The 288,358-nt window shown below is 42.2% G+C and overlaps 3 protein-coding genes, 1 long non-coding RNA gene and 1 pseudogene across 6 annotated transcripts; 2 read left to right on the top strand and 3 right to left on the bottom strand.

Annotated features, from left to right (window-relative positions):
* Positions 1-66,268: 66,268 nt before the first annotated feature.
* TMEFF2 (transmembrane protein with EGF like and two follistatin like domains 2) lies at positions 66,269-193,407 on the top strand. Its single transcript, XM_082057228.1, has 11 exons — positions 66,269-66,694; positions 68,076-68,185; positions 73,661-73,790; positions 76,117-76,143; positions 139,169-139,265; positions 160,333-160,481; positions 162,109-162,168; positions 184,520-184,643; positions 185,665-185,823; positions 191,331-191,417; positions 191,823-193,407. Exons 1-11 carry the CDS (start codon positions 66,517-66,519, stop codon positions 191,917-191,919), a joined length of 1,218 nt encoding a protein of 405 aa, XP_081913354.1. The 5' UTR covers positions 66,269-66,516; the 3' UTR covers positions 191,920-193,407.
* Positions 193,408-202,708: 9,301 nt separating this feature from the next.
* Positions 202,709-215,262, bottom strand: LOC309441934. Its single transcript, XR_014184504.1, has 3 exons — positions 215,204-215,262; positions 207,770-207,981; positions 202,709-202,780 (listed from the first exon to the last, which is right to left on the bottom strand). It is a non-coding gene; the product is annotated as an uncharacterized lncRNA (long non-coding RNA).
* A 5,883-nt stretch (positions 215,263-221,145) lies between these two features.
* CAVIN2 (caveolae associated protein 2) lies at positions 221,146-231,480 on the top strand. Its single transcript, XM_082056334.1, has 2 exons — positions 221,146-221,598; positions 228,883-231,480. The coding sequence occupies exons 1-2, from the start codon at positions 221,206-221,208 to the stop codon at positions 229,675-229,677; spliced, it is 1,188 nt and encodes a 395-aa protein (XP_081912460.1). The 5' UTR covers positions 221,146-221,205; the 3' UTR covers positions 229,678-231,480.
* Positions 231,481-267,963: 36,483 nt separating this feature from the next.
* Positions 267,964-277,099, bottom strand: NABP1 (nucleic acid binding protein 1). 2 transcript variants are annotated; one of them, XM_082056651.1, is made up of 6 exons: positions 276,790-277,099; positions 276,529-276,667; positions 273,500-273,571; positions 272,249-272,321; positions 271,918-271,978; positions 267,964-270,442 (listed from the first exon to the last, which is right to left on the bottom strand). In XM_082056651.1, exons 1-6 carry the CDS (start codon positions 276,878-276,880, stop codon positions 270,255-270,257), a joined length of 624 nt encoding a protein of 207 aa, XP_081912777.1. In that variant the 5' UTR covers positions 276,881-277,099; the 3' UTR covers positions 267,964-270,254. The 2 variants fall into 2 exon arrangements, with proteins under 2 accessions (XP_081912777.1, XP_081912776.1); XM_082056650.1 differs by having other exon boundaries at positions 267,966-270,442; positions 271,918-271,984.
* A 7,974-nt stretch (positions 277,100-285,073) lies between these two features.
* Positions 285,074-285,680, bottom strand: LOC309441348 (testis-specific serine/threonine-protein kinase 6-like; annotated as a pseudogene). The gene has a single exon. The product of its transcript is annotated as a testis-specific serine/threonine-protein kinase 6-like (transcript).
* Between the last annotated feature and the right edge of the window lie 2,678 nt (positions 285,681-288,358).

Raw genomic sequence — 288,358 nt, forward strand, 5'->3', positions numbered from 1 at the left:
TTGCCTATCACAGAAAAACATCTCTTTGAATTCCTTTTTTTACTTGAGATTATTTCAAGTACCCTCAGCAATGTACCTTTTCCATTCTCTCTTATAAAGAATTTTCATCTAGACTAATCTAGTCCAAAGCAGTAAATATGTATATATTTATGTATTTCATATGCATGTATTTGATCTATATCTTCTTATCCAGAACTGCCCTACAGTTAAGAGCCCTGATTTACAAAAATTGGTTCCGTTAAAATTTTAGCTGATTTTCCATACTGAAGAACGTTCATTGTTACTTGTTAACTGTGAGATAGGATAAAGTCTTTGTTTAGATATTTGTCATAGGCATCACTAGCATAGAAATCACAAGAGATCCAGGAAGAATGATGTCAGGTTAAAAAGAGCAAAATTTTTACCGCAGATTTTTCAATTAGTGTGTGTAAGAGTAAATACTGGAGAACACCAAAGAACCACATTGCTGTAAGACTCAGCTCCATGACCTCCTCCTACCTCTCAGGGACACATCCTCTGAAAAGAAGTATAACAAAACATTTAAAATCAAACTATTCAAAACCAAGGGTGGAAAATGGTTTGGTGGCTGAAACTTCACTGGATGTGACCTTCTGCTAAGAGCACTCAAAGCGTATACACCACCAGATCTAAAAATAAATGATAGGCAGAAAATTGGCAGGATGGTCCTCGAGGTCTAAACAGTGTAATGTAGTTTGTAACTGCATGGCTATTTGTCACCACAATCCTGCATGAAGGCCATGCAGAGTGCAAACTCTTATTAACATCTTACATAGCTTTTTGGTTGTGCTTGGTGAGTCTGATATTCTCCCCTTTTCTTCCCTGAATTCATTGTGGGAAGCTATCTGATACTTCATGAATTGCATAATAGTGTCTGCTGTGAAGTGTGCGAGTACCTGATTATAGCACACACCTGAACTTGACAGCTCCATTGACAAATTTGTTACAACTATTTTCTCTCTGTGTCTCCTCCAGGATATTATAAGCTGCTGGTGCCGCAGGAGGTCACCCAGGAAGACCTGCGTGCTGAAGAGGAGCACCTCATTTGCTGGCTCATTCATACCTCTCAAGATTTTTAAGATGAATTATTTATCAAAGATGCTTCTGTCAGAAGTTTGGACAGCAGATGTCTTCTTTAATTATTCCTGACTTTTTTTTTCTCCAGCGCAGCACACGGTGAGTTTCTTGAAGAGAAAGTAAAGATGCTTCATCTTCAGGATGCTAAAGAATAGACTGAAGAAAAATGTTTCTGTACTGGCTTGCAAGCCAGCAGTGACTAAAAGCAATATTGTCCTCATATCCACACCACAGATCCTTGCCCAAATATTCAGCTCCCTTCATACAGGAGGCTCCCACCGGTATCAGAGGAGCTGAAATGTGCTGGACTGACAATTTGGGATGCTCAAGGCCTTTTTGTCATGTAATGTGCATTTAATAGACCAGAAAAGAAGCTCTCCAGTATAATCACAACCTTGGTAATGAGAAGGAAGATGTGTGAGAGGACATGAGAATTAATTACACCCACTGTTGAGATCAGGAGAGGGGAAGATGCTGGTGGGAAGGCTTCTTGTGCACCCAGGCTGCCGACTGAGCTCGCCTGTTTGAAAATCAGCCTCAGAATTTCCTGTTACTCCAGTATTCAAAAGAAGACTTCAGTGATGCATCAGCTGCAGGCTGCTCCTCTGCAGAGTAGTCAAATAGCCTGCATTTAAAAAGCAACAGCGTGCAGAAATACCAAAGCACAAGATATTTTTTTTAATTTGAATTTACTTTACTTATGATTTTATGTGAACATTTGCATAAGAAATATATTGTTTGCAAGGATGTTTCTTTTAGGACCTAAACATATGCAAAAACTCAAATAAACACATATCTGAAGAAGCCCTGGCATTCAAAGGCTCCCACAAACCTCATAAAATACCACCACTATGGTACATGCTCTTCTAACAGGTGAGGATAGCAAACCACTAAATAGGGAAAGTCACACTAACAAGAAGAATTTCCCATCAGCTCCTAAGCAGATACTTATTTCAGTGACTGTTTTGTGAAAGGCAACTGCAAAAATACTCCCTGGTGGAACATCAACAGTTCCTGCATATGGGTTTTAATTTATCAGAATAAACTGTGCATTTTTCAGCGAGGTCAAAAATACGCCTTCAGGTTTTCATTTAAGCTTAATCCTTTTCAGGAAATTGAGGCTATATGAATGCTTGATGTAAAAAAAAAAAAAAAAAGCAGGTGAAGAGGTGAAGGCAGCTAGAATAGGAGAACCATAAAGAAAGAAAGAAGAGTGAGGGGGGAAGGAAAACAGCTAAATAAAGAGAGAATTATTTTTCCCTCCTACCCTGAAATGAGCACTGAAGTTTTTGCCAGCAGTTTCCTTTCAGAACTGAGTTATCAATGCTGCCACCCCCCTTGCCATTGGCTTTGTGCCATGGTCAAGGCTGTAATTAGCTGCAGTGGGCTAATGAGCCCCAGGTGGACTTTAAATGAGCCCCAGGTGGACTTTAAATGAGCCCCAGGTGGGCTGGGTGGCCCCTCCCAGGTAGAAGGCTTGGCTGCTCCTTTGTGCAAGAAGACAACGGTGAACAAGAGCAAAGAAGAGCTCCTTCTTCTCCACCTGTGGACAGGTAAGAAACTTTTTGCTTTATGATATGGCTGAAATAAGTCAATGATATTTCTGTTTTAGTGGGGAGTGTCTCTCTCCTCCTGGACTGAGTTGAGGACCTGCTGCTTGTGCTCACCTGTGTTTGCAGCATCACACATTTAGACAATGGGAAGAAGAGCAAGTGAAGATCTTGTGCTGCCTGTGTGATAGGTTTTTGGTGAAGATGGTGCTTCTGGTGTAAGGAATGAGCTCTGTCAGGGTGGAATGGTTGGATCTGCTTTTGAAGGTCCTGTTTGATGTGAGCTTTTGAGCGTAGCATATGGTCTCAGGTAGCAGATCAGTGTTTGGTTATTTGTACAGTGTCTGGCTTGGGTATGTTAGTCAGTGGGCCTGCGTGAGCTACAGGTGAGGTGAGGATGTTGTGTTTTCTGTCTGCTATAAAGATAAATGTCTTTCCATACTCTTAGTTTATGGTGTTGTAGGCTGTTGGTTTATCTTATTTCTTCTGGTGGCCTGTGGTCATTAAAAAAAATAGTTTGGGGAACAGGATTTTGTTCCCAACAGATTTTTTTCCCTAGGAATCAAGTATTGATAAAGATGTTGTCATAAACACTGAAACTACCTTATTTTCGAGAATCCTGTTACTTGTGATGCAAAACACAAGCACTGATTGCCCTTTAAAGGTTAGGAGTTTTTGTTGTTGTTGTTCATTTTTAACGTTTATTCTATATTGCTCCTCACTTAATGATACAAGTAGTCCCTTTTCTTTGATTTCTTCCTCCTCTCATGTTTCTTTGCTTGTGACTAACAGACTCTTTTAGTCTGTATGTTTCCTTCCATATAGGTTGTGTTTATGTCACACCACATGTTTTCCTTTGAGCCTTCTTCAGTACTTTGTCACCTTTCTGATATCCTTATTTATTGTCTCCTGTTTCAGGGCACTGTTATGGCTTCTTGATGAGTTAAAAATTTGGAAACTACCAATATACGGATGTTTGAATGTGTTTTCAAAATCTCCTTCTTAATCTGTGTGAGCAGAAGAAGGAAACCTATTCCTTACAGACTTTTTTATTTCAAATTACTGATAGAAAAAAAACTGTGTGGTATTCTGCTTCCACCAAAACTTGCTGAGATGTGAGATGGGGAAGCAAATATGCTTTAGTTATCCATTTTAATAGCAAACATCTGACCTTTTGTTTTTCTTGTGGGTTTTGTGCCACTTCTGCATATGTGTTCTGCTTTTTTATGATCTTTCGGTGTTTCATGTACTGCTTTTTTTTTGTATTGTATTTCTCTGCATAGAGTACCTGAATTTAAGTTTTATGCCAAGAGAACTCTGTTACCTACACCAATAGAACCCCTTAACAGACATTTCCTGCTAAACCATATTTACTGTACATATTGGATTTTTCAGCAGCAAAATACTTATTTTGAGTAAAAAAAAGAAAAAGAGAAATACTTCATTCTATTAATTAACTTTTTATTGAGAGTTTAATGCATGTTCATTACAGAAATTGCAGCTCTCCTCTGAAAATTAATTGTAAAAAAACAAAAGCAAAACCAAAAATCTCTTCTTTCTGGGGTTCTGTATTTATTGTGCCATAGTGATTTTTCAGATCAAATACATGCCGTTTGGTAGTTAAAAGATGTTTTTATTTTTCTGCCTGGCAGCCTTATGCATTCAACTGGGGCTGTAGCTCCAGCTGGGTTTTTCACCTTCCCATGCATCAGCAACAGCAGGGCAAATTACAGCTTCTGTTTCCACCTGCCTTTGCAGGGGGGTTGTGCAGGTGTGACAAAATACAGCTTAGCAACCAGTTCCCCTTGTTAGAAAAGAAACCTCAAATCCAGTTTTCCTGCTGTTGTGTTGGCACTGAAAAACAAACAGGACTTACAAGGGGAAATGAACTTTTTGTCGTGGTCACAAGTACGTTTACACTTGAGGAATAGGTCTGGTAGACAGATAAACAGGTGGTTGATGCCTTCACCTAGTCATATCCTGAAAAACAACTGTGCTTCCAGCTAGGAAAGGAAATCCTTTTAAATGACACAGCTGGTTGTGTTCTTAGGAGCTTCTATAGGTAAAGTTGAGGATCTTTCCCTGTTTTGGAGAGTCTGTAGCATTGAGTCGGTCCCTGATCCCCAAACAAAAGGAAGTTCTGCATTGCAGAACGTGGAGCATCTTCACAGACCAGGGCTGTTGTGTTTGCTGAGTATTGTGTAGATAGACATGGTGAACACATGCATTCCTGCAGTAGGGCAGGGGAAGAAATACTTTACCTAAAAATTCTGATGGGTTCTAGTGTGAGATGCGTGTCATGGAGGCAAACAAGTCTGAGAAGATTTGCTTCCTGAAGGGCAATTGGTCATCTACGTGTCTGCAAACATTGTGGTAACTGGTCTTCTGGACACAGTTCCCTACTTTGTGGATTACAGTTGATCCAAAGTGCAGGTGGGTAAAAGTAAGTCTATCCCAGGGTACAAACTTGAACCTGTTCACTAAAGTTTTGGTAGACCAAGCAGAGCTTCTCCTCTGCAGCCACCGAGACCTTCATGTACATGGCTCCAGAGCTGCCACTTGCACCAGCAGACCTCGCATCCTAAACCAGTGTATTCAGAGGCTGCACCACCTTCTGTCATGCTCAAGTGTCTGGAGATTTTTGCTGCTGCTTTGCCATCTACTATCTGGAAAGTAAAATCTGGTGGAAAATGGAGAGAAAAAATTCTACTAGTTGCACTGTTTGTTTTTTTAAGAAATCTTGATGGTTACTAAAGTAGTTCCATCTCCCTCCACTTCACTCCCTTGAAAATACTACTGAATCTAGCAGGAGGAGGGACAAGTGGATTACTTGTATTATTTCCATATAAAACTTGCCATTTTTTTTCTAATTACATTTTAGCTATGCTTAAATGGAAGACAAGTGTACTGATCATTTGATGATAAGATCCTACGTGGTTGCTGTATTTCAGGTTACTATAGAATCCTAATGTGTGGCAACAACTATTTTGTTTCATCCCCGTGCTTTTCTCTTCCTACCACACACTTTTTGCTTTATTTCATTCTTATAACATCTTTGTGTGTTTGTTCTACTTGAGCTTGCGGGTTTATTAAACCCCATTATAGTCCATCTTGTCAGAACATCAATGTATTGCTACTTTTAGTGAAAAGGCTTTGCATACATATTTTTTTTTAATTAAAGATGATGTATTTTATTCCTTGGAACTGTAAAACCGTACGTAGAAAGACCAGCATAAAAACACCGAGAAGTAATTAATTACAAATGGGCTTCTCGGCATGTAACAAAAGGTTTTCATTTTAATGTTAATATACTGAGGATATGGTTAAAATGCATCAGGGAAAAAAAGCTTATGTGGTTAATTTGAACTGTATTGGGTGTGAATAGCAGCTTCACACTTCGGTGGAAAATGTTTATCTGAAATTTAAAATGTGTGCAGCTTAACACATGTCTCTGAAGTGGTTTCTATAGGGTCCTCTGAAGTAAACATACAAAAGAGAGACATACAAAATAGAGGGTCTGGTTTAAGAGCTCTGATATATTTGTTTTCAGCAGACGTCTAATTTGGAAATCCCTCTGTGTATTTGAGCTTCATACCACTTTAGGGGTAGCGGGTTCCTCAGGGCCCATTGTGTTTATGATCCCTGTTTCCCTCTTTATTCCTCTGAAACTTGGGGGAAGGGGAAAAACAGCTCTTTGCCTTTGTCCTTGTCCTCCAAGTTTTCCCTGGGCCCTGAGCCCTGCCTCTGTAGAGGCATTTGTAAGGGCAAGACCTCTATTGTGACTTAATGCTGACAACAGGGCAACAGTATCAGAAGCTTTTTTTATGGCTATTAACTGAGATGGTGTGTTCTGCCTTTCAGGGAGTAGATTAATAGTCATCTTGTTTTCCTCCTTTCATGTTGCCAAAGTACTGTTTTCATAGGCTAATTATCTGCATGTAGCAAGGAGCAAAGGTCAGGGTTCTGTGCTGGTATTCTGAATAAAAGTTGATTTTCTAAGTAATTGCTGAGCAAAGCCAAGAGTTAAGAAAACAAACTGGACTTTGGGCTCACGCAGACCATAATCACTTATCTCTTGCCTTCTGAGATGCTATTTGTCTAAAGGCTGTAAAAAAATAAGCTAATATTAATAAGCACAGCCTCCTTGATGTCAGAAGATGTGGAGAGGCCATAGGACATGAAGAACATCATGTTTCCCTTCCTTTTGCTTGAGCTGCATTTGTTGTGGCTATGAGTGAGCAGATCTCTCAGAAAAATGAATGAGCTACTGTCTTGTTAAACATGGTAGAATTTAATGCAAATGTGTTCTTAATTTCTGGGACCCCATTTTTTTTATTTCCTCTCTAATACTTGCTAAGGAATTGTTTGTTAACTTGCTAGTTACACAGGGATGGATCATAAGAGGAGTGAGATGGCCACTGAAGGACACAAATCTGATGTCCCCACGTTTATAATGGGGATTATTTTCCATGCCTAGTAACCTGTTTTTTCATATTTGCTATGTAGAAGCAAGTATCCAACTTGTTTTAGTTTTTTACATTGTTGTGCACAACTCTGAGTGTCAGAGAACATGGATAAGAGTCTTCATAAAATTGGCTTGTTCGCTAGCGATTAGAACTAGAAATTATAGTGCTTTTGCTCCATTTCAAGGTGGCATCTCTGAGAAGTGACTTTCCAAAGACTGTCTTAAACAGGTCAATCTTTTGATGAAAACTCTAAGGCTGAAAGCAGTATGTTAATTAGTACAGCAGCAAATCAATACATGTATCAGTGTTGCCTCATCTACTGTCCAAATAAATGAGTTCAGTATTTTACATGGACATTTTCTTTCTTTTACCCCTCCCTCCCCCAAGATAAAGAATTTAAGATTTTTGCTTCACTTGCTGCTGTACAGACAAATTAGAAACTGCTACTTTCTGTGAATACAACAGATTGATGTATTAAGAATTTATTTCTGAATATGGCTTTCATTGGTACAGGCAGATAAAGTAATTTATTTTAGATTCATCTTGCAAATAGGTCCTGTTGAAAAGGCTGACTGCTAAGACTGTTTGGCTCTCAGAATGAATCTTCCTTTTGAAAAGTGTTTAAAGATTTAAGCTTAGCCCTAGACATCAATTTCCAAAAGCTTTTGGACTTCAAACAATGAGCTTAACTAGCCTCTAGAATAACATGAAAGGTAGTACTATGTCCAGAACATCTATTGAAAAAGCTTCTAATATCTCTAAGTGCCAAATTTATCTCTGGATTTAACTTGAAAAATGATGGAATTTTCAAATGAGGAAAAAGTTCTCCTAAAATATAATCATAAGCTGCTCTAAAACACTGTCCTGAACTGACCAGGACAGGTTTAGTTCCTGACATACCTATATGCAGTAAGATATGCTGCTGAAGGGGATGATTTACTGTTTCTGTCAAAAGGAGCTGCAAAATAGTTAGAGGCTGAGTCTAAAGGGATTAGCAGATTTTAAATTTAAGCTCTTTAGTGTGTCATTTGGTTAATTTATGTTACCTCTTTCAACGGCTGTGGAAATGGTCTTCTTTCTAATATGGTACCACTGATAGAGAATTTTAATTGCTTTACAGTTCACATTTTTAGCTCTCTTCTGATTCTCTTTGTTGTTCTTTCTAGAAGTGAGGGCTCCAGCTTTCTGACTCTGGTATATCTATTTTCTCCTTCTGTTCTTCATTGTAACACACGTACATTTTAGATGTGGATAGGAACAAGCAGGTTTGTCAGAGTAATGACATGTCTTCCTCAAATGTCTCCAGTGCCATAACGATAAGGAGGCCACAGAGGTTTTGCCAAGACATGGCCGTGTCCACACAGCCACGGCAGTTGTCAGGTTTCCATACCATTTTAATTTGCATTAAGAGAAAAAGGAAAGAATCAAGCTTTTCTTCATTTATCACTACTCTTCAATCAAATTTCCTCCTCTATGATGACTGCTTAAGATTTGGTTTAAATGGTTTTCAGTTTCTGGGTGTCTTTTGAAATAGTTATTCCATGAAGGTGGTATAACCTGGCATGACACACGGGAGGATATAAAAATCCTAAAGTGTCTTCCTTTCTCTGTAGTTTCTCCAAACGGGTGCTCAGCTCTTCCTATAGGTAGTTCTGGATTTATAAACAGGGCCACATGTGTGAAAGTCCTCACAGGGGCACAACGTCTGGAACTTCGTGTCCGTTGAGAGCCTGAGTTTAGGAGACCAAAACCTAAAGCTCAATAGAATTATGGCATGGTTCACTTCTAAACAAACTGTCATCAATGTCTAAAACCGCCTGTCTTTGCTCAGCAGGATTTCTCCAAAGGCCATTATGGTTGCCTGGTGGTTTTTTGTGGGTTGGGGCAGGAAGAGTCATGTAAATAACTTGACTCATGTTCCCTCTGTTTCTTAGTGTAAAATACCAAATCTTCCAGCATTGGTTTGTTTTTACCTTTCTCCATTTCAACTTTTAAAGACAAGGGAGGGATGTATGTAGCCTTCCACTGGCTTTCATTCAGCTCTTGGCATAGGTGTGCTTTCTGGGACTTTTTAATTTTTCTTTTAACTCTGCTAAGACATGAATGTTATATCTACATATAAACATTGAAAGAAAAAACTTTGGAAAATGAACAGATTTTTTTCAAGTAGGCAGTTTAAAATAGATTTTTTTTTTTTTCTCCGCACTTTTTCATCTGTCGTGATCTGCTTTGGTGGATAAAATCTGGATCTTTCACTTTCCCATCTCAGGCATCCACATACAAATGTATCTACCCACAATGTCTCTAAATGGCATTCTTCCAATAAGCGTTTGACCGTGTCCATCATAAATTTTGTTGCCAGCTGTGCATCAGTTGCTGAACAGAAATTGGAGCTGCCTGTTACAAGCCCCTTGTCCTTCCCAGGCCTTTGGGCTAGTGATCATTGCCAGAGAGGTGATATTCTGAGGTGTTAATTTTGCACACTTGTAACATATTTCTTAGGCCTCCCCTCTTCCAGGGATTAAAAAGATGGAGTTCTGAATCCCAGTTTTCTTTGGGAATGTTACAGAGTTTTTTCCAAGCCTGTGCTAGCATCAGATACCTGTGTCTCTCCTTATCACAGAAGGTTGTGGGTGAAATTAATTTCCTTCTTATAGTCTCCAATTAAAATATAATTTATCATGATATATTTTATTGTGACTGACATGAAAAGACTTTAATGCATTATTTTCAGCAGTGAAAATACTTTGGGTGACTTCACATGGCATTGCTTATACATATGGGAGGAGAAAGAAAATTCTTGATCAATTGATGGATTATTTCTAAATTGTCTTTGTCCTTAATGTTACAGTTGCTAATAATGATTTATAATGCTTGACCATTTTCACTTCCTTTAGGAACAGATTTTTAAAATTGCTGTATTTAAATCTTTGTTCCCTGAACTTGTTTGGTTTTTTGGTTTGGTTGGTTTTGGTTTTTTTTGTATATTTTGTTTTGTTGTTGTTGCTGTTTGGGGGTTTGTTTTGTTTGCTTGTTTGTTTTTAGCATTTTTGTCTCATTCTTTTCTACAGGTAGACACAATATTGTAGTATGACAGATAACCTTGATTGCTCCATACTCACTGGTGACCACGATTGTTATTTGTATAACCTGAAGAAACCTCAGTGTAATTATTAGCTATCACTCTGATACTCATAAGAATTTCATAAATAATAAAGTTTCAAAGGATAATAGCGGAAGTTTTCTATTGGGATTTTTAATCTGCTGAAACAACAAACAAGTTCACTCTTCCAGAGCACTTAAATGCATGATCAAACCCATTCATTCAAGAAAAATAGCTAAATAGCTTCCTATTTTTAAGAATATTCTGTAGTATTGTAGATATTGGATACCTAAGTTTTAATATTAAGAGCATCACCGAGGTTTTGAAGACTTTGGTGCTAGTTTGACAAAGGCACCTGATAATCCCAAATCAATTTCTGTTAGATTAGAATAATTTGACAGGTTTAGGTGTTGATGAGGGGGGTGGGACCATTTTGCTTCAGTTATTCTGCCCAGCTATTCTAATTAAACTCCACTTAATTTAAAGAAATTACTTACTGTATCTGATAATGAGTTAATTTGTAATTCAATTAGCAGTACCATTTGCAAGCCTTTAATGTGAACAAAAAAGCCCCTGCTGAACTGTTCAGCCTGTGTTATACCAGCGAGAAGGGAAGATGAATCTCTGTCCTCCAGCACGCCAGAATGGGCAAGGCTGGGTCGTGCCGCTGTCCACAAAGGGGGACTGGTACCACCTGTCTCAAATACCAGTAAAATTTTACTCCTTGTAAGTAGCTAGGATGGGCTTTTTCCTGTAGTGTTTTCTTATTTGATTCATTATGTGAATATTGAGCTTTCAGTTGCTATATAAGTGAAAGAAGTAAACTCTATACGTGAGGGTGGTGAGACCCTGGCCCAGGTTGCCCAGAGAGGCGGTGGATGCCCCATCCCTGGAGACATCCCAGGCCAGGCTGGATGGGGCTCTGAGCAGCCTTGTCTGGGTGAAGATGTCCCTGCTCATGGCAGGGGTGGCACTGGATGTGCTTTGGAGGTCCCTTCCAACCCAAACTATTTTATGATTCCATAGAACAACCTGTGCAGCCTCTTGCAAGCAAGCAGTGTCCTTCTGGATGGATTGTTTTGGCTCAGCTGTTAGCAAGGAGGTTCTCTCCTTCTCCTGCAATACTAAAATAACATGCTGTCGTGTGTCCCATCCATACGTTGTGTCATCATCATTTCCCTCCATCCCAGTTCTGTGGAGATTTCTGGTAGTAGCCATTTAGCAAAAAAGTTAGGCTTATGTTTAATTTTATTGTCAATAGTGCCACTGAAAAGGAAAGGATGCACCACAGGGTTTTGATTAACAGCGGCCTGGAAGTTCTTTTTCTGGAAAAAAAAAAAAAAAAAAAGGTGAATTTGGACAAATATATCTTTTCAACTCTAATCTTGGCTAAACTGGAAGAGAAATCATGTTGTACTATGTGTTCTCCCTGATATATAACTTGTATGGTATATTTTACTAATATTTTTCTTACTTTAAACAGAAAAGAAAGGTATTGTTTTGAAAAGTTTGTAATGACCATTACTGACAAAGAGCAGGTCCGTCTTAAAACAACAAAACCTCAAAACAAACAAACAAAAAAAGCACAAACAAAACAAACCCACACCAAGTTGCTTTTGTTATGGAGCAGATATTCTGCAGATTAGTCACTTTCTAAAGCTTTTTTTTACACCTGGTTGCTTCAATTAATTGAAAATAGGAAACAAAATAGGAGGCATGCTCCTTAGCTGTGTTAAGCTACAATGGAGCAAACAAATCTATTCAAAATCCCTTTACAAAAGACAAGTCACTTGGTAAATATAGTTGGTTGTTGGTTTGTTTTTTTTTTGTTTTTTGTTTTTTTTTGTTTTTTTTTTTTTTTTTCCGGTAGGTATGATAGTATGATTTAAAATTGGGATAATGACATAACTAGAGTAGAAAAAGCAGGACTGCTTAAAAGTGGCACGACAGGAAGGGTGACATGGGGTATCACAACATTTAGTTCACTGGAAAAAGAAAGGACAGAGATTGAGTGTCTGTATTTTCTACTAGACTGTGACTCAGATGGGTTTTAAGCCAAATGCCAGATTTAGCATTTCTAATAATTTTTTTTCTTCTAAGTTTCTTTTTTTTTCCCCTTCATGACTAGCACCATTTAAAAAAAGACCTAACAGGCCAACGTTCATCTTAATTATTCTCTTTCATGTTTGTGCACGCTCACAATGCCAAGTATTCAAAGCAATCCAAATTTTTTCTGCCTTTGGCAAAAGGAATTAGATGCTTGCCCTGACGCTTTCATCCTGTGTGCTGTATGTCCACAGTCCCATTGCAGTAACAGTGACAGTGTTAACCTGAGGTTAGAGCTTCTGAGGTTTTTGGATATTTAGCATCATGAATAGGTGACAGTAGAGGCTAGCAGGAGGAAGGTAGAGAAGAGCTCGACAGCCAGTCGAAGACTGGTAATACATTTATTGCATTAAATAGAGGAGTTGCTGGTTCATGTAGTAGTGGGTACACCACTGTAGTGAGTCCTACACACCTTTGGTATGTTTAGGAATTACACCAGTTGCCTCTTAGAAACTTATATTTGAATGAGCATCAATGTAAAATGACATGGTTTTTGTTCGGTTTTGGAGCATTCTAGGGACTTGAATGTTTTTTTGTAATGTGGTTCCCAGGAACTGAAGCTGTTTAGCTGATCTCTGGAAGGACATGGCTCTGTGTTTTGCTTTAAGAACTCTTTATTTGTGGCTTTTGGGAACAGCAAACGTAAACCCACTATAATTTTACCTCTAAAATTTACATTGGATTAATTGAATAGGATGGGTAATGTAATTTGAATGTCAGTCACATCTCTTTTTTTTGCCACTGGCTTTTATGACTTTCCGTATTGCTAAAAATATGGGTTCCTGAACTAGGATGCAATATTTAGAAATTTATTTCCCTTGGTATGCAACTCAGAATGACATTAGCTCTGCTAACTTAACGTTAACTAACAGCTCCTCTTGAACAACTTCACTCTGGTCCTTAAATACTCTGACTTTCCAAGATTTTCTGATTTTTATAGATACAACCGGTGTCTTTTTCCATTATGGCTGGATTAAACGCATAGTCTTGGCTTTCTGCCAGTTTACCAGGTCACTGAACTATCACCAGTTTACCTACTCACCTTTTCATCTTACTACTAAAATGATTTTTGTGCCCTCTCCACTTCCACAAGTTTTTCTTGCTATATGTGTTTTGTTATTCAATTACATCAAACCTGATCCCTTCAGGACTCAACATCTGGTTTGCTAATGTCAACTGTATCTGGTAGTAGCTGTACAACTCTAAGTCTTGAAATTTAGCAAGGAACTATTTAACTTGTTATGTAGTTCATTAATATCTGCATTATAAAGATTTTTAATTATATTGTGAGCATCTAAGTTGCAGTAATACTATGGTAAAATGTGAGCTTGTACCGTCACTGTTGTCTGCATCAGTCAGGTCTTTGGCCTTCTGTGCTTGAAAAGCAGAGGGGGAATTTTCCAACTCAAATGCATTTGTTATCAAATACTTTGATAATCCAGTAGTAACTTTGAAGTTGTTTGGTTTAGCGTTTATGTTAGCTAATTATGTTCACAGGATCGTGGGATAATTCAGGTTCAAAGGGACCTCTCCTCTACTCCAGCCTCCTCCAAGCAGTGGTGGTTGTGAGACAAGGCTACCCAGAGCATTAAGCAGTCGGATGCTGAAAATTTTTCAAGTGTGGAGACAGCACAGCCTGTGTGGGTCCTCGTTCCTCTGCTGAACTGTCTTCATGGTGAAAAGATTTCTCCTCTCCCTTTCTCCTCCACACAGTTTATATGAATTTCTGTAGTGTTTGAAGTTAAGGGAGTCTTTTCATCCTCTCGATTGAGCTGACCTAGCTTATTATTTTATAAAAGTGAAGAAGTGATGGGACAACATAAAGTTATTAAAGCACTACAGGATACTATTGCAAACCTGAACTGGAAGGGTTTCATCTAAGCTTTCTGCTTTGACACCGAAAGTGATGTTGTTAGTGGTTTTGTTGTGAGAAGAGTTTTAATTCAAAACTGAAGAACTCTGACATTTCAGAACAGGGCAATGGAGCTGGTGAAGGGTCTGGAGCACAAGTGTGATGGGGAGCAACTGAGGGACCTGGGCATGTTCAGCCTGGAGAACAGGAGGCTTAGGGGAGACCTTCTTGCTATCTGCAATTGTCTGAAAGGAGGTTGGAGCATGGAGGGGGTTGGTCTCTTCTCCCAAGTAACAAGCAACAGGACAAGAGGACACAGCCTGAAGTTGTGCCAGGGAAGGTTTAGATTGGATATCGTGAACAGGTTCTTCCCAGGAAGGGTTGTCAGGCATTGGAACAGGCTGCCCAGGGCAGTGGTGGAGTCACCATCCCTGGAGGGGTTTAAAAGATGTGTAGATGAGGTTCTTAGGGACACGGTTTAGAGGTGGACTTGGCACTGTAAAGTTAACAGTTGGACACAATGATCTTAAAGGTCTTTTCCAACCAAAATGATTCTATGAATCTATAACATTTATTTTGTCTGAAAAGTCATAATACATTGTTCTGTAACAATATAATGCTTTATATCTTCAGAACAGATATCTGAATGGCTGAAAGTTGCTACTGCTAAACATAGCTGTCACTGTGCAGTAAGTAGATGCTTGAAGTCTAGTTATCACAAAAAATACACTGCAGTAGATAGCATGGGTTTGTGCTTCAGTTGGCAGAAAAAAGGTGCTGTCCCTGGGGAGCCTGGTCCCAGGCAGAAGGAAAGCTTTTCCGGAGCCAAGCTCCTTCCAGTAGAGGAAATGACATTTGCTTGTTTTGTTTTATACCTGTTCTGAGTGTCTTTGCTGGATAGCCTGCTGCCTTGGGAATTGAGGGACACTGTGAGAATCACTGGGAAGGAAGATAGGAACCACATTGTTCTAGTGGAAGGACGTTAGGAGCAGATACTGAGTGTGGGAGATGATACCCACACTGATCATAACACCCACGCTGTTCTGAAGTGTTGTCCCCTTGTCTCCCACCGCAGATTTAAGTGAGCGATTTGGTGGTTAAACTTCATTTATTTCCCAGCTTTTTTCTTCAGTTCTTCTCAATCTAGTGCTGAGGAAAACAGAAACCCACGTGGGAAAATACTTGGTTGCTTATTTACCCAGCGAATGTCCAACAATGTCGTTAAGAGAAGGGGACCCAAAATCACACCAGCATATGTGTTCATAATTATGGACTTCAAGCTGCCATGATGACAAAATTACGACTGCTTTTTATTGCAACTTTGGAATACTGGTGTCCACATTTAAAGTATCGGCCCCAATCTAGAGTAGAAAAAAGGTATTTTAATGTTTAGTTTTTCAGTTTAGGCCTTTGTTGGGATGTATGAAGTCATAGATGATGACTGAAATGGGTCTATAGGTTTGCTAGCTTGAACACTTTAAAAGTCTTGGTATAAAGCCCAAAGCCTATGTTCTAAAAAGTGTGATTAAAAGTACTGTTGTTGCATGAGGTCAGGTGAAATGTCCAGCCATCCTCTGTCTTATTTCTAACAGTAGCCACTCGAGGATACTTAAGGAAAGAGCATTAAAAAAGATGTGAGGCAAAGAATGATCCTTCTTGCCTGTAATCTCCAATTTAAAGACTTCCTGGGGCAGTATACATTTTTCAGTGCTCTGAAAAGTGTCAAATGGCATACTGATGTGTATAGGCTTGTTTTGATCACTAGTTAGATAAATATGGTGTTAAAATAGAACTAGTGTTTGTCATCTCTTCTACCCTAATAATTTCTTTCAAAGTTTATCAAATAAACTGTATTCAATCTTGGAAATTCAGGCTGATAGTTCAAGTGTAAAAATCTCAAGAAAGGGAATGTTCAGCTAAGGCATTCACTAACCTAAACCCAGTCCTTTATGAACAGTACACACTAATTACAATTTAATTGTTTTGATACAGTCTTAGTTTGGATTAACTGCAAAAAATGCAGCTTCTTTTGGAAGACTCATCCAATTGTTCTTTTATTTATTGTTTCCATCACTGCGGGGCAGAGTTAAGGCTGTTTGGATGCCCTCAACTGTAATTATGCAATTGCAAGCAATTTATCCAGTGTTTACATGCATATAATACATTGCATATTAACTTCATTGACCCTAATGCGCTTTGGATCAGGTCCAACATACATGTGCTGCTGAATTTGTAAAATGCTTTGGGATACTTCAGATGAAAGGCACTGTGATAAAGTGGGAGTTAGTAATTACTGTAAGCACAAGGAAGTGGTTATACTTGACTCTAGCCATTGACCCATAACTCTTGGAAAGAAATTGAAAGCTAAATGATAGATACTGCAGAGTAGCATCCCATCAGAACAGCTATGCAATTTCATAGTCTCTAACTACACAGTTCTGAAGGCAGAAGGTGAGACATTTTTGTCTAGTTACAGTTAAACAAAAGCCAAGTATTTATTTTTCTATCTTGGTCTTAGCATGCTGAAGCATGAAAATTTATTCCCAGAAAGGGTTGTCAGGCATTGGAACTGACTGCCCAGGGAAGTGGTTGAATCGCCATCCCTGAAGGCATTTAAAAGACATAGAGATGAGGTTCTTAGGGACGTGGTTTAGTGCTAGAGTTAGGTTATGGTTGGACTTGATGACCTTGAGGGTCTCTTCCAACCTAAATGATTCTATTGTAGCCTCCAAAGTGTCAATATGACCAGGTACGTGGTTTTAAAGACAATTCAATTATTTTGATGAATAACAGTCTTTGTCATCCTTCTAGTAATTTGGTATTGGTATTTATCTTTGTGAAACTACTCAGCTAAGTGTCAAGAAGGCTGCAGGTTGACATGGTCAGATACCCAACAGAAGAGGAATTTGCAATGCCTCAAATCTGGGCATCATCCATTTGGCTGCCAGTAATTAAATCTGATTAGCAAGAGACAAGCAGAATGTATCCGAGAAGTTGTCGCACACTGTGTCTCACTAAAACCAAATTAAGAGGAATGTGAGTGTTTTTCTAAGTGTGTGCTTGTGTGTCAGTGTTAGGAAGGTAAGTGCATTGCTTCTGCGGCGAGAAAGGAGGAGAAAACTTGTCAGTATGGTTTGTATAGGCAGCAAACTATTAAGTACATCTTGTAATTTTCTTGGGATTTGTATTTCTTTTTTATAGTCTTTTTTGCCTGATTGTTCAACCCGTGTATCTTTGTGTAGAAAACTCTATTGAAGATGATCACAACGGTAACTCTCAGTAACTGCATGTCAGGGTAGCATAGCCAAGAGCTTTCTGTACAGTTGAACAAATATGAAAACACTTCCAGGGTCTTACATTAAATAAATAGCTTTAAAACAACTAGTGACTCTTCTATCAAAACCAGATAGTGGTTAAAAGAACCTGAGGAACAGGGCATGTCTTCCAAAGACTTTGCATTTGGAAGAGCATCCGCTCCCGACAAAGTGAAGCAAGTGACTGAAATCAGCCTATCTTTCAAAATAAGGTCCTAAGTTGATGGATTAATTCCCGTATCTCTTGAAAGGATCATGATGAAGAGCAGTGGCAGGTGCCATTTGGATTGTTGTTTGGCTATGGGGTTGCGGAGGGGCCTGGAGGCATCACAGACCAAAGCACTTAACTTCTTCTCCATTTCCTGGTACTTAAGGACTTCACCATTGCATTGGAAATCTGAATTATTGTGTTTCTTATATTATAAAGGAAATAGTTGTCATGGTGAGTAGTTAGCATGTATGTCATAACAGAAGCCATGACAAATGTATCTTTAGAAAACAGATATAAACCATCTCTTTCCTGGAGTGCCAGTTTTTGTATATAAAAGCTACTCCTCAGTGATGCAGGGATATCAGTGGAAGTCGCTAAAATGCAAATATCCTTAATAAGAAGGTAGGTGTCAGAACCATCCACATCACTTACAGGGAGGCTCTGCTTCTGGACAGGAAACATGCTTGATGTATTTAAAAACAAAACAAAAAAACCCCTTCACAGCAAGGAGTTCAAATGTTCCTTTCCCAATGAGGAAGAAGTTAAGTGTGCTGTGTGGCAGTAAATATAATCTACTTACAAAGAGGGCATATTTTTGCCAGTGAAGCAATTTATTTAGAAAAACAGACGTATCAATCTAAGGTAATTACAAATTGCAACAGGAAAATTAAAGTAAGTACCTCACAGGCACTTGTTGTGCAAGGAATTTTCAAATAGAAACATACAGGGTGGAAAAATACAATACATATTGTTTCTGTCCACAGTCTAGATTAGTTGCTGCATTAATGTGCACTAATGTACATTTATGCACTTGTAATCATATCCAGAGTCCTTCTGAACTAAATAAAGACGCTCTGTGTTCCAGCTAGTCCTGTTACACAAAGCATAGCACTAATCAAGTGAGTTATCAGTGTAATTAGGGAATAGAAATCACTAGGGCCATCATGCATTGTGATTTGTCTGCTCTATTTTAAGATCCCAAAATGCAAATAGGTAATAAATTGTGTTAGTGATAAATTGTTTTTACTTTATGTTGAGATTAGGATGAGCCAGGTGCCCAAACGGCACATCTTGACAGAAACTGCTGGCTTCTTGCGTCCCTTCCCCCTGTCCTGTTGCCCATGCACGATGTGTTAGGGAAGCACCTAAATCCGATTTCCTTGCCAGAAAGACAAGAATGGAGCTTCTGTTGGTACCCAAGCTGTCCCCAAGGCAGATGCTTTTCTCTGCCTTGCAGTGCAGGGAAGGGAGGGGCAGAGGGGAGAAATGAGAGGGGGTCGGGAAAGCAGGTGCAGTGATCCATGCAAAACACCCTGCAATGCCCGCTCTGCTGGGGGACATCTCCAGGGTGGGGGGAGGGATAGTGGCCTCAGGCTGGTACCAGGAAGCAAGAATTTGCTCATTTTACTTGACAAATTACCAGTAGAAAATGTCCGTCAGGAGCTGGAGCCTGAGCACCGTCTTCCTTTTTGGAGGTCCAGAAGTGGCATAGAATAAAGTGTGCGATGGTGGAGGCTGTCGGCGCAAACTAAATAGCTATGTGCCTTGGCTTGGGTGGGCTTAGGAGAGTGACAGTGGCTAAACTTATTGATTTTAAAAGCAGGAAGGTCATTGCATATGGGCAACAATCATCTCTTCCAAGTCTGCTTGCCATTCACGTTTTAGCTAGAACACAGGATTAAATCCCCAAAATTACTTATTGTGGCTTCTTCTGTGTTTCCATTAATAATCTTAGAAAACTCTTTACAAAACCACTTCTATGTCATTTGGGAGGATGTAGAACCACATCTTCTGGCAATTGGTAACAAGAATGATCTGCACACGTAGGAACAGAGGAGATGTGGTCTGAACCAGGAGGAAAACTCATGTAGCTGCTTGAAAAAAAAAAAAAAATATTAACTATTACTTAATGGATAAATTTAATCAAACATCCTTAGTCCCTCAGACATGTCTGGACAAAGCCATGATGGAAACATGCCACACAAGAGAATAGGAGATCTCTTACCAGAGCCTTAGAGGAAGGTAGTTGTAAGAGCAGAGAAGGATCTGGCCTGTAGTACTTGTGATTTCAACTATTTATCATAACCTATCGTTTTTCCATAAAGTAATGAAAATGGTGATAGATGATGACTAATATTTTTTAATCCAAACGTTGGCATTGAGGGTGCAAAATGAACAGAGTGAACATCTTCATCCCTCTGGACAGTGGGATTTCTTTTCAAAACACAAGTAATTTTGAAGGCTGAATGCATCCCACATGCTTTTACAAGTAGGAAAGTAACCTAAATATATTTGAATGCACTCCAGTTTCTCCAAATTGTTTGCTTATCTCCAAATGGTATAAGGCAAGCACATGTTGGGTCTTTCTAGGTGATGAAGAAAGGTTGGTGTCTCTGTGTCATAAATAGCCCTCCCCAAATATCCAGGCCTAACAGCTCTGAATAAAAAATAGTTGTTAAAGGGTACACAGGTGGATGCAAACAGCAGGATTTCCACATTTGTCTCAGAAGAAAACTGTCCTTCCACATGTGTATTGACCAGAGCATCCCAGGAGTATCTGCTCTCAGGTAATCTATTGATTGCAGATTGTTGCAGGAAACAGGAGAAGTTATCAGTCAAAATATGGTGCTCTTAAGAAGATAACAGCGACCAGAGCTGATCAAAATTATTATCTGGTAGTACATTAGCTGACATGTTTCATCATTTCCCTCCTCACTTTCTTCTGACAGCCCGATTCCTGAAAATATGTGGTGTTCAGATCTATTATTTTTAAAGCACTTGAATGAAGTGGAATTGTGGGGTGGCATGTTTGGGGGGCAGTTTTTTGTTTGGGGTTTTTTTTTAGCCTTTTAACAGTAGATAAATCAATAATTGTGATCCTGAGGGAAAGGAGGTAACACTAGCCATGGGTTGTGAGCCACAGCTTGTGGGGATCACCGGCTGAGCTAAAGGGGATGCAGGTAGAAAATATTCAGACTGTGGTGGAAGTGAAATGTGAGCAAAGAAAAAACTAAACTTTGCAAAGAAGTTATTGGAAACCATAAAGGAGAAAGGGCTGTAGATGCCAGGCAGACTGTATGAGCCAAAGGATGCTATCTATCTGCTGCTATCCCTCTGCATTTATTGTGTCTGCTGGTCTTTGGACATATGTATTTCTCATTTTCTTTTAAAGCTATTTTCAGAAAGAAAAGCCTGGGATTTCTTAAAATGAAGGAAATACAAATATTATTGGGCTTTTCAGTATTGCAGTGCTGTTTCGCGAAATGAACACACACCTGAAAAAACACACATATGCTAAAATAATACCTCAAATGGGTATTTCTTGCAGTAGATACTCAGTTTCATATAACGTATTGATACTATTAATGTATGCAGAGGAAGGTTTTTATTCTAAACCAAGTCGTGATTTGTCAAGAACTGGGGAAACAACCCTGTTAGATCTGGTTAGCATGGTAGCCGTATTTCTGCTGCATCGCACTTCTGCCTCCACGTTTTGTCTCTATTCCACAAGGCTTGTTTTGGGGGCTTATTGGCGAAGTGCCTACCTAAATGCATTGCTGAATTGGAATTAAGATCTTGTAGGTGTCTGAAGACCCTGATTTAGCAGTTTCCACCAGCAGTACACCTTCAGCATCAATAACAAAGCACTTAGAGCACTGATTAAGCAACTCGCACATCGAAGGCAAGATTAGCTTCAGCTGATTATATCTTTAGCAGCTTCTCTCTCCTTTATACCTTTCTCTGCTCCTTTAAACAGTAAACAAAAAGAATGTGTTTTTACACCTCTGAGAGAACTGGATTGGGTTTCTCTGGAAACTTTACCCTCCTGTTTAGGCAGGAACCTGGAATAATCATCAGTGTATTCACATGTGCTATTCTAGTCATCAGTGCCAGAAGGTCATATACTTATTTCCCCTTCATTAAAAAGGAGGGGAGGTGGAATTATATGTCTTTAAAAAAAAACTCCTTGATTTAAAAAAAAAACAAAAAACAAAAACCACTACTTTATGAAACATGTACCAGTCGGTGCTTTATTCTACAATCTAGTATACCACTATAAAACTCCAGTGTCAAAGCAAAAAATGAGATTAACTTCTCTCCACCTTTTGTCTTCTTCCCACATCCCCTTCCTTTAGTTATCAGGTGAAGAGCAAAGACCAGGCTACCAGGCTCATGTAGCAGCCCTTTTCATGCTGGACTTCACTGGTTTCTGTAGATTGCAGCTTTAATGGGTGCAGGGATAAAGACCAGAGGCAGGATTTGGTGCCCATGTTTGCCCCAGGATCACCATCAGTCCATCATTTTCTCTCATGGTGTACTCTAGTTCAAAAAAATTAAATCTAAATAGGAGAAAGAGAGGGGTGATTTTCTTTCTTTTTTTTTTTTTTTTTTTTTTTTTTTTTTTTTTTTGGTGGGTAGCTGAGAACAGCCTTTGCATACCCCCCCAAAAAATGTTATTTCAGGCAATGTACCCAGATGAAGAAAATCGAAGTTTGCAGGTGACATGGTGAGTAGTTGTTCTTTTCCACTTGCATCCAAAGTATGTGGAGCTCCGTGGTCGCAGGCTTGAAAAGCAGTTGCAGTTAATACTTACACAATATCTTGGATGCAGAAGGACAGAAGTCTTTAGGATTTGGGACACTTAAAGAGAGACTCTTCTCCTTGTGGTCTGTGATGTTGTCTGCCTTATTTCTTGGATCCTCCCAGTGCAGTATTTCTGAGCAGATGCTGCAGGATTTGCAAGGCAATGCAAAATGACATTGGAGATACCAGTCCCAAACAGAGACAGGTGAATGTATGATAGATAATACCGAAAGGTCAGATTGTTCACTGACATTTACAAAGATGTCTCTGTAGGTCTTGATATTTTTTCTATTATCCCTATGCTTAAATTTTATATTCATGTTGTCTAGATCCTACAGTTCTTGCCTCTAAGCACACCTCTGATTTTAATCATCTCTTTATACCTTTTCTCTCCCAATGTGTGTCTATATATTAAAATAATTACTATGCACGCAGCTATACATTTATACAAGGTTATTTAAAGATGGTCAGTTGGAGCACCGCAAAAGCAAGAATATGTTTATAGGTTGTTGCAGGCCTTATTTTACTTAAATAAATAAATTTTACAGAGACAGATGTAATTTTGTAAGTCTCAAGTTATGGAGCTTTGTAGATACCATAGAGTTAAAAGAAGAGTTGTCCCATTTCCTACTGCTAACTAGTTAAAAATAAGATTATTAACTGCAAAATAACCAGAAGACCAAGGTTGTCCTTAAGCGAAGAATTTCTGAAGGCGAGGAAATAGTTGGTCTGAATTTTAAAGTCACTGTGGTCTCACGTTGTCATCTTTAAGTTCTTCAGACATCACCTTCTGTGTTAGAAAGTCAAGGTCTAATTTCTTTGGACATGCTGAAGGTCTGTGTACTCCTTCAGTTCACTGCCTTTATTCGTGCTCTAAAATACACTGTTTTAAAGTATTTGATAACATGCATTAATGTGCTGCTTCTCTGTCTTCCTGAATTTGAATCCCTGCCCTGGGTTGTGAGAGGATTTTGCAAAGCAGGAGGAGTTTAAGACTTAGAACTTAGTGCTGGTTTAGGCTGTAGAGGGGCACTTGCCTTGTCACAGCTTCCTGATGGGCAAGTGCTTAACAGGGTCACTTCGCGTATCTTCCTTTAAGTGAAATCAGAGGGACGTCTATGGCTCTTAAAATCTAACATGTAAAAAATGGTGTGAACTGCTAGTGAAGCTGCATGTGAAACAACTTCAGTTAAAGGTATTTCTGTGCTTTTTTTCTTCTATTGTAAGGCAGAACCTCCTTGCCCTCAACATGAATGTGATAGTAAATTAAAAGCATTCACAGGCACTGCAGGACAAGATAATGTACCTGAAGTGGGAATAATCCTGTCGTGATTGCAGTGCTCACATTAAGAAAATCAGATCTTCTTCCTTTTCTTTTCCACCCCTTTGTGGTTTAGTTGCTTTGTCAGCAAATCCGACTCACATAGAGTGTTAATTCGTTTTTCAAAACATTCTGGAGTTAACAGTGCCATAGAAACTCAAAGCATTCTTATTGTAGTAATATTGCTAATAATAAAGTGATACGTGATTAAATGCATATTAAGTAGTAAAAGTAAATAATTGAGTGAATAAAAAAAAATAACTGAGCAGAAGGTGATATTAGGAGCAACAACTGAGGAAGAACTTTTGTGTCAGAGTAACAAATAGGGTCTCTAATCTGAGATCTGTATTTCGAGCTTGTACTCAAAAACCTTCTTCACTTGTAAGGGAAGCAGATCTTTAGAATCAGATCTTTAAATACTGACAATGTAGTAGCAAGTTTCTCTTCTTGTCTGTCTGTGCACAACGAACACAATTGGGAAAGAGATTACAGATAAATAAAGTGATATTGAAGTGTCAGTGATGACAAAGTATGATCCGATTCTGCTGTTGGGCTTTCTAAGTAGGATGGTAAAACTGAATTTGTATGTAAAGTGACTTTCCCTTTTTTTGTTCCTCTCCCTTTTTAAAATACATATGGAAAATAACTTGCTCTGCTGGTGTTGTTTCTTTTCACAGGTGAGTTTTGCTCAGAACTAAGCTGCTGATGTCTTGTAACATTTATTCTATTTCATTCACGCAAATGACCACAGAAAGCTTTCCAAGTGTGGAAATAGCTACATGATTTTTGCCTTTGCTTACCTTAATCTGCAATGTTACTGTTAGAATTAGCCCCAGGTGTTCACAAATCATATCTCTGAACTCTGGTGCATCCAGTGCGCAAATGCAAACCTTTGTGTATGTGGAGCAGTTCTGTAGTTTTTTGTCTCTTACCTCACGGGATTATTTTTGCTATTCCCATGCTGCCCACCTTTTTTACTCTGGGGGATAACACAGCTTCACTTCTAACGTACTGGAGTTTGTGTGTGTTTGCTGCTGCATGAGAGATTCAGTATTTCACAGATTTTAGTTTTCCGCACAAATAAATGACTCTAGGTCATTCTTAAATAAGACTTTATTTGGCATGACACTGCATTTACTGTAAAAGGAAGAATAGGACAGGTATCAATTTTTTTACTTGAAATAACAAAGTACAATATAGAAAAGAAAAAAAGTTTGTGCTAATATTTCAATGAAGCCAGCAGTAGTCTAGTTAGCTACCTGAATTAGAGGAAACTTCTCCATGATAACATCAAACGTAGAAGTTATGGACCAATGTTTTACAGCAGGGATGTCAAACTCATTTTTACCAGGGGCCACATCAGCTTCATGGTTGCCTTCGAAGGGCTGAATGTAATTTTATGACTGTGTAAATGCAGGAGTAGTTTGAGAGGGTTTTGAGGAAAAAAAAATAATTTTAGATCTGAGGATTATGTTTGCAACAAAAAGATGCTATAGTCTTGATAATAAAAAACAAAACATTAGACAATTTTATAAAGCTCAAGCAGTTGTGCACAACTGCAAACCAGATGTTGATCTAGCTGCTAAGCCAATATCCACATTGGGGATGAACACCTCCTGAAAATAGTTTTCAGGAGGGGAATATGAGGTTCATCCATTCTCTCTGAATAAATACAGCTGTCTTTGCTTGTCTCTCCCTCATTGTTCTCATCCTGTCAACTAAAGTATGAGGGCCAGCTCTTTTTCTATGCAGAGAAGCAAGGCTTGCTGCTGGCCTCACTAGCTAAGACACGTCTGTCTGTAACAATTTCACCAGCACTGAGGATGTTTATTGAGTAGATACCCACTAGAGGTTGGGCATTTCAATTACAGAACATAGCTCCTTGCCAGAGCCTTCCCTAACAGATGTTTCATTTCCTAATACAGTAGTGAATTCTCCCTGAGATCTGAATTTTCCTCATGGAAACGTTCTTCTGCAGATATAAAGGCAAACTCAATTAATGTGCTGTTCTCTGAATGGAAGAAAAAGGGTCTGAGCCTTTTATTTTTTTCTTTTTGTCATGTATAAAACATAGCAAATAGCAAAACTCTTGATGGCTTTGTTAGGTCTGTTGTTTGTTTTTTAAGTAGCAGAAAAGTATTCTGAAGACATATGGAAATGCAAAACAGGCTAAGCCATGAGAACTATCTGATGGGATATGTGATAAAAAGCAGGTGTACTGTGTAGGAGGACAATGGAATAGCCTCCAGCACTTTATTTATGAGAATATCCTTTATCTCCATCTCTCTACAGCAGACATGTAGCAAAACTGTCTTTTCAAAAGTGGATCAAACAATGCTACCAACACATTCTTCTCATCTCCCACTTATCCTTCCATGTCCATCATACAATACATTTATTTTAGGCTCGGAGGAAAGTTGAGAAATTAAATTTCTTGATTTCAATGGTACCTTCTTTTGCTTCAGATGAGTTGTTGGGCAAAGTGTGATATTTTAAAATAAGCTGTTTTCTAATGTAGTGAGTGAAAGCAGTGGAGAGGCAAGTGATACTCTTTAAGTGACATTACAGCTGCTACCATACATGAATGCTATGGATTATCAAATGTGACTTCTGGTCTTGTCGTTCTTTTCAGTCAAGATCAATTTGTGACGGTCCCAAGAGCAACTAGATTAAATAGATGTGGGTACAGGAACACAATGTGTCTCTGTACTAAAATACTCTGTCCAGAGTCATCGGAAAGACTAGTTTGGCAAGTACTACTTCAGTGCCCTGGACACCCATGAGGGTATTTTCTCATGTCATGGGCACGCTGAGATGCATCTAGAATCTGAGTTGAGACCTGGGTTGTCCTTTGCTGAAGACATTTAAACATCCTCCTACATTTTCCCTATCCTACCCTATTTTGAATAGAAGCATATTACAGAGAAGCATCAGCTTCTGTTTACTCAGTGGTGAAGAGAAACAGCCATTAATTGGCTGTTTCCCCTCAAAAAAAGAACCAATCTCTTGTTTAAAATATCAATGAGACCAGCCTCGTTATTATTATTATTATTAGCCTTTTGTCAAAGGCTCACTTATCATGTCTCTAGGAAGGAAAATCTGGGGGAGTAGGAGTGGACAAGGGGGCAAGTAATGAGGAGATAGCTGGAAATTACAGTCCACAGAAATGTGGCAGCTTTGGTTCATCGAGGGTCCATCTCTGTTCTCACTGAAATCGGTGGCACAGCTCCCACGTCCTGCAAAAGGATGAGAACGAATTGCGAACCTACAGAGCTGGCTGTTTTCTGAGGATGCACATTTTGGAGATGAAAGAGAAATGGAAAATCATCAAACATGCTGTCAGCAATTGTATAGTTGACTATTTGACCACTGCTGCACGATAGCTGCGGGCAGAAGTGTTGGGCCTTCATCTTGCTCTAGGTCAAATGTTGCTCTTCTGCCAACAGCTTTGCGAAGATGCAGAACAGACTTTCCAAGACAAATGTGTGAAAAGGAACAGAGTAACAGGGATCAGCTGTGGCCATGAATTTTATGAATGGTTTGTTGGAAAGAGCATCAAATGGTAATGTCAGTCCAAATATGAGGTCTGCATTGTTTCTGTTCCAAGCCTGCAGATGGGTAATTCACTATGCAAGAGGGTTTCATGGCCAACATTTCAAGCTGTCCTATTTGCCTTGGACCAGCATTCTTTAAAAAGAGAACTTTTTGTATCAGGAAGTTTTTTGTTTCTTTTGGATATAGTGTCAAGAGAGGAACCAAGGAGAAAAGCTGCCTGAGGAATTTTTGTTGTTTTTTTCCTCCTTTAGTGAGGTAACATGGGCATCTTTGGTTAAACAGAGAAGTGGCACCTAATGGTTGGATGGGAATGCTTCTTTCTCAAAATATGCACTAAGCTATGGTAGTCAATGCCACAAGATGTCATCCTAGCTAGAAATGTAGTAAGAGCAAGGAAAATAGCTGAAGTATTAGTAAATTTTGAAATATTTAAGAAAAAAGGCTTCGTGGTGTAAGCTCATTCCTAGATGATAGTGAGAGAACTTCTCCTTGTATCATCCTTGCTTTTCCCTTCCATCAGTGTCCATTGCCCAGCTCACATACAGAAAAACAAAACTAAATTAAAAGACTCTGATTTTTCCCCATTTCAGACAAACTGAGCCTGCTTGTCATGAACAACAGTCTCAAACACATTGCTCATGAGATGATGCCGAATTATTGATATTACTCCACATTTTCTATACAAGGAGGTATGAGTTTATGTTCGTAGGTGTCCACCTTTCTATTTTCTTCCAATTTCTGTTTGTGTTTAGCAGACAACGGAAGTCAGTGAGGATCCTTTTGGCAAAATCCATCACACCGACTTGGAGCAGCTGTATTGCTAGAAGTATTCTACCTTGATATTCTTGGCAATGCTTCCCTCATTTTATTCCGGCCTTTCTTGTAATTGGGCAAATGAGCCTTCCTAAAGAGGAAGGTGCTTCACCTGATGCTTAAATGACTGTGAAGCTGATGAGGACTTCTCATGTGCATGTTCAATATGCATGCATACTGCTTTTTACATCCTAAAATGCTATCCCACTCTAGGGAATGTTTGCCTTTCTCCCAGAGGGAAGCTTTTAAATATCTGTATGTAAATAAATGTAAAAACCTTTGCTAATTAATTCATTATGAAAAAATGTATGTTAATTTTCTCACCCATGTCCACTTAACATTGTGGATAATGAAGATGGATGACGTGAGCAGCACTAAAATTTCTGTCTAATCAACACCAAGTTGTACGCTTATAAGAGTGAGGTGACACGATAGTGTAACCATGCACATGATACCCCAACAATTTTTGCCCCAAAACGGCAATTTTTTTTTCAACAAAAAGGTCAATATTTTTGCTTTCTCTTTTGTCCCACAAGCATCACTGGTAAAGTTTAGAGGTCGCTTGCCCCTTTCAACTGTAGCCTTGAAATGTGAAAATGCGACATTGCCATGGTAACAAGCTGCTTCTACCATCCATAAAAATAAAGGGCCAGCTATTTGTTTCCAATGATAACATCTTATGTTTAACTGCCTTGAGCAGTGCTGACAGGGTCAATCCTTGTTACAATAGTTGGTTCTCCTTGGTCAAACAAAGAAAAACACTACCTGGTAAAACTGACTGTGATGGACACAACCATAAATCCTTAACATTAATAGATCTTTTTTTAATGTTGTAAACAATTAAATGGGTAAAGTACCCTTCTGTCCTAATCCCATGTGAGGTGCTGAACACTCATGTTGGTTTCTTATTTTGAGAAAATATGATGGTGAATTTTATTATTTTTTTTTCTTCTTTTTAAAATGAAGCTTCACTCCGAAGTGCTTTACTGTCTAAGGTGGAAATGTCCCAGTGAGACAGGAGTCTGGTGAGAGATACCAGCGATTGTCATCTAAGGCACTTCATAGCAGCAGAAGCAAAACACTGTCATTACGAAAATGTACACAGCCCTCTGGTCTAAAAGATTCTGTTGTGTCCTCTGCTTGGATTTCTGGCAGCCTTCTTGTTGATCTTCCTGCTGCTGTGCCCAAATGCCTCACACATTGAAGGACAACACTGTTGTCCTTAATATACAGTTGAAAAATGAAATGAAACGCAGAATGATAAATGGAGGTATTTTCACACAAATGTGTTTTCATGTATTTAGAGCAGATTGTGTCAGAAATTACAGGGAAATACCTACCTGGGTTGTGGACTTTAGTCAAACATGTGGAGCTGAAAATCCAAATGTGTCTCATCCTACCTCTAAGTACCTCAATATCTCTTCAGAGTGATATTAAGATTTGCTTTCATAATAAAAGGATATCAACAGTTGAGAGGGCCTGAACAGCCTATGCTTGTGATGTTGTTTTGAGGATGAACACCACCAGCTCACTGTACTGCTGTCTGACTTTAGGAACGTTTCCATATGAGCTCGCTGGTGGTAAAACTGAATCTGGCTGCCACATAAGGACTTGTCCTCCTAGAGTCAGTAAATGCAATCTTCTGGTTAGCGCAAGGAATTATATCCAGGCATTATATTTTGGTAGTTTTAAATAATTTTCATTTTCTGTTTGTTTTGAACTGATTTCAAGGCACCTTAGTGTTCAAGTTTTCCATATTCTGAAATGCTTGATAGTTATTCTGTCTGTAATTGAGGTGAACTTGGGTACATCAAGGTTAAAACTTGGTCCTCCCCAGCATAGGCACTGTTTGGGATGTGGATGCTTTGGAAAGATTGTCTGGAATGACAATGCTTTAGGACTTCAGTGTACATCGATACCTGTTGGAATCTGTACGTATTGTTCTTAAAACATAAATAATATACAGATATCTAAAGCTTGGGACAGACTCAATGAGTCAAAGCAATTGCATTTAATGCTGAATATTCATTACAGGACCTGGCATTGTGGCAAAGTGTAAAGAATCTGTACTTTTGAAATGTACCAGATGTTCCAGTAATATTCCAAAATGTATGTGTTGCCAATATGTCCGTATTTCACAATGAAAGTTAAGCCTTGCTTAAGGTCTGAGGGGCGTGAAACCATGTTACTCGTTGGCTAATAGCAGGCTTCATCCTCTGGCAAGTCAGCCTGCTGATACACAGCATGCAGCGATAGCTGTTACTGCAAATGGACAAAAAATATAGGTTTAAATAACTTATATGGCTTTCTGCGCTCTTGGCGTACGAGCATTATCTTGTGCAAAGGTTATTCAGGGCCATTCCATCCCTTTCTGTACTTTGCTTAATTGGACTCCAGAAGCATTTGATAGATAAAAAGATGCTTCTGCAGGCGCATTTGAATTGAAGTCTCTGAGATTTCAGAGAATTTTCTCCTCCTTTCACCAGTTTATAATCAAGATCACCTAAGGAGCAGTTTTAATTCCTCTGGCCATACCTTGTGGGCTTCATCGGTGGCAGGAGGAGAAGAAAGACAGCTTCACGTTCGCGAGCAGTTCCCTTGGAAGCAACAGTGCTGTGATGGGAGCCCTTAGGAAACCCATCTTTTCAACAGACTGAATGAAATAACTGGTTTGCAGTGGTTGCCGACAGTGCAAATGCCATGAGAGGGCTCTTGTGTGGTTCTCAGCTCAGTGATGACTCCATCAAACTACTTTGAATGATTCTGAATGCACCTGGGACAGCTTTATACTCCTTCACAGCACCTCCTCTGCATGTGCTCCATCCAAGCTAAGTTGGACTGTATCACTCCTAGAAAAAACATCATCATTTCTTAAGCAGCACTGCAGATACATGATGTAGGTCCACACTTGTGCACCTGATCTGTGCATCTCTTCTGCACTGACCAAGGGATTCTTAATTGATAATATTGTTGGATGTTTTCTTCAATGAGTGTTCAAATGGACAAGTCTACCAACTATCACCTTTTCTCAAGGTGAATGTTTTAAATAACAGTAGTTAGCCTCTGCCTCCTTGCTTTCTTACCTTACAAAGTATAAGTATGTCTTTTCCACAGTACTCAACATTGAAGTGACATACCAAGATATAATATTTACCTTTGAACCTAGCAGCTATTTAAAGAAAACTGCTCACTGCAGTGTATGCCACTTCCGAGGACTTTACCATCATTATCATGGTGGAATATGTTTGTTTCTGTGGAGAAATGGAGAATAAGGTATGGAGAAGTTTGATCAAAAGTAGTGTAAGCTTTGAGTGCTCTTTATTGGTGTCCTCAGTTTCATCTCTGCTCCGCAGTAACAGGACAAATGACTCCAACAGTTATGCTCTCAGTTGATCAGCTTTCTGGTGGTGAAATACTTAGTGAGCTCACTTAGATAGCAGCATGTGTTACATACAAGGTTCTTTCCTTTGGCACTCAGACTTTGAGTCCTGCTTATTTCAAAAATCAAGTTTTGGCCTCGTAGAATTTGTCCTCCTCTGCCCCTTCCCATTTTTCCTCCCCTCTTTTCTTTTTTTTTAAGGCAGTGGCAAAATTTGAAAAAGACTGAAGAGCAGAAACTACATGAAGCAAGCTGTTAATCTGTATGGATTAGTCCTGCAAATTTGAGACAGACTGAATCAGCCTTTAAATGAAATTGTTCTGCACTTTTGTGTGATTCCCGCTTTTCTTTGAGATTTAGCATGAAACTCCAGCTTTAATGGGCGAAGGTCAGGCTGGCTACAACAGGTAGAGGGGTGGGTTTATCGTGGAACATTTTCCACTGTGAAGAAGAAAAAGCAAAAGGGAGAATGACCTTTCTAATTGTATCTTGGCCTTTACTTCTTGGAGACAAAACACACCAAAAAAAAAAAAAAAAGAGAGATCTAGGTTTGCAAAAGAGCATTATTAAAATTAAAACAGGCAAAACTCAACAGACAAATTATCTTTGTGTAACTAGTCAGCTACAGGTGTAAATGTAGATCACATCATGCTTTTCTCAGGGCAGCACCGTAATACGCGATTGTGTAAAATAATTTTGCTCTTGAGATAATTTTACTGAAAATAGAGAGGTTTTTGAGGTTATGATTAAGCAAAGCCTGGGGGAGGGGGGGTGCCATTTGTGCTTCTGAGGTGTGGTGGCTTTCTGCCCGGAGGTCCCATTCTTCTGCTTTAGAAGCCCAGAGCTATGCAGATTCCCCCTCCCTGCCTGGCATTGCTGCATTAAAACAAAAGGGGCCAAAAAGGTAATGAAATACACACACACACACTCATAATTTTGTTTGGTTTGGTTTTTTTGGGGGGATAAGGGTGGTGCTAAATGAAAAACAGGCTTTCTGTCCCTGTAAAATGAGTAATAATTTATGGACTTTTAACTGCGTTGGGCCTCATTACATAGTAGTAAATGTTGATGCTCATGGCTTACAGTCGACATATGTTTTAAAGCCATGCACATTTAATTGTAGGGTGCCATTTAGAAGGGAAACTCTCTTCAAAGACCACACGTGCATTACTGGAAAGGATATTGTGGTGTGAGAGAGATCCAGTGGTAGGCATCCTATGGTTTGCTTCCACCTGAACTTAATGGATGATAATGTATCTTTTGTGTCATGTATAATGATAAATTTACTATACTAATAGGTCCATATGCCATAACAATAGACCGCTGCTCCAGTAAGTTGTTCTTTTACATGAAAAATTGCTTGTGTATTGAGAAGAGGTTGACAGGTAAATTGCTGGTTGCTACCATCTTGGGTACAGTGATGAACTACGTCTCCAACAAAAACTATTAAATCAGTCTGTTAATGAAAGCAGGAGGGAAAAACAAGAAATTAGGAAGAGAATCACTTCAGTTCTCTTAAAAGTAAATATAAAGAAAATAGGGACTGCTGTAAAGAATTGCTCTGCTGGACTGCTGATCTGCAAAAGAATTTTGAAACTCTTTTGCAAAATATAAATATTCAAATATTTATTTCAAATAGCTTGTGTGCAGGTAATACACCTCCCAGGCATTCTGTCAGTAGTAGGCAGCTGTGGATGCTTTAGTTCTTCTTAATACTTCAGCATTCAAAATACATGTGCAACTATATATTCAAAATATATTGAACTATGATCAAACAAGATATTCAAACTCTCATCCTTCCTCTTATTTCCATGCTCTATGTCCAGCGTGGCCCCAATCTGGTGTCAGCAACAAAATATGTTCCGGAAGAAGCTAAAACCACCTCTTTACATACCAGCTGCAGATGGCCTTCCATGTTTTTTTAAAAGAAACTATTATTTTACAATAGAAATTTCACGGTTCTGTTGTTTTACAGCATGTTAGAGATTTTTTTTTTTTTTTTGCATACATATTTAGAGGGAGTATTTTATTTTTTAATCATAAAGATCACCTGTGCTATACCAGCAGAACTGAAAGCAATGCAATTTTCAGGGATGCTGAAAAAATAAACTCACTGAATATTTGCATTGCATTTTGTCTGGGTAATTTGTCTGGCAAGCAGTGGAGATAGTAGATGGAAAGCGATGGTTGGATTCTTCAGTTGTGTTAAAAACAATTGGTAGAAGAATCCACCTTTATTCAAAACAAAACAAGCTTTTGTGTGTGTTTTGAAAGGAAAAATCTTTCTTCTCAGTGGGAGCAGAAATTGTTTTGGGTTCATTATGACAAAGGGGGAGCTGAAATTTATTGTCAGATTCCTGCTACATCAGCCCCGGAGCACTACTTCTGAGAAGAAATTTCATGGCAGTAGTGACCAAACTGGATTTTAAGTCAGCTGATAAGGTCTTGATGTTTTCCCTGAGTCTAGCACTTAATCACACTAGTATATTTATTAGAAATGTAAATGTGACATCCACAGGACCATGTCAGTCAGAGATAATAGCATGTATTTATCTCAAAAGAAAAGAGTGTTTATGATGATAATCACTGCACATGATTTGAGAATATATTGTGAGAGCAAATTTTGTGAAACCTTCTGTTAGTGAAGGTAAAGTGACCACAGGTGGGCTATTGTGGGAGCAGGGGAATGAGCATGGTGTAATATGGAGCATTTTAAAATCCCTGTTTCTGAATATATATCCATTGCTTGGTTTTCTCCTGTGCCTGTAAATTATCATTGTAACCTATAACTAGATACTGCAGTTCATATATAATGCATATATACATAGGTCTTCCAGAATTTTTTTTCCTTTGGTATTATAATGGTGTAAAATTTCTGGAACATTTTTGGGATAGGTGTCAGATTACTCAAAGTGGTGATAAGAAAATCATCTCCTTAAACTGATTTATTTTGTGTTCTTGAGTCAAGCATAAATAGTGGCCGTCTGCAGTTTAAAAGAAGTTTAAAATAAATAATAATTTAAGAATCCCCTTCTCTCACTGCTAAATATTTCCCATTGTCTTCTGAGATAAATTACTCACTGACACATTATCTGGTACGTTCCTAAGTAACATTTCTAACTTACTTCATTGGTTACAATGAAATTCAGTTGCAAAACCTTCTGAAAATGAAGAGTTCACTGAATTTCTGTATCAGGACACTGGCGTATAGAGTGTTGGCAGACACATATCCCCAGCCAGTTCTGGGGATCCGCTTTTCTTACCGTATGTTTACAGAGGAGACAGCACACAAATCCTGATCTGAATGTCAGACTTTTCTTGAGTGAACCAGAGGGATTAAGTGATGTGATGGAAATTGATCCTCAATATTTTGAGCTTAAATCAATGTTTATCAAAAATAGACAAGTCACTATTAGTGACCATTTGGACAGAAGGAGCTCACAAACCTTGACATAACTTCCCACGTAGGGTTAATTATAGAAGAACAAAGCTTTTTGAAAGAGCATCATAAAGGGATGTTCATGTGTGCTGCCAAATTGCAAAATGCAAACTCTTACAAGTTACTATTGAAGCAAAACCACCTTCTAAACACACAACAGTTAAAGATAGAATCTGACTTCAGTAACAAGAATTGCATGGGGTATTCCCCTAAAATGGGGGAGTGGGGCTGCTGGTGGAGGGGAAGGTGCTGGCAAAAAAAGGCATGTTTAATTTTTGAAATGAATTCTCTGTTGAATAGGTGAAGGAGCTCTGCAACAGACACAAAGTAAATCCTCTGCAGCAGGAGGATCTTAAATGCATCATTAGCACCCATTATTTCAGCTGATCTTTAGCTGAAGTATTTTAACATAAATTAAAGGTAATGGTGTTCTTACAGGAGGTCTATTCAGCAATGAGAAAAACAAGGAAAAAAAAATTGCCATATTTCAGCAGATTGTTGTGAATCTGGGCTGGCTGATCCTTGTAGAGGCTGCAGTGCAGGCCCGCTGCACAATGGGACTGGATGGAGAATGGGTGACATTTGTCCAGAAGCAAAAATAAACACAATGATTATCATCATTACAGTCTCTTTGTTTGCTGCACCAGAGAATGAATGTCACAACTGGGTTTTTTTGTACTGGCTATTATGAGAAGTTGACCCTGAAAATGCATGCCAGAACTCGGCTAAAAAGAGCATTTTATTTGAAAGAAATTTGTTCTCTTTAAGCAAAATAAAAGCATGAATTTAAAACTCAGCTATTATCTTTGAAAAGGTGCAGGAGAATTTCGTTTCTGTGAATGACAAAGGAAATGGACTTGCAGGCCAACTTATGCTCTGTGGGCTAGCGTAATGAAAAAAGTCTGATTAACATCAGTAAGTGCTGGGTCAGACCCGTATTTTGTAGGGTATCTTACTCGTAGAGTCTGTCCCAATGCTTCTAAGCACATGGGGCAAAGTTTATTATACCTTATAAGTAACAGGGAAAAAGTTGCAGACAGAACTGTATGGATTGTGGTTTTGCTCTCGGAGCAACCTCAGATGATGCTATTGCACTGCATTAAGACTGATTTATTCATTTCTAGGGCCAAGGAATTGAAACCCTAAATCACCTCAAGGACTTCGAAACCAGTAACCCAAATATCTTCATTGACTGAAAACCCCTGTAAGCACAGAGACTAGATTTATTTTTTTTTATTATTGCTATTGATATTACAGTAGTACCCCATTTCCCCCAAAATAAGACAGGGTCGGTATTCATTTTTACTCTAAAAGATGCTTACTTTTTTTACTTGTATAGCTGCCTGGACACTATTTAAATTGACTTTTTTTGTGAACTGTAGCTAGGGCTTATTTTTGGAGTAGGGCTTATATTTTGAACATCTTCAAAAATCCTGAAAAATCATGGTAGGGCTTATTTTTGGAGTAGGTCTTATTTTGGGGGAAACAGGGTAATACAGCTACAATACATCAGATCCCATGCAAACATATGCTTGGAGGCAGAACCAGCTCACAGTGATGATGAGCAAAGGCTTTTTCTGTTGCAGAGCGTGCTGTAGCACTGAGATTCCTGAGTAAGCTCTAAGCTAGGGAGCCTGGGTACCAAAGAAAAATGTTTTCGTGACTATGGCGTGGAGTCAGCTGGTGTTTTCTGTGTGGGTTGGAAGGTTATTTTATTAGCTGGTTTTCTAGTGACTTTGACAGTAGAATAAACAAATAAGGAAGAAAGCAAATACAAAAATGAATATAAGGCCTCAGGAGACTGAGGTTGCACCAAGATTAGAAGCAGTTGAGACCTGCTGGAGGCTCCTGAATCACTTGGACATCTTCTGGGTCCACTTCTGGTTTTATTAGCCAGTTCTTTTAGTGCTCAGGCTGTCTCAGTCGTCACTACGTTTACTCTTTGCTTATTTCATCTATCACCCCAACCTTGTGATGACCAAGATGGCTAGCACCCTGCCCTCCGTGATCTGGGCAAGTTTACCCATTTCACCTGTCACTGGGTTCTCAGTCTGATATGGTATTTATTATTTGGGATAATAGAAAAGCCAGGCATTCATCTCTTGGTTTTATGCCGTGTTTGCATAACAGGGCCACAGTTTCCAAACGTAACCAATGTTTTAGGCTTATTGTGGCTACCCACTCTTACAGAGTGCTGGAGCAGTAGCCAATGCACATATTATTGAATGCACAGCCATTTTCCAGACATTTTTTGGCAAATCCTACTAAAACACTCTTGAGAATAAAAAGCTTAATTAATTACACTGAGTTTTTAGGCACTGGATCCAAAATACCACAATAGAGAATTTAAGGGAGGAAAAATATTTTAGAAGAAATCTTGTCATGTCTTGTTTATGCCAAAAGCCATATAATTGTTCAGCTTTATTTGTGAATTTAAAAATGGAAGTTTTATCCCCATGATCATTTTTGCAAAGAAAATACAGATAATATTTGTCAACCGTAAACAACTAATTCTAGTGGGAAGTAAAGGCTCTAAATTGATGAAGACATGAGCACGAGATAGGAGTTTATCAAGGAATTGCAGGGGATTCCGCCTGGGACAACAATTAAAAATAATTAATTTCACAGAGTGTCGTTGCCAGCTAGAACAAACTGATGATTTAAAGAAAGCTGTCTTGCTTTCAAACAAATGCTGCCCTCCTTTTGCTTGCACTCAGTTTCAGGACTTTTTCTTGTGACAGCCTCTCCAAGTTGTCTGGCTGTGGCCTGATGCTAATGGAGCTGGTGCTCAGCAATATTCAGAATGTCCTGACAAGTTCTGGGGTTCCGATGTCCATTATCTCTGCGATCCTTCCCTCTAAAAACCTGCTTTTCATGTGAGAAAATAAATGTAATAACGGTACAGAAGATTGCATTTTGTGCTACTTTCCTATTTGTCCAGAAGAAGTTTTACAAGCTGCTTGGGGAACTTTATAGTCACTTAATATCTGTTCAGATTCTATTTTAAAATATTTAAATATTATACCAGAATGGAAACTTATGTATCCATTGGTTTGACTCTGGTGTGAATAATATCAAGTTTCTAGTGTTTCCCATTGGTTTTCTTTGGAAAGAAATCAGGTTGGAGGCAGCTACTACAATGAGAGATACTATACTACACTGCATCTAGAACAGACATGGGGGCTACACCTAGTTGTGTGATCCAGGCATCCAAACTTGGAGATGTGGAGGAAAAAATACACTAAAACTTACTATTAAAAATAGACTGATTCTGTATTTCTTGCCCCTTGTTAGGGAACAGAGATGCTATGGAACCGAAGAATTGCAAGACACAATTTTTGTGTGAGTTGAAGTTCAAAACCATTCTTGAAAACAAACAGCTCCTAAATTTAACATGCTTTGTCTACTCTTTTTCAAGCTCCCTCGTCACCACTTTTACCCATTAGGCTGTGACATCCATCATACCCTCAGCCCAAAGAAGCGAGAGGTGAGGAGGGAGAGCCTGACACCATCAATAACTGCCCACCCAGGCAGAGGGCTCTGATCTCACGCCGCTTTGAAATATTCAATTAAAATAGGTGTAAAGGATTGAAAAAGCCCACTGAAAGTGACTGAATATTTCAAAGAAAAGAACGTGTCATGCTGGGCTGCAAGGTGTGGGAATCTACATAGGAGGGCAAAGAGAAAAAGATTTTTAGGTATAAAATATTCAGGAATATCTTGGCTCAGCTAGGGAAGGAGGATAGGAATCTGCTGCTACTGAAAGAGAAAGCTCACAAGAAGAATATTTCAAATTTAAACATATCTGTATTATTCATCTTTGCTTGAAAGAGATCAGACAGTCCCTGTGCTTGGAGAAGCTGATATTTTTGTTTGTTTGTTTGTTTTTGAAAATCCTGAGTTTAAATCGTGGCCCCTTTGAGCAGCTTGCCCCCAGGGGGTGGGCTGTTGTGAAATGGGTGCAAAGCCTCATCAGTTAAAAAAGTTGAATTTGCGACCACAGGCCCAAAAACTACAACCAGCCTTTGCGCTGCTGGTTTGGGCTCGTCTGGCTTTTCAGCTATGTGTTTTTTCCACTATCTAGCTGGAGATTTGCTTTATTCAAGTTGCTTTTGAAGGCTGGTCTGCTAAGGCCAAAGGAGGAATATTTCCTCCTCCCTTCTGGTTGCTTTTGTCCTCCCCTGGCTCCTTCCACTAGGATGACAGTCGGTCTTTAGTCACAGAATTACGGTTTGTAGTTCCCTCCATGCCCACTAAAAAAGCATTGAAAGATTTTTCAGCTTTTGGGGATGTTTGAGTTTCATTTTCTCCACTCTTCTGTATTTCAGGCCCCACCTCAAATGCCAGCCCAGGCATGTGAAATGCTGTTTACTGATTAATTGCTCACAGCCAGCATGTACAAATGATTTGCAGGAATTTTTTGAAAGGGACTTCTACACATAAATCTTGAGATGATTCCTACTCATGCTGGTTTGTGGGGGCTTGTCTCTGTGAATTTATAGTTTACAGGAAACCAAATGTGCACCCCACTAGAAATTACTGGAAGAAAATGCTAGTCTGATTTAACTGGAATGAGGAAAGCAGTTTTTCTAGCACCTTTGCAGATTTCCTAAAAAAAAAAAAAGGGAGGGGGGGGCAGTAGAAAAAAATTATTAATACTGTATTTCTCTTTTTCTCTCTCTGTACGTGAAGCACACAGACTGCAGCCTCTATGTGGCTGGATGCCTGTCATTTCTGACTTCCCTTGTAACTAGTGCTGGTCATTTCCAGCTTGAGTTATCTTTCTCTAGGCTTGCATTTTAGGGTCTGCAGTCTTCTACAACGGGGATTCAGGCACCTTCCTTGCTCCTGTGGTGGGAATTGCCAGGAAATCCCACACCACACTGGGCATTCCCACCCCTTCTCAAGGTCTTCGTGGCTGTCCAGGGGCAGCTCTTGCAGGCATCTTCTCCTGAGATGCCCGTCAGGTTCTGTATGTGGGGTGGAAAGCAGCATTGCTGAGAGGGACCTGGGAGTTCTGGTTGACAACAGGTTGACCATGAGTCAACAATGTGCCCATGTGGCCAAGAAGGCCAACGGTATCCTGTGGTGCATTAAGAAGAGTGTGACCAGCAGGCTGAGGGAGGTTGTCCTCCCCCTTTACTCTGCCCTGGTGAGGCTGTATCTGGAGTTCTGCATCCAGTTCTGGGCTCCCCAGGAGGGCAAGGAATTACTGGAGGGAGTCCACCAGAGGGACACGGAGGTGCTGAGGGATCTGGAGCATCTTTCTGATGAGGAGAGGCTGAAAGAATTGGGTCTGTTCAGCCTGGAGAAAAGAAGGCTGAGGGGGGACCTTATTTATGCTGATAAATATCTCAAGGGTGGGTGTCAAGAGGATGGACCAGACTCTTTTCAGTGGTGCCCAATGACAGGATAAGGGGCAACGGGCACAAGCTGAAACATAGGAGGTTCCATGTGAATATGAGCAGAAACTATTTTGAGGGTACCAGAGCCCTGGAACAGGCTGCTCAGAGAGGTTGTGGAGTCTCCTTCTCTGGAGACATTCAAAACCTGCCTGGATGCAATACTGTGTGATCTGCTCTGGTGAACCTGCTTTAGCAGGTGGGTTGGACTGGATGATCTCCAGAGGTCCCTTCCAACCCCAACCATTCTGAGATTTCGTGGTAGGACAGACAAGCTCCTGGCACCTGTTTATGTGCAGAGTGTGGCCTCCAGCCTCATCAGTACAGCCTGGAAGAGGAAAAAGGTTTCTCTTACCCACTGCCTGCTCTGCTGGGTCAGAGCCTGTATGATGGGGAGGAGAGGGGAGCTGGGGAGGAGTGCCACCAGTGAGCAGGGCTGAGCCCTACCTATGGAGATGAGGTTCTTAGGAACACGATTTAGTGACAGTGGTAGATTTACAGTTGGACTCGATGACCTTGAGGGTATTTTTCAACCAAAATGATTCCGTGTTAAGAGAACAGGAGCTCATCCTTTCCCATGCCGTGCCAGAGGCCTGGCAAGCAGGCAGGAGCTCCCACTGGGAGGTTGCATTATATAGCCCTGGCTGTAATTGTCGAAGCTTTGTGTAATTCTGAGATTTCTTAGTAAACTCTCATTAGTGGGGAAGAGCATGGTGATTCATTGTGTTACCGTACGCAGCAAGAGCAGTTTGCCAAAACCACACTGGCTGTGAGCCTGGCTGGGGTGGGCCTGTGGTGCTCCTGTATTTCCATTGATGTCTCCTGCTCCAGAAAGCATCTCGGGGCTGGGCAGTTCAAGTTTCAGTGTAGGAACAAGGAGAGGATCTGCTGGACACATTGGCTTAAGAGGACCATTAGGGATGCACTGGTCTGAGATTTCTCCTCATCTGGCTGTGCTGCATCTTAAGCTGAGCTTAACGGAGTTGTTTCTGGTAGCTCTCTAGTGCTCTCCTTCCCTTTATCCTGACATGAGGGTCACAAGTGGTTCTCTGCCCTGTGTTGAGAAGAACCAGCTAAGAGTTCAGTTGGTAAAATCCTGCAGCCTCTTCAGCTCTGGGAACAGGTAACAGTGCATGGAAGGGTTGGGAGAAGAGCCGAGGGGACTGTAAGGTCAGACAAGTTCATGGATATTGTCTCCCTCTATTAATCTTAGCCTATGTTTGCATGCAAATCACAAACCATCAACTGTGTCTTTCCTTCAAATAAGTGAATTTTTCCTTCAAAAATACATAGTGTTTTCCCATTGAAATACTTACTTTAAGAATGAGTTCCTGCGATTTTTACAGCATTTGGGTTTTGGCACCCCAATAGTCTTTAGGACTTTGCGGCCACTATGTTGGCGTCCTCCCTCTGGTTCATTCGTACAGCGGATACAAAGCAGATAAAAAGCTCTTGTTTTCCATGATATTTCAGCATAACTTTATTGTTGACTATGCAGTGGAAGTTGCAAATACCGGTGTCATGTCCAGCTTTACAATCAAAACCTTCTGTACCTTCCAACATGAAGTGGAGGGCTTTGTTTTGTTATTTAAACAACAAATGGGGTCTGGCATTCTGCTGAGTGACAGCTGAAGTCATCCCTGACACGTTTCCTTGTGTTTCACAATGGAAAACAAGCAGCATGAATTGAACTGTGTGCTCATCCCCTCTCATGTACATGTGCAGTGCCAGTATAACCTTTTCCAGCATGGCAGTAGGGTTGCAGCTACCGCAGGGGTTCAGGCCTAGACCTTCAGGTCCAGGCCTTCGTAATTGTGAGGGAATGCAGATCCTGATATTCTGAAATGTTGGTAAAACTTGACATAATGGGAGAAGCAATTATGTCATGGCAGCTTCCTTGTAAATAATTAAGAGTGGGAGTTACACTCCTTGGCTTCTACCTGTCTCCCAGCATGGACAGAGGATGACAGCTGGGCATGTTCCGAAGTTCAAGTTGGAATTTGTTAGAGACTGCTGTTATTAGGTCTGGTATTTCTGTTGACAAACAAGTGTGGGAAAGTGTCACCTCACTCTGTCACAGGAGAGCGTTAAGCATAATTAAGCCTTGGAGAAGATTGTCATTAAATACAGTTCTGCCATATCTCAGAAACTCCTGGTTACTCATCTGCCATGGAGCTGGTCTGTGACTTGAACATGCTGCCTTGTTCCCTGAGCTGCTATGTTCTATATGCTATATAAGGCTATATTCTGAGCTGATATAGCTGCTTAGCTCCACCGAAGCATGTAGAATATGGTGATACACATCCAAACAAGTTGTGACTTTTAGACAAGTCATTATGAGTCTGCTTCCAAATTCTCCAGCTTCAGTGGACTTTTGCTTAGGCCATATGTCTACAAGAACATGGTTCTGTAACACATAGTAATTTCTGTAACAGCAGATTCCTGGGGAGGAAACAAGTTGTTCTGTTTTCATTACATCTACCGTTGTGTTTCAGCAAACTAAAAAAGGGTTCTGAAATATTCCAGTCAATCTCATCACATCTTAAAATATCTCTCCCTAATTAAACAATATCCAGTTTGCTCCTTGGATAGAAATAGAATGAAGCAATTAATCTGTGTCATGGATTTGAGTCCACTCTAGACAGTGTTTTTTACTGTGTGGATTGAAAAAAGACATTCTAAATAAATTATTTCAAATTCTTCAAGCTTAACCCTTACCTGCCTCTCCAAATACAAAAAACAGTATCAAATATCGAAGAGTTGTCTAAACTGTTGTATTTGCTATGGATTTGCTTTTGATAGCTTTTGATGTAATCCTGTGTAACTTTGTCAGAAAATTTAATATTGTCTTAAATGTGATCTAACATCACCCAGCAGATACATATTGAATAATATAAATTCCACCAGGACAGTATCTTGGTACCAAATAGGGTTTGATGAATGTATTGCTACCAAATCAGAGGATGTTCTTGAGAATTAAATGAAGCTGGCAACATGGAGTATTTGGCTGAAGTTACATGCAACTCCACAGAATATTCATGGTGTAACATTCTGTGTTGTAATATTAATTATTTAGCTTATTTCACAGTTGTTGGAAAGGATCATAAATGAGAAAACTGTGAGCAAAAGTAGTGGAATTCCACATAACTGCCCTTTCTTAACTTTTCTTTGAGATCTTTCTCCATCCTACTTGTTTCTGCAAGCAGTGTCTTAAAATGAGTTCAGATCACTACTAAACTCTCAGCGCTCCCCAGCTCTTATTGAAGCCCAATTTATAATCTTATTTTTAAAATGTGTTCTGTAGTGTGCAATTACTTCAGGACAATGCTGTTAAATTAAGCAATACATAATATTTGGAAAGGTTTATTAGGTAGATACAACCACTCAAAAAAATGCCAGGTGCGAAGATGCAGCCTGCAGAAGTTGCCACCTAAATTCAAATGTGATGTGAGCAGCAAAGGTCAGGAACAGAGTAGGGAAAAAGAACTAAAGTTCCAGTTACTCCATAAGTCTATGATCGTTCAAAACTTAAGCTCTCCAGCAACATTTGGTTGAGCAGTTCTGTTAAATATAGCACTCTGCTTTCTCCTTGGATGGTGGAAAGAGCAGATATTTTGCAGCCTGTTTCATAGCTTTGGGAAAGAGATCAGAGAATGATAAGGGATGCTCTTTTTTTTTTTCTTTATCTCAATGCATCCACCTCCTATTTTTTTTAAATCTGCAGTAAGAGACTGGAAAAAAAAGAAGTTTTAAAACTATAACAATAACAGGTCTCCAAGAAAAGGGCAAGTCTTGCCTGCTTTCAGCTGAGGTAGCCTGTGAATTGAATTCTGCCAAATTCTTTGATCGTCTCACTTGCCAGCAATGCCCTTGTCTGAGCACGATCCTTGACTTCTTTTTTTCTTTGACTATCCCCACACGTTGGAGGAATTCAGGTTCTTATTTAAAATGCTGGTATTGCTGGCTCTGACTTCTTATATTTTCTCTTCTTCAGACACTTTCAATACTTGGATTTTTTTTCTAGAATCCCAGGATTGTATGAAATGCTGGTTTTACTTAAAGACAGTATTTTTCTGGACTTCTTGAATATGAAGAAAAGTTTGCAAAGTAATGTAAACTTTATCTGCAGGCTCAAAACGCAGCAAGGATGCAATTCTTTGCTTATTAATATCTTGGGGGTTGACCAGCCTCGTGGTTTTAGGCAACGTGACACAGACTGTTTCAGAGCTGGAGGTTAGTAAAGCTGAGCGTGGGGGCTGTTTTCTACATTTACAAAGAACAAAATCAAGACATCGCATCTCAACAACCTGAAGTTAGATGTGGATTCTCTTTTCTGGGCAGAGGCACCTTGGGACCTGTGTGATCTGAGGTACCACACTCATGGGAGGAACTTTTTGCCTGGAATCTCATCAGGCCCAGGTGAACTGGGGGACAGCACGTGTTCACTTAAAACCCAGAAGCCAAAAAATGAAATATGCCCATTAACAATATTTCCTTCCCATACCAATGCATTAAGGCTGTAGTAACAAGGACTGAGAGAAGGTAACCATACTAGTATAATAATTTTCTTTCTCTGGTAACAAACAAAAGCTCTGCTCACCGAGAACAACCTTTCTGCTGTTTAAGAGAGAAGCAGGAATGTGGGGGGTCATGACACTTGTGCTGGGGAAACTTTGCAAAGAGCAAAGACAGTATTCTTCTTTTTATTGCCCTGACAGTTCTCTGTCAGTGGGCTACATCAGTGCATATTAAGCAGTGTTGTTATATACTCCAGCAGTTTCTCTCCAAAGAGACCTCACTGGTGGTGCTGTGCATATAGATTCTAACCCGTATTCCTTCAGAGGTCACGTAACATCATCCCAAAGCCTTGGGTGTCTCTGCCTTGTTTGCAGTGGGTGAGAAATGAAAATATCTAGGCTGTTCTGTGCAGCTATGCTCAGGGAAAAAAAAAATAAAAAAAAATCTGGATTTACTTTCCCACTGCACCAGCTGAGAGACTGAAGTCACCACGGCTCTGCCTGAGCAGTGACTGCTGGTGCACAGACAGTCCACTCATAGATAAAATACAGTTTGTTCCCAGATCATTCAGGTGGAGGGGACACACACAGTATTTTACCCTCATGTGCTCCCGCAGTTTCTTGCAGAATGGTAAAAGCACAATGTGATAGACCTGCATGGGGATCTTCACCCTAGAAGTGAAGCTCAGCGACAATGCAGCCAGTACTGTGGAAAACAGCCCGTTTTATTCTGCTTTATAAGGTTTATGCTGTTCTTGGACCCATAATACTGAGCACCTTCCACCAGCATATCGGGCAATCTAACCAACAATTGGGGTTGAAACAGTTACCCAATATTTTTGCGTGAAATCATAGGCTGTGTACCTTTTTTTGCACAGTCCCTAGAAAATGGAGCCCAAATCCTAAGATGCACTAATTCAGTGAGTGACATGAATAGTTTCTTTTAAATTATGAGGACTCACATGGTGGTTTGATGTACTCAGACCTACGTTTATTAATAGCTTTCATTTTATATTTGCTTCCTTATCTTTTTAATAAAGTGAGCATATTACTGAATAAATGTGGTACGGTTTCTCTGATACCACCAGAAATGGCCATGATGACTGAATCATAGCCACAATTAAAATAGAACAGATAAGCCCAGAGACTCAACTGAGCAAATCACAAGATTAATATGGCAGATAAGTTGTCAAGGGTTATGCAAAAGGTATTTGCTTTGTGGTGCTTTGGCATGAGGGAAAGTTGAAGGAGAATTTTGTTTCAGTCCAGGGTTTGACCATGTAGGCAGCATGGTGTGGTGAGCCAGACAGCAAAGATAGACCAGTCCCTTCTGGTCTTAGACCCATCCCTTCTGGTCTTAGACCCTTGCCAAGTGAGGCTGCCCAAAGCAGATGGTAGCCCATCCTGTTAGTTAATTTGCCCTCATCAGCTCTATGTGAGTGCTCTCACCTTAAGTCTCACTCTTGTTACACGTTTCTAATTTATTGGGGGTTTTTTTGTTACTTCCCCCTTCCGCACAGTAAACACAGAATCTGTCAACACAAAGATGCTATTTAAATCCTACACATTGGCAGGTTTTAAATAACGTCCCTTGTGAACTGCAGACTATAGGCAGCTGATGGTGGCAGACGCAGAAAGGGAGGAAGGGATGGAGGGGCACATGTTTGGGAAAAGATAACAGCTCAGAACTAACCAATATTGGAAGTTCCCTAAAATCCATGTGTTTGCATTCACTGCAGAGACATGAAGACATTTTTTCATAGTGATTAAAACAACAAAAACCTTTGCATTTTCTTTCCCTTTTTAAAAAATAAATAAAGAAATATTTTTTGGCTCATTCTGCTATCACCAGGTGTTCTTCTAGAAGCGCAGATCACAGGGGGGTGGTGGGGCTGTGCCAGGAGGAGGAGTGTTAATGCCACCACTTAGGTTAATGGGCATTAGTTCTGCTGACTGTGGGTCTAATGATCTAATCTGCACAGTCACTGCCTTCTCCTTACAGTTGTTATTCCTCCATCTAAATTAGGAAACTAATAGTTGTAAGATCATAACTTGCTCTAATGACTTTTAACCTAGAATCAGAAGCTACTTTTTGCATATCTCAGAATAGATTGCTCTTCTTACTAAACAATTAAACTTTTCCCAGCTCAGCTGGAAGCTGAGCCTGTCTCCCTCATGTGTGGTCTTAAACTGTATGTAATGATTTCTTTAATTTCTATTAGAATATGAAATGGCAGCTTAAGATTCATCAAAGACAAGACAAACCCTGTAACCTTTATGGGAGTGGTGGTAGTTCAGGTTTTGTGTGATATCAGATTGTGGACACAGTGACAATTTATACAAAAATTGTGGTCACAGTGGCAATCTATTAAAAAATAACACCAGCTTCTGGTTTTCTCCTAAAATAATCCCTGTTTAAGAGAGCTGACCCTTGGTGATGATGTTAAGAAAAAAACCCCTACCCTGGGGCTCCTGGTGGACAGCAGGATGACCATGAGCCAGCACTGTGCCCTTGTGGCCAGGAAGGCCAATGGCTTCCTGGGGTGTATTAGAAGGGGGGTGGTTAGTAGATCGAGAGAGGTTCTCCTGCCCCTCTACTCTGCCCTGGTGAGACCACATCTGGAATATTGTGTCCAGTTCTGGGCCCCTCAGTTCCAGAAGGACAGGGAACTGCTGGAGAGAGTCCAGCGCAGGGCAACAAAGATGATGGAGTGGAGCATCTCCCTTATGAGGAAAGGCTGAGGGAGCTGGGGCTCTTTAGCTTGGAGAAGTGGAGACTGAGGAGTGACCTTATTAATGTTTACAGATATATAAAGGGTGAGCGTCACAAGGATGGAGCCAGACTCTTCTTGGTGACAACCAATGACAAGACAAGGGGTAATGGGTACAAACTGGAACACAAAAGGTTTCACTCAAATTTAAGAAGAAACCTCTTCTCAGTGAGGGCGACAGAACACTGGAACAGGCTGCCCACGGGGGTTGTGGAATCTCCTACTCTGGAGACATTCAAACCCACCTGGACACGTTCCTGTGTAACCTCATCTAGGTGTTCCTGCTCCGGCAGGGGGATTGGACTGGATGATCTTTTGAGGTCCCTTCCAATCCCTAACATTCTGTGATTCTGTCAGAGAGCAGAAATCAAACTCTCCTTCACAGAGAGGATTGTGGAATGGTATATGTTGGCTTCTGTATTCAGCTTCTTATTGCAATTAAGCATTTAAAATATCTTCTCAGCCTTTGGTACCACAAATATTTAGATCACTTATTGTGTTATTATATTTTTGCGTGCATCTTATGCAGTAGGCTGACAAGGATTTTGAAAAAAAATCCATAATGTCAAGAAACTGGGTAGAACCAAAGAGGTCCATGGGGTCTTGTACACACATTTGTGTTGTGTGTAGCACACTATGGGGTTCACTATACAGCTAGACCATTTCAAAATTTTCTCTTGCTGCAACAATTACCTTACTAATTGTAATTTTTCATTATTTTTCATTATTTAGACTGCAGTAACCCACTTGTGCTATCTGCCTTCCAGAGACAGAAGCTTAGTCTCTGAGCCAGATAAAATCTAGAAAGGATGTAGGAGACAGAAACACTGGGAGCATGTAGAATCAAATGATCACAGTAAAGGCTGGGACAAATATCATCATTTTAGATGTGTGTTTGTTTTTCTGTGTTAAATACTTTTATTTCCCTTTGTTCCATCATATAAAATCAAATCAGATAAATACACTGCTAATGTATATTATGCCAATTCATGTGGATTTATTAAACAGGCTTTCAACTAAACTAATGTGAGCAAAGATACTTCTTCATCTGTCATAGGAAAAAAATCCTTCTAAAATTTTCGTTTTTAAAATATTGATTTTTTTTTTTAATTTTTATTTTTTTAGTGAATAGTGAATGCTGTTGTAGGGCCAGGACCTAAGTCACCCCTTCAACTTCACAGTAAGTTAGGAAAGGAAAATAGCATCCTTATTTTTCTTAAAAAATGTCCTTAGTAAAAATTGATAGTGTATATTTTGTATATTTTTGAAAGATCATCCCAATAGCCCATGTTATGCTGTTTCAAGATGTTGGCCTTTGTTTTGTCCCAATTCTTCAGGGTAAATCTAGAGCCATTTGACTGAGGCCAGGGGAGTTTTGCTGATACTGGGACAGTCTAAATGACAGATAATCAAACCACATAGCTAACTCAGATGAAGTTTCTGCATTGCTTGAGTTGGATATGGATTTTTTTCTGATCTCTCTGCACACAGATGAATTTCGTTTCCAACAGTCATCTGCTGGGAAAATAGAGATGCTGTATTTAGCACAATCTCGCTCAAAGTGCAATGAAGTGTGTAGAGACATTCCTGTTGATAACTGCGAGCTTTAGGTTGGACCCATACAGTTTTGAACAAAATTCACATTATATTGATTAATCAAACTCTCAAAAGCAGGAACACTGTGACACCTTCCAAAATTGCATGACAGCTGCTTGCAGAGGTGGCCTTCCAGCATATGGGAAAAGCAATATCTGCCCAGCAATCTCCTGCAAATTGAACCTGTATCGCACAGCCAAAAATTGCCTCCAGTGAGCACCCTCTGACCAAGGCGAAGGTAGCGAAACAACAGCTGTTTTCCAGCTGACTCAGAGAAAACAGCTGCTACCAAAACAGTCGCGTAGCGCTCAGCAGAAACACAGCCAGGTTTTTGAAGTGCCTTCTAGGTATAAAGCCAGAAACTTAGCAACACAGCATCTGCAATAGGTTTATGTGTAAGGAAACAGAGCCAGCAGGAAAGGAAAGGAGAAAAAAAAATCACCACCACCAAAAAAAAAAAAGTCAAATTCTATTTGCACAGTAGGTGCAAAGAAGCGAGTCTATGTTCCAAGATGGGGGAGAAACAGAATGTCACTTCTCGCTTTTGGGTGACTATATATCCGACAGCTGTTGTGTCCGCAAAACTTGGTGAAAGATGTGGCTACCTTTCAGAAAGCAACTTAACACCAGATGTCCTCGAGGAATGAGCAATTTGGAGGTGTCATTGGAACCCAACTTTGTGAGCAGATGAATGGTAATTCAGTGGTCCATCTAGAGCTGGCAGATAGACCTTGTTTTGCTACCCAGATTTTTTTTTTTTGCTGGTTTGGGCTTCATTAGTTTGGCACTTTATGAGACAATGTTACCCAGGTATAACACCAGGAGCGTTCTGCTCTTTTCAGATCCACTTAGCTGTTAGCAACCTGTGTAATCTGTTGATCTGCTTAGATATGAAAAATCAGGGATAGTTAAATCATTAAGTATGCAACTTAAGGGGAAGACAAGCGATCCCGCAACATGGGAGTGTCCTTGTTACTTTTCATTCTCCTCTGTACAACAGTAAGATGATCTATGACTAGATATAAAGGAATCTGTGGGGAGCCACTTAGTTTCTGTCTTTGTCCTGGGCTGCCTACTGTATATGAAATGGGTAATTCTTTCATTTCACCTAGATGAAATAAACAGAAATCACCTTACTTAAGCATTTGACATTTCAGTTTTATTTTTTTTTCAGAAAATGACGTGGTTTGAGAATAGCAGAAGTTGAAGAGAAAATTAAAAAGATGATCCCACATAGAATTTCCACCAATTAACTATTTAATTTTAAAGAAAAATTAATTAATTGGGAGAAGGAGAAAAGAAAAAAACTGTATGCTATACATTTGAGGATATATTTGTAGTGCATATACCTGACCAGAGAAGCTACTTCTGTTCTGCTATTGCATCCCATTGCTGAAAACTTAGTACATTAAAAGTGAGTGTAGCTATGAAAGGATACTGAGGCTTAGGAAGATCTGTGCTCATCTACATGTAATGACTTTTCTCCAGCTGTTGGAGATTAGTGGATTAGATGCCATGCCCTGTGTTTATAGCTCTTAATAGGCGATTGCCACATATATGTATTTATTTTCCTTCTTGTGATGCTTTTGTTTAGAGACCTGTTCAAATTTTAAAATTTTGGGTAGTTAATTTTATAATTAGTAAGTCTCAAGAGACTTTTATATCCATCAACAGTGGATATAAATCAAATTGTAGGCTGAGCAGTGGTTCTCTGAAATCCAGCTTGCCCCCACAAGTGTATCAGCCATCCTGGGATGCCACCTCTTTAGATGCTTTGGGCTCTTTTCCTAATGTCTTATTCTGCAGCTACAAGCCTGTTCCTCTAGTGCTTCCCAGGCTGAATACGTGTATTGAATCACCTGGAAGGAAATAATTGGTGACAGAGATATTTGGTAAAAACAAAACAAACGAACAAAAAAAAAAAAAAAAAAACCAAAACACACACAAAAAAAAGTGAAATGTAAAAAATAACGCAGCTAAAATCTGGAAGACAAACTATGCAAAAGTGGGATAAAAAGAGGCCCGAATGATAATTTCCTTTTTTTTGAGGACTTTCTGCGTACGAGGAGCTCTAAGAGCATCAGTATTAGATTTGTGCCTACTGGTGTCTAATGGTCTTTGACAAAGGTCAAAGTTTTACATGGATTTTACCTGTAGCTGGGAGCATTCAGGGATCTCCTGAGGTCTTTTGGTATCTATTAAAAATGAGCTTAGCTCAGATCATGTCTAGGGTCTCTGTCCTTTTCCTGTTTGTCTACTTCAATGAAACATACAGGAATGTAATTACTTTTGAGAAATCTGTGATTCTTAAGAATGTAATGCCTGTAGTTCCTTTGGAGTCCTACATGAAGCTTTTTCCCCTGAAGTTTTCACAGTGTGCTGTTATGAAATTATTTAGCCCAAATGGGCACATATGCTCAAAGCAGCTTAAGGCTGCAGATGCTGTAATAAGGTTAAATAATTTGTCATGGCAAGTTAGTTTTCTTGTGGTTAGTCCTCCAGTTAGACGTGAGTTAACAATGCTTTTATTGTTTGCAGCTTTCTAGTACTAGTGGGAGTCCCGGTGTGACTTAGCTTTTCTAGCAATAGAGAGATGATCTCATTATCATTCAATGAGCCCAGCGACTTCTGCTGGTTTGAACTGCTCAAATTGATGGGACAATGATTGTCATCGGTTTGAGTGCTCCTGTGATTACTTCCTGAGAGTATTACCTGGGAAGACGCTCTCAACATCAAACACCAGTTACTATTTCGTCCACAGTTGCATGATAAATAACAACAAAGAAAAGTCTGTAATCTTGCTAATCTACTCTTTGCCAAGCTGCACATTTTATAAATAGGGCAAGGGGAAGACAAACCACTCCTTCCCATTTCTCAGCATAGATCAAGTGACACAGGGTGAAGTGATTTCCTCTGTATTCCTAAGGTTTCATTACTTTTTATAAAACACAGTGTAGCCTGTTAAGAAGAATGATAAATTATTAAACCTACATTACAGTACTCTAAATCAATATACAATATATATTTCGATCACAGTATTTTTTCTTTCTTTCTTCAGTTAGTAATTAACAAAATTCTGTAATGTGCTATGGGTCTCCTAGGTATTACAAACAGAGAGAGTATGTGGTAATTGCAATTGAAAACCCCAAGCTAGCTATTTACTTAATGCTGATGTATCTTCATGCTTTGTCACTATCTACAGCAGTGCTGTAATTTTGCTTTCATTTTATATGTTTTCCAGAAATGTTACTTCTGAGCTGTTTGATGGGCTTTAACAAACATTGCGTTTACAGAAAATGCAATAGAGTGTCTGCCTCTGGAGCACCATCTCTCACGATTAGGGGTGGTTTAGATATGTAGTCTTGGCTCTGTCTCTCTTCCATGGGCTCATATGTGCCCTTGATCACTGCTGAGCTGGTCAAACACAAAAATAGTTAGTTTTACTTCAGCAAAACAACCCAAATGTGCTCATAACAATAATAAAGAGGATCTGGCCAGGCAGTCCAGACCTCACACCCTTCATTTTTGGGGCAAATTTATGTTCTCTGAAGGATACATACAAAAGTCATGGATATATATGCAGAATAGATGAATATGACTTGGAGAAGGGATTGGATATTAGGAAAAATTTCTTCCCGGAAAGAGTTGTCAGGTATTGGAACAGGCTGCCCAGGGAAATAGTGGAGTCACCATCCCTGGAGGGGTTTAAAAGACACAGAGATGAGGTTCTTAGTGATACGGTTTAGTAGTGACTGGGTAGTGTTGCGTTAATGGTTGGACTCGATGATCTTGAGGGTCTTTTCCAACCAAAATGATTCTGTGATTCTATGGTTTCCCATTACTATTACAAAACAATACAATGTCATGGCAAAGCAAACTCTTCACAATGGTTAAGTCTAAAACAAATATAAACAAGTATTTTATTATATTCACATAATCATTTACTTGAAATAAAAATTATTGGCACAACAGAGGGAAACTTTTTTACTCTATTAAAAAAAAAAAAAAAAGAATAATTCTAAAGAAAACTTGCTGTTTCAGGTGTAGAAAAGCCTCAACGCTGTCAGAGGCCTGTGGTACAACACCTAGTACACGAGGCATCTGTCCCTGCATAGGGTCAGTGTCCATTACTGCAGGACTACAGAAAAAAATACTCCATCTGAGTTCAGGAGCTCTTGAGGATTCGCATTATGACACCGCATTTAACAATCGGTATAACAGCAGTGGTGCTGCTACCGATAGCTCTGCCCTTCGTGCACTGAAACCCTTGAATCTGTGATTATTTTGCTTCATTTGCTGAAGCCACTGGCACTAACCTCAGCTTTGATGATATGTGATGCTCTAGAATTGTGTATGCAATGCTCAGATCCAATCCATATTGTTTTAGCTTTCTTCTTGGATAGAAATTAGAAGGTGCTAATCACCTTTATAATCTCCCAAACACGTTTCGTGACAGCACATGGTGTTAATGGGCCCCTTACATTTGATTGTGCACAGTTGGAAACTGTGCACAGTTTTGGTATCAAAGAACATTTCAGGCAGTAAGTTATTAAGACAACTATCGTTTAAATTAAAAAATATGCTTTGGCTTAAGTGTGGGAAAGAGGCACTGTTCACAAAACAAGGGATGTAGGTCCCTGATGCCACCCTGCAACGGAGACTGAGATGTGAGCTGACACAAGGAGTGTTTCCTACAGTTTACATTTCCCTTGTGTAAATTCGGTGTCGGGTGTAACTAGGATGCACTGACTTCAGGAGGGTCAGCAGACTGCAGATGGCAGGCACTGAACGATGTCAGGGAGATCAAACCACTCTGATCCCTAAATGTTGCTCGAACGATCTTTTTTAAGTAGTTTGGTGTGCAGAATATCTGCCTTCTGGTCACTCAGAAAGTACTTTTATTTTTTGCTTGCCTTGTGGTCCCATGTCTGTTCAGAGATGAATTCGGGAAGTACCAAGATAAATGAAAGGGTTTTACTTGACTGCTAAGCAGGCTTTTCTAAATCTCCTATGCTGTATAGTTTGCCTTAGTTTTAGATTAAGTTTATTTTATAGATTATCCACACTGGTTCAGCAATCCCTTCTAAAGCCCAAATGATGCAATAAATAATAGCTGAGGAAATCAGGAACCAGGCTCCTTGTGGAAGAATCTTCTTCGTAAGGCACACCATGTGTTCAGAATGGGAGATTGAATCAGGGTGCACAGATCCATAAAGTGGGAAGCATACTAAGTGAGTTTCCTTTTTATCAAGTTTCTGTTCAAAACCTCCCATCATCCCTCACCACTGCCAGAACAGTTCTGTAGGAGAAGCCATGAATTCATTAGATAGCCCATATTTGTAGAACCACCCTCTTGTCTTCTACACTTCAAGGTGAGCTTTTCTCTAATAGTTTCTAGTGCTGTAATAAAAAGAAATGAGCATGAGATTCTCCAAAGTTCATTGGGAGATAATGGTATGTAAATCAAAGAGTAACTATATCAGTCATGAAAGCTGATGGAGAAAAAATCCCGGCTAACTAAAATAACTAACTCACATTTATTTCAGTGAGATCAGAATGTCATCCTGCTTTCTGCTAATGTTAATACCAGTCTCTGCCTCCTGCATGGGAGGAATTTTGGAAAAAAAAAAAGATAAATTATGACTTTGTGGAAGCTTTTTTATATGATTCTCAAGGCTTATGGTACCCCTATTCATATGTTAAAAGCTGCGGTTCAGGGTTGTAATTTACATTGTCGTAGTTTTAGTTCAACAGTTTGTTTTTAAACCTGAGAGGAGAGTTTCATACAAGGTTTTGTAGCATGTCATGGGTTGAGTGATACTCATCTTCTGTGAAAACATTGGATGGGGCTGGTACTTGCCATGTGCCTTCACCCTTATTTTGCTTGTGGCTGTGTGTATGTCGTTTTGGCACACTGCATATATCATACTATATTATTATATTATTCTGCTATATGCTATAATACTGTAATATTCTATGTAGTTCCACTGTTACTTCATTGGGGGTTAAAATACTACAAGCCTGCATTTCTCCTTCCTATGATAATGGGAAGCAGCAGCTCTACAGCTTCACTTCTGTAGCTGTGTTTATCAGGCAAGACTGAGAGAAAAAGGTATCATTAGTCTAATAATGAGTATGTGAGCTTTTAGCAATTACATTTTCTCCCTACTTTGCTCCCAGAAAGTGCCAGGTACCTATAGGGAAAGAGATTATGAAAGTAAGTTACATTTTCTCACTAGCCTAATGAGTACAGATACATACAGAGAAAGTGTTCCCTCGGCTAATTATTTAGTCAGCAATCACTCCAGTTGTCCCTGCCATGAAACCAAGAAACAGAAGGAGTATAATAAATATAGACTGGGGTCGCTGACCAGGAAAACATATCACAGTTGGGTGGTGTAGGCCTCAGGACATGCTTTGTGGAAAAACTGCATTCAAAGCATAGATAGAAACAAATTTAATTAAAATTTGAATAAATTTTCAAGTGGAATTTCTAGTTCATATGCTACATCACCAGCTGTCTGAATAAAGTTATGTTGTACAAATCCTCTCCCTTGCTTTAGGAGTGATTAAATAGCTGGAAGAATTTGATTGCTTTTGCTTTTGTTATCTGTCTTTGCTCAATTCACAAAATTTAGGCCTGGGATATAAATCACTGCCCAGACTGAGAATAAAAACTCCTCTCCTTTTCTTTAAAAGAAAGCAAAAAATGGCAATTAAATGTTACCTACTGCACTCATACAGTACTAAAATTCATTTCAATCCTCTGTAGAATTGCTAACTGTGAGCTTCCCTCCTGGACCCCCTCCCCTTAGGGGTGTTAGTTCATATGCTTGCGAAAATCAACTCTAAATAGACATAGCTCAACTGTTTAGTTAAGAAAAATCTAACTTATTAACTATATAAACCTGCTGGGACTGGGGCACAGAAACAGGGGTACTGCAGAAGTATTCCCTCAGCTTTTTCCAGTCTGCTTAAACAGCCCTTAAATCTCACTGAAAATTAAAGGGGAATTTCAAACATGCTTTACTGAAAGGGGCTTGCATTTTTGCCTTGAATTATCAAAAATAACTAAGCTAAGAACTTCGATATTTTGAGGCAGGTCTGGAGAGAAGATGCTGCAGTTTCATGCAAGTTCTGTCCTCTCACCTTCCCAAAATACAGTCCAAGTGGTTCTTTTCTCCCCAGCATGCAGCAAAAGCAGCTATTACTCAATAACCAAGAAGTTGTCGCAGTCCTATGAAAGCCATAGGCCTCATATCTTGAGAGCCATCTACTGGCACCTTATCTATTATCCACATATTCTATATCCACACACTCTTCTCAGTTACAGAGCTGACATGTAGCAGATTTTACATCTTCCTGCTATGATGGAAATAAGAACTATTTAGAGCAGTCTAAGCTCATAAATCATCATAAATCAGCCTGGAGAAGGCTCCAGGGAGACCTTATTGTGGCTTTTCCCTACTCAAATGGGGCCTGTAAGAAAGATGGGGATGGAATTTTTAGCAGGGCCTGTTGTGGTAACACAAGAGCTAACAATTTTAAACTAATTCTATAAATTGAAGATATTAAACTTTCTATTTAAGGAAACAATGTTCTCTTTGTTATTACAGAGCTTTGCTTGATGTACTTTACAAGTATTTTTTTTTTAAGTTCCATTTATATTTATCATTTGACACCAATTTTTTATCCAGTGAAGCATCTTCATTTGCATATTTTACCGTTTTGAGTTGCTATGCCTTCAAATAATTTCTAAATAATAGTTACTTTTGCCTGACTGATCATAAAAATGTTTCTATCGCATACAAGCAATGACATTTTGAATAAAAAATTAATTACATGATAGGGAGTGATAATGTTTTCAGGTTTCAGCTATGCTTCTCTGTACTGCTGGTTTGTTTCATTTAAGGTAAAGTTAAATATATATGTGATAGCTTGCAAATCACATAGATTAGTGTGGCTTGACAAAATACCTGTATAAGTATTGGTGCTATATGTTAAATGGGAAACAATATTAGTTTTCCTTGGAACATCATCTCTGTGCTAGCTGTTGGTTGTCTATTGTGTACAGTGTCAGCCTTGACAAAACGCCCCTTTCACATTCTTAGAAAGAAAATGCCAAATGACCTGTTTTTCACAACTATAGCTCCTCTGGGCCTTTCCCTTCTCAGATATGGAACCTGGTTTTATAGTGAATTTCTATACACGTATGTGGGTGTGTGTATAAAAAACTTCTAAGGATATTGACTTCTGATTCTTTTGAGAATCCTTCTTATGCAAATCCTTCAAGACTTTTAGCATGGACCTTGTTGGAGAGGGTCCAGAGGAGCCCACAAAACTGATCAGAGGGCTGGAATACCTCTCCTATGAGGACAGGCTGAGAGTTGGAGTTGTTCAGCCTGGAGAAGGCTCCAGGAAGACCTTATTGCAGCCTTTCCGTACTTAAAAGGGGATGATAACAAAAATGGGGACAGACTTTTTTAGCAGGGCCTGTTGCAATAGGACATGGGGTGATGGTTTTAAACTAAAAGAGGGGAGATTCAGGCTGGATGTGAGCACGAAGTTTTTTACCCTGAGGGTGGTGAGACGCTGTCCCAGAGAGGTGGTGGATGCCCCATCCCTGGAGACATCCCAGGCCAGCCTGGATGGGGCTCTGAGCAACCTGGTCTGGGTGAAGATGTCCCTGCTCATGGCAGGGTGTCAGACTAGGTGAAGGTCCTTTCCAACCCAAACTATCCTATGATTCTGTGATTTTTTTTTTTTTTCCTGTTATACGTGTCACTGATGCCCCATTCCAAAAACTAGTCAAAACACTCCCTTGACCCCTCGTTCTCTGACCTGAGACAGGCCAGATGAAGGCTGTCCATCAGCCTTCCACTGTGTAGTTCATGGGACTTCACCACCACTCTCACAAAGTCACTTGGGCATGATACCATGACAGAGTAGCTGAAGTGAAGTCCACATTCCTGCATATCTTGATATGCGCCTGAGGCCTACAAGTGCCCGTTGCTCTCAGAAGCCTCATGTGTGACAGGGAACAGTCTCTTTGGGTTCACGCTCTGGTACCCGTGCCATATGCTCGGTTACTGTGGCAAGGACACTCATACTGGTAATGCACAAAATGGTCAGACGTTGCCTATCGATGCTTCTCATAAGCAGGGCCATTGATGCTAGATCTCCATCCATATGCAAAAGGAAAGTGTGGACAGGCTGTTATCTGTTAGAATGATTTAGGAATATATCAGGAGACACAGAGCGGGGCTTACAGATATGGGCTGGCACAAGGTGCTGAATACAAAACGATTGTTTATTGTTTCATAATGCATGAAGGAGGAGTATCAAATGGTGTTAGCAGGTGCCAAGCTTAAGAAAGTTATCTTCTCGCACAGTACGTGAAGTTCGTGACCACAGGTCCTCCTGGCTGCCATATGTTTGCATGGTTCATGGGAAATTCATGGAAAGAAAATCTATCAGGAGCTATTAACCGCAGAGACAGTAGGTCTGTTCCCTGAGCAGTCCCAGCCCCCAGCTGCCTGTAAGAGCGCAAGGAAAACGCTACCGTAATCCCACTCTGATCTCCTACTCTTAGCTACACATCAGAGGACCCATATGAGATATTTCAGGTAGTTTCTGTTGGCAGCATTGCCATGCAGAAACAGGACCAGTTAAGTCAGACTGCTTGGCATTTGTTCAGTTAAACTATAGTTCCCCTTGGTGGTTTGCAGGAATCCTATCTAGGTAGAAGGTCTATGTGGTCAGTTGGGGCGAGCTGAACATAACTTCTGCAAGAAGTAGAAGGTGAACCTAAAAGTTGACTGAGAAATGCCATTTGAAAATGCTGGTTTGTGTCACCAGGTTGTTTTTCTTTTTCATTGAAAAAATTTTATTGCCTGCTAGGAGAAAAAGCAACCACTATAATTCCAATGAGGTAGAGTAGCTAGATAAAACAGTGGTATGCTAAGCCTGCACTTATTCTTTCACATTATAACACATTTGTGTTCTTTGTCTTAAAAACAACTCTGGGCAAAACAGCCCAAAGATAGAGAATGAAAATAATGGGAAATAAGAGATGAATGTCACACCGCATCAGACAGAAGAAATAGTTTGCGTGGCCAGGAAGCTGATATCACACAGAAATTATACCAGTGAAGAGCTGTGGGTTTTCTTATTGCAGGCCCCAGTTCTGCATCTCCATTCAGTACTGCACTGGGGAGAGAACTGCAAAAATAAAATTCTAGTATCTCCACAATGATAAAGGTCCCCACCACCATCACCTCATTCTGTATCTGACTCTTTGAAGAGCTGTCAAGCCACTTAATCCATCGTTGTGCTGTCTGTCCTGGGAGATGGAGGTGATTGCTGCTGCTGGTAGCAAAATGTCCAGTGCTACAAAGGTGCTTGTAAGAGCAAAGCTCTTTGTAAATCAATCATGAAATAAGACTGTTAAGTTGGCTAACCCTGGTAGTAAACCAGAGTTATGAATTTCTTCTTCTCCCTTGAAGATGTTTTGTTGCTCTTCAGGAATAAACACTGCTGAATAACCATGACTTTATATATAAATAATACACTTCCTCCTACAAGCTGCATGAAATGTTAAAACTCCAGGGTGGACTATAAACGGATGCATAAATCTTTAGGATTCATGAATTCCAATCCATCTATTTAAAACTGAAGGTAAAAGGCTCACAGTATTTATTTGCATTTTCCATGCCTTTTGTGCAGTTTTTTCTGACATCAATTTCATGTGTGGAGCAGCACAAAATAGCATTCAAGTATATATGGCAATACTTTGTTCTGTTTCTTGGCATGTGCCAGCACGTTCAGTTGAAAGTAAAGTGTAACACAAGACAGCTTTTTTGGCATAACAGGTCACCAAAGTAGTGGAATGTTTCAGTCAAAACTCAAAGTGTGAGACACATTGCTGAAAGGCAAGTTGTCTCTCAGGAAAAGCTGAGACCTTTCTTCATCTTTATACATGAGAAGTCTTGCTCTGAAGCAGTTAATTACAATGAAAAATAGAGCACACTTTTCTCATAACTGGCCATGAATTGTACTTGGATTACACACTAGTTCAAGTGAAGAATAAGAGCCACATTTCTCTCACAAGTAAAGGGGGGGAAAAAATCTGACAGTATGTAGATGAATGTAATCTACTTGTTGTTTATAGGCCCAAAGGATCCCTCAAAGCACTAAAAATCCATGTGATATCCAAGAGTGGTATACTTTGCATTGAGATATGTGATTTAGCTGAAAGCTGTATAAAAATCTGGAAAATTGCATGTAGGCAAGGAGTACCCTATTGCCTGTGTGTCTGAGTGAAGCCATGTGTACTCTTTCCTGCACACATGAAAAATAGATGATTGTAAAATCTGCTTGAGACTCACAGACTTCTGGCAAAAGTGTGTATGCTAAATCTGCCAACTTTCGGTCAAATCAGGCCTGAAAATAGACCTGAAATAAGGATTTTTCTTCCATGGAGCGGGGAAACTCCAGCTTCATACACAGCAAGTCCATACAGGTTGTGTGGCCTTTGCTGGTCTTGTGCTGGGTTGGGTCTTCTCACTGCAACTGTGCTCCCAGGACATTTCTGGTGGGCTCTTTGGAATCAGACCTGTTCTTTTGTCAAGAGACCCCTAGCTCTGTTCTTTTTAGTACTGGCTAGGACCTTATTTAGACAAGTCTTTTGTGGATTAAATAGATTTTTTCACTTTTTGCTCTAGGAACTAACACTGGTGGTGGTATCTCGCGGTTGCTCACTCACATGGTGTGGGTCTCATTCTTTCGAGAATTGTGCAGAGTGGTTGTTTTTTTGTTGTTTGTTTGTTTTTTAATTCTGTATAGGTGTTTCATAAACTTGTTGCAACATAGCGTCAGTGGTGAAGAGGATAACTCAAATGTGCCTTGTGCATTTGGTGGGATATGTTCTTAGCAGTTGTAGAACCTTTTCCTGTACTTTTAGTGCTGACTTGTTGTCACGGTCCATTCGATGATGGAGTCGTGATGGTTCTTTTAACCTTGACCTCAGAGTACAAAATTAAGGCGACCAAAATGCCAAGGGGTTATAATTCAATCAAGCAGTGTTACTTTATTAATTTGCCCATAAAGCAGCACGCAACAGAGAGAGAGAGAGTAAGAAAGAGAAAAGGGAAAAGAAACGGGGAAAAGTAAAGTTAAAAATGAGAAATGAGGTTGCGTTTATCACCAGTCCAGTTCCAGAAGCATCCCTCTGGTCTCCGGTCCCATAGAGTTCCGCCAGTCCTCCGTCATGGTTCGGGATCCTCTGGTGGGAAGATCTTCAATGGTGTCCATTCTGGTCTCATATTTTATGCTTCTTCACCCCACCTTGCTCCCATTGTTTTAGGCCAGTCTCTGCATTGATTTCGCAACCCAGGCTCATACTGTGCAGGCTCGAAAGGTTCACGCTTTCTTTTGCCAACGCTTACGTGTCCAGCATTCAGGGGTCTTTCTCTGGTCCATTGGGTGACTTCAGGAGCCTTGACGAGCTTCTGAGCATGTTCCTTTTCCTTGGCCATTCTTTGGGGGAGAAGTTGGGGGACACGTGTAACTGAGACTGCAGGTGAGAAAACATCTTCTGGACAGCAGCTATTGTCCCTGGGTCGAAAAGACCCTCATAACAATAGCCTTCAGGACGCTGGGGTTGGTTTGGCTGGAGAAGCAGGCAAAGTCCACACAGCAGCTATTGTTAGCAGCAGTCCCCATATCGGAGAAAACATTGCAACATGATGCTTCTTCTCGGGCCTCTATCCAAATCATTGTCCATGTGTTCTTTCTGTCAGGGCCTCAGTTCTCTAAGTTCTTGATGGCAATGTTCAGGCAAATACAGCTCCATCTTCAGACCGACTCTCACACTGTGGAAAACATTGTTGATAAATATTAGCAGGACTGTAAGAAGCCTTTTTTATTGGTATTCTTGACCAAGGTAAACTTCCTAGGATCTTTAGAGACATCAGAAACAGGCCCAAAAGTGTTTTAAAGATAAGGATCTACAAACTCAGCTTTATAGTCTTTGGGTAGACAGTGCAGAAAGAGAATGGTTATTGTGGACCTGTAGCTTGTATTGCTGAGGAGGTTTTGCTTGGCTCGTTTGTAGAACTTGGCTTCTCCCAAGTTCTGGGAAACTTTTTTGGAAAATGCAGGCTTCCAAGAGCAGCACAGCCAAGACATAATACAAGTGTGAATAACCAACATTGCATAATTCCTCACTAGTACACCATCTCCTAGCCAAGCACAGCAACAGAAGGCATTACTCATAGATGTGGCTATGTGGGCCTGGGACGAGGTGCAGCCTGGCTTCTGGCTATTGCTGCTCAGTCCTAGCTAAGCGTGCCCTTGCTTGGACATCTCCAGAGCACCTGAACCTCTCAACCAGCTGCTTTGCATCTGGGAGCTGATGTGGAACACCGGCATGGGTGGCAAGACCATCTGTATTGGATAAAACTCTACCAATGTCAGCTGCCTTTGAGGTTTCTCATCTGCCTGTTTCTTGTAGTATAAGTATCTCAAAACTGCACAGGCCTCAGAAAAGCTCCATAAGTAGCAAGTTTAATATTTGTGATGTGGTCTTCCCTCATCATGTACTAGAAGAACCCTTCCAAGGAGGATTCAGATCGCTTTTGCTGCTTCTCTGGCACTGGAGCCCAACAGGTAACCACAAGGAACTGCTGTTGGTCTTTGATACTCAGTTTGGACATAGGGTGCATGTGTTGTGACCTCCCTAAGAAGATGCTGGCGTCAATTTGTACGTCACACTAGCGTAACACTGCCTGCATGGTAGCGAACCCATTGCCTGGTTTACGAGCAGTAGCTCTTGTGTAGCAGTGAGATGGGATGGGAACCTTGGGGAGCACAAGAATGCAGGTGTCAACTAGCCTAAGTGTTGAAGTATAGCTGGGAATAATGTGTTACCGAGAGACTGTGGTTGCAGCGTTGCATTAATAGGGCAGAAGAATGTATGCTTTGGAACTAGGAACTATGTGAAAAAATGATTGTATCTCAGTCTCTGTAATTCAAAAGAAATTTCTAGAGAGTGTAATGGAGAAATGGGGCCCATGGGTCTAGCTGTCCTTTTTGCAACACTGACAGAAGTATTTTTATCATATAAATGTTTTTATAAGTAAAGTTTTCGTATCAACAAGGAACATATTTTTAAATAAAACACCAGTGCTAGTCACAGCAAAAATTGTAATACTGTGCCATAACCAGATTGCCCTTCAGACAGTTTCAGGTTCATAGTTCGAACATCACGTTGTGACAATTACAGGATCTCTGGTGGAGCTTCCATATTGCAAAGTCAGAAAACAAGCACAAAAATCAAGGGGCTTCTTTGTCTTCTCAGGCAGTGGCTGTTATCTGGGTGGCTGAAAACAAAGCAGGGGAAATGTAAGTCAGAACCGTGCGCCTGAGACTCAGTCACTGCGGTGTTATACGGCACTCTGGGGAGAACACAGGCCGTAGCCGGGTTTCTGCTGCTGTATTTAATGATACTCTGAGAATGCTGGATATACTCGCAGTACCATCTTGGGCGTGAGTTACAGCGACAGGAGAGACAGATCAGAAAAGGGCCTGGTTGCGAGACTGGGAAAGGCTTACCTAACAGTTTCATTCATATGGTCTGGTTAAACTGGTGTTTAAGTGAGGAGGCCAGCCGTGCCTTTGTGATCTGTAGCTGTGGAAAGGAAAGTGATTTGGGGTGGAAGAAGAGAGGAAGTGGAGAAAAAGTAGAAAAACAGAACGAGAATAGAAACTGTGGGTCATGGTCGTTGCAACCAGAGGAAAACAGAGCAGTGAGACCACATAGAGGAACCAGGGAAGTAGGAAGAAAATCAACAAGGAAGGGAGAAAGAAGAAGGAAGAGAAAGCAGGACATTCCCCTGGTGAGGCTGTTTGACTGTGGTACCTGGCCAGCCAAGACACTTTTTATTTTTAAGCACTTCAGTGATCAGTAAAGCAGACAGATGAGTTTCAGCAAGCAACAAACAATGAATATGAGAAAGAAGAAACAACCTAAAAAAAAAAAAAAAAATGAAAGAGGAGAAATAGAATATGATCGTAAATGGAATAACAGAATGGCACCAAAAAAAAAAAAAAAAGTGAAATAAAGAGCTAAAGGGAAAGAAAAAGATTGATCTGGCACCAGGTGCTCAGCTGGCAGATACTCTGTAGTCCCACAGAAGACAAAGGATAAGATTCAGTGCAACCACTAGCAGGCAGTAAAAATTAGTGTTTCCTTTCTGATAGGTGCTGCTTAGGGCTTGATTAGTCAGTGGGAAATGGTAGGCACAGAGATTTTTGTGGATCTTTATCAGTGGATCTTTGTGCATATTAGAATGTGCAAATTGATACTCTCTTAATTGTAGCAAAGGCTTCTGGTGGGTAGATGAGGTCAGTACAAATAGCGGCTGGTGGGCAGAGCAGGGAGCAGACATAGATGTATGGGGCTGCAAGGTGATAGAAGAAACCTGTCGTATAGCTTATGGAGGAGCTAGATAGGAATTAAATGAGCTGAAAATATTCTTTGGCTTCAGTGTACCAGACCTCCATATGAACGGGATGCTAAGCAGTAGTAGTGTTGTTGTATGGATTTGGGTAGACCCCTCAAAGTATGGTTGCATGAAATGTGTCAGCTGGTATTTTTAAAGAGCAAGTCCTAAATCTTTAACTTTGGGCTCGAAAGAGAAGTCATGCTTTTGGGAATAGTAAACTTCAAGCAGGGCCTCCACACACTCATTCGGGGGTCTCTGGGGCCGCTGCTGCCCCTTGGGAGTCCTGAGTTGGACTCCGCAGGGAGATGGGGGAGGAGGGGGGACAGGGTCAGCCTGGCTCCTGGGCTGCCGCCCCTCCCGGGCCCTGCGGTCCTGTCCGGTGGGACGGGACGGGCCCCGGAGGCTCCCACCTCCCCGGACACTGGACGAGCACATGGCGAGGGAGCGCCTGTGTCTAGAAAGCGCTTCCCTGTTGCCGTCTGGACAAATTGATCCGTTTTTGTTTTGGTTTTCGTGGTTTTTGTTTTTGTTTTAATTTTCCAGTATAACGCGTCCTTGCCGCCGGCAGGGCCGCACGTTAAGTGCTGGGCGGGGGACGAGGGAGTCCCATTCACCTGGCAGGTGTCTGTCGGCTTCGCTACGCCCGGGCACCGGCTGCGAGCGGGCGCGGAGACGCGCGGAGGAGGAAAAGCTGAGCCGCCCTGCGGCGAGGCTAAGGTAGGGGCCGAGGCGATGGCTCCGAGCACGGAGCGGGAAGGGTGCGGGGGGACTCTGCTACTGTGCCCCCGCCGCCCCGGGAGGGTGGGCGAGTCCCCACCGTCCGTCCTGGCCGCCGCCTCCAAAAACTAAAACCCCGGAGAGGAGAAACGGAGATGGATGCGCGGCAAAGGGCGCATCGGGGAGAGGCGGAGAAAGGTTACTGCGGAGCTTCCGCGCTCTCCGAGCGTGGGTTAGGCGTTGGGGAGCAGAGCAGCCCTCCGTGCCGGCGTGATGGTGCAATTTTTTGCTTCGGCTCCGTCGCGGGGATGGTGCTGCAGCCCGACAAGCCCTTGGCTGCTGCCTGCCGAGGCTGGGCAGAATCTCCCACCCTCTGTTCTCCCTGCTTACCCCCGCTGTGCTCGTTTCTTCCCCTCGGCGGCCGTGTGTCCGCTCCAGACCCCACTAGCCGTGAGAGTGTTTTATTTCCCTAACGTCGCAACCGCACGTGATTAAACACGGGCACTCGGCTGTGCGGCCAGCAACTTCAGCAGCGCCCAGGTTTGAGAGGCGGGGAGGGATCACGTCTGTACATGCCAGCGCACCCAGGTGAGCCTGCGGCTCTGTGCTGCCCGGGCTCCGGGGTGCGCACGGAGGACAGCGGCGCAACGCTGCCCGGTCCCCGCCCCGTCGAGGGTGCCCGCAGCCAGCGGCGCGGCATGGGGGTCGCCCCAGCCCTGGAGGTGCCGAGCACGAGCGCAGCGCCCCTCGGTCCCCTGTCCGGCCCTGCCCCGGGCACTGCCGCGGGGCGCAGCAGCATCACCGGCGGCCCCGCCCGCCGGGCCCCGCATCCCGCTCGGCCAATGGGGGCAGTGCGGCGGCGGCACGTGACGCGGCGGGCCGGGACCTGCTGCTGCTTCCCCCGCGCAGAGGGATGCGGGCGGCAGAGCGGGGCAGGCGGCGGCGGCGGCTGCGCGGCGGCGGCCCCTCCGCGCCCTCCCCCCGCTCCTCGCCGCCCGGCCCCTATGGCAGCCGCTCCCCGCCCCGCCGCCGCCCGCACCCCCGCGCCGCCCCGCCGGCTTCCGCCGCTCCTCTCCCCAGCGTCGCGCCCGCATTCAGCCGCCGCTCGCTGACCCGCTGCCGCCGCCGCCGGCCGGGGCCACGGGATGCCCAGCGGCCCCGCCGCCCGTCCCTGCCGCCCGGGGGGCACGCCGCCGCCGGAGAGTTGAGTTAGGAAGTCATGGTGCCCTGGGAGCCCTCCCCGCCCCGGCAGTGCGGCGGCGGCTGGACGCTCTGCGACTGCTGCTGCTGGCTGCTGCTGCCCGCCGTGCTGCTCGTCCTCGCCCGCCCCGACAAGCTGGCGGCCTTCCCTACCTCCTTAAGCGACTGCCAGACGCCCACCGGCTGGAACTGCTCCGGTAAGCACCGGAGCACCCTGCGCCCGGCTCCTCCGTGCCCCGTCGGGTGCTCAAAGTTGCTCGGGCGAGCCCCGGAGGAGGCAACTTCAGCGGGCGATGCCGCGTCCCGCTGAATACACGGGAATAGAGAAGGGGAAAAGTCCCTGGCGTCGGGGCTCGCCCCCGTTCCCGGCGCGGCCGCAGCCCCCGGGCTCCCCGGTGCCCCTCGCTCCGCGGGTCCGGGCGCGGCAGCTGCGCCCTCCGCCGGTGCCCAGCGCCGCGGCTGCGGGCGGTTCCCCCCCGGTAAGGCTATCCCCGGTAGAGTTCCGCAGCTCCCCGCCTAAACGGGGCAACTCGGCGCGGGGATACGGGAGACGGGCCGCGTGTGCGCATCCTGCGGGCGGCTGTTTCCCTGCGCACCGAATGGAGGGCAAACCGAGGGATGGACGCCGCGACACCGGGAACCCGGTGCCTGTTCCTTAAAGTCGGGCTGACCTTTATAATGAGTTTCCCATGTAGGTCAGCAGCCGGTCCGGCTCCACTATGTAAATTTTGAAATTAGACTGTAATAGTATTCTAAGGGATTGAGTGTTATTCACAATAATGTGTGCATCGCACATAACATTGGGGGGGTAATTTCTACTGTAAGCTCTTTATTTTAAACATGTAGCAATACGGTTAAGAGTGCTTGGATTTAAAAAAAAAAAAAAAAAAGATGGATTTAAATCTTAATGGGTTTGGAGTCTGATATAGCTGTTTTGTTTAATACCTTGCTGCACGCTGTTGGAGTGGGAAGTCAGCTAGTGAAATCTGAAATTCATGCTTGTATTCGTGAACTGAATCTTCAGTTAGATCTGTCGGATTTTCCTGGAGAAAATGAAGGCAAAGAGCTATAGGTTCACTCAGCGGCTTGTGAGGAACCTGGCACTTCTGTTAACTTAGAGGTGATCAATCTTCATTGAGATCAGGCAGACCATCACAGAAAACACACAGCCTGTTTGTCTTTATTATTGGGGGCTTTGTTGCATCATGGACTGGAGAAATTCCAATTTGGACGTTTGTCCAACAGATTTGTGATCGGATGGGGCTAAGTTGATGATGTTTCCAACCCAGAGCCATGAAATAGTGTAATTACTGGGGCACTTCTGAGGAAATAGGGTCTGTGAAATAGAAAAAAAGAAGAGAAAGTGTGTGTGTGGCTGTGGGGAATAAGGACTAATAGAAAGACCGATGGAACAACTAGAGAAAAAGTGGAGAACTGAGGACAGGGAAGGACAAAAAATATCTGGACTGAATCATTTCATCAACAAGGTTATTGTGCTGCATGCATTCAAATGCAATCACCCCATATTGTTTGTCTTGCTGGACCAAACCTCACTTTTTTTTTTTCTTTACATTTGAGGTTATGATGACAGAGAAAATGATCTCTTTCTCTGCGACACCAATACCTGTAAATTTGATGGGGAGTGTTTAAGGATTGGAGACAGTGTGACTTGTGTCTGTCAGTTCAAGGTAAGAAGATTGATATTTCATTCTGTAATTCACTAATGAGAATACAAATCAAGGATCTCCCTTTATAACCTATCGCTAGGCAATTTATTTTTCTACATGCAGAGAAGTTAGAGGGAAAACCTGGCAGCACATATAAAAGCTGGCAGGAGAACCAACTGGTGTCAAGAAGACATAAGTTTCTCTGGGAAAATGCAGATGCTGTGGCTTTAAACATCCCTTCGGGTCTGCAGTTTCAGGTTGCGCATTTCTGATTTTTTTGTCTCTGCCCTTTTAACAAGGATTTAGAGTCCTTTCTAAATTCATTTCTGATACAGATCATGGCTTATTGTATTCAGAGTTCTGATCTAGTTAAAGAAATGGATCTGTAATGTGCTTATGCAATATTTTCAGGAAGGGCTGCGTAGTGACAATGCTTCTGCCTCTTTATCTGCTCAGCTGATCAGATTAAGGAGCAATCCCTCTGTTCCAAAATCATGAACTTCCGTTAGGTTTTATATAGTTTTAGGGGGGTTGCTACTGAGTAGTAGGGGTTTTTCCTTCTATTTCTTCTCTCTCCCTCTTGCAGCTACATCTAAACCTCAGGCAGTCTTAAAGTCAGATGATTTCATTATGAAGGATTCCATTTAATATGTTTTAGCCAACTCACAAAACAGCTGTGCTTTACATAACGACCTGAATAAAACCTGAACAAATTAAAGGAGTTTTAAGCATGTACCAGCACGTGTTGTATGTACGCTTATGCCCCTGTGGTTTTTCGCATTTTAATGTGGATCTGTGAAGTTGTGGAACTTGTAACGTTGATTTGAGTGTTTACAGTAGAGCAGGCCAAATAGTGCACAGTTCAAGACTGTGCACATCTGTAATGATTAATTTATTATTGAGCTTTGATAGACTATTCGCTTTGAAGCATGACAAGTATTGTTTATGTTTCTAGAGCCAAATGTGTCTTTGGAGAAAAAAAGCAAGTTATAAATTCCATCATATAAAACAAGGAATTTTCTGTAATGAGAACAGGACAGCTGTTTGCTGAAGTGTTTGTGTTTCCCACATTGGGAGAGAATTCATATTGACCGTGGTTGGTTGTTGTAGTTTTGTTTGTTTGTTTTGTAGGGTTTTTTTTAAATTTCATTTCTAGTTTGCGTGCAATCAAATATTCAATGTGAGAACTCTATTTTAAGTACTTGCCTTGGCTCAGCATGTGCAGCGATTTAAGGGCTGGTCTGCTTTCCCTTTCTAAGAAAAATCTGTAATGCAGTGAAATGACTGCGATTTGTCCGATTGCCTGGGGCAGATGTTGTGCCATGTTCATGGGGAGCTTAGAGCAGCCACAGAAAAAACTTGGGTCTTGTCTTTGGTCCCAGTTGGGTGTTGACATTTGGCATAAAGCAGTGGACTCATAGCCTAGAAGAAGCAAATCCAGATGCTGGGGAGGAAGGCACTGGGAGCACTGTTTTCCCAAGGCAGGGTGCTGGTCCCTGCTGATTTGGGGTAAATGAAACTCTCCAGGTTGTGTTGTCTCCTCTTTGAGAGGTGAATGCTATATATGTGCTGAGTTGAGCAGTTCTGTAGGGCGCCATTGAAACAGCTTTAAGGAAATTGGATAATTGTATATGAATATGTAAATGAGATCAAAAGAACGAGTTGGGCCTGATCACTAGTAAATGGATTAAAATCGGCAGCAGTCTTTGGTTTCAGTGGCCTTGGATCAAGCCCTGTAAACATCTGGGAGCTCTTTGTCTTGCTTTGAATCTTCCGCATTGCCAGCTGTGACCTTGGGGGGCAAATTACCTGTGGCCGATCCTGGGAAGGGTGGTGCGGTGCCGGGGGCTGCTGGAGTCAAATGCGTCCCCTTTGATACAGGCAGAGCTGGGGGCATGTCAGCTTCTCTTGTAGCATCAGTGGACAATGTGATAAGCCAAAAAGATATGCCACCAAAGTAGAAAATCAATTTCTAGTGTGGCATCTGAAGCTGGCTAAGTAAGGCAGAGCCAGCCAGGTAATTTATGTCATGAGTAAGGGGATTCTCGATCAGAATTCAGGTCCCCCATTTCAGTGACAGCTCTCTGGGGTGATAGTGAGCAAATCAATAGCAGACTCCTCATCACTATAATTACTTTTTATGTTTTCTCCAGAATTTGCCAGGGGCTTTAACTGCAGCTTGAGAGAACAGACAAGGACAGAAAGCTAATTTTGTTTCTGCACTGTTAAAAAGTCCTGCGCTGGCCAGCCCATGTCTTGAGGGGCTGGGAGAGGCAGAAGTGGGGAACAGAGCTGCTGCAATCTTGGTCTAGGATTTTTTCAAACCAGAATCACAGATGCATCATGTCTGTCCAGGTGGAGTTAATAAAATTAAGTTATTGTTATTTGAAAGGCTGAACATGATCAGAATGATCTGCAAAACCTGAGTTAGGCTTCCATTGCTGGAGAGCAGACACATGTGCTAAAGGAGGGATTCATATTGACTGTCTCTCTCTTAAATTTGATGAACATAACCAAAAATATTCCATCAACGCTGCAGGTCTTTTCACTTCAGCCACCAAGACTGGGCACATTCACTGGTTTTAATGTGAGGAAAGAGTCCCGTTTTCTGGCATATTGAATCCTTCATGTGCTTCAGTGTTTGTGGAACTGGAACATCACCTGGCCAGCTTGCAACTTTATATTTCTGGAACTTAGTTCATGACATATGTGGCATTTTGTGAGTATTTAATCCATGAGAGTGGAAGGAGGTCAATCTTTTAACAATGTCATCTTTAGAAAACAAACCTTATGCTTTCAGTGCTCAGCACTAACCCCAACATTTGCAGAACTGGTTTGTCTCTGGCTGTGACAGTCGGCACTTGTGGCTTGCTCTGCAGCTGTGTTTTAAAAATGTGCATGTATAAGAGAGAAGTGGACAGTATGGTATTGTGCTGCTGGGTTTAGTGGGAGTTTTGACATGGATTTCCCAGAGTGCTTGAACAGTTGAGGGATGGAGAATCATTCTTGCATCCAGGGCTTGGTCTGTTGAGCCCTAAACCAATGCCAAAAATGTGTCACTAGACTGAGGAAACTGGCAGTCAGTGTCTAATGTTCTGTAGTACCAGCAAGAAGTATTTTATAACGGTGAAGAGCTGAGCATACTGGATTCAGCATGGTCAAGGACAGGAGTCCAGCTCTACTGGGTTAGGAGTAACCTGTGGGCTAACACCACAACCTTCTCATCGGTGGTCTTCTCTTTACTGGGTAACTTCCACTATGGTTTCCTGGTGGGTTTCAGAGCCATCCCAGCTCAAAGCCAAGGCAGAATCGGTCTGGAATATCTCGCTCCTTTTTTGTTCCTTGTGGCTCAGCAGCAGCTCCTATGTTCCTGCCTTTTCCATCCAAATACCGGTTGTCCAAAGGTGGTGCTGGGAAGAATGTCAGCAGATGAAGAAATACATCTATGACCAGCACAGTCTGAGAAAGAAAAGACCGGATCACCTGTGCTCATTGTGCCCTCTGACTAAAGCCATGTTTGAGTGTGGCTGGAGCCACAGGAGAGATGAGGAAGCTTCTGCTATGAGAGTTAATCTTTCTTGGAGCCCTGGTGTCTTTCAAACGTGTTTGAAAATTGCCAAGCTTTGGAAGAAGTTCCAGCCTAGCTCATAGCAGCTCTGTCACTCGTTTCTGTGGCTCAGGATGTCACCCTTGATGCTGGATGCTGTGCACGGAGTGCTGTCTGGCCTTTCAGATTTGCAGCTGAGTCAGTGTAAAAGATCGTCTCTTGCTCTGGGCAAAACCAACAGAGAGTTTGCCACTCTGGTGGGAACAGGATCCAGCGTTGTTTCTATGTGTAACAGAGCCTGTTGAGATACTTTGGGCCAAATTCTGCACAGATTGCTCTGGCAAAAAGTCCCGGGGTGACAAGCATGTCTGAAGCAAGCATGATTTGATCCTTCATGCTTTAGAAAATTCACATGATTGTGTTATTGTCCTGGTTAAGTATTCCAGATCAGCCTCCAGCAATTGCTGTTGAGCTTCTGGACGAAGTTGGCATTTTCTGCTTGAAACGCTGCTCAGATTTGGAACATAATGGTGAAAATAGCAGAGAAACACTTTTAAATCGACTGTTTAAAATCTCTGCGTGGAGGAGCCCTTCGTTGGGAGGGGAAGGAGAGGATTTCTGCTGTTGTGGCTGCTGGTTTTCTTTCTTCTTCCAAAGGAAGAAAGCACTGGGGGTGGGCAGCAGCTTGGGAAGATTTAAGAAAATACAATGCACGAGGAAAATGTCATTTGATTTGGCCCAATCAAAATGTCACTCTGACCAACTATGCATAATTTCTTGGCAGCTGCTCTGTGTGGAGGCCTGCAATTAACGCAATCTATGCAATTGTTTGTGTTAATCACTTCTGTAGTCATTCACTTTGAAGCACATTTGATGTTTATATTCCTGGAATTTCAGTTCTGCGTTGTACATTGTGCCTCATGAACACACCTCAGACACTTCATGGCTTAATACAACTAAATAGGAAGTAAAATTTCTTTTTAATTTTTACTTGGATTTAAGAAGAGGTGAGCATTTGTAAATAATAATTGTGATCATTCCATTTGTTATAATTAAACAATGAGGCATACCAGGAGTACGGTAATCATGAGATAATCATATCCCTGGTATAATTACCATGTACAGGGTACATCCAAGTATTTCTAAGCCTCAGAGTGTGATTATCTTATGATAACTGCACCCGGTAGGTTGTCCAATTTTCCATATAAAATGGAATTATTTTTATTGAAATGAGCAAGAGAGGGCAAAGCTGTCTTTTCTGATGTAGAGGGAACAAAGCAGGTAGTTTGCAGAGCCAAGCAGGAGTTTGGGGTGAAGGAGGGGTGTGCGGCGTGGGGAACTTCTGCACTCTTCAGTGGCAAGGAGAGCTCGGAACTCTGCAGAGCATCCCGGGAACAGAACTGTCTTTGCAGAAAGAGGGCTGGATTTTGATCGTAGGTCTCTCAGAAATCATTTCGCTCTGTGCAGTCAGTTCTGATAATAGCAAAAGTACTTAAGTAGAGAGTTATATGCACACAGGCAGACGCTTGTGTGTATGCAAGCGGCTGTCTCTGTAGCAGGGAGGTGTGTGTGCAGAAGGAGGGGAAAAACAAGCCTGTTCCTTAGGACTTGTCTGTAGCCACCCAATGGAAACACATGAGCTGCTACTGCAGATGCGAGGAGCCCTTTGCCTTGCCCATGTTTCTTCCCTGGGAATGCCCCCCTGCCTCTCTGGGGCACTTATTGAACCCTTTGGCCACTCAGATTATCTTTTTCCTAACCTGTTTAAGACTGGTTTATGCTCCTCGGCCTTTTGTCTTTACAAAAATCCTCCCTGGTATCTGTAAAGATGAGGAGGAGGGTCAGTGTGTCCCTCACCTGTGGTTTTAATACTGGTGGGGGGTACCCAAAAGGATGTTGTGCCACCCCACATGTGACTGACACCTCTGCTCTCTGTCCCTTCCCCTCAGTGTAACAACGATTACGTGCCCGTCTGCGGCTCCAACGGGGACACGTACCAGAACGAATGCTACTTGAAACAGGCTGCCTGCAAGCAGCAGAGTGAAATTCTCCTGGTGTCCGAAGGATCGTGCGCCACCGGTACGTATGAATGCGCCCCAGGCTGCCTGTGTACCTTGCCGTGCCCCTGGATAAAATAACCTGTGGATGGCAAAAGCCATTTGAATCCCTGCTTTGAATTCATTACGGGTTAATTCTTTGCAGTTTTAGACATGAGAAGATGCTGCCATCCTTCCTTTTTATGTAACTAATTTAGTGTAGGCTTGCAGTCTGTGATACATTATACCCTTGACTCTGTTTTGAAGAGCTCAGTACAGAGGTTTTCTTTTGTTTTTGTTGTTTTTTTTAAATACGTATCTTTTGCTCCTGATCATCCTGTGCACTCTGTACACTTCTGAGCTGTTATGAGAAGTAACTGGAAGTAGATTAAACAAGCAGATGTCTGATAAGTGGGCATCTGGATTACCACAAACCTCTCCGCAATCTGGAGAGAGAGAACTGGAGCGTTATTGCCTGTAATCCAGTTTCTTAGGTTTTTCCTTTTGCATGTAGGACTAGGTTCCCAGCTGGGGTGATTCAACAGACCACTGATTGTGATGAGCCAGTTTATACCAGCTGAAGATTTGGCCCAAAACACACTTAATGAACAAGTCTGTGCAACAGGTGTTTTTGTTTTTTTCTGGACTTGTTGGAAGAACTAATTAAAGAGCATATATGTAAATTGATGGACATTTGGGACACCTTTGCTTAACTCTGGGCATCATGAGCTATTTGTATCTCTGCTTTTATGACACACATAGAAAGGTGAATGAGTAAAATCAGGAAAACCGAGTTGCTTACGTGCAGGAGTTCTTCACATTCTTCTCTTGTGCTTAGTATCTGTTAGAGGTGGGCAGTGAAGTTAACTTGAAAAGAGCAGAAGTAAGTCTTTGTTCTTGAGAGAGTTCTTTAAACTTAAAGCAGAACTTCTTTTTGGATGAGGATGGAGTAGTCAATAAAAAGTGCATTAGACAAACTTTTTGCAGTGCCGTAATTTTGTCTTACATACACCTGAGAGATAATAAATTTCTTCCTTGGAAATGTTGTTTTTCTCTGAAGCTGTTACCTGACAATTTTGAAGAGGAAAAAAACATACACTGCAATTTTTTGTGTATAAATTGGTATTAAATGGAGCTCAGGCTGACAAAGCCTATTGTGGTGTAGGATTTGTTCAACTTAGTAAATTCTCTCAACACAGCAACTGGTCTTTTTTGGCTTAAACTTTTTGATTAAAGGGATCATTTTAGTGCATTGCTACATCTTTCCTTGAACTTGCTTGCTAACTGGCAGTGATCACGCTGGAAGCATTCCCTCTGACACACATTGTGGGTTCCAGAAACAGAGAAGGAAAAAAAAAGGGGAGGGGGTGTTCCTGGAGTCTTGATCAATTTGGCTTCTTTTTCCTCATGGGATGGGGCAGAGCGTGGGTGTTAGGAGGTCTGGCAGCAATCAGTCTCCTGGCCATGACGATTCAGATTCACGAGACTTTGCTGTCAGAAAATTAGATCTAACAGTTCATAGCATAATTGGATCCCAAAGCAGCCTTTCCAAACTGTTTCTATTAATCTTGATGCAGATCATTGAATAACCCCTCCACTAAGGCGGAGGATGGGATGACAACCTCCTTCCCTGCCAAGGAAACTCCGCTTGCGGATTGTTTTTGGTAACCCTACAAGTGTGTGCATTTCTGTGCTTTGCTTTTCTTAGGAAGTTTCGTAATGAAACACGAGGCTTGGCAGTTTGGTGATATTGCACTTTCTAAATTTGTGACTCTCATCATTCCAGCCAACAAAACATCGAGCAGAGGAAAAACAAAGATAAAGCACTCCATTTTGAAACTCAGCAACAGCCTTGAGAAAAATGGCATTTTGATCTTTTATCTGAAGACTTTGTATAATAATAATTTCAACAGTTTATTCCATCTAGTTATGATCTGATGAGATTTCACTGTTTTGTAAAGAAAGTGACATGAATTTCCAATTGATCTGGCCTCAAACAAATGGGTTTTAACAGTTCTCTTTGGCGGCAAGGGTTAGCAGTGGCCAAGTGAAGTAACTTTGCACAACTATTGGGAGCAAAGCTTTATCTGTCTCGGTACAACAAAACGAGGCAGAGGCTTGTGAGGACATTACAGCACTCCAGGGCTTACATTATTTTAGTCTGATATAGAGACTTTAAAGAAAAAGAGGTGGGATGTGAGAAAGATGCCTTGAGTGAACTACGTTCAGATTAGTTCTCTATCATTTATCCAGGGATGCCATAAGACATAAGGTACACTCTAATATGTTTAATGGGGCAGCCTTGCTTTGCATGCTTACAGGACATACCGGAGCACATGAATATGAATTTCTTTCTGTTCTTTTCTCAGATGCCGGCTCAGGATCTGGGGACGGAGGTAAGAGCCATCTTTTAATTTCTATCTGCTTATGTGTACACATATTGTCTTTCATCATTTCAGATTGTAAATGGATATGCTCTGCGGTTTAGTTGTTACACTACATATTGTCTTTCGTTTAGCTTTTTGTCTGACAAAAATGACATTTTGCATTTTAGTCAAACTGGAACCTAATAATGACATGCTGTTTTCTAGGGAAATTTAGAAAGCTCCGCTATTTCTGCTAGAACTTGGAATTATTCATAGGTTGTGCTAGGAGCTCTATCTCCATCTACTGTTACAGTTGCACTTATTTGTTTTATGCTTAGGGTAATATTTCTTTTGTTTTTAAAACATAAGCCAAACCCTTGGCTTCTCCTCACCGGAGGATTGAAGCCAAATATTTTGTGGTAATGGAGAGCACTCTTTCAAAGATATGAAGAAATGTCCCAGGGAAAAACAATGTGTGTCTATAAGAACAGCAGCAGCAAAAATGAATGCGAAAATAGCCCCAACCCTTTGCTGCATCCAGGTGATACTGGAAAATGTAGGCAGACTTGCATTTAAGTTTTGTTTTTTGGCTTTTTTTTGATTGGTTGGTTTGGTTTGTTGTTTTGGGGTGGTTTTTTTGTTATTTCTTAGGTGCAGTCGTTTGTGGGTTTGCTCATTTAACACTGGTCCCTGGGCTTTGTGACTGATCCATCTTGGAAGTTTAATATTGGGTCTGGGTGACTTTTGGGTTCTACTTGTATGGTGGGGCTGGTGGGTCAGGCTTTCCTGGGGGCTGGTCTGGTTCCCGAAAAAAAACCACAACCTAAAACATTGCTATTTGTTGTTAAAAATTTTGCCCAACTATTCCTATTTAATGTGCTTTTTAAATTGTGTTTTCAAACAGTTACACAAAGGAAATTCCTTATTCAGTGCTTAACATAAATCTACAATTTAATTTCTATTTATGATAGTGTTTTCACGCATATGGTCAGTAAATCGTTTTTCGGATGAAGTTGTGCAAAATTTGTCATGCAGGTACCAAAGCAAACGGATAAGATTTCCAGTTTGTTTTGTAACTGGGAAGGTGTGGAAACAAACTTGGCCACTTTCTGAAAGCAACAAATTCCATACTCAAAAAGCACAAGAATTTAAAAGTATGATTTCCAAACAGTTTCATTTTAAAAGCTAAGGTTGACAAAAGACGAGCAGAACAGGACCTTGGGGACTGACTGGGCAGACAGTGAGGAAGCAGATTTGTGAAGGAGACAGAACCAAGTCGGTGCGTGTCTTTAAAGGTCTACAAAGCTGCCGTGCATTGTTCAAGATTTAGTAGGCAGCTATGGCTGTTCTTAAAGTACAAAAGTATATTTATGTGCCCTAAGAAGCTAAATCCAGCTGAGTGAATGTTGTCACTACATCACTCTTTACTAGACACGGTCTGGTTGTAAAAGCTGCAATAAATTTGGGGTGTCATTACAGCAAGTCTTGTAAAAACACTTCAACAATCATGAGTGGGATGTTTTTCTTTGAGAAGCCTGAGGTCTCAGGCAATCTTGTGTGTTTCTGTTTTTATGAAAATATTCCTTTCTTGCGCATCTTCAGGCAGGATTCGTTATCAAACTGCTAACCAACGCAGCAGCATATTTTGCAAAACTACAGCCATAGGGGCCCTCCCAGCTGACCATACCTGTGCCTAAATCAGCAGAATGGGGCTGTGCTGACTGCTGTCAGTATCAGAGGTGCTGGGCACATCTGCAGCAAGGTACTTGAGATGTCTCAGATTCAGGGAGCCCTTAGGAAAGAGTGTTGTGGCCAGCAGGACCAGGGCAGTGACCGCCCCCCTCCACTGGGCACTGGTGAGGCCCCACCTTGAATCCTGGGTTCAGTTTTGGGCTGCTCACAACACAAAAGACCTTGAGGTGCTGGAGAGAGTTCAGAGAAAGGAATGAAGCTGGTGAAGAGTCTGGAGCACACGGGACCTGGGGGCTTCAGCCTGGAGGAGGCTGAGGGGAGACCTTCTCGCTCTTTTTCAAGGAGACTGGAGCATGGAGGGGGTGGCCTGTTCTCCCAGGTAACAAGTGACAGGGTGAGAGGAAACATCCTCAAGTCGTACCGGGGAAGGTTCAGATTGGATACTGGGAAAAATTTCTTCCTGGAAAGGGCTGTCAGGCATTGGAACAGGCTGCCCAGGGAAGTGGTGGAGTCACCATCCCTGGAGGAGTTGAAAAGACACATAGATGAGGTTTTTAGGGACATGGGTTAATGGTGGACTTGGCAGTGCTGAGTTAATGGTTAGACTTGATGATCTTAAAGGTCTTTATGCTTGTGTGACACAGGCTAGCACAATACTTCGGCATTGCTCTTTGCTCTGTGTTGCTTCTACATGTTGTGTTTTTTGGAGCTGGCAGAGTTTCTAGAAAGGTTCAGGTTTGTGCAACTGTTGCAGTTTGGTTTTGGGAGGTCCCTTGCAGCCAGGGAGAGCCAGACTGGGAAGTGAATTCAAATTGTGAATTGGTAGAGGACATAATGTTTTTCTGTTATCTTGGAACACAGCAAGTTCCTTGCTTTGAGGTGGTTTACCCCATGACTGATGGCAGTTCAGCTCTTGGTGCTGTGTTTCCCTTCATGGAGCTCCTTTCAAGTGAAATTATAACTGGGTGATACTTCAGAAACTGCTGGAAAGGAGTTGGTGCAATGGTCAGACCTACACAAACACACCACGTGGTGACACAAACCTCCTTTTCTCAGGAAACGGAACAGAGCAGGAGCAGAATAGCCAGAGGTTGCATTTTTCCTGCCACGTTTCCCTTCCACGTGTTCCTACCTGGGTTTGTAGAGAAGTCTTCTCCATTTATTATTTAGGATTTGGGGTTTTCTGCTTTCCTGTCAGGGATGCTGGGATCAGAGGGGTCTCAGCTTCTTAGCAATTTAATGATCTTGAGGGTTTTCCAGAGGTGATTTAATCCTTCTTTATGCAGCGATAGCATACAGAAGTCCCCTTATTTGTAAAGTGATGGGGGAATGTTAATCTCATTTGATTACTGAGCCTTCAGCATGCACTTTTGGTGATATCCAGTAAATGGGTAAGAACAGTAGGTGTTCAAGTTTCTTACTGAAGCAGACATTTTTCCCTGTAAATGAAGACTAAAAATGCAGAATCAAGAGCCGTTTCTGTGTTTTGATTGCAGAAGCTGGGAGTATGGTGTGGAATTATTTAAAAACCCATATCCCAGAAAGATACTAATCAATGGCAGAAAGAATGAATGTGAAAGAGTTTATACAGAGAGTAATTTAAAGAGATTCCATTCATTTTCATCTATGCCATTCTCTAGACAACTGGGTTTTTTTAGAACCCAATGATTCATGTTTTGGTCTCGAGCAGCTTCATAATGAATTCTCCCTCACTTCCTAGCTTCCTTCAAACAGCGACAACTCAAGATGCAGTATTTCATTATAGCTCTTAATGTGCTCAGAACATCTCTCTTTGATTTCGTTTTTACATTTAACACTTATTTCCCCCTCCCTGTGCTGTCTGTGTTTTGAGCTCTGTGGACTGGCTTGCATTCACAGCCCGATGGATTTACGGTGGGTGCCTGTTGCGTAAGGTGTTTCTGTGATACGGCAGTGTATAAGCACCTACATTGAATTAGTTTCAGAGCCTCATTCAATTTACCTTCAAGTCCTACTGACTTCAGTGGGAATTGAATGGGGCCCTTGGGTACGCAGATCTTATCCTAGTTTGATTTTCGTGTTAATTCTTTATGATCTAGACAAAAGCAGAATGAAAAAGCAAGTCATAATTCATCAATATCACCATCACCATTTATTTTGCAGTAGCATCTAGAGACACTAATTATAACATTAGAGATCCAGCATGGTGCACCCTGATACTGTGAGGCACTTCTTCACAGCAAGGGAGAGAATAAAATCTGTGAAGCAGGGTCTGTATATCCAAGTTGGGCAAAGGCTGGAAGTTGCATCAGAATTCAGTGACTGAATTGGGAATAACAAATGCCATTTCAGAGCCAAAACAGTGCTGTGTCTTTTGAACCATGCTGTTTGTCAGCAGACCCATATGTAATCCAGAAAGCATCTGCATTTATACTGTTCTTAAAGTTATTCTAATTTGCTATGGTACACATACCTGAAAATCGGCAACCTTACAAACTGTATTTTTTCCCCCATCTCTCTTTGCATGCTTATTTTACGGATGAGAATGGCTTGTTTGTTTGTTCTTTTGGTTTATCCCTTCAGTGTTATCCAGAAAAATTGAAGTCTTGCAGCTCTTTGTAGATGCCAGCACGTAGATTTAATGATAGATTTGGAATTCTACTCTGTCTTTCCTCTTGGCTTAGAGACGTGTGAGTAAACACACACATATTATAAATCGGGATGGAGCAGCAGTCATCTTCAGATGCTAACCCAGAGAAAACAGGAAGGAAAAAATTAACACTTTGTAGCCTATATTATTTTTAAGGCAAACTATAATGCAGCATGTGTATTTTTTTCCCCCGCTTTAATCAACAGGCAAATGACTACTTTGACCCAATTGCATTTGTACTTGTCTCCATAGGAGTTTTGTATGACTAACTTGAATTCAGCAGCTCTGCTGCTTTTCCACCAATTTCCCTTTCTGCTTTATTACGAGGTTGATTGATGGGCAGGGCTACACAGAACACAATGAATATTGCTGTAAACACTGTCCTAGCAACAACACTTGAGGCAAAATACACCATAAAACTTGGAGTATGAATTGGTTTGAATGAAACAACGTAAAAAATGCAATGTTGATAAGCACACATATTCTCAATATATGGGAAAATTCTGGGAGAGTTCTGGTTTAACCTCTGCAAGAAAGGGAATTCATATTTTGAGGTGTACAGATCCTGTCCTTTCTTTGCCTGGGTGTAATGGGTGATAACAGGCTTCTCTCATGTGAATTTAGAGTATCCGCTGACCCCATGTGCTACCATCAACTGCAATAAGGCAACAGGAAAGCTGCTTCTACTCTAATTTCATTTGGGAGGTATAATTTAAAGCAACATCCGAAGGTACAGGATCAACTATAAGCGACGTGCACTGACAGGGTAAATACCTCTGGAGGGAATGTTTAAATCTTCAGTGGTTGACCTGACTGTGTATGGTCAAATATACGTCTCCTTTGTTAAACAGGTTTTTACCTTGTTGACCTCAGCATGGCACTGAGCCCAAACCAATAAGCTCTCTGAAAGGCTGGGTTTATTAGCTCAGGCTCTTCACTGTCCTAACATGATTACATGACTTCTAGTTCAGGGCTGGTGCACATCTGACCTATTTAAGAGTTAGGTTGGGGAAAGGCAGTTTACATCTCTTTGTGGCCTTTAAAAATTAGGAAAGGATGAAGTTCCTATGTTTTTGTTGGCTAGATGAGAAGCACTTGGGCATTGGCACGTGCCCACCACAGGCATTTTGTGCAGGGTAGGAAGCATTAGGCAATCTTAGGAAGGAATGGGAACAATGGAAATACCAGCTTTTGCAATCCTCCTAGGCTCTTATTTGGGCTAAGTACTTGAGCTAACTGACCCTGCCTGCCTGAGATGTTCCAGCAAATCCCCACAGCTCCTGTGGACCTGAAGCTCTCCAGGTTTATCTATAAAGTACCAGCCTGGGAGATTCATAGAATCATTTAGGTTGGAAGAGACCCTCTGGATCATCAAGTCCAACCACAACCTAACTGCAACATTAAACCATGTCCCTAAGAACCTCATCTAAACACCTTTTAAACCTCTTCAGGAATGGTGACTCCACCACTTCCCTGGGCAGCCTGTTCCAAAATTCTGGTTTTGGATTTAGTTGATTGGCTTCTGCCTGCATTTTGCTTACTCCTTCTGCTGCTTCTGAAATCAGAATGCAAAAATCATGTGAAAAGTGGTGTGTTTTATCCCTGCACTTGCTTTGTCATTAATGGGCCAAAGTCTTTGCTGTGTTCTTGGTGTGAATGCACAGCTCCTCTCAAGCAGGCTCTCAGCTCGGAGAATACCATGGGAAAGAGTTGACCATAGTGAATCATTTATGACCCATTTTCAGCCATTCATGCAAAACCCAAGAAAATGAACAGAAGATGCCATAAGGATCCACAGACTTTTGTAAGTGAGAAGTAGGAGTGACATCCATTCATACCCTCTTTCCTAACTTATCCAGTCTTTCATGGTTTTTAGCACTTATTTTAAGTAGTTCAGAGCTACACAAGGAGACGGTGAATGGAAGATGTTCACCTAAATCAAAAAATGCTGAGGATGCTCTGGTTTTGCTTAAAAGTCAAAATTGCCTGTCCCCATCAAAGCAGAGCAAAAAAATCTAAAATATGCTGTCTAATCATATGCAATCTGTAAATCCACAAAAAATTAAGTCATCAAAATCCTATGATACTCTAGCGAACAGATTAAAAAGGGGGCATCCGATCATAAATACTCATTTATTGGTCTGTTATTGTAAACACAGCAAGAGAGGGATGTAGTGGACTAGATTTGTGTGCTGCTTCTCTGTTATCCTGGATTAATTTTCCCTGTGACAACTGCGGAGTCACTGGAGATTAGCTGTGATGACAGTGAGAGGTGAATCTAGCCCGTTTCGCTTTCCAATGCAGGGGGTTCTTCCACAGGCAAGAAAATTGCTACTTGAGCTTTCACATGGCTCCATCACGCTTAGTTCAGGCTGGACATGAAGAAGAAATGTTTTACACTGGGGGTGGTGAGACCCTGGCCCAGGCTGCCTAGTGAGGTGGTGGATGCCCCATCCCTGGAGACATCCCAGGCCAGGCTGGACGGGGCTCTGAGCAACCTGATCTGGGTGGAGATGTCCCTGCTCATGGCAGGGGTGGCACTGGATGAGCTCGGGAGGTCCTTCCAACCCAAACTGTTCTATAATTCTACTACGAACACCTTAATTCCTGGGGTAAGCACACGTGTTCAAGCACATGCTTAATTCTTATCACATGTGTAAATGCTATGGACTTGAAGTATTTCTTCTGAATGTTTTGCACAAGTGGAGCCTAAGGCAGCCTTGCAATGACCAGAACTACTTCAGCTCCTTGTGCATCTCTTGGTTATAAATTCTGTGGTGTAGTGATTGAAGCATCTGATTCACTTTGTGCTTGCTTTGAACTGTTTTTGGCGTGACATAGGATTTTATTAGATGCTCTCATGAGATCTTAATAAGAACAAATAAGATGAAAACTGCCAAGTCTTTCGTGTACTCGCTTTTCTTTAACTCTTACACTTCAGACCTCAGCTGAATCTGGCAAATCTAATATATTCTGCACTGGATATTTAAATTCCCTTTTGTCTGAGAGGCTTTCTTCCCTTTCAGAGATTCAGAAATAAAACCAGATTTTTTTGCCTGCGCTCTTTGAAGTCAGTGGGAGTTTATCTTCAGGAAGGGCGTGACTGATTTCCAGACACTTAGCAAACTGAACATTGCCACCTACTTTATGTAAATGCACATACAGGACAAGTTTAATGAGTGTGGTGCCAGCCCAAGAACAATTCATAATCAACTCCAGAGAAGTTAAAGTTTTATGGTACAGTGTCACCAGTCCTTAAGATGTTGCCCCAGGTCTTTCAGCTTGAGTTTTTTGAATAGTGTTAGAGAAGGTGCTTAGTTTTCCATTTAAAACAAACACATAAAATGTGGTTTAGTACTCATTGCTCAAGAGAATACTTGAATAGAAGCCCAAACTGCTGATCAATAGGAAGAACTCCAAATGGTATTCTGAATATATGATTTGGGGAAGAAGAGGTAAAAATTTTTCCATGATATTTCACGTGATATTTTTTAATACTTTGCTCTTCTTGATCTCATTTGTTCTAGCTGCATGGGAGTTAGATTACGATGGTGCCTATTTAAACCCATTAAGAAAGCAGCTACTGAAGCAGGACCCTTTTTACCTCAGCAGCCCCAAATATCTTTCTAGCAGGAGTTTAAAGAGAGCTAGTTAAGGGACTTTAAGGTTGTTTTTTTATAAGTTTGAGAACACGGTAAAGTTCTAAAGGTCTGAGAGGAGGTAGGTGTGTGAGTATTAAAAAGAGTAGAAGAAAAAATATCCAGATATTTGTAGGCCTGTCAATCTGATGTTGATTGAGGTAAAGCAGGACATGCAGACCTGGACCCGCTTAATAAAGAAATAAATGAGAACTTAATGCTGAGCAATATGGGCCAATGTAATAGATTTTGTCAACTAATTGAAATGTTATGAAGCTGCACGTTTGCTTGTTAAAGACAACAATATTGGTATATTGTACGTGGATGTCAGTGAGGTATTTGGCATACCACTACATGACACTATGATTAAGGAACAAGAATCATGCAAAATTAACGTGGTATACAATTAGTGGAGTAAAAACTGCCTTTCACAGTGTCATTATAAGTGGATTTGTTATTGTTATATGGACAGCATGGGGGTCAGCCTCATGCTGTTTGTTTGTTTGTTTTACCAGTGACCTGGGTGGGCACATACTTTCTTCATAGATGAAGTTCTCAGCAGAAGTAAGAAAGGAACAGTTCATTGACACAACACAATGTGATTTATCTGGTACAGTGGTGCAAGAGCAGGCCTTCTGATGGGGCCAAACATCAAACCACAACCAGAGGAGAGAGGTCAGGAAACCCTCCCTGGAAACAGTGATGCTACAAAGAAAGCTGTAGCCTTAGTAGAATCATAGAATAGTTTGGTTTAGAAAGGACCTTCAAAACTCACCTAGCCTGACCCCCTGCCATGAGCAGGGACATCTTCACCCAGACCAGGTTGCTCAGAGCCCCGTCCAGCCTGGTCTGGGATGTCTCCAGAGATGGGGCATCTACCACCTCCTTGGGCAACCTGGGCCAGGGTCTCACCACCCTTGGTGTGAAAAGTTTCTTCCTTATGTCTCACCTGAATCTCCCTTTAGTGATTAAAAGTTATGTACAACTCTGCGTCACTTGAGGTTTTGACACTTGGATGTTTAGATTGCTTTGCTGAAACAAAGATGAATTTGAAAGTGTCTGGACACTGTTGTGTGGTAGGTGACAACAGATGCTTAGTGGACCCTTAATTCTAGGTACCATAAATTAGTTTACACAGGAAATAGGCTGAGTTTAGCCTATTTTGTTCAGCACAACTTCTGAGTGTTAAGCAGTCTGGAAAGGCATTGATTATGTGGATATGTTTGTTCATTTCAAAATCCACACAAGTGTTTTTCTCTCTGCCCCCTTCCATCTCACTGTGTACATTTACATATGCAGGTAATGGAAAAGATGTGGGCTTTAGCAGCAAGTGGAAAACCTCATGCATAATGCTCTGCTAATTGCTCTGTATTTAAAAATAGGCCACGCTACACTACGTTTCATTCTAAGGCTTCTTTATATTGTCTGGCACTGGGTAACTGCAGCTACTCCCAATCTCATCCAAGTCATGGCAGGTCCCTTTGGGCTTCTGTCTGTCCCACAGTGCTGCTCTGGTTCCCAGTGTCATTACTGATCTTCACCCACATAGTGCTTGGAGGGAGTCCTGAGGAGGGGGAGGATCACCAGCTCTTTCTGGAGGATCCATCCAGAATCTTTTTCCTTCCTATTTCTGCTGGTCTAAGGGCAAGAATTGCACCCAAAGAGCTCTGAGGTTGGAATCCACCTTGATCATGATTAAATATAATTTGATCGTCATCTGTTAATACAAAGAGCCTTCCCAGCTTTGATGTATTAGTGCATGTGATGGGGTTTGGGAGATGAGAGAGAAGGTACCAGAGTAGGCTGTAATTGCTTTGGCTCATACATGTCGTCCACTAGATCCAGACAGAGAGGCATCTTCATCTTTGTTATAATAGAGCCTTGATAAACAAATAACTTATTGTCATGGTTTAACCCTGGCTAGCAACTAAGGACCATGATAGCCACTCTCCGATTCCCCCTGTCTCCCCAGGTAGGGGAAAAATCGAAAGGGAAGGGGGAAACTTGTGGATTGAGATAAAAGCAGTATAATAAGACAACAAAATATTAATAATATACTACTAATAATATAAAAGGAAATAAATTCTACTCAGTGCAATCCCTCATGATACTCCAGTTGCCATGAACAGTGCTGGAAAGGAGAGCTCCCTGGTCCCGAACAGACAATCCCAGCAAGAGAGCAAAGTGAGGGGACAAAAGGCAGAAAAGACAGAAAGGTCCAAAGACCAACTGCGAAATGGCAGAACGACAAAAGGTGAACTAACACTGAACTCCCAATAGAACAGAACTAACTATTGGGAAAAGCCGTAAATTATTTAATTGTATAGGTATATAGCTCCAGTTATATACAGAGCATCATGTTAATGGTAGGGAATATTTCATTTATCAGTCTGGGTGTCAGTCTAAGGTGCTGTCCCACCCGTGGCCCTCTCCTACCAATATGCACCTGTAGCTGGATGGCTGAAGTCATCTTTGGTCTCCCTGACAACAGCTAAAGTATCACTAAGTTCTTAAATTCTTTTTGTACAGCCTCAAAAACACAGCTAGCTGCTGAAAGAAAACATTAACTCTAGTCCAGAGAAAAGCAACATTATCTCCTACTAAATCCAAAACAAAAGACCGTGCTAGCTACGGGAAAGAAAAGTTTCTAATTGAACTCCATTTCAGTCAAACCAACACACTTATTCTTTTGTAAAGTGCCTGAGATTTTTCATCAAAAGAAGAGGGAGCCAGTTATATGCATCACAAGGCTAGTGCAGGATGAGTCTATGCTGTAATTCATTTAGACAAACGTTGAAGTGAATTGATGGACTCAGGTTTGTTTAGATTAGTGGCCTTTTGAAAAATGAGTTGTCCTGCATGTACAGTTTTTCAATCTGTTTACATGTAATTAGCTGTTCAGATTGGCTAAAATTAAGCGATGTCACTTGTAATGCATTCAGGGGTGAAGATATGATAAAACAGGCTTTTATATAATCTCTTCAGCAAGTGGCTTGGACGACTGGCATAGTGTGAACTGAGGGCGTATGAAAGATCAATCTGTAATGCGGAATCAAATATAATCAAGCTGCAATCTCACAAATGTAGTGAATAGTCTATAGCATCTCTCATATACTGATTCAAAGAGGGAGCAAGTCTTTCTGTTGTCCTCTCCCACGACTCTTTCAGTGGATTTGCCTGGCTGGGGCACGGTGTTGGGGTGGCTGCCCCCGTTCACTGGCATCTTTACCTGTTTTGCTATCGATTCCTGCACACTAGATATTCCTCCCTGGAGACAAGTCATTTGAACAGCTTGAAATCTAAAAACTGATTGCTGCAATGTCAGGTTTCTAATTCTGCAGCTCAGCTGACAGCTCTGGAAAGTCCCTATCAAAGGCAGAAAATACAACACTCTTCAGCAGACTTTGTTCTGCCACCATACGACCCCAATTCTCTTTTACTGCTCCAAAGCCTACAGGCTTTCACATGTTCCTGACTGAAAATTCTACTATTATAGGTAAGCTTCTCAGCAATTAAGCTGTGCTTATTGCTGCATCAATGCTTTTAGACCGTGACCAGCAAGCAGCACCCTCTGTACAGCAGCAATTTAGTTCTGATGCTTAATCATGGATACATGTCTAAGGAGATTTGGTGCAGGTTTTCTCAAAATTTTTAAAAGTTTTTGTTAGTCTTTTCTTTCTTCCTTGGCTCTCTGAAGGCTTTTGCTAGCAGTGTGCAGAGCACTCCCCTCCCTTGTGTAACAACCCCAGGACTTAGGGATTTGAGTATTTGCCAAACTGTGAGCTTTCCCATGGTGAGTATGAGGTGCCATCGGGGGGGGGGTTGGACTAGAGGACCTTTGAAGGTCCATTCTAACCCAAAGTGTTATATGATTCTGTGCATTTCCCAAAAGGAAGTGAAGGTGCTCAGCAAATTATGAAGTCAAACCATGAGATCTTGGGTGCAAAGCTTGGTTCCATCCTTGCTGTTGGAGCTCCTTCTGGTTTCTTCCCAAGGTTTTGTTCCTCCTGCCCTGCTGGCAGTGGCTGTTCCCTCACCATGGTGGTGGCTGGCGCAGGCAGGGTTGCCTGGTGTCAGCAGGGGGAGCTCACATCTTGCCTGTGCTGGGTCCTGGAAAAATGCACTTGGGTGTTTTCCTTCGAGTTTTCATTTACTGTACATATGGTATATACTCCATCAAGCTGTATCCTGTGGAGTGGATCAAATCTGAGGCCCTCAATCTCAACACTTCAGCATTCTCCTAAAGGTAGGGGTGGCAAATGCCTAAGTAGTGTCTATAGACAATAGCAATAATGGGCTTTTTATTTTTTTCCCAAAAAGAGAGCATTTTACATGGAGAGAACCAGTAGAATAAATCTGTATCTGAACACATTAGTGTTACTTAAGGATTTGGGTTGGAAAGCTGCAGTGTGCTCTAGTTCCTCTGCTATAAAGTACTTTTTTTCTGGATGTCTTCAGCTGGGTGACAGGTGCTTTGGGGCTGAAATTCTCCTTATATTCTTCAGGAGGATTTTCCTGGATTTTTTTTTTTATTATTTGAAAGCAATACCATGAGCCATTTTTTAATTGACAATAGTGTGTATGAAGTGAAAGGTTTTGCTTTTAGGACATTTGTTCTTACTACTTGAAAACAACTGTTTTAACAGGCATGAACTAGTGCTGGGCAATCTCCCACAGGTATTTCGATGTTTCCTTTGTGCCTATCCATCTGCCTTCAGGTTTAAATATCTCCTCTCCTTCTCAACTCCTGTGCTACAAAATTTGCTGGTTAAGAGAGATCCTTTTGATTTCACCGGCAGTTGTGTGAAGCTAAGCCTGTTTTATAGAAGTCAACTAGATTGAGAATAATCTATTTTTTGTTACAGTCTCAAGCCAGTGCTAGGGTGGGCAAAAAAGTACACTTAATTTGGAAGTAACACTGAGAAAATCTGTCAGTAATTTCTGTATGGGAAAGACTATCTGATGTAATCTTCTAGAGCACTATAGTTATTTGAAGACAATTATAAACATAGAACACAGGAAGGTTCAGAGTTGATAAACAATTGGGAAGAAACCTGTACATATAGTAACCTGGAAATTTGCCAGCTATTCCATCATATTTTCCTGTTTTTATCTTTACATCTTTCTGCTTCATTCCTTTTAACTTAATTCGTAGGAAGGGGAAATTTTGCTTTATCCTAACTAAGGAATTTAACAGCTGCTGGGGGCAGGAAAAATGGTGGTACAAACCATCTTTCGTTTTATTTCATGATTGAGACATTTCAGAAGTCTCTTCTTTCTTGAAGAGATTCCTTGTGCAATCCATGTAATTAAGAATATGCAGCCCCGTTTTAGATGATATGTGGTGGTGAGACATATAATTTGCATTTTCTCCCTTCCTCTAAAAGTGCTGTGACTTCAGGATCAGGGCCTCAGAGAGTCATCTCTGCTGTTTCTGTATTTAATTGCCTTGTAATCCTAACTGGTGAAATGTGATTAAATTGAAGGGATGTAGAGGGGGAAAAAAGATCCTTAGCAGACTCTGATCTGACAGCAGGTGAACAGCATGGGGAACTGTCAGATGGCACAAGTTGCTACGGTCAGGTTAAATTAATGCCCAGCTACTTGTAAAGTGGTAGTAGGTACCAGCGTGTATGATACAAGTATTGCTGTGTAAAACCCTGCAAATTCCAGTCTTAGTGGCACGGAGAAGTCACTTAGTCATGTCATTTGTCTAACAGCAGTGTCTTGGTATGGGGCAGGCAATAAAAATTCTTTGTGTTTTTTAGGACCTAGTGTCACTTTTAGTGTAATCTGTAAGGGGTTAGAGCAGTTCAGCTTGATGTCTCAGCTGAACTTATAAACACACTGAAAGTTCCAGCAACCCCCATGAGGGGGGAAAAAATGCTGATGAAGGTGCCATCATCCCTTGGAGACAAAAGTACACATACTCTCATGATTGTGTCCGTACATAAAGCTGTGCCAGGGGAGGTTTAGGTTGGACATGAGGAAAAGGTTCTTCACCCAGAGGGTGCTGGAGCACTGAACAGGCTCCCCAGGGAGGTGTCACGGCCCCAAGCCTGACAGTGTTCAAGAAGAGACTGGACAACACCCTGAGACACATGGTGTGAACTGTGGGGTTGTCATATGCAGGGACAGGAGTTGGACTTGATGATCCTTGTGGGTCCCTTCCAATCTGGACGTTCTTTGATAAAGAAGAGAGGGAGAAGATGTGGCAAAGCACCCTGGCCTGGTGATCAGCCTTTGGGAACATTGCTCAGGGATGTGTGCTGGATATGAGTGGCAGTGAAGTACAGAAGAAACAAACAAACAAAAAAAACCCCCACAGTAGCAAGGGAGAGAAAGCTCTTCCATTAACTCTCATCCCCCTTGCTATGGTTGCATTGTCATTGACTGGAAAGATTTAGTGCCAGAGGGCTTCATAAAAGACATCAATCCCGCAAATGGAGTGGAGAAGGTTGCGTTACGGAACTTCTCTTCCTCTAAGGTGAGCTGTCGCACAAGGCAGCCGTAACGCAGCTCTCAGCAGTGGCAGCCAGTTATGCCGTAAACACTGGCAAGACAAAGGTAATGTTTTACCAGAGGCAGCCAGCAGATGCTTTGTGTAAACCTCAGTGTGCTGCTCAACAGGTTAATTTTTGGTATATTTTACACTGTGTTTTCTTTAAACAGATACATGTAGAATAACAATCCTCTGCTAGCTTGAGTTTCTTCAAAGTGCTCAACAAAGATTCCCCTCTGTTTGAAGGAAGGGTGAAATGTGTGCTTTTTAAAAGCTCCTCTTGTAATCACCAATTCACCATGTAGTTTACAGTCATTGTAGAGGATTAGCTGCAGAGTACTCCAGAGGTGCTCTTCAGTTGTCATCCTACAGCTGACAATGTCAATTGAGGGAGAAGAGTGTAGGTAAGAAATGCAAATAAGCCAAAGCGAGTGAAAATGTTGTTTTCTCCTTTGGCTTGTCTTTCAAATACAGAAGATATAATTTCTGATCCTTTAAACCTGCCCATGAATGAAAGCATGTCAGTGGGTGCTCCAAAACATTTGGCTGCTCGTGTCTTCTATGCAGAACCTATTTGGCGTATGAAAAGCTGCACCTCTGCTTTTACCCTCAGAATAGTAATATTGTAGAAAATTCAAGCTTTCAGGCCAACCACAGTATCCTCGTGATGAACAGAAAGGTCAGTGGAGCTTGTCCTTGATGGGAAACAATCCCAACTGATGTTGAGAAAACTGAAATGGCAGACTAAGCCGTGCTCACGTGTGGCAAACACGATCGAGCTTCTCACTCATTCCAGCTGCTTCTGGACAATTCTTTTCAACTAGATCTAGTCTTCAGCTAGACTTAATTGAGAAGCCGGTCTTGCTAATAAATTTGTATGAGTTTACTGGCCCTGGCAGTTTTCACTGTAATGCACTCAGTATATTATATTAAAAATGTATATCACAACTGAAGCAGTTTTGTAAAACAGGCTTTAATGCAGCATCTGCTTATTTGTGCCTTGGGGATGTGAGACAGCAGCAAAGTGCTTACTGGATGAGAAATCAGCACAGCACCGCGGGCGCTGCTCCGGTGTTAGAAGTCAGGGCAATGCCTTAATCGGGATGCGGATCAAATTGTTGTGTTGATAATTAGAAGACAATAAGCCCGCACAAAATTGAACCAAGATGTATTAAAATCAGGTAGTAATTCTCCTTAATGCTGACTAGAAGTAAGCCATGTCAGAAGGTAACCAGAATGCATTATTGTTTGCCATTATAAAAAGGTCCATTTAAATAGCTCTCTGTCACCTAGGGCTATTTAACCTTTTGTAGGTATGAGCATTACAAGGGAGCCTAATGCATATTTTGTGTGCATTATTGTGCATAAATGCATGCCCACAGTTTTTATGTTCCTACGTGCATATTCATCATGAATCAGAGCAGGGTCAGTGTATTTCCAGATCGTGTCACCAGGAGCAGCTGTTCCCAGAGAAGGTGAACGAAGCTTCATCCTTGAGCTGCCCTGGTAGGAAATGGCTTGCTAAAACCTACCAACAAATGGTGGGAGCATAAACATGGACATGAATGGTCTCATATCCAAAAATGTGTTTGTATGTGACAATCAGCTGTGAATATACCTAAATGCTGGGGTCTGGTAATATGATAACTGGCTTAATAGTGATCCGTTACTGGAATGAAACCTAATTGTCCTCTTTTCCTGGGATTCTGAAAGCTGAACATGAGAACCTTCAGGAGGTGGAGGACTATTCCCTGTGCTGGCCCATAGTTTGTTGTGTGCCTCTGTCTGCGCCTTTCAGCTTCATCCCCCATGTAAAAAATAAGTGTCATTTTAGGGAAGCACGTCTATGCTCGAGAACATTTTCTTTCCCAGCATTTCACCTTCTCCTTTTGCTCCCTGTGCTTTTTGTACACTATTTTCTGTGGTAGTAGGACATTGCTAGTTTTATTCATAAGGTGTACTGGTACTAATTGTTAGGTGACTGACTGTGATGAATTCCCATAACCTGGCATAACTGGCTGCAGTTTGCTGTAATTTTTAATAGCTTCCTTCAGAACAGATGAGCTCTGCTTGTGTTGATCAGTAACTAAAAAGGAAAAAAAATAAGGCAGCATTTGAAAGCTCACAGATAGAGTATGCCTATGAGCTCTCTCTTGGTCTGATGAACCTCATGGTGGGTTTAATTTGGAAATTGTTATTTGCACAAAACCAGGGCAGAGCTGAATCTCAGCTGGTCCTGAATAACTTCACAAACATCAGCTTTTCAGTGTCTGTGCGGCTCTGACAGCAGATGCGCTGCTTATTTACAGACAGATGTCACCAGAATCTCTGGTCTACACTTAATTTTGTACTGCCATAGTGAACAGTTTTTAAAAAAAACTGTCTGAGCGCCTTAGCATCCTGCAGGCAGCAGGACAGGAGCTCGGCCTCCCTCGGCCAGTGATGCCAAAATAATGGAAAGAAAAGAAACTTCCCCTTGACCTCTCTCTTGTTCTCAGCTCCAGCACCTGAAGTGGTCTTGGCAGGTTGGGCCAGAGCATTAAGAGAAAGTGTCATTTAGGACGGGAAGAAGTGGTCTCAAGTTGCACCAGGGAAGGTTCAGATTGGATATTAAGTACTGGATATGGGGAAAAAATTCTTCCTGGAAAGGGTTGTCAGGCATTGGAACAGGCTGCCCAGGGCAGTGGTGGAGTCACCATCCCTGGAGGGGTTTAGGGACACGGTTTAGTGCCAGAGTTAGGTTAATGGTTGGACTTGATGATCTTGAGAGTTTCTTCCAACCAAAATGTTTCCGTGATCAATAATGTCTTGAAAAAAACAAGTGTAAGGTAGCCTCATTAGATCCAATGGCTTGTGCCATTTCTCAGCAGGTTCTGGATTCAAACATGACTGATGCTCAGTTTAAAGGCATTTAAGTGGCTGATCCTTTACCCGCTTTGTTCTTCTCAGAGCTCTCTTTCTTTAAATTTAAGGGTAAAGACTGAGGCACTTTGTGGCTATTGCTTAGACCAGTAACAGAAGGAGTGAAGAGCTGTGGAGTGTCACTGATTGTATATGTAGCACATAATATATGGACATACAACATAGAAGATTTGTTTACTTAGATTTAAAAAAAAAAGGTTTATTTTAAAGCCATGGAAAGTCAGATTGTTCTCTTTTCTTTCCTTTTTTTTTTTTTTTTAAGGCCTGCAGTATGCACAGGCTGTGAAAACCTGCATTATTAAAAATGACAATCACAATAATGCTCTAAAATCCATGGGAAGAGGCTCTGATGATTGAAAAGCCAAGGAAATCATCAGCAGTCAAGGGCAGACAGGGATCCTAAAGGGATTCCAGCTTGTAGAGAAGAAATAATACACCAGGAAGGAACAAATGGAATTAATTGGTTCTTCAAGTAGAACAGTTACAGGAGGAAGGAGGATTATACATATGTATTATTATTTAAATAATACGAATGAATAGAGGACTCCAGACCTGCGGGTAGCACATAAACAGTACCTAGAGACCTCGGGCTGCTGAAATAAATCTGCATTACAATGGGGCAAGGAAGGAGGAGAATAAGGTACAGCAGCTCCACTTGAACTTATTTCAGCTGCTGCTGAATTTGCTAAAACATTAGACCTTCAGGTTTAAAGTCACATTTTTGAACACTGAAAAGTTCCATTTGTTTTTTCATTTGTTTGTTCATTCAGAGGTCCTTGGCTGCTCGGAAAAAAGCAGCTTCAGAGTAGGAATTCTGCAAGCCTGACATTTAAATGGCAGTTTCAGTTCTTTGCAATTCTCTTCTCCAATTCTTTTGGGAGTATTTTAGTGTCCTATTACGCAGTGACTGTACTACAAATTCCAGTTGTCTGCGTACCGTGGATTGTGTGTCCTCCTGCCTTTCGTGCCTGGCTCCAGGCACGAGTTCCGTATGGGGAGCTTATGAGATTTGAGAGATGCTGTTGTTTGTAGTTTGGCTGTGTGGTCTTTAAGCATGAAGGTATTAGATAAACATAAAACACCGTTTTAATTGTGAAGTGGAAAATCTTCAGCAAATTTTAAGTCGGATGTCGTAGCAGCTATACTATTTCCATTAGAGGAAATCCCTGTAATGTCTTCCAAATAGACTCGGTGTGTTTCTCCTAAAAGGCATAAACCAACTTTTTGCTTTTCCTGGCTCTTATAATTAGCAGAGATAAAAATATTCAAGATTTCAACAAGCCTCTCTGCTGGAGTGCAGATGTGATTCTTGGTGACTCAAACATTTCCCAGAACTTAGTTACTCTCTATGTAATTATTCCAAAGAATTATCCTTCCAAAATTAGAAGAAAAAACCATGTAATTACAAGTGCAATATTAACATACTTAATGTCTGCCTAATGTCTGAGCATCAAGTCAGAGGCTGTATTTTCAAGCAATATACACACAGTAAGCAAAATGAATCGGGCCACGCAATTTCTTGAACAAAGATGCTAAATATGTGAGCTCCTCATAATTTGTGCCATGATTGGCTGTGGCACTTGAAGAGAAACTGAGCAAAGTAACGTTTCTTTGTGATTACTCTTTTTATACCCTCTTTCTCCTTTACATATTGATCTGGCTGTTTTGTCAAGCACAGCAAGCTCAGCTCATCTCACCATGGGCTTGCCCAGGTCCTGCCCTGTGTTTTGCTGGCCTGGCTGTTTTCTCGGCCCCTCGCTGCGCGGTTTCAGGACATCACCCAGCAGAAAACAGCTCCTGCATCTGTGACTTCGTCCTCTGCTGACTCTTTTAGTGAAGCAGCTCAGCTCGGGGCCGAGCACGGGCCAGAAGTGCCTCAGGAAAGGGGCTGAGCGCGAAGCGGGAGACAACGGGTGAACCCGTGTCTGATGCGATGCTGCATGGCTAAGAAGTGATCTGCAGGCATTATGGTTGTCAGTCCCACTTTTCCTTGTGGAATAATTTGCTTTTTAATCAGAGCAAGTGTTGCAGCCAGCAGCCCTGAAATGTTGTGGAAAACGGGGAGCAGGAAATGGATCAGGCCAGAGGTGTATGTATTAGCAACAGTGGTGGAAGAAGCGATGCTGTGGAAAGCCCTAGAGATCCGTTTTGTTTAAGCGGTTAGTTAAACAGAAACACTAGAACCTTAAGTAAAGTCAGGTGGCATAAGTTGTGCATAATTTGTGAGTTGGTTTGGTTTGGTTTGGGTTTGTTTTTTTTGTTTTGAAATGTAGCATCTGGTTCATCTGCCTCTTTTCTTTTTTCCAGAGAACTTTCTTTTGTGCTTTATACCTAATTTGACTCCACCTATTTAAAAAATGATTTTTCAGATTCCTCAGCCTGATTAAATTCTGCTGTACTTTGGTTCGCAAGGAGCTGTGAGCTGAAGTAAGGGGAAAGAAAAAAAGACGGCAGCGCGTTCATATTCGTGATAGAAAATGGAACTTGCAGCACAGTGTTACGTTTATGTGACATGACATGCTCATGTGAATCAAATGTGCTATTTTTATGGCATGTATTAAATGTGAAATTGTGACTGGTGTTAGTCAGAGCAGTGCCAGAACTCCCGCCAGTGTGCCATGTAATTTTATTTTAAGAATGAAAGGTCTTGAATGAGAACCCTGTATTTCCAGCAAATTTATTCCATTTGTCTAGGGTCAGCTATGCCCATAGGTCATTGCCCCTTTTTGTTTGATTTCTTCCTTACATGACATTTGATTTCGTCTCAGAATATGAGCAGAGAAACCTATATGACTTCTGGAGCTGTAAAATCACATACAGCTCAAGGGAATGTCCCTCTTGTACATCATGTGGTCCACATCTTCAGCCAGAGTGGACTGAAGTCGCTGGAGCTGTGTTGTCCTACATACATGAAGGAAGAGCCCAACCCAAGAGATGTTTTTGCTCAGCAGCACCCTTGGCTATGAAATAATCATAGAATCACAGAATAATTTTGGTTGGAAAAGACCCTCAAGATCATAGAGTCCAACCATAACTCTTGCACTAAACCATGTCCCTAAGAACCTCATCTGCGTGTCTTTTAAACCCCTCCAGGGATGATGACTCCATCACTGCCCTGGGCAGCCTGTTCCAATGCCTGGCAATCATATCAGTGAAGAAATGCTTCCAAATATCCAATCTGAACCTCCCCTGGTGCAACTTAAGGCTGTTTTCCTCTTGTCCTACTGCTTTTTACTTGGGAGAGGAGACCAGCCCCCTCCATGCTCCAGCCTCCTTTCAGACAGTTGCAGACAGCGATAAGGTCTCCCCCTCAGCCTCCTTTTCTCCAGGCTGAACCCTCCAGTTCCCTCAGCCGCCTCCATCAGATTTGTACTCCAGACCCTTCACCAGCTTTGTTGCCCAAAGAAGGTGAATTGGGTAGGAATTCATGCCAAAAATCGTAGTACTATCTGCACTGCAGAATCAGGTCAGAGGTGCGTTATTAGTATAGCAATTAGTCCCAGAGTGTGGCAAGTGGGTGCCCAACTCAAACCAGTGTGAAGGGACCTGTTTTGCCCAAAAAGCTTGAGATTTCAGAGGAATCGGCTCCTTAAAATAATGTCATGCTGTGCCGAGGAAAATGCCTCTCTGTTTTTAAAAAGTAGGCATGGCTTTGATCCTTCTTCATCAGGACGAGGGTGTTAATGCCAGGACAGACTGATACTTGAGGAGAGTCATGGTGGCCATCAAAGTCCTGCAGGTCCCCACCAGCTGCCACCGTGTGCTGTGGCTCGGGCCAGGTCAGGCAGCAGAGGAGCAGCAATTAACCACCGTCTCGGCTGACTGGGGTCTGTCAGGTCCCAGTACAAGACAGGGTCACTGGGACCAGAAGGAGGCAATAGACAGACGAGCTCAGTGAAAATAAAAGTGAGGGGGTTTTAGTCTTTAACTCTGAAGTGTTTCTCGTCTCTCATATGTTCACCTGAAGTTCATATCTCTAAAACTCAAAAAAAAACCACCACCACAAATATAACTTATTATTTCAGGGAATTATTTTATTGTAATTACAGCTAATCCAATTAAAGGTGATTTGTAATGACTGCAAATTAATTACAGGAATACTGGATTTAATGAGTGGATTGCTATTTGTTTTGATAAAAGAGAAAATGCGAATACCAAGCCAGAATATTTAGTTCACTTTGATCATGCTGAGCTCGATACCTCTGGATTTACAGAGCCATTTGTTTCCAAAACAGGATGGAGCGTAGTCCCAGCTGAACACGTGGAGACAAATATCAAGCTCTTTTCCTTTGAAAGAGTGTATCTGTATGACAGGGTCCGACTTTCTTGATTTTTCTTATAATAGAAATCAAATGTGATGTCTGAGGTCAGAACTGGGTGAGATGCATTGGGAAGCAGAGAAGTATCTCTTTTTTTTTTTTCTTAGTAGGTTTTTATCTGTTTTTCCAGTATAAACTTGCAGTGTAGAGGTGTTTAAAAGATGTAGATGAGGTTCTTAGAGACGTGGTTTGGAGGTGGACTTGGCAGTGTGAGGTTAACAGTTGGACTCGATCTGGAAGGTCTCTTCCAACCGAAGTGATTCTGTGATTCTGTAAAGGCAGGTACAGGGTTAAGCTGTTCAGGGTTTGCTGGGTAGTGTTTTGTATAAAGGTGTTGGCTGGTGGACACAAAGCAGATACCACAGCTCTGTTTCTGTACCTTCCTGATCAGAAGTAATGCAGGGTTGCCCTGCTTTGCACAGCACCAAAACATGGGAGAAGAGGTTGGCACTGAGGGCTGCGTGTATGTGTTGAAGGTGAAAGAAATGCTTGTTGATGACATTCAAGTCTTGAGAAGTCACCAGGTTTATAAAGCCAAGAGGAGCCCCCAACATTAGCAAATACAAATGTCTTGAGGTTCTAATGGGGGAGTCTCCCAGTTTCTAAGTATTCTACAAGTAGAAAGAAATGAGAGTTGCATTCCAGAGATGTGCACAGATGTTGCCCAGGCGGTTTCCTTAGTGGTCATGCCATCTTCATTGCTTTACATCCCTCTTCCCCTGCCTTTTGCTCCTCTCATCAAACTCATCACTTCATTTTGACTGTCCATCTGCTTCTTGACATAAGTGCCACCACCTCACTGTCCATGTGGCTCTGACTCACTTCATCCTCAAAGCCTTTGCTGCTCTGTTATCAACAGTGATTGACTAAGTAAATGGAAATGAGCTTCCTTCCCAGCAGCTCTTGCAGCAAATTAGGTACGGAACAAAGTCTGGTTCCCAAGGAAGTCAGAAACCACTGAGCAACCTGTAATCAAGGTTCTCCTAATGTTGTGCTTTAAGTAGACCCATTATCATAGCAATGTCTTCCTGAAAGCATTTAGACTTCATTACCCCATTAGAGAAATTAACATATTTTAGCTGATAAGCTTCTGGCACATTGAAAAATTTGCAATAATGCTGGGTGTTGAAGCTACTCTAAAACGTGCTTTCATTAAAGGGGTCTTGTGCCGTATAGGAAATACATAAATAGAAAAACCATAATTAAAATGCCACATTATCTTGTTCTAAGCTTGGTGTGTCTTGAAATGTAAATATACCGTTCTATCATTAGAATTTTCCAGCAGAATTTTTCCAATTTTATTAGCATAGCAGAAAAGAATCTGGGTGGGTTTTTTGGTGGTTTTGTGTATGTGGTGGGTTGGTTTGTTTGTGGGGGTTGTTTGTGTGTGCTTTTTTGTTTGTTGTTTTGGGGTTTGTTTTGTTTTTAAAAAAGAATGATTTTTCAAGTGTGACTGTAATAACTGTCTTTTTAATTAAAGTTGGGATAAATCTTTTTAAACCACTCACTGATTCTAAGAGGTAGCTGATCATCATTGCCGTGCTCAGAGCAGAGATTGCACAGGAGCAAGTCAGGAAGAAATGAGAAGGAGTATCAGCAGGGTCAATGTGGAGCCAGCATAAGCGTTGTGTTTAATTACAAACTCAACAGAGAAGAGCCAGTTTATGCCAGAATTTCATCTCAGACAAAAATGAAAAATAACAAAGTCCATAAATACAGATGTAAGGAGACCGCCTTTTTTACGTTTTGCAAAAATAGCCAAAATTCAGATTTCAAAATGCTTTTGTGGTCAGAAGAATGTACAAAGCCAGTTCCTGTGGTTTGGATTCACAGTAGCTCTCTCTTCCAAAGCTCCTTCGTGTTTCAAGTACAGCCCAGTTTCTAGTCCAGCTTTTCCATCAGTGGGGGCTCCGGCTGGGGTATCTCATCTCAATGAAGCTGCTTATTCTCATGGGGCCTGTAAGGAATTAGTATCCTTTTAAAATTTGATCCAAAAGTTGTGGGAGTCATGCAGAGACCGACAAAGAGAAAAATGAAAAAGTTATTGTGCTTCTCTAGCAGCGATAGAAATGGCTTGTTGTCTCTGGAGGGCGAATTTAACTTTAGAAGAGCTAAAAGATTTTTGTGTTTGTAGGTATCTGTGGAATTTGTGGTGCAGGGCTGCCTCACTGTGTCCCAAATCAAATTCAGTTCCTTGGTGTAATGGAGCTGTGAAAGCTCAAGCTACAACCTGTACAGAGCGCAGCACATGGGCCTGGGGGTAAAAGGCAAAGTATCCAAGGAGAGGTGATCAATACGGTGACTTGATTAGCAAAAGGGTGATGCAGAGCGCAAGGCTGCATGGTTGGACAACTCAGATTGTAATTACTGTCACCTCTTCCAGGTCGTTTCATGGAAAGGGAGAGGTTTTTACAGGTTTTGCCTTTTGAAACATTCTGCAAGTGTTTAAAATTCAACAAACAAACAAACCAACCACCGTGCCTCTTGGTTCATCCACAGACTCTTTATTCTTTGCACATTTCTGTAAGTTAAATATCATTCTGCTTTTTAAGAGGGACTGTAACAGGCAGAGGGAGGCATCACACGCTCCTGCCTGCATGTGCCACTGAGAAATCTTACAGATGCAGACGGAGGTTTGAGTGCTTGTACTACTTAATGGACCCTGAGTAATTGGCTGCCTTATTAGTCAATAAATGACCTTCTGTATGCTTCTAGAAAATTATACCTTGATCGATTGTAGGCATATTGCATATTTTTTGTTTGTTTGTTTCTGCTGATATGGAAACACCCCCCAAACGTGGTCGGAGGCAATCAAGATGCCATTGCCTGGGCACAATTTTCTGATATATTGGCTGAGGTGAACACCAAGGGAACAAGTTCCCATTCATCAGACTGAGATTCAAAGCATGGCAGGGAGAGGGGGTTGTCTCTGTACTAATGATCTAATACACACTGTTTGTATCAAACCTGTCATAGCAAGGACACTGGTGGGAGTAAGAATGCCATCAGCTCAAAGCTGTGCTTCTGGCGTTATCTGGCACGTTTGCAAAATGCATCCTCAAAAATGTAATTATCCCAAATTCACAGAGGTCTTGTGAAAAATATGTCAAGTCGGATGTTTATTCTGATAGTAAACCAACTCTGACATTCCTCTCTATGTTGAAATGTGATCATGCGTGGGTGTGTAATGAGATGTATACATACACACATAGGTATCTCTGCATATTATGTACAGACAGAATGTGTATTTCAGTGTCTGTGTATGTGTTTATACGTTTATCCTCTCATGGATGCAGCGAGGTGGTGATGAGATACCAAGGATGGTGAATTTTCACAATAATGTTATAAGGCAGGGGTGTCAGACTCATTTTCACCAGGGGGGCACATCAGCCTCACGGCTGCCTTCAAAGGGCCGAGTGTACTTTAGGACTATAAATGTAGTGTAGTGTACTTTAGGACTATAAATGTAGGAGTAGTTACATTTATACAGTCCTAAAATTACATTCAGCCCTTTGAAGGCAACCGCTAGGCTGATGTGACCCTCGGTGAAAATGAGTTTGATGCCCCTGGTATAAGACCAATCTGTAATTATTTGATACTGCATCTTATAGAGGAGTTACCATGTGGCTTAGGTCTAAATCCTGCCTTCCTCCTCTGCTCTAGAAGTTCGTAAATTCTGTATTTCAAGTGCGGTTTTGAGGTCATGGGAACGGCCTTGCAGATGCGTCACCACTGGCTTACCTGCGGTGGGCAGAGTGTCATCTGCTGGGTAGGAGACAGCCTGGGGATCCGATCCCAGGCTGGAGCAAAGACCCAGCTACAGGTAGTACAGGGAACAGGTAGTCTTCTAAATGCTGCCTTTGGCCTCTCCAGGCTTGACTTTTAGCACAGCATTTGAACTGCATGACCTCTGCTAAATTTATAGATGTGGTTATGCCAGGAAACTCTACAAAAATGCTTAGGGGTTCCACGGAGAAGACAAGTGAGTGGGCAAGCGGAAAGTAGTAGTAGCTCTCCTTCCGTTTTACAGCTAAAGAACTGAGATGCAAGAGATTAATGGGTGTGCCCAAGGTCATATTGGAAATCTGCAGCAGAGCCTGGTGCTGAATCCAGATATTCTGCATCCCAGCTCAGGGCTGTAGCCGTATTTTTTTTTCTGCTAGTATTTAAAAGAAATACTGTTCCTGGAGAGTGAAACAAATCAGAAAAATAAGCTGGTAGTGTGCGAATGAGAAGAGGTCATTTGTCCTGTTCCATCACTTTGTTGTCCAAAGATCTAATTACTTCTGGAATTATCTCAATGGCTTTCAATCAGTGCCTGTCTGTCTTGGGTCATTCCACACACATCACCTTGTCAGTTTAAGATGCTTTCCAAAGATTTTTTTTTTTTCCCCTCCTCTTAATTAAAAAATAATGCTCCTGGCCAAACCTGCACAGGTTTTTCAAACCTATGCACGAGGCTGAATACGGGTAGAACGAAGCACTTCTGACATCTGATGATTGCCGTGTAAGAAGCAAGGCAGTTTTACCTGTAATGTACCAGAGCTTTCCACAGATTGGAGATGACTTATAAATTGCACCGTGGAACTTCTTCACCTGCAATTGAAATGTAATTGCCGTGGTGCTGGGAGGTGCAGACCATTTGAGAACAGAGAATTTCTACACTGCACAGTCCTTCACAGAACATTTCAAAATCAGGAATGACTCTCAATCAGCTTGTTTTACAATAGTGTGTTTCAGTTCTTTTATTCCCTTTTGGTGTCAGGATCTTAAAGGTGCATTTATACTTTCAAGTGTGTTTTCCCTGCAGTCCTAGATTTGGACAGGACTCCTCCCCAGTCCTTCGCCCACCCACTCCACAAAATCCCTTGTGTGTTCTCTTTGTTCCAGCACCCAAAGCCTGCACAAAACCAGCAGGTATCACACATATCACAGCAGAACCATGACAATAACTGGTTCTCTGTGTACAGCAGGTTATGCGGGCAGCTGACCTGGAAGAAATAGAAAATCAAAAAGAATGTGCTCATTCTCAGCAAATAGCACTTTCAGCCTGAAAGACAGTTGGGATCATTCCCCAAGAGGTCTTCCCCCCTCAACTTTGTAACTCTTCCAATTTTTTTTTTTTAATTTTAATTTTTTTTTACACTGACCCAGATTCTGGATGAGTGATTTGTGGGTAGGGCTATGTGTATATACCCCTGAGTTCTCAGGAAAAGCTTTGCCTCTCTTGGCTCCTGACTCATGCTGATCTCTGCACAGAGAGGATAGTACCTTATTATAACGCCAGATATAGTGGGATTTTACGAAAGGATCGACTTATTATTAAATTGAAAAGTTTTATTCTTCCCACTATATCTCACAAATCTCAAACCATGTTTTGGCTTGCCAGCTGTTAACGCCAAGTGAGAGCTTCATAGGTCCTCGGGCATAGTGACAAGCCCAGGCTGGCTCACCTTTGTGGTGGGGTAATATGCTGGGGTGGGTTATTAGACTGGTGTGGGTTAATCTACTGGGGTGGCTTAATATACCAGGGCCCAGGAACTCTGGTCAGGGACATGGACCACCTTGTGCAAGACGCACAAGTACGGAGAAGACCAAGTCTTTGCCCCCAGAAGTTTACAGTCTAAGTAGGGCAAATCTCAGTTAATGGCTTGAAAATAATTTTTACAAAGCCATAATTAGGTTAGATTGTACCTTACCCTCCTTCCTTTCCCCCTTCTGTGAATGGAGTCAGTGACCTAAAAGCTCTGCTAGATTCCATCCCTTTGTTTCTATTATGGACACTGTTTATTTAGTATTTTTCTTGCTGCTGAGAGGGACAAAAGATATTTTTGTTCCCCTTAGATGCATTTTGTATGATACTGTATTTAGAATTAAATGACAATAACCGTGTCCATTCTAGGCCCTTTTGCAATTAATCAATCTCCCTCAAATTCTGCGTGCAATAATGAGCTCTACTTGGGTGACAGAGAAAACAGAAGACTAAAACTGCCTTGTTGCACAGCTTTCCACAAAAATGTACCTTTGTTTCCTCTTCTCTGCGTCCTTCTCTCTCTGCTCTGGTTTGCAGAGCAACTTCCTTTGCTCTTTGTCTGCACAGTCTGCTGAACTAAGCTTATTAGTGTATTGCAAACTGATCTTTATCTAGGAGCATAGTTGCAAATGTAACCCAGAATAAGCTTAAAATGCGTTCTGAAAGAAAAGTAGAGAGCAAGACACTTTTTCAGCTACACTGACAGCATTTGTTCTGTCAGGGACATACAGGAATACACTCTTCAAAGGAAGAAGTTTGGCTGTTTTCTCAGACTTCTTGCTTATTTGGTGTTACGGTATTAGCTTTCATCTGAGATCTTAAAAGCGATGAACAAGCTGGTTTGGTGGAGACTAAGTAGAAAGGAGCAGCAGGTGAAGTCTAGCAATTCTGTAACAGCTTCTGTCAGTGTGAGAGGTTGTGGATCCTTACTGCTCTTATTGCAAGGAAAAGCACATGGGCTGGGTTTTGTGAGACAGGACCCAGCTCACCTGAGCAAAGGAAACACTGATAAAATGCCAGCCAGTGAAACAAAGAGATGAGCTCTTAGCAGAGCCCTGCAAAGTGCCAGACACCAGTTGGCAGCCCAATGGGACTGACAGTGAAATGCTAAAAATGTTGAGGATGAAAGGTGTAAGTCAAGGATTACAGTAGTGTTCTGCTGAGGTACACGTATCTGTGGGCAAGTCTGTATCAGATTTACATCAAGTCCTAAACTAGCAAGTCCCAAATTGTATAAAAGATGCGTTACTCTGCATTTCTTTTTTCACATCAGCAGCTAATTCAAGTTACTGTTGACTAAAGGTCCTTTCGCAGTCACCTGGCAACTTATACTGTATCATGTAAATAATGCTCTTAAGGATGTGCAGAGGTGAAAGAGCTTTTAATGGCTTCAGACTCAAAGTGTATCTTGAAAGCACAGATGGAGTGATTTTACGGCGTTTAAAATACCACAGTACCCACGCTTCAGTCTGCACGTCCCTGGGTGAGTTTAGAATTGTCCTTGCAATAAGCACAGTTGATGGGTCTCTTTAATGTGCCTGTAACAGTCTGCTGCAATCCATACAGAGGATTGCTTTATTCCCCCCAACAGGACAAGAGCAGTAATCTCAGTTTTGAAACTTTTGGACTGATCTTTCAGTTTAATCCTTTACTCATCATGACCTTTATCATCCCATATCTCATTAGAGCCAGAGATTAGTGATTTGTCTCTTGAAAGATCAAAATCATCATTTTTAGATGCTGTTTCATATCTGTATATTTATATCGTACTCTTTTTCCTTGGCATTTCGGTACATGGTATGAAGCACTGGTTTTTAGCTCTAACAATTCTGAGAGGAAGAGCAAAACACTAGTAAAATGTCAGCATTATTATGGCTTAAAGAATATTACAGTATTAGCAGTCAGAGTGTACATCTTCTTGTGATGAAGTTAAGTTCCTGTATGAGAAGAGTACAGTTATTTTCATTTTACAAATAAGCAATTGAGATATACATAAGTATAAAAGTATTCCTGAGTTCACAGGAGGAGCTTTGAGAGAGCCAGTTCACCCCTCTTAAATCTAACCCTGACTAAATGAGCTAATGGAAGGAGAAGATTTATGCAGAATAGAGAAAATGAAAATCACCAGATGTGTGTAAGAAAACATCCAGAACCCTGCCCCAGATGGGTGCTTTCAGAAGCATCCTTCTCTGTACCTGGAATTTGATTTCGAAGCATTTCCTATAGTGGGGTAGAACGTGTTTTGGTTTATTAATACTCTTCCTTGATCAAAATTATGTAGTAAGAAATATTACTGATTCATGATCACCATAAACACTGGTAGCATGTACATTTTCACATAGGCATAGCAGCAGGATTATATTTTGCCTTTTGAAGTGATGGTGCATCATTAACCAAAAAGCAGAATCACAGCTCCTTACCTGCTTCTCCCTTGGTAACGTGTTACTTTTGATACAATACTGCTGCAGGGAAGATGACTTGTTAGGATCCCCGCTTCCTTTGCTGTAATCTGGGGCTTGCAGAAAGGATAGTTCATCCTACAGTGGTCTGCCATATGATGTTGGGGATAAAGTTTCAGCCTTTTCGGTGCTGTTATCAGGAGGTCCATGTAGAAATGATGCTCAAGGTCTTTGCGGTGCTTCTGGGTTTACCCACGGGATACGATGGGCAGAGAAATATACGCTGATGTGAGTTAAAGTCAGTTTTCCGTAATCTGTAAGGATTACTGTGTATCAGTAGTATGCAGGGAAATTGAACCTAACTGCAAGAGCTAGAACATGCTAGAACTCTTTTTCTTGCAACTGTTCATAACCAACGATGGGCAGAAAAATAATGCAGTTCGTATATTAGGGATGGCATTTTATGAGTGTTCAGCACAGTAATTCTCATAGTATAGAGGGTTAATGTTTAGGCCAAGTGATAAGCCTAAATACTGATAGGAAAGACCTTTTTTCCTTTTAGAAATTATGGGGTTTTAACAAGGCCAAACTTTGTATTATTTGTTGAATAAAATGCATGAAAATTTATTAGGCAAAATAAATAATGGAAAATCAAAATAGTTAATCACGCAATGAGAAAAGGAGGAATGAAATAACTTGGCAAATTGCATTTGCAGCACAGTAAAATGTGTACTGTATCTGCATAAATAGTAAATCAGCATTTTTATAGCAATACTACGTGAAGCCACAAACTAGATTTTTTTAAATATTACTAAGTACTGATATATTTGAATATAAGAAGGTAACTGCACCAAACCAAAGTCCAAAATTAGGCGATCACCTCCTAATAATTATTTGTAAACATCCTGTTAATCTTGGAACTCTTTATTTGATGTTTTAATACTCTGTTTGGTGATAATACATTGCATGTAAGGTTGCATTCAAATAATCATTAGTTTGAAACTTTCTGTTGTTAGCAGGATACCAAGAAGATAAATGATGAATTGTGGTTTTCTGATTCTGTCTTGTTTTTGCTCCCTGAAGGCTTCATACTGTCTCCTCTTGATTTATGCCAAAAGTCAGACTGGTCTAGTCCAAGTACAGGCTTATTTTTGGGTCCGTGTCAGGGAAATCAAGACTTGTGGGAGCTGCCACGTGTCTTGCCCCGGAGTCTGTGAAAGCCTCTGTCTCAACAGTGTGGTTTTCTCTTCTGTGGCTCAGAGCCCGGCTGTCTCCAGAGACCGCTCCGGAGATCATTAAAAGCATTGGGAATGCTGATATCGGCTGAACGGGCTCAGGGGCGGGTATATATTGTCAAGAGAGACGTAAATAAATGCTTACGGAAGGTGGCTTCTTTACTGACTGTGCGTAGTAAAGGTTCTGCCAGGTTCTGTGGTTTTATCATTGGCTCTGTGGTATTTTAAATTTATACAGAAGCTTAGAATCCCCTACATGTGATTTTTTCAAAGATCGGAGCTTTCTTTGATTGTTTTCAAGGAGATTCTCTTGCCCCTGTATGGTGGAAAGCAAGCTGGCAATGCAATCTGTAAACCCAGGGGGGGAAGGTGCGCCTCAGATTTATTATTTTCGATAAAAGATATTTTCAAAGTCGGTCTCACAGTTCCTGGGTCCTCCCTCATCAGTCTTGAGTTCTTTTCCTCAATTGCTGAACCTTTGCTGTGCAGCCACGCTGCTTTGCTTTTCTCTCCTCTTAACAGTGCTGGATATTAATGTATTTTATCCTGTGTTCACCCAGTTTATGGTCATCCAAGGTAACTACAAATTGTGGACACACAGTATGGCCTAAATGAAGCCCATGTTTAAAATGGAGAAAAGTAGCTCTGGAAAGGCAAGTTCAGGGATTCAGTCCAAACGTTCAGCTCAACAGAAATCTTTTAATTGCAGGTCAGACCCTGAATGCAGATGTCTTGTTCTCTTCCTTTGAGTCTGAACCTTGATAAAGTACTTTCACAGGAATAAAATAAACAGCAGGTTCCTGGTACAAGGCAGTTTTTCCAGGAGCGGTGGAGGGGTTGTTGTTTATCGCTCATGGACTCTGCTGAGGCTTTGACCGGGAGAGTACAAAGAAGATGAAGAGCCAAAGGAGGGTGGAACCTGACCAGGAACTTGCTCCAATTAGCAGAAGGCATCTCATCAGGCTGAGCCAAGCATGGAGCACACACGGGGTGAGCTCCAGCCTCACCTTTCCCATCAAACAGTTACATAAGTATTTGGAAAAATAACTTTGCTTGGCAGAACATGCTGTATGGAAAAGGAACTCATTTCTCATGATGATTTAGATGCCACAGAGATTATGATGTTAAGGCTCTTGTTTTAAAGGGCTGCAGACTTTTAACAGAGATCACAAGGAACATCTTGCTTTGGGATTTAACATTTATTCATTCAGTTCATCAAGTACTGATACGCACACAGTACTTTGTTGCAGGCATCACAGTGCTGATAGTAGCCTGAGGTTATGAACAAGGGATCTCTAGACAGTATAGAAAAGGTTGGCCTCACGTTAGTTCCAACCCAGTCGTTGTGTAATATTTCCTTAGATCTGACTGGCACGTTTTGTACTTTGAACAAACAGATGTAGTGCTTTTGCTCACCTCCCCTCCTTTCTGTTTATAAAGGACTTTACCAATTGATTCTTGAAGCAGCTGTGAGATGGGTGATTTTTCTTTCCAGTGAGTTTCAGCCTTACTGGGACTGTGATAAAATCACCAGAGCCCATCTGTTCTGAACACCAAAGCAATCAAAATGAATATACTACTAATTTTAGCGGCAGTCTTTGAGTTATAATTATTAAACACCTTCCATTCTTTTGAAAACATTAACCAAGCCAGGATCTCATTATTACAGAGGCCATGTAGTAGCCGGAGCAGGGTTTCAACTGAGTATCAAAAACTATATCTGTTGATTTCAGCAAGGAAAATATTTCCATGTGTGTTTCCTTTTCTTTTGAGTTCTCTTTTTTCCTCACTTTGGAAGACTCTCTAGCAGGTTTTAAAACCTTCCATAACTGTTGTTAGTTTTTCCAGCAGGATGAAAAATTTAATGTAAAAATTCAAACAGGAAAAGTTGAATCTCGTGTGAATTCCTGGGTGTGGATCTTCTATCGGGAAGGAAGTTGGCCAGGGTCACCCTTCAGATCTCCTACAATGAGAGCCCAGCCGAGTAGCTACATAGAGAGGTGGCAGAGACCAAGTGGTTCATCAATCCCAGTTTTTTCCACTTCCTGACACATCTCCTGTCTCTCCACACCCACAGTATCCCACAATAGCCATCACACTTCTTCTCAACCTATTTCTTAGGTCAAACAGGCTACAGTCACACATAATTGCTCTGTTTCCCTGTATCTACAGTCAGTTAGCTTCAGAAATGATGATTCTTTGAGCATGACTAACTAGAGTTTAGCACAGAACTCCAATAACAGCGTTAATACTTTTTCTCCTGATGGTGAAAATATGTGATCTCAGAAATCCTAAGGTTTTGTCACCTTGATCACACTGGCATCGCAGCTAGACGTCTCGTGGTCTGTCTGTCACTGCCTCATTATCCCATGATGTTGCTATAGCCAGAGTGTTTCTCATGACTAGGGGAGTTGTGGTCATTGCTGCCACCGTCTAAATTTGACTCTAAAGATGCTCGGGTATCACTGGAAGTTACTTGTTGCTGGAAGTAACTTTCCTGTTGGCGTTGGTTTTGTGCTGGACAGAGTGTATTACAGTAAATTTGTTAGTGTCCACCTACTACTTTGGCTGGCGGCAAGTTGTTCTCCTGTGTCACTTATCTCCAAGGAGGGAAGAAATGCATATCAGGCATAGGATTGCACATGGGGCTGTCTTAATTTTGTCACAGATAGTTCCTGATGGATGACACAGGCACTGGGCTGTGCATTGACACGTGCTGTGGCTGTTGCTCATAGAAGCTTTTTCAGCATTTTGCTGAGTTGAGGTAGAAGGATGGAGATGATGGTGGTTTTTAAAGTCAAGAAACTGACGATGGTTGATGAGCTGGATGGCATCAGGCTTGTTCTCCACTAACGCTCTTTGAAACTGTGCTGCACAGTACCAGGATCTGCTGTATGCAATGTGTTTTCATTTGTGCTAAGCTGTTTGTTTTGTTTTTTCTTAGAACTGAGCTCTCTATATATTCACAATAACTATTATCCTAAGTATCTTCATGAAAGGTTATTGCAGTTGTAAGTTAATTTGATGAAATGGCACTCTTAATACAATTATTCATGGTAGTGATGATCATAGAAATGAAGAAAATATATGTTGAAAAAATTTATTATAAAACTGGTAAAAGCAATATTGCTGGCATTGTTGCTTAACAACATTCAATTGCTTTGTGTTGCTTGTTGCATTGAAATCAATGGTCTTGTTGACTTTTTTTTTCTATTTGTGTAAATACAATTTATGTTAATGAATATGATATTTGAGTACATCAAACTAGTTTGTCTTGGAGTCTATAAGTAACATTGTATTTATAAACTCATCGGAAGCAGATCAACATCCAGGCCAAGCTTTTTTTCTCTCTGTCTATTAAGAGAATGGAATAACTTTCATACAGTAATATTTATGTTGCTAGAATAGAAATGATGTAGTGCTGGGAAGCTCATAGCACTGGATTATTTGCCATGTAACTAATGTTTTCAGCAGTGCTGCAAGCTAACCCTTTAGGAATCAGTCAGTGCTTTTACTGAATGGTAACATTTAATTTTTGAGTGCTTTTACAAAATCCACATGGTTGATGAAAGCAGATTAAAGGAGCATGAAATTAGTGGGGCTTACATCTCTTTATGGTTTGTGAGCTGAACCATTATTGGTCTCCAGACCTGATTCTGCATCCCAACAAATGAAGGTCAGAGTTTCTTATATTTAGATTTTCTAAATAAAAGAGCTTTAAAATTACCTTCTTCACACCAGATGGACACCAAATCTCCTCTACATTTGCGTATGAAATTACCCTCTGTCCTTTTGTTTAAGCTGTAACAAAAAGTCTTGAATGAACAAACACTTTGGCAGGAAATTTCAGGGCCAATAGCAATCACTAGGGCCTGGGGGGAAGCGTTCCCTGGGGCCGCGTTATTGCCGTGATGTCTAATGATGGGCTGGCGCTGACTGCGTTTGGAAATCAAATAATGCATCAGACTGTTAAACTCCCATTAAAACCACACTGTCTAACACGTCTGTGGATCAGCGCTTGCATTACTGTATAAATTCCAGTTCAGAGTTAAAGAAGAAATGCTCAGTAGGAGCTCCAAGAAAAGATCCGTGCTTGTCTACTGATCAAGATGACTATATTATATGGCTAGTTTATTATTTATTATTATAATATCCATACTGTGTTAAGCTCCTTTCAGCTGAAAAAGAAGTCCCAGACAGTTCTTAAAGCAGAAAGGGGAGTAAGCAGAGATTGTCATTACAGAAAGGCTGCAGGATGTCAGCAAAGCTGTAAAAATTGGTGGTAGTCACGCTGTAGTGTAGTAACATCACTCTTACCGCATTGCTGATTTTGTTTCTCTTCTCAACGCTGATTCACGTCAGAAAATGCCGTTCAGGAGAGTGTCAGGAAGGTTTATTGACTTTATAGGTCTTCTTTGAAAGGAACAAATAAATGGATGAATGGGTTTGTGATGTTTGTAAGAGCTGGAGGGATGGGAAGGGAATGGGATGGACACCAGATGACCATAAGGTGTCAGTGATTCAAAGGCATGGAGTGGAGCCAAGGAAAAGTGTCCTGCTGCTGAACGAGGTGTCACATAAAAGCGAGATTGCACCTGGAAAAGGGGAGGGTTGGTCAGAACTCTGGTTTGATAATGTTTTCACTGGCAGAGAGTCTTGTGTGTGCAACGTTGGCTGTTAGAGTTCTTCTCGAAGCAGGGAATGGTGGGTGGAGGAAGATCCTCACTGTGTGATGTGAGAAAGCGAGAGCTCAAAAAAGTTCTGATCAGTGGCAGGTTTGGGCAGGTGGTTTCTTTTCTACTGGGATGTGAGAGGTCTCTGGGATTCATTACATTCTCTGGAGTATTATTCTTTTCCTAAAGTTGGTGTTTAAAGAACTGTATAGCAGACTGACCTATTTTTTTTTGCATTGGTCTTCATATATATGGAAGCTCTGCTGACATTTTGATATGTTGCTCTCACTTTATACACAAGAATATATGGTGCACACGCTTCAGAGGTGTGAAGGGAAAGGACCACATTAATTCCAGTCACATCTGAAAGGAGGTGCAGTGACAAAAAATGTGTTGTTTGCTATGAGGTTTAAAACTGACACTGCCAAAACTTCAGTGTTTAGATCAGCTGCTTTCATGCCAAAATTAAAAATAAAAAAAAAAAAAATAAAATAAAAAAAATGTTTCCAATGCAATCAGAAGCAGAACAATCTGTGATTCCTAGAAAGCTCAGCTAAGCAAGGTTTCCACAAACAGTGGAGGCTATTGTTTAGAAAACAAAGGGGGAGCGGGGAGAAAAATCATTTCCAGATGTGAAGTTACAATTAGATTTTGGCTTCTGTTATTGTTTTCATTTTTCAGAAATTCTTCCAGTGGCTTGATCACAAAAAAAAAATGGTTTTAAGTTTGAGGCTCTTGATGAACGTGGATTCTCAGCCACTCTTAGATAGTTTTAGGTTTTGAATAGAAAGACCTTTATTCTTCTGCCTTGCTCTAGTTACAGTTCTGTAATTACTATATTTGAAGAGAATAAATACTTTCTGATCTTCATTGTCTGTAGAGGTACACAAGTGCAGGTCCAACCGGCATCACCACACTAAGAAAATACATAGCACAAAATTGGATCCCAGATACTTCTAATATAAGAAAAATGCCAACTGAATTGCTGCTTATGCCTGTTCATTTGCTCTTAGCACAGCAGTAGAATAACTATTTTGTCATGGCAGGGAGTGTTATCATTAAGAAGGAACCCTGAAAGCATCAGTGATTTGCAATGAGCCTGACACCATTGCAAAAATGTATGGTTAGAGTCATCTAAATTAAAAAATAAGCTTAAGTTCTTGCACACAAAAAAATCTGAAAGTTTTCATTTGAGGCAGAAACTTTTGCATTGAAAGCATCCCTCTGTGGGAACTTCACTTTCATGAACCATTTTTGATTAATATTAACCTTAGGTTTTAAATTCTCAGTTCAGCTGACAGAAGAGACCTTTGAATAAAGCTTGGCTGCATTGCCTGCGTACTTAAACATCTTCATATATTTCAAGACCATGACCGAAATCAGCCCACAGAGGTACTTTTGAGGTGGGGGCTCGGAGTAGGACCAAGAAGTAACCCCTGAAGAGATCTCACGGAACAGACAGGGCACCGTGATACTATGCAATATCACAGGGAAATAAATCTGAATGAATCCTTTTAATCAAATGAAGATCAGAGTATTAGGACCAGAAGGTGACTTTTTTCATCTACAGGAAATTATTTCCCAGATGAAGAATTCTTGACATATATTCACAAATGTGTGCTCACTCCCAGCTAATGTAAGAGCAAAGATCACATTTACCATTTCACCTGTAAACAATTAAACAAGTGAGAACTCAAAGAATCAACTACTGGTGACCTTAAAATGTGTCAAAACCTGAAATTCCTGGGAAACTTGATGTGAATCTCAGCTCCATAAAGTTCTCATTAGGGCTGCAAGTTTGATGTTGGCACCAAGAGGAAGTAACTTGGCGAATGATGGCATAATGTACTGAGTGTTAAAATAACAGTGAAGCTATTGTACGGTTTGCTTAGAATTTAATGAATTAACACAAAATAGATCCTACAGGCTAGGTTCTTGGTTCATTGATGGCCATTGAGATGTTAATGGCTGGAAGAGGAGCTCTCTGAGAGACTGCCCTGATTTCTCTGAGCCTGATTTATTTTGCCTTTGTTTTAGAATACTAGATATTTTGAGGCCAGGCTACCATGATTGTTGTGCTTTCTTTATCTAATATCCTGCACAAGAAAAGCACAAACCAAAACTTTTTAAAAGGTCAGTTATAATATCTCATTTACCTAATTGGATCAATACTCAACAAAGGGACATGGGACAATGAACTGTGCAAATGCCGTTCTGCGTATGATAAAGCTGTTATAAGCTGGTACTTGAGGGTCAAAGCACGCAGAGATCAACATAAAAACCTCTGTTGATGAAACCCTTGGTTTCTAAGGCTTAGTGGCACATGCAGTTTTTATATTTGGTAGCAAAGAATGTTATATATGTTCACCAGCAAATCATAACTGATGGTTTGGTCTGCATGAGCAATACTCAGGGTCTGAATGGAAGATTAAAAAGGCTATTGGGATTTCTACTTTTTCCATTCCTCCTTTTTAAAGTAGCATTTGTTATCAAAATTAAATTCTTTGTTTTATTTTTAATCATTTGTCTAGCAAACAGTTGAAAACACAGGTCACCACTTGTCTGAGTGAATGGCCTAGAAGCCCTTTTAAAAGAAAGGGATTGTCCAACATAAATCCAACAGTATATGTGGCAAAATAAAAATTTTGCATTATTTATTTGTATTTTTTTCAGCTGGAGGTTTGTACTTCAGTATTAATATCTGAAGATAGGAAAACTGGTGCAAAGAACATACAGTATCTATTGTGTTAATCACAACCTCAAAGTTGGCTCGCCATGGACTATTTTCTAATAGTCTCGTTTGATTTGCAGGAGATTTTTTGATTGTGTCACAAACGGTTATGTTCTTACTAACTATTAGTAGTATCTCTGATTTGATGGATTAATAAAGAAGAGGTTGCCAGAGTCCCTTTATTCCTTTAGTAATCTGTGTAACTTTTCCTGCTATAGTCCATGGTAGTCCAATGTGGTAACTGTGTATTTAGTCTTAGATTCTTCTATCACGTAGCCCAAGAATAGAAGTATTGCAAGTTACCAGAAATTTCATGATACATTTTTAAGTATTGAAGGATGCTACTAAGCTGAATTGATCATAGGTCTGTGTAGCTGCTTTTGTGAAAGGTACTAAGTTTATTTTATTTTAAGTCAGTCTGGAAGAAGGTGTATCAAACTTTCTGGACTCAACACCGATGATATGATTATGTGTGTTTTATCTCTTGTGATTCTGGGGAACTGGACCTACTGACTCACTTGATCCCTTCCAAACCCATGTTTCTAAGAGAAGCAAATTTCTGACGTGGTGGGAATGGGAATGGTGATTTGGGATTTTCTCATTGGATCTGGTACCAGGCCGTTGCTTCAAATGATTGTAAAGGCCAGTGTAAGGGGAGAGGTGTTGACTTTCAGACACAACATCATTAACTTGTGGTCATTAGAAAAATCCCATGATACTTTTGGAAAAAGTAGAGTAGTTAACCTTGGTGGCTTGGCCAGACTCCAGCTTTTGTAATTGCATCCTGCCTAACTAAAATTGCATTGCACACATTCAATTGGATGGGTATTCTTCACCTTTTACCCTGAGCTGCTGAGTAGTTCTGTTCAACATTTTCTGTATTTCAACCCAGAAATGTCTTCATTCAGCATTATTTGTTTTGAATGATAGTTCACAAAGTGCTTTGAAATCCTCCTGGCTGAAAGTTGCTGTCTACTACAAATGTAAATTTTCTTTGTTGCCAACTGTAAAATCATACAGGATTTGACATCAAAAGATCTATGCCTTGCACCATTACAATTTGGCTTGAAGAGCTCCTGAAAATCCAGGCAGGGTGTGCATTAAACACAGACATTTTCTGCAGGGGTGCCAGCGAGACAGCGCATATCTCCCAAAGCCAAGCAGCTCAGATAATCTCCCTATGGATCAATAGTACGTCCTTCAGGGACACCGATACTCCAAGGCAGTCTGGGAATTAGCTACGCGGTGTGCGAATATTGTGCTGGTAATGGTGGTGGGAGCACCAAGAGACCATGGCCATGCTTGAAATACTGCCAGAGGTTAAAATTCATCACCCCGGCAGGTGACTGGTTTGTCTGAAATGTAACTTTTGTAGTCAGCCAAGGGAAGCCTTTGCTTGTTTGCACTGAAACCTGTCAGGGGACTGTGGAGTGGACTGTGATCTAAATATAGTGGTGATTGTTTTCTTAGCAAATCTTAGATTTTTTTGACAGAAGTCTTCCATCTGTGCATCAAAGCAAGTGCACTTCAAGGGGCTTTATCTGTGTAGATAAGGCTATGTGATACAGGAATTAGGAAAGGAATAAAGCAGGAATTAGTGCTAAATCCACAGTAATATTCTGCTGTGAGATACTTCGACCTGCAGTTCTTTTCAAGTTGTACTGTGGGCGCTGCAGGCTAGCTGTATGTGCTTGTAATGAAATAACAAGGAAAGTTTCAGGTTTCTCCGGAGGCGAAAATCACCTGTTTATTGTTCTCCCAGTAATATCTACCCTAAGAGTCAAAACCTGCCCATGACCCTAAAAAAGAGAATTCAAGGGTGAATATGAAAGAAGAAAGAAAAGATCGGCCTAGGGAGAAGGGAAATAAAGACAAAGCTTTGTGCTTTGCCCAAGTGTAAATTAAGGATTCTTTTCCTTTTAGATAATTCTCTGTGCTTCACTTTGATGTTTTTTCTGGTGAGACGTGGGCAGACTGCACCAGCACAAGCAATGTTACTCTTGGGATGGCTTTTTGGCATCTGTGGCTTGATCCAAGGCTGACCAAAGGCAGTGAGCTTCCTGTGGTCTTCAGGGAGTCTGAGAGTAGAAAGCTCAAGCACTCTGATGGTGTTTTTGTTCTGCCCATCTCTTCAGAGGAGTGTTGTTTAAGAACACCTTTCATCCAAAAAAGTCTGAGAGTTTTCAGACTTCCATGTGCTCAGATCAGGGAAGTTTTCTCCTGCGAGCCTGTGGCCCCTCTTCATAGACATGTCACCTGTTTGGTGGTTGATGTGTCCAAGCAGCGTGTCTTTCTGTAGGATTTATGTGGAGCTCAGCAGGTCTGCTGCCTGGAGAAGGGATGCCAGCATTTCCCAGGCAGTGCCCTCTCCTGTCTTGCATAGCGTTGCCCATTGCCACTCAACAGGCAGCATTATATTATCTAGGGCACAGCTTATAAACATCTTTAGAGAACTGTCGAGTGTAACAACCACAGCCCAAGGAGCAAGGATAACGATGGCTTTACAGGGAATGTGGGGCTAATCAGGGACCCTTGGCACAGAGGCTATTTTTGGAGTGCCTTGCCCTGACAGCCTGCCTGCAGCCTCCATTACAGCAGTTTTTGGGAGCAGGGAGACCTTATTCCATCTGTCATGCTGCTTTCTGGTTAGAGTGGAGCAGGCGGGGAGAGGGAAATATATCAATAGTTGAAAAAACAAACAGCCGACCTCTTCAGTCTTCTGCCAGCACGGCTGCAAATCTGATTTTGGATCATGTTCCAATCTATGCAGTGGCAGCCGGCTTTCATTCACCCATAGCCAAACCCCCTTCCTGAAGGCAATAACTTTCCTTCTCTACCCAAGGAAACACGGTACCCACCCTTCTTCACTTCTACAAATAGTTCAAATTGAGCTTACAAGGTTTATTTACTCAGCTACATGCCTAGATTCGTGAAATGCTGAAGTCTACAAAATGAATCATAGGCAGAGGTGAAGTTTTTTGGTTTGGTTTTGTTTTTTCGTTTTTGTTTGTTTGGGTTTTTGTTTCATGTTTTGTTTGTTTGCTTGCTTATCTTTGGTTTTGATATCATAATTAACTCTTGCTCTTGGCGCTCTTAATAGCTACTTGTATTCAGAAGGTGCAAAACCGCTACCCAGACAGTGTAGCTACAGTAGGCTTGGTTGTGTTTTCTGTAATTTTATCAAATTGGTGGAAGTTTCCTGGATTGTCTTAGAGATGCAGAATTCCTAGAAGTATGAACTTTATAGTTGTACTTAGTAAGTTAGTAGTTTTAACAAGTGAACATCTATGGTCCTGTTGAGGGGGGGGCAACACACAAATCTTGGTGTAGCTAGCATTGTTCATCCAAAACCTAATGATGGAGGCTCTGGTATTTTGTCCTTTCTTATACAGTGCTTTCTGTGTGCTCTGGCAGCATAGGGCAATTTTCTAGTAATCTACACACCCACCTATTTTTCTCCAACTGTACCTGTGAAGATAAGTTTGCATTGGGCCTTACAGAACATGCCGCTCTCCTGAAAAGAGCTCTTCCATCCCTAATGAAATTGTGTGGTGTTGCCATAGTGATTTCTTCCTGCCGGTCTGTAAAATATCTACCATGTTTCATCACCACAAGCCCGATCTTCTGCAGAGCCTTCTGCTCCACACTGTGATGCTGATCTTCAAGAGGAACGGTGGTGAGAGCGTTAGCCTGGACTTTTGCGAAGTTGAGTTTGAAGTCTTACTTTCAAAGGCTGTGTTGAGTGTGGCCATGTCCTGTCACTGTATAAAGATGGTAGATGGTGTTTAATCTGAGCCCCTACTCTTAATATGTGCAAAGTGAGAAAATCCAGGCATCTAGCCCCAGGAAGAAGACAAGTGCCCTCAGGCTGGGTGGTGAGAGCACAAAGCACGGCAGTGCCCGTGCAGCAGGCAACCTCACATCGCCTCCCTGTTTCGGTCCCTTCATGTGAAATGTGGACAGTGATTCTCTTCTCTCCAGGAGATGTTCCATGTGGGTAGATACAAATATTTAAGATGTCCAGTGGAACCATACAGCTACAAGATGTGTTGCGATAGAAAGCTAGGCAGTAAAAACGCAACTAAGAGCCAGTGAGACACCATGAACAGCCATCAAAACCATCCTCCGTCCCTTTGCCGTGCCTTCAGCATTCAGCTGCCACTGTTCTCCTGTGCAAAGCCACCTCTTTCCTCTAGGACTCACCTGGCTGCCTCTGGTGGTTATCGTGTACATCAGACTAGGTGTTTCCATGATGCTATTGCTGAGTTCTCCTCTGACGCTCAGCAGCTTTGAGGGCACATGACAGGTGAATGAGAATGTGGTGGCTATGTTTTGATTACCATAGCCATCCTGCCGGAATAAATGTCCTTGAGCTCGAGGGACACCTCCAGTGTCACCACTTGAGTGGATGAGCTCTTAGTGTGGGTCCATGGCGCTTAGCCCTCGTGTGTTAATAGTGGGATCTGCTACCACGGATCAACAGATGACATCTTTATTTCTGTTTCAAGCTTTTCTAGCAGATTCTTCATCTGGTACCAGAGGGGTTACTTTTAAAGCTTACAAATAGCTGCCTAGTCCTAGGAATGATAATTTCAGCACCTAAAATTCCAAACCAAATTAAAGCGTGGGGATGGGTGCTAGAATACGTAGACAAGAAAAATATATTAGCAATAGCATGAAAGCATTTTCTGCACCCCTTATCCTGTTCTGTGAAGACAGGGTACAAAATTGCTATGAGTTACAAGTGTACTTAAGAGGTCTGAAAAAATAGATCTGCAACAAATACTGTGTTCTGAGTAATTTGTGGAGCTTGCAGTTCGCTCCTTCCATCTAACGCCAAAGTAAGAGGCAAGAGTGATGTTTAAAATTTGTGGAAGCAATGAGGGTGGGAGCTGTAGTGTCATGAGGCCCATTCAGGATTGCGGGACTGGTTTGTGATGGGCTTGCTGGAGAGCGCGGGCAGACGGGGAGGCTGGCGGCTGCGCAGCCACAGCAGCACAGAAAATGGGAATATCCAGTGAACAGCACACTGAAGCGTTATATAGGTGCTGGGGAATGTCTACTGCTGTCCGGTCAGTTGTAAAAGATAAATAAGAAATGGAACAATGTGACCAAAGGCACCCTGGGAATAAATCACTGAACTCTGGTCATATTTCTGGGGTCTCAAGCCAAACTAGTGCAAAGAAAGAATGTGGATAGGCTGCAAGAAATTAAATGTCTCATAGAGGGGCCTTTATAATTTTTTCTATTTGTTAATGTTACCTTTGATGTGATTTAGAGCTCGGCTGGTTGGAATATTTAGATCCGTCCATTTGGTTACTGGCAACAAGAGGGAAAATTAGCTCCCAAGGACACGGTGTTCGTGGACTAGCAAGGATATTTGCAGCTGTCACCCTGTTTCCCTGAAAAGAAGACAGGATCTTATTTAATTTTTGCTCCAAAAGGTGCTTGATTTTTTACATGTATAGCTGCATGGACGCTATTTAAATTGACCTTTTTTTATGAACTGTAACTAGGGCTTATTTTTGGATTAGGGCTTATATTTTAAGCATCCTCAAAAATCCTGAAAAAAATCATGCTATGGCTTATTTTTGGGGTAGGTCTTTTTTTTTGGAGGAAACAGGATATAATAGCATTTTTCAACTGCTTAATTCTGAACCAAATGTTAGAGAAGTAAGGTTAAAGCAGGTGCACTGTTTTACCTTGGCAATGGTGAAAGAAAATAAATTATTCAGGATGACATTTACTCAGATGCTTAGTTTTGCCACTGTTTTACAAGGATCAGAAATAACATTATTCAAAGCAAAAGTTATAGTACTACTGGGTAAGTAGTAATATATTTCAGCATCAGATCCTGCATTCGAATAGAGGTTGATTCAGAGCAAGAATAACTTATTTCGAACCTGTTAGAGGGGCAGGGACGATCAGTAGGTATAGATGGGGCTGTACAAAATGGGGAAAAGATGGGTATTTGTCCCACAGGCACGCGTGATCCAAAGCTGAGATTAAGCTTTCTGATACTGCATAATTCTGTTAATCTATTTACATTGTAAATAAAAGTAACCATTAAAAAACCTTATGTTTCCAGAGGGAAAATAGATGCTCTGTAAAGGTTAATATCCTGAATCAAGTCTAAATGTGGACTTTTGTTTGTAAATATATTTTGTAAAAAGGGCAAGAAGAAAATGAGTAAGAAGAAAAAATTAGAAGCTGATAGAAAAAAAAATGCTGTTTTTTTAATTTGTTCTAAATAATGTTAGTGTGGTAGAATATGGATGTTTTTCCTTTGATCAGATGCAAATCCAAGAGCAAAATGGAATCCACTTAAGTAGGATAGGCATATATGTCTTGCAGGTCACATACTGCAGGGGGTATTTTAGTGAACCTGACCACAAGACCCTAGACACTACTTCCAGTAGCAGAGAGTGTCTAATGCACACTGTTCTGGAGGATAATTACCAGGAAATGCAGAGAAATCAATCATGCTTGATGCACTGAGCAATTATATTTTAACCCCTGAAAAGTCTTTTACTGTTCAGGGTATGCAAAGTGTGTGAATTACATTTTAGCACAGAAATATTGTTAGGAAAACAGCAGCGTTAATAAAGCAGAGGGACACAGCGTTAAGACCATGCAGCTGCTTGGGTGTTAGGGAGGTGCTCCCCATAAAATAAACCCATTTTTTGGAGCTATGAAATAAGAAAGAAATAGCACTATGGAAATTTGCAAGTTGGGACGAGGTCTCTGAGAAGAACCATTCCCTACATGCAGACCCAAACCCTACAGGGACAGGCATTTTGCTTCTGTTAGCCTGGACCCTGAGGTGGGAAATGGCAAAGAAGTGAGGACATCCAGGCGAGAAGGTGGGATGTGATGAAAATAGGCTGTGGTTCATTTGGGAGTAATAAATACTGTGAGAAAAGAGAGAACCATGTTTTGTGCTCCTACAGGGTTTTGGATATGCTGGTGGGGACTTGGAGCTCCTTGTGGGCTTAGCTCCTGAAAAGGGCCCATCTTGTTGGCAGAGTTGGGTCGCCTGTTCTGCAGCCAGCTTATCCACCAAGTGTTAGGGTGCTTGGAGGTTCCTATTCCTCTGAAGTACTTGTATTGAAACTAGCACAGCGCATGGCTGTGTTTGCCGTGCTTGCTTCGTTAGCTCTTTGATTAAACTACCTGTGATGATAGGGCTGAAAGAGAAAATTTCTGTTTTCATTAATAAAGCAGTAACACAGAGCTGGGCAGAGTGTCAGGTAGACAGTGTTTGTGTGGTACAGCCGAGGTCTTCTCAGGTGGCCTCCTGCTGCTCAGCAGCCTTCTGTCTTCTGCAGCCGTCCATGGCATGCTGTTGGTGCTTTCTCCAAAATGTTGGAGAGCAGGGGAAGAGTTCTACTTTACTATCTGAAAATTTCATGCATCCATGGTTATCTTAGAAACAGATAGTCAGCTTTGCTTTGGGAGGCCAGGAGTTTGTGGCCTGTCTGGTTCCCAAGCAGCGATGCAAAAACCTGTGCTGTCCTCCCTGAATGGGCCCCCCCATGGGCATTCAGACTGAAAAGAAACTTGAAAGCATAAATCAGAAGTGGTAGTTTTTTCTGTTTTGTTTGGCCAACGTGATCGGAGTACCGGAGCCAATGGCAGGCAGGGACTGACAGCACCCCCAGGGTTTTATCTGAAATCCCGGGAGGAGTGATCTGATACAGATGACAAGTTTTGTTAAGCTGAAAGAAGCTTTTTCAGAGGGTGGGTGGGAGATTTGGGTGGGTTTGATTAATCAACTCTGTGTGGAAGGCCACAGCTCGGGAGGGAGACACATTCCCTGCTGCTCTAAACAAAGCTGGAATGAACCGTACCTGTTCACGGATATCCCCTCGTCACTTTTTACTATTTGCACCTCAAACATTGGTATTTAACCAACATTCCACATTCCATTTTTTCCCTTCTTTTTATTTTTCTTCTATTCTTGCTCTTTGAAATTTGTTTTTCTGAGGTTTGTGATGAGGTATCCCAAAAGTTCTTCCTCCTGCTCAGCCAGCCAAGGCCAGGGGGAGCTCATTTAGCCCCCCCGATACAAAATTAGAAGAGAATTCACAACTCCCATGGCAAGAACTCACTGCAAGTATGTCTGCAAAGCTGAGAAATGAGGCAGGCACAGAGACCATGCAAGTTCTGTTAAGGGAAGAGTTGAGCCTGGTGTAGCTTTATAAACCAGATCATATACACCAGACAGTGTCTGAGCCTGTGTTTGCACTTCACCCCATCAGTCCATTAATGTGATTCCACTCACATCTAAAATGGAAAAGCAGCATAAAAAAAAAGATTGGAAAATAAAGCAGGCAAATAATCAGGCTACAAAGAAGATGCTTTTTTTTTTTTTTAAGTGTATTCACAAGTTAATTCAGGTAGGAAATTATTCTGACAGGTAGAGAGTAAAGTGTACTCCTGTGGGCTATTTGTGCTTTATTTAGGGCTTAAATGAAGCGCAAAAGCTCAGAAAAGACAGAAAATCCTTCAACGTGGAGGACAATCCTCTGGAGGTGAAATACAGCTAATCCAACACCACCTTCCCCCTTGACTTTCGCAATCACTGCCCAAGAGCCGTGTGAGGGGTCGGTAGCCCCTCTTAATCCCAGCACAGGGTCAGAAAGCCAGTTTCTCCAGCCCCTCTCTCCTGGTGTAAATGGGGACTTTTAAGCTTTGGGGATGCCAGGCTCCCAGAGAGTATAAACACCCTTTGGAGACACACACAGTTGTTTTTAAAACCATGCGTTGGGTTCTAAGCAAAGACAGGCACCCAGCCGAAATTCTGACAGCCCCGGAGCGCTGGCAGAGAGCTTTTTAATGTGTGTTTTTTCCCCTCAAATGAGTAGTCCTGTGTTCTTCTTACAGTTAAAACACAGACACGAGCTATGCACCTTGCACTTACATTTTAATGTGGAAATATTATTGCAGAGTCTGAGGTAATTACCCAGTTGTTCCTTTCACGGCATGTAATTACAACAAAATACTACGGGGATGGTTTATAGCAACTCAGTGTAAAATAAGGTATGTGAAAGCAGTGGTTAGGTGACGTTTACACTTCTTCTCCTCTGAATAGGCTTTTGCTAAGAAATGTACCCACATCTACCTTCCATTTCTTTGTCTAAGAAATTTTCGTGGTGAAAAATTTTCATACTGAAACCGAATTTACATAGTGCTTTGAGCAAGAACAACATTTTACGTTCTATTGCAAATACTTAAGATGTGATAACGTTAAGGCTTTTCCCCGCCACACTGGGTCTACGTCCTGTTTTTTATGTCTCTGTGTATGTAGACGTGGGGTTGCATTGCTTAGCTATGTTTACATTGCTTGGTTACACTTATAGGATCTGGCTGCCTTCTGTGTGATTTTGTTGTGTTTTTTTTTGTTCAGATTCCCTCTTTGCATGTTTAGGGGTAAGACACAAGGGGTTTGCTCTCTGCTGAAATAGCATCCGTACCATCTGTATGCATTCTATATACGTTCGTGCATACGGATTTCCTGCATCAGGGTGAGTTCAGGTAGTTCACCTGATGCTTCACTGCTTTTTCAGGGATTAGACTTTCTTGTTTCTTATCTCTGCTCTATGTACTCAACCAGACATAAAGGGTTTAATGTGGTTGTTAGTAGAGGTAATGGAGAGAGTCCCATTGATTAGAACAGGACCTGAATCAGATCCTTCATTTTTCTTGGCTGTCACATGGCACACATTTATTTTCTGGCCTTTCTTTCTTTTTTTTCATTTTTTTCTTTTCAGCAGAATTCTCTGCAGACATTTTTTCCATCAGTTTCTAAGAGTTTTTGGAAGGAAAAGTTGCATTTTAAAAAGAGCCTTGCTGCAATTTATTCAGCTCACTGTTACCTGACACCAGTTGTGCCCTCTTCCTCTAAGAGGGTTAAAGAGGTTGAGTTCCCCCGATGCTAAGTAGAGAGAAAACCTCAAGGTGATCAGGAACTGTGCATGTAATATTCTTAATTGTTCTGTGCATCATTAAAATGTTCATGCATTTCATGCACTTCTGGCTGAAAATTGCCCATTCAGCTTTAACAGCTAATTACAAGAGTGACCGGGCATTCACATGGCACACGTGTGCTTATTGGACATGACAGATGGATCTGTCCGGACCTCTGATTCATCACTTTGTTTCCTTTCTGAAAGGCTACGTTATCCCTGTGCAAATGAACTGTAATTCTGATCAGGAGCAACCCCCCAGGTTCTATCTACATAGAGATGGGCTTAGTGATAACACTGGAAACGCAGCACTGACCACACTGGGAAACACAGTGCATTACTCATATTTCTGTATTAATGTACATTTTGCAACCCATTGAACAATTTTTTTGGAAAATGTTTTCCCTTTAAAGAGACCTATGCCTTTTCTCTAAAAGGTATTTTATTGTAATGGGACAAAAAGCTTGATCAACTGGAACAGATATTTTCAAACCACCCTTCTCTCCTGAGGGAGGAAGAAGACACGGTTGGCTCCTCTACTTCTTCAGGATCAGAAGAAAAGCTGAAATCTTGTCCACAAGGTGTAACCAAATCCCCCAAATTTGCAGGAGTCAGGAGCTTTTAGAGATTATGCAAAAATATATACTGGCCCCATGCGTGGGTAGACATCACACATCCAGCTGATGTGAAAATGTTTTAACTACATTACCAAAAATGCCCCATGATTTCACTGGGAATTTATACAAGTAAAGATTGAGTCTGCATAGTGTAGAGCCCAGCCATTGCCTAACCTGCAGAAAAAGGGATGATGCATGATTCTGTGATACAGTCATAGACATATTATTCTAGAAGAAGCTTCAAATGATCATCTCATCCATTCTTCTCAAGTCAGATGGGAACAACTATAGTTAGACAGTCCCTTCTGGAGATTTGCATGAACTGGTCTCAGAAGCCACTTCTGGGCACATCAGCTTCATTCGGGTTCAGCCTGTTCCAGTGCATGGTAATTATTAGAAGTTGGGTAAAAAAAAAAATCCTAATAGCTAACTTAAATCTCCTTTGCTGTAAATTATATCAATTATTTCTTGTCTCAGAAATAGTGGATGTGGAGAACAATTCATTATCCTTCTTTTTATAGAAGCCTTTTTAACACTCCTTTCGCTATCAGATGACCGGTCTTCTCTTTTCTCAAGCAAAAAAATTCCATTCCCCTAAGTTCACCATGGAAGTTGTGTTTTCTGAACCATGTCATCCTCGTCGCTCTCCTTTGGACTCTGCCAAGGTGCCTGCCCCTTCTTAAACGCTCTGCTGGAGCATTTCTCTATGTGATACCAGGGCAGCATCAAGCAGAGTGGGTTAAGAATGTCTTACAAACATGTCAAAATGGGGCAGGGGAAAAGAATAGATAACAGACTAGACAAAATGATTTTATTTTTTTTTTTAGGCCCAGAATAAAATTGGGAGTGAAGTTTCTTCTACATTACACGTATTTTTCTGCCAGTTGTCCCGTTTCAACCTTTCCTGTCCCCAGGAGGCTTGTAGTGACAACTTCTATTGTATTAAGTCTGATCCTAGTTAATCAATGAGCAAGGCTCTTGGTCTCTAGTAGGCTACATGTCTGCGTTTCCTCCTACAAATCCTTCGCACTTTTTCTGTTTTGATGTTCAGCAACTCAATTAATAAAACTTCTGAGAAAATTGCTTACCCTCTCTGTCAAAGGATAGAATCTTGCATCTTCCAGTATCTTGTGGGTCTGAGTTTCTCCTAGATAGTTGTTCTTTCTATGGCTTGGATTTCAATCTAAAAAAAGTGTTAACCCGATATTTATTCAGCATTGGCAGCAATAGACCATTCATAGGATTTTATGTCCTGAGGGTAAATAGCTCGTTCCCTTCATTGTTCATTAAAAATAAATATAGTCTGCGCCCTTTGTCTGTTTCCTTAAAATGAAAAAACAAACAACCCTTTGCTATATTACCCACCAGCGCAAACATTTCATTATTTATTGCTTAATTGCTCTTTCATACTTGACATAAAAGATGTAAAAATAGGATGTGACCACTAGAGGAATAATTATTAGCGGGGAACAGGACAAAAAGACCCAAAACATCAGCAGTTGCAGAAATGCTATTTCTCACCCGTCGGCGTTGGGTATCATTAGCCGCTATAGCAAAGCCTCTCAGCTGGCGTGGTGAACCCTCGCACCACGAAACACTTGTAATCGCTCCTCTGTGGCACCACGCCATCGAGAGATACCATTTTCTCACTCATTTCTATTGTTCTGAAATGAGATCTACGGCTGGCAGACACGACCTCTTGAAAGGAGCTCCATGCTCGATCATCCTCATTGTATTTAACTGGGGTTTATAGTGTCCACTTGAGTCTACTGACACAGTAGGGGAGGAAATGGAGAATTAATCTTCTATCCCATTCCCTTCTGTAGAGAAATTTCCTAATTAAACATAGCAGAAAATTACTTTAAAAGTAACAGGAGGAGGGGAAAAAAAAAATCCTTCCTCTATTGTAGGCATGGGTAATATTAATTGAAAAATTTTAATTTATTCATGCAAATCTTCTAACTGCATCTCGTGTCCGCAGTGATTTCCCTAAGTTGGAACTAGCTTTGCCCCCAACAAGGACTTGTGTTAGGAAAACAGAAGAACGCACTATAATTACTGTTTTGCTTCTGCTTGGTTTGCTTCAGCTTTTCTGTTTGTATTTCCAAAGTTGAGAAAAATCCCTTGATAATTGCCTCTTCTCTAAGATCTTTTCACTGTGGCAGTTGTCACACACACTGAGAATTTTCCATTTTAATATTCTGGTCTATTAGCTGCTAAGAGCACAGATAAGATAACGAGAAATGAAAGTCCCCTTTTTAAGCATTTTTTGTTTTGAAAATGACAACTTTAAATGTATTACTCTATTTAGGAAGAAAAATCTGAGTGGATGGCATGATGGGTAATGATATGTAAATGACCATTCATGTGTGAAAATCAGGGCCACAGTTGAATGTATTAAGCAATGACTGATATAATCATTATTTTGGATTTTGCATCTGAAGAGGGGGGGATTGCATACATTGAGTGAATTGCATATTTAAAGAAAACATTCATGTGTGTGCAGAATAAAGAACGTTTTCAACATTTTTGCGTTAAGTATCCTAGTGGTATGCTGTTTGGACTTAAATAAGGTCAATATGTTGGGTTTATGTTTTTCGTATTATCTCTGGCTCCCACTTTGGCCGCTCCTCCCTCTCCCTGTTTGTGCAGGGGTGCCAGGTTTGTAATGTCAACTCTTTTCAGCTCTCTGTAATGCTTTTATCTACAGAAAGCTGCCTACAGCTCGCATTGCAGGGAGCGCAGGGAAAGCCAGTCACTGGCATTTTAAATAATATGTAAAAGTTCATAATTGCTGTGATCCCTTTGTCACTCTTTACACTTAAACGCACAGGGAAGTTAATGCTGCAGGTCTGGTGGAGCCCATCGTGGGATGACACTGGTCCCTGTCACCTCCCATCACAGCTGTGACCAGGGTCATCCCTTAACCAGCAGTTTATCTTCGAAGGGTCAGAGTGGCAGCCGCGGGGTTTGGGTCTGTGGTGCTGGGATTGCAGGTGGGGGAGGTGATGGGCAGCATGAAGGCATCAAAACCTCATACGGATGCTCCATCATCCCTCAGCCCACGCATTGGGGTGCTTATGCCAAGAAAGGTTGGACCAGACAGAATCACAGAACAGTTTGGGTTGGAAGGGACAGCAAAGCTCATCCAGTCCAACCCCTGCCACGAACAGCGACATCTTCACCCAGACCAGGTTGCTCAGAGCTCAGCCTGACCTTGGGTGATGATCTTTGGTGGTCCCTTCCAACCTTGTAGTGATTCTATGATTCTGCTGTTCGGAGTAGTGCCACCTAAGCATAAACTACAGATGCTTTATTCTGGGGACCAGGGGGAGGCTGGCTGAAGCTGGACCCAAAAATGAGGACAGTGTCCCTGGGGGTTGTTGTCCGGGAGGTGACACTATAACTCACTTCTTTGCTTCCCAGCCAGCACGCTGCAGCTGTTCCACTTTTAAAGCAGAACTGGTAGTCAAGGCTGAAATAAGAAAAGGACATGGTATCAGTAGACATGTGAGATGGTGATGTTTTCTTGTCTCATTTTGTGTTATGAATTTTAAAGAAAATGCCATTTTGGAACAGGAGAAAAATAAGCTGCTGTTATACAGTACCTACATTAATGGATTCCTTCTATCAAAGGCAGAAAATAGCTGTGTTAGTAAATATAATTAATGCATCTCGAGTTTGGAGATTATGCTAAATGTCCATGATACATTCTCTGTCCCCTTTGGCAGCAGCATATGATCAATTTTGCTACTTTGTCCTTACCTAATTATTGCTGTCGCTAATGAAGGGAAGTCGAGAAAAACATGTCTTAGTAGGTTAATAAGCCATTCAGAAAATTATATTAGCATGATCAATCCTTAATGATTATGGTTTCTCTTAATATTACATCACCTGAGAGATGTTTTTTGTGGGAAATGGGAGGGGAAGAAGATATCATTTTGCAGCTATTCTCCCAGGTGTGCTTAGTTGGTTTTTGGAGAGAAAAGCAGTCAAACTTGGGCTCCGGAGTTCTGAGTGCTCTTGCAAATGTTGATTTACCTAGCAGCGCTGGTTTATTTTATTGTCCAAGCATCTGGAAGAGCAGCAAGTACGGGAGGTTTTCTACCTTCCCTCTTTCCATGGATATATTTAATATTGACTTTCACTTGAGCTGATCGTGTGCAGGTTCTGTGTTGCTTTTTGCAAGTTTTTGTGAATAAACTGGCAGTCTCGGATCAATCTGAGCAGCTTCAAACTGGCTTTTCCCCCTTCCTCTCTCTATGGTGGTGCACCTTCATTTGCAATTTCATATCTGCTTTAGCATCTGTCAGGATTTCTTTTATTTGGTTGTTTTTTTTGTCTCATTGAGGCTTCTTCAAGTACCTGTGTATGCCAGTACTGTGGCATACCCAGGACATGTTTGTTTTGATGAAAGCATTTATCTTAGAGCATGTCCAAGACATAAAAATGAATAGCAGAGGGCAATGATCCTCAAACACCAGACTTTTTTTAATTATTATTATTTTTATTTAAAGATTTTCCCCAAATTAGACTGAATCACAATCCTCCCTTTTAATTTGTTAATTACACTTCTGCAATGGTAATGCAATCAGTGAATATAGCTGAAGTGTTTGTGTGTGGGAATCAATATTAATGAGAAGGAGCATATTTATTTGCAAAGCATAGTATGTATTAGCTTTGCATCCATCTACCCATGTAAGGCAGCTCTAAACTGGACCCACCTAAGCCATGCCTGGGACTTCAGGTTATTTGCTCCCTGTATTCCCTTCTACGCTTTCTATACATGGCGGCTGTGGTACCTTGGCCAGAGCAAACAGCCAAGGCTGTCACAGCCTGCCTGCCCTGAATGACTTCGCAGGTGACAAAACTCTTGAGCGAGCTCATAAAGGTTAATCACGACTAAGTGAGAATGAAATCTGGCATTTTCCTGCTGGGCTTCCAATTTTCTGTATATGCAGTGTATTGAAGCTAAGTGAGATTAAATGTTTAAACCTTTCATGCCATATGGCTCCCCCTATATCATAAACACATCTGTAAAATTATACTCAGAGGGGCAACATTGTGCTGGTGTAAATGGATTGAAATCCACTCTTCTCTGCTGCTCGTCTCAAGGCCGAGTTTGATGGATCACGCTCAACCTGTTTGTCTTGTTAGTGGAGGTCTGGGAGGTTTTTCCCTACACAATCACATAAATTCTGGGTGATAGCACAAAAATAGATTCCTGGTTTATCCACAGACCTGGCCCATGGAGGCTCCTTCTCCTAAATCTTTGCCACCTTTCCAGGAGCGACTGTGCTACTCCTGAACTCCCTTGCCTTTCTGCTCAGGCTGTCAGCAGTGCCACCAGGATTTGTCATGGGTGTTGTACTGTGGACACAACTATTCTACTGCATAAACCAAAGAGTACAATAAGCCAGTAATGATGCTGTCCATGCAGTATCTCAACTAATAATGGATATTAAAAAAAAAAAAAATCAACTTTTTTTTTTCCCCATTTGTCCTGAAAGGTCATCTTATTACTGGAATTTCCATGGAATTAAGTGATGCAGTGGTTTTTTTTGCTTACTGAAGAACAGGGTTATATAAAAGATAGGATCTATGGTGTGTAAATATTTTATCTCCTCCTGCAGGACTTTAAAACTTTGCAGTCTCCCTCATCTTAGCTTCTAGCAAGTTCCTGAGGTGCCTGCACCTCCTGTGCACCCTGAGCATCCATGTCTCAGTTACACATGTGTGTAACCTGAATTAGCACCACAGAAAGGAGTATAACCTGAGGGGGGAGGGTGGAAAACAGAGTGAGAGAAGAAAACTGCACTCCTCTTGTTGAATTCAGTGAAAGGTAGATATGAGTAATTTTTACAGTAGAGTCACTTTACACCACCCTGATTATGTAAATGGGACATAAAGCAAATTGGACTTTTACTGGCTCTGACACTCCCTTCCATTGCCGGAGTGATTTACAGAAGCCTTAGTGTAAATTAGAACCAGGACCAGTGTCTGTGCTCTGCACTTTAGGATTTAAAACCAGTCATTTCCCAAGATAATTGTGGTGCAGTCAAGACTAGGAGAAGCTTCCTAAAATTGGTTAATACCCAGATTTGAGTTTCTTCAGTGGCTTAAATGGAGTGGTGTATTATCTTCTCTATAGTCTGCCTAAAAGATAGATTTGATGTCTGCGAGCAAAGACATGAAATTGCTATAGGCTTCCACTCTTATAGCCTGCCACCTATTTGATTTATGTGATAAGTGATCTCAGATGACCCTCCAAGGCACTGAACCATTAGAGAGTTATGCTGCACAGAGATAAGAAATCTTCAGAGATACCTAAATCTTCTTTTACCACTGGGAGTTTCATCTGTTCTGGAATAAAGAACATTTTTATGTATGATGTTGCTATCTTGCTAGCCATACTAATATTCAAAAGGATACACAGACTTAAATCAATAGCAAAGTGACAAAGACCTTAAAACTGAAGTAGTCACCAAGTGGATGCTAGACAGCTCTTTTAGGTTTTATCTTTGTTCCTTTCATTCTGTTCCTTGAAAGATGAGTAGCTGTAAGCGTTCACATTCGAGTTGTCTGTTAATCTTTCTACCAGGTAGGAAGCTGGCAAAAACACCCTTTCAGTGCAGAAAGCCCTGGAAAGTTGCATAGCCCATTTGGGACTTCCCTACTGTATGCCTTGTAAAATCACAGATTGGATCCTTACTTATTTTTATCACTGAATTTGGTGATCCAAGTTCCTCTCTGCCTAGAGTGAATAAAAGCACTAGGACCTCAGGTGGGATGTTAATTCTTGATAGAGGTCAGGGAAAGCACAGATGGGTAATTTATGTGGTTTACATCCAAGTGTAGCATCTTCCCCTGCAAAGGAAGGTGCTGTTGACTCGTATTCCTCCATCTGAACCTCTGACAATAAGAAAAATTTTACGATACTGGGTACTTTCCTGGACTGCAGCTGTGGCCAGGCAAGCCAGCCTGAGGGAGGAATCAGCCACCATTGTTTTTTTCTTTCTCCTTGATCCTGAAAAATCTCTGGTCCTTGCAATTAGGACTACAGTAATCTTCTTCCAGGCCCTTTAATAATCACCTTGATTGGTGACCCGTCGGGTTGCATCCATTGGACTGTGGGCAGGTCCACTTGGTGGTTTTGTTTGTACTGTTGGGCATATTGAAATACAAGAGAGGAGGGACTGATGCCACAAAAGCTTTGGCAGCATCACAGGCATGCTTTTGCAACAAGCTGTATCTATTCCTTGAAAAATCCTCCTGCAAGGAAGTGATTTCTCTTTAAAATTAAATTAATGCAAGGCAGAGACGAATAGTCCCCATGTGCTATTTGGCTTTTTACTCAAAGCTGTTTATGAGGGGAAGCTCTTGGCAAAATTAAATGAACCTCCTTTTCCTCAAGCTGGCAAATACTGTCGGTGCTGGTCATTGTACACCTTCATAAATCTGCGATGTTGGCATCCCACACACACCAGGCAAACATCAAATTTTGTAGGGGGACTGCACAAGGGTGCAATAATCACAGCTGTTTCATGTCAGCATTCGGAAAGCTTACAATGGAGTTTTATTCAGTGAGCCGTTCCTTTTGAAATGCCATTAGAGATATTTGCTGGGAGAAACTGGCCTCAACTAATCGTATTTAATTTTTTATCTAATGCACTGTGGGAGCACCAGGGATATGCGTGAGACGGAAGCAAGCAAATGGTGTTTATTTAGAGCAAATGAACTTTGAGTAAGAACTGAATCTGTTCCCTCCTGGCCATGGTTGGAGAACTACAGGCAAGTCCCTATAGAGGTCTGTGGGGTGCCATGTCCTGACTTTAGAGCTGGGTGCTCTTGGAGACCTTCAGGAGAGAAGTGCCATCTGATAGATGCAGAGTAGCGTGTTCCTGTGAAACCAATCCCATCCCATCCCATCCCATCCCATCCACTTTTAGCCACGCTAAATGAGGTTCAGAGGGCGTGAAGGCTCCCCAGCTCACCAGGGGAGGCCTCCAAGCCTGGATGACAGCTCGAGAAGCCTTTGAAGACTTCTAAGATGTTAAGCTGTGCAAAGTGAGAAGCCCATGTCCTTCCTCATGGCAGTAGAACTTCATCTGCAAGGCTGCCGGAGCTTCCCCAGGTGAAAAATTATGGGCGGTGGGAAAAGGGAAGAAGCCACAAGAGAATAGGAAGGAAGGTGTGACAGAAAGCAAGACAGGAGGTAAAAAAGCCAGACCTAGAGAGAGCAGCCACGCTTAGTAATAATGTGAAATGATTTTCATAGTAGTTATTTACTGAATGCAGGGCACTTCCCAGATGCTGTTTTCTTGCGCTCATTAGCCTGTATCCAGGGCAGAATCGGAGCCTTCCGCACAAGGGTCTTGCATAAGAGTGAGCTGTTTCAGAAGCACTTCTTTCCTGTCCAACATAAACTCAGCATTGCACAGGACTGAAAAATTACATGTCAGCCCTACAAAAATAATTAGTTTTTAAAAATTATAAACTTGATAGTTTCTGGTATTTATTATACTCACAAGCTTTTTTTCCACAGCCCTAAGGCTTAGACATACCTTTTAAAGCAAATATATATGGAAACTAAGATCCTTATGCGTTGAAATAATCCACCAGCTGTGATTTAAAGAAAAAAAATGTAACCTGAGAGTCACAGTAGAAATATGAGAGCTGGAAAACACTGCAAATTGAGTCTGGCATCAAAGCAGTGCCAGGCTATATCTACATGGTCTTTAGCGAGAAGATAAGAGCACATTTTATCAGCAATCTGAGCTGGCTGGGTACATCTAGTTCCTCTCTGAAAACCCTGTTAGGTATTTGCATCATGCTGAAGTCATCCCGTTAACCTTTTCCAGGACAGACTGGCAATGCGGAGGTACCTGAGGTAGGACATGTAGTGATATAAGTACTGGGAAAGGTTGTTTTGGTTCCTGGGCTCGAGTATGGCACAACCCTGACACAACCTGCCCATCAATAGACAAGTGATGGCTTCAAGGACTTGATCTTGGAGAAAGTTAGTGTGAAGGAGCATATTTCATGTCTCCTTAAGAAGTTCTGAGTGGTATCCTAAGCTGGGTAGAGACACTGTTTTCTTGTGCAATAAGTAATTTCCCCAATGTGTTTGCATGTGTGAGGGAGAGTAATTCTGTATTTATTGAGATGGAGCCACAGCAGGAGTAAAGCAGAAAAAGGCATGTCAGAGTTGGGATTTATTATCAGTACAGTAGTGCCATTTTCTTTTCATTTTGACCATAATGCTGTCCTGAGCCTCTGCCAGACTTCAAGAGCAGAGTCATTCATGAGTCGACCCCCTGCTTTGCACCCTTCATTTTTCTCACTTTGCAGGTTTTGACTGAGCTAATGCTTTCAGGGAAAAAATATTTAAAAAGGCATTGATTAGAATGAAGTGGCTTGCAGCATCTGGGCTTTTATTGGTTGAGTTTGTGAGGTGTTTTTAGCCATTTGGTAGAGGTGCAGGTACTGTTTGTTCTAACACATTTAGTAATTCTGCTGGCTTCTCTGCCCGGGTTTCTCAGTGCTTTCTCGCTTTGTCTGATCCCCTTGTCATTGGCCTAGAGCAGTCCTGGTAGGACTGAAGCATCTGGCCAGGTCACCTCAGCTGCTCTGAAGAGTATTTTCCTCCACATTTTAATTTGCACCTTGTCTTTCACTCAAAAAAAAAAAAAAAATAGCCATCAACCCTTATCTCCACATGATTTTTGTTATTACCTAGATTTTATAGCTAAAAACAAGTGGATATCCTGTTAGGATGAACTAGGGCAAGCTTTGTTTCATCTTCTTCAAAGATGTCCCACCACAAGAAGTCAGAATTGGGGATGGCGATGAGCATGCGTCCAATCAAAGGAAAACTTCAGAATACAAAAAAAAATCAGAAGAAATCTTTATAATCATATTTCTGTACACTCAAGTCTGTGGTGATGATGCTTTATGCTGTTTCTTTGTTGTATTCTACGGTGTAGTTAAAATATATCGAGTGAGGATTATGAGGATAGTGTTAGTGATGCTACAAAGCCACATGAAAACTGAACTGAGGCTCTCTGGAGTTTTTCCTGTTGCCTTCAGAGGCGTGTTAGCGAAGAGAGGTTGAGAGATGTGTGTTTAGCTGGTGCTGCCACCTAATTCTTTCTCCCTCATGGCTCACCAGCTCCTCTTTCCACTTCTATTTACACCTCACAGTATGGTCCATCAGGTGAGGTATGTGCAAGTCACTTGGGAAATAGGTGACACTTTGTACCTACAGAAGAGTCTTGACACAGAGATTGAAGTGCAAAGAGAAAGTAGAGCTGTCTACATCCAGGGGCACAGTTTGGGGCTTTTAGATTTCTTCTAATATTACAGGAGATAAGCACAGAATCAGACCAATCTGATGGTACTTTCAGTCTGTTTTTTCAGCTATGGAAACAAAGTGAAATATCTCCAAAATGGTTTCTCTCTTGTGGGACTTGCAAGCAATACAGATATTCTTGAAATCACAACTATCTGATCTGAGTGCAGTGAGAACACCAGAAAAGGACCAAATGATTAAAACAGAAGCTGTTGTGGTTACCACAGTCCATTGATTCTGTAAATTGTGTGTGTGGTGCCTTCCCAGCTGAAGAATTTATATTGCCTAGGAGATCGAGATAGTCTCCAAAGTGACTTTCAGATAATGTTAGTGACCTTCTAACCTGTGTTAGCACATTTCCTTCAACTCTGGAAGTTGCTAATCTTGCTAATACAAATAGCAACCTGCAGCTTAACATTTCTCGGTTGTGTGAGTCATAAGCGGTGGGTTTCAGAAATTAGCCTCCCTGGAGCCCTACAATGTTCATACAGGGTCTTGGTGTTAAACATCAATAGTATGAGAACTACATAACGTACAGGAGAAAAAGATAATCCTAATCCTTTTATTTTTAGAAGAGGAATGTGGAAACTAGATTGTTTTTACTAATTTTTTTTTTCAGTTGAGATACGAAAGCAAGTGCAAATCAGCAAGCGCAGTGAGATAAAAAAAAAAAAAAAGTCACCTTAGAAAATGAGCATCCACTAGTCCTCAAGCTAAAAGGCAGCCGGAAATATTGGGAAAATAACTCTTTCTAGGATGCCCAGATTTATCAAAGCACTTATCTACACAGCATGGAGAAAGCAAGCCCCTGCATGTGTCAGTCTGGGGTATGTAGGTTTGTGTAAGGGAGAAAAAACACATCTTAAGGAAATGTAAGGAATAATTTGTCTGTGGTTACTGACAACAGAAGAAGAGAGAGATAAACAGCTGTCTTTTTTAATCAAAACCACTGCGTGCTCAGACATTTAATGACAATGTGCACATTGATTATGGAGTGCTGGGTGCAGAGCTTCTTCGGAAAAATATGAAGGAGTGAACTATTATTTTCTAGTAGAAATTAAGAACTGCTTTGTGCCTTAATGTGGATGTTCCTCTCTAAATGACTTAGTTCTCTTCAGAATGCTCGATCTTGCAAATGCCTCCATTTAATGAGTTAAGTAGTTGTTTTATTCAGCTTGTGATGTGGAACTGTGTGTAGTCCCTGGTCAAACCACACATGCTGGACACTTATAAATAGAAATATTACAAGGAGAAAAAACAATAGGGTGTATGGTTTTAATTAAAAGGAAATATAAGGAAAGTGATTTGCAGAATAAGGAAAAAGATATAGCTCTTTTCCATAAAATTATGTTTTCACTTTCCTGAACTAGGGCAATTGTTAAATTCCTGGTGAGGAGTGTTCAGCTGTCATAAGTAGTCTTCTGCCCAGAGGTCCCATTGTACTTTATATACAGTCATTCATTACAGCTCCCAAAGTATCTGCCCAATATTCTGTTTCCCCTTCACAGATAGTGAAACTGTGGCACAGCAAAGCAGCATGACTCGATAAATCCAGATCATGTGTCCTGTCTAACATCTTAAACACTGGAAATTCCCAGCCAAGATTTGCTGACAAAGTTATCTCCTTGGGAAAAAAGATTTCTGGATTTAAAATACAGATGAAACCCAGTGAAAGAGCCAGGCCTGGGTGCAGCTGCAGAGAGTTTGGGAGGAGCTGTATGGCCACCCGAGCCTCCCAGTGCTGTTTGGTCAGGATCACACACGCGGCACATGGCAATGCTAATGGTGTGAGGATGTGGCCCTTGAACACTCTGTCCAGCTTTGTATGGTCGCTCTTATAAAATAAGTGCCTAAAGAGTTCCTCACTCATTTAAGGAAACAGAAATACCACAGCTCAGACCCTCCCCACAAGACCTGACAATGCAGTAGAACAGAAATCCAGACAATGATTTCTGAGTTTCCCCTTTGGATTGTTTTTGTGCATAAACCTTGCGGATATAAAGGTAAACAAAGTTCTGCAAATAGGGCGAACGCCTCAGAATGCTCATCATAGTTGTTTTGGTTTTGATTGTTTTGTTTTCATTTTAATATAGTCTAAATTCAAGCAAGACTGAGATAAGAAATTGCTTTGGCATAGCTCATACCTGAACATTACAACTCTGATTATATTAGGCCTCAGGAAAAAAGCTTCTGAGACAAACCATCTACCTTAGGTATTTCTGTGGTCCATATCACTGTGGTATGTAACCACATCATGATCTTTAATAAACTCATCTCCATATTCTTTGTTGATAGAAAGTCATATTACTCCCATGTTACACAGTGGGAAGCAGGACAGAGGTTAAATAACTTGTCCAGAGTAAGAAAGCAGGCATTGGGTCACACTTTTAGGGGCAGAAGCCCTTTCTCCTCCGACAGCATTGTGAAAGCTTGAGACTCTTCTTTCTGGTGTAAATAACAAAAGCAGCATCTTTAAAGTTGGAGCACTCCAACCCAAGAACCTTCAGTAACAGCCAGGTTCACGGGGTCTTGTGCAGCAAATGCATGACATCAGGGTGAGGCCGTGTCCCATCAGAGTGTCACTGGGGCTCCCCACATGCTTCAGCATGTCCGCCAGCCTTGGTAGGCTGGACCCAACTGTGCAGTAAAGCCTGCACCAAAGTCCTGACTCTGGATGAAAGGATGACACTGCAGAGGCTGGTTAGGCAGATGACAGTGGGTTGGCTTAATTATTCTGTATCCAGCAGAAAGGATATCTTTAGGTACTGTGTCTTGCTAGAAAGCAGCACCTTTTGAAAGATATGAAAAGGTGCTTATATACTTTAGTATAAATGTAGATGGTGTTACTTTTAGATATTTTAACAAACCCTCTTCTTGGTGCCTATCTTAGTGGTCTCTTCCTGTACTCAGCCATCAACATTTTTTCACAGTCCTCTTATATCTGTATTTTTATTTTCCCCCCAGTCCCTTCATGTTTTTGACTTAAGGGCCACTTACAAACCTCACACAACTGCAGACAAGGGTTTTGACTTTCCCGGGTTTCAAATTTAACCTATACTGGAGATCATCCCCTCCTCTGGACAGCACTAAATCTTTCCTGCCAGAGATAACTAGTCCTTGGAGCCCATAGCTGTACATCTGAAAAGAAAAATGTTTTGCCTCTGGAATGGATTAGATTGCACCACACGGCAGGTAATTTCAAAACATTTTCGAGGAAAACATCCCTTTGGGTCTGTCACAAGGTCAGCACTGGAGAAGGACACAAGGCAGAGTGTGATGCTGTCGATGCAGCTCCAGGATTTCTGAGTAGTGAGGCTGGGGGACACACAACCTGCCTGGGCTGCAGCTTGAAGGGCTCGTTGTTTAATTGGAAAAGGAAGAGGAAGGGTCTTTCTCCCTTTTAACTTCATAATTCAGGGGATTTGTCACACACCAACATGGAAAACTAAAGAAGGGGAGATTCAGGCAAGATACGAGCAAGAAATTTTTGCCCGTGAGGGTGGCGAGACCCAGGTCCAGGTTGCCCAGAGAGGTGGTGGATTAACCATCCCTGGAGACATCCCAGGCCAGGCTGGACGGGGCTCTGAGCAACCTGATCTGGGTGAAGTTGTCCCTGCTCATGGCAGGGGGGGGTTGGACTGGATGAGCTTGGAAGGTCCCTTCAACCCAATCTGTTCGATAATTCCCTGTGTTGGCCCATGCAGAAGCCTCATCTGTTGGCCGGGCATCAGCTTGGTGAGCAGCGCATTCAGCAGACGTGGTGAATCGATTTTTCTAGAGAGAGAGAAGTGCTTTGCTACGGTGCTGTCTTTACTAATGTATATTCTTCTGCTTTCCATCAAACAGTCAATGAAGGCTCAGGTGAAACCAATCAAAAAGAGACATCGACCTGTGACATTTGCCAGTTTGGGGCAGAGTGTGACGAAGATGCAGAGGATGTTTGGTATGGTAATTTGGTCTACTCTTCTATTTTAATGAATGTTTTATTATTTAAAGTACTGTGGTTTAGAAAGCATTAAAAATATTAGATACTCAATTTTCTGCACCCAGAGATTCATCACATAGTGATTGAGGTGGTTATTGCTCTGAAAAAAAATGTATGAAACAGTCTGGTTTATAATTTTGGAACATGCACAATTTAGACAAAGTCTAGAAACACAGTTACCCATTTTGTTGCTGTTATAACTTATGTTATTCCATCTGGGGTTTTATAGCTTTGTACTTTGTTAAAAATGGAGTTGGGAAAAACAATTGACCTAAAGCTTTTCCGGTTAAAAAGTATCATTAGTATTATCATCATGTTAAATCATGTGTGACATTAGAAATGCTGGGAAAGCTGTCTTGGTTTTTCCTAGTTGCTGGAGTTGAAGGACCTAACTCGCAAGTGAAATAATGAAATAATTAGCGTACATTTAGACATTTTCTCAATTGAAATAGTTTTATTTTTTTAAAGAAATTTTGAAAGCATTCTTTATTATTATTATTATTATTATTATTATTATTATTATTATTATTATTATTATTATTATTATTATTATTATTATTTTAAACCTTGACCACATAAGCAGAAGTGAAATAATTCTGTCAGATTTTTTTTTGTCATTATGCCTAGAAACTATGTGAACATATATTAAGTCAATTTTAAGCTAATTTTGTTTCGATTTTGGAACAACCAATAGATAAAATAGCTGCTATTTAGAGCTGTACTTCTAGCACTGCCTTAATGCCAAGCCTCATATTTCTATCTAAGTAATTAATACAAATTTAGAGAAACAACAAAATATGGTGCAAACATTAGAGCTGTTATCTGGATGATGCTCCAGAAGCTATGGGCTGTTGGTAGCTAAAGGATGGACACAGAGACTGGGCAGTGAACTGTCATTACAGCAGTATTGCCCAAACTTGAATGGTAGGAATGGAGCAAAAAAATAAGACAATGGATGAAGGAAGGAAGGAATGAACATGATAATTGATCCCAATATTGTGCAGCTGTCCTCATCCAGGAAAGGCATCCATGCACTGGTCAAGTATGAAATTACAAGTATTTCTTCTGTTCAATGAAGCAGCTTAGGAATATGGTCATGTATTTGTGCTTGTTTTGGTCTTGCCAGGCTTTTAATAACCTGTGGTCCTTGTCTTTAAAAACCACCAAGTAAACAAACCACAGAGGCCTTACTCTGGCTCCAGTCATCAAAAGAACTTGTGACTTTGAAAAACAGGAGTAAGATGCATCATGGTCATAGGTTTGTAATAACATAATGAGATTTGTGTGGAAGAAATTGCTTGATTTTGATTTTGCTTAAGGAAATTAGCCCAGGTGCCAGGATTTTCATTGTCTCCTTGACCAATTGTCCTTGAGAGTTTTGGTGATGCAGTATAGCAACAAAACCATGGTAAAATTAATATATCAAAATTCACAGTCTAGTGCTTGTGTTTTCATAATTAAGTGCACTTCCAAATTGGAAGGCAGGAGAAGAGAGGGGCAAGGAATAAAATTAGCTACAAGATAACATTATTAATCATAAGCACTGAGTAGCGGTGTTGATTTTTTTTTTTCCAGAAATAGCTCGATAAAATTGCCTAATCCAACTTACCCCAGTAATGTTCCCACTGCAGCTTTTTCACTATCTAATTCCTTCCCTTTGAAACAACTTGACTTACCCAAAGCAGCATCCAGACTGCGGGAGCTGAAGGTCTCAATCGTTATTGACAGGCAGTCTTTCTGCCGGGGAAGATGCAGGGAAGGGCATTTACTGAGAAGATGCCACCAGCCAAACTGTTAAAAGGCAGGAAAGCAGATTTCCAACCACAAGTACAAAACCCGTGTAAAGCCTGTTAAAGGTCTGCTTTGAAGTAAACAACTTCACATGCCATAACAGAGCCCTGTTTTCCTGTCCCTGCCCCCTGATTAGTCTTGGTTAAATGTCTTTCTAAAAAATGAGCCTTCTGGGTGTTAGCTCTTTGTTATTCTGATTTCTAGAATAAAAGAGGACTATGTATGGTGCGCATAGATCCTTCTTTCAAATGTACATTAATTGAATTTCCATGTTTGGCACCAGATAGACATATTCCCCTACTCTCCCTGCCAAGATCTGGTGTGCTGAAAATGTCCTTAGATTAAGTGGGAAAAGAAATTTCAGCTTATTATTTGATTGCTGTTTTTTTTCTGAGGATCAAATTTCAGATGTAAGTAGGGCTCCTTTAGCTACCTCACCTGACTGATGAGCTTTGTAAAATCTAAATGGGGTCAGTGGGTCCTCATGGCCCTGGGACCTGTGGTCACAGGGTGACACTGGCATTGTCCCCTATCAGTCAGCAACGGTTTGAGGCTTTGAGGTCGGTGCCTGATCCATCCCAGGTAGGAGGGATGCGAGCTGGTAGCAGAGCCAGAGCACAGAGAGATGGAGATACAAGGCTGGCTGCTTGCCTAATATTTCTAGGGTGCCAGAGCAGATCAGAGAAGAGAGCACAGGTGTGATGGCAGATGTGGTTGGGCTGCTGATGATTTAAAGCGACAATTAACATTATTCTGCATTGCCACAGTTTTATTCTGCAGTCCCTTATCTCTGGTTTAAGTCTTTTTTTTTTTTTTTTTGGTCATTCATTGCCAGTTGTCACTCAGCTAAATTGTGCTATTGTACAGTATTACCATTATTTTTAAATCTCTTTCATTTGCGTAAAACCAATCTATTAATGGCTGGCCTCCTAGAGTTCTGATGGGGGTTTGGCACATAGAAAACTACTTGAAGGGGTAAGATATGTGTTTGAACATTCTCTGGAAAGTGCAAAGAAAAAACAGAAAAGAACACACTGTAATAACAGGTCTTCTGCAACATGGTAAAGCACATATGTATTATTATCCTAGTCTGTAGTCTAATATCCCAAGAGTGAATGCAGTTTGGCATTCCATTAGTGAATCTCTTTCTCTAGGTTAAAAACAAAGACTGTTCAGTTGAAAGTCTTTAACATCTTGCTTCTTTAATATGTGAAAGCTTCTTGTCACTAAGAGGATCGTGCATTACTGGCATTATTCCCACCTTTAATGCATTTTGCACCAGTGGGCTTCATGAATATTTAAAGCAGGGCAGTGGCTATGCTCTTTAGCGCTGGATTGCAATCTATTGGTAAATCAGACATTTGGTGTTGCTTACTTTGGGTTTTATTTTCTGAGCTGGCTAAGGAATAATTGATTTTGTAAGGCAGGGCTACTCAACATAGCACTCCGAGAGATAGACTTAAAAGGAAATGAAGAATGAAGCGTAACATTCTGAACCGTGGTGTATTTCTAAGATCTTCGAAAAAGCATCTATGAAATACTCACTGTATATAAATAGTACTCAATAAATTGAGTGCCTACTGATCTGCTAAAGTGGCTTAGTGTCAGTGCAGAACAACGTCAGAAACCTGGGTTCCCATATTAATCTCCTCCTTATGGGCCACTGAGGAAATAAGAGCACTCTCTACACTGGGCAAGCCATGATTTGGATGGATGCTGGGCAATGATTTCAGAGGCCCGTGATGAGTCCAAATAAGTGGAAGGAGATAAATAATAGGAAAAACCCTTCTGTTGAATTTCCTGTTGGAAAATTCTGGGAAGAGAGGACAGGAGTATTTTCTTAATACAAGATTAAAGCCTGCAAACCTCTGACTCGTAGAGTTAATCAAAATCAAAATGATGAATTGGAGTTAAATATGCATGCTTTGCCTTTGAATTTTAGTATCAGCAGGTCAGCCAGCAGCAGTCTCAAAGTGCAGGATTGCCCAGAACAAGATAAGGAGGCCATCTCCTCAGATCGTTCCTGTGCCTTCCTCTTCCTTTCTCCTGGAGGTTGCAGGTGGAGGAGAGAGGCAGGAGGTGCCTGACCTGGAATGGGCCACTCAAGAGTTTGCACCAGTGATAAAAAGGGGCATAAATATCCCTGTTGCATCCCACAACAGGGTCCCACACACCCCAAGGACTCCTTCTTGGTTTGGGCATAGGGGTTTGTGCTCTGGTGTAGTTACCATGCTTGTGGTAGGCAACTTTCCTCCCTCCTTGTGAACCTGATTCACGCTGGAGTGACCTTTTCCATTTCTCTCAAGTGGACATGGATCCCAGGTGGGCAGGTTCAGCTCAGGAGAAGATGCTGAAGCCATTCTATGGGGGCACTGTGTCCCTGATATGATTATAAGGAGAAGCTTCTTAATTGTGAGGGTGCCCTGGAATAGGCTGTCCAGAGAGGTTGTGGAGTCTCCTCCTCTGGAGACATTCTGGTGAACCTGCTTTAGCAGGTGGGTTGGACTGGATGATCTCCAGAGGTCACTTCCAACCTCGACCATGCTGTGATGGTCCAAAGCTGGGAGCTTGGAAGAAGACATCTGGGTTGGAATGAAGGATCTCAACATATTCGGTGTGTAGGTCAGTGGGTGAAGGAATGAGCACCAGGCTCTGTTATTGTGCAGCTGGGTGGTGTTCCCAGGTGAGGTGGTGACATTGCGCCATAATTACAGCAGGTCCCTTGTGTCCTGAACTTCTTTCCGCATGGCTGGGACAATAAACTCCACATCCCCAGAGCAGACAGTCACACAGACACATAAAACATGTTAAGATGATGAACCGTTTCTGTCGTTTATTTCATATATTCCTGCTAATCATTGATATGTCTACTTGGGGTAAATGTTCCTATAAGGCAAGTGAACAGTCTGCAACACTTTAGGATGGCAAAACTGCATTCTCATGCAAATAAGTGGCACTGTACATGGGAGATACTTGTGCAAATCATGCAGCTGCCATCAGCAGCAACCCCTGCAATCAGTATTGCTCTAGCGATCAATATTTATCTTTATTATGGTATAGAAAGAAAACATATAAAAGAAAGCAATGATTTTGCAGGCTTCTCAATCCCAGTCAGTCAGCTTTGGGTCCCTTCCCCCTTCAATCAGTTGCTTTCAACCAGAGCATCTGCAAACAAGATGCTGTACTACGATGGAGTACTAAAAGGTAGTTTGAAAGCTCTCACACGTTACATGGGTATTGGCTGCTTTGTGTTCAGCCATGTATATAATAACTATGTGTGACCTACTTGTTCCAGATGCAGAAACAACGAGCTGTTTTAACATCTGAAATGTCCTGTGCATTATACGGTAGATATATTGTTGTTTCCTTTTAGAGAAAAAGTAGATTTTCCTTCATGGCTACATATAACACATGGACTTGTGGTTCAAATAAACACAGTAATGGAATCATACAGTTCAAAAAAGCAACCCTGCAAAGACTTAAATTTCTGCTTAACTTGAGATCATACCTAAGGCACAAAGTGAAGCTGCTGCTGCATAAATCTTCACGTGGAACTCGGTAGTCATGTCTAATAACAGTTCAGGCACGGGATTGCAGAGGAAAGTCAAGGGACTGCAGGGCCCAATCTCTGCATCGCATAACAGTGGACAAGTGGCTTACACCCTCCTACGGCCGTGCTTGCTTATCTTAGTCGCTGCCTAGTAACAGAACACTTTCCAGTGCCTGCCCAGAAATTAGCCCAGTTAACTGTAAAGGTTTCATTTGGTGCATGTTCTGTGGTTAAAAGATTTTGAAATGAAAGGAAAGCAGCTGACTTCTAATGTAACCGTTGAGACACCTTATTGAGATAACTGTAGGGATTCTATGCAGTGGGCTAAGAGTCAGCAACACTGTAAAAAATGTAGCCCAAGCAACAAGATTTGAACTGGAAATTGGTCAGGGAAGGATTTGCAATGAAAGGCAAACCATCAGGAACATTAGAAAAAGTGAGATGACACCTACCTGTTCATACATGACATTTTAATTATTAAACCTGCTCAGAGGAAAGGCCAGGTTGGTGACCTTCACAGGAGGCTGGTCAGCCAGATCTGCTGTCTGGGGCGTGAGAGCTGAATAGAAAACCTGGACATGGCCCTTCATTTGGGCTGTGTAAAGAAATGCCATGTGAACTGGCACAAAAGCAGGAAAAGGAGCAAAGTTGGCTTGTTCACAGGACAAACAAGAAGAAAGCTTCAGCAGTTCCAGCTTAGGTCAGAGCTTCAGGCTTACTTGCAACCATTGTCTAGACATCATCTAAGAGTTGGAAAACAAGGTGAGCACTGGATGAACACCACAATTTCCGTCAGGTTTCTCACTGATGAGCTACCAAGCTATTGTAGGACTCAACTTAAAACTAGCCCAGATGAAGAACTGACTTTGTGCCCAACCATGGCCAGAGAAAGATCCCCACTGGCTTCTAAAAGATATTAAATTGAGACAAAAATATGTGTTTTTTTCTCTTTCTCAGCAACGAGTCCGCAGAAGGAGCAAGGGAAGAGATAGGAACAAGGAGTTAGCTTTATGTTCAGGGGATGTTTCTGTATGAGCAACTTATAATCCAATCTTTTTGAGGAGTATGAAGCAGGAATGAGCACATATTGTATTTCTAAACTGAATGCGCTACTAGAAAGTGCTTGGCTAGAAAGTTAATGCTTGGAAAAATGATGGCTTGTTTGGCCATCTGGTGAAATCGTTGTGCTCTATATATATTTTATTTGGTTTTAGTTAAAAACAGCCATTTTTCCCAGTCAGGTAGGTTTCAAAAATTGCCTTACCATCTTTGCATCCTTCATCCTGTGCCAAAATAGCCTATTTAATGTTGAAGTGAGACTGATTCTCAACTCCCTTCGGATGGTGGTTTGGAGAATTTGACCTTTTCATCCATTGAGTCAACTCAGTCCTTCAGAGGCTTATGTTCAGTTGACAAACTCTTGCCTTTCCATATTCGCAGGATTTATTTTATTAATAACATTCTAAAAAAGAATGTTTTAACGTAAGCCAAGATTGTGTGGACTTACTTATACTTCATCGTGTTTTATTACCAATACACTCTGGAACACTCTGGTAAATAATTCAGCCTACACAAAGAAATTTGCTATATTTTCTCTATACATCGAGGAAATCTGTCATGTAAACTGTATTTCACATCTCTAAATGTTCTCAGACAAATGCAGCCCCACATTGTGTTCCATTTGTACCACTCACCCAAGGAGGTCTTTGAGGGACTGTATGTGACACATACATCTCTTATCCAAAAACTACAATCCCTAATGTTTGGGTTTGTAATAAAAAAAGATCTTTTGCAATTACCGCAAAACTCGCTGTGTGTCCAGGGGATAATACCCTACACAGTCGTAAAGCCTACAGGCTTTTTTCCTCGTGATCCTCTTTTCAGATGCTGAGCCAAATTTTCTTTTCAGTTTCAGAAGGTGAACTTCCAGCTTATGGAAGTCAGTGAAAGTTATTCCACTGACTTCAGGGAAACAAAAGTTCTCTCCTGCTATCATAACCGTGGAGTAACTTCTCGGTAGCCAGTGGAGATTTTTGCTGGCAAACGGGAGAACAGGCTCTGTAAATGCGCCTTCATTTACACAGTGCAAAGGAATAACTTCGAAATTGTGATGTTAAAAGCAGAATTTTGCTTACTGAGTGCTTCAGTTGCTTCAGAGGAGATATTAATTTGTGAAAAGCCAAAAATAACTTCTGAGATTTTGGAGGACTTTTCTTATCTTGGTGCTGTGCTCCTGTAGGAGCAAGACACAAATTACTCTGAAATCTAAGGGGAGGAAGGCTTGTCAGACATGTAGAGCTGTCACTTGTCTTAACATTAGTCTGTCAGCACTGGAGTTGGGGGAAAAAAAAAAAAAAAAAAGCAATAATTTTAAAAGACGTGATGCAAAATAGCCAAATTTTTCTGTTAGGTTTCCATGACCAAGATGCCAACCCCTGTGTTTGGCATGTGGTGTGTGGCCAGGAGGCATAGAGGGATGGGTGGGCATGGCAGAGAAGGCAGGAGGGATGGACCAGGAAAGGAAGGAGGGGGTTTTGGGGACAGACCTGAGGGGTTTTGTGGACAGCCTGTGCCTGGTTCGGAGGCTGAAATGTTCCTCCCAGTGCAGAGCAGATGAATTCAATATTTATAAGGCGGAAGCAGCTGGAGGACGTGTTGGGGTGGCAGCTGGGCTGGCATTGAGGTGATGTGGCCGTGGACGGTGCTAACACCGATCTGTACATGTTCCGAGAGCACACGTGCATGGCTGGGCATTGTGTGAGACACCAGCAGCATCCCTCTCTATTTCCAGCAATTTTCCATGCACAGATCAATGTATGCACATGACATCATGGTAGAGAGCAACCATTTTATGCATCCAGTTTTGCAGTTTTCAGTCCTAGGTAGGAAAATGTAGCAGCCTTCCGAGCGCACAAACCTTTATTTGCATTTGAAGGGATGGTTTTGGCAGTCTGATTTGTGATCTTGCTGTAACATGGGGTGTTGTAAAGATCATTCCTGGCTCCTGATGTGCCATGGGAGGAACACAAAAGGATCCTTTTTGGTTTTGCAAGGTGGCAAAGCCACTGCTGGGCTGTGTATCCCCATGGCTGGGAGAGCCTGGGCTCTCCAGGCTGTACGAGTGCACGTAAGGGATAATATGACAACGCACATCAAATATTAATGTGCATTGACACATAATCGTCTGCGTATATCAGGGCATTACAGCATGAAAGAGCAAGTGCAGAGACCTTGGAGGGCAAAATGCTTTTGGACCTTTTCTTTCAGTTTTCTTTCCTCTTTTCCGTTATTTAAAAATAAGCTTTCCTCCCTCCATGGCCCCCCGTTTAGCCAAAGTCATACCTTAGCAGTAAACCAAGCAGTGCCTTCATGACGGCCTATTTAGTCGCAATAAAAAGACGATTGGCCTAATGCGCAATCAAGAAAGGAGTGACTTTTATTGCTTGGGTTTTATGATGCTGTGAACCGAGCAAGATTTGGAGCCTTACAGTGCCTTCAGGGGGCAGGAGATCACCAGCAATGAATTGTATTTATACCTTTTCCAATTTCCTACTAGCATTTTAGCAATAAATAGGCTGTGTTGTTACTGAATTTTATGTAAGTATGTTTATGAAAGCAGGAATGCAACTTTGTAGCTCAGAATTACATGTGTTGGCTAAGTAGATCAGCAGAGAGAATAACTATGTAAAGCACTGGGAGAGCACTTTCCAATTTATTATCAAATGTCTTAATAGAATGCTTCATCTCTTCCATCCCACTTTATGTTAACTATTAAATTAAAACTGCATCCATTGCTGAAGGTCAGAGGCTCCTTCACACAACCATGTTGGAACATCAAGGACACAATTTGTTCACATACTGAATCCATTAAAAATATATCCCACGCATTAAATACAAACCCGAGAAAAACACAGTAGAAATTGAGGCGCAGGGCTGACCTCGGCTGTCTCAGCCCCTGCGAGGTTGCAGGTGTCCTCTCCCCACGATGTCCCCATTTCTTGCTCTGGTCCTTTCCCACCTGCAAGTCACAGCTGAAAGCCCGTGTGAAATGTGCCCAGGCATACAGACTTAATTGCAGCCCATTTTGTAATGAAGCTCTCCCCTGTGGAGGAGCAGGGGTGCTCTGGGGATGCCTGTCCCCAGGGTGCAGTGCTTGTGGCACGTCCCTTTGGGGAGCTGCATCCACTGATCCCTGCCCCAGATCTGTAGAATCATAGAATCACAGAACAGTTTGAGTTGGAAGGACCTTCAGAGCTCATGCAGTGCCACCCCTGCCATGAGCAGGGACATCTTCACCCAGATCAGGTTGCTCAGAGCCCCGTCCAGCCTGGCCTGGGATGTCTCCAGGGATGGGGCATCCACCACCTCTCTGGGCAGCCTGGACCAGTGTTTTATGACCATCTTGTTAGCTTGCTGGCAAGGATGTGTCCTTGAGATTACACATTTCATTCATCTGTTCATCTTCCTTTCCCTGGCAGCAGTACTTTCCCTTGGGGCTTGCTCCCAAAAGCCACTGTGGTCAGCACGAGGCAGCATTCCCAGCCAGTAAAAATACTTAGTTTTGTACAGGAAATTTCATCTACAGACCTGAGTGCTCTGAGGAAAAAAAGGGTCCCTACTGCTCTCTCCTTGCACATGCAGCAGTTTGCTCAGGTCCCAGGCTCATACTCATGGGCTAAGATCTCATCTCACCACCGTGCAGGATGATGTGATGTTATCCCACCATATTTCTGTCTGTGCAGGAGGTGGAAGCAATGCCTGAAGGAAAGCCTGGAAGAGTATCCTCCTCAAATTTTGTTAAACAGCTAGCCTAGATTTAGTTTTGTAATTTATGGCATCTTACTGAGCAGGGCAGCCTGGCACACACAGCCCATTCAGATGGCGCTGCCTCAGGCGTGTCTCCTCAGAAGCGGGAGGGAGACAGAGGTGTTTGAGGACGTAGAGCATTTTCTGGTGAGAAGGAGTCTGATTTTGTATGAGTGGAGGGAGTCTTTACAAGGAAGAATTATTTTACCATGGTTTTCTTCTCACTGGTTTAAGGAAAATCACTCCTAAGCCTTGCCTTCCCCACTGACAATGGATATCTCACATACTGCATGGTTTTAGACTGGATATGAGGAAAGATTTCTTCCCGGAATGGGTTGTCAGGCATTGGAACAGGCTGCCCAGGGCAGTGGTGGAGTCACCATCCCTGGAAGGGTTTAAAAGACTTATAAATGATGTTCTTAGGGACATGGTTTAGTGTTAACATTTGGACTCGATCTTGAGGGTGTCTTCCAACCAAAGTGATTCCATGATTCTAGTGTTGGTAACAAAGGCATTACCAGACATTTGTCATTGGTCCTAGTCACTGCCACAATTCTTCATGAGCAGACTGAGCCTTCCTGGGTGGCAAGGTCTGCACTTGGACCTGCACCTAGATGGTGTCCTGTGGTTCCGACCAACTGCAATATTCCCACTGGTGAAATGCCAGGATTCAGGGGAACAATTCTCCTTATTCTGCTGCCTTCAAGATAGGAGCGAACAGTATCAGCAGTCTGAGGCACACAGTGATAAGTGTTCGTGAAGGACAGCCTGAAATGTTTACAGAGGGAAACAGTCAGCAAAGCTTTGTTTTAGCACAGACTACAGAGACGTGAAGGACACCGAGTGTAGGCAAACCATAAAAAGACATTTATTTTATTCTATGTGCTTTAAATAAACTTCACACATTAGATACCTGCAGACACTTGAATTGGCTTGTGAACAGAATTAGAATTTTCTTCTGTAAGTCACACAGGTAGCACGAGGATTTTTCCATCGCTCCTCAAACCCTGTCATCAGCCTTGCGATCCTCTAGTTTCTCTGTTTGGGTTTAAAGCATCCAGTCTAGTAAAGACTGCTTTACACAGTTTAGTTCCTTTTAAATAGGAATTATATTTTTAAAAAAATGAGATGTGTGTATTACCCTAAAGGTGTTAGCATCCAGTTCAATGTGTGGTTGAGGGCACTAGAGGCATCAGGAAGCCAGATCTAGGTTGTATTATAACTGGTGCTTTGAATTATAAGAAGGAAGCAAAGGTGAAGTTTGTGATGTTTTTGGTCAGAAACTTAGTAAAGAAATTTTGAGGGAAAAAAAAAAAGAATAAGAAGGCGAAGCCTTGAAAACTGGTGGAGCATGGGACCAGCACCTCACTGCACTGCTCCAGCTCTGGGAAGGATCCAATGCCTGGGCAGCTCTCCTCACAGCTGCAAATCCTTTTGACATAACCTCCATGAGCCATCCTAACAAATGTGCTCTGAAAAATCTGAAAAAGCCATATTTTTAAGCCTTGGTGCCCAGCAATTGCCCTGGCTGTTGACTCTGCGCTCTAGCTAGTCTCCCAGATTGTTGCATTTGGTATGCAAGGAAGGGCAGTAATAAATATATTCACCACTTTAGTGCATTTTAACTTGACATATGTCCAGTAAACAGTATTTTGGTCTCTTGTTGTCCAAAAAAAAAAAAAAAAGTCACTTGATTATTCAGCGCTTCCTTCTGTTATGATGCTTTGGGGTCCTTCAAATCATTTTCATTATGCACTACATAATAATAAAAATCTCTATGCAGTATGCAGATAATTCTGTGCATGGTCTCTGTGATTTCTAATTGTTTGAATAACAGGATGCTATTGAAATGCCATGCAGAAACATTGCGTCACCCTGAGGGTATCAGGCTTTTATTCTCCTTTTACTCCTGGTGAAGATAAACATTTGCACAGTTGAAATAGGTAAAATATCCCAGGGAAGCCACTGTGAAAAGTAGATGTGCTAAAGCCCTTAGTGCAGAAGTTGGGCTGCAAAGGACAAAAAGGAAAAATAAAATAGATAAATAAATAAATAAAAATGAATGGGAGGCACTCAAAATAAGCTATGCTTTTTCTTCTCTTGTGATCTTAAAGCAGAAGAGAAGCACTAGCAGACCCAGCAAAGAAATATCGCGTGCTATTTTTGCGCTGCCATTATAAAATATGTATTGTGTATTGTTCTGCACTGCAGCTAAAGTTCTGCATCAGCCTCAAAACTACAGGAAAGTTTGTTTTGAAGGAGACACACAGCGTCTCTATTCTTTAAGCCTCTTAATGATGTTTTTAAGAGTGCCGTGATAGGATTTCAATCTCCTGGCAAGCACAGGCAGGTCGCAGGGTATGTTTCATAGAAAGCGTAAAATACTGTGTGCCTGTGTGCATTGTGAATATATTTTGTATATACTATTAAATACATATGTTGTTCAGCTGTATGCAAAACCATGCAGTGAAGCCAGGCAGTTGTGTCTCCTGGCTGGAGGCATCTTTCAGTGCTGTGCTCAAGAGACCAACACAGGGTGCCTGGGCTTGGCCAAGCTACAAAAAAATCTGTGGTGGATCTTTATTGAGGGTGGCAGGACTTTGCCCTTAAATTTACCTCTGTAAAATGCGTATCATAGCACCAGGTTATTGCTGCTATAGGGCTGATTGAGATGATTGTAAAGCTTCATGGTGTATTTGTAAGTAGGCTGAGGACCAGGGAAGTAAGTTGGTATTTATGTGGTCCTGTTAAGACTGATGTCAAAACAGGGATGCGCGCAAGCCCCTTGCAGCAACCAGTGTATTTTATTTAATGCAAGGCGATAAAGCAGCACACAAACGGAATCACTGAGCTCCTGAAGATGTACGAGTACAGGTCTGCCCAGTCTGCTTAACCTTGCCAGTCCCAGCTTAGAGCTAGTTCAAGTATCTCTGCATGGCCTTGTGTTGAGACATCTTAAACATTCCCAAAGCTGCTGGGGTAAATGAACGCCTCCCGACACGCAGCTGAACCATGCTACGATTTCAAATGCTGAGATGCAATGTTAAGCCTGGCTTTATTTCCACTCACCTGCTGGTAATGTCAACAAAGAAGCCCTGTGCACCAGAAAGAAAAACCTTGCAGGAATCCAAATGATACAAAAGGCACTTGGGACCAATTGCCGGGCTCTTTATGCAGGCAGATACTGCCAGGTTAGCTTAAAATGGGCATTTATTGGCCTACCGAGAGGGGCAGAGGGCTTGGAGAGGACCATACTGACATCCAACCAGAAATTCTGAGTTTCTGATAATTGTTGCCTAGTCAGAACAGAGGAAGATGAGACATGTCTCTGGTGGAAATATCATAAATGTACAACAACCATATTTTTATTTTTATGCTGTTTTATGGCGAAAGAGAAGGCTTTGGGCTTTTTTTTTAATGCTGCAAAATGTTCTTTCGTTTTTTCCTTGTATTTTTATTTCTGCCTGGAGAAAATATACAATGTGTTTAAAATGATTGCAGAATGGAGCATCGTTTTTCTGTAAAATAGTGCTCACTGAGACATGGTGGGATCTCACACTTGACCAAATTACCATATGTGCTCAAATATCGGAACTCTGACTAGTAAAAATAACACTAGATTTGCATTTTCACATTTTTAGCTCTCGCTTCCCTGTCTGTTTGGTTTTATGCCCTTTTTTCTTGACTGACAATTCTCTTTGTGGCAGATTTATTGCTATTCTGCTGTTTGGACCCTGTAATCAACTAGACACTTGGCTGAAGACGTTAGTCATTTCATTAAGTATTTTTTTGCAGATATCTCAGACACAATTTTCTGTTGCTCTGGTTCCAAAAAGCAAATGACCCATGGCCGGCAAAGTCTGAATATGAATCTTTAATAAACAGAGGTAGTACCAACAATGCTCTCAGGTTTCCAAACTGCAGAAGGCTAATTAAAAGATGTTAAATAGGGAAGAACTGCCATTGCCATCCCGCTCTGACAAAAATGTGCCAGCATCTGTTCCCAGTAAAACCGCTCTTTTAGAAGCCTTGTCTCATTTATCCTCTTTCTTTCGCATCACAACTACATATGAAACCTCGCTAAACGCAGATATTGCATAGTCTTTTTTTAAAAATTGTTTTTCAGTAGTACATTGCTAAAAACAAATACTGTATAGTTGTCTTAGGAGTAGAGATAAAGCGTGGAATAGGGTTCTTTTTATCATTGCTGTGTCACTAATGATTATACTTTATTCATGAACTAAGGAAATATAATTATAGTATTTCCCTACACTTCATGGGCAAAGAACCATTTCCTCATTTTATCGAGATATCTCCTTAAAATGCTGTTCCTCCCTCCAGCGACAGTCCTTCATGGCTATGGATCCTCTTTGGCGTCATACTCTCTTCAGGCAAAGAAACTCTCTGTGCCCAGAAAATAATACCATATGTTATTTGCAGAAGAGTGGGGAGTTAGGAGTCTGTGTGCTCACCGATGTACTCACCCGTGCCTGGTTTATTGACCCCGTTAATTTTTACAGAGTGTGATTGAACAGAAAGCCAAGTTGGCTGCTCCAGCTTGGCCAAGCAGCCTGGTGCAACACATTTCTATCACTGCTGGGACGCAGACCTCGCTGAGGTCTGGGCAGTGTTTTTTTTCCATAGTGAAGATCTGTGTGGGAAATAACCACTGGTCTTCTTCTGCGCTCTTAGCTCTTTTCCCTGGGAAGAGGAGAAACATGGTATGTGGATGGAATAGTGACAACCACTCCCAAAATTCACATGTGTTCCCCTGTGCTTGTTTAGGAACATTTATCACAGTTACTACCTTGACAGAAGCTCCGAGGCAGAAGTGCTGCGACTTGCACCCCACAAGTCAGGACTAAGTGCCCATCAGCATCTTACCTGCTCTAGGCTAAGTTCAGCTCGGCCAGCCCTCACTCTCTTGTCTTCTCCAGCGTGAGAAAGAATTTTTTTACCGTGAGGGTGGTAAAACATTAGCTGAAGTTGCCCAGAGAGGTGGCGGATGCCTCATCCCTGGAGACATCCCAGGCCAGGCTGGACGGGGCTTTGAGCAACCTGATCTGGGTGAGGATGTCCCTGCTTATGGCAGGGGAGGCACTGGATGAGCTTTGAAGGTCCCTTCCGACCCAAATTATTCCATGATTCTGTGATCCCCTCTGTCTTCAGAGACCTTCCCGTTCTGCCTTGACATCATGTTCTCATCAGAGGGTCCAGCAATGCCACCAAGCTATGCTACAGGATGCAGTTGGGGGAGATAGCCCAAAATCCCCCAAGGAGGTGCCCAGGTTTGCCTGTTGTCTTTGTAGGTTTTTTGGACTTCTTTTTTTTTTTTTTTTTAACTTTTGTGATCACCAAAATGACTAAGTGGATTGCTCAATGTTCAGCTCCTCCAAGATTTTCATCCTATGAAATGAAATGGAATAAAATAAAGCATATAAAAGAAGTGGAATTCGTCAGAGACCTGGAAGAACAGACATAAGAAAGTGAGTCTTGTTTAACAATTGTTTACAGTGACAGCACAAATTTTAGTCATTTAATATATAAGCCCATTGCTTGAAAGATGTGATGGGCCTGTGGGATAGCATTCAGTATTTCTTACTTTCTCAGGGGACCTGTGGGGTATTGGCTGACATCTTAGGAGCACTCCTTCCTCACAGATGCTTTTAAAGCTGATTTTCTGACTGCAAGAGTCACATGTATTTTGTGTATAGTCTTGGGTCCAGTTTCATCCTGTGACCCCCTAGGAGACCTCATTGACCTTCTCAAAGCTTCTTGAGCCTAAGGAAAGCTCAGTCAGCCTTTCTATTGCCAAGCTTTCTTAAGCGCTACACTTAGGCACACAGAAACCAAATAGATTTATTGATATAACTATAATCAGAAGTCATAGCCAGGGTGATAAAATTGTCAAAGGATCGAATTGCTTAAAATTAGAATCATAGAATCATTTCAGTTGGAAGAGACCTTCAGGATCATCGAGTCCAACTATAACCTAGCCTGACTCTAGCACTAAACCATTTCTCTAAGAACCTCGTCTAAATGCCTTTGAAACACCTCCAGGGATGGTGACTCCACCACTGCCCTGGGCAGCCTGTTCCAGTGCTTCACAACCCCCTCTCTGAAGAATTTTTTCCTGATATCCAATCTGAACCTTTCCTGATGCAACTTGAGGCCGTTTCCTCTTGTCCTGTCACTTGCTACTTGGGAGAAGAGACCAACCCTCTCCATGCTACAACCTCCTTTCAGGTAGTTGTAGACAGTGATAAGGTCTCCTCTCAGACTCCTCTTCTCCAGACTGAACCCCCCAGCTCCCTCAGCTGCTCCCCATCACACTTGTGCTCCAGACCCCTCACCAGCTTTGTCGCCTCCTCTGCACTCTCTCCAGTATTTCAATGCCCTTCTTATGATGAGGGGCCCAAAACTGAACACAGGATTTAAGGTGGGACCTCACCAGTGGCAAGTACAGTGGCATGATCACTTCTCTAGTCCTGCTGGCCACACTATTCCTGATACAAGCCAGGATGCTGTTGGCCTTTTTGGCCACCTGGGCACACTGCTGGCTCATATTCAGCCGCTGTCAATCCACACCCGCAGATCCCCCTCTGCCCAGCAGCTTTCCAGCCACTCTTCCCTGAGCCCGTAGCGCTGCCTGGGATTATTGTGACCCAAGGACCTGGCACTTGGCCTTGTTAAACCTCATACAATTGGCCTCAGCCCAGCAATCCAGCCAGTCCAGATCCCTCTGTATGGCCATCCTACCCTCCAGCAGATCAACACTCCCACCCAATTTGGTGTCATCTGCAAACTTACTGAGGGTGCACTCAATCCCCTCATCCAGATCGTTGATAAAGAGATTAAACAGAACTGGTTCCAATACTGAGTCTGGGGAACACCACTCGTGACTGGCTGCCACCTGGCTTTGGCTCCGTTCACCACAACTCTTTGGGCCCAGCCCTCCAGCCAGTTCTTATCCATCACAGAGTACACCCATCCAGGCCATGAGCTGCAGCTTCTCCAGGAGAATGCTTTGCGATACGGTGTCAAAAGTTTTACTGAAGTACACAACATCCACAGCCTTTCCCGCTTCTACGGGTTGGGTCACCTTGTCACAGAAGATCAGGTTGGTCAAACAGGACCTGTCTTTCATAAATCCATGTTGATGGGGCCTTAGAGGTGTGCTGAAGTGCCTGAGGGGCTGGAAAGCTTCAGGTTGGCAGCAGGATGTGTGTTTACAGCCCCATGCAGGCAGGGGAGGACGTGGGGGCCCTGGGACTGGTACAGCCACCAATCAAAGAGATGAGGCAGCTCTGATTTTGTCACATGTGAAAGAAGGAGAAGGTGCCAGGTTGCAGGTTGAATGGGAGAGGGGAAGTGTGGGTGCTTGCTGGGAGCAGGACAGGATTTCTGGGGATGAAAAGTATTGAGACAGGGCTTTCTTTGGGGTAGGGGATTCCTGTGTCCCACAGGATCTGAAATCTTGAACACCATCAGGACTCTCTCCTAATGTCTGTCCTGAGGGAGAGGTGGGGACATCACACTTTGGTTCCGTTTGTTTAACAGGACACAGTCTTGCTTCTGTGTTTTATAATGCTACAAGAAGTGAAGGCGCCTTTGCCTATGGCTACAGGATTTGATTCAATCAAATGGGCTAAGTGCCATTCATTTTTTGTATTTATTACATCGCTGGTGGATGCTGTGTAAAGATGATGTGTGCTCTGTGGCCGTGTGAGCCTGGACATGCATGTTTAGAGTAAACGCCCCACCTCTTTCTCTGTATTTTACTCTTCTGGACTTTGGGGGCATGTTTGAAATGGCAGTCTGTGTGTTCCTCTAATTTTTAAAAAAAATGTTTGAATATACTGTCGTTTTCTCTGATAAGATGAATGCTGTAAGTTAAACAGAGTCAGCAACACAGGCACATTAATCTTCCTGATGCAATCCCACCTTTCGCGTTTCCTGGCATATATTTGATGTGGACTTAATTGTGCAGCCTTAAAGCAGGATATAAGTATAGAAGTGCAAGAATGGTAAGAAACTGCAGATGCAAGTTAGAAGCTCTCAGCCAAAAACTGTGTGAGGGATGGATGATGCACAGATCCTTGCAGCAAGGAGATTGGGGTGGCAAGTTTTTTGTTGTGTTTTTTCACCATCTATTTAGTCAGCCCTGAAAATCAGGCTTCACATGCAAGATCCTGTAAGACTTGAGCATATATAGTGTCATCTCCTTTCTGCTCTCCCTCGTACATCAAACATCTAAGATCAGCACAAGTAGCGCATGGTTCATGGTGCATCCTCTTAATCTCTGAAAACAGAGATCTTCCCTGGAAAGAAAGGCTGGTCTCACAATCAAGGTTTAGGTTGGTAAAAAAATCTTGGTTCTCTCCTTACTTTTACTGAAGGAGGTCAGAAAAGTAATTTTGGAACTTTGTTTTTTTGGAAGATATCAAAAGATGCAAATAAATGCCTAATGGGCTCTGAAATGGTCTTTGAAATCAGTGGGAGATAGGTCTCTGAGATTTCAGAAATCCCACACAAAGTGTTTGCATGCATCTTTAAACATCTAAACACCTTTAAAAATATGTCTCTTAAGTGCCTAACTCTGAGCATAGGTTCCTTCATCCCCTAGGCATTTTTGAGATTGCATCCAAAGTTGCCTAGATTTCCCCTAAAGAGCATGCTTTGCTTTTCATTTTCTTATTGACTTAATTTTCTCTCAACTTGAGATATAATGTATATTAACCTACACTCATTTTTTGTAGCAAAATGTAGAGAAGTGAAGCTGTTTCTGAGCTGGTTTATTACCAAAAAAAAAAAGGAGCATATGGCTGATTGTGTCCCATCTGAAATGCAAATGGTGGAGCTACGTGAAAAGAATTACTATTACTTGAGCAGTAAATGTTTCCTGATGAAGTGAGTTTGACTAAGGTGGGAAGCTGGAAATGGCTGTGGGAAGAAATGACGATGGTTAATATTTCGGTGGAGCAGAACATTCTTATTCCGCTGATAAGGAGGTTCTTAGGAAATTGCCTGGATTTTTTTTTTTCTTATATTCTGTATGTTCATCAGTGTGAGGAAATTGTTACACAGGGAGCCAGACTCTTTTCTTCCACTAGTTATGAAATCATGTAATTTAATTTATAACCACAGCTTTTCACTGCTGGCCTCTTCTTCAGCTGAAGTTTTCTGTATTTTGTGAGCATTTGGGGAAAATAGACCTATCCAGTGTAAAGAAAGTCTAAAAGAAGATGAGTACTGTTTCCAATTATTTTCATGACCATGGGCATGTTTGTGGAGGCCAGAGGCCAAAGGGCATGATGGAGAAATCTGACCCCCCTTGTGCTCCCTCTTTTCACCAACAATTTTCTCTTGCATGGATCCATCCACACTTTTAGTGCTCGAAGGTGTCCAGATGTCTGCTGTGAATGGGAGGTGAACTGACTTTTAAGCACTTTCCTAAATCAAGCAGCAAGGCTGGAGCCTGACATTTCCATTCCTTGACTTTCTGACGGGGAGGGCTGCAGGGTTGGTGCTGGGAGGTTCAGCACAACCAATGGGCTGGAGATAGAGCATCGCTCGCGTTGCTTTGCCTTAAATGTCAGGAGGAGCCAGAAAGAGTTTAGAAAACAGCATGGGCACAATTACGTGCTCGGAAGAGCTGAAGCAGCTGCCAGGTTAGACCTCTGGCTTTGTCCCCGAGCAGAATCACATCGGTGTTGATGTGAGCATTGCTGTCAGATGGCACAGTCAGGGGACGGAAGATTAGCCTGCCTTTCCCTTGCCAATGCTCAAGGCTGTTTGACATCACTGATGATCATAAAATAGGAGAAACCTGAAGAAAGAAAGGCTGCAGCCTGCTGTTGGTGAAAGTAATTAGGGTTCTCCATCTTCTAAGCAATGGTGAGGCTTTTTGGGATCAAGATGTGTCCACATTAGAGTGTTAATTCAGATCCAGACCAAACTTTGGAAGTGAATCTCCCACTGTGCTTCAGTTCATGTCTCAGGGCAGCTCTTGAGACCAGTCGTTGTGGCTCTGGAGGTGCCCAGGAGTTCCCCAGGTACAGGACCACTGCCGCCCCGCTCATGCTCAGCTCTTGGCCATGAGACTCTTGGCCATGAGACCCTTGTCCCCCGATGTCACTGGGTCAGGTGTGGGCACTGATCTTCCTGGGTGACACCTGAGTCAGGTTTTTTGGTTCAAATGTTGCAAAAACTGTTTGTGCTCAAAGGCACTCCTAAAATGAGCGTTCCCCTGGTTTCAATACTGAGTTGTCCCATGGTGTCCAGGAGCTGGGGGAGATGCCACCACTCTGGCACAGTCACATTGCTGGTGCCAGCCTCAGTCTTGGCAGGTGGTTTTATCTCAGTAGGGTGAGGTGAGGCTTCAGCATCATGTCTTCTGTTATGATCAGAGTGCCTATAGATGCCATAATTATAGTCAGAATTAAATCATAAATCAATAAAAAAACACAGTTTTGTGGTGTTACATACAATGGGCAACGCCTCAATAGAGGTGAATATTGTGGCTTCTTTAATTGCAAGGGGGCACAGCAGCTTGAATTATCTGCATATCTGCTTGAGTCTTCCTTGATTTACAAGAAATAACAAGTGGTAATGCTGTGGCATAGTTTTCTGTGTATAACAGTCTTTTTTATCTTTCCTTTTGCTTTCGCTTTTCTGCATCTCTTCTCTCTCCCAGCATTTCATTTCCATCCAGAAATACAAATGACCTCTTGACAGAACGTTCCACTTTCATTCTGTTGATTTGCATTGTGCAGTCAGAAAAATACAAACACTTTTATTTCTGAGATGTATTTATGATGTCATGAGAAAACTTTCTCATATTAGACTCTTCTTTTTCCTCTTTCTTTATCATTTCAGGTGTGTGTGCAACATTGACTGTTCTCAAACCAACTTCAATCCTCTTTGTGCTTCCGATGGGAAATCTTATGATAATGCATGTCAAATCAAAGAGGCGTCATGCCAGAAACAGGAGAAAATTGAAGTCATGTCTTTGGGTCGATGTCAAGGTAACTCTCATAACAAAAGTAATTTCAAAGAATGTTTTCAATTTTTGTTCGTGAGAAAAAAAAAAAAAAAAGAACCAGGACTGGCTTCTTATTTGGCACTTCTTACATTTCCATTAGACTTCTGCAATTTATATTGTAGAGCAGAGGTTGCAGGAGGGGCAGAGACCTCTGTGGTACCTATGCCAAGCAAGGCGTGATAGATGGTGCGTGTAACCCTTCCCACACCCTGCAGGACATGGGGACTGTCCAACCCTTCACCAGTGCCAAAATCAGGCACCCAGTTTCACAGGATGACAGAATGATATGGGTTGGAGTGACCTCTGGAGATCATCCAGTCCAACCCACCTGCTAAAGCAGCTTCACCAGAGCAGATCACACAGGAATGTGTCCAGGCGGGTTTTGAATGTCTCCATAGAAGGAGACTCCACAGCCTCTCTGGGCAGCCTGTTCCAGGGCTCTGGCACCCTCAAGATAAAGAAATTTCTCCTCATATTCAGGTGGAACCTCCTGTGCTTCAGTCTGTGCCCGTTGCCATCATCCTATCGTTGGGCACCACTGAAAAGAGTCTGGTCCCATCCCATTGACATCCACCCTTGAGATACTTAGCAGCATAAATAAGATCCCCTCTCAGCCTTCTCCTCTCCAGGCCGAACAGACCCAGCTCTCTCAGTCTTTCCTCATAAGAAGGGTGCTCCAGACGCCTCATCATCTTTGTAGCTCTCCACGGGACTTTCTGCAGTAATTCCTTGTCCTTAACTGGAAAGCCCAAAACTGGACACAGTTTTTGCCCGGAGCTCTGGAGGAGGACAGCAGGAGAGAGCCACCCAGGATGGATCCTCTGTTGCTCCCTTAACTGAAGCAGCACAAAGCAATCTCAGGAGGCCACAGACATGTTCCCAAAGATGTGCTGCTGCTTGTTTCTCCTGTGACCTGTGCTGGGCCCACGAGCCACCAAAGGTGCCTGGAAGGACACATTGCCAGTAGCAGTTCGAGATTCTCTGTGTTTCTTCACAATACCTTCCTTCTCTGTGCCCAGCTCATGGGCTGCTACATCGCTGATAACCTTTAAGTTGACTTTAAAAACTCTATTTTCTTCTAAAATAAAAATTAATAACATTTGCCTTTAAATAGCTCCCGTAAATAAAGTCTCTGCTGAGGCTCAGACTGTTAATAGCTTTTTTCCCCCTTAGCTTCTGACCTATAAATTCTCAGTACATTCATTTACAAGGCCATACTATACAGGTGTGTTAAGCACATTCTAGTTTCTTCCTATATTTTTTAAAGTTAACTACCCTACGTGGCAGTTCATTTCAGGGTACATATTAAAACTCCCCAATTACTCCAAATAGAGCAGAAATGACAGCTCCTGCTTCATACTGATATATTTATCCCAGCTGCAATCTGTTATCACATATTGTTAGGGGAAAAAAAAAATGTGTTCTCTTAATGGAAGATGTTTCATGTTTTGTTCCAAAAAGCCAGATCCTGCTGTTTTCACCTGGCAGGCCCAGGGGAGTGTTGCAGCCAGCAGCGATGCCGGGCATGCAAGCAAAGCTCCGTTTGCCTGGGCACAGTCTGTATCAAGTACAGGCTTCCTAAATAATTCTGCCTATTTCTTTTCACACAGATAACACTACAACCACTACAAAATCGGAAGATGGGCATTACGCACGAACAGATTATGCAGGTACGGTTCCTATTCTGTGAGAATCTCAATTTGCAGGAGCTGCGTAAGTCTCTTTTCTCCTCTGTTCGCTAAGGTGAGGTGTCCTCATCTTCTAGTATGGTTCTCTCGGTTTACTTTGAGAAAACGCTGTCTTCTCATTACTCTTTCTTTTGCTAAAAACTCTTTCTTCTTAATAGATGGTCTTCTTCCATTTTTGTTAACGTATAGACATTCTGACCATAAAACACCTGTTCTGACAGTGAAAATTAGCAGACATGATTGAAAATTCTTGAATCAGTGCAGTGGATTATGCATACCTTTGTCACAACATACAGGTTCAAGAAAGTGAAAATCCAGAGCATAGCACAGAACATGAAATGTTGCCGTAATAGATAATATCACCTGTCGGTGTTTAACTATGAAGTTAATATGGTTCTTAAAATATTTTTTTAAAGTGATAAATGGTTTTAATTTATTTAGAAGCTACAATAAAATATAATGGCTGAATAGCCTTATATGGCATTTGAAATTAAAAACATGTAAATACTAGTGAGGTTTGGGAGATATTTTTTACACCCTTTGCCTGGGAGAATTGATTTAGAAATTGAATGTGTGTGTGTGCGTGCACGTGCATGCAAATATTCACAGCTTGCACTGAGAATTCCAACCTTTGGGAAGGTATTGTGAAAATGAGTGGGGTGATGCATTCATTGTTTCAGTTTGTGATTTTTTTTGTGTGTTTTGAAAGTGTTTAGCGATAGTAGGTGCAGATAGCTGGGTTTACCTGCTCGCTGAATGATTTAGGTGAAATCCAGCTGATGGTTTCACAGGTCTTAACATTTATTACGGAGAGAGTCCTCTGACATCAGTTAATTCAGCGGGTCATCTCTTGTGAGGGCGCCTTGTGCCTGACGGCCCTGTGTTAATAGAGTCCCCAGGCATTAGAAGTGATTGTTCTGTTCCTATGTAAAAATAGTGTGTGGTGATTAAAACTCAGAGCTATGAATAAGCGATGCCTTGGTGAGACAGAGGAGTTGCGAGGTGTTGGTGGTGGCTGTGACATGAAGCAGTGAGGTTAGAAATTTCAATGGAAAGTAAACACTGGAATTAATTTCCAAAAGATCAAAGGTGAGCCATGGTCCAGACATTTCCTACTTCCAAAGAGCCCTTCCATGGGCGAAGTCTCTTTGCCCCAAATCCTTGATTACTCTTAGCTTTTTTCTGGGAGGCAGTAGTTTTCTTAAACGGCTGGAAAGGTTGAGGTTGTATCATGTGGCAGGCTGCAGAAAGCACCAGGTAGGCCAAAATTATTTATTTTAAGGATGCCTGGGCATCCTCAAAGCAAGATGAAGGCCTACAGCCCCTTTTTATATTAATGTGGTGCAACCTGTCCTGCTCTGCTGCTGGCTGGTGCTATAGCTTTAGGATGGCAGTGACTCGCATCACCTCGAGAGAAGACAGCGCATTTAAGCATGAAGCAACTGAGTTGTGACAAGAAGGGAGGAAAGGCAGGTTGAGGATTAGGGAGGAGGAGATCGGAGCGATGACAAGAGAAAGCCAAGTCATGGGTCATGGAGGAAAAAGGGCATGGAAAGCACCTTCAGCTCAAGTGGGAAGCAGGAAGCAAACAGCTCTTGCTTAGGAGAGAGATGATAGTTCAGTACACACTTGACAGGAGCGATGGTGGGTAGAAGATAATTGATGGCAGCAAAGTATGCTCATAGTATCATAGAATAGTTGGGGTTGGAAGGGACCTTCCAAGCTCATCCAGTGCCACCTCTGCCATGAGCAGGGACATCTTCACCCAGCCCAGGTTGCACAGAGCCCCATCCAGCCTGGCCTGGGATGTCTCCAGGGATGGGACAGGACTTGGCAGTCAGGCACGGAACACAGGAGGAAGCTGGGTTACTGGGCAGGGATTTGGGCAGAGCTACCATACAGAGGAAGAGTTCGTAGTAGAGATGGTCTCTGAGAGGTTAGAAGAAGTGGGGGAAGAGATGGTCCAGCAAGACGTAACTGAGGCCTGTGTAGAGGAGAGAGGGCCCCTACTCCTACATTTATACAGTTCTAAAATTACATTTGACCCTTTGAAGGCAACTGCAAGGCTGATGTGACCCCCAGTGAAAATGAGTTTGACACCACTGCCCTAGGGTAAAGGGATGGCTGTATCAAAAAGCTGTAACAGCTCTAGTCTTTTGGAAATAGTTGGTGAAAAGAAAGACAGAAGTACAAAACTGAGCCTCAATGAATGTTGAGGCTTCAGCGTTTGCCAGGCAGGAAGCTCCATGCCATTCTCACATTCTTTCAAGTGCAGAAACATTTGATGGTGGCTATTATAGGAATGTGGTATGTGCTACTTTTTTCCCCACCTTCCTATCTCCTGAGAAGGGAAATGCTGCCCTGACCATGGGAAGCTTTGTGTGAATAAGCTGCAGTTCCTCGACCGTTGTGCCTCTGAAGCAATTTCCCTGAGCCTGTGCCTTTCCAGAGAATACCTTTGTTCTCTACCATTTAACAGCACTAAAAATCGCCGAGACCACGAGCACTACAGGCTTTTTAAAACACTTACTTGTAAGGACTGACTTTCCCAGGGGAGAAAATAGTAGTGGGCATAATTGATGTTGTCAATTATGCTAACGCGGCAGTGCCAAATGCTGTTTGCAGAGATTGCGGTAGCTGAGCGGTGTGGGATTTTCCATAAACACCCCCACATGCTCCATGTGGGATCCCAGGAAGGCAGCAGCTTTGCCAACAACCACGAGTCTCAACACCCAGCTGATTTTTTTCATATCGAGCTATTCAAACCGTCTGTTCAATCAGTGTCTTTGCTCCCTCCTGTTCTTTCAAGCCCGTTGATCCTTGCAAATAACACACAGAAATCTTTCCATTTGCAAAACTGAGAGTGCTCGTTCCTTTGGAGAATAAATCTTTGCATTAAGTTTACATTGGCTTGTTTTTTTAAGGGCTCTTACTTTACTCTGACTAATGTTAGAGGCACCCAAAAAGCAGCATCCCATTTTTCAGCAAAGCAAACATGGGGAGAACAAGCAGTAGGTGGCCCTTCTCTGATGGTGTCCACCTCTCCAGGTTCACCAGTCCTCTCCTGCAATGGTTGCATCTACAGGCGTTTGTGTCTCTCTGCAATTCTGGCCTCTCATTTTTCTGAAACCCCAAAGTATTTATCAGACTTGGGGAGGGTGATTTTCACTCTGTTGAACAAATGGCAGATTGTTGACGTTGATCAAGTTTGTGAAATAAGATTTGGTTTTGGTCAATAAATGAATGGGTGGGATTTTTCCCTCAAATCCAATAGAAATACTCTTTGTCTTGCAATTGCCATGAGAGAGCATTTTAGGCCTTTTTAAGTGTAATATATGTTTTGGAATGTAGTGTCTGAGCTGAAAGTCCTGTGATTGATGTTTTCTTGAATTTCCCCATTATATGCATAAAGAAGTTGGCTGTTTCAGTGGCTTTTCTGCATTTAGAGTCTAGGCAATCAAGGAGTTTTCATCCTTTTTATTCATTTGCCTATTTATTTTTATTCTTCAATATTTATATTCCCTTCTTAAGATCTGGATATTAGCAATTATCCTCCTAACTGATTTTATCCTTTCTCATTATCGAATTACAGAGATTTTTTTTCAAACCATTTTGAGCACTATAAAGAATAAGTCCGTATGGATGAGCCATATTTCAGTGTTATGTATTCATGAAAATTGTCAGCGAAGACACTGACAAATTTCAAAGACCTATTCAATAAGATCATCTTCCAGGCCAGACAAACCTCCCTATATGAACATTGATTAGATCAAGTCCCAGCGGTGAAGCTGATGGAGAGGGGAAGAAGGCATTTTCAACCCAAATAGTCTCTTTTGGTGAAAAACGCACATCTGTAAATGGTCAGTTTGAGATGTATTTTTGGGTTCCTCACTGGCAGTAAACCCTCCCTTGGGTTGGGTGATGGCTTCTGTGGTCTTGACTAGTCCAGGGACCCTCTTGCTGATGCTCTTACTGTGCTCGGGAAACACTAACGAGCACAAAATGCTGCACGTCTGCTCATGGCTGCTCTGTTCCCTGCTCTTCCCGCTGGCTTCCCGTGGGATTTCAAATCTACGTGACAGTCTTGGATCTTTTTCAGATCGCATTCTGGCACCGGGGCCTTGCTGGCACTACCGGAGGTGCTCGGGCGAGTAATCCAGCAGATGGTTGCGCTGCCCAAGCAAACGGAATGCTCCACCAAAAAAGGGCAAAATCCATCTGTGTCAACACATCATCTTCCCTTGTCTGGGCCAGGGCTGTGGGATGAAGGCCAGGGGAGCCACTCCAGATTCCTCGCTCCAAGGATAAAGAAGAGTCTTGGACTCTTCAAAGAGTCTCTTCAAAAGCCTGAGAGTCTTTGACTCCAAAATAAATACAACATAATGTTTATGTTTGAGAAAACTATCCTAAAACTTTACCAAAACCTGCCACTCTGCATCATTAGTTTCTAATCCCTTTGAGCGGGATAACAAGCTGTGCCTATCAAAGCAAACATGGAGAACTGGCTGCGGTGCCGTGACCCAGCCCAGGGGAGAAGCACCAGGGTGTGATGCATCCCATTCTTCATGGGCTCAGTACAAAGCCCACCAAATTCAGTCACAGTTGTCTTCAGTGTCTGTAATGGGCCTGGAGAGCAGCCAGGAATCAGAACAGCAGCACTGGATTCCTATAGACAGTGACTGGTTGGGGTTTTTTTCTCCCAGGAATAAAATATGAGAACTTCAGGCTAGATTCCTTCTCTGGATTATGGATGGGGTTACACTAGATGACCTTTGAAGGTCCCTTCCAACCCAAACTATTCTATGATTATAACATTTTAAAAATAGGTTAAGTTTTGAGTGTAAACCACTTGCCATTGTCCCTTTAAATTAAATTTTATGTCTACTACCATGTCAGCCATTTCCTACACTGGTGCAAATAATAAAGCCCCAGAGCTTAGCAATGGGATATAAACTATCATGCAGTTTTGCTCTGCCTTTGTGAACCAGGCTTTCCTTTCTTCTTAATGGAATTTGCAATTGAGGCATAGAGCTGAGCACCATGCATCCATCACAGCTAGAGAGAAACCATTTCTCATCTGCAGCTTTGTAAAAATGCTGGAAAAATTGCATCCCTGCATATGCAGATTTGCTTGGCTTTCAATCTGGCAGACTCCAAGTCAGAGGTTGTCACACTACACAAATAGATTACTTAGGAAGTGTTCCTGCTTTTCCATCAAATCACTTAAAAATGGAAAAAAACCTCACATTTTAATATTCTGACAGCTCTGTGGCAGCATGAATGCTGCCCAACTGGGGCCTCCACCTGGGATCACACACATAGGCGCACACACTCCTGGTGTTTGGGAGTGTGAGAATAATACCATTGATGCATTTCTTAAAAATTGTGAAGCTTTTAAGTGTTACTGCAATTGTTAGTCGCATTTGCAATTGCAAGATTTTATGAAAATACTTTTTAGTTTCACACACAGTAGAAGTCCACAAAAAATGGCAGATGAGCTCTAACAAACAAAGGAAAAAAAAGTGTAGGTTGTATTTCAGGCCATACAATCTATGTTATTTTGGCCTGTGACTCAAGGAAAGCAATGAGGGCATCTCCCTTCAGGACATGTGACCATATGGTGCCTCAAATGCCTGGATGTCCTTTAAGATGTCTGATTGTTCAGAGACATAGATGACTACAAATGGCTGAGGTCTGGAGCACGTAAATTCAAGATCATGTAAGAAGAGAGTTGGTCTCCACTTGTAAAATAATTTCCTCATAAAGACAGGTGGAGAAGGCATTTTGGTCTTGTTTTGCCTACCTAATCTGGGCACTCCTGATAGAAATGTTTTCAAAACATAAAATACAGGAAATGTCTCAGCTCATTGCGTGGGACCTGGAGGTTTCCAGAATCAAGCTCAAATATACCATCATGGCAAATAGTATAGTGTTTACTCATGAATAGTAGTTATGTGTAGCTTAGTTTAATTAGTGGAGTACTATAAAACACAAATAAAAAAACTATTCTTATTCTGGGATTCTTCTGAGTGATTTTCAAAGGTGAGAAATCCATCACCAAACTCTGATAGCACGCTGTTCTCCAGCCCTTCTGCTGCCTTGCAGCTCCTTCACTGTTACAATCATACAATCATTTTGGTTGGAAAACACCCTCAAGATCATTGAGTCCAACAGTTAACTTTACGCTGCCAAGTCCGCCTCTAACCCATGTCCCTAAGAACCTCATCTCCGTGTCTTTTAAACCCCTCCAGGGATGGTGACTCCACCACTGCCCTGGGCAGCCTGTTCCAATGCCTGGCAATCCTTACTGGCAATAAATTTTTCTGGATGGCCAGAAGAAAATGTAAAAAATAGAGATAGAGGCCAGCTGGTAGGTTAATAAGTTTTACTGTCAGCTACTTCTGAACTAAAATCGAGTAGCCAGCAGTGTCAGCCCCAAATACTCACTTGGCCCCCAAACTTTTACTTGTCCCAGATGCTTTTCTAAATGCAAAATTGCAGCAGCTTCTTTTTTAAATTTAAATTCTGGTTTTAGAAAGATGGAGTGCAGAAGTCCCACTGCAGCATTTTTCTGTGTCATCAGGAGGACTAGACATTTTATTTCTAAAATATGAAAAACAGGGGCATTAATGCAGCGTAGTCTACCCTCAATGTTTTTCTTCTACAGAACATCCTGAAATGTATCTTTAGATCCTGACAGGCTCCATCTTCCTAAAATATATGTAATTTTCTTTGGAAGAGGAGATGGACACTGAGACAGAGGTCCCATAGGAGCCTCACAAACAAGTCCTGGAAGGATGCTGTAGCACTCCAGAGCGCCACGCCATGTGATTTAACAGCACTTTCTCCTAACAGCCTTTTCCTGAGGAGCATGCAAAATGAAAACAGGCTTATGAAGATGTTAAAAACAAGCAATAAGGGGAGAGAAATATTGCTCATTTAATCTGCCAGCCTCAAGAGAATACCTCACTTTTTATTAGAGTTCTCCTTTAACTTTGAATCGCATATGGTAGGGTTGGTAAAAATGTGCCTTGTTTTTTGGATTTCTGTTTCCTTGCGGTTTTATAATGAGGGAAATTGTGCCTTTTCATTACTTACGATTTCCCAGTGTCATGCTCATGGAACCTGTAATTCTTAGCATTAAAACTTAAATTAGGTCTCAGGTGAACTGCTAGGCATCTTTTTACCTAGAATGATGCAGCTCAAGGAAAAAGAGCATTTTGATTTGTGCCTTTAAAGCTTAGCCCTTAATTTAGTCACTAATGAATGGGAATCAAAAGTTGCAGAATTCATTTGTGCTTTCTTCCCATAGTAAGCAGATTCAGTAATGTTGTGAGTAAACATTATAAAGAATGCTATTTGATTTGTGCAGAAATATTGACATGGGCAGCCTAGCATATACAAAAATCGGACCAGGCTGTGTTACTCTTGGCAGCACCCCTCAAGTATTTAAGTCCTAGAAATGAATTCAGGTGTCAAGATTTGGGGTAAGGGTGGAGTTTGCAGTGCAAAGATATTTTTCGATCTGGGGTTTACATCAGAACTGTGCTCCAAACACTGGCTCCCACTTCTTCTGCCTTCCCCAAGACTGTGTACCTTACTGGTTGTTTTTCCTTTATAGCATCATGTAAGCAGTATTCTGTAACATTTTGTTCTCATAAAGGTTATGGATAAAAACAGAAATTGTATGTGAAATAGAGATGAGCAGACCTAAGTTCATGTAGGCGTTCCTACAGATTCTTCCATTTTGTGTCCCAGTCGATGAACACATGTATCGTTTACATATGTTTTGTCTTATTTGGAGCATGGAAATCCATCTTCCTGAGCAAATCTGAGCCTTTCAGTACCCACTGATCTTTTTGTCCTCCACTCAGTGTCTGTGTTTTGATCAGAAGAATGAATAAGCTCAAAGGGAGGCAGAGCTTGCAGAAAAAAGAAGACACTTTCCTTCTCACAGCTAAAAACGTGATCCCTAAAACTCAACTCAACTTCAATTGTCTCCGATTTCTCAAGTTGTCTTTAATCAGATACCTTCTTTCTAAATTGGACCTCTGATGGCAAGGGGTACCCAGAAAAAAAAGAATGCAGGAAGGGACCCTCAGCAAAAAAAACTTTTGTGGTTTGCAGTCATGCTAGTTGTTATACTCTAGTTAAAGGGACTCAGAGAATTTGTTTCTCCCAGCCTTTGTTTTCAGAAGTTTACGGAAATGAAGATCCAGCAACATGATCTACAACCACTGTTTGGCTTCCTTGAGCATTTGCACCAGAACACTTGGCCCCGAAGAGCATATGTGAAAGGACTTGCAGTTATCAAAAAAAGGTCGTTTTATATCTGACCGAATCACATTGTGACATCTCTGTCTTTGCCATTACTTAGATGAGATACCCTCCACTTGCAGGCCCCTCCTTTGAGATATACCAGCCTTAAATAACAGGGCTCTATATTAACTCCATCTGGCAATGCAGGAAGAGTCCAGCCACGAAGTGGCTTTCAGGGGTCTGTACTTAAATTTACTGCAGACAGCCCCAAACTCACTTCACATCAGAAGTCACGGGGAGGCTTCAATTCTTCTCCCTTCAGGGCCTAGAAAAAACCTGCAGCCTAATTCTTCTGTAGGACACGTGCCAGGAAGATGGTAGATACCAACTGTCTTTCACATTTTGACATCTTGGCGAAGGCATTTCCCTTTTGGTAACATCTTCTTTCCCTTCTTAACCCACCTATAAGAAAGGACAGTGAAAAAAATATTTGAGACTAGAGTCTGTCAATCTTCCTTAAGGAACAGGGTGGGAAAATGAACCCTGTTGTCTGGATTTGGGGAGGAGGTTCCACTGTTCTTCGGGCTCCAGGCGCTTTGATTAGCTCAAGAGCCATCCTTGAAGGATGCTGTTCAAGATGGTGCACAGCAGCTGTTTGCCATCCACAGCACTAGATTGAATTAGTTAATGGATATTATGGAGTACCACAGTGTATTTTTATGCCTGGCAGCTCTATTTTAGGACTAGTTTCTGTAAATTTGCTGTTAGGAATTAGAGAGCCTTCCCAAGGATTTGAGAGTTAAAGTTATAATGACATGCTAGACTCTCCATTTTCAGGAAACATCAACATTTAAATATTTGTGTTTGATCTAGTCTGAAATGTAAAAAAAAAAAAACTATTTTGAAATATTCATAGAACTGAATTTCTTAAGAATTTTGTTTCGTGGGATGTTTTGGCATTCTCTATTAAACGTTAGATATCTAAATATCATGAGATGAAAGCATATGACAGTTATAATAAATAAGTTGTATGGTAAGGAAAGTTGCTGCTTAGAACTGACTAAAACATCATCTTTTCTAGAAGGAGTATCATCATGTCAAATTACAATACCAACACAAGATAATTTGATCATTTAGACATGTGAAATGGTAACCTGAGCCTTAAGATAACAAAGGCTTTCCCCTAGACTTGGGAAGTATAAATGCATCTGGTAGAATGAGAAGAAATACAGTTGGGGAAGAAAAGAAGGAGCTGGTATATTAACTTTTAATAGACCTTCAGAACTGGACCACATGCAGCTAAGTAGCAATTTTTGCCTAGTTTAATAAATTTGAGTAAAGACAGCTAAATACCTTGCCACATCAGTTTCACTTTGCTGATGGTTCCACTTCTTTTCTTTCAACACATCTGCTAAAACCCACATCTCGCACTGATTGTTCGAGCAATACAATATAACTGTTCTTTTTATATTTCTTAAAATTTAGTGTATGAGATATTGAAACCACAAGTGACAGAAGTTTGTTACTTAGGCAAAAAATGGAAATGGTTTATAGGAGATAGGAAATGTTGTGGAAGGTGCAGCAGTTTGAATATCAGCTACACGTTCTCCCATACCTCTGTCCATAGGAACATTTCTCTGCATCGGGGAGAACCCAGCCAGGCACACATCGGTACCACTGAGTAAGCAGAAGGGTTTTAATTACTCAAGTTTGAACCACAGCATTTCCCTGCTTAGTGTGGTGACTTTTTACATACTTGGACTGTCATCTTACCATGTATCCACGAGCATTAAGTTAGTGTGAAACTCTCTTCCTCTAAGTACAACAGCTGTAGATGAAATGTGCTGTTGCAGAACCAGTGGCAGCGTGTTTCAGAGTGTTATCAGCATTACATAATGGCAAAATACTTTTCAGGAGGAAAAAAAAAAATACCACCACCACAAAAGACCAACTCCCTATGGTTTTAATCTCCCTCTTTTATTTTTTCAGTGGTTTAAAGCTCTGTCAGGTGTACGTCAAAAACACCCCCTCCCTGGGGTATTTAATTTACAATTTCATTTAGTAATGGAAGTGTACTTTCATCTAGCTAGGATGGGAAAGGATTAAATAAAAAGCTTGTTCTAAAATCAAATAACAGAAGCCTAGCCTGTGCTCTGCAAATCAAGTAGCCATGGAAGGGCTCGTTATTAGTCTGTAATATCAAAACTGATAAACTATTAGCGTTTTGTCAGGCGTAATGTATGCTAAACATTTTCCTCTGCCGATTGCCTCAACAAGAACTGTGACTGTTTTTAGACACATCTGGCACTGCGGATTTTTTCCATCCTGCATTTCAGTGATTTAAAGGGCCTTGGCTGGGCAGAAGGATGTCAGCTGTTTGGTTTAAAATACTGTTATAAGAGTGAATAAGATTTAAAGAGGCAGTAGGTAAAATTCTGGCCTCGCTGATGGCTTAGTGACTTCTCTGTACAGCTTTTTCATCCATTTTTATTCTTAGTAAATTTTCCATTTCCCAAAGTTGCCCTTTTCCATTCAGCTTCTCCATATCAGCTCTAGGAGTGAGCGCTGGGATACAACACCAAACCCTGTATTTACACAAATGCCATCTCTGCAGCTCATTTGTGTGGTGCTTCTAGAAGACAATAACGGGTGAGACCAGATATTGCCTGATAGACCTTTGGCATTTAAGCAATATACAAAAAAATTGAATTTGTATGGCAAGATTGGACCCTTTTGTTGCAAAACCAAGAACATGCAGAGGTTTTGGCTCTGTCCTGCTGTCACACAGTTTCATGACAGATGGGAATCAAAGCATATCTTTGGTAATTAGGTAAAAGAATATAGCAGGTTTTGCTGCAGTGGCATTTTATATGGCTTTACCATTTTTTCCAATACTTAAAACTGGGAATAGTAAGAGATGTCCTTCCAGCTTCAGGCATGGGAAAGGAAACATACTGAACTCCTGATTACTGAGTAGGAATTTCTAGTGTATAGTCTGCTAAAAACTGATCCTCTGAGCAACCACAAAAGGTTTTAACAATAGAACTGGGCATATACAGAAAGCAAAGTTGTAGACTGTGTGGACCCATTACCATCACAATTTTACAGTGCAGCACTCAGGGGAGACAGGTGAGTAAAAATAGAGGCAAACTGAGCAGGATTCATCCGTCAGAAGCTGTAGTGCTTTGCTTTGTACAGATGAGTGATCATAGTTTTGCAACATGCCAATAAAATGTATTTACTTTTCTGAATAACCCAAACAAAAGCAGTGAAAAGCATGGCTGAAAATGTGCTTTTAGCCAAAACCAGGCATATCTCTTGAGCAGTCACAGGCCATTCAGGGTCATATTCCGGCAACTAAAATAACTAAGATTTGCACAAGGGATTTGCCAGGCATGGGATTCAGGAAGCATTCAAAATACCATATATAGGAGTTAGGTATTTTTATTTCAGTCTCCTGTTTTCTTACACATGCCTCCCCCAAATCCTGCAGCTCTTTCTTCAGTTTCCTGGATGAGTTCTCTCAGGCAGTGTGTTCTTACAAGCACAGATGCCACTTGGAAAAAAAGAAAGGAGGGAAGGGAGCCAAATAGGTGTCACACTCCAGCTTGGCAGCACCTTACTGACATGCACTGCACCCCCCCAAAAAAAGAGACTGCTTTTAGTAATCAAAACTGAATATAAAATTAGTGCAAAACTAGGGCTGTGAAACCTTCGGGTTGTCAAAAGGGCTGAAGGAAATGCCTTGTGGCCAAAATGCTGTCCCTGCCATGCTTGTCCGCGCTGTCACGTACCTGGGTAACCTTTCTGTCTCTGTACCTCCCGTCAAACTGTTTTGACAATTTTGTGATTTGTACTCGCTTTCACTTGTAGTTTTTTGAGTTTGTTTGAAATGTGCAAACAAAAAGTAAATTCTCGTAATGTCATGCTGGCAGGCATAAAAATAAATCGGAGACCTTTCCAAATACTACTTCTTGCGATCCGTTGATCTCTGCGGAAAACAATCCATTCAGACCCAGAGTTCCGATTGGAAATTAAGGGATAGCCTGTAATTGGTTTAGGGTGCACTTTTATTTGCAGCAATTTCTCAAACGAAGCTCCTGTTTTGTCTCATTGATCTCCTGCTCAATCTTTCTGCCAGTAAAAGCCACTCACATCACTGAAGAGACAGGGCGAGGATTGATGGAAAACGCAGCTTCGTGTTACAGAAGATGTGTGTGTTCCTCTGAATACAGTCAGTTGAATACCAATGATAAGTGCATCTCCCTACAAACATGGAAGCATGCTTTCTTAATCCACAGTTAAATTGCTTAAAAGCGATTTTTATCAACATAGTCCTTAGAAATTGGAAGGGCCACTAGTAGCATCAGTACTTAAACTCCTGCCAGCCAGCTGTGTAGGTGCCAAAGAGGGAGTCGCTTCAGGACACCGGGTCTGCATGTGTGGAGACCTTTGGAATCTACATTATTGCAGGAATTGGAGGGGAGAGGGGAAAAAAAAAGAGTTTGACTCCCCCATTTTCGAAGTTCGGAAATCCTAAATTAAATTTACAGAGTGTACCCCAGAAGCACCCCAGGCTTGAGCGTGAGTTAGCCTGGTGGCAATTGCGAGGCCACAACTTAGGGCACCACAGTGCCCTGTTTGCTAGGGATACAAATCTGTATCAAAATTGTTGTCTGTAACTCTTACCAGGTCTATCATTTTCTTCCATCAGCCTGTGGCTAGGAGACGGGAGACATCGTTAGTCATGAGACTGTCCCCCCGGGCCATGCTAGCAATGCGCTCTTGCTTCCTCTACAATATTAATATTCTTGACACCTGTCTTAAAACTTAGGTCATGCATATCCATCTACTCTTAGAAAAGCATCAGAAGGGTACAAATTTCCCTATTTTTAGGGCCATATCAAAAGTATTTATCAGCTTTCTGGCACCTCATCCCATTTGTCATATTTGATGCTATCTACCAGCAGGTGGGGGAGGAGAATGAAGTCCTTTAGAAATGCAGAGGCAGATGGGTGAAGCTCCATAAGCTAAGACCACAGTGATGGTTAAAGGTGACCCCTGGCAGTTGTTGCACCTGTTGTCACTATCGGGAAGTGCCTGTTTCAGTTCCCAACAGCAGGCGGAGATGGGGGCCGAAAGACTGCTGCTTTCACCTTACCCCTGTGACTGCGCATCCCAGCACAAATGCGTATGAAGACAGGGCTCAATCTGTGTTTTATATGTAACTTATAATACGTATGTGAGAGGTGTTGAGATTGTTTTTCCATACACACGTTGCCAATGGTAAGTTCTTCCAGCTCCTCCGTGACAGGTTCCTTGAGGCTCCGCTTTGGGCGGCTCTTTGATGTGCAGGTAACTTGTTTGTCTGCCTCGTGCCACAAAATTGGGATGTTTTCCTTAGCACTGTTGGTTTTTAGAAGGCAATGTATTCAGGTTGAAACTTTGCCCACATACCATCTGCTTCAGCCTTATCTTTCTTTGACAAGAAAGCTGAATATATAATGTCCATTTGGCTCTCCCAGCATTACATAAGGTTGTGGTTTTGTGTTAGGTTTGCAGTTTTGGAGCTCCCCAGCAGCTCTTGTTTTCAAGTGAAAGAGCAGTGACAAAAATCAATACCATCTTCATAACTGTAATGAATGTGACCCACAGCCTTTTTTAGGATGACCACAGGCTTCCGTCATACATCTGAGGCCCATTTGCAAATATTGATTTTTATTGCAGATTATCTGTAGCCGTTTCATATGAAATCTTAAGGTCTTGCAGTTTTGCTCTCTGTGCTTGTTTTGGTATCAAAGGTACAGCTATAAATTAAAAGACCTACCCATAGACACCATTGATAGCTAAGGTTGCCAAATCATGAAAATGAGGTGTTTCAGGGTTTTTTAAGCTTCTTAAGGAATGTGGTTCTCAGAAAGCTCCAACTGAGTGAAAGCACTGCTTTGGAGGCGCAGCAGACTCTGTTTACTCGAAGAAGTGGAAAAAAAAAGTGGAACCTTCATATGCAAATGTATGGCATTTGGAAATGTCATATAGCTGCATCTACATATAAATAAGCCACTCTCGGAGTGCTGCACTAGCAAGGCTGCTTTGATATAGAAATTGCATAGTAGCACACAAAGCAGAAACAGCAGGACACCACTCAGTCAAGTTCAGGGAGTTTTGTTCCTTAATCACCACTTAACTAACTTAACTAACACTGTGTGTGGCTGGGTGGAGGTTGTGATTAGCTGCTGTTTGGTTGTGGGTGTGTACATGCTGCGTGGGGCTGGGCAGTGGGGATGATGTGCCCCAAACGTAGATATGCGTCCAATGTCAGCATCCCTTTTAGCCTCGTCTCGTCCATCCCTGCCTGCTTGCTCTGAAGAAGACACGATTTGGTCACATAAAGGAGCATCTTCTGCTGCCAGCATCCACATACTGGGACGGTATTTCCATCGCTGTTTAATCTGGTATTAAAGAGTAAATTGCAACTCTCAAAACTACGTTTTCAGAGGGGAGGACATAGAAAGGAGCATTGGTCTGGTGCCCACTCTCCGCTTTTGGCCACGTCTAGCATTGGCACTAAGAAATAGCTCAAGAAGAGATGGATGGGAGGGACGTCGAGCCAGTGGGAGGAATTTCCCGTGGAGGGATGCCGCCCGCTCTGCTCTTGCCGTGGGTGATGGATACAGTATCACCCCTCTGCCTCCAGGCGCACAGCCTTACTGCCAGAAACCCCACTAATCTCTAAACTGACACCAACATTTTTTTTTTCAACGCAGAATTACAATAATAATAAGGTTAACTCATTCTCTAAGGGCCCTGTCATGAGCTGCCTAAGGAAACATATGCAAGGAGAAAAAAACTATGACTTTATTGCTTTACATGGCTGGTTTCTGAAGGGGAAGGAACTGCTCCGATGGGGCCAGTGGCGAATCTCTTAGACAGGGAGATCTGAGTGAAGGGAATGTCAGCGGCATGCCAAAAACAAAGACTAGGTGAGTTAGCACAAAGAGGGTTTTAATCTATTCTAGGAATGGGGTTAACGCAGATTTATTCAGTCCTGGCACAAAAGGAGGAAGCACGCACTGTAAGGGCCCCTTTACCCAGGGCTTTAATAAAACCATGATAGGGCCCTGCATCATTAAATCACATCCGTAGCAATTATTGCAGGCCTGGAGACCAGCCCCTGCTGCAGTGGTCTGAAAGAGCTCCATCTGGGAGGTTTCTCCACAAAAATGATAGAATCATAGAATCATTTTGCTTGGAAGACATGCTCAAAATCATCGAGTCCAACCATAACCTAACTCTAGCACTAAACCATGTCCCTAAGAACCTCATCCCTGCATCTGTTAAACCCCTCCAGGGATGGTGACTCCACCACTGCCCTGGAGAGCTTGTTCCAGTGCCCAACAACCCTTTCCAGGAAGAAATTTTTCCTCATATCCGGTAACTTGGTGAGAGCTAACGCAGAGATGACATGGGGAAGCAGGCAGGTGCCATTTACAGGCAGCCATGAACCGCCTCGTGAAGCTGCTGAAGGAAGACGTTGGTGTGTCACCTCTTGATGTCCTCAATTCAAGTGTGAAGGCACTTGAGCAGCATCTGCTTTGAGTAGCAGCAACCACTACTTTTAACAACAGCCTGGGTAGGGGTCAGTGGATGCAATTCTCATGTCAGCACTTGAACACTGAGAAAACGCTGGTTTGAAGCAAGACTTTAGCCCACATGGCATTTATTTTCTTTTTCAGCCTGGCTAATATTGCCGGGCTTTCGTGTTCAGACGCATGAGCAATTGGTGCTGGTGTGTACTTGTATCTCCGTGCTATTTTGGGGTTGTATTTTACTTTGTAGTGCAGTAGCTACCTGGTAGCATCTGTGCCAGTGAAAACAGGTGGAATATGGCCAAAGGAAAAACAAATGAGGGTTAAAAAAAAAAATTACATTTAGTTTTGTGTAGACAAATGGTCTTGTTATGTGCAGGAAAATTATTACCAAGTTGTCTAATTTCAAGCAGTTTTCTCAAATAAGGAAGATCTGTCCACAGATGTTGTAAACAAAAGTACGTCTCTATTTCAAAAGTTCAGAGATAGTTTTAACATATATAGCATAACCCACATATATATATGCTGACAAGCTGAAAGTATTTTTTTCTCCATTTGAACATCTGGGGATTATTAGTGTCTTAATTCATTGGTTTCTATTATTAATAATGGTAGCAGGCTGAATAATTACGATACATTGCTGCAAAAGACAGAGCACAATATTTTTTTTCCAAATGCACAAGGACATCTTGCCATCATCTCAAACATGAAAAGCACTAGATTATTTTAAAAAAAAGGAAAGTGGGTGTTATCTTATTCCAGGGAACTCATTTGCATAGGGACATTTGAAATTAATAAATTACTGTGTTGAGCAAGCCTATTTTGCGCCTGAGAAAATAAGTGAACGTAATTTAATTCACAAAGTTCTGTTTCATTTTTTTTCTCTTGGTGAAGTAGCTAATATGGGGATGGTATTTTTTTTGGTGCAGTTTATATAGAAAGACGAGCTTGAAGTTTGTACTTGGTGTGGCCGTGGGATGAATTTAGCCTGGGGCTGCAGGATGGTGGTGCCAGACGTTTTCAGCTGACATTTGGTGTCTCACTTTCCACTCACTCGTGGGGCTGGTTGGGCTGGTGGGCTCCAAGCTCTTCCTGCCGAGTTCCCACTCCAACACCCACCCCAACAGGGATATTCAGGCGAGTTGCCTTTTGCACATTTTCTTCATTGGAAAGAGACACTCTATATTCGTAAGATCAAGAGCAAGGTTTTAAAGGTTTTCAAAGAGAACATGCTGTGTCAAGATAATTAATAGGACATATCTGAGCAGCTGTTAATGGTGAGCTATGGCTGTGGTGGTAGACAGCAGCTTTGTCAAGGGTGTCTGGAGCATTTGAGCAAAGACTTGGGAGAAATCTCTTTTCTCTCATCAGAGCTTGGATTTATCAGCACGGCTCTTCATTATGAGTAAGCAGAAAGCCTGCCGAAGGGCTTCATCCTCATAAGTTGCTGTGGCACCTCAATTCTTGTTAGATGCTATTAGAGAAGAGTAAGTACTGGAAAACCTGCTGAAGTAATTCTGCACTTTAAGGGGGAGCAACACTCTGACCACCCCATTCCTCCTGACTTTGCAAAGGGACTTTCAAACCTCTGCAGATGTTGCAAACGTTGCTGTGCTGAGGAAGCTCTCTTTTCCCCAAAAGAGCAGCAGTTGCTGACCCTGTGAAGACCACAGACGAGGAAAGCAGACTCTCCCTAGGGTCATCCACAGGACTCAGATTTCCACCCCTGGTCATCCACAAAACTTCAGGGCATCCTCTACCTTTGCTGCACAGGTTGATACCTTCTGGACCTTTATTTTGATTTCAGATGAGAATTGCTGCACCAAGAGTCTATCACACAGAAGAGCTTTGTTAAGTTCCCAATGCAATGCTCTGCAGCAGCTCTTTGGGACAGCTGCCAAGAAGGTACAAGGAGTGAGGAGGACACACTTCCAAAAGGGGTTGAGAAGGTTAAGGAAATACATTTGACCCAAGAATGCCTTTCCCCCTTCAGAAATCCTCGGAAAATGTGATGTGTAAGGAGTTACTACCTCAGTATTAGTGAGAGCTTTCAGCTGCAAAGTTGACTGACCTCAGTGGTGTAAAAGATTAAATTATGATCCAAGTCAATTCTCCTTAACCACTGTTTCCAATGAGACAGGTGTCAAAATAGCTTTTGCTGCACATCGCTCACCATCCCATCCCTTATTTGATGAAATATATGTGTATATATATGTATTTGCAGGACCTCCTCAGTCCATCATGACGTACACAAGGTATTAACAGTGTACGTTAGCCAATATTTTCTCATATGGGCAGTTATTACTTCCATAAGCTCCAACACTGCACACTGTACAACAGTGAAAATGCAAACATGCAAATTTACAGGTTGTGACTCTCTGCTTTGCTTGCCTGAAAGCACCTACAAAGTCTCACTGCTTCAAACATAAAGAACAACAGAATTATCAGCCCAGCAGAACTGATGGTTAAGTGCCTGGCAGTCAATTTTTTGGACATAAGAATCCTATTTTTGCCTAGATTTTCATGTAATTTCTCCAAAGGGGACTGCAGGAACTTATGTCTGGAAAGAATTTTCTGGGCACTCCAGGCAGCACTTCATATAATCCTCATCAAGGGCACTAATGAATTTACTTGTTTGTCAGCAGAGCTACTCCACATGTTCAGTTGTGTTCCAGAAGCTCCGCACTCGCTCTGATGGGAGCTGGGGACCGGTGAGGGCTGCCCAGAGAAGAATCTGTTTGCATCGCTTGCAGAGTCAGGTCCTGTTTCGGCTTTGGAATTTCAGCCTTCACTGAGATATTTACCTGAGATTTCTAATGGTGCACATTCAGCACCCAAAAACTGAAGGAAAGACATGTCACTAAACCAGAAATTAAAAGAATACAAAATATACTTCTTCCACTGCTTCTTAAGGGAGGATAGGAACAGCCATAGATATTAAGGAATTTAGACAAGATAGCTTTAAATAATTGATTTAACATGTCAGAAGATAGTGCATGAGGAAAAGCACGATCCCTGAGTGGGTGGTCAGTCACACCGGATGATTTTCAGTATCCAATTTCTTACTCCAGCGAAATAGCTCATCATCTCAGCATCTCACTGAAAGGCTGGAGAGCAAGTGTTCAACTCTGAGTCTTCTAGTAAGCAAGACGATAAGCTGTTTCAGTCTACACAAAGTAGCATCTGGCCTCAATGCATTTAAAAATAATCTGTTTTGACTAGTGTATCTTATACGATAGGCTATCATGTCATGTTCTGGCACTAACAAAAGACGTGAACAGTATGAAATGTCATGTTAGGCTAAAGATGCAAAAAATCTTGCAGAAATGCAAAAGATGTCGGCTTCATCAAAGTGACGTTTTCCTATCAGAAAAATGCTTCAAGATAAAAGGATACAGTTGATCTGAAGGGTGAAGGTGTATTTCTTTTTACAATAAAAAGGAGAAGCATTTTGAAAAATGCAGCAGGAATTGCATTTGTCCAGAGATAGGAGAGACTGACCCAGTTAGTCTAATTTTAATCTTCAGTTTTTACAGCTTCTGTCTCAAATTCTAGCCACCACAAAAAGGTACAAACCTTTCTTTTTGGTGCAAATAAAACTCTCACGCATAGTTGCCAGTAACAATGCAGCAAGTCTCATGTTCGAAGAGGAGCTACTGAATTTAACTTAACCAAAACCTAACTGTCTTGGAATTCGGTGTGTATTTTTGCTCTATGAATACGAGTCTGCTGTGCTTGTAAAAAAGTTAGTAACTTTGTATTTAAGCTTTGTTTTGTTTATATATAAGGTTGGTGTGGTAGAGGGGCTCCCTAGTTTGGTGTTACTATAAATCGATTAGTGACAATTGCCTCCAGTATTGAATTTATAAATAATCAAAAAATACAATAAGGGGGAAGTCTTAATTTCATTTGGTTTTACTTTGTTGAACTTTGTACAGTTCTTATTTCATTCATAATTTAAACATGTTTTTTTATTCATATCCTCTCTTTTTAGAAAAGATTTATAGTTCTTGTTTCAGAGTGATATAAACCCTGGGATGCATTCATGACCATATCTCACCGATGGCTGCATTACTGAAAAGTGCTCAGATTCTTCAGGAATGAGAGCAGTCAGTTTTAACTTGAGGAACTTTTAAAGCATATCTTGGTGTTTGGGTTTCTGTTTTGAATCTGAAAAGAGGTTTTGTGCAGTGAGAAAACTAATCTGTTTCGAGGCAGCGGAATTCTTTTGGGTGAATTCAAAATGTGCCTGAAGTAAGTGATGCTTTCATTGTGGTCTTTCATTGAACTAAACACAAGTTTTTTCCCCCTTTCTCCCTTTATGTTCAATCCCTGACTATTTTAGAGGAGTCATCAGTCAAAGTGAGTGACTACAGACAATTCCCTGTCTAAATTCTGTGGTTTCTTCCAAGCCAGATGATGTTTCCCCTATGAAGTGCTTGCAAAGGTTGGGCCATCTCATTTTTGATTCAGTAAAGCATTTTTCGTCATAACATCACACTTAGAAGTGTAATTACAAGTTCTGCAGGATCCTTTAAAGTATGCTGGAGACCTTTTTGAAGCAAACATGGTTTCTACCCACACGATTGCAGGAGGAGGAAAAAATCATTCCTCTTTTTACCAGCCCTACAGCCTACACACAGCAAGAGCATCTGCAAGTCTGGGAGAGGTCCTTGTCCCCCTTGCAAGTCCTGGTGGATTAGTCTGTCCAGAAAGTAACAATTTTCCTCACCATCTTGAAGCACGCCTCTATAAAAAAGACACCAAATGGTATCTTACCATTTTAGAAACACTGATGGCTCATCTGAGAGAGGAGGGATTCTCATGCTGGGGGGTGGTGGTGCACAGATGTCGCAGAGATGTCTTGATACCTGAGAAGAAGATACACACACCAAGAAAACTTCCTCTTGGTAATGGAAGTTTTGGAGGAAATGGCAGAGTATTTTCCACCATAGGAAAAAAAGAATGCGTATTAATAAGGATCCCATATTTCTTGCTGCAGTTTCTTGGACCATAGCAGAGGTCCAGCATGCCCAGGAGCCACTGGGCATGGTGCACAGATGATCACTATGCGTGTACGAAGTCCAGCAAGTCCCAAGCACATCGGGATCTACCTGGGTGCCCTGGGCAAGCCCACTGGTAGCTGGCAGACGTCACACACATTTTTTCTGTTCTGGGAAGAATTCCTGGTGGAAAAAAGGAACATAGTTGAAGATCTGGTGGGATGGTAACTCTTGTGTATATGTAGTTAGAGGTTGTCCTGTCATTCTCATTTGCTGGGAGCTTGTCTTTGTCTGTTTTAACCTAAAGACAATATAACCAACATTATCAGTGCAAGTTGTTGGAGACTCTTGAAATTCTCCTTGGACAGCAGCGATAGGAAGGAAATTCATTATGAAAATTTGAATCTTGGAGCTGCTGCACACACACTTTTTCCCAAAGGTGGGATAATACCTAAGCGTACCTGCTGCCGGCACGACTGGCTTGGAGGCAGAACACAAACTGCAGTTGTTTCATAATGCTCAGGGACTTCCTTTGGAAGGTACAAATGCTTCAACTTATTTGTGTGCAAACTACATTTCCTCAGCCATCTATCATGAGATTTTTGTCTTCTGTTTTTAATTAATTGTGCCTTAATAATGCTATCACAGAAGAAGGATTTTTATAATTTGAGATATCGTAAGTATTGGTTAAATGGAAGAATTCGCCAAAATTACCAAGATGAATTAACACATTGGTGGCCTACAAAATTTGTGTGAGTTTATCACACGTAATGTTCTGCATTTCAGCCTGTGATATAAAAGTCGAGCACATACCTGTTTCAAAACCTAACAATACCCCCATTTTCCTGGCCACATGGAAGGAAGTATTTTCCAGGATTCAGGTCTCAGTGACTGTTTAACAGCTGCAGAAGTAGCACCGAAAGTCAAATTATAATAGTCTGAAGGTACCCGTGCTGTGGGATGGGGAGGAGGCCAGCAGGCACTGGGACACAGGCGTTCAGCACTGCTGCGAATCTTCAGCTCTGGTCTCCTGCTCCTCTGCTTCAGCCATAAAATTGTCTTTCTGAACATGTTGTATTGAATAACCACATATAATTGTGATGGTAGATTACATGCAAATGCCTAGGTTCTTTGTCCTAGTCGTGCCTGGGAGTGAGGAGACCGTCTGAGAAGGATAGCGGAAATGATCAGGCATTTTTATGTGCTATTCTGTGATCAGTTTTTGAACAGACAAATTCTTTTTTTGGTGCCTCATTTGCTGTTACTTGCCAGGAATGAGATATGCAACAGGACGACAGAAAACCTTGCAAGGCTTTGAATCTACATTGACCTACCTGTTTCAAGGCGCAAACCCCCTCTTACAAACAACATCTTCTACATTTTTTTCTTCTGATTTTCCTTTCTTTTATAAAATGTGTTCTTTCCATCATTTCACCTTATCCTGTGTTGCCGGTTTAATGATCCCTTCACCTGTGTTCACAGAGAACGCAAATAAACTGGAAGAAAGCGCAAGAGGGATCTACATCCCTTGTCCAGAGCATTACAACGGCTTCTGCATGCACGGCAAGTGCGAGCACTCCACTAACATGCTGGAACCGTCTTGCAGGTAACCCTTCTCTTGCCAAGGAGGAAAGGCTACACACAGGATGATATGGACTTACAAAAACACTTGATCTGGATAAACTGCAGAAAATAATTATAACCGTGCCTCTTTGTGCTATAAAACCCATTAGACTTAAATTATTCAACAAGTTCTCCCCACCTTTTATGTGGCAAAAGTGTGTTGAGTTACACACAAAGTGAATTGATTGTAAAAACATTCAGTAACCTTCAGTTCTATTTAGATATATTTTACAAGTACACACTTCTGAGAGGAGCCCAAGCAATCTGGCTCAGTCTCTTATGGTTGCTCCTGCAATTGACCTGGATTTTCACATCTCCTTTCTCTGGCTTTTTGGGGGAAATGGGGCAAGAGTTAAAATGGGAAGACCACGTTTGTTCCCCAGAATCGCAGAGGGGAGACATCAGGCTGCAGGAGGGGAACGGGTGAGCACCTGGGTGGATGGTTGCAGCATCAACAGAGGGTTTTTTATAGCAACCAGACAAAATGTAAATGATGTATCCACTTGCAGGAACATCTAATCACATTTCATACAGAGCTCGGATGATTGCTTATCACCTCCTTAGGGGTAATCTGCATAAGGAGCCACAATGAGATGGCTTTTCACCCTCCCCCACCTCCCCAGAGAAAGGGAGAAATCGAAAATATGTTGCGCAAGGAACTAAATGGATTCTCACCACAACGTGCAAGTAGTTCCACTTGATGCTGTAATAGATAAGTCCCAGTCCCCTTGGCACCTCCTGGCACTTCCGCAGTGTTGTTCACTCTCGCAGACCTTGGTGATGCTGAGGACCTGAAATTTTCCCTCTGAGAAGTCAAGGAGGCACCAGTGCTCTTTCTGGGGGGCCAATTCTGAAAACAAAAAAACCCACACAAAACAAAACAAACCCAACATATAAGCTTATGCTTAAGCTACGGATTTTTTTTTTTTAAGATCCTTTTTTTTTTTTTTTTTGCATTCTTTGAAAGCAGCAGGTATAACTGGAAAAAATATTTTTTGTTTCAGATGCGATGCCGGCTATACTGGACAACACTGTGAAAAAAAGGACTACAGCGTTTTATATGTGGTTCCAGGTCCAGTACGATTTCAGTATGTCTTAATAGCAGCGGTGATTGGAACCATCCAGATTGCTATCATCTGTGTTGTAGTCCTCTGTATTACAAGGTCAGTATCTCTGGTACTTTGCAATAGGAAAAAAAACCAAAAAAACAAAAACCCAACTTATTTTTCCTTACTTTGTGCACTGACTATACAGATTTCTGCTGATAACCAATGCTTTTTAATTCACCAACAAGCAAAAGATATTGTCTGGTCCAGCCAGCCACTGTTGCTTCATTATTATGACTAAATTTTTACCTCCATCTTAATCAAACTTAGGTAGCAACGATACCTACAGCAAATGGAGTTCCTATTTTGTATTCAGATCCTTGGACAAATATTGTTCATATAAATAAGGGGAATATAAACACAGCAGCTGGATCAACACTTAATAAAACTAATCATATCTCCATCTGGTTTCCTCAAGGGGCCATTCCCTTAGTCCTAATCAGGCAAAGCACACAAACTTTTAAGCCTGTTTGCAATCCTATTGATTAAATGATTTCATTAGGCTTATATACATGTTCAAAGGTACGTACATGGTCTTCACTAGATGGTGGCACTCCAAGCCATATGGTATTTATTTCTTTTTTTCTTTAATTGAGGGAGAAAGGCTTGTTTGCATGGAAGGGACAGCCCCAAGGTAGTTCAGAACCAAAGGGGTAAATGCAGTCCTTCCTCTCCTACACCTGCTGCTCTGCTTCCTCCTCTCTGGGAGGGCTTGGGTAAGTTCTGAATTCAGATGTCTGCAGTCTTCCCTCAGAAATCACAAGGTTAAATTTATTCAGTTAGCAACACTGATAAATCACTCTTTTATAAATGAATTTCTTTTTAAAATACTAAAAAAAATAGAAGCCAGGCATCATAGCACTGTAGAAATAAAATCTCTGCTATATTTCAGTCCCTGTGTTGCACTACCTGGCTGGAGGACAAGTGTAGCATTTGTTCCTGGAAAAGACAAAAAGAAACAAAAAAAAAAAATCATAAATCCTTCTCTGGCCTAAAGGCATAAAACAAAACCCTCTGATGAAAGGTAGCTGCTTTTTTGGCCAAGCTGAGTCCATCAACGCAATGGTAAATGCCGAATGAGGCAGTAGATTATGGCTGTATTCACAGAAGTAATTCAAACAACAAAAATGTAGCATGTAGTAAGAAAAAGAAGATGGTGCAGTAACCGATAATGGAACAAATGCTGTGCATCATTTTGTCAAGTGACTCGTTTTGTCACTTTGCCGCAGTAACACAAGTACTTTATACTGAAGAATGAAGACAGCATGCTCTGAGTGTCCCGGTACTGCACTGCAAATTACTCGTCACGCTGTTTTCATACAGAGATGGTACCTTTCCCCGTATGCTTTGTAACCAAGTTAATTTATGATCTTTTGACTTTTTTTTTTTTCTGTAATGCATGTAATTACTGCAGAGCATCCTGCATCCCAGCATAATGACTCAAGATACATTTGCAAAAGTGTACCCTTAAGTGGCCTGAGAGACATCCACATGACAAGCGAGCATTGTGGGATCGTATGCATAAGTAATTGAGTTTTTGAAGTCATCTGCTTTGGGAAACCAGGTTTGAACTCGACACCCTGGACTCTGGAAAGTGATAAAACCCCCCTGCCAGGTTCCTGGGAGAAAGAAGGGAAACTTGGCTCCCAATTCTTTGCTGCTCATTTCAGTGCAGCTTCACCTAATTAATTTGTCAAATTAGTTCGGTGTGCTGGGTCCAAACCCTGCCTTTGAGCCACGTAATACTATCACTGTAAATCTTTTAGCTATCATTATTGCTGTTGCTCTTAAAATCATACCTCTAACAGGAGTGCAGATATTCAGGGTGTCATCCATTGCTGGAGGGCTCTGAGCAACTCCTGGACACTTTCAGGTGCTTTAATCTGAATAAACGAGCTGTGCTGCTGACAGGAGCCCTTGCCCCTTCCTCTGGCTCCCAGGCACTTGGTCCTGCCAACACTCTTGAGCCATCTTGGCATTTGTGTAGCCACACAGTGAACCCAGTTGGGGAATAGATTCAGCTGAAAATTCAACCAACAAAAACGATTATTTGTTTTTAAAGTGGCTTGATTCCTTGATGAGGTTGGCCACCTGGCTACTCATCGTTAGTGCCAGCAATGGCAATTAGCAGCTGGGATGGAGGAGCAGGGGACCAGAGGCCAAGAGATACAGAGGGAAGGAGGTGAAGCAGTGGTGTACAGTCACTACGCCAAGGACTTAGAGGTAAGGCAAAAGAGAAGCAATGATAAAAGTGAAGGAGGATGGTGAATAATATAGGTATGGCCTAGCGTCATAATGATTCTCAGCAGTTTTCTGTACAGCTTTGCGTTTTTAGTGCTTCCCTAATGTTTAGTCACAGCAGCTTATTTATGTGAAGAAATAACTTGATTAAAAATGAATGCATAATGTGTTTTACCTGCTATGAATCACATTGTGAGTAACTCAAGCTCGCGAGCAAGCTTCAATGGAGGGAGGGCAGGCAGCCTGTGCTGCGCTACCTAGTTTACATTGATATAACTGCTGCGTTCATAAATGAATGCATCCCACACACGAAGCACTATAAAGAACTTTTGATTAAAGAGTTAAGGACCAAGGAAAAGCTGTCACTCAGTTTCAGCAGATGATTAAGTCTAAAAAGCTGGTTAAATGCCAAACCCAGATGCACTTCAGACACAAGCTAACTGTAAATGCAATAGTATTGCTTTTAAGCAGTCACGGTGTCAGTACTTGGCCCTAGGACCTTCCCAGGCTTCCATCAGTTGGAAGTGTTGTGTATTAGGCAATTAGAACACGAGTGGTTTTGGTTAAAAGAAGTTTTTTCTCCCTGTACTCAGCACTGGTGAGGCCGCACCTCAAACACTGTGTTCAAAGACCTTGAGGTACTAGAGAAAGTTCAGAGAAGGGCAACAAAGCTGGTGAAGGGTCTGGAGCACAAGTGTGATGGGAAGCGACTGAGGGACCTGGGGGGTTCAGCCTGGAGAACAGGAGGCTGAGGGGAGACCTTCTCGCTGTCTGCAGCTGCCTGAAAGGAGGTTGGAGCATGAAGGGGATTGGTCTCTTCTCCCAAGTAACAAGTGACAGGACAAGAGGAAACAGCCTGAAGCTTTGCCAGGGGAGGTTTAAATTGGATATCACGAACAGTTTCTTCCTGGAGAGGGTTGTCGGGCATTGGAACAAGCTGCCCAGGGCAGCTTGAGAGGTTAGTGCCAGTTGGGTTGATGGTTTGACTTGATGATCTTAAACACCTTTTCCAACCAAAATTATTCTACAATTCTGCGATTTTTTTCATCATCCTAATTGGGGTAATCACTTCATTTGAATCAATTTTTCTTGACTATGTACTAAGTGACCGGATAGATACTGTCAGTGTGCTTTTGCGACAGTGCCTGTGAGATGTTCACCTCCTTGCTCCTGGCTGGAGCAGTCAGTATCGCCTGTTCTCTGGAAATGCACAGCTGCATCCCCTGGGATTGCTGACCATCCTGGTCATCCCCCAGCCACCTCCTACCGCCGTGTTTCTTACAAAACCAATCTGTTTGTGCCCACTGTGGTTTCCCACACTTGTTCCCCAGCCCTGCTCGGCATGGCTGAGCGCTGGTTCTTCTGCTGTAAATCCCCATCCCAGGGGACTCAGGAGGAACCCTCGGTGTCAGCACTGTCTCACTGCGAGGTTCTGCTGTGCCATCCCCGGTGGCATGGGCAGGAGAGGACGCCTGGGGACACTCAGGCGGGGAGGCTGTCAGCACATGACATGCAGCTCGGTGAATCAGCCCTGTGTTTGCTAACAACAGCTCCCTCGGAAAGTTTGATCGCCTTTTTAGGAACAGGCGGTGAATAATGAGTTTGTCACAAAACGGCAAAGCAGCTCAAGTCTGCATGAGTTTCATAATGAACGCTCTGCCGTGACCTCCGAGAGCGCTGGAGACGCAGGCTGATTTTTCCTGGAGTAATGATAGCAGCCTACTTTGCTGCTTCCCAGAAAGGAACAAGGCAAAATATAGCGCACAGCCATACAGTTTCTCATGAGGGGGTGGTCCCGTTGGCTTAAAAAGTGAGGCAAGTCAGGACAATCTGACCCATATTTTGTTAGACACTTATATAATTGTATTTCAGCATTTTGAAATATCCTTATGCTCTTGTTTAGCTTTACAGTTGGCATCATAGAGCTATAGCATTAACAGGGGGAAAAAAAATGGCCTTTTTGATTTTAAGAGGGTCAATAAAAAGTTATTTCACTCTGTTTTGCTGTTAGCTATTTGACCTGGAACGTTGAGCTCTCACTGCATGGAGAGGGTGGGCTCTCCCTGGTGCATAACCCATAGGGTTTCACAAGGAGCTGCTGAAAGCCTCCCTGTAATGGAAAAACAAAGTAGGGATTTTTTTTTTTCCATGTAAACGTGGTCTGGGGTATCATAGAGCTTTGTGTCATGCCACTGCAAGCAGGTGTTTCAGTCCTTCTCGTGTAGCTGCCCATGCACAGGGCAGAAAGAGGCACAACCAGGCTAAAAGCTCACACTGGGCTTAGGCTAAAGAAAGAGGACAAACGTGGCCAAATCAGGAATAGCTTCTTCCTCCTCCTGTGTAAAAAGTTAACCAGGTCACCCTGGGAAAAGGACCATTTTTATTGCTAGTTGGTATTCTGTAGCTCACCATTTTCCTAAAGTGTGAGCGTTTTTGGTAGGTGCTGGTGAATCTGTTGGTTTGGTTCTGCTTGCCTGACCATTTCTGCCATAACCTCCTTGGCTTTCAGCTGCTTAGAGCTCTCTGGAGCCTCCGGGGGCTAAATTCCTCCATCATTTCTGTCCAAGGGTGCTTCTCCATGGGAGAAAACCAGAAACATTCTTATTATCTTTCCATTATTGGGGAAACACTTTGTAGCAACGTGATAGCCAATGATATAGTGAAATGTGCCCTTGCTGAGGAGCACCATGAGGTTCCGAGGTAGATTTGTTTTTGCCACCATCCAAAGGAAAAGTAAGATTTATTTTGTCTTTCCTGTGCGATGGTTTTCCACACAAAGCCCAGCAGCCGTGCGGGGTGCAGGCGCCTGTAAGTAAAGTAGCTGCTCGCTAATGACCTGAGCACAGAGCATTTCCATGGAGACTCGTAGGGACTGCAGGCGCTTTAGCCCCCCACATCCACTTTGTAAATACTGCACGGGCCCAGGACACTGAGCAGGTAAGCATGAGACCATCCTAAATCTTCCACCTGAAAATAAATGAAAATAAAGCTGTTATTTAACCATGAGCTGAACAGCAACCAAGAGATGTTTTGCAGTAGGAGCTGTCGCAACGCAGCTCACCAGTAAAGAACAGGAATCTTAACATTTCCTTTGCCGTATTTGTGGTTGTTTTTTTGTGTTGTTTTCTGTTTGGGCTTTTGGGGTTTTTTGGTTTTTTTGTTTGGGTTTTTTTTTTGGTGGTACCATTGCCCTGAGCCAACCCATTTCATGTCATTGAAGAGGGAACGCGCCGAAGGCCAGAGGATGCTCTTCTTGCCCACCACCGCTTTTTGAGCAGATGCGTTATTAAGAGCCCTGTATTCTCACAAGTCTCTTTTTTCAGGAAATGTCCCAGGAGCAACAGAATCCACAGACAGAAGCAAAACACAGGGCACTACAGTTCAGACAACACGACAAGAGCATCGACAAGGTTAATTTAAAGAGCGCATGTTTCCACAATGGCAAAACTAACTGCAGAGAGCTTGGACTACAAAATACAGTATTATAGACAAAAGATTAAGACAAGATCTACACATGTTGCCTTGCATTTGTGGTAATCTACACCAATGAGAACATGTACTACAGCTATATTTGATTATGTATGGATATATTTGAAATAGTATACATTGTCTTGATGTTTTTCTGTAATGTAAATAAACTATTTATATCACACAATATAGTTTTTTCTTTTTCATGTATTTGTTATATATAATAAATACTCAGTGATGAGAAAAAAAGTGCCTTTCTTAAATTTGCTGTATCTCATAGCTGTGTATAGTCTTGGGATATTGTATATGGACACTAACAAATCTCTTCTTTCTTTTTCTTTTTCCAGTTCTAGTGGCAATTTTGAGTCTACTGAACTCAGTAGTAGGGTTTTGAGTTGGTCCAAGATCAGCGACAATTATGGATGTGGGAAAGGTGAAGAATAATTTAACCTACATTGAGGAGGGATAAAATATTTCAGATCCGGAGTCAACAACATTTCATCAGCCGCCTTCTCCCATACCATCTATCTTTACTCTCCCATAGCTTAGGAAGTCTTTACCTTCTAAATTAAATCCTAACCGAAGGGGAAATGGAAATTCTCGGTAACTGCCGTGGGAGTGTTGGGGGTGACATTTTGATTTGGGAGGGAATTAGGTGTCTGTCAAGGTGAACCCTACAAGACCACTTTGCAGAATCTCCATCTCTGGTCACTGGAGAGAGTGAAAATTGCTTCTTACTGTTGATTGAAAATTATAGGTTAAAAAAGTTAATAACATAATAACAACTGAAATGCCAGCACCATTTGTACCTCGTGAACATGCTGATATAATTTATTTTTTCAAAGAGAAGGTGAAAACTACTCAGAAAATACCTTTATGGGTGACCTTACTCCATTAAATGTAATGAACTCAAATGTTGGCTATACCTCAGGAAAATAAGGGCATGTGTTTTCTCACATCCACATGATGGACAAGATGCAAAGTTATTTCCACGGTAGCTGAAACTCTCCAAAACACATTCTTTTGAGAAGCTAATATTACTCTAGTTTGTGCTATGAATTTTGAAGACCACAGAGTGAGGCTGAAGGGCAGAGCGTGGTAACTTCACTGATTGACCGATGGAGTACTAGTCACACAAAACAACAGAATTGAACTAAAAAAAAAAAAAACCCTTGTAATGCTATTGACGGTGCTGCTCCTTTCAAAAGAGCTGTTGCCCAGGGAGAATGTACCCGTGAGAAGAGTTAGAAGCATTTCCCACTGTCATCACCAAACTCGGCTTTTGGTTGTCCTCCCCCCGCACCCCAGCCTGCTTTAAAGTGAATCCATTGCATGATGTTCACATGCTCTCAAGGGTTTTTTTTGTCTTGTTCTGGGTTTCTTGGCTTTTTAAAGGTAATAAAAAGGCGATTGGCAAGAGATGCTTCCAGGCAGCTGGTCTGTGCTGATTGATGGGAGTGGGAGTGCGGTGTTTCGGCAGGTGATGGTACATGGAGCCGTGGGCTGGGGTTGGACCACGGGGATATTTCCATGCTCAGACCCACCATAAAATACTCATTTTTTTTTGTCCCTGTCCCTGCTGGTTTTGTCTCCCACGCACAGGGGTGGAACCCAGGCACGGCTGTGATGGGCTGTACAGGTTTGATGGCACAAAAATCACTTCTGGGGAGACTTTGCAAGGTCTGTTAATTAAACTGATACCTAAGTGATACCTCCATTGGCTACACACAACACAGCAATGGCAATGAGCACCTCCGAGGAGCACTTAGTGTCAGGTTGATGCTCAGGTTGGAGGTGGCAAATGCAGCTCTACCCTGCAGCCCCTGGTGCTTTAAGCGAGGTGTTGGAGTCTAACAGGAGTCAAAAGCAGAGATTTTGAGCCGAATCCAAATGTCAGTCCCCCCCACTGGGACTATCAGGTCTGGATTGTTTACTTCAGCCAGTTAGATTAGCTACAAAAATCAAATGTTAACACATACACACTGCCATGTAGCTATAGCAATAAACCTAATTAAAAAAAAAAAAAAAAAAAGAAAAAGAAAGGCAAGGCTTGGCCTGGCCTAAAATAGCATAGCACCCGCTTAGGAGTGAAAATAGGTGTCCAACACATCACCTTTAAACTTGCCAAAGTTATTTGCCTTGCTTTTACTGTGTAATGCCACATTTAATCCCTAAGCAACCTGCATTTGTGAGGTGTTACAAGCTGCATCCCCAGCCACAACACCTGTCATGAAGCCTTCACACCTCCAAAAATAAGGCCAGGTTTTAAGTACCTGCTGTAGAGTGGAGGGCAGAGAGGGGAATGTGATTTTGTTTTTTATGCACAGGGGGCAGGTCTCACAAAGCTTTAAACCTCCTTAAGGCTTTCAAAATTAACCTTTGACATGCTGGTATGGGCACACAGTCTGAAAATAATAGTCTTGGGGTTGTACATACAGGAATGGAGATCTCAAACAGAAAACACTTGTAGAACTTGATACAAGTGCAGCAGGATTTGTTTTGTTTGGGTTTTTTTTTTTTTTGTCGTGGCACTGGGGCATCTGTAAATAATCTCGAATACCAGCACACACTTAATTACTTACTTTACAAACCACAAAAGAGAAGACCTAGTGTACAAAACCACTGACAAGACCAATAACGCAAGTTCAGTGCTATCACTTATGGACACCACACACCACCGATGTCCCAACACCCTGTGGGCACTTGCCAGCCTATCTGTTCTTTTACCAAGGCCAAAGCCCTTCATAAAAATAGTTTAAAAAAAAAAAAAAAAAAACACACTGTTGGCCTACCCATTCCCAAGGCTTTTCCCCTCAGCCTGTAACATTTTTGGAACAATAAGCGTGTTTTGTACACAATGCATTTAACACAACAGCATACTGACCTTGGTCCTCAAAGCCATTGGCATACAGTCAGTGCTGATGTCCAGATGATGTTCAACCCCTCAGAGTCTTCAGATGCAGATGAACAAGTCCACTGTGCCCAATCCCAGCCCACACTTTCCTTAAAATAAAGGCTGATCAAATATTCATTATTGTTCCTTTTCATCCAATAATAGTAAGACATGATTTACAGAACATTTATCATTACAAAAATATTATAGTTAATAGAGACTGGACATCCTGTTCTAGCTACTGGACATCCTATTCCCCTGTGCACTGAAGAACCACGATTACTTCAAATGAAAAGACACTGCGGCAGTTTTGTCTTTGCTGCTGGAGCCATTGCGCATCTCAGCTGCCTGGGCAGCACAAGATAAGCTCAGCTTTGCCAACATCAGGTGCCAGTCTAGAGGGACGTGTGTGTATGTCCCACGCGCGGGTTAACCAAGGGGGCGGACGGACATGGGCAGAAGGTGGGTACCGTGTATCACTGCCGCCTATTTTCCAGAAGCAGCTCTCAAAAAATAAAAAAAAGGGAAAAGGAAAAAAAAAAACCCTCATCTTCAAAGAGTTCTCTCAAGTTTCTTTGAAAACAAAATGATTAAAGGCTATCTTCGCTCTCATCCAACATCAGACGCATCTCGCGCTGCATTCTTGCTCTCACCCCTTATTATGCATGCAGCTGCTCCCGGTTTTGCTGGGCTGGAAGTTACACGCCCGAATTAAAAGCAAAGTTCATTACTGCACTTCGAAGTTGGCACCGCGCCTCGGCCAGGCCTGCCCATCTATTTTTTTTTTAATAGGTATATGGCTGTTTGCAAGGTGTTTACAGAGGTCAGTGTCTGCAGTTTTGATAGCCAGCAAAGAGTTTGGCCGGATTGTCCATCTGTCTGCACTTTTCCTTGGAGTCAAAAAGGTTTTGAATCCTCTGCAGTCTAAAACTTGCAGAGTCGTTTCCCCTTTAAACTCTTTTTGAGAAAAATCACAGGGGTGAGAGAATTGCACATAACTAATGGGAATACAGACATAATAACAGCTGGTTTTATAGTGGGGTTACTTGCTTGGCTTCTGAAGCTGTAGGCCTTAAGGCTGTAATGAAGAGACTGTAATCTGCCCTGTGGAAAGGTCCAAAAGGGAAAAGTTTTTTAAAAAGGGTCATCTGTAAATAAGCGTCTCCTGAACTGCTCGAAGTACACGGATGTCGGCCACAGCGTCTGCTGAGTCTGTGATTCGGGAGCTGCAAAACAGGGGTGCAGCCACATTCCCCTTTTCTCTCTGAAATGCCGTTGCCAAATGAAGCCTCTGCCCTTTCAGAGTGGCCTAAAGAAACCATATTTAATCATTTAGTAGCTGGAAATTCGCCTTAAATATCCTCTGGAATGTATCTAATGTTCAAAAGAGACCTGAATGTGTTCTGGATACTGATTATCCCTGATCTCTTATATGGTCCAGGATATACCATTTGGCTTTAGAAATGAGCCATTTCTTAAAGAATTCTGAGTATCTACTTGAGCATCTGTGGCCAGACACGTATTTAGCTTATTTCAGATGTTTTTATTTCATTTACTGCAGATTGTGTCAGTGGTAATTATGGTAGTTCAGTAGATGTAGTAAAAAGAAAAAAAAAAAACAAACAGCTTGAGTTATGATACCCTTTGTACTAACGTGTGTTAGGGACACAACACAGGTTTCAGGACCCATGTTTCTTATTAAGCTAGGATAAAGCAAAGAGTGTAAAATATAGCAATAGGCTGCTAATTCACATTTTACGAAGAGTGAGAATAGAAAATTGCCCCAGAATAAGGATGGGTAATGAGAGATTTTCTTTCGCACAGATCTGAAACAAGGGGGAATGGAGTGCTGGAAGGCCAGGGGAAAACTCTGGATATTTGTGGCTCGTTTCTTATAGAGGACAAGGCAGCCTCACGAGGATGCTTAAATGTTTGCAGTCATTGGACTGTCATGCAACTTTCTGTTCTGGGTGCATTATTGATAAACAGTGTTGGCTTAACGGTAACTCCTTTCCTTATGAAAACTTGAATTTACTTTTTATTTAGATTTGGAGCAATAGGAAATTACTTTTTTTTTTTTTCTTCATTAATTGAGAAAGAATGCAATAACGATGTCCCGGAGCAGCAAGCTGAGTCATGAGCAAAGCACTCAGCCGAATGGAGAACGGGGCGAAAGGAGGGAGGGGGTCACGGTGCCGCTCAGGAATGGTTCTTCCAGACCACCCCAAACCCGAATTCTCTTCCTGAGAACACCTGCGGCGGAACTGGCGCTGCTTCCGTACAACCGGGCTTAGACAAAGCCTGCAGTTTTTCAGTGGGAAAGATATTTTGTTGAAACAGTTTTGACGACTTCTGATGAAAGCAGTCATTGTTTTTACTGATATATAAATACTTAAGGGCAAAACAAATCTTAGGAGCCAAGCATCTGCTCAGAGTATCTACAGATAATAAAACAGTGATGAGTCTATGCATTTGTAGGGCTGTAGGGCTCTAGTTTCTAGAACTAATCCAAAAGCTGTCTCTAACATTTATATAGTTACAGATTTGCAAATTCATGTGAGAATACAATATCTTCTATATGTAGAAGGGCTACTAAGGAATAGTATACGTAACTGAAAATACAGTATTGACTTTGAAATAATGGGAGTGTTTTAATGAGAAGGAGGCATGGAAATGACTTTACAACCTGTGAGATTGTAAAGAGGTATGTTTATTTCCACAGCGCTGGACACATGGGGGAATAACTCCACCTAAGACATGTGCCAATTTCCAGTAGCTGTGAGCTTGGTTAAATGCAGTAAAGTGTTACATATTCATGAAAGTTCTAGGTATACCTACAGATATTCATAACCTGTCCCCGAGAAGGCGGTTCTTATTCTGGGAGATCATTTCCATAGTCTCCACCTCTGGCCTCTCCTGGTTGCACCTGCGCAGTGATTGTGAACCCGGGTCTCCTTCTCTGTACACTGTCACCTTTGGCCTGGTGTGCTGAGTTGTCTGGGACTCAGACTGATGAGTTGGTTAGAACTGGTGTATCTCCTGTCCCGTGCCCAAGTTTCTGTTATCTAGTTCACCCAGGGATGCACCCAAGATAAAAAATCTTTGCAAAGCCTGTGAAGTCATCAGCGAACTCCTGTTTCTCATACAAGAAGTTACACAAAGCTAAGCAAGGCCAGGTAATTGTGATGTGGGTTAAGAGTTAGCTCTCTAAGTGTTAGCTCCTTAGTTCTTTGAGTATTAGTTCTTTAAGTGTTAGTTAGTTAATTCCCGGTATCAAGAAAGGCCTTTAAAATCCATTTTGCCCCTTTACTGTATGGTTCTGATCATACTGAATCTGGTGCTGTAAGCTGGATTTCTACCCCATATGAAGAGTTTTGCCTGTGTGCCTGGAATTCAGGTCCTCTTCACTGTTATCTGTCAAACACAGGGTTTGCTTGTAGCTGAACTGAAGCTTATTGCTCTTTAAAAACAACATTGCTTGGAAACAGGGCAATGGTTCAGCCCTTTTCATCTCTCTCAGGAGCAAGTGGAGTGTGTAGGTATAAAGAGCAGAGAAAAAGCCAGATTTACCTTTCACGGCTTTTACATCAGAGTGTTACTGGAAACTTGCAGTGTTTTGTTTTGTTTTGGTTTTTTTAATACAGTAGTTCTTTTTGTATGTAATTTGGTCAGTTTAAAAAGCCTACTGACAATCATGAAAAAAATAACAAAAAGATCATGTGGTAATTGCTTTCTTAGGAAAAAGTACATGTGGTGAAATTTTTCACGTAGGGTATTTTGCCAGGAAGTGTGTGAGTGTAATATATAGACCTAAATACTGCCCTGTCTCATCTGTGCCTTGGGGAATTTTTATGGGGGTGGGGAGAGATGTCTGCTTATTTTCCCTCAGACCCACTTTCAGAGCTTTTAACATTTTTTCCTTTCTCTTTTTTTTTTTTTTTTTCCCCTCTTTTCACAGAATGGGGGAGTCACCCTACATTGTTGATGGCTGATGGTGCTTATCAGGGGCAGGGTTGGGCAGATAAGATATGTCAAAGCTTGCTGTAAATACTTTGGGTGCTTACATTTAAAATGCTGGTATGTTTTGAGGAGGTGCTGAAAACATTATTGCAGAAATGTAGTTGGGGATATTGCATTTCACACTAAAATAGGTCAGTCTTTTTGTTTAGTTTTTGGAGGCTAAAGGTGAACAGTACACAAAACCCCCCAATTAATGCCAGGGTAGAGCTGGGGAACTTCAGATGTTTACAGGTGTGAGTCGTACAGCAAACAAGATGGGTGTGCCCCCCCTTCCTTGCAGCACATGGGGCAGATCTGGGGAGGACCTGTTGGAGTGAGTCCAGAAAATGGTCAGAGGTGTGGAACAGCTCAGCTATGGGGAAAAGCTGAGAGTTGGGGTTGTTCAGCCTGGAGAAGGCTCCAGGGAGACCTTATTGCAGCCTTTCAGTGCTTAAAAAAGGGCCTGTCAGAAAGATGGGGACAGTCTTTTAGCTGGGCCTGTTGTGACAGAACAAGGGATGATGGTTTTAAACTAAATGAGGGGCAATTCAAGCTGGACAGGAGGAAGAAATTTTTGCCCCCGAGGGTGGTGAGGGCCTGGCCCAGGTTGCCCAGAGAGGTGTTGATGCCCCATCCCTGGAGACATCCAAGGCCAGGCTGGACGGGGCTCTGAGCAACCTGAGCTGGTGAAGATGTCCCTGCTCATGGCAGGGGTGGCACTGGATGAGCTTGGAAGAATGAATGAATCAATTTATAAGAAGGCAACTAGCTAAATTGTGACAGGAAATTAATGTAAAATGGATAGATGTATGGCTAATTATTTTACTGAGAATTCACATTACTTAAAGAATAAAAGTAAGTCCTTTTGAAACATTGTGTGGGAGACCCTATGGCATCAGATGTGCCTGTACCTCCCTTCTGCCTTTGAGATCAAGTCTGTCTTTGGTCCTAGAAGGACAGACCATTGAAAGAGCGGTGGAGAGGACCCTGTACAGTACTGTTGGTAACTAACACAGCTGTGTAGCTTAAGGGAGTCAGTTCCTGGATTCACCACACTAGATTTAAGAAAAGTACAGAAACATGGCAGAAATCGGAAGAGATTGCTCCTTTAACCCTAAACTTACAAATACATAACGAGCTGCACTGAAATTGAATCTTATACAGAATTTGACTGTATTCAAGGAGCTTTGTTAATATTAATTGTGTCATGAATATGAGCCTGTTTTCTTTGTATGTATTTGTTTAAACATGTATTACAGTTACGTATTTGCCTGTTATACGCCACAGCAAGTTCACTGTTAAATCAGGAGAATCCATGGACCCAAAATGTGCATTTTATGATGATCCGGAAACCATGCAGATAGCTGACAGGACCAACTTGCTGAGTATGCATATGTTACCTAAAGAATTCAAATAAAGGGGTTCCTATATTAGGAATACCCTTCCCTATTAATATATCTTGGGAAAACACCTCATTCAAATGTTGATCAATCTAAAGGAATCAAGACTGAGTTAGAGGAAATTTTGAAACATACTGCCATCTTGCATGAGGCACAGGAAAACAATGACTCCTACAGATTTCAACAAGTGTGGATATGATTCCTGCTCTGGATTCCTTATTTACAGATATAGATTAAGAAATTGATTGATTGTAATGTTTGTATTAGCAATGGTCCTATTTGTATGTTCATATGTTGTGTTGCAATGTATGATTAAGTGTTGTGCTGCAGTCACTAAAAGAGTTTTAAAACATGAGACTTATTTTTTTTATATGTATATATATATATGAATTATTGTCATTGCTTGAAAGAATGAGTGAACCCTGTCTGCAGTTGCTAACATAAAGATATACATAAATCCTTTCCGTTTTAGTGCTCACACCACAAAGGTAAGAAAGAGCAGCTTGCAAAACTGTTAATCACAAACTATGGACACTACCGACCTTGCAGCTTAGAGATTTTGAGGCCTTCACAATTAGCTGAGTCTTGCTTTAACATGCATCTCAAAGACTGCTAACTGCATATGCTGCACTCTAGAAAACAGATACACGATAGACAATTTGACACGACAAATGGACATCTTAGCCAACGCAACGATTAAATAGACAAATTCAAGCAAATATGGAGGTTACCTTACAAAATACGTTGGCCTTAGATTTGTTACTATTAGAGGAAGAGAAGCTCGGCTTTCTGTGCTGATGTATTTGATGGCAATGGTTGTGATTCACTTACATTCTCTAAAGTTACCACAGCGTATCCAGATGGTTGTTCTCTACTCAGAGCAAAGAGAATCCACCCCGGATCTTCCAGGGGAATATTCTTCAAATCTGGCCTGCTGGGAAAGACTCATTCCATAGTTAGTATACAATCGTACTCCAAATCTTCATCATTAGATACAGGCAATGAAGTAGAGGATTCAAAGAGGTGGTTGATTTATATACTCTTAGGTTAGCAATTGCAGACAGGACTCATTCTTTTAAGCGATGACAACAGTTTCACTGCTTTTACCTTGTCTAAAAGTCTGGCAAAGCTCACCAGCATCTTAACAGCGCAATCTGCTTTGTGGATGCTCTATGTACTTTAACATATGCAGTTGTTTACCATGACGCTTGCAAACATAGTCTCAATACATTTTGGTTAGTAATACTTACATTTGCATATTTCTGAGAATGTAATTCAGTTTAAAACACTGTTTATTTAAAATATTCTATATGTGATAAGAATGTAATTTAGGATTTGGATTTTCTGGTCTGACAGTACTTTTTGTTATAATTTGGATTAACTCCAGGAAAAAAACAAAGGTGAAAATGTTTACTACAAAGGAGAATTATTAGAGGAGGTGTGCCTGAATCCAGAATAAAATGTAAAATGGGGGAAACAAATGTTAAAAAAGCTCTAGCAAAGTTTTAATGGATCCTTTCAAATGTGGAATGGCATTTTAACATGATGTTAATTTTTTTATTCCTTTCTCTTTTTAACTTTCAGGCAGACCATTAATCTGAGGGGCTCGTTCTGCCTGCAGAGGAGAAACGTTTCAAAGCACCAACCAGATGTTTGCTGGTGGGCAAAGCACAGCTGGGGCTGAACAAGTCAAGGACTGTGGGGCAACTCTTGCCAGAAGCGTCTCCCATCCTTTTCTGAGGACCTACTTTCAGGGTTTGACTGCAGCCTATACATTTCTGACACATTAAAAAATTTCCAATACTCTGTATTTGAGATGGCTTGACCTCAGCCAGCAGCCAAGCAGCATGCAGCTGCTTGCTTACTCACATATGCACCCCTCAGCAGGACGTGGAGAAAATGGGAAGTGCAAAAGTGAGAAAAGTCATGGGTTGAGGTAATGACAATTTAATAAGTGAAGGAAAGACGGGAAGAAAAAAGAGTGAAACAAGTCACTCACCTCCCCACAAGCAGACCAATACCCAGCCAGACTCCAAACAGTCACCTTGGAAGCCAACCCCCACTCACACCCCTCCCTTTTTCTTCCTTTGCCTCAGTTGTGATTGATGAGCATGTCATTCTGTAGTAAAGAACATCTTTTTGGCCAGTTTGGGTCAACTGTCCTGGCTGTGTCCCCTCCCAGTCTCTTGCTCACTTCCAGCCTACTCAAAGGGTAAAGGGTGGGGACCCAAAGTGGAAAAGAAAAAAAAGGAGGGGATCGAAAGGGCCAAGATGTCACTGACAACCATTTTCTGGGCTCACCCCATCAGCACAACATCCTTCTGCTTCCAACTGGAGAACACTGGGATGACGGCTGCAGTAATGAGTAATCTGGGTCCAAGCCCTGTCAGTAAAGGAGAAAAAGGCTGAACTTGCACATAACATTAAAAAAAAAAAAAGCCCAGGGAAATTAAATACACAAACCCCTGCATTAAAAGAGCATTAGTTAGGTTTTTATAGTCAAGGACTCCAAGATTAGAAAATGCCAGATTGCTGGGAGTCTGAAAAAAAAAATAGAAAAAATAAAGTACAAAAGCTGGGTTCCATTCTCAGCCATGCAGCCCCCTAAGTACACAATTGTATATCAATACTATATTTCCCCTGGAAACCTGCTTCTTTTAGACAACAGCATATAGGGACAGAGTGAAGTTTGGGCTTGGCAGCTCTCAATCTAGCATCTGCAGTTGGGGTGCTCAACCATGCAACTGAAATACACTCTATTAATGCTGCTTCTGAGCAAATATTGTTTGAAATTGCAGACCATATGTGAGCGAAGATATAAGGGCTGACAGTAAATATCCCTGTTTGGTGGCAGGGAAGGAGCCAGCACCCACCTGGTGCTCCTGGCCACAGTGGAGGAGATGCCACCACCATCCCCTGGCACTGCCGGGGCTGAGCATCCTCCGCCCATCACGCCAAGCTTCACACGGGGAATAAAGCCCGTCACAGAGGAATTTTCCACTTAATCAAAATCCTGGGAAGAATATGAATGCTTATAGGTTAAAGGAACCTGGCAGCTCCTACTTGTCTGTCATGTCTTTCAGGATTGCCATTAAGTCATAAACGTGACAAAGATTACAGAGTTTATTAATGTTATTAGAGTGTTGAGATAAAATGCTCTGCCTTGCAGGGTCTCTTTTCCTCTCTCACCATTTAATGAAAACATTTTCATCACTTTCTCAATCTATTATACCAAATATTCATTTCAGGCACCCTAAGATGATTTTATTTTAATTAGAAAAGACGGAGCAACAACCTGAAAGTAATACAGTTAAAATACCTTGCCACGGTTGTTCCCCTTCTCTCCGCTGTCGGCAGAGGAGCATTTCTCCAGCCATGCTGCAGAGCGAGCCCAGAGAGGCACACTGGCAAGTTTTGCGGCATAGAATTATAGAATCATGGATTGGAAGGGACCTTCAAAGCTCATCTAGTCCAACCCCCCTGCAAAACCCAGTCTTTGATGGTAAAGACTGAAAAATCAGTCACTTCTAAGCAGAGCCCAAACAGTTAAACTTTTATATGTGTATACACTTTCCTTCCACCTCAAGACCTTCTAACTGTGTTTGCAATGCAGGCAGCTCACAGATACTCTTTCGTTTAAACTTTCCAACTAACCCAATTTAATTTGTTAATTTATTCTGTAACCCGATTTACTGTTAATTTATTTTGGTGAGTAAGATATCATAGCCTTAAGTTAATTAAAGGGGAGGGCTTAATGTTTTTGCTACACAATATCTTCATGCCACATTTTGTTCCATTTCAACACTGCAATGAAGCATTTCCAAAGTTTATTGCCATTATCTAATATAAATCCATACATCTGCAAATTAATTTCATGCACACAAAAGATTACACTTTGCAAATGTACCTTTAAGAGGGGAATATTGGCCATAGCAATCATCACTTGTTGCTTAGCAACAGCCATGGCATCACTTATGGCAGGTTTGTCCTAAACAGCACTGTAAAACTCAGGGATCATAGAATCACAGAACAGTTTGGGTTGGAAGGGACCCCCAAAGCTCATCCAGTGCCACCCCTGCCATGAGCAGGGACATCTTCACCCAGACCAGGTTGCTCAGAGCCCCATCCAGCCTGGCCTAGGATGTGTCCAGGGATGGGGCATCCACCACCTCTCTGGGCAACCTGGGCCAGGGTCTCATCACCCTCAGGGTAAAAATTTTCTTCCTTCTGTCCAGCCTGAATCTCCCCTCCTTTCGTTTAAAACCATCACCCCTTGTCCTGTCGTGGATGTGGCTGTCCACCCTGTGTCATCCATCTCTGCAAGTGTCACTCAGTACTGGGTTAATAAGTGTGAGACTTTGCTGATTTTAATCTATTTTTGGGGGGAGGGAGTGAGGGTTGTCCAGTTTTAGAGATCTTAAAAACAATACAATAATCCTCAACCATTAAACTAATTTCAAGCAGCAATCCAAAGCTCGGTGCCCCATCCTAACCACGATGGCAATGCCAGCACAAGCCAACACGAGCACGAATACCTATTTAGTCTATAACTACAGTACTACCAACTCAGCATTTTGCATCGAAGACTTTTAAAAAATTTACATATAGTTTGTTACAATCAACCCAAGATTAAAAAGGGGAAAATCAGATTATATTAAGACCATCCTGAGGGTATCCTGAGGCTGTTCTAGTCTTCCTGAAGCCTGGGAAGGTCCCTACAGCCAGCAGCTGTCAGGTCTCATCTCTATCCTTGCAACCAGCTGGCATTGCGACAAATGACCTCTGCGACAGTGCATTGTCTGTCTGTCCATCCATCCATCCACATCTCCGCACCTCCCGCAGCTCCTCCCCTGGGCACGCTGCCTGCCAAACCACTCTCCAACGTGATGCTCCATTTTGCCAGCCGTGGGTGCCAGCCAGCTGCTCCCCATGGCCAAAAAAAAAACCAACAAACCAAAAACGGGGCAAGTAAATACTCTAACAGCATCCCTTAGGCCTGCCTTTGGCAGCCTGTGGAGAGGGGCCCACCGGCTCAGGCCCGGGTTTTAAAGCCGTGATGCCATACCTGTAGGCACAGCTAATTCACAAAAGAGGAACGCAGGGTTTGCAATCAAGGAAAAATTAGCATCTCGGCCAGCAGAGGAGGGTGAATGTGCGAGCCAGCCAGCGCTGCCAGCAACCTTGATTCTGTTTTTTGGCAAAGCTGGCTGGCTTGGCAAACACAATGGTAATGAGATAAACTGAAATACCAGGCAACAGGGCTGCTCTTTCAAGTAATTATCCTCCAGGGCAACAAGGAACAGGATGAAAAGATTTTTTTTTTAAGAGACACTGTGTGGATGCACAGTGAACATTATCTGCATTCCTGAAGTTGCACGGTTCAGGTTTGCCCATGCTGAGCAGTTAGAGAAGGGGCAGGAAAAATTCCCAAAAATCTCCTATCCAGGCAGTCACGCCATGCCCAGTGTACTGACCCACAGACAGAGGCTTCACCGCCAACATTTAACTTTCAAAAATACACATCAGTTTAAAGAGTAGAGCAAGAGACTAGAGACAAGGGGAAGGATGAAATAATGGGGAAAGACGAAATAGCACACTGTCGAATCTCACCTTGGGGAACCACAAGTGAGCACCAAGTGGGATTTCATCCAACAGCCTCTCCAGTTCCATGCACGCACAAGGAGAAGGAAAAGGCAAGGCAAAAAGTGGTAATACACGGCACAACACGCTGCCTTGGGTCATTGTGACTAACCGGGGAAGCTGCTGGCATTTTCCTATTAGGACACTGGATTCTAGTCTAAATTTGAGGTCTTTCTTAAACCTGCTGGAGGGGATGGACTGAGAGGGATGCAGGACACATCCCACCCCTCTCAGGCTTCCACCACAGGTGGCAGGGCTTTATGTGATACTCTTCCAGTACTTTGGAGATAAAAATCTTTTAAAAAAAAACAACAAAAAAACCCCACATACACAGAAAACCCACAAACAAACAAATAAATTAAAATAAAAAATTAAATGGCTGAAAGGTCTTTTCCTTTTTTTTTTTTTTTTTTAAAGTGGAAAGGAACACCTTTGAACAGAGCAATGCAAACCCAGGCCTAGCCCAAGCAGCAGATGTGCAGCCCTTACTCTGCATTAATTCATCCAACTTCAGACACTTGCTCAAGCCGCTGCTTGGTGACCCTGTCCCTGCCCACAGTCCAGAGGAAGAGGGAGAAACTGCCCAATTCCTTCTCAACCTTAGAAGCCTTTCCTTCTCTCACCCACAGCAGACTTTACAATTCAGTTTTGGGTTTTTTTAACGGAAATTTTTTAATGCGGAGAACCAGAGCATGAAGCCTGGATGAGAAGTGTTTCCAAGTCCCTCAAAACCCCATAAATTCTCTCAGGAGGATGGTTTGGGATCACCTCCCCAGGAGAGCCCACTCCCACCTAGGCTGGATGGCTGTGAATGGTGTTGTTTGGAAAGAAAAGCTCTATTCTAGGCAAAAGCCCCACCTTTCCATCTGCACAGCAAACAGTCCCTGTTAACGCAGAGCCAAACCAAGGCAAAAATGTTTATTACAAAGGAGAATTATAAGAGAAGGTGTGCCTGAATCCAGAACAAAATGTAAAACAGGGGAAACGTAAAAAAAACTCTAGAAAAGTTTTAATGGATCCTTTCAAATGTGGAATGGCATTTTAATGTGACATTTAAATTTTTTATTTTTTTCTTTCTCTTTTTAGCTTTTAGGCGGACAATTAATCTGAGGGGCTCGTTCTGCCTGCAGAGGAGAAACGTTTTAAAGCACCTACCAGATGTTTGCTGGTGGGCAAAGCACAGCTGGGGCTGAACAAGTCAACGGCTGTGGGGCAGCTCTTGCTAGAAGCTTCTCCCATCCTTTTCTGAGGACCTACTTTCAGGGTTTGACTCCAGCATTTCTGACACATTTAAAAAAGTCTCAAACTGTGTGCTTTAAAATAACTCTTTGGCCTAGTGTTGACCTTTCTGAATCCCAAGAAGAGCCATTTCCTTCTTGCTGATGTAGATGCAGGAAATTCTGAACTAAATCCTAACTGAAAGCCAGAAAATGAGATAAGCAGGTTAATCCTCCTCGGACCGCAGGTCGAGTCCTTGCTCTTCAGACCAGCTCAGCAGTTTGCTCATCCCTATCTTGACTGTGTTTCTCTGCAACTGGGGAGGAAAGCACCCCCATTTTCCAAAAAGTGAAATATTTTGCTGCTGTTCATTCACCACTGACATTTGCGGTGCATGAAGCCGGTCTCTGGCTGCTGCTCCCTTCACAAAAAACCTTGCAGAAGTCTGTGGAAAATGCACTCCAAGAAACATGCGTGGTTAGGGCGGTGGGTTTTGTGTGTGTTTGCCAGGTTTTGGTAACATAAAGCCCACTCCTCCTCAAAATCTGCCTGGTAATATGTGATGCTACTCAGCCAGGAATAGCAGTGTCTTTTAGGGAAATGTCTATGTTAGTTAATAAGGGCAAATAGTTTCAAATGCAATAGCACTGTATATGCAAAAATTATCAATTTTGATGCCTTCAGAGACTCTCCTCTGGTTTAAAGGAAATTAAAAAGAAAAAAAAAATTGAAGTAATTTTATCTGGAATAATGTAGTATCACTTTCATCTGAATTTGGTCTGCTTTCTCGAGAAGAGGTCTGGGAAACCAGTATGGGGGGGGGAATAAAATCCCAGCCGCTCACTCATTAACAAAACAGCAACAAACTCATTAAGAGCAGCGACTGCTGCTGAGGGTGCCCCGGTTGCACCAGCTGCTCCGCGCAGCAGAGCCTTGCCGGAAGCCCCAATTAGGCTGATGGAGCTCACCATACCAGAGGGGGACCAGCAGTTTGGAGGGGCTGGGGCCATGTGGGACTGTGACAATGACAGAGACCCCACCTTTATTAGAAAACAACACTAGCATCATTGCAAAAGCTGCCATGGAAGAAACCCGTGCGCAGAAGAACAGCGTGGTCAGGAGGGTGAGCGTGCACAACACTTACCTGGGAAAGCTTTCCATTTGGACTTGTCTACAGCTTATGCCCAAGAAGCTGACAAATCTTGATGTGCCGGAGGTGGAAGTCCAAAGGCCAAAAACCAAGGATGGAGAGCAAAGAAGTCATTCGGGAAGAGGGTGATGGAGGTTTAAGATGTGCTGTTCAGAGACGTACATGGGGCTGGGGTCATGCCCACATACAAGAAAGACCAGGACGTGCTGGAACGAGTTAAGAGAAAGGAACAGAGCTGGTGAAGGGTTTGGAGCACAAGTGTGATGGGGAGCGGCTGAGGGGCCTGGAGGGTTCAGCCTGGAGAACAGGAGGCTGAGGGGAGACCTTCTCGCTGTCTGCAACTGCCTGAAAGGAGGTTTGAGCATGGAGGGGGTTGCGCCAGGGAAGGGTCGGATTGGACATTGGAAACGATCTCTTCCTGGAAAGGGTTGTCAGGCATTGGAACAGGCTGCCCAGGACAGTGGTGGAGTCACCATCCCTGAAGGGGTTTAAAAGACATGTGGTGAGGTTCTTAGGGACATGGTTTACTGCCACACTTAGATTAACAGTAGGACTCAATGATTTTTCCAACCAAAATAATTCTGTGATTCTGTGCCTGCAGGACAGCCTGATGAGCTGGCCCTGCTCTCCTCAAATCTGGGAGAAAGGCGATCCTCAGAGGACAAGAATACAACATACAGAGCTCTCTTGTTTCAACAATGTTATTTTCTAAATGCATTTGCTTTACCAAATGGCACTTAAAAGCCTGGCTACAAATCACCACTGTCATTTCTCCCCCAGGGAACTGAATTGCTGCAGCCCGCCACATGTCACCTGCTGAGGCTGTCACAGCTGCTGTGCCAGAGGCTACATGGAGAACACAGGACCTCCCCTACCAGGACATCCCAAAGGTCCACCCAGCCCCGTGCCTGGCCTCTGACTGGGGTCAATAGCAGGGGGTGAGAATATTGGGTCCCTTGCCAGGGCTCCTCAACCAACACTTACTCCTGCTAGCTTCTAGAAGGCGCTTGCAGGCTCTCTTATAGAATCGCAGAATAGTTTGGGTTGAAGGGATCTTCCAAGCTCATCCAGTCCGACTCCTGCCATGACCAGGGACATTTTCACCCAGATTAGGTTGCTCAGAGCACCATCCAGCCTGGCCTGGGATGTCTCCAGGGATGGGGCATCCACCACCTCTCTGGGCAACCTGGGCCAGGGTCTCACCACCCTCAGGGGCAAAAGTTTCTTGCTCTTTCATCAACACTACTGGGTTCATGCTGGGGAAAGGCAGCCTGGGGCCTTCGGGGTGGAGAGATGCTGTAGTGAAGGACCCACTGCTGCTTTGAGCAGTAACAACAAGTGCAGAGACCTGTCTTACCCCTCCCCTTCTCCCACATCCTCCTCACTTCTGCTCACCTGTAACCACAGATTCACTAGAGCAGGAACTTCACCCTTCTGCTCCTGCCACTCCGGCCAGTAGTTCTCTTGCTTCTCCCTGTCTAATTGTTCAAATTTCAGACTCAAGCTTTTCCCTAAAGTCTTTTCCCATCCTTCTACTTGTACACCCCCATTCTGCCCTCTCACAAGGATGGCTGTGAAGTCACTTGGCACTATGTCTTCACAAATGTTGGTGCATGCTATTTCAGTATTAAAATTGATCCCTACTAACGTTGCCATAATCAGTACTTATACAAAGTAAGTAAAAAACAGAATACTACAAAATACTCAGATGTCTCAAAACCAGGAATTCAGCAGCACACCTGAAGTACTTCCAACTCTCTCTTCTCAAAAATAGAAAGACAGTGAAGGAACCTCTTGACCAAGTCCTTATCTTACCTTCGTGAGATCTCCAGGGACTAGAAGGTGTGTGTGCTTTACACACCAGCTTGTGAGAATATTGAAGGTCAGTTCCACAGATGCAGGATGTATTTGTATTTCACCTATGGGACAGGTATCCTACATTACATTGCCAGAGCTTCACTAATATTCATCCATACCAATGAAAACATCATCGCTTTCTCGTGAGATACTAGAACCCATAAAGCCACAAGAGGTCCTCTCACTGGCTTGACCTGCCCTTTCACATCTCTGTACCTTTTGCTGCTCTATCTACTTATTTAGAGCTTCTAGATGAGATTTTTTTTCTGGTGCACACTGACATTCTCTGATGACAAAACATGTAAATCGTAGCATGGTGGAGCAGCAATACCAACAATGTCACACAACACTATCCATCACCAAACTCAGACACACCTTCCTGTGCTAAATCTCTGATCCCATCAGAAGAGTTTCAGACATGGATTATCCCTGCACCTTTACCTCTTTTTGCAGCCATTGCCTGAGAGTAACAGCAGAAAGGCACCAGCTCACTGAGCAGCCATCACAAAGAGCAAATATCCCACATCAGATCTTTCCTGAGAGTAAGCTGCAATGATGCATTGGCCATGAGCCAGGATTTGGTGGCTTACCCCTTAATGATGGCACCACATCGCTCCATGGTGCTCCTGGCACACTGAAGTTCTGTAGGGCAAGAATCACTAAAAGAACAACATCATGGCTCCTGATTTTGCTGAACACACCCAGCAGGATTTGGGGACACTGAATAACCTTTGATGACAACTAAGACTGACCTGGTCGACCATGGAAGCCATGCTGAATTTGGTTAATACTTTTGATGAGAAAACAAAAACCCTGAATCCAGAAATAAACAAATACTTTTTGAAATAAGTTTTTGCCATTTTCTGAAACTACTCTTTTTTTTAACCTTGAATTTTCCTAGAAGGGTACACACAATAGATTTTAGACATCCATCCTTACCTGGGTAGTCTCTCTTTGTAACCAAAAGAGAGATTTCTTTAAAATGCTCTTAAAATGGGGCTCTGAAAAGCCTCTGCAGACAATCGTCACCCTCCACAAAGGAAGTGTCAAGGGACTTTCTAGACGCTCTGCACTGCTGATGGTGAAACCTCTCCTCCCACTGCATTTGGAAATCCCCACGCATTTTAACGCACCCAGAAAGACTGCCAAAAGGGGTTGCTTGCCCTTTAAAAGCAAAAAACCTTTCAAACCTCAAAAAATAATTACATGGATTTCCCATGAAGTGACACTGGTAATATGCTTTTAAATAGAGATGTATAAGGCAAGAGAAAAATACCAAGATCAGAAAACCGACTAATCCTGAAAAGCTATTTTTACAGGAGAGCCAGAAGAAAGAGGGCGACAGGGAAAGATAACCATGGTCTGAATAATATTGGAGAGAAGGTACTGGAAAGTGCAGAATTAACCTTTTCCTAATTAATTACGAGTTGTAAGGCAAAGGAAATCAGCCAGTCGAGAGCAATTTCAGCGAGACAGGGATTTCAGGACTTGAAATGCTTTGGCTGCCCTTTAAAAGCAGGAGAGGAAGGGACAAGGCCGGTTGGGAAAAGGGGAGTGAGATGGAGCTGCAATACCCCCCACAACAGCCACGGCTGAGCCCCCCAGCTCCAGAAGGACCACACTGCAGAACGACGGCGGGGAAGATCTCGTTACAGGATGCAAACCCACAAGATAACGATCTGTAAATGCATTGGAAACAGGGTTGTTCCAAAGGCAATCAAATTTTTGCAAGAGGACAATTATTCTTCAAAAGACTTCTGTAACCTCTCATAACCTGACATTTCATACGCTCTTACATTCAGCTCTTAATTCTTTAAATATTATAATCTTTAGTAACTGGAGAAGATGTGGAAATATTTGCTGAAGGTATTCGGTGGAGAAAATGTGTTTATTTTCTTTTTAGTCTGGATCATAACTCCTCAAATCACTCAACAACCCACCACAAACCTCCTGCATCATCCCTATGGCAAATACCTTGAGTGCAACTTGGCCAGAGGCTTTTTTTTCTTTTTTATATAACCGCCACTTCATTTTTATTAACACCCACACTCTTACATCTCAAGATGGAGAGCTCTCATGGCTGCAGAATTCTCATGAATGCAGATATGGCAAATGACAGAGAGAGGATTCAGGTGGAAAGCAACACTCTGCTCTCTGCCTTGTCCTCTTGAACCTCATTAAAGCTGCAGAAGGTGCAGACCTGCTGTCTGGCCCAATAATGTTGAATCTGGGAAAATATACAGCTTTAAAGCATGCTGCTTCTTTAGATTGTGCTACTTCAAATTATGTGCGGCTGCACCACACAAAACTGTGGACCGACGTGATGATAAACAGGGGAAAAATGCTTATCAGCATTAAAAAAAAAAAAGACAGAATGGAAAGAGTGCTATGTTCTAATGCAGAATTCTGCTTGCTTTTTTTTCCCCCTTACACTTTCCATTCAGCTGGGTGTTATCCAAAAGCAGAAGATATTCTTCTGAGTCCTATGAATGGTATTTTTCATCCCAAGTCAGGTAAAGAAGCCAGTATTTCTATTCATATGCGTTCTTAGAGATACATGTAGCTAATTGACAACAGTCAGCTTTTCTGCTTTCTGTGCACGAGGGTTAAAAGCTAAATAGCACTGAGAATAACACTACAGCACCTTGCTTGCCTTAACTGACTGGGGTATCCTCAGATGCCTAGAGATCATTCAGAAACAAATAAACAAACCCGCCGTAGCACTGTAAAGCAATACACTGCAGAATAGTTGCTATGAAAATGTAGTAGTTATTAATGCAGCTCCGAGGTTGGGCTAATATGTTTAGCACTCAGGAACCAGGCTTTTCTTTTGTTCTTTTAAACGGACAACTTTTTAGGACATATTTCTAAAGCACAACACCCATTGATTTTTTTTTTTTTTTCCCCTATAGGTTTTATAGAATCATATAATCATTTCAGTTGGAAGACACCCTCAGGATCATTGAGTCCAACCATAACCTAACTCTGGTACTAAACCATGTCTCTAAGAACCTTGGCTAAATGCCTTTTAAACCCCTCCAGGGATGATGACTCCATCACTGCCCTGGGCAGTCTGTTCCAATGCCCAACAACACTTTTTGTGAAGAAAAAATGGAGTTTATCTGGAAAATAAAATTCTGATGCTCCATGTCTTCAATCACAACTTTCGCCTTCCATAGTCTTCCTTTCTCCCATTTACTATTGGATTTGTGGCTGCTCCTTCTGGCAAGCAATGAAGAAGCTGGGAAGTGAGATTCTGTGGAGAAAGCGAGCTAGGAGAAAAAGCTCTCCCCAGATGAAGATTAGTTTTCTCAACCCTTCTTTCAGCAAGCTGCAATGCTGTCAGAAGATTCAGAGGGGAAAATGCTTTGGTTTTGGTTTCTTTGGAGGGATGATGTCCCTTTTGCAATAGGTCTGCACCACCAAAAGATCCTTTGCTGAGGAAAACTCTAAGCTAGACGAGATACCCACATATTCCTCTTGTGCCCTAAATCCCTGAGCTCCCCCCGTCCTCCCCTTCTAAGCGATGAGGAGCAGAAGAGATGAAGCTCTGCTCCCAGGGGACAGCGTGGCACCTGGGGACCTGCCTGCAGCTGGCACTGTGCAGATGGGGACAGGTACACTTGCCACTGATTTATACACCACTTAGGAGAAATTTTTACGAAATTATTCATGCAGCACCATGTAGGTATGCAATCACAGCGAGAGGCAGTGGAAAAGCAATAGCATAGCAGCTGGTTGGTTTGGAGGACTAATTGTGGAACGGAGACTTACACATCTGGGTCATCGCTTCACATCCATCTCAGGTGCCTACTAGCGACAAGGTCATTACTCTCTTATAGTTCCTTGGTGACAAACACAAAATGACTCTGCAGGTCCAGACCAGTTTGTGGTGCACTGGTCTCCTCCTTAGAGTACCCTGTGTGACAGGGACTAATTGATCTCTTTGTTGGCAGTGTAAATAGAGGGCTCAGGACTGACCTGCTCAGGAATGGCACCCAGATTTGACACAGAGGAAGAGGCCAGCTTGGTAGAAGGCCACCCCACCAGCTTCCCTGCCACATCGCTTCTGCAGCCACCCAGAGAATAGAAAATCCTGCTGTGATCTTAGAATCACAGAACAGTTTGGGTTGGAAGGGACCTTCCAAGCTCATCCAGTGCCACCCCTACCATGAGCAGGGACATCTTCACCCAGCTCAGGTTGCTCAGAGCCCCGTCCAGCCTGGCCTGGGATGTCTTCCTCATGTCCAGCCTGAATCTCCCCTCTTCTGGTTTAAAACCATCACCCCTTGTCCTATCATGACTAACTCTGTTAAAAAGTCTGTCCCCATCTTTCTTACAGGCTTTTTTTTAAGTACTGAAAGGCCACAATAAGGTCTCCTCATGCGAGTTCAAACACGTTCAAGATGACAAAACAAGATGGGCTTCAGCAAAGGATCATTAGTGGCAGAGGGCACCCAGTGCAACTGCTTTACCGTCCTTTCTCACAGCCAGAGTAACCTTGATGTGGCTGCAACCCTAAACTGCAGAAAAGCAATTGCAGAAAGCCTGGCAACACAGCCTGGAGCCTGTGGATGGAGTCAGGCCTGAGTAGTCAAAGATCCACAACTCAAAATAAAAATAAGATCTTTGCAGGGAAGGACAGACACCCGCTCTTGAGCTGCAGCAGGCGATGGGAAAGTGTGTCCTCGGCAGCCAGAGGAGGAAGGCGGCACCAGGGCGGGTTCCAGGCTGCTGCAGGGCACGAGCAAGCTGTCATCTGAAACACCAAACGGCAGCACGGGTTCAGTTCTGCAGCCGATACATGTAAATAACTCCTGGTGAACTGTGCTCGGGTTAAAAACCAAGTTCACCCTGCTCATAGCTTTGATTTGAGCGCACGTTCAGCGCCTGTAACCTAGAGCATGACAGCACACGAGAGAGCGAGTCTAAAATCCTTGGTTCTCAAAGCATAAACAAACTAATTTGCAGCCTGACATTTTAGCCATGTCTGCTTATTCAGTGCTTCTGAATAAAAACCCTTAATAGCTGTGCAATAATAAATAAGGTACTGATACTATGCACCGCAGATGCTCAGTACCTGATTTAACCTTCTTTTTAGTTTCTAACCTCAACAAAGGCTCTGAAAAACATGCAACTTTTATATATGACTAAGTTAATAAGTGTTTTCAATCACTGAAAATAATTACCATCAAGAAGAGACACAGGGCAGTTTACATAGGGCATATATAAGACAGCAAGGGGAGAGTGCAGGAAAGAGAGAGATGGCGAGAAGATATGGTGAAATACCCAAGATCCTTCCTGCCTAGATTTCTGATTTTCATGTACAAGAATAAAGAGTTTTTAAAATATTTCTCTACGATGAGGGAGTGTCTCTGGCAGCTGGGATGCACCCCCACTTTTTGGAGGCTCTCCCGGGGGGGCTGAGAGGCTGGATGCTCCTGCAGCTCTGCCAGCTCAGTCCAGATGCAGTTTTCACGACAAACTGGCTGGTCAAGGTTCAAGTCCCAGTTTGCTTTTTTAATAATTTCATTTCAACGGTTCCTCATTTACCCAGTTCACACAACTTACCATACACTTGAAATCTGGGGTTTGTGTTTAGGTCTTTTTCTCCGTCTTCTTCCCCTGCCTTAACACGGGCATGCTAGTGGTGACCTGAGGATAAAAAGGAGCGAGAAAAATTAAGAGTGCTACAGCGGGCAAAGGCTATTGCTGATTTCTCACATCATTATCATGCTCAGCCCCACGAACGTGGTCTTGACCAGAGTACTGCAAAGGGTACTGTGCACTCAGTCCGCAGTTCTTTCATCCTTTACTTACCATCTTGTCCCATCATCGCCGTTCATGAGAAAGAGTAACTCAGGTTGACATCATTCCTATCACAGACGGGAGCTATTAAATTATCTAAGGACAAACCTAAATACTAGCTTTTAAAGGATAACTGATCTACTAAAAGCAAGTATTGTTTTGGGCATGCCATGTCATATTTATCACACTTGGCTTTGCATTGCTCCGTTATCTCCTGCGATGTCATTTGAGCTACATGTAGCTGCATGGCACAACATGACAGATGCCTCAGCAATGAGGAAAGACACTGTGTAGAATCCAGATCCATTATAGCTCATCCCAAATAAAAGATTCAAGGGTTACAAATGCCAGTGTGTCTGCAGACTGAAAGCAACTCAAGTCTCCCCAATTATCTGCAGAAAACAGATCTCCTCAATTCACCTGCTTTTCACATAATTAATGTTCTTTTTTGCTTCCATTAAATGTGATTTCATTATCTTCTTCTTCCAAACAACCTGATTACAAAGTAGGAAAGGCTCCTCTTTCAGCTTTTTACCAATAATAACAATCTCAAGGAACGAGCCAGATAGAGGTAGACTCAAATTTAGCACAATATCAATCATAATCCCCAATTTACTGCTAGCAAGTCTACCCTCCATCAGGAAAAGGCCTCACCTCGAGCAGTCTCCATGGAGCAACATGAGAATACTCTGCCAGTCTTTGCAGACCATCCTCATCCTTTCCAAGAAAGCTGCTCTCTTTAAACTTTCCTTGAAAAACTGCAAAAGACAGTAAACCATTAATAAAGTACCCTAGAAGAAAAAGCATCCACGTGTATACAGCTTCAAAATCTTACAAGCTTTCTAATTTTTACTCTCTTTTAGTGGAGGAGGAAAGAGCAAACAGATGGGTTATCTCTGCCCTTCACTGAAAACTACCTCCTCTTTTTCCAGAAATATCCAAAAACAAAAGGGAAAAGTAGCTGTTGCCATATTTAGCAACTGATATGAAATTGGAGGAAAAAACCCAACGTTTTCTTCCAAATAACCTGGTGCTTTTGGAGGAAACTTTAAACATTGGTGAGCATTTTAATCACACTTCCTAAAAGCCTGTCTTCCAGTTGGAAAGGACTTTCACCAAAACCAGCAACAAAACAACCTCCCTCAAGCTCTGGTTCCCCAGTCCCCGTGACCTTGTGGATCCTCACATCCACCACAAAGGCTTGGCCACAGGAGCAGTTTTCAAGCATCAAGCTGGTTCTCTGCTCCAAAAGTTCCCGGTAGGTAATCACGGCCCATCCTGCAGATTCTGCCATTTTTCATGTCCTTTTAATATCAACTCCATATCTTTTTTTAATTCTGATATTAATGGACTTCCTTATCGTGCTCTGTGCCCCACATATTCGCTAGATGAATGCAATAAATTGGCAAGTCTGGTCTGACTGGCCATATGCTGTTCAATTTCTATCTGCTGGTGTCCTGACCTCACTTTTTTCCGAGCTGCTAAAAGGTCCAACTGAAATATTCTCCTTTATCTGAAGCTAAGGAAACTATTCCTTCCCATTTCACATAAACTTAATTTGCTTTTCAAAGAAAAAAAAAAATAAATAGTTTATTATTGTGCTCCGCAACCGTCTGAGGAAATACACAGAAAATGCCTGGCACATATGGTATTTTTATGTGGCTTATTTTTTTTCCTTGTCTACAAGTCTGCACAGAATTATTACTATTTGGCACACAGCAAAAGGAAGTCTCCTGTGCACAACATGATTTAGTCTGGCCGATAAAGTAAAAGTGGATTTCTTTGTTGAATATTAAGTTTCACTGGATACCATTTGCACAAGAGAGCAAAATTGCAGTTTCATGTTATTTTATGATGACACATTTCCCATCAGACAGCCTCATCCCTCTTCTTTCCCCAAATATTAACATTTCTCACAGCAGTGACTCTCCATGTTCCCCACTCTGTGGAATATTGGTTGCACAAGTCCAAACTGGTCGCTCAGTGCCAAAGACAATGCAGCAAAGCAGTTGCTGTTTCTCTAAGCTGTTAATGTTCCTTCTCTGATGCTTTTAGAGCACAACACAAACCAGGTGCAGCTGGTGAGAATGGCTCAAAACAGACACACAATTTTATTAAAAAAAAAAAAAGAAAATCAAAAGGCAACATTAAGGATTGATGGACTAATTTCTCTGTGCTGTGCCACGGGAAGGAGCCAAGGAGGGGAACTGCCTTCTGCTGGGACAAACCCTATCGGCATTTTTAGCCTCACTGCCTAATAACACAAAACTCCACCACCATGCGTGTTTAACAAACTGGCCAGCCTGGCCTCCGTTTCCCCAGAAGCTTTTGGCCACTATCAACCAACCCTGGCTGCAAGGCAGGGGCTCCGATGGTGAGACAAACACAACCATGACAGAGGGAGCAGATCAATGGGAGGGAAATGTTTCTGTGACCCAGGACCAGCCCTTGGAGAAACCCTCCAATAAGAGGCGACCAAATTTCCTGTCTTCAGCCACTTGCTGGCTGAAAATGCCACAGGTCCTTGTGCCAGAAGATGCAGCATCACTTCTCCCCGTCCCACGAGTGTTCTCTTTTTGCCCTACCTCCCCCAGAGCAGACGTCAGCCCCCTCAAGACACCCATCCTCCCCTGCTGGGATCTCATCCCACAGCTCTTCTCTTTATCCAGCTCTTTGCTACCTGTGTCCACACACTTGGGTGGCCTTAGCCATACCTTCAAATGCAGTGGCAGCTTAGACATGAAATTCAATAAGCTGAGGATGACCTGTGTGATCCCTGCTGTTCTTCCTTCCCCTATTAATTCCCCTTCCTTTCCTGTCATATTGTTTTACCTATTACTCCGTGCCTAATAAATTATCAGTAATGCTCCAGCATCAAACATTTATTATCCTGTGCATCAGGTGACTAATGAGTGAGTTAACCTCCAATTTCTGTCCGTATAATTCACGCATATTGATTTTACATGAAAAGAACATCGGATGACCCTGATAAATTTGATTTCTTTAATGCTGCTTCTTTCTAAATAAATATAAAGTGTTTTCCTTTAGAAAGTTTCTCACTGGTAAAACCTGCATTGCAACTTAGCAAAAAATCTCCTCCACTGCCCTGCTGAATTAATCAATAAAACTAAAAAAAACCCAACCAAACCAACAAACAAAAAAAACCTTTAAACCTGCATTTAAAAGTCTCAGATTCCTCCAAGCATTGGCAGCTCAGCCAGCACAACTGCATTGTTACAAACACGACAGGTAACCAGAGCTGACAGATGGTGTCAAACCCCCAGCTGGAATTAGCAGCTGGCTGGAAGAGGGACCAGTTTTGGATTCATCATATTCCTGGTCTCATCAACCCCCTTTCCCTACAGCATCACCGCAGGGTCAGTGACCTGGGTGACAATACTGGGCAGGGAACACAGGGGCAACACGGCACCTCCCAAGCCACCGAGACCCCGAGGAATCCCCAGTGGTGGGTGCTGGTAGGAAACCATCCTTTGGATTTTGTGCTGGCTACCATGGGGCTTTCCAGCTCTTCCCTATGATACACACAGTGCTGGAAGGTTTAAACTCTCAAAAACTTGCAGAACCTTTGCAGAAGGCCCACAAGAGGAGTCAGGAGAATGATTATGTAGATCTTCTCCATCGTGCAAATGTGCCACACGTAGTAGAAGGTTGATGCAGAAAGGTTCAGGAAGACAGGCTCCAAAGTGCAAACCAGAGACAGGCTGGAAAGCCAGCTTGTCCAGCAGCCAGGACCATGACCAGACCAGGGCTTTGCAATCAAAACTCATCAAAACTGAAGAAAAAATTAATCTGGGGGAAAATAATAATTTGGGAAAAATTAATTCCGGGGAAAAAACACAAATATCCCAGGAAGGGCATATCAGGTAGTGCTGCCAGGGAGAGCCAGCGGAAACAGAAAGGGGTTTGTTTAGGTTGCTCCCTTTAAAATATGTCCACTCCCCTCTGAGCCTGCATATTTTACACTCTCGGCATACTTTCCTTGTTGACAACTCTGGCAGACTCAATGATTTTTTTTTTCCTAAGTGAACTCACCAAACGCATTTTTCAAGCTCTTGCAACTTGAGGAAGAGAAGTTGCAGCCTGAAAAAAAACAAGGACAAAAAAAAACAGGTACTAACAGTAACAGTGCTGAACATTCAGGGGCTCAAACATGCAGTGACTGAAAGGGCTCACTCATTTGCATTATTGTTAAGTCATTAATTTTTATCGTTTTCACAGTAAAATGATTAAAATATTTTGGTTTCTGTGCATACAAAAAAAAAAAAACACATGAGGATCACAGCCATCTAGACTCCAAATATATGTTTTTAATCCATAGAATGCAGGAAAACAATAGAGGAATTATATATACCCAAGTACTAGAAAATATTATATTTCAGCTACCCAAATATTAGAATTCTATATACCCAAGTATTGGAAATATCTGCGTTGCAGCAAGAAGTCCTGTTACCAGGCAAAAGTCAAGAACAGAAGATAAAAAGAAATTGTGCACACGGATGAGCAACCCAAGTCCGTAAAACTCTGTAATATTTTCCCTGACGATAACAGCTCTGAATCAGGCTGGGGAAAAGTCATGTGTTCATATTATACTAAATAAACAGCTTGGTATTTCTTCATGCCAAATAGCTTCTTTTGGTGCTTCGCAAAAGCTTGAAAACACTGTCCCTCTACCACCACACCCAGTTAATTGCTATTCCCCCAAAACAGCCATTCTAACCCTACGAATTTTTACTGAACAAATACCAGATAATCCAGTCAGGACAACCAGAGTGACCAGCTCATCTCCACATTGCAGGCAGTGACTCAAATCTCCCGGCAACTCCTTCCACCAAGGAAGAACCCCCTGCAACACCAGACTGGGTTGTTTTACTTTTTTAAAATAACAGGAACGATAAGAAGAATGGAATGGAATAGAATGGAATGTTCATAATATAAATTAGTATTAAAAAACAATAATAATGAGCAGGAGAAGGATTTAAATTATTAATTGAAAAAAAAACAGGCTGGTGTTGCATGTGCTGTTTGCACGATGGAAGGAGAACTGGGAGATTTGATTAACCACATGTGAATATATTAGAAGCATGTTAAGTATTATAACAACTATTATACATAATTATTGATACATTAATATGATATAAGAATAATTATACCTAATATGCAATACGCAATTATTATATCTTGTCATACCACCTCAATATTAAGACATTGTTTTAATAATTGTTACATTGATTATAATATTAATTTATAATCGGGGGGGGGAGTGTCTTATCAGTTTAACCCCTTCAGATTCAGCCCTTAACGCCCATCTACACCCACAAAGTCTCCCAGACCATCATCCCCCCTTCATCCCCCATCTTTTTCGCAACTTCAACAACCGCTGGGATTTTTTTCCCCATCCCATCCCCAGCCTCATTCCGCGGTATCTCCTGCCACCTACTGATGCTTGCGAGGAGAGGCCAATTCTGCATTTTGCTAAGCGTGGGGTGAGAATACACCCTTTAGTTTTAAAAAGAAAGGGAGGGGGATGTGGGATGGGGAGGAGGCACCGAGAGCCCGGCCCCGGTCCCGGCCCGGCCCTGGGCGGCTTCCAGCCGCCCAGGGGCGGGCCGGGACCGGGGCCGAGCTCAGCTCAAAACCTCCCCTGGGGGAGGAGGAAAGCTCAGCTTAAAACCTCCCCTAGGGAAGGGGAAGGCTTAGCCCTTAAGAGCGGCCCCGGCATCCGCCGTCCCCATCCCGGTGCAGCCATGGGGGAGGCGGCGGGAGGCAGCGCGGTCCCTCCGCTCCCACCGTCGGAGGCGGTCGGGGGGCAAGTGAACGCCTTGACCGTTTTGGCTTTACTGGAGAAACTGGTCTCGATGTTGGAAGCGGTGGAAGGGCAGCAGAGACAGATGGAGCAAAGGCAACGGGGTTTAGAAGGGGCGGTGCGGGGTATTCAGGGGGATTTGGGGAAACTGTGCAGAAGTCACGGGGCGACGGGGGAAGCGGTGGAGAAGCTGCTGGAGAAGTCGCGGAAGGTTTGCGCTCACACCCGCGCCGTCCGGGAGCGGCTGGAGAGGCAATGCGACCAGGTGCGACGCCTGGAGCAGCATCACGCCCAGCTGCTCCGGCGGGATCGCTTCAAGGTGCTCATCTTCCAGGTGAGAGGCCCCAACACCACCCTTGCACCCCACATCCCCTCTACCCAGGCTCCCACACCCCCCGAGCTTACTCATAAACTTGAGGGAAGAACCCACTTCTAACTCCTGGCAAATATTATTCTTAGCAAAGAGCCTTTTACTAACTCTTAGCAAACTTGGGAAAAGAGCTTTCTAACAACTCTTAGCAAACTTGGAAAAAGAGCTTTCTAACAACTCTTAGCAAACTTGGAAAAAGAGCTTTTTACTAACTTCTAGCAAACTGTGAAAAAGAGATGTCTTTTTAGCAACTTAGCAAACTTCACAGAAGAACTTTCTTCAAAACTTTTTTGAGGAAGGAGTCCTCTTTTACTCTTGGCAAACTTGGAGAAAGAGCTGTCTTTTACTAACTCTCAGCAAGCCTGAGAACAGAGACCTTGTTTTGCTAACTCGTTGTAACTTGGGGAAAGAGCCACCTTCTAATTCTCGGCAAATGTGAGAAAAGAACAACCTTTTATTCTCCGCAAGAGCCACCTTTTACTAACCCTTAGCACATGTGAGGAAAGAGTCGTTTTGCTGATTTGTTTGGTTTTGTTTTTAAGCAAACTTGAAGAAAGGTCCCTCTTTAAGCAAACTCTTAGCAAACCTGAGGAAAGAACCCGTATTTCTAACTCTTAGCAGTGCCCCTAAAACCACCCTGGCACCACCCTCAGAAGCTAGAGAAGGGCAGCGATGCCGCTCCCTGTCGCACTAAGCCTCACATCCCGCTTTGCTCCGCAGGCTGTTCTGGCCCATTCAAGGGATAAGCTAAAAATTCAGCTCAAAGCTCAAGCTAAAAACTCATTTTCCTGGGAGTCTGCCCAGTGATAGCAGCAGTTTGCATATTTTCCCCTTTTTAAGCAATGGTCTGGACAGAACACAGAGTGAGCTTTAACTAAACACGGGACGTGACTTTTTCATCTTTAAAAGACAGATATATAGATACATATAGATATATATAGATATAAAAAAAAAAAAAGACAGACCTCCACAATGTACTGGGGGAAGAAAGGAGAGAGAACAGGTTGAGCACATCACCAGCTCCTGGGGCTAAACTACTCTGCTGGGTGTTACAGCTGTCAGGCATTAACTCTGCTCCTTGGGTTGCTGGGGTTTTTTCTATTTAAACAAACCCAAAACAACAGATCAGTACTTGATTTTTAAAAGGTGGCATGCCTGTTTAGTGCACAGATGCTTCCTCCAGAAAGGAAGCCCCCACCTTTCTGCTTATTGTTCTCCCAAAATTACTGTCCAAGCCAGAAGAGGAGGAGCCACAGTGTGTACCGAGCTTGGTGGTTTCCACCCCAGAAAGAATGTGGAAATTAGTCCAGGGACTGGGTAAATTAAAAGACACATGTTCTCTGCACTTCTAATTTAAGATCTGTTACTGTAAGTCCAATTATTGCTAACGATTGTCTCCAGGTTCAGACCTAGACCTCGAACATCTCCCGTGGGGAGGCTGCACTAGCTTGGCTTGGGGGAAAACAACTTTGTGGCATCTCTGCTACCTGTGAGTGTGAGAATTAAGGCCTTGCTGTTGCAAATATAGTGTTTTTCTACTAAGAACCCAATTTTAGCATTTCAAAATGATGTAATGTAGAGGAAAGATGCTGGGCAGTTAATGTTATGTTTTCTAGGGATCCCTATTACTGCTGCCTAGTGGCAGTGATTTGAAGGCATTGGTTCAAAGTAACAGTAAAACCCACCAAGAAGCATGCTTTATCTTTCATAAAGCAGCATCCCAACAGTAAAAGGTTGTGTCTGCTTGTTTCCCAACACTAAGCAGTATTGCAAACTTAAGGCCTATTTAAACCTCTCAGCCTTTCCTTAATACCAGGTCCTGAAGTATACAAACCCCAAGCAAATGCCATAGAACAACTGCTAAAGAAAATCCACTGCCTGTCACCGACCTGGTACCTTTGGGCAGCAGGTCTGTTCTTCATTGCTTTTGGAAGGATTTAATTGATCGTATTCCCATCTCTCACTGGAAGATACGTTGCCGTGGTGGGAGGGTTGGAGATCAACTTAAGGAATCCCAAGCCGATGCAGATCAGGAACACAAGCCTTAGGAAAGAAAATGCTGCAGTTAAATTCAGTAAAAACAAAATATTCAGCTATCGACTGGGGTGTTTCTCCTGGCACTGGCCTGTTACTAAAAGGCAGCAGGGCTGTCTGGAAAACCAGGGCGGGTGAAACGTCCCCACAGGGTCTCTTGACAAGCTGGAGGTGGGACAACCCATGGGGCCACTGCCTTGCTGGGGTAATTGTACAGGAGGGAATGCAAGAGGCTGGCTGGCTTTCTGTCCTGCCCCAAGCTGGAATCCATGGAAAAAACAATTGCAGGAAGGAGAAGTCACAGCAATGAAGTCATATTTATGCCAGATTTCTGTAAAAACGGAAAGGAAATCTGGATATATGAGGCTTCAGTTGGGGGATTCTTCTTTTCCACTGGAAAAAAAAAAATCCCAAACTTCACACAGCATGTTTCTCATTAGGACTTGCTTTTCCAGCTTAGGATGACAGCTCAGTTTGAGGTACATGGTGAATGCAGAACATGCATTTTTATTTTCAAAGTCCCTGAGAGTTGGTGGGAGCACAGAGCTCCAGCTCCGCATTTTATGAAATTGTGTTGCCACTTGCCAGTATCAGATTTCCCTCAGTGTACATGCTGAGAATGAACTGTGTTTAGAGAAGTTCATCTATTTACATATTTTCCATTAAAATGCTCTTAGTTTTTCTCTCCCTAGACTGTCTGCATTGTTCCTCGTTTGCATATGTTTCTTTAATTGGCAACATATTTTAATGGAGCTCCATTCTAAGCATTTGAGGTTGCAGAAGTTATTACAAATGCCACAAGTGACACAGCATTTTAGCAAAACACTGAAGTGACTGTTTTAAAAATCCTCGTTAAGCTTTGGCATTGTTCCCCTCTATTTTTTTCTTGCCACATGACCAGCCTTTTGCTTCTGTTTTTGTGGGGGGTTTGTTTGCTATTTTAGCTGCAGAAGCAAAACACAAGATAAAAAAAGGCTCATGTTTCATTTTTCAATTAAATGTCATGTTTACTTGTGAATAGGACAGATAAGTCAAAATTACAGCTTGGGGTCAAGCACATTGATATTCAAGCCCCTTTCAGATGCTGCTCTTCATCCTGAAATGAAACAAGAGGAGGGCACAGGAAATTACCCATTTGGTTGCATTCACCATAATAATCTTTTGAAAAAGCAACTTCAAACTCAAAAATGAACAAGTGAGGGAAAATAGAAGAATTACAAACCAATAATGTTATTATCTAACTACTCAATTTCCCACTGGAGCCTTGCAGGGAGACTGCTCTTCTATTAATTAGCGTCAATAAATGTCTCCTGTGGCTCTTAGGGCTTGATCTGGGGGAAGCTGCACCCCAAAACACCCCAGCCTGCCCAGGACCTACAAATGGTTGGCAATTCTCTCCTCCTCTCCCCTGGTCCCAGACTGCTCCTTGTCCTCCTCCCTGAAGAGCATAAGGAGGTAGAGCTAGAGCTGTTTTTAGAAGTATTTGTCATCTTTCGACCTATTTTGTGTAGCAAAACAAGTTTTAGACTAGTAATCATTTAGGCATATAACAGCATCTACAAAGTGCAGAGGAGCCTGGACTGCCATAAGGATGGGAAAATGCCATCTCCCTTTCTCAAAGGCGATGGCCTCTGACCACAAATCCAACAGAGATCCAAACCAAGGCGCACTGATTTCCCTTATGGAGCATCAGAGATTCAGCACTCCTGAGTAAATCAACTACCTGTTAACTCAGGCCGCCCAGTTTTGTAGTATGCAGTTATGGACCATAGCTTCCTTTCTACTAAAAAATAGGGTTGAGATTAAGACCTACAGAAAGTTCCCAAGAATGGCTGATGAAAGCCACAGGGAAGGCACTGATTTTAACTTTGCAAGTATTACTAATGTTAGTGAGAGCTGTTTTACACAGAGAACTTGCACAAGTCTATTTGGCTCCTACATGGAAAAATAAAATTGAGAGGAGCTGGCTACCTTCAGTCAAGCTCATCTGAGAAAATACAGGTGCTCTTTCTGAACTCAGATGTGGAAAATAAGATGTATTGCTTTCTCAGAATTTTAGATGAATTCAAGATTAAAAGATCAGAGTTCTGTTGTTTTTTTTTTTTTTTTTCCTGGAAAATAGTTACACACTTTGTAACAGTTGGAATTTTTCAGTGTATTGTTTTTGTCCTCCTAAATCAAGTACTAAACTGCTTGAAAATTGTGTCAAAACAAAATATAGGTGGTGTATAAACAGGTGAGACCAAAAAGTTACCAATAGCCCACTTGAAACGTGTTATCAGTAACTGTAGTTGAAACAGAAGCACCTGTTCCACGACAGAGCTTCCTATTACACCACCTTTGTATTTCCAGAGCATTTTACTTAATTTATTTTCATTTGCATTTTAATAGCTCCTGTGATCCTAAGGCCTTGTAGAAATGTGAGATAGAAAACATGTCATTCCCGTTTTACAAGCAGAGTAACAGACACCCAGAGGCTGATGTTTTCCAGAGCCATGCAGCAGCTTAGACAGAGAGGTGATCTCTTGAATGCCAGCACTGTGTGATAGCCAAAGACCACCTAGGACCTGCTTTTAATAAATATGGGTAGTATGACAGCCTCCCTTCTACTCAGTTGCAAATTTGATAAAAATTGAAATAAAATCTATGTCCATATTCTTCTAGAGACTACACACAGTACTTCTGTTTAATGGAAATACTGTAGACGCCAAGTTAAACTGAGCTTGAGATGAGCCACACCAGCCCATCTATGGCTCAGACTACACCATGATCTCTCTCATACAACACCACTTTCCTAGACTGAATACTTAAAAGCTACAACCTGTCTTTGCTCATTAAAATCGGAGTTTTCTATGCCATTCAGGCACTCAGACCTGAATGCCGAGATGCTTAAAACTGTATGAGGTTACCTAGGTTTGGAAAGAATGCACAAGACGCATAAATTGTGCTTTATACTGAGTTCTCATGCTCTGGGGAATAATTTAACGCTGCACCTACTCACGTAACCCACGTTTTATTAACTGCAGTGGAGAGAAAATATAAATATTTGTACTGCAGTTACAGCTGTTTTCACTTAAAGCTGGTGCAGGTTTTCTTTGTTTTGTTATCCTGGTCACCGTTGCCGATAGCTGCAACAACATTATAGGTGTCAGGAGAAGAACATTGGATTTATGAGATGTTCTACTGCAGCAAAAGTGTTGGAAAGCTTTCGCTGTGCCAGTATATTCAACTGAGGCTCCTGATGCTGAAAGGTGTGGGGAAACCGTAGAAGCAAAGCACATACAAACTGTCAAACAGCCATGAATTCGTCAAAAATTTTCATTTTTGTATCCCCAAGAGATAATCATCACACTTGAATCACAATATATATGATTATATACTGTGCATATGCAGTATAAAATTATTCTGCCTGTCCACGTGTATATTCTTACATCCTAGACGCTCTACAGAGTATTCAGAAGTGGGGTTTTTTTTGTTTTGTTTGCGTTTTTTGTTTTGTTTTGGGTTTTGTGTTTGTTTTGGTTTGGTTTATTTGTGGTTTTGTTTTGGCTTTGTTGGTTTTTGTTGTTTCTTTTTTAACCATAGTGCGCTGTAGTATATTGATAAAGACATCCTTACACAGCCTTGACAGCAAATTTAACTCAAGACACTATTCTCTCCAGTGATCACAACTGTGTGCTCAGTCCTGAAATAATGAGCACAAACTTCCAAGTGTACGTGGCCTTTTTCCCCATTTAACTGCGCACTGGGCCCACTGGGGACAGATCTGAGTCTATTACAGCCAATTCACTCAGCCCTTACTGCTTTTCCCATCTCAAGATAAATGTAGGGGGTTGGTGGGAACTAAAAAAGAAATCCTTTCAATCCATAACACTTGATGATGTTGCATGCGCTCTGAAGGTGATTAAAAAAAACCCAAACAGTAATAAATAGAGAACATGCAGATCTAAGGCATAATGATTCTGAAAAGGAAGCGTGTGAGGAGCCTTGTTGGCTTTGCAGGGGCAGATGCCTGCAAAACCCACAGCAAAACAGAGCGCTCATTGTGCTGCCTCTGCTCCGTGCTCTCTGAGGTCCTTCCTTACCACTCACAGCTTCTGTCCTCTTTCAGCTGTTTTGTTTCCAGATACCTTCTTTCTCTCCACCCCTGTTTTGGGTTTTGTCTCTAAAAAAAGCAATCATTTTCCTCTTAGCTAGCAGTGACTATCAGTGTTTCCTATGTGGTATAATGTCTGTTTATTTTTATATGCCAAACTTTTTTTTAAAAATTATTTTTCAAGGAGTTGCCCTGGCCACATTTTTAATATTTACCATTTTACCAACCAAATTTACCCTTTTTTTTTTTTTTTTTTTGAGTGCTATAAAAAGATGGAAATTAGCCCAGGCTCTAAACATCACAGACCACACAGCTTCTCAGTAACAACAATCCAGTTTTAACAGCAACATCCATTTCTCTGAAATACAGTGGGAGCACTAGCTACATTTGCCATCTAAGGTACCCTGTTTCCCTGAAAATAAGACCTACCCCAAAAATAAGCCCTAGCATGATTTTTCAGGATTTTCTAGCATGCTTGAAATATAAGCCCTACTCCAAAAAGAAGGACCAGTTACAGTTAATTAAAAAAGTCATTTTAAATAGTGTCCAGGCAGCTATATATGTAGAAAAGTAAGCATCTTTTGGAGCACAAATTATATTAGACCCTGTCTTTTTTTCTGGGAAACAGGGTAACTCTCAGATGCACCCAACATCTTTGCAGAGATATTCCAAATTTTTGGCTAGAGAAACCAAAAGCTCTGGGAGTTATGTGACTTCTGAAGGTCTAGGCAGGAGTCTGCAGTAGAACCTCCTCAGCCACCATTCCATCCCTTCTCCCCAGGGATAGGTGTACAACTTCTGCAGCTAATCTCTTCAGTAAGAGTATCTAATTTAAATGACAAAGAATGGGATTTCCATTCTTTATACATTCCAAGTGTCTCTGAAAGAGAAATCTTACAGCTGACAGCTCATTAGTCTTAAACTGTACCAGATAATGGTTCAATGGGCTTTGAGTGGCTTGTTACTGGTTAAATATACTGAAACAACAAGAAATATTCAGAATCCTTCATCTCATCATGGAGGAAAAAAAAAAAAAAAGTAACTGTTCAGGGTTGTGATTTGTTTATTACATTTGTGTCTTGTGAACTATGAAACTCAAATATTGTCAATTCTTCCAGGAGGAAAATGAGATCCCTGCCAGTGTTTTTGCAAAAGAGCCTATTCCCAGCATTACAGAAGGAAAAGAGGAGCCTGTGGATGAGAACAAGACACTGGAACAAACCTTGCACACAGTGGAGTTGGGTTCAGATGATGAAACGTTTCACGAGGAAGATGATCTGGATGACAGCGCAGAGGAGAAAACAGAAGAATCAAGAGCTGAGAAACTGAAGAGAACCAGCCTCAAGAAGGTCGACAGCCTCAAGAAGGCATTTTCCCGCCAAAACATCGAGAAGAAGATGAACAAGATCAGCACAAAGATTGTCTCACCTGAACGGAGAGAAAAGATCAAGAAATCACTTACTGTACATCATCAGAAATCCTCCTCTTCAAAGAGCTCACCTTTCAAAGTGTCTCCCCTCACGTTCAACCTAAAGAAAACTCGTGAAGGAGAAAGCCCTGCTGACGCTGAGGACACAGCAACAGAAACCACAAGCAAGGACCAAGCTGAGAATGAGGATGAAATGTCATTCGGTGACGCACAGTCGGATGTGACACCTACTGCCTCGCTGAGCGAGGAGGGCAAAGCTGCAGCCGACTCCCTGGAGAAGGAAGCCCGAATGGAAGGGAACACCATGGTGAACAACAACATCGAGCTGTCCATCGTGGAAGATGATGAAGAGTACGGGGTGCCTCTAGAAGTTCCTAGCCAGAAACTGTATGATGAGAGAAACAACCCGGTCAGCAGGGAAACGGAACAAACTGATGAAGAAACGGCCCAAGCGGCTGTCCTGCAGATAGACCAAACGGTGTAACCAGCCTGAGCCCACCTTCGCCTTACCAATACACACGGTTCTACTTCGGCGAGTAACTGGTTTCTGCTACACAGGCAGTAGCGGCGATTACGTTTCTTCCATCCTCTTCTCTGCAGCGGTAATTTATTGCTTCGTGTTGGAACACAGAGTGAAGAAGGTCCATGCCACAGGCTGCAACACGCTCTGGTTTAGGCCAATTCACTGATGTTTGTTAATTGAGAGATGCTGTCAGCTGGTATAAGAGACTAGGAGGAAAAGAGTACGTCTAGTAGAAGCAAGCTGGTCAACTGGCTTTCTTATAGTTAGGTCAGAGGAATGCATGGAGTGTAGTCAAAAACCAAACATTTCTGTGTTCTTCTCCGTCAGTATTTCACAGCACTGTGAGTAGTTTTTATGTCAATGTAGAAATACCACGAACATTTGATTTTGGTTTCCATGCTGCACTCCATGAATACTAACAGCCTCAGTAATGTGCACACACATAGTTTGTTTGGGGCTTTGCTCCATGATGCTGCAACCCCAGAAAAGCCAAGTCCTTTAAGGGCAAAGCTGAAAAGCTGGTTTCATTAATTTGAGTGGGGAAAAAAGATTTTTGCCAGAAGACTCTTGCTATTCACTTAGAAGAAATGACTGTGTTTGGGTGGAAATGAAAAGATTATAGAGAGTTATAGAAATACATTAGTGACAAGGATGAATGTGTGATCAGCTACTGTATCTTTAAGGGATCAGAAACTGGGAAAAAAAAAAAAGGAATTTGACAGAATCACGGAGATAGTCTGAAGAAAGTAAGAAACACTATGAAATGTAAAAAAAAGCAAAAATAAATCTATACTCTCAGCTTAAAGAATATATACTCAGAAAACACTAATTAATTCTTAGTCTGTATAGCATATACTATCAAACTTGCACTTGGCACAACATTGTATCTCAGAGTATTTTGAAAATAGCATAATTTATCTTTTTACAAATTATTTCATATATAGAGCTATATCTACACAGATGAACTAGATAATTACAGGGATGTAAGGGCAATTTTTCCAAAAAAGGTGAAATACTCCTTAGGCACATCTAAAGGGAACAATGTGTTACAGATTGAACTTCATGGCAGGGATGAGTTTACGTAAGGATGAGTCTGCAAAGCCACAGGATTTGATTCTCTGCTAATAACTTTGATCAAAGCCACCTACCTGCTCTCAAAATTACAAGTCTGTAATTTTTCAAAATTCACTGCAAATGGGAGGCTACAGGGTAGTTTGTCCACCGTGAATGTTTATTCCTGTCACATAACAAAGGTAAGCGGGAGGTGAGGAAAGGGAAGCACAATACCCACAACAGTTGCCTTACATCCTTGTTTGTTTATGCAGTGGGTTTATTTTTATTATATATACATATATATATTTTTATATATATATATATATATGTAAAATTCTACTGATACTTAACATTGCACTAAAAGGTTGCTTCCTTCAACTTGTATTTAGAATCACAAACTACAGGGGAAATAAAAATTGTAGCAAAACTGCCATTATGAAATGATTAACAGATATTACTCCACAAGGGGAATACCTGTAACCAGTAAATCACACTGGAAATTAGTCAATAAGAACTTAGTGTAGGCAAGTGCTATTAAGAGTTAAACTCTTAAGTGTATGGTATCATATAGGAGATACTGTTTGTTAGAAAAAAATCATGGTATAACCTGTGCAGCTATATTTTTATTTTGTATTAACTACAATGGATTTAAACCATTTTTACTTGTAACTAACTCCAAATATGGCAAATAAAAGCATAACATAAAACACAGTCATGTCAGCCTTTGGGAGAAGCGGTCCAAGAAGCTGGCAAAGATGAAATTCAAAGGCCAAGCATTTATTATAATACTTCAGTTCATATCCCTGCTGTACCTATACTGCTCTCTTACTCATCCTCTGCTGTTATTTAGCAACACAAATGCAAGTGCTCAGACTTTGCTTTCCAGACACTCATCAGATCTCTAGCATGTCTGAATGTTGTCAGGCATTTCCCAAAACCTGCCAGCTCCATCTGCATTCTTTATTGGACTGCAGCATCCTTCTAATACTTCTAATAGTCCTGAGAGCATATTTATATTGAAGCGTATATTCTGGTTACGCACACAGATAAATTCCTGTCTTCTAGAGTGCCACTTAGTCTTTAGGAGGCTTAATTTTACTGACAGAGCGAAGAACGCGTGTTTAACCTTTGTGTAACAGCTGTCAAGTCCCCACAGCCACCAAGCGCTAACCAGGGGCCCCAGCATCATATTTGCATTTCGCTTTCAGATGTGCCGGGTTTGTTTGTCCTGCTAAGCTGTAATTCAAACAATACCCCTTGGCCACGCTTTATCCAGTTTTAGAGATGCTGAAACGAATCCCCTGTGCAGTGTTTTAAGAGCATGACAACACTATCCAGTAAAACTGCTGGAAATGCAGATACTGAGCATCTGTGAGAATTAATTCAAATACCCACTTCAGGATATGCTACATGCACAGCCAGCCATTGCAGGGCTAGAATTAGACATTTTCCATGTCACAATAGCACATTTACAAGGACAAGCGGGCCTGTAATCCTAACAAACATAAGAAAACATGTTTTGCAAAAGCAAAAAATATTTATGCAACTCGCCAACGTCAGCTTCGGTACTATCTTATAAACCAGAGAAACAAGCTCAGAATCCCAGGATGTCCCCCAAGCTATTTCTTTCCCTCTCCTTTCACTCTCGAGTCCTGACTAAGAACATTATCCTGCAAAACTCAGTGTTTCAGGGAGGAGACAGACCACAGCACCAACGGCGCCAGATCTTTTCAAGCATCTGAAGTATGTGCCTGGATCTTGTCAGGCTGGCAGGCGTCAAGCGTACGCACGGGTATTCCACACTCGTGCGGACAGGTTTGTCTACATCATTACTTGTTAAAAAAAAAAAAAACCTGCTTGTTTACCCTTCTTGACACAATACCACAGGTACAGCACCCGCCTGGGAGCTCCACTCCTACCACGATTTCTGGGAAGACCTGAGCTGTTGGAAGCTGCATGGATTCAGAGTTTGACCTCTGCTGAGAGCGGTGGGAGCTTTGCACAAAGAAAGAGGGTGTGATAAAGCCCTTAGGGTATAAATATTTAAACTAGCAGCACTCAGCGGCTGCTGATACTTCCATTTTCAGTGCCAGAAAACACCAGCTGACATTTCTGTCCTCTGTTAGGGAAAAGGCAGAGAGCATCCTGGTGACCCCCACGTGCTAATCTCTGAGCCGGTTCCTTTGTGAAAAGGCACAGATAGGGGCTTTCTGGACCACTGCACTGTTAAATAAGAGAGTGTAGTGAAAGCCTGATATGGGCCTGACTGCAGTGTGTTTGATGATTAAAGAGACATAAGAAAGGGAAAAGAAGAAAAAACTCAGAAGGTAAAATATACCTGTGTGCCCTTTACGCTGATGCAATGAAAACCAATTGTAGTTACAGGCTGTAATGCTAAACAGTTACGTGACTGATGACTGATAGTAACACACTTAAAAAAAAGAGATTAACTCAGATGAATTACTGAAGTAATGGCAATTTGTTAGAGAGCAATAGACCACCAAGGGATCAGTCTGACCCTAAAAGTCAGTGAAAAGGCTTAAAGGACTCCCTGAGCCAGACAAAGTTTTTATGCCACACATACAACTCCTGTGACGATCAGCAAGAGCTGTGCGCAGAGATGCAGGACGTGCGGTCTCTGTATCTCACCAATCCAATCTGCTTAGCTCATCAACAGAATTAAAGTTTTACTCCCATCAGCACAGCAGATGCTATAGCCTTGCTTTGCAGGGTGCATCGTGAGCAAAATTTCAAGCTTAATTCTGACTGCAAGGTCTTTGCTGTCAGTAACTGCACAAAATGGAGAAAGTGTAGCTTCAACTCCTGAAATCAAAGCCAAGTACACAGCTAGAGAAATTTTACTGGGACCCTCTAAGACACACATGCTCACTCCAGGTGTCAAGAGGAAGGTGTCAGGTAGTTTTCCTGCATGCAAAGACAGAGATTCACCACCCAGAAAAGCAAACACACAGTTGTTTGGCCCCAGTCCTGATTCGGGTTTTGCCCAGGCAACTAAACAACGGGCACGGAACAGCTGCCAGAGCAGCCCGAAGGGTGCTGACTCAGCACCTAAGTATCCACCACTCTCTGACTCACAGCCTCCCTTTCCCAAATAAATGGAAAAAGGCCGACAGCCACTTTCCACCACTCTAAACTGCCCTGTTGCCAGGGTTTTGTTTCAGGATTTGCATTTGAACCAGCACCGACCCTAGGCTGAGTCTAACTGCATGCAGAAAGAAATTGTAGTCAGCACACTTGCAGCTGTCGGTGGTGGCTGAGCTTTCCTGCCCTCCTTTTGATCAAAATGCCTTTTTTCCCCTTCTTCTCCCTCTGACGAGTCGTTTGCCAGAGTCTGAAGCACACACCAAGTCAAATAAGGAACACTGTCTAACTGCATGTTAAGAACTGATAATCAACGTCATCTTTAATTTTTCTTACATGGTTATCCCCTTTAATGGAGTGTGCTGCAGTAACTGAGAATAAATCTGCTTTGGGTTAAGCCAGAGATTGTTATTTACTTTTCTTTCAGATCAGAGATTAATATTGCCATATGACCATCGGCACTAACCTCCTTTTCCATAGCAACACTAAAGAGAACATAAACTATGAGTCATAATTTCTCTCTGGAGGACTTTTTTTGTAATTATGATCATTCCACAGTTCCTAAAATATATTAGGTGATATATAGCTCTGGTACAACAGCTTTGATTTTCCTTCATTTGAACACACAGGCAGAAAGAAGAAACTTCCATTATTTTCTCTCAGACTGAGATAAACACTACACAAAGTACTACACATTCGTTATTCATTATAACCGTCTGGCTCCTAAAAACTCCATGGAAATGTTTGCCTCATAAAGGTGGATCAGGTTTCCTTGCTTTCAATGACTTTAAACGATAGTGACCTTCTAAAAGAAAACTCGTGTCCTTCCCACCATGGTTAGTAAATTGGGGTCTGACAGTTGGAACTGATCCAAGCCAGAAATCACATTATACTGGGTGGCAGCGAGGTTGCAAACCAGCATTGCTCTTCTGCCTGTTAAGAGATTCAAACTCGCCAGCATTTCCTCTCCTAGAGAGCACAGCTGCAATATACAGCCCCAATTCCATAATAAAAGTGATTCTCTTCACTCCTTTCAGAGAAAACCTGGCCTTGGAACAACTTACCCGTACAGCTCCTTTTGGAATATCTAAACAGATGATCACACCACATCATCACAAGAGATTCTAAGACTTTTTTTTTTTTCCCATGTGACTGTCTCCTACATTTCCCTTACAACACAGTCTGCTGCATAGCGCTCTGAAAACCCATAGTGTTTATTGCAGGAGCAGAATTAGGTAAAATGATTAGCAAAACCAAGGACACCCACATTCAGTCAACAGCCATAATCCAAAGCTTGTGCTTCTCACCACTCTACAATGTGATCCCCAACAGCCCAACCAAACCCAGGTTGCAGCAACACAAAGGGTACGTGATTTTCTTGCCAGGACGAAGCAGCAGGGACAGGCTCAGGCTTGTGCAGGCACAGCCACTAAAAACCAAAACACCGACTAATATAGTATCAATCACTCTACAGATTTGTGCACTTCTCCCTAAAGGTTTGGGGGAAAAAAAAAAAAAAAGATAAACACCACAAACAAACACAACCCTTCCAATTCCTGAGCACAGGGAGCAGAAGGTCATTGTAACACCCTATGCCATTAACTCCAGGGAGGAGGTTCTGGCTCCGTCATCTTTACTCCCACCCACCAGGCTTAAGCTGTGTAGAAGTGCGGGTGATGTGAACTGTGCTGGGTACCGAAAATGTGCAAGACAGTGCTCGGAACAAATAGGACACAGGGGAGATGTCTGCACTGTACGCCGCGTACACATACCTCATTTAGATCAAGTACCAGGCGCAGACTAACTACAGATACACAGTGCTCCATTCCAGCAAATTTATCTTATTTCTCAGCTACTTAGCTCCTGATGCCCTACGCTATTCGTTTAAAGCAAGCTTCAGCATCTTTTCAGTACACTGCCAACTGCAGTTATATACGCCCTTATATTACTTGTTCCTTCTGACATGCCTGTAGGCAAATGAGCCCCAGGAGGGTGACAACATGAACTGCATTAACCAGCCACTCGGTCCCTGAATCATTACAGCTCAACACAGCACTGTGAGAGACGTGGGAAAAAAAGGGACAAGGAGAAGGTCTGACCAGCAAGTAAACAAATTATGAAGATGCAGAAGTTGGCTGCATTTGCAGAGTCAATTGTCGCTTCCACACCATCGCAGAGAAAGCTATGTGTGCTGTGACTTCTTTTAAACAGCCTTCCTTTTCCTACAAGGTTTACCATTTTTGAACATTGGTGAGCAGGTTATAACTGAAAACATTAAGAGGTGATATATTGCGTAAAATCTGTGTAAACAGGTCCTACATAAATTTGAAAAGAAGGGGTTTTCTGTTTTCATGTCCAGGCACAAGCTCTTCAGAAGAATGGCCACATCCTCTGCATGCCACTGCACACCTCTCCAAATAAAAGAATGGCTACAGTCCATGAAAATATGCAGGTCTGGGTTTAGGTTTAATAGCATGGAGATCTCAATTAAAACAAGATCATATTGTGCAGTAGCTCTAAAACATTATGCACAACATATATATGTAATATACACAACAACCAGTATCAAATAAGGTAAGAACCTGGAAAAGTTTTTATGGATTTCGGAATGATTTTAAATTCTTTCACTAAAAAGCAAACAGACTGACAGGATCCCATAAATCCAGTCCTAAAAACCAATCCATCAGATTGTTGGGTTTTTTTAATCAGTTCCCATTACTTCTTAAGGATACAATGGCTGACATTCAGCTGGGAGGGGAGGGAGGAATTAAGTCAGGGAGAAGTGTGTGGGAAGAGAAAACAAATAGGAAAATGTGGGTAAGAAATGGAACGGTGGGATATTCACGAGAGAGGGAACATGTGAGGGGTGGAGCTGGTGGTAAGGGTGGAGAAGGGGGAGTAAGGAGCAGAAAGGCCACTGAGAAAGAACCACCAGCAGCGTGCCCAGAATGGAGGCAAAGATCTCAAAGCGAAGGATGGGACAGAACCAAGAGGCACCAACAAAACAGGGAAAACAAAGGAAAACAAGAGCCAATAAGGTCTAGGTTTCAAAAGGATGAAAACAAGAGTACGGAATCCGAAAAGCCTGTGGGATAGCTGCTGTGTGAAAGACAGCAACAGTGAGGAAAGAGCACAAATATTTATTCTATCATCTCCCTACCTGCCTATCTGGAGTAGAGAGGGAAGCGCCCAAGTCTAGAAATTATTTTTACTGTGCAATATTGTCAATGCTTTTTGTTTTGCTTGAAATATTGTATTTTGCTTGGAATTTTTTGCTTGTTTGAGGGAGAGAAGTTAGTCAGGAACAGGCAAAAGCAACATCTTATACACATCAAACCAGCTCAGCCTGAGCCTGCAGGAAACAGCCCCTGCCCAGGCCTGCAGGCCTCATGGAGAAAATAATTTTGGGCTAGCATCAATTTTTCATGCTTACTTGCTTCCCAAAAGGCTTGAGGAGGTTAGAGGAGAAAAGGATAGACACTAACAGCAGGATGGGGTCTCCTCTCGTCCAGCCATTTAGCTAATCCCCCACTGAGTCAGGACTATAAGAGGGTGGGCAGGATCTGCTGGAAGCCCTGAGGAGCGCCCCTCCAGCAGTTGTATTTCACTGCCAGATCACGGAACCCTCAGGGTTTGCTGCAACAAAGCCAGTGGGATTTTCTTTGCAATTGCAAACAGGTTTTTGGGAAAGAAAACCCAGCTCTCCTCCCCGCCGGGCCTCACCCTTTGGCTTTGCCAAGAAATCTGCTATATTAAGGCAGGAGGCAACCATGCTGGCAGGAACACTTCTCCTCCATGCTCAGCCCCCCCGGGGGAGTTGCTTCATTCTCACATGTCTGCTGAGAAACAGCTTGTTCTTTCTGGCTTTCCTCAGTTTCTGTTTTTAGCGGTGCCTTTCTGCCGCTTCGCACAGCAGAGGCCAGGTTCATAGGAGATGAGGTTCATAGGGACATGATTTAGTGACAACGTTGGGTTAATGGTTGGACTCTACGATCTTGAGGGCCTTTTCCAATGAAAATGATTCAATGATTTTATATCTCATTCTTACCATGTGCCCCTCAGATCAGAAGCTTTCTCCTGCTCCACTCCCAACATCTTGAAGATTGTTTCCTGGTGTTTTCTTGTACTTTTGCTCTCCAGTTCACTATATAACTCTTTCATAAAATGAAAGGCTCTAGTATGAATTCCTGTTAATGTCTCACAGGATGGTTAATGGATCCCATATTGGGATCATTTTCTACGCAGGAGATAGAACCATAAGGACAAAATGATGAAGAGCTGTGGAGCCAATGGAAGGAAAATCTGGGTTAGGACTCTCCAAAAGGGAAATGTCTTCTCACCTACTCATCTGCTGCTGTCAAACTGCAGTGCTTGAAAAGAAAGTCTGCTTCTACAGAGAGAGAGAGGGGAAGATGTATTGACAGATAAAAATGACAGCAGAAACTCAGGAGCTGTATATCCTCTTTGGTGCACAACTCTACAGTGACATATATGTATCTCATACATGGGGAAATATAGACGCATGTGCATATATACACATATGAGACATATGTATCTCTAAATGCACACTTGTATATCCACCTTTACTATTTAGCTCAAGGATTAACATGCTAAATCCTAAAAAAATATTTGGCATCCAAATCCCATTAATTTTGAAGACATCTGCACACCCATACCGTTCTATAAACGAATAAAGACAGAGTTTTGCTCCTGACATTTCTTACAGTGCCTACACTATCACAGTATTCAGCACCCTTCCTGAAAAACTAAACAAATTCAGACAATCCCCTTTCGCATGACAAAATCTGTGGGAGACTAACAAAAGTCAAAGGTCTTTAGGGAAAATTAAGGACAAGAGAACTTGAATTGGTGGTTCTTGATCACGTATCAGAGTTACTCAAGCTGCAGCTCTACCAGGAATAATTTAATATTACATAGTGTTTCACAAAATCACTTTTACACACAGCTTTGCGCAATATTTTTCCAGCAGTGTTCACACCAAGACAGACGCAAGCTCGCTCTGCCCATGCTTCAAGCCAACTGGAAGACATATTAAATGTCAGATGTTGCCCCGAGCTAAAGTGCCACGTCTCTTACTAGCTCAAAGTGGGCATGGCACTAACTGTATCCATATGATGCTTGGTCAGCTCAAAATGCAAACAGGGTGAGATCATCTCTGATCTCTGTTATAGGCAATGCAGGCAGAGGGTTATGCCTGCACAAACAATGCAGTTGCAGGGGTATTACTCCACTGTTGCTCCTTTAATGCCTAACCTACCCCAAGTAATAGAAAAGAATTAGATCTTCAGACTACACTTCAAAACAAAACAAAACAAAACTGGTAAATGGTTTACTTGTAGCATGTACTGAAGTTGGAGGAAAAAAATGTCTACTCAGAACTCATCTGATTTGCCTGTTGTAGCAGAAAGCATGGCAAAATTTCCTCTTTGATGCCATCCTGCTGGAGCAATCTGAAAGAGTATTTTGGCTCTATAAATCGTAATCATCATGCTACAACACAGTGCATGGTGCCTGCTCTCATTTTCTTTGTACAAGGCTCCAATACGAAAGTAAAGAAAGGATCAGCTGAACCCTGCGGTAGTTTTCTTCTGGTCAAAATCGTCTGAGGAAAGTGGCATGAAAAAAGGGTCTGTCGTCCAGATGACCACAGGGACCTGAGATATGGAAAGATGCTCTTCTAACATTCCAGAGATCCATGGAATCTAAGAAGCTGATACAGAATAATTACTTTGTGTAGGTAAGGATGAGGCTTTACCCTCTTCCATAGCCCCGCTGTGATGGAGACATTTTATTCTTTAAGTTTATATGTTGTTCAGTGAGTTCTGCCATCTTTCTCCAAATATTATTGAGTTCTGCCATCTTTCTCCAAATACTATTTTCATTCAACAATGCAGCTGGCCAAATACCATAAAAAAAGCAGTAGCTGAAAAAATTATTTGTCAGGAAATAGGGTTTCCTCTTCTCCACCTAACACATTCCAGCAAGTTCCAGCCACATTGCTTCCTCCTAGCATTTAATTTGCCAAAGCATGCAGTGATCCTGGCAAGAATCTGAAGTCAAATGTTCATTATTATCAGCATTAACAGTTGTTATTGTTCTTATATCAATAGGTAAAGCTTGCCCTTAGTAATAAATTGTTCTTTTTTCCTGACTACTTGTTGTGGTTTAACCCCAACCAGCAACTCAGCCCCACACAGCCACTTGCTCACTCCGACACCTGCGGTGGGATGAGGGGGGAAAGGGAGAAAAATTGTGTGTTGAGAGAAAGACAGTCTAATGAGTAAAGCAAAAGCCACACACAAGCCAAGCTAAAAATAGTCCTTTTTACGTAGCATCATGATATTTTCAGATTTTCATGTTCAGCTTTGAATGCTATATGCATATTGCCTGGTGAGAAAAAGCCTTCAACATTTAATAATATTATACTTTCATTCTTAACTGGATTTAGTACAGTGATCATTTCTTGTTCCTCCTTTCTCAAGTTGCACTGCTGTGGCTGCTGCCTTCTAAGTTTCTTGCTTGTTCTCCATCCATATTTCACTACCATTTATTTACAGTTGTCCTGACCATATAGCAAGAGTCCTTACGTTGCTCCTTGCCTTCAAATTGGACTGAGTTTGCACAGCTTTGACACTCCTTTGCACAGCTACAGTGGGATTGCAGAATTCTTGTTTGTAGGAATACAGAAGACCTATTTGAGCTTCTCCAAAAGACAGTCTCTTTACTACCTTCAGAACTAAAAGCCTGACCTAAGAGCCAACCGATGGATTCAAATCAACTCCAGTGTGCTTTGCATTTGATTAAAACCAAGATCCCCCACTCTGCCATGACTTCCCAAATACTTTTGCTATGTAAACTAGCTTTTAAGACAACTTTCTCTGAACACAGATTGAACACACATCTGCAAGAACATTTCTTTGAATTCAAGGTAAAGTATCCAGACACAGTTCTGAGGAGTACGATACGCAGTATCTTAATTCTCACGCAAACAGTTCCTGTTTATCTTCACGGAGGACCGACTCAAATATTAGCTTTGGGATTTGATAAGGGACACATTAAACAAACACTGATGCCTGTATCATAAAAAAGCTGGCTCTCAGCCAGATAAGAGGAACACTGCCTACAAGTTAAGTATTACCATGCTCAGGGTTTGCTTGCAGTGGGATTTTCTTCTACAGCCTGGATTTTTTTCAGTAGTGCATGAGCATATCTAATAGAGCAGCTTACAGGGAGATTTCAGTCACCCACAGCACACAACAAATAAGACATTTTTTTATCCCACTCAGTACTCTTCTCCCTCCTGAGAACTCTGGTAGGAACTTCAGGTCTGAGACACCATTTTATTACTTCATTATCACGCACCGATGAAAGAAACAACACTTTAATTGTTTTCTATCTGTGAGATAATGAATTACTCCTCTCTCTAAAATACAGAGGTGGCAAAACAAGGAATATGAATACTCATTTCCTTTTCCAGTCAACAATTAAAACACTTGTCAAAAAATGTGACAATCAGCAAAAATCAATGTAAAATTTGGTAATAGCTTGACACTTTCAGTATTGCAACAACTTTCACCTCGTACTCTCAACTAATCAGCCTTACAAAAGCTTAGTGGTTCCTTGAAATTAATGGTGCTTCCTGTGGACTACACTGCTTCTCGGCATGAATTAGGCAAAAATCCCAGTGTTTTACAAAGAGATTTTGAAGTAGATCCTCAATAACTCCAAAGGAGCTGCCTCTGATTGAAAAAAAAAAAGGCAACCAACTAAATAACATGGAAAAAGAAGGGTAAGAAAAGGTCACACTTAACAGAAAACAATGAAAGTTTCCACAGGCACTTACCAACTTCCTTACCCTGAACCACACAAATGTTTTAACTAGATCTTACCAGATCTTGCAACAGATAGCTAATATTTTGCTCCTGGAAGATGACTTTCACACCTTCTCAAACCTACATTTTACCTCAATATTTTCTGAAACCACAGGCATAGGGTAAAGATACCAAAATCTGCCATTGAAATGTGCTGCCTGAATTCGCTAAATGCTTTCGGAGCTTGTACGAGCTCCTTTTCCCAGGACTCAGCCTTCCGCTGATCACATCCTGCAGTAAAGCGCTGGAAGAAGTTATATCACTCACATTGGCCGTAAACACCAACAGCTCTGTCACTCATTTAGAAGCTAAAGTATTTGTCCATAAAACTTGAGGAAAAAGCCACGAAACTTCAGCCTTGTCCCTGAGGAACTGTCCCCTTTCATCCCAGTCTCAGATACTACCACAATAAAGAGTAAATAGTGGGAAAAAACCCAACAGGTCTGACAGCACTGGTTGCACCAGAACACCACCATGTATGCAGGGACTGTTGTTGAAACGGGTCATTGCTGGTGAGGGTCACCTCTCAGGGAAAAGCAGCACTCTATTTCAGAAAAAACTACTTTAGAGCCTAAGGTAGTGAGAAAGAAAGGATGAGTACTCTCTTTTCCCCAGGCAGGCAAGTATCCATTAGAAAGCTATTTCCAAAGGTGTAGGATAGACTGTGATACCTGCCAGGAGAAATAAAGCCCTGAGCATCCTCCGCAGAGCTTGTTCCACAAGCAGGTAAATAAGCTTCCCGTAGCCGAAGCAGCACGACACCCGGCTTTTGGCTCCTGTCTCGTAGAATCACCCAGGAAGCAAGATCTATTTTGCTTAAGGGTAAAGAAGGTCTGTTCCCACGGGAGAGCTTGGCTTCCTGCTTTGGGAAAACTAAAATAGGTTGATTATGTCTGCTACAGCCTCATAAATCCACATGAGCTGCCACCGCAGGGAGAGCCATTGCTCCTCTGGGTGATTTTCTTCCCCACTTAGAGAAGATGAACAGCTGGTTACGTATATCACAGCTCTGGCAAAACACTTACCCGTAGCCTCATGCCACTGCAGGAGCAGATTTCTGTCACTGAGACCCCAGGAAAACAGGAGACAAAGCAGAGGCAGCTTGTTTTCTTTTGCACCAGCTTTTTCAGGTTAGAAGACAAAATGGTGGTCAGACCAGGGTTTGGTAGTTTTCTTCCCAAATACAGCTAGAAGGAGACAAATGAAGCCAAATTTTAAACCTGTAATCACATATATTATATAACTGTATATGTGCTATAATTGAATAACACTGAGGGTCAGGCAGTGGTGACTTTGGCAGTGTAGCAAGTTGCCAGCTGTGCTCAGACATCTGGATCCCACCTCATCCAACACAGTTTCTGACTCCAGGGTTTTGTCTCCAGGGTCAGCCTGAGCCTCAGGGAACCCAGGCTCAGCCCTCACCATACAGACAAAAATATTAATAATCACAAGCAGGCTTAGTAAAACCAGGTGACTGCAAAGCCGCAGAAACTATGCAGCTTTGAGGTTTTCTCTGACAACACATATAGCTCCACCGATACCAATACAAATATATCAGCTCACACCCACTAAAAATGAGGTGCAAAATACATCAAGGTAACACTGGCATTTAATAACTCTATGCTTATAAGAATTTTTTAAGGCACACAGTCTTGCATGCGTATAGCAAATTTCCAAGGAACATAAATTTCCTTTATACTGAGGCAGAAGTATTATCCCATGAGCTCTTGTCTGTTTTTTCTTTCATAGCTGGACGTGTCAAACAGACCACAACCAGCAGATACGAAATGCCTACAGAATCAAAGCGCAGATTAGAGACGCAGCAACGGCAGCCGAGAGAACCATCCGCCACAGCTGAGAGACAGATCAAGGGAGCTGAGAAAAGCTAAGTGCAATTTCAAACTTTACATGACATCCAATCCATTACATAAATAAACAGGGTATTACAAGGCTGTGAAAACACAGATTTTCTTCCCTGCCTGTTAGCCATGGACTCTGTGACACCGGTTGTGGCTAATGCTGCCAATCGCAATGCTGAAAGACAAATAAATTAAAAAATAAATTAGCCTCTTCTCTCAGCTTAGATGGGAATGGTCGTGTCTTGGCACTTGAGAGGATGTATAGATCTGTTTTTCAGCAAACTGCCACAGCAATATTAAAACCTAGAACTATTAATACGGGACCGCTCTGTGATTCAAAGACATGCCTGACATGTAAATCTTTTCCTCCAATATATGCGTTCCCTAGTACAAGTACAACTACAGCAGAGTTTGCGTATCCAGGAACAGATTTACATCATGCAATATCAATGTAAGGAATGCAATAAACAATGCACGGAAGAGGCCTGCCGGGTTTTCCAACGCATTAGAGGTTACAAGGCAGCTCTTGCCAGGGATACTGGCCAAACGCTTTGTGTAAATGAAGGTATGCAATATGGAAGTGGTCCCTAGTAGGGAGACCCAAAAAGAAAGGTTGTCAGATCGTTAATTTTCCCAAATTTCCAGGTGGGAACTCAAACTGGGGTTTAACTAGCAATCCTTTTCAGTTTGTGCTGGGTCCATGCAGCTGCATGCCTGCCGAATTCTGGGAAAGGCTTATCACATCACCTGAGAACCCTTGTCCTGTAACAGCAACTAATATTGCAGAATCTTATAACAGCCATTGAGGTTTCTTAGCTGCTCCCCAGAAGGCAGGACACGGCCACCCTCTTTTAGCTTTGTTCTAGTTAGACACCAGAGTATCCTGAATACACGTGGCAGAAATCAGACTATGCAATTTCTGATTTCAGTGTCAAAATGGTTATGCAAATACTAAAAACTTAAAGCCCATCCTCCTCCTCTTCACCATTGTGGTCCTTCGATCTGTAAAAATACACCCATCTGAAATTGACCATTTCCAAAATGCATCTTTCTTCTTGTTATGGAAACAGCAACTCAAAATGAAAATATCAAGTGAATGTAACTGTCCCTGATGTCAAAGCAGGGACAGAATCTAAGAGTAAACAAATGACATTTACATGTCATTTATCCTTCGCCACAAAAGAGAGGTTTGATGCACTCCATCATGCTCCTTAGAGCACAGCTCCTTTTTGTACGGCTTGAAACACTGCACTTTCAAGGACTGTGTTTTCCCCCATTCACAATAAACTGAATAAAATGGGTTGTAATGAAATTGTCAAATGTAAAAAAAAAAACTTGCAGGGCCATTGTTGTGCCTTCAAACCTCCATCCCGCTCCCTGCTTCACCTCAATGCGGCTGAAGACACATTTATGCTGCAATGATAAAACTACTACAATGCACACACGGCACAAGAGCTAAGAAAAACATCCAGGGTGTTATTAAGTGTCAGTAGAAAAATCTTACAGCGCTTAAAGTATGCAGTTATTTTTACCTGGGGTTCTGGTGATTAACAAGCTGTGAATGTCAGATCCATCTAACTCACCCTGAAAGTACAGGAGAGGGAACCAAAGAACAGGTCCTTAGCACCACTTACTGAAACAATACAAAAGTAAGAATTATTATTATTGCTAGTTCCACTACTGCACTTCAATTCAACTGAAAATCTGCCATCTGATAGCACAAAGGTGAGTCAAGTGCCTCAGGAGATGAAACAACTAGCATCACTCTCCAGCTTAGCTTATATTACACTTTGCAAGATGAAACTATTAGAAAACAACATTCTCTGTATTCCTGATGTACACAGGTGCTTTTAATTCACAGCTCTGCCTTCTCCTCCCCTTCCCATGAAAGAAGCAGAGAATTATGAATAGCAAGTAAGTCAAAAACATGGTGCAAAATGCCTCACTACGTACTATCAACGGACTGCATGCCTGCGCAGCATCAGGCCAAAGCAGGAGACAGCGCCTGCTTCCGGAAAACGCGTGTAGTCAGGAATTACCTTTCAGTGGAAAATATTTAACCAGATGGGAATGTTATTTATATGAGATGCTTCCCGTTAGTGGCGGCTAACAGTCGTGGTATGAAACCTCTTCTTTTTACAACACTAGAGTTATCCCATGCTTTTAATAATTAGTAGCACTATTATTTTTTTCCTTGCCCAGCCCATACTTTCAAGTTATCTGTGCAAGAAACACTGAACTATTATGGTCTGGCGACCTGCTTAGCACAATGCACAGTGGCAGCCAGCAGATAAGCACGGGAAGAGGGGTAGTTGCGGCGACTGGAATTTGTCACCGTGTTGTGATTCACCACTAATTTATGTGGGATGCCGCGTAGCAGAGGCAAAACCCAAGGACACATTTAAGTTCAGCCTCCGCATGTTCTTTTCTGCTTATAGGTGGGGCTGCGTTCACAGGATTTCCCCTTCCTCTGCCATTACAGATCACCAAGGTCATTTATCCAACAGGGACCACAGGTTGGAAATGCTTCGAGAAAACCCAAGTTTCACCCCAGCTGAGGGCAGGTCAGTGCTATACCCTCAGGACAGCATTTTTTTGACGTGCAGAATTTAGCATGAGTTGATACATGTTTACGTAAATGCCATACTTTCCTTCCACGGGGCTTGTGCTTAAAATTACAGTATGTCCAGCACACACATCTTGTCTAACAATAACATTTATTGCGTGGCCGGTAGCACAAAGTCCCATTACAGCCACTTTGCAGACAAGCAGGGTCTGGAAAAGCCTGGCCTGAGCGCCACCACCCCACGGACACCCCCCGCCTCACCTCCCCGGGCAGCGCCCGCCGCCACGGGACTGCAGCGCCCCCTGGCGGCCGGCGGCACGCGGCACTCAGGCCCAGCGGCAGCTGCGAACGGGCGTGTCCGGCCCCTGGGTCCCCGGTTCGCGTCCCGCCGGCTGCTGGATCACAGTCGTTCGCGTTGGAAGAGACTCTTAAGACTGAGTCCCAACATAACCTAGTTATAGCACTAAACCATGTCCCTAAGAACCTCAACGACGCATCTTTTAAACCACTCCAGGGACGGTGACTCCACCACTGCCCCGGGCAGCCTGTTCCAATGCCTGACACCCCTTGCCATGAAAAAGTTTTTCCTCATATCCAGTCTAAACCTCCCCTGGCACAACTTGACGCCATTTCCTCTCATTCTATCACTTGTTACTTGGGAGAAGAGACCAACACCCTCCATGCTACAACCTCCTTTCAGGCAATTGCAGAGAACGAGCAGGTTTCCCCTCAGCCTTCTTTTCTCCAGGCTAAACCACACCAGCTCCTCAGCCGCTTCCCATCAGACTTGTGCTCCAGACCCTTCACGAGCTTCATTGTCCTTCTCTGAACTTGGTCCAGCATCTCAAGTTCTTTCTTGTCCATGAAGGTGCACTAACGTCTCTCTTGGAAGCAGCAAGATCTTTCCTCCAGCCCCCTCTCTCTGAGGCCCAGCCAGAGCTCCCTCTGCGGCAATGGGAGCCCAAACAAGGCCCCTCCACGCCACCTGTTCACTGCCTCCCATCACCAAAGCCCTCTCTGATGGAGGTCATCTTGGAGCCTGGAGCAACCCTGAGGAGGCGATGGGGCAGAAAACCCAGCTGCCCTCCAGCCCACATCATCTTCTTCAGGGCTCCCTGTGTCTCCACAAAGCGCAGGCTGTCCAGGGCAAAGGCTTTTCTTACTGTGGGGTGCACCAGCAGCAAAAAGAACTAAAAACAACCAGTGCTCTGGCAGCAGATCTTTGTTGGCTTTCCATCCACTGGCAGCAGCGTTACCCTCATTAAATCCTCTTTTAATACAGCCCTGCTGAGATAGCAGCTTTCAGAGATGGTGTGTTTTCTGGCCACATTTCAAGCCCTGGTTGAAAGCAATTAAAACCACTAGCATGGTGCTGAGCTCCCAAGGCCTTGTTTAGTAGGTTGAGGCTGGCAGGGTGACACCAGAGCATATCCAGTCAATGTGATGGTGCCTGTGGTTTACGCAAAGTCAGCCTGGTCAGGACATGGTACAGGGTTACACCTATGGAGCCAACAGAAACAGATTCACCTACTCACCTACATGCTGGCTAACATGAGAATGTATTCTTCTGTCTTAGCCTTGCTCATCCAAATCCAATAGGACGTAAAGGAAAAGAAATGTGGAAAGGAAAAATCCCCTGTGCACATTCCTTCCACCTTGGCCCAGCGGTCAAGTTTTTCCCTGGCTTACTGGGATCCGATAGTAGGACAGCACAAAACTTTCATGACCACTCATGGTGGTCTTGTGCTACCCTTCTTATTAAAAAGGAGGGATGATACATATTTTGCCTTCAGCAAGGCTTTCTTTGCAGATATAATCTTTAAAAAAAGGAAAGATGACCTAAAGTGCAGAAGATACTCTGTCCTCAGAGAGCAGTATCAGTGGTTTGCTGTCAAATCGAAAGGATATTTTCCATTATGATCTGTCTTGGATGACTTGAACACTTTCATAAATAATTTGGATGATGGAAAAGAACATGCTTACTAATTCTGCAGATGACAAAGCTTTAAGGAAGTTTGAAGACAGAGCTAGAATGAACATGATCTTGGCAAATCAGAAGAACAAATGGTCTTAAAAATGTAACCCAGTAAAGAAAAATGCAGTGGCCTATGCTTAGTCAGAATTAGCACCTGTACAAAAGAGGGAAGGGCAAGGCAGTGGTGCAGGAACACTTCTAGGATATTCATAGGGATTCATAAAATGCTTATCAGTCAAGTGACACTGTTGTAAAAAGACTTATATCATAAAATGTGGTATCTGTAAATAATCCCCGTGGAGTAACAACAGCAGCAAATCCAGCAGTCCTTAGGTATCAGCTGAAATACTGCATTTGGAAACCTATGAGCCAAATGGAGAGAGCCAAGAGTGTCAAAGGAAGAGAAAAAAATAATACGATACAATTATTCATAATTATTTTGACCTTCCTGCACAAAGATTGGAGGAGAAATTACTAGCAGTCAGTTACAAGAAGGACTTTACAAAACTAGGAAGCGATCATCTAGTTATTAACTCCCTAAAGGAAGGGGGAAAAGTAATGATCTGTGATGTCAGCAAATGGAATTTTTTGCTCCCCTCAGCCTGAAGGAGCAGAAACACCCAGGAAGTTTTAAGAGGTCGACCAGTCCTTCAGCACAACACTGCCTAAAATACCTCCCCCTTCCTTTCAGGGCTGTAAACAACCTCTGCATAGGAAATGCAAAACTGCAGTTAAGTCTCTGGCTGGCCACAGGAAATATGAAATGATACACTCCGACTTGAAGGGTTTATGTGAATCCAGTCAAAACTTTCTGAAGTGGATGCCTCAGATCAGGCCATTAAGTCCCCACTCAAGCCAAAATCAGTGGCCCCATTTTCAAACACACAGAGAGCTCGGCAGCTCCTGGAGAGTCCGAGAGGAGCTAGTGATTGCTTGTCACATCTGAGAACCTGTGCCACTTTGGCTCTGAAATGTGCACCTGAAATCAATTTTCTACGCAATTTTTCACAGTCCTAATCCTGGTGTTTTGTGAGCACTTTCCCTAGGTTTTTGGGGTTTTGTTTTTTTTGGGTGTTTTGTTTTGTTTTTTATTCCTAGGCCATTATCTCCTTCGTAATGCAAAAATAAATATTTCACATTAAAGCAACTCTAAAGCTCCAACTTCAGAAATATTCAATGGGTGCAGAACTTCAGGCTGAGAACTACAGCATGCCGAAGATTTTACCATATCAAACACAGTTTTGCACTCCCACATTCCCTCCTGCATTCATAATTACATTCTGACTCACTTTATAATCACATTCGGGTCCCAGTCCTGCTTTGGAAATCTCATGGCTACAGGCAGGGACGTATCTTCCCATGAACAGCACCCATCTTCAGTTAAGCCGTGTGCAATCATTATTGCCACAGCCAAGAAACTGCTTCTTCACCATTTGAATGCACCAGTTACCGCATCTGGACTTCTTGGCTGAAAAAGCCATATGGTGCAGAATCCCCAGCATTCTCTCTATGGAAGAGCGTTAAATGGAGAGATTTTGTTACTGTCACTCTCAAAGACGTTATAATGCCAGTTTTTTTCAGAGCTGAACAATAGAACAAGTACGTTGTATCTGTAGGAGGGACAAGAAGTGATTACCTACAATGATAGTTGAACAGGAAAAATAGCTTTTACCCCCAAATTCTGAGTACTTCACGCAAAATACATCAAACACCTGATTTTGGGTAAGCTTTGAACAGAAATTCCCAACTTTTCTCAGAATTCATCCCCAGCGAACTGCAAGAACACATTTTGTCAGGAGGATGCATCACCAATAGCAGATGCTTGCAACAGTAATTAGAGCTCAGAAATAGGAGAAAAGGATCCACTAAAAATCTTACCCTAATACTACAGAGCATATGACATATGTGGTGGGATTACTCTCACCTAACTTCAGATCTCTACAAAGCAGACTTCTGCCTGGAAAATAGTCACCCTTGGCTGGCACCGCAGCCAGAGAAACGAGCAGGTGGCACCAAATTAAATCAGCTTACCCAGGGTAGCAGCGTTTGCACAGCAGGGAAAGGAAGAGCTCCTACTTGCTTTAATAACTGCTTTTCCTCGCATTACCAGTTGGCTTTCTTTAGTCTATTGCATTTATCTTAAGTGGTTGCTTTCATTTATTTTAAAGTGTTGCAATTCATACAGCTTGAAGTTTGCTCTCCTTTATTCTTAACTTTTTTCTCTCCACAAACCCTACAGTTAAGAGATTTATAGGGAACTACAGGCATACCAGAGAATAAGAACCCTTACCTGACCTAAGCTGTTTAGTTTTCATCTATCTTAAATGAAATAACAGTTAATTACTAATCCATTTACAGTATTTTAAAACAATATTTCTTAAGAAAGGTTTATTTTATGTGTGTTCATGCTGCCCTCTCATTCCCCCACCTAGAAATCAAAATATCCCAATGATATCCTTGAACCAAGCTGAAACTGGAGACACAGCCAACAAAAGTACCTGCTGAGCCCAGTTGGGTCAAATGCAAAGATCATCAGCTTGCCTTATTTCAGTAATTTTCTCTTCATCACCATTAAACCATGAGATTTTACTTATCTTCACATTAAAAATCCTACCTGCTGACACAACTCATCTCTGTAGCATCCAAGAAGTCAACAACTCACTGAGCAATTTTCCAGTCTTAACCCTGTTAATATATTTTATTACCTACTGAAAACAAATTGGCAACTGAATCAACATCAACAGGTGTCTGAAGTAGACACAGGTCTGAAGAGCTAAGGATGCAACCATTCTTCAGGAGGTTAACAATATTAACATTATTTTAGGGTAGAATTATACACATTTCAAGAAGTGACTTTGAATGCTTCATCTCTTACCAAGGAAGCTTTTGTTATTGTGAATTCTTCTGTCTGAAGTTATAGTCATTTGGGCTCAGAGAAAGAAGAAGTGGCAGTGGGTTTCTCTTCATAAGAATTTGGTTGTATTTCAGGGTGAGTAAACAAATCCTAAACCAATTATATCTATTAGCTACTCCAGTTTGATATGTTCAGAATAATATTGGCAATTCCAATCATGACTTTACAGCTCTTCATTAAATGATAAGACATTGGTGTTTACCCTTAAAAGTACTGAATACTGAGCACAACCATCAAGGAGCTGTTTTGAGTAGAAGAGAGGTATTAATATAATTATTAATATAACTGTGGGTGACTCCAGCCCCAGAAGACACAGATGACAGGGATCCATCAGACCTCTTGAACATCTGCCATCAGCCACAGGAGGGCAAAGTGAGCCCAGCAGAAACTATCACACGTGGGGAAGGGGAGAAGCTCAAGGAAATATAGAATATTTACAGACATCCTCCAGACCACAGGGATTTGCTCCACAGTTCACAACCAGCAGCACTCTACACCCCAGAAAAATGAAGCCCAAAAAATCTCAAATAATGGTCAAGCGGTTTGCCAATCCAAGCAACAATTTCAGAATAAACTTATTTGGCCATGGCAGGCACTGCAGCTATTCATAATTCCAAACCAATTTTTGTGATTTGAAAGAGTACTCCTTTTTTTCATAAAGGCTGGCGTCTCCCCAGCAATTGGTGAGCTCCCTGGCAGCTGGCCAGACGCAGCCTAATTCCTGTTCATTATAATGTTTATATCTGCATAAATCTGAGCCAGGTGAAGTCACAATATGCACTAGAATGACAAATGTATCACACACAGCAAAGGGTCGAGAAGGTGACTCTGGAGATTTTTCATCACTGGATGACAGCATGATCCAAATATACAGTTCTCAAGGTTTTCCAGTTCCCAAACTCATTGCCAAGTTTCTGCTAGACCTTGGCCTTTTACTTTGTCCACAGATTTGCTTTAGTTTTCATTAAACAGGTGATCAAGGTAACCTGTATATTATGGTTTTTGTAACTCAATTCAAATTCTTTTTTTAACAAAAAAAATTCTTCAGTGTTTCAGTAAATCTTGGTTTTTTCCTTAGAAAGGTAAGACAGATCTTTCTCAGCTTTGCTGCAGGACCTCTGGGAAATAAAGAGTGCTTATATTATGCATTTTTCATCCTAGCATTGAGCTGTTATAGACAGAGCTGGTTTGTTTTCTTGCACACTTTCATGCATTCTCTTTTCTTATCACTATGAAAAAAATCAAGCCTGGGAAGGAACGCAACAAAGAAGGGAGGATGCTCAAGATTTTAATTTGTGAGTTGTGTGTTCACATCATCCAAATGGAAAGTTATTTCATCACATACAAGTTGGAGATATGACCAGAAAAATACAAAAGGCTCATTGCACCTTCACTGGTAGTGACGGATCTTTAACCAAGGTGCGCTCTCCCCAAAGTGCCCATGTCAACAGCCATGTTCAAAACAGCTTGGCTAAAAATCCACATCTTCTAGTCTAAGAAAAAAAACAATATTTCAAATGTAAAAGCCATACAAAACAAAAAGACGTTTCAAAACAGTCCTTTCCACCCTGAAATGTATCCCAAAGAGGTAAAAACAGGTGTCAGGTACCACCTTAAAAATAAAAGCCAGCTTTGAATAGTTGCCAATAGCACACCAAAATTATCACCCTGGTTTCCTCCAGAGAAATTGCGGCCTCTCAAGCCAAAAAGCTTTAAAATGGGGGGTTATGTATCTTTGTCTTGTGGTTTTCCAGCCAGTTGTGTCGCCTGGTTAAGCGCCCTTATGCTTTCAGGCCAATTTTATTTAATGAAAGCAGCGTGATCATGAGACTGGAAGCTTGAGCCCTAAGGAAAAACACTATCATGAGACTGCCTATAAAAAAAAAAAAATTCAGGAGTGAATTGTGAAGTGCAGAGGTCTTTAAACACCAAGGCTATTTCATATCTGTGCCATTTGCCTGTTTGTGCAGGGAGCTCATGCCTGTGCTCTTCCCGGGGGTGAGCAGGCAGTCAAACTGAGCACCCAATTTGCAATTTCCAGGTGTATTTCAAAAGGAATTTGAAAGAACCTCCGCTTGTCTGTGGGTATTTTAATCCCATCACTCTGGCAGAAACTGAACAGCTGCTACATTAAAGGGAAAGCCCATGCGTCAGAAGCAAAAAAGATGTTACAAGCAGACCTGAGCAAAAGGCAGCTTATGATTAAGTCATGAGAATGTAATTAGGGGTGTAAGAGCACTGGAATACCCTAGGCAGATTCTTTTCTTTGAGGCCTCCACACCTTGGAAAGGCAAGAGGCTCTGCTGTAAATGAGTGCAGGATCTCTATCAGCTTTTCTTCATCACAGATCCCTGCAAACTCCTATGAGGAAAATGGGCGAATCATAGAATATCTCAAGTTGGAAGGGACCGCTAAGAATCATCAAGTCCAACTCCCTGCTTGTCACAGGACTACCTAAAAACTAAACCATATGACTAAGAGCATCATCCAGATATTTGAGATCCCTTTGTAAATTTTTATATTAATACTACAGAGTTGTTTGGCCTCTGCTGGATAAAAAATTTTATTTCTATATTGTTAACCACTGCATGTCCTGAAATTATTTTCAATATTTGAAACTACCTCTAAAACGTCTATTTTGTTCACCTCCGACATGTCAGGATGCAGGCTTCCATAGGAAGGAAAATCTCCAAAAGGTCTTGGAAAATGTATTTTGCTTTTGGAAGTAGGCCAACACACTCATTTCTAACTGAAAGTGAACTAACTGAAGCAGGTAACATTGCAAAACAGCTGGATGCATTTACCACTCAAAGAAAAAAACATGAGTTCACCTAGATTTGAAAAAAAAAAAAAAAAAAAAAAAGAGTAGTATTTTACCTGCCACCCACAAGCAAGTAGGATTTGACTGGACTACAATGGAAACTGCAGAATTTAGGGAAATAAGTGAAATATAAAAAAAATCTCATCCTGGCTCTTCAATTTAAGTTATTATGCATGAGAAAAATCTTCTGTGTTGAAGAGCACTGGATAGATAGGTAATTCTCTGTCTTTAATTGCAGGACACAGACTCTCTAGACCCTTGAAGTTACAGCTACCTTTTTTTTAAATGAAGTAGGACATAATGAAGGAAATTGGTGCTGCCATGTTTGTGTCAAATTAAATCTGAAGAACAGTTAAGTAATAGGGAAGACTGACTTCTACAGCAAGCACCTGGGAAAAGGTAGAATCATAGAATTGTTTGGGTTGGAAGGGACCTTCAAAGCTCATCCAGTCCAATCCCTGCCATGAATTGGGGGACACTGCCATTGAACAGTTTAAGTGACAAAGAGTGATGCTGGGGGTCAGCAAATACAGAAAAGACGGGAGACTCAGAGACTCTCTCTATGGTGCTGTTCTGAGGAAGGTCAGGGTTTGCTTCTTGCACTGGGGGGGGGAGGGGATAAGAAATATTTTTTTTTAAATCCTTGAGCTGCTTTGATGTCTTTTGAGTTAACTCCAGTTGAATTAATTCATTATTTGCATATAATTAGTTTTTGCTGCTAGGCAGTCATATTTGCTATTTTGAATCTAATTAATCATTAAGTTACCTGAAGTCTTTGTACCAGCATTTAAGAAATTCCACACATAAAGGCAGGTTTGCTTGGATTTGTGTCATTGCTGAAAACAGGCTTGCTAGCCAGAGCTGACACTACCCTAACGCTGCACACCTATAACCTGCAAACATGGACCACCAGGTATCTTTATAAGCATTTCTTGTGTGTACTTCTAAGTCTACTAAGAATATCTTTCATTGCAACAACCAACGCATTTGGTGCAGAAATAGAGAGACCTCACAATGCCATTCCTAAACTTTGGGCAAGTCATGAAATATTTTGAATAAACTCACATTGGTCATCTGGGCAGCCAACAGGAATTAAAAGGGTAAAATTTCAAACAGAAAGGTCTCTGAATATCACAACTCACAATAAAAATATAAATTCTTCCTGAGTGAATCAGACAGAGGAAATGAGGCACATTTCTCCCTAACACTGATTTACTAGAGCTGTACTTTGCATTTTTGCCACTACCATTAAAGTAACGATTTTGATTGACATGAGCTCATTTTTAATTAGCCAGATCAACCAAGGCACAACATCAGCATTTCTGAAAGCACCTGAAAAAAAAGCAGCCTACTTCTGCAAGAAAAGCTTATTTCCATTTGAAGATTAAAGGTTCCAGACAGCAGCAATATGTTTCTATCCCCCATTTCAAAAGGAAGACTTGAAAACATCAGGCTGTACCACACAAGAGATTAAAAGATACAGGGAGATAACTCACAACCAATCCTGCTTCTCAGAGGCCTTTCTTCCTTAATCCTGTCCAGCAACAGCCTTTAACAACAACAGTATAACCGCATTAATCAAGGATTATTAGCAAGAGATCTTAGGGCAGCATTTTCACCCATCCATCTTGGATGCACGGCATTGAGAACACACCTATTTTTACACCCAAACCAGATGTTTCCATTTTGATGAAAACAGTCAAAAAACTAAAAAACTTCTTTGCTTTGTTTTGTTTTAGTATGAAACAGAGACAGTTAGAAACCTTGAAAGCCGCAGCAAAGAGAAATCATCGCTCCCTGGACAGCTGTGAGCAAGATGAGAGAAAAGCATTTAAAATAATAATAAATTTGTGACACAGATCAGTTAGAGGAAATAAAATCTTTTCTGACCCATGATGAAAATTAGACTTAATATTTTACCTTATGGTATATGTATATATATATATATATATACACACCTGTACAGATCGGTATCTTACATACCACACTCTTTGTTGTGTTAACAGGTGACGACCTTCCAACCAAAATGATTCTATGATTCTGTGATGACTGCCAGCTACAGGGCATGGAAACAAACCCTTGTAGAAAATACTCCTGCAGACAGACTCTACCACTTATGTTTCTCTTTCCTCGACTTCACAGTCCCCTTACATTATACCTGAGCATTAATTTATTCTGCTGTTGGCTGGACCTGCAAACAGCAATCCATAGGCATCTATTCTGAAGAAAAAGTTGAACGAAATATTTCCATGTAATAAATTTAGACTCCACAACCCCACAGTTAACCAACCACTGGAAACATCAGGACAGAGCTCCACTGGCAGTGGAATTCCTGATGGCCTCCCACTCCTGCAAACCTCTGCCTTGCTGCTTTATACCAGATTTCCAAGATCTGCAACACAACCATTTGCAAACCTTGCAGGACATGTTTACAGTCTGATCAGCAAACTATGCAATTGCACATTCAGTGTGCAACGACTTGTTAGACACCCAGCTTTGGTTTAGATATTTATATATTTTTTAGCAGTCATAGCTCCTTTAGCTGACACCAGAGGCTTTGTCACTTCTGCTCAGCATCACCAAGGTTTTCATTTTCTGTCATAACCACTTAATGCCAGGCAGAACATAGAGACTAACAGCCTAATTGCTTCACTGTCCTCCCTGCTGCAGCTTGTTTTCTCCAGGAGTGAATTTTGCATTAGAAGGCTCACCCATCACAGCAGCTGGGCTGGGGGGGCCCCTGGCAGCAGACTTGGGGCTCCTGCCCACCTGGTCGTCACCCTTAGGGCCTCATCACTGTCTGCCCTCTCCCTCTGCTGTTTTGGTATTTGCCCAGACTGTTTATTGTGGTTATATTTAAGATTCAGCTTTTATTAACAGCTGGCATAGCGTTTTGCCTTTCTTTCTCCCATCCCACTACTAGCTTAACACACACACACTTGGAAAAAATGCTCCAGCTTTCCAGAAGCCGCAGCAAACTTGCACCACCTATCGACACTACAGAGCCTTGGTTTCCAGCAATGCAGCAGTGCTCCCCGCTTTGGAAACTCATCCTTGTACTTCCAGCATCTTACATTCTAACATACCTCAAAAAAACCAACCAAACAAACAAACAAACAAACCCCCCAAAAAACCAAAACAAACAAACAAAAAAAAAACCAAAACAAACAACAACGACAAAAAAACCCACACAAAAAAAGTGCATTGCATCTTACCTGCTGTTTGGCTGGTGACTTCTCTGAGTAGCAGCTACAGCAAAAAGCGCTGGACACAATGGAAAGTCAGCGCAACACCTGTCAATGACCAAAACATGCTGTTTCTTCCTCACTTTTGACCACTGCTCAAGGCCATGGTCTTTGTGGAGGAAACACAGAAATAGTGTATTAATTCTACCATAATGCACCGAGCTTCCTGCTGTGGGTATTGTGGATTTATTTCATATTATTACAATTTTAACTTGTGGGCTGCAGCATTACCAGCACACATTGCACTCCTTTTCCTCCAGAGCTACGTACTTGCTGGGGAAACTGGTTTTATTCCCACTTTCCCCTTTCTGTCTGGCCCATGCTCCACTTTCTACCCACCCTGAATTTTTTCCAAGAATCAACTCAAGGCTTAAGAAGAAGAAAGTTCTGGCCATAGGTACCACATCTGGAGCCAGCCCAAAAGCAATGGGAAGGGGAAAGGCGGACAACTCTCTTGTCTGAGCCCTATACCAGAATCTTCATGTCTCTGAGTGACAAAAGACAAACACAACAAACCTTGGAGACAACCAGAAAAGAGCCCGAAGGTGGGCTCACAGGTGGGATGTGATGGTGTCATTTCAGAAATGCTTAAGTGGCTTCAGCTGAGTTGCCTCAAGCTCAGAAATTCCATTTTTTAGGGCATTTTGATCCTTAGCAATTAGGTGGAGCTTCTTTCCCTAATTGGAATAACACACGAATCCTTCCAGGGCCTGGTAAAAAGCAAAATGAACAAAATGAACACCAAACCAAAAAACATTGATTTGGGAAAAATTGGGAGCTTGGGGATTGCAAAGTTTAGTTTTGAATTGTATTAAGGTGTAAAACTGCTTCGAACCTGTATCGGTTAGGAGACAGCTTGCCAGAGGAAGCCAAAAGTACGGTTCAGTTCTATCCAGCGCAATGTCCAGTTGCCCCTAATGACTCTTAATAAAACAGAGACTATTTCAGTGTTCACTTTCTATTGATGCACCACGTGCAACTATGATACAAGGGATTCAAAACTTGGAAACTACTTTTTCTGACAGTTTTCAAAGACAGAGAAAAGCCCACTTTCACAACAGAGCTTGTTCAAATAAATGATAAATGAATGAATAATAAAAATCTATTTCAACCTTACTGTCCTGATCTACTGTGATAGGAATCCATCAAATCCTTGAGAGAGCGCCAGCAGCTTACTTGTATGTTGTGTGCTTACACACAGGCTACGCTACTCAGCACTTGGAAGAGAAATTGGTGGCATCCAGAGGCCATTTTATTTCTTTTTGCAAAGGATTCAGCTTCCTACCAGCTTTGACACTCCCTTTTACATAGCACAGCATCTGCCAAATGACATCAATCTCCCAGCACAGGTAAGAATCCTGTGTCAGGAAGATACAGCAGTTGCTTCTTCAAGAATTTTTAACAAATGTCTTAGCTTTTCAGCATATCTATTAATATTACACAGTCCGTTATTCTGCATGAGCTCTACAACTTGAAAGGTCTGTCAGATTTAAGTTATTTTAATAATTTTTTTTCCAGCTCCTTTTGATACTTGTAAAAAAATACCCTGATGTCTGTCTGTCTTTATCATAAATCAGCAGTTCATTGCTGAATAAGCTACTGTAGCCTAGAAAACAATATTATTATCATTGACTGTTTCTCAAATGTTCCTTGCCCAGGACATTCCCCTGACTGTGATGTAAAGCAAGCACCAAAGAAACTGCAGCAATCCAGAAAGTGCTTCCCCACTCACATTAGGCCCAGATCCTCATCTTTATTATAACATTATTTCTTTCCAAAAATTACGTTTGAGACAAGTCTTTTGATATTCAATAACCTGTTTACAGGAAATGACTTTACACAAAACATCAAATGAGTTGACAGCAAATTGAATTTAAAATATGATTTTTTTTTAAAAGGCTCATGAAATTCATATTGCTTTAAATATAAATTAGCAGCAGTGCCAGAAGGGATGAATGTATTTCACTACTTGACTGCAGATAATTTAAATGTACGGTTTTACCTATGTCCGTTGCATTCTTTGTACTTTGCTAGGAAGGGGTGAAGGAGCACCCTTAGCTGCTCTGCTGCCTGGTTCAAACACATTTCCTGGGACTCCATCTTTATATCCTCTGATCAAGGTTCACACTACAGTATTTTCCCTCATTTAAAGCGGTATCATGCATCCTGGTCAAATTCCAAACCTAATAATTACATTCTTCCTACATCAATTCTCTTCCTACATAAATTCTTTCCACACCTTCAAATGGAGTCAATATTCTTTATATTCTGCCCAGGATTACTCTGCGCTTTTAAAGATTTGATGCCTGCTACCCCAAAGTGAAGCTGAAGTGACACATGCAAATTATTTTGAAAAGTCTCTATGCTCCCAAGAGGAAATATGCTCAACTTCAGGATCTTACCATCATGAATAAATTCATACAGGAAATAATAACACACATTTGATTGTTCGTACTACTCTGATAGTCACCTTAATAATCACACTCCCACAGACGAACAGGCTTGCATAAAATTATGTCCAGAAATCTTACTTAAAATTTGAATTCAACCTATTAAATGAGTAATAACTTTCCCCTTGCTTGCTTGCATTCAGACAACCAAACACCTCTGGACTTCCTATTTTTGCAGTGGAAGAAAATATTTAAAGACATGGTAACACATCACCGATGTGCAAAGTTTAAGAGTGCTTCAACAGAGAGCGACAACTAAAATAAACCTCTCTGCATAAAAATCAGCTCTGGGTATTTTTTCCACCCCTTGTCAAACTACAGGATCCCCAAATTATGTTCAGAAAAGCCCTGTCTAAAATGTGAGCTGCTGCATTTCATCAGCTATTAAAGATGACTCAGGATTACAAGGACTGAAATAAAATGAACATCCTGTTCCAGTTTCTTTAACTAAATTCTCTCCCTCAAATAGCATCAACAAGTGACTCAGTACAGTGTCATAACAAACAGTTCTTTTGCTACAGCGATGTACTTGGCAAACAGCAATTCTCACAATAAATCAGCCGCATTTTGCCATAGCTGCTAATCAAAAGATCTTCATTTTATCTTGGGGAGGGAAGGAAATAATATCTAATAACCAGATGGCAAGTAAACAATGTTATTTCCATAATAAGTGGGAAAACTATTCATCTGCATTTTGATGAACCAATAAATAATGTTTAGGCATATATTTAGCTTCAAGTATTTCTCTGCGACCTCACTGAGACCAGGAACACCCTTTTTTCTGTCAGATTTGGTTAAAACATCCCAAATACTAATGCCAGCCAGGTGAGATCCAAACCACCTGTGGGGTGAATTAACATAATTTAGTGGCTGCTCACAAGCTGTACCTTTATTTTAGGGTTTTTTCAGTGTACTAAATAGATATAGGGCATCCTTTCCAGATGCCCACTTCCAAGCAGTGACTTTACTGCTACCCTTGGTCACATCAGTGCTACTAAAGCAGAAATATCTCTGCGCTATTGTCTGCACTCCCAGTTTCTTGCATTTGAGAAGCCTAATAAAATGCAAGCCATCCCTCAAAGCCTTTTCTCAAATTGCACTCTTTGCTCCTGAGCAGGTAACCAAGTTACCACACGTTACATTTTACATTCTATCTGATTAAAACAAACAAACAAAAAAAACCACACCAAAACCAACACACACCCCACACACAACCTATGTCACTATGATATCCAATTCTTGGCAAATAATTCTGGAAGAAAAGACACTTGGAGAATCTGTTCATTTCCAGCAAACAAAAATCTCATTAAAAATAAGCTCCTTCTCACCTGTAGCTAACACAATAATTAGGTCTAGCTACATTAATTAGCTATAATCCTGAGATTACATGGGATAATAGCGTGCTCTAAAAAGGAAAAATGAGGTTTGGCTTTTGAACATGTGGGTTTGTGGCAATTTCCTCAGAGGGGAGCATGCTTTACAAAAACTAGGGATTCAAACAAAATACCAATTTTAATACTTCACTGTGTGAAGCAAATATGAAAACAGTTCTCGGAAGCCCAGGAACCCAACCTTGCTGTTCCTTTGCTCACCCTCTTCCAGGTGTTGTACTAGCAATAAAAAACAAGCACAGAGTTTTGGGAGGACGATGCCAGGTTTGAAGGTTTTGGTGAACTGTTTCGTGTGGCAGGAACAGAATAGCAAAATGACCTATGAAGAGGGTACCCCACAGTTCTTAGTCCTGCACGCCACCTCCTGTGCCAGGCATGACAGTGACATTCAAAGACACCCACTTCCACACAGGGCCCACCTGCCAGATGTCAGAGACGCGGAGCTACCCCGGCAAGTCTGCAGAGCATTTACAAAGCAGTTTGCTAAATTATACAGAGGGAATAATTTGCAATGTAATGGTGTGTTTGCATTCTGAATATCTGATTTCCTGTTCAACAAATAACCTAAACATTCGCGACCAAATGAAATGTAGACAAGACTTAAAACGTTTGAAGAAAAGCGCTCATCCAGAAAATTAAGGTCAACATGGAACAGATGGTGCCTCTGAAAAATGTGGCTTCAACATTTATCTTTATGTAAAATAAAAATATTTTAAAAACCTCCGGCTGTTTGGTGACAGTCCTACTTGAAATATTGAATCTCACACTCCATGGATAATAAAGAAGCACTAAAAAATTACTTCAAAATACTAAATCTAAATAAAGTTCTCTCGACTACTGTGCAATAAGATTTTTGTGGGCATGTAAATACATATCAATAAAAGATTCAATCGCTTTTGTAACTGCTATAAATATTGCAAGTACTCTCCCCATTTCCATAAATACAGCCCACGACTCCCAAGTGAAAAGCTTTTTCATTTGCAGCAGTCAGGAAAAAAAAAAAAAAAAAAAGATCCTTTCTTCTTTATCAAAGTCTTTTGAAAGGCTGAATTTGAAGCCCAGTGCACGGGGAGTTGTGAACAACGTGTTAACGATGATGCATGAAATGCCTTCTCCAGCCTCGGAGGACTCGATCGGTGGGATTTTGCAGGAGAATCACTGGTATCTTGGAGGTCAAACATCCTCATCCCCCCCCTAAGAGAGTTACAGCTGCTCTAATTGGACAGAGCTGGGAATTACAGGGTGTTTCAAAAAGATGGACCCAGTTTGAAACCACTACATCTTTGAAATTGTGTCCATCTTTTTTAAACACCCTGTACTTTTGTAATACAGAAATGAGACGGAACAAGCAGAAATGATAAGAGACAGGGCTGCCAAACACCCAATGAGTAATAACATGTCGGAGACAAATCAGAATTATATTAAAGAAGCTGAGTATTGGCAAAAGCCACAGCGCAAGGTAAGCCCCCTCTGCAGCTGCCATCAAAGACTTCTCAGAACAGGTAAAAGAGAGGGCACTCAGGGCAAACACAGAGCTGTACAGCAGGGATCTTTCAAATTTGCCTGAAACAAATAAAAAAAAAAAAAAAAAACCAACAACCCAAAGTCCACACATCCTGGGCCAGAATAAACCAAACATTTTTGCAGGAAGAGGAAACACCTGCCGTACCTGAATATCCAGTCCCAGGGAGATTGTCTTCCTGTGCGTCACCAACAGCATCCCAACAGGGTGTTCCTTCTCACCACAGGTGACACACGTCACCCAAATTGCTCCACGTGTCACCTGAGTTCCCTAAATTAATTCCTAAGGGGCCATCTCGATATCTGGACTGAAGAAGAAGGAGCCTGTGGTAACAACTGCAGCTCACCAGCTTTAGACATCAAAGCAGCCACGGCCAGAGGAGGAGCTTTCTGTTCCTACCATCCCCCCAAAAAAAACAAAACAAACCCCAAAAGAGCTCAGCGATAAAAGGCTGCTGAAGCATGTTCACAAACCCACAAGGTAACTACAGATCTACTACTCGTTTTTGTTTGACAGTCACCAGACATCCAACAGAGCAACCATCATCAATGAGCCTTTTTTTTTCCCAACGTGGCATCTACTAAAAAGACACAGATTTTTGCAACTCATGCCTTCAGCTACAACACCAGCACAGTTGCACGGGTGGCTTCTGCAAATCCCCTTGGCTCAAAAAGCTATGGGAAGTTTATTGTAGCAATTTGCCCGAGTTGACACATCCTTCATATTGGCTTCATGGTGCCAACTTACTGATGCTTTAGGTCCTGCTTCCTCTGGAAATTACCTGATTCCCTGCACTACTTGGGAAAATCAGCTCAGCAAGAACATTTAGACTCACTGTCCCTAGCGATGGGCCTTGCCGTCAGAAAAGTACAGCCAAAATGAAACTAGATTGCACGTACCAGGAAAAAAGGCTTTCAAGAAAGGCTTTTGCACAGGGGTTTCTTGCTCCAAGGTCATCCCAACCACATCACAGACTACTCCGATAAGCAACAACACAATAACAGCCCACCTGAGTCTTACAAATAACAGAGAGCAGATCAAGTTCTCTTTCCCTCCCTACCTACTGCTGTTTTAAACTAAATTAGGTCTTTTATTTTTCTTTTAAGAGATGGTTGTGTTGATTTTCTCAGTCCTATTGCGTAGCCAAGCGCTGCTGCTGCTGCACACAGAAATGTCTATCCGCATCACTATTTCTAAAAATAAAATACGTCATATTAATTTGTTCCTCCAGCACCTGCTGTTTAAAGTTATTTGTTGGCAACTACTTTTCTTGGCATTTAAATATTTTTCATATTCAGCTGAAGTCTGACAGCACTATTGGTTATCCTTCTCTGCCTTGCTAATAATTTGGTTGATGGCACGCAGGTGGGATGCTCATAATTAAAAAACACATTTACAAAGTTTGCACTAGGTGATCTGAAAAAAAACAGGGCACTCCATTCAAAGGTTAAATATAAGTAGGCTGCAAAGCTCCATGAAAATATTGCATAATTTAGAGATAAAAATAGTTTTGCTTTATTCAAGCTAGACAGGATAGGTAATTTTTACCGCAATCAGCCTAAACCTCATCTCTCCAAGTTACATGCTCAAGTTGATTACAGAAAATTAAATTTAGTATTAATCAACCTAGGAAGGAGGAAATTATAAAAATTAAGCTAATGCATAAATCATAGAAAATAATAGTGGAAACGGCTACAGAAGATCATTTAATGCATCTTCACAGATGTCCCATATCAGAATCAGCTCCCCCCTCCTCAGGCTACTCCTGGCAGATATTTATCCAACAGATTTTAAAACTTACCTGTGACACAAGTATTAGAAGCCACCAGGCAGAGCCCTACAGGGCCCTTCTGCTACACATCATGCCCTGGCACCCTCCAGGTACCCCAAGATTTGGGGTGTCCCCCATCCCTGCCCTGGTGGGAATGCATGGCAGGACCTGACTGGAGCAAAAGCACCAGCTCTAACGGATATCTTGCTAATGCCTGCACTTCCCACCTTATTTTTTTTTAGGGGAAAAAAAAAGCAAGCACCACCGACAGGTCCTGCAGAGCAGTTTCTATGCTGCTGGATGCTGTGTTCAGAGCCACAGTTTTCCACCCAAGCACTTGCAATTTTGGGCACAGAACTGCAGCATTGGGCACTTCTGGAAAAAGAGCAAACCCGTAACTATAAAGAAACCGAGCTTAGGAATGTACATTCTATATATACATACTTAAATGTTTCTTTATTTAGAAAGAAAACTCTATGCATTGGCTGTGGCTTTCAGCTTTTCCACAACATTCAGTGTCTTCATAAATTATAAATTTAGCACCTGACAGATGTGCGCTGCCACCTTACCCTGGCTTTGCAGCTGAGAAGGTATTGCCGGCATGGATGGATCCAAATCCTGCTTGCAGCTGGTGGGACCTCCCGGCCACCCCAACGGGATACAAGACAAAACTAGTTCCAAATTTTCCAAATAGTTGTCCAGTACTTTGCAAGACCATTTCGCTCTCCAGCCACGAAGCTGAAGAAAGGTTGGCAGAGGGCTCTGCTGATACACTACAACATACAACTATACTCCTGGGGAGTCTCAGTTAATGTCATAGTAAGCTGATTTTGTCTTTTATACACCCATTTATCTAACCCCCAGCAGCTAGTCAGCCCTGCAGTGACTGCACTGCTTCGGCTTCTCCACTCTGATACCATGCCACTCAACCTTGTATAGGAAGGAAGCATTTAGCTCTGAAGGCACATTTACAGCACAAGAATTTTGTTTTCTGAGAAAAACTCTGATGTTTTACTCCTTCTCTAATCTTGCTCCCAGGGAAACAAACAAATTCAGACAGTCTTTATCAGCTGCAGGGGTGGGAAAGCAGTTTTAGGTGAAGCTCTTAAAACTGCATGGCTTTCTTCCTGAGAAAAAAATGAACAATTTAGAGAAATTAGGAAGCTAAATGAAGTCCTTAAGTGTTTCCCTTAGTCACATCCAGAGTTTTTTTCTAATCCCTTTGAACTCCATCCTTTGTAGTTTAGTCAACAGCTTGTTTAGGATTATTTTTTTCCATTGCAATTACAAGAGAGTGTGTATGTTTATAAATGTTCTATACACACACACACGCAAATGCCCATCACAGAGTAGATTAAAAAACATAATCCCTATAAAAAGCAATAACAATTTCAAATTCTGTGGAATCAAGAATGAAGGAATTAGTAGCACGATTAAGGCTGAAGTCATAAAATGCATTTCTGAATGAATTCCTAAAGGGCTTTGCTGAAAACTTCAATCTGACTTTTCATGCAATTGCCCCTGGTTTTGTGTCTTCCCAGTGGGAACACAAAAGGGGCCTGTCAGAAAGATGGGGACAGATTTTTTTAGCAGCACCTGTTGCAATAGGACAAGGGGTGATGGTTTTAAAATAAAGGAGTGGAGATTCAGGCTAAACATGAGGAAGAAAGTTTTGACACTGAGAATGGTGAAACCCTGGCCCAGGTTGCCCAGAGAGGTGGTGGATGCCCCATACCTGGAGACATCCCAGGCCAAGCTGGACGGGGCTCTGAGCAACCTAGTCTGGATGAAGATGTCCCTGCTCATGGCAGGGGTGGCACTGGATGAGCTTTGGAGGTTCCTTCCAACCCAAACTATTCTGTGATTCTATGCCACTGAGGCTGGTGGAGTCCCACTGAGCTCCACAAACACAAAGCTGCTCTGGAAGGGGCCACAGGCCCCTGCAAATGGCCAAGTGAATGGAGTGATTTGGAGCACAGGCCTGGCAGGGACTAGCCCAGCACCAGCTCCCAGAATGGTTGGGGTTGGACCTCTCTGCTGTGACGTGCAACCTCTGCAGGAGTGTGTGCTGGACTACGGGGAAAGTCTCCAAATCCACCAATTCTATCTCAAAAGCCAGATGCCAACAAGTGCTGCAGGGAAGAAGCAGTGCACCTCCCTTGGCCTGCCACAAAAGCACTGCCAGAGGCAGCACTAGGAGCGCGAAGAATACATAGCATGTCTGAAAGGGTAGATCTACAGACATTTGGGAAAAGGAGGGGAACAACCTGGCAGCTGAGAATGCACAGGCCATGAAGCAGCTTAGGAAATCTCTGCAGAAACACTGAAAACCCCATTGCTTGTACTAATTTCCAGTTCTAACAAAGCACTTAGAGAGCTGGTGATGAAACCTGCCTTTTAGAACAGGAAAGGGTCCTTTGTTTTGAGGGTATGGACACGAGTTGCAGAGGATGACCATAGCACAGCCAGGCCATTAGCAAAACCTCAAGTATTAACATCTAGGTAGAATTTTAAGGCCCAAACAGGCTACGGTGAAGAGTATTTTTATGCTGAAACATTCCCCTGGGTCCAGAGAAATGCAGAGGAAAAGAACATGGCTGACATTCCCACAGTGCTGCTGAGGGTGTCATCTGTATGGACTGCACCTGCATGGGAAGGACATTTCACCAGAATTTGTGCAATGCCAGGGAGCAGCATTACTGTAGCACACAGGACTGCAACCTGCCAGCTTCCAGTTAAGGCCAAAGCTCATTAAATGAGCTGGGAAAGCAGTGACTATCTATCACATGGCTCAGTCCAGCACTGGTATCTGTTTTTACAGCACCTTCCCATTTTCACTGTGGGTGTGGAGTGCATGACATGACTACAAATCAAAGGTCAGGACAGTGTTTCACGGTACAGGACTGCTCTTCCACGTGAGGGAAGCACAGGGATTTGTGCTGAGGACAGACAGCAGGAACACAGAGGTCTGCAGCAGACATACAGGGCAACTCTTGATGCCACCAGCCCTTTTCTTAGGGTGATTAGGCAACCCGTTTTGAGGTGACAAAAGCGGGACATCTCGCGACTGTGTCAGGATTACTCCACTGCACTTCAGCACTCCACAGTTCGTGTGTGGACATGTGAGCGCCTTCTATTTTTTTTTTTTTCCCTCCTTTGGCAAGCTGTGTTATCCACAATGAGCCTACCCTAAGTGCAGCCTTATGTTTAATATCTTGGGAACACATCTGCAAAGAGACTCCCTAATGACCTGACCTCTAGGTGCCCATGAACTGCCTTATAGTGTCACAGTAATTTATGACAGCTGCTTGTTTACACAGAGAAATGTCTGTCTGTCTGTCCACCAAGGTGGTGCAATGCAAACAGATGTGAGGCAGGTTCCCAGCTTCCTCGGCCAGCTGAGAACTCGCTCCCTGGACACTGATACCTCCAAGAGAAACACCTTTGAGGTTCACTGGAACATCAGAAGACCTTGAAAAACTACTACGTTTACTTTAAGTCCATGCAACTTTTCAGGGCACGGATTTCCCCTGCAAAGAAGTAAAAATTTATTAATAAACTGAAATAGTCTTGCATAAGAAACAAGGAAGCAGGAATGTTACTAACCTTGAAAACACGACGACCAGCCTCTTGCTTTTTTTCCTCCCAACAGCAAATCGATCATCCACTTGACAGCAAGCTTTTAATCTTATGCCACTTGTCAGCAGTAATCATGTCACTTTTTATTCAGAATTTGTGAACAAGTATTCTGTTTATTAGCTTAATAAAACCTCAAACGCATAGAGCTACAAACATCAGGCACCTCAGCACACACTAACACAGGGTTTCCTCCCTATTTCAACCTTCTTTATGCTGGAGAGAAGCCAAGACCACCAGGATTTGAGCTCAGTGGTGAAGATACAGAATAGAACCATAGAATCAGTCAGATACCATGAGCATGAAATCTCCACCATGCCATCACCTGCACCGTTCTCTTGCTACTTGTACAGCTACTCCTGGCACGCACAGCTCTCACGCCATACTTACATCTCCTTTACCTCTGGAACATGTCACATATCCTTCACAGGTTGAGAAGTTCTCTTGGCTTCCTTCTCACACACATATCAAATGCCTTAATGCAACACTGCAGAAGAGGTTGTCCATGCATCTAGACTATACATGACTTATTTAAATATGCAGTTTAAAGTCCCTGAGTTAAACACCTCCTTATACCATTTCCCCTGAAGTCATTGCATTCTTTCTGTTACAGCTCAGCAGTTAGCACAGTTCTTCTGTAATGGCACCCATGGGTGATGTCACAAGACAAGCCACCCTGTCATGTGCAAGACAAATTTTGCTAATTCCACCTGGACACAGGTATCAGGACAGCCCTTTACACCAGATCAGAGGCAAACAGGCCTCTCTCTAAACCTCCCTGCAGAAGTTTGTTGTTGCTGCTGCTTGCATTTAAAAGAAAGTTCAGTATTTCAGGCTAAGACAGGAGCTTTTGCCAATTAGAAGCAATTTTCAACAAATCACAGAGTACCAACAGCAGAAGGATCAAATGTAAATAATTTGTAAACATTAGTGACATAGTAGTAGATTCAATTAACATGAATGACCACAGATAGAACTCACAATTCAGAAATAGCATTTTGTCATGAAGTCTTTATGGCTTGACAGAAAGAAAGTTAGATTTGTTTTTGAAAAGCTTAGTGCAATTTTTTTTTTTTATTTGAGAGGTCAGCTATAAGAAGATTTAAACAGATGAATCCAGCATGACACCTCAGCTTCCAAGTTGTTTTGAACCTGATCTGAAATATGGCACTGGACTCTGATCTAGAACCAAGGCATTTGTGATCTCAGAAATAAAACCACAGCTATCTTCCCCTGGGAGATGGTGGGGGGTTAAGTTCTTTAAGGGATAATTTGTATTTCATATGAAACAGAGCAAAGAAAGCATAGCAGCTTAACAGCTTCAGAAGTGCAGCTGTGTGTTTGGCCAGTACCTCTGTAATCCACGCGCATGGCTTCACCTAATACATAATTCATTTGGAAAAGTGAATGAAAGGAGAAGTAGGCAGCCTCGTTGAAGAGATGGGTAATGCAGCATTTGAAAACAGTTCTCCTGGAAATTCAGACTCCTGCAAGATAACCCTGGGCTTTCACACAAGGCGTGGCTACAAACACCCTATTCCGCAATGATGTCTGAATTTACATCCTCCTCTCCTGCTATTTCATGCAAAGCAAGAATGAACAGCCAAGCTTCTATCCAAAGAGAAAAAAAAAACACCAACAATCAGTGTCACTTTCCTTGACAGTGATAATGGTGTTTATGGAGAATTTTTAAGTAGTGTACACTTTTTTTTGAATCAGAAGTCAAGCTTCAAGATGCTTGCCACATCTTGAACTTTCACCTGAGCTATCCATTCTCTGATCCAGGAGACACCACTGGGTGCTGACACTGCTATTTCCTTACAGTTATTGCTTTCACAGGCTATAGTAATTCCAAGGACACCTAGTTCACAAGAGCATCTTTGCCATTCCCCTTCATTTCTCTTCCAATATGAAAAACTCCCACTAATCCTAATGGAAGTCAACGTATGCACGCACAGGACGCAATAGACCTTTTAAGGCTATATGGCTGACCAACAGAAACAGAAAAATACATACATACATGTAACTGAAATTTTCTTGCATTTAGCAAAGGGTACCAAGTTTCCATTGAGACTCTTCAACCCATTACCCTTATTTTCTTATATCCACCTTCACCCCCTTAATTTATGGGGAAGACTCACTGTGCTTCCCTAAGCAAAACAAGAAATATATCACATCAAGTTTGCTCCATAGACCAAAAGGTTAAAACAAAAAACCCACAAAACAAAACAAAACAAAAAAAAAGGACAAACTAGTTCACAGTTAACTATAAATAAAAGTGCAATAAGTGTTCAAGTAGAGTGTAGAGTTTAAGCAAGCTGTACAACCACATTTGGCATAGTCATCTTTTAAAGGCTCTGCGTGGGTCCCTCCCGTTACTGACAGCAGGGGGAAGAGGCTGGACGCTATTAGCTGGTGCTGGATTTACAGGTCCTCGGCCACTGCCTCTCCCACTACCTGCATAAGTGTGGCCGTGATTATATGTAAACGGAAATCCACTTGATTCTGGTCCAGTTTGTAAACCATTTCCTAAAAAGACAGAAAAAAAGGTTATCACGAGTTCTGTGGGCTGAAATCCATTCACCAACAGGGAACACATGGAATTTGCAGCAACCAGTACACCCCAAGCATCAGAAGGAAAAGCCCCTCTGGCATTGCAAGAGCTCAAACCACAGCTTACCTTTCCCCCCCCCCCCAAACTACCTCCTGTCCATCTCTGCCCCTCAACTCTCCACTAAAGAAGGGTCACAGAGTTGAACACTGATTCTTTGCTCAGGAGAGAGACCGAAGTCTCATGAAACTAAGGCCGGTGCTTTCAGAAACATGCACTGGCTTGTAGGTCACACACAAAGATGTTCCAGAGAGATAGGAGGGCAGCAGAAATTGAGGAGAAAGCAGCAGCAGAAAAGCAGGCTACACAAAGCACACAGAGCTGCCTTGTGAAATCCAGCCACAGAAGCAACTCAGCACCAAGTTCTCATGAACTTGAGCATCGTAAGCGTCGCTGCTCGTGTTTTGTTGGTAGAAAGAGCTGAAAAGGCAGAATGACAGGACACATGGGGAGAGAAAGAAGAGACAAAAGGAAATTACATTTAAAGACCACACAAGAAGCAGCAAGAGGAAAACCAAAAAGTTTCAGAAGATCTGCCTGAGTGCCAACAGCTGTCCAGCACCCAAAGCAGGGACACCAAGGAGGTACCAACACACCAAGTGGGCTAAAAGCCTGTGCTGAGGAAAGACAGGCCTGGAAACTCTGCCCTGCTTTGCTCAGTATCATTGATTTTCAAAGGAACAGAAAGAGCTCTGAAGTAAAATAACAGAAATGAAAACAATGTTGCTGAAGAGGAAGCAGCTGGGCACTGAAGTGACACAGAGCTTTTTAACAGCAAGTTATGGGTCCATTGCTGTCACCCACCAGAAGAAATTAGCTATACAACACCAGGTACTAAGCCTGGTCATCGTGCAGGCAGGCCATTGCTACAGTTCCCTCGTACTTTACGCTCACTTGAGTCTTTGAAACATTTACTTACTGAAGATTCAGTGTTTAAATACATCACAAAAGTGATCTAGCCGGGTCAAATGTGGGAATTCAGATTACAACCATGTCTGTTTTAGGGAGCAAACCTGGCAGGAAAGCCAAAGTGACTGGCAAGATTAAAATAAATAATTTTTAAAGCCTAGGTTTCAGGTGGTATAAAAAAACCACAACTTCAAGTGCTGCAAAAACTCTTTGAAAGGCTCAAAATAATTTAGTATTAAGTCAAGTCCTTTTACATGACACAGGCACCTTGAATATTCTGATTTCTTCCTCTTCTAGGGAAGAAATCCTGAAACCATTACTCAGGAAATGTTGATGTTTATGTGCATGCAGGTTCAGGCCGCAGTTTAAAAGACTTTTCAGAGCACAGTGCACTTTCACCCCAGAGTGGAGGACCCTTAGCAAGATAAATTTCTTTTTATTTCCATTAAGTGTTTATCATTCTTTCACAAAATAAAAAACTTACCCAGTGGCCCAAAAGTACAAGAACCCATATTACTTGATGCAGAACTATTATTCTGTTCACCCTGTGCCTTCAAAGAAATGTAAAAAAAAAAAAAAAGACATTGATCAGAGAGAGAAATTTCATATTTTTACAGAAAAGAGCTGATTTTTTCCTGCGTTCTTATAGTGGCTCCACATGGAATTTATCTGCTACTCTAATTATAGGCTCATTTTTGCCTATATTTCACTTCAAGTCCATTTTTCCAGAGGAGTCACATCTGATCACAGCCTAGTGTAACGTATTCAGAACAAAGAGAACTTCATGCCAGAAGCCTCAGGCGAGTTTAACATACCAGTTTGTTCTGCCCGATGTGTTCCGAGTTGGGCTCACTGAAGTTTGGCACTTCTGAGTATACCATGCAGAACCTGGGGAGAAATTAGGATTATGAGGAAGTTCTAAAGCCATTTTTGAACAGAGATCTCAACTCCACAACTCAAAGAGCATTACGTTTTCGACACAGCCCATCACCTAGAAGTAACTAATCCAGGCCCCGCTGTTCAGAGTATCCATGGGTATTAAAAAGCACTTCGATCCCTTTATAGGATTAGATCTCTAGGGAAAACTTATACACTTCCACGCCATGGAGTGTCCCATTAATGTAACAGAACAGAGGGCTCCAAAACTGGGAGTGAAATCCAAAGCATCCTTTTCCACTCAAGAGGACTATGGAGGAACAGGGCCACCAACTCACCAGATGGAAATTTTGGCAGAGGGGAAGAAAGATTTGCATCATGAGGCAGTTTGGACTGGTTAAGCAGAAGTAGAGCTTCTACCTCCTGCCGGAAGGCACAACCCCCAGGAGGACTCGCCTTACTCCAGCCTGCTGGAGAGTCACTGTGTGACACTTCTGAGGCAGCAGCTTTGCACCAACAAAAATCTGCAGGTCATCCCTCACAAAAATCCAGCTGAGCATTGGGCATTTTTGAAACTATCCAACAAGTCACCACCCTTCCCTGATGACTACGAGGCTTCCCACCGCACTTTGTGCAATAGGGGAACTACTCATTAGAAAATGCAGCTATTTTTCCTGTTGGTTGTCAAGTATGTTACTCATGTTTTTTCTTAGTCAGGAGGAGTCTCCGCCTCTGTTTGTGGGCAGTTTAAAGAAGGTTTAATGACGCCTACTCCTGTTTAGATATGATTCACTGGAGTCACCTTTGTCTTCCTTTGCACTGCTTGTCTCTAAAGCATGATACACACACACAAGGCTTTCACCAAAATAGTTATTCCAGCTGAGGCCTAGGTAAGCAATGCAAGTTAAGTCCCTTGTCATTTATAGCATTCCCCTCCTTTAAAACCTAGACCCGTAACATGATGGAAGATTTTCCTCAACATACCTAGAAACAGAGAGCATCAGAGCTCCTTTCCACAATAGCATGTAAAAAGTTACACCAGAGCTGCCTGTACCACACCTATCCATGACAATCAACAGGCTTTGCTGCCCTCACTTTCATTTACTAAGACCCACCATGTCTTATACTTACCCACGATGCTCTGCTGAGAACAGGACATCACATGGCAAGTACAAACATGCAATACTTACTCCCCAATTTTATGCAGCTCGCCTCCTCGTCCTGTGTAAAGCGTCAGGCATCCTTTCCACAGAGATGCATACCTGACCCAAGAAAGGAGAAAGAAATCAGTGTCTCTCAACAAACGAGAAATATCACTGTTGGAAAAACAAAGCAGAAGCATGCTACCTTCCAAAAATTAGTATTACATATCAACAGGAATAGACTAAAAGAATTCCCCAAGGACCACGCTAAAATGTTATAGATCCCCATGTTCCACTTCTAGCAAAAGGTACTAGAAGCTCAGCTGACTCCTTTGGCAATTCCAGGAAATCAGCCAATTATTTTGAGACTGGATGCTCTTTCCTTGGCTGTTTCTGCAGAGGAAAGGCATCTTGCCAAAAGCAGTATCTGTGTTGCCATTCACTGACAACTCTCAGTTCTGCTTTCAGCAGAAGCCAGGAAGAATTACATTTGTTCACTGGATAATATAAATACTGCTACTGAATATGTATAATAGGAAGTGCTTACTTTTTCAGTGTATGTCCTTACCAGATATTTTTGTAAAGGCGCAAGTTTGATCATCATGTTCCAAGTGACATACAGAAACACAGTGAACACACTTTTTGACCGCAGAACTTACAAAACAGCAGGAGTGCACTCCAGACCTCAGAGTGGCACTTGACTTCAAGCACTGGAATCTGAGTTATGCAAAACTTTCTCTATAGTTGTTCCTTTCAGTGAGGGGCATCAAGTATGTGAAAAAAAATAAATGAAAACGCAGACCAGAAACCCAGGTGCGGCGCAAGGGAGTTTACAGGAATATGGGTGTCTTCTAGCAAAGGAATTTGGGAGCCCCAGCTATTGCACTCTCGCGAGTCAGAGATAATCTGGACAAGTCACCACTTCCGTATGCTTCGGGTCTATCTCTGGAACACAGATAACAAACCTTCCTCGAGCCCTTTGCCTTATCTGCTGAGACTGGAAGTCATTGGCTGCAGCAGGGAGGAGTCAGGTCAGTGGAACAGAACCATAATGCCAAATGCACTGATAACCTTCTTGGTACTTCGGCACAAGCAGCAAAGCATTGTTATCTAGTGCCTGTCTCAGGAGTTTTCCATCCAGAAAGAGGATTAAAGCTCTTCATAATGCTACCTTTCACTTTAAAGATCCCCTCTACGATTAAAATAAACAGCTAGTTGGACAGCCTTGTGGCAAAGCACTAAGGAAAAGACCCACCAAATAATAAACATAAGTTAAACACACGTTTACTGGGACAGGACCCAGCAAATCATAGGACTGATAACCTACAGCACAAAGTTATTTCATGTACACAAGCATTTGTTTTTGTCTCAGAAAGTGCTGGCCATAAAGCATTAAACTCCAGAACTAACTTCAAATGTACAAATTAACTGCAGCAGCTTCCTGTAATGAGTTAATTAGCCAATGACAAAAATCAGTAAGTGTCTGCTTTTGCAGAGGAATGCATCTACAGCTTGAAATTCAGCAGAGAAAAAGGACATCTTTTTCATGTGGGGCCTAGCTAAGCTTTTCTGCTTGTAACAGTGAGCATCCTGCACTGAAAAGTCAAATGAGCCTATAGAGCTGAGATTTACCTGCCTTGCAATGGCAACATCACACCCTCAAATTAATCCTATTTGAGGATAAAACTGTGTTTGGAGAAACTTATATGCCAGCGTGAAGGCATTTTTCTTGAGATGAGAGCCAAACCAGAACGTATTTAGCTTTAGCCATTTTTAACTCCCTACGCAGTCCTAAGTGAGTGTGCAATTCATGCAAATGAAGGCATGACTTAGCCACCCACCAGGAACAGTGATGCCAGTTCATAAATTTAATTCATGCAAGCCAAACACAATTTTGACATGAAAGGATGCAACAACCATCCCATTTGTTGCACTGAAGCACCAGAGCAGCTACAGTAAGCCAGTCACAGAGCAGAGTACAGTTACTCTGCTGAACAGTATCGCTATTAATTTGTTTCAATGTCTTTGTGCTGGTCTAGAACTCTAGTTTAGTTCCATGCATCTCAGCGTCCCAGCACCCCACATAACCCAGCTTCCCCAGAACCACCTCTGCTGAGAAATCAGTCTGGTTCTTCATGTAAAAGGACATTTGCATAGGAGGAAGCAGCAGTGGTTTTTAGTGGCAAGGGGCATCCAATTTCACTCCAAAACCAGGAATTACACTCAAATGAGCCACTTAGAAGCGGCTCAGCAGCTCCACTGAGTAACCTTCTATGTACTTTTTCATGAAAACAAATTAAAATGACCTTACACATGCTGTAGTTCCACCATCTCCTGGTGTGCTGTTGGCCAAAGGATCAGTGTAATGGATTTTTAAGCATAACGTAACTGGCAGGAAGAACTCAAACTGATTATTGCTTTGCTACTGGCAATTCAAATGACATGGAAAAGGATTTGCAAACCGAAGCTAGTATTCTTTCACACTGATAATAAATGTAAGGGTTTTTTAAAAAAAGATAAACCCACTCTCTGAAATAAATGAACTACACATAACGAAACTAACACACTACACAGTGTAGCTATAGCATTAATTTTTATAGGGAATTTGACAAGCGTCTCCTTTTCTGCCTGTCATTTCTGTTAACTCCACTGCAAGGAAAAGCAACTTTTCTGCATGAGAGACGTTAACCATCCCCTCCTTCCACTAAGGAGTTGACTGCTAAAGTAAAGAATTGGCTGTAAAAATAAGAACTTGCTTGATTTACAGACCAGACTGTTGCATTTCCCTCTCGTCCCCAAAAAAGAAGTATTTTCCTAAGGAGTTTCCTGTTAAGCCGAACCAAATCTCTTCACCACCACCTCCTCGTTAAAAACAAGCCCCTCCTAACCACCGACTAGAGCGTGTGCTCGCGGTGAGCATGTTCTGTGGTGGAGGGGGAGGTTTTTAATTTGAGAAGTGATCTCAGGGCGCTGCCTGGGTCACAAGACGGGGTGAGCTGTGCCATCCGTGCCCACTCACAGCCCCGCACCGCGGTGACAAAGGGCTGCCCGGGGGAACCCCCCGGCCCCATACGCACCCTTTGGTCAGGCGGATGATGTCCCCCGGCTGGATGAGGCCGCCGATCTCGTCCCACACGGAGATGGTAATGCTGCCCGTCTTGTCCGCCACTTTGCAGGACCTCACTTCGTGCCCGTCCTTCGTCTTGGTGACTCGCCCTGCGGGGAGAACGGCGGCTCAGTGGGGGGGTCGGGGCGGGACACGGCCCCGCCACCCCCCACCCCGCAACGCGGGACACGCGTGGGCGGCCCGGGGGTGGGGCGTGCCGGGCGCCACTTACCGATCTCCAGCACAATAAAGACGACATTTAAGTTTTTCAATCCGGGTTTTATGTCTTTTATGAGGTGGTACGTGTCGCTCGCCGCGCTCATGCTGCGGCCGGCGCGGGGAATAGGGCCGGCGGGGCGGGCCGAGCCCGCATCCCGCGGGGGGCAAGCGGCGGCAGGAACGCAGGGCCGGGCAAGGGGGCACCGGCAGCCCTCACAGGGGATAGGGACACAAGCACCGAGGGGCTGCGCGCTGACTGTTCGACCCCCACCGCTCCCTCTCCCCACGACACCACCAACACAACACACCCCCTCCCTCCCGCTCCCGCCGGCACTGAGGAGCACATGTGCTCTGCGCTCTCCTTTATACCAACCGGGCGGGCCCACCTCAGCCACCGGGCGGGGGGGGAAGACGGTGCCGAATGGAATTGTCCGGGGTACGTGGAGCGCCGGGAGTGGGCAGCAGGCGGGCGCGAGCCGAGGCCGCGCGCTGATTGGGCCAGCGCCGCCGCCATCTTGTCCTTCTCCGTTCGTGGCCGCCGCCATGGCCATGGCTAGGTGCAGGCCAGGCTGCATCGCCGCCTGCCCGGCCGTGCTCGCTCCCTCCCCTTTCCCCACAAAACGAGCCCTGCAGCGCCCCGGTGTTCGGCCAGCAGCGGGCAGAGGGGCGTTAAGAAGCCTTACGCCTCATTCCCACACCATTTTAAGACCCGGTCATAAGACCGAGAGAGGGCTTGTGCTGGAGATTCCTTGGAGGGTGATTCCGCAGCGGTTCCGGGCTCCTTCCTTGGGGGAAAAAAAAAAGGTGGGGGGGAATATGGGCTAATTGGTTTGTCACCACTGAGCAGCAAAGGCTGCCAAGCAGGAGGGTGGGAGTGCTGTGTGGCGGCCGTGTGTTTGCAGGGCTGCACCACATTGTATCACTGCTGGAGACACATGCAGTGGGCACAAGGAAAGCCTGTGCTTATATGGTTTGATGCTTTGAAGTTTTCTGTGCCAAAAACGTGAGCCTAAGTCTTGCTGAGCACTGAAAGGGCCGCAGAAGTGCCTTGATCTCTGCCAGGATCCATGTGACTGAGCTTGGCTGCTTGGGTCAATCATGAGGGGAATGCACCTTCTTCAGGGGGAAGCCGGTGAGTAGGACAGGGCCCTTCAGCCTTGTGACATCCTTGGCTGGAGAGTTCTGAGGAGAGTTCCCTGCTACAGAACAGCCCAAAGGTGTGCATGTGGTTCTGTAACACAGCTCTCCTCCTTAGGAAAAGGAGCAGAGTATGTACACTTTGCTTCTCCTTTCCAGAGCCAGGCTTAGCTAGCTGGGCTTTCGCCTTTTATTTCTGTGAGCAGCAATCCATCAGTCACAGCAGTTGTGAAACACTTGGCCACGTGTTCTGTCACACTGGAGCTGTGCTCCAGCAAACGTTGTGCAATGTTAATGCAGGCAAATTGAAACACATCAGATTCCATCTGAACACAAACTTTTGTTTTTTTAATCATGAGGGTGTTCAAAAACTGGAGCAGGTTGCCCAGAGAAGTTTTGGAGTTTCCATCCATGGAGGTATTCAAAACCAGACTGGACACCATCCTTGGCAGCCTGCTCTAGCTCACCCTCCTCAATGGAGGCTGGACTAGATGATCGCAAGAGGCCCCAGCCAACAACATCGATTTGGTGATTCTGTGAAGTATTTCATATGTCTTCTCAAATGCAAAAAGAAATGCGGAGCTCCAGTTTCTGTGAAATCTTGATGCATGGAGCAGGACAGCAAGCTCACAAACTCCCTCTGGATCCAGAAGGGACTGGAACTGTGTTGGAAAGACAGAGCCAGTCATCTTCCATGTTATTACCAGGGACATACACATTCCTTCCAGATTCCTTTTAAGGCAGCATTTATAGTGTCTGTTCCGCATTGACGAACAGTTTTTCTCTGTTTCTTTTACAAAGAAACGCTGAAAATCTTGCTCATATTTTTTTAATCATCATTCCAATTGCCAGCCCTTTGTATTATCCAGCAGCAATTGAATGACTCCTATTTGCTGTGAAGGTGACCTGCAAAACAAATTATTTTTTTTCTCCCTCGCTTCTTTATAAATAAACTAGAATTATTATTAATTCAAGTTGTTTTTCTAGCATCTTCTTTCCTGTTTCTTTTTTAACCTCAGAACCGTAAGGCCATCAAGTCGCAGCCATGGGTGACAAAAGCACCAGCTTTCTGACCTTGCTGGGGCGTAGTCACTGTTCTGCAAACAGAAGGAGCAAGAGAGCTTTGATGCGGGTGTATCTTCAGCTACAAGAGCTTCCAGAAGATTCTCAAATACCCTGTAACAACAGATAGGCCTAAAAAGAAGTCTGGAAGCCATGACAGCAAGATGCGGTGGAAAGAGAGAAGCAAGAGATGCATTGTCAGTATCTGGGGTTCCTGCAATAACCTGGTCTTAGAAAATGATGTTGAGGAGCACTGACTACATGAGTGGGTCACACTAAAACTCTGCTCATACAGTTCCCAGGAGCAACAGGGAGCATGTTGAATAAATTGTGTGACTGCAGCCAAGGCAGGAACCTTTCCATGGCTGCGGGTGCTGCATGGTCAGCGTCTTACCACACCAACCAAATTTAGCCCATGATGAGTGTCTGCAGCACGGGTTCCACTGATGAAGTTAAATCCGTTTCCAAGCTCATTTGCTTGCTACAGAACATTTTTTCTTCTGTGTGCAAGAGGTGTGTTTGTAGGCTAAGACTCCTGGGGAGGTTTCAGTCCAAAGCAAAATCAGGGTTGAGTTGTTAAAAGAGTTCTCAGCAGTCATAAGTCTGGCAAAAATCCTGTGCATCTCAGCAGGGCTGGGATTTCACCCTCTGGCTTTAGTGGAGTTATGCCAGCAGAGACATTGGTCTAAACTCCCCCTTTTCTTTCAGTTGCTCAGTATTCAGTGCTACTGGAGTCCCAGAGCAGATCTTCCTGCAAGAAACCTGCCAGCAAGAGCTGATATTTAATATTTTATTGTACACAAAGATTAAAAATGTATGGAAGCTCCCAAATGCCGCCTTTAACCAAGCCTTACCAGGTGACTACCATACATCTGACAAGCTCCTGAATTAAGGCACAGTTTCAGTCAGCTGTTTTTTAACGTTGGTTGCACTTCAGCACCTGTTTAACAAGCTGGCAGCCTGTCTGATATTCTGGAAACCCCCAAAAAACAGTGGTTTGGTGCCTTCAGCATTTCTTGAGCAGCTGTTGGGGTCAGGATATCCCCAACGAAAGATGAATGACTCCACACAGGTTTGAGAGGAACTTCAACCCAAAAGCCAGTGGGACAGATGTGGTGGGGAATCTACACTCAGTTGGGTTCAGGGTATTTTCGTGCATCTGGTTCTGCTTCTGGCTCAGAACACAGACCTGTTGTGGGGTAATTTTAGGACAATTTTCTTGCTCAGCTGTGATTCTGGGCTTGGACCAGAGGAATTTGAGTCTAAATTCATCCCATACATATGGAGAGCATAGGAACTAGTGCCTCAGCTTTTCAATTAGTACCCCAAAGGACTCTGCACAACAAGTCTTGGAGATCATGGGGCTTCACAATTGCTGTTTCTTGCGTCTCCAGCAAGCGCTATAGCAAAAACCAGACCGCACAGCCTTGCTCCTTCATCAGACAGGTTTAAGTGCAGATGGGGGAATTAGCACTTTCCCACTGTAGCTCTGCCAGAATAACCCCCACTCCACGAGGACACCAGTCCCAGTCACCTAAACCAGTACAGTAACTCATCTTTTTCATAGGGAAAATAAGTTACCTTCCTATCCACGGTAGCCAGGGGAGGCAACGTTTCAAAAAGGCTTTATAAATGCATTCTCCTGTTACCAGCCCTGCCTCTGCCAGGGGTGATTCCTGCACCCACCACTTGATCCCGTGACACCCTCAGGGTAGCAACACATGCCCCAAGACATGAGGAGGATCTCATAACTCTTTCCACCCCAGGAAGGGTTTTGCTTCTCACCAAGTGCCTGGAGGAGGTAACGCAGACAGACCACATCACTCTGGCTCCGGAGAGGCTGATGGGCTGGAAGCTCAGTGTTGGTCTTGCATCATCTGACCTTCAAAAGGAAAACAGGGGATTTATGTCCAGGAAGGAGGCTTTGAAGATATAATTTGGTTTGGATTTATTTTGTGTAATGAGGATTTGGGTTTCTTCTTTTTTTTTCTGCAGCAGTGTTTGCTTTTTCCTAAAAGTTTGTTAGTGGTCTTAACAATATGGGCTTCTACCTTTCTTAATAAGCAATAGAGTGTGTTAAAGATGGAAAAAACCCTGATCTTCGCACAGGTCTGTTCCATAGGCAGAGAAACCACGTTTTTGTTCGCACTGCCACAGAGCTTGATGAAAATGTCCTGACCCCTACCTTGCCCCAGGTAGCCACCACCTCTCTTCTGGGTCTGACCAGTGCGTTCTTGTTGAGTGAACAGCTTCACTAATGAGTCAGAAACAGCTGCAATACCTGGTGGAGAAAAGGGGGAGTGCAGTGCTGGGATGAGTAACTGCGGGAATGAAAATTATAGCCCTACCCTCTGCGCCAGGCTGACAACGTGGCCATGATGTGGCTTGTACAGGGCAGACGCAGGGCAGGGAGCAAGCGCCTCTCTGCAAAAGAGCATGTAGACACAGTCTCAGTTGTTTAGCTCTGTGTTAACAGTGAAAAAAACAAATCCTAAGCGGACTAAACAAATCTCATCATGGCAAAGGGCTTCATAAATTACTAATTCAGCCTCCTGCAGGCTAATAGGGAATCAAGCTGTTTACCTCAGAGCACGACACATTTTTCTTTCTTGCCGTCTCCCTGTAGCACCTGTAGATGTATTCTGATGTGCAAAGCTGTGTGTCAGTGACTAATGAGTACCTAGCAGATTTCCATAGGCTGCACATTATCACTCCTGTTTACAACATCAGGAAAAGACCTAAGAACCATTCACCTGGGCCAAAAAGGGTCAGCAGATTAAAAAAATGTTCTTTCAAAACAACAAGCCTGGCAGTGCAGCACATTTCAAGTGCCACTAGCAACACAAAGAGGTTTTGTACCACAGCTTTTGCATTTCTACTTCCATTTTATGACCATATATAAAATTGACATTCCCATCTGGATGGGATAACAAAGGAAACTGTTTCTTCTGAAAACCACTGATGCATGGGAAATCACATGAGTGCTCTAAACGGTCCTTTCTGATGACCATCTCTGGAAAGATGCTGCTTAAGACAAACCAAGTTGTTGTTTGGGATGTTTTACAACAGAAAATAATTTTTTTTAAAAAGCCTAACTCATAGCGATAAGGTGTTTGTAGGAGCCATTTTACTCCCGTCTGTACTGCTGCACAGTGTTGTGTTACAGTGTGGGAGGGAATGGAAAAATAAACTGAGTACAGTATAAGCTTCCTAGGGCTTCCCAGCTCTTGGGGGTGCTGATGACTGACACATCATTCAGAAACACAGATTCTGGGATACTCCCAGATCCAGGCAGGGCAGCTCAGAAAAGGACCATCTGTGCTGCAAGTTACTCAGAAATGGATTTTGCCATTTGAATTCAGCTCAGGAGGGAAGCACGGCCGCACTGCTCCAGCATTGCACAAACAGGGACAGAGCTGTCTGGCTCCTTGTGATCCCGCAGAAACTCCAGGCACGAAAACTGTGCAACAGGCTCTCAGGTTTCCAGCCTCAGTCATCAGCTGCAAACCACCCGCTGATCATTCTATCCTGGCATCTTACGCCTACATTAACCTTTAGAGGTCTGATTTAGTTCTCACTGTAGTGCCAGAGGAGTGGGTACCACACAGTCAAAGTGGATTTTGCCCACACTTAAAAAAAAAGAGAAAAAAGACTTATCAGATGTCTCAGTGAATGCAGCTTCACTTTAGGAGAGAGGGGAGCGACTCCTGACCAGCACTGCTTGGGGAAGTGGTTATCCCAAGGCATCAGATGCCTTCACAGCTTTAATTTAATTTTATTTCATATTTGCCGATTGGGTGCATTTCCACTATTATAAAACTTGTACTGCTGTGATATAACTACTGTTTGTGTTCTGCTGGGTCTCCATGGCCAATAAAAGGCTTTAATAATAGTAAAATATTACTGCCTTCATGTTGTGTAGAAAGTCACTTTATCCCTTTCCTGTTTCTTTTGGATATATATACAGGAGAGCTAAAAATTCAGTTCTTGTAAGGACTAATTTTTTTTGTGTTTTTAACCATGAAGATGCTGGTGCTGCCAAATATACTCTTCCTGTTGAGGTTATATTTAAAGCATTTCAAAGAGCCTCCTCTTTACTGCAGGGTGGTATTACATAATACTTGATAAAACATATTTTCTGCAAAAAGAGTAATTAACTATTGGAATTAAGCTTAACAAGCAAACAAATAAAAAAGGTCTTATATAGTTGGAGGACCAAAAGTTGTTCAGTTTGCAGTTGTATTATCTATTGATGCAGTAGTTTCATTAAGTTCTCCAGTCAAGCTAGACAATATGGAAATCTTAGCAGACAAGAAAATTATTTTGTATTACACATATTTCAACTTTCTTTTGTAATTTATAAAGAAATAGAAGAGCATCAGTCCAACTGTTTTATGTAAGTCATCTTTCTGTGGATATTGACCTCCACCTGATACAATCTGAGGGTTGTGCCTGGCACCTTGAACTGCAGGAGAAGCCAATCCTCAAAAATTCCGCCCAGCCATTGCAAGAAAAAAAATACCCTCAGCCTCTGCTCCAAAGGCTGAATATGATAGCAAGAAAAATCTGAATGAGGCTACTTCAGATTTGAAACTTGGTCCTCTTTTTCTCACACATCTTTGAAATGATTAACTGTAGTGTCAATGACAACAGTGGAAAAAAAAAGGATTTTCTAAGTGGCAACCACCTGAATACTCCAGGTGACCTGGCAGAGCCTTTGCTGGCAGGTGACCATGAGCCTCGAGTGTAGTTCTTGCCGTGGTGACTTACTTCATACGATGAAGGCTTTAGCGTAATCAGTCTTAATCTATTGGGCATGTCTGTACCTGGGCTTCAGTGTGAAAGATTAAAGCCAACATGGTTTTCTTATCAAAGTTCTGTCTTCCTCCTTCTGCAGCAGTGTTTTAGGTCCTGCTGGGTTCTCTGATTTTTCCTGTATCAAGATGGAGTTTTTCCAGTAAGCTAGACTAGAGATTTGTTAGGCTACTGTTTCATACACTCTTAAAATATTGTTAGGTAAACTAAAACAAAATCCTAAAAAAACAAATCACTTATCTTGCAATACTGATGAAACAAGTAGTATTTTATACCAGTGTAGTGTCTTGCATTTCATAGAATCCAGCCATATTATCCATGGTATATTAAACTATTGAAATGACTGTAAAGTAATGGATATTATATTTGGTTAACAGATGAGGAGATATTAAGGAAAGTGGGTACAGTCAGTTTGGGAATTGCTAGATTTGGGAGAAAAATCTGTAGTTCCCCAGATGTGTTGCAATGTTTCCCACATTCAAGCTCACTTTTATCTCATGATACAACAAGTTCTTAAAACGTCCAGGTAAGCCAGGTTTTAACCAGACGTTACTTTCAGAAGCTTGGTGGCACCTTTGTGGTTTTGAAAGCCAGCGCTATATTTGTACTATAACGAAACTGCAACGCATACATGCTGTTTAAAGAAAAACCTCTGATGACATTTGCCAGCCTGGCTACCAAGGTGGAATCCTCGCCATTCCAGCACACTGTCCCTGCAGAACCACGGCATCCTCTCTTCCCTGCTCTTTAGTTTTCCAAAGTGTGTCTCTGCCAACATGACTGGATTTCTTTTGCAGCCAGATAAGACTGGCTTTTCCTACAACAGCTAACTCCCCTAGACTTAGGAACCGTGACATTTACATACATTTATTCCAATCAATATTGCCCTATTTCTGAACAGGAATACCAGTAACTCTTGAAGAAAGTTGGGGGGGGAGGGGAATCCCATTGTTGTATTAGCTATTTCAGATTCTCTGTTTAAATTTTTTTATCCTCCACTTCCGCATTCACTGAATTCGGTGGTCACTACCCCAGATAACACTCATCTCAACTTTGCAGCTCTCCTTAATTAGCAGGTAGCAGAGCAACACATAATTAGCAGTAAGTACTGTCTGTTTTCAGTCAAATGATGCACTGGGGGAGGGTGCAGAGAGCTCACGTGGAGCCCATGTCGCACAAGCTGCTCTGTACTGGGGTGATGGTCATGCAGGCTCTTCTCCTGGGAGAGCTCATCAAGGTGCAGGTGACCCAACACACAGAAGCATAAGAACGATGTCAGAGCATCATTTCGATAGCCAGCCTCTGATTTCAGGGGGTTGCTGTGGCATGGAGGTCTCTGCTGTGCAAACCGCTAACGCACAGAACGTGGTGCTCAGGTCTGGGTGGCCGTTGACTTCCTTACTAAACCCAAAGTCACTGAGCTTGGCCTGGCAGCCATCAGCCCTGACCAGCATGTTCTCACACTTGAGGTCCCGGTGCACCAAGTCGTGGTTGTGCAGGTAGGACACGGCCCACACCACCTGTGCAAAGATGTCCCGGGCCCTGGGGACACAGGGCAGCTTCCCCAGCTACTGCACCAGCTTCAGCAGGTCAGTGGCTGCTGCCTCCACCACCACATACAGCTTCCCATTGCAGAGCTCGATGACCTCGAAGATGTGCACGATGTTGGGGTGCCGGATCTTGCGCATGATGGAGAGCTCCCGGGGGCAGAAACTTGTACGTGACAGTTGAGGGGAGCCATCACTGGTCCACCACCTTGATGGCCAAGGGGCCCTTGTACTTGTTGGAGGTGGCCACTTTCACCTTGGAGAAGCTGCCCTCCCCTAATGCGTGACCCAGCCTGTAGCCCAGCTCACGGAGGAGCTTGTCTCCTGCGCTGCTTCTTGGCATGATGTGTGATCCCAACAGGTTTAATCAAAGCTGGAGATTTCCTTCAGGATTTGAAAGGTTTAATATATGGACATCCAAGGGTAGTTCTCTTGCTAAGGTGCAGCAGCTCATGGCAGATGGGGCTCCCAGCTCTCCTGCATCCCACTGTTGCCATGGCAGTGTGGAGGATGCGCACCTTAGTGCTTACTAGGTTCTACAAAGCATTTCCCATGTGAATCAGGCTGCACAGTCACAGGCACAGAACTGTTAAACCATCACGATATGGAAATGAGCAATGGCCACAATTGCATGAAACTCAAAAAGCTGGGAGAGTGATCATTGTCTTTGCACATTGACTGACCCTGTTTAGGGCTTTACCTCTTGGCTCCCAAACACTCCAATAAGCAGCATCTGCAACATGGGAACATCAGGTTAACAGACATCCTTTACCTTTGATAATGGAGCCCTCCTCTCTTTCCACCCCATTACAGTAATTCCTTTAATATTTACCCCACACACAGTGTTTATTCTGTGGTCAGAAAGGAAATTCATCTGCCTTGCCTGTGCCTGCAACCCCCTGGAACTGCCAGCAGCGAATGTAAACTCCAGCCTGACCTCCTGTCTCTATAAAGCCCGTTGCCCTGGATCACGCTTCACTGCTTTAATTTTTTTAGGATTCCACAGATGCCAAAAGCAATCTTAGTTTACATGAAAGGCAGGCAGGTCAAAGACACTGCGCTGAAGCCAGGAGCACTACTTGCATGAGTAGTGCCTGCTCTCAGGGAGAGGATTACTGGTAGAAATAGAGATTAAAAAGACTGAAGCCTTCAGATTATAAATCTCTTTTTTTTGCTGTGTCAAGCCAGGAATATGTAAACTGGTCACTGGAGCTGAAAGACTCCCAGGATGACATTGCCTGGAATCACAGTCCCACCTACATTCCCCCAAGGTTAGACTTGCAGCTTCTGGAGTTCCTGCCATCTTGGAGGATGCCCAAGCCTAATGACAGCCGGGACTGTGTGCTGCCAGAGGCACAGGAGCTGCTGACAACGTCTCTGTGCTCTAATCTGGCACGGGCGGCTGGGCAAAGCTGCACAGCCAGCCTGGGCTCTGGCTCTCGGTGTATTGAGGAGCTGGGCAGTGACAGGGGTGATGAAGCACCCATGGCAGTGACCTTCTCGGGGCTGTCACAACACCCCGCACCAGTACAAAGCGTGCAGTAGCTGGCTGGCACGTGGGTCTTCTGAAGTACATCGAGGTGCAACCTTTGACAAGGTTAGGAACAGGTTTAGGATGATCCAGTGGGTTAATTGGGGACATTTGCAATGGAGGGGGAACCCTGCAATGTTAATGCATCCACCACTTTGGGCTGATAACTTGGTAAGAACCGCTGTGCTGGCAAGAGCAGGTGTCTCCATGGGGTGGCTAGGAGTGATGGGAGAACGTCAACACAGGGACAAAGCAGGGAGTCTTTTCCTAGAGCCTTTTCCAGCAGCAGCAGCGTTTCAAACCCCCACGTGACGTGCAAGCCGATATTTCAGTGCCTTCGGGTTGCTATGGACAACCAAAGATTTCTAAACTGTCTGACAGAGCAGAGCCCTGTCACACTATACACAGCAACAACGCTTGGCATTTTTATTACTGGGAGCTCAATGTCAGAAGGTAAGAAGCACTGTCATCACTTTGCAACTGGAGATACTGAAGGTATGATCAGTTTTAAATAAAACTGGTTCCTTAGGTAACCCCCACCAATTTCAATGCTCTAGTACCTGAAATCACCTCCTCTACCATACAGCCCCTTTGATAGCCTGCACATCATCTTGGGCTGAAGCACAAACTATATGGAAGTGAGTCACTGGGATAAGAACAGGCGCTAGAAAACAACGGGGGGATTACTGGGAAAAAAGGTACCAGGAGTGAAGTTTCCTCATGCACCTGATCCAGACTGGAGCAAAACCGCAAGTTTCTTTACCAAGCACCCTGCTGATGGCACGCACCATGAGTGGCTTTCCCAGGGGTGTAGATAGAGCTGCGAGGACAAAGCTGGGGATGGTGCAGAGCCTTAATGCTGCCCCATCCGGCCAGCTGGCATCCACCATGTGCAGCACATCCTCACCTCACAAGGCCTCAGGAACATGGGTATTTTAAAAAGAAAACACGCCCACCAGTTCTTTCTTTGGATCTATCTCGTGCATGTTAATTTGGCATTATTAATGCTGTACCTTCGGGATGCAGGGAGGATTGTTACCTGCATTTCATAGTCTCATAGAATAATTTTGTTTGGCAGAGACACTCAAGATCGAGTCCAACCATAACCTAAAATCTAGCACTAAACCACATCCCTAAGAACCTTATCTCTGTGTCTTTTAAACCCCTCTAGAGATGGTGACTCCACCACTGCCCTGGGCAGCCTGTTCCAATGGCTGACAACCCTTTCTATCAAAAAATGTTTCCTAACATCCAATCTAAACCGCCCCTGGCACAACTTGAGGCTATTTCCCCTCATTCTGTCACTTGTTACTTGGGAGAAGAGACCAACAACCTCCATGGTACAACCTCCTTTCAGGTAGTTACAGAGAGCGAAAAGGTCTCCCGTCAGCCTCCTTTTCTCCAAGCTTCAGACAGGGGAAGCAAGGTAGAGCACAATGAAGTGACACACCGAACATCATGCAAGAGATCCTTGGCAGACTTAGGTCTCC

Source organism: Streptopelia decaocto (genome assembly GCF_964273445.1).
Source record: "Streptopelia decaocto genome assembly, chromosome: 6".
Lineage (NCBI taxonomy): Eukaryota > Metazoa > Chordata > Aves > Columbiformes > Columbidae > Streptopelia > Streptopelia decaocto.

Bases quoted from the DNA above. Each gene is read 5' to 3' on its own strand.
- TMEFF2 (XM_082057228.1), top strand. From the start codon at position 66,517: ATGGTGCCCTGGGAGCCCTCCCCGCCCCGGCAGTGCGGCGGCGGCTGG. The intron at 160,482-162,108 runs GTAACTCTCATA...CTTTTCACACAG, and splicing joins GTCTTTGGGTCGATGTCAAG to ATAACACTACAACCACTACA. The intron at 162,169-184,519 runs GTACGGTTCCTA...CTGTGTTCACAG, and splicing joins CGCACGAACAGATTATGCAG to AGAACGCAAATAAACTGGAA.
- CAVIN2 (XM_082056334.1), top strand. From the start codon at position 221,206: ATGGGGGAGGCGGCGGGAGGCAGCGCGGTCCCTCCGCTCCCACCGTCG. The intron at 221,599-228,882 runs GTGAGAGGCCCC...CAATTCTTCCAG, and splicing joins TCAAGGTGCTCATCTTCCAG to GAGGAAAATGAGATCCCTGC.
- NABP1 (XM_082056650.1), bottom strand. From the start codon at position 276,880: ATGAGCGCGGCGAGCGACACGTACCACCTCATAAAAGACATAAAACCC. The intron at 276,668-276,789 runs GTAAGTGGCGCC...TTCTCCCCGCAG, and splicing joins CTTTATTGTGCTGGAGATCG to GGCGAGTCACCAAGACGAAG. The intron at 273,572-276,528 runs GTGCGTATGGGG...TTCTTGGGTCAG, and splicing joins ATCATCCGCCTGACCAAAGG to GTATGCATCTCTGTGGAAAG.